Source organism: Phyllostomus hastatus, unplaced genomic scaffold (assembly GCF_019186645.2).
Source record: "Phyllostomus hastatus isolate PE091 unplaced genomic scaffold, TTU_PhHast_1.1 phas_scaffold_182, whole genome shotgun sequence".
Classification (NCBI taxonomy): Eukaryota; Metazoa; Chordata; class Mammalia; order Chiroptera; family Phyllostomidae; genus Phyllostomus; species Phyllostomus hastatus.
In genome coordinates this window covers 17,508,770-17,772,631 of record NW_025334013.1, presented here as the reverse complement: position 1 = coordinate 17,772,631, position 263,862 = coordinate 17,508,770, and the positions used below count along the sequence as shown (strand labels likewise).

At 43.5% G+C, this 263,862-nt stretch overlaps 6 protein-coding genes and 1 non-coding gene across 11 annotated transcripts; 4 read left to right on the top strand and 3 right to left on the bottom strand.

The window, feature by feature from the left end:
• The first annotated feature begins 4,643 nt into the window (after window positions 1–4,643).
• PTAFR (platelet activating factor receptor) lies at window positions 4,644–39,042 on the top strand. Of its 4 annotated transcripts, none has more exons than XM_045859741.1 (3): window positions 4,644–4,726; window positions 11,663–11,720; window positions 34,031–39,042. In XM_045859741.1, the coding sequence occupies exon 3, from the start codon at window positions 34,079–34,081 to the stop codon at window positions 35,105–35,107; it is 1,029 nt and encodes a 342-aa protein (XP_045715697.1). In that variant the 5' UTR covers window positions 4,644–4,726; window positions 11,663–11,720; window positions 34,031–34,078; the 3' UTR covers window positions 35,108–39,042. The 4 variants fall into 4 exon arrangements, with proteins under 4 accessions (XP_045715697.1, XP_045715698.1, XP_045715696.1 ...); XM_045859740.1 differs by lacking the exon at window positions 4,644–4,726 and adding an exon at window positions 14,121–14,187 and having other exon boundaries at window positions 11,669–11,720; XM_045859742.1 differs by lacking the exon at window positions 4,644–4,726 and having other exon boundaries at window positions 11,596–11,720.
• A 38,700-nt stretch (window positions 39,043–77,742) lies between these two features.
• On the top strand, window positions 77,743–169,429 carry EYA3 (EYA transcriptional coactivator and phosphatase 3). Of its 2 annotated transcripts, XM_045858832.1 has the most exons (18): window positions 77,743–77,847; window positions 110,073–110,173; window positions 116,599–116,642; window positions 118,945–119,024; window positions 121,047–121,113; window positions 123,718–123,854; window positions 130,210–130,347; window positions 135,340–135,425; window positions 137,884–138,067; window positions 142,008–142,147; window positions 146,099–146,182; window positions 147,630–147,719; window positions 149,744–149,802; window positions 151,908–152,068; window positions 154,199–154,313; window positions 155,329–155,450; window positions 160,579–160,679; window positions 165,731–169,429. In XM_045858832.1, the coding sequence occupies exons 2-18, from the start codon at window positions 110,141–110,143 to the stop codon at window positions 165,809–165,811; spliced, it is 1,722 nt and encodes a 573-aa protein (XP_045714788.1). In that variant the 5' UTR covers window positions 77,743–77,847; window positions 110,073–110,140; the 3' UTR covers window positions 165,812–169,429. The 2 variants fall into 2 exon arrangements, with proteins under 2 accessions (XP_045714788.1, XP_045714789.1); XM_045858833.1 differs by lacking the exon at window positions 130,210–130,347.
• A 2,659-nt stretch (window positions 169,430–172,088) lies between these two features.
• Window positions 172,089–178,791, bottom strand: XKR8 (XK related 8). The gene is made up of 3 exons (XM_045859756.1): window positions 177,981–178,791; window positions 175,937–176,133; window positions 172,089–173,663 (listed from the first exon to the last, which is right to left on the bottom strand). Exons 1-3 carry the CDS (start codon window positions 178,271–178,273, stop codon window positions 172,954–172,956), a joined length of 1,200 nt encoding a protein of 399 aa, XP_045715712.1. The 5' UTR covers window positions 178,274–178,791; the 3' UTR covers window positions 172,089–172,953.
• Window positions 178,792–178,924: 133 nt separating this feature from the next.
• SMPDL3B (sphingomyelin phosphodiesterase acid like 3B) lies at window positions 178,925–201,592 on the bottom strand. The gene is made up of 8 exons (XM_045859755.1): window positions 201,390–201,592; window positions 190,716–190,929; window positions 186,968–187,065; window positions 184,902–185,045; window positions 183,720–183,892; window positions 182,173–182,353; window positions 181,950–182,083; window positions 178,925–179,512 (listed from the first exon to the last, which is right to left on the bottom strand). Exons 1-8 carry the CDS (start codon window positions 201,448–201,450, stop codon window positions 179,147–179,149), a joined length of 1,371 nt encoding a protein of 456 aa, XP_045715711.1. The 5' UTR covers window positions 201,451–201,592; the 3' UTR covers window positions 178,925–179,146.
• An 11,056-nt stretch (window positions 201,593–212,648) lies between these two features.
• On the top strand, window positions 212,649–228,095 carry RPA2 (replication protein A2). Its single transcript, XM_045859179.1, has 9 exons — window positions 212,649–212,806; window positions 213,037–213,143; window positions 216,713–216,814; window positions 216,909–217,022; window positions 220,412–220,486; window positions 221,248–221,364; window positions 225,570–225,677; window positions 225,864–225,958; window positions 227,363–228,095. The coding sequence occupies exons 1-9, from the start codon at window positions 212,794–212,796 to the stop codon at window positions 227,445–227,447; spliced, it is 816 nt and encodes a 271-aa protein (XP_045715135.1). The 5' UTR covers window positions 212,649–212,793; the 3' UTR covers window positions 227,448–228,095.
• Window positions 227,173–227,294, top strand: LOC123832378. The gene has a single exon (XR_006788036.1). It is a non-coding gene; the product is annotated as a small nucleolar RNA SNORA26 (small nucleolar RNA).
• Window positions 228,096–229,708: 1,613 nt separating the features above from the next.
• THEMIS2 (thymocyte selection associated family member 2) lies at window positions 229,709–246,370 on the bottom strand. The gene is made up of 6 exons (XM_045860017.1): window positions 246,228–246,370; window positions 243,088–243,228; window positions 240,225–240,635; window positions 234,091–235,154; window positions 232,210–232,363; window positions 229,709–231,762 (listed from the first exon to the last, which is right to left on the bottom strand). Exons 1-6 carry the CDS (start codon window positions 246,319–246,321, stop codon window positions 231,707–231,709), a joined length of 1,920 nt encoding a protein of 639 aa, XP_045715973.1. The 5' UTR covers window positions 246,322–246,370; the 3' UTR covers window positions 229,709–231,706.
• Between the last annotated feature and the right edge of the window lie 17,492 nt (window positions 246,371–263,862).

Genomic DNA, 263,862 nt, shown 5'->3' with positions numbered 1-263,862 from the left:
GGCACATGCCTGGGTTGTAGGCCATGGCCCCCAGCAACTGCACATTGATGTTTCTCTCTCTCTCTTTCTCCCTCCCTTCCCTCTCTAAAAGTAAATAAATAAAATCTTAAAAAAAAAAGTCAAAAGGTCTTTAAAAAAATAAATAAAAATAAATAAAATCTTAAAAGAAGAAAAGAGATACTGCAACTTTGACTTGCTTCTCTATGGGAGGGGACGGAAGCTTGGGTGTCCTACTGTGTTTCCAGGCGCAGCTGAGTGCATCTGAGCTGCCGAAGAATGAGAGCCTCGGTGGGTGGGGGCGGTTAAAGCTGGACCAAGGCAGAGGGGGAACTGTTTTGTCAGGCGACACATGTCATGAAGTCACTCAGACTGTCTTGTGTCAGGAGCAACATCTGTCTCTTCTATCAGGCAAGGTGACACCACCTCATTCCAGCATGTGTGTGCACGCGCCACCTCTTCCTTAGAGGTTATGTGGTTGCCATGGTTTGACTGTCTGCAAGCCCGTGCGTGCTGGGCCCAGGCTTCGCCCGCGAGGTTGTGCCAGCAGCCAGCTGTGGGTGTGCTTATTCGTTCAACGAATGTGCCGGTTTAGGAGGAAAATGGTGGACGCCACAGGACCCCTGCTCCCGGCCTCACCGCTGAGTGCACCATGCAGGAACAGTGAGAGACAGGACCCCTGCTCCCGGCCTCACCGCAGAGTGCACCATGCAGGAACAGTGAGAGGCAGGACCCCTGCTCCCGGCCTCACCGCAGAGTGCACCATGCAGGAACAGTGAGAGACCAGGAAAGGCGCCTGGCGCCCGCTGCTCTGAGGAGAGCGCCCTTCCTCCCATTCTTAGCAGTTAGTATTTCCTAAAGGAAGTGACCTTTTTAAAGTTGGAACCCAGAGGCCGGTGCATCAGTTAGGAATTTTTTCAGCTGCAAGGAATATGTAGCATAAACATAGGGGAATTTTTGCTTACAGTATAAGTCTGGTGGCAAGCACTTCCAGGTGTCTGTCATGGGCTCAAGAGTACCACCAGGGGACCAGGCTCCTCCTGTGCCCCCCCTCTGTCCCCCAGAAGACTGTGTCATCTCATCGTCACACAGTTCCATGGGAGGTGGTGGCAGCACCATACATCACACCAATTGCCAAGTGGGAAGAATTCATCTGTGAGGTCAAACTTTCCCCCAAAGACCTCACTGGCCAGAAATGGCCAGGTGGCCATGTCTAACCATAAATTGGGGAAAACCGCAAAGAAGAATGGGCAGGTCGTAGACCAGGACTTGTCCTTGTGGCTGGCATCTGCTGTTTCCACATAAGATATGCTGGCAAGGAAGGAAGACAGGGAGGTTGACTGCTGGGGAAGACTTAAGTGTCTGGCGCAGGTAGGGTAGGACTTGAGGGAGAGATGTTTCAGTCATAGGGAACAGCATGTGTGATGACTCAGAGGCAAGGGCACAGCCCACTCATGACACTGAAAGTCCTTTGCCTTTCCCTGGAGCCGAGATGCAGGTTGAGAGGGGACCAGGTGAATCAGGTCATGTTTAGGAATTTGGGTTTCAGCATGACACCCTATTTTCCCAGAAGAATCAAAGCCTTCCCATTTCCTTTCTGGCATGTTTTAGCCGCAGACCCACTCAGATCAGCAGTAGTTTCCAGCCCATTTTCAACCCTGCTCAGAGCAATATATTTAGCGATCACTGGGCCAGGGAGAAGGGTGCTCACTGGGCTTGGAATAGAGGAAGCATTAGCCAACATGCCTCCAGGGTGGGCCTGTCGCCATGGCAGCTTCTCCAGCTCCTTCATCTGTGACTAGGTTGAGGGGCTCTGGGCAGGAAAGGCTTGCTGGAGGGGTGCAGGGGCCCAGAGAGACTGAAAGGCTAGGTGAGCCACTTCACTCCTCTTCCTGTGGTTTGTTGTGAATAATGCAGCAGATAGCCAGCACCCCCACCCCCAATCCCCCTGGGCACCCAACTGCTTCCTGTGAGGCTACTGCAGGCAGAGAAGTGGAAGGAGTCAGACAGGTAGGGTTGGAATCCTGGCATTTGGGCCAGAGACTTCAATGCTTGAGCTTCTGCTTCCTTATATGTAAAGTGGGAATTAACCACCAATACTTGAGCTTCTGCTTCCTTATATGTAAAGTGGGAATTAGCCACCTAAAGCATCATTCATGGCCTTTGGCAATCCAGTCACCTGAACCTCTCCACCCTCAACCTCCCACCCTCTGGGCTGTGGTCTCTCAGCAGCTGGCTGGTGCTCAACCTTCTGGCCCCTCTTGTTTCCTTGAAGCCCCGGTGGAAAGTGGAGTAAGTGCGCGGGAGGCTGCAGCTGAGTCTGGGCCTGCCGGTGAGGGTGGAACCTCAATGAAGCAGGATTTACCTCTCTCCATTTCCTCTCCCTGTCCTCCACCCCCATAGTCATCCTAGCACACCTGGTTCACCCGCCCCCTTGCTGGAGGTTATCAAGCGCTTCTCACCACCAGAAATGGGAGGCGGGGATGCCTGATCCTGAGTGTTGCAGAACGGGTGCAGAATGGCCTCGGAGCAAGAATTCCTTACTGAGGATCTGCTCCACCACTTACTACCATTGTCATTCTGGTGAGTCATTTCCCCTCCTTGGGTTTTAGCTTCCTCCTCTTTGGTAAGTCAAGGGTGAAGTACCTGTTCCACGAATTCTAATGATATTCTGTTGATTGTGAAAAGAACAAACCTTGCAAATGGAGGCAACAGGCCTGCGTTTGAGGTCAGGCAGACTGAAGTCTTGAAACTTTTCTGAGCCTCAGCTTCCTCATCTCTTCATTATTTTTGTCCTGTGTGTAAAGGAGCTCAGAAAACCAGCTGGGCGCACAGTGAGTACTTCTCCCTGCCCCCCTCTTCCAGCACGGTGGTCCCAGTTCCAAGAACTGGGTGAAAGAGCAGAGGACTGAGGACACCTGGGAAATGTTAAAAAGACATTCTCTGCTGTCCCTGAAGATTCAGAATCAGGGTTCAGGGTGGGGGGTGGGGAGACAGCTGGAATTTTAACGACCTCCCAGGTTAACTCGGCCTGTGCTGGAACATCAGGTGGGCGGAGCTCGGGGTTTTGTCAGAGATGCCAATATCCTCACCCCACACCGTGTGGCTCAGTGGGCAGCCCTTATTTAAGGAGAGGATGTAGGTAAGCATAGCTGGAAAGAGCCCTTAGGTAACTGAACCCTCCCTCCCCAGTCCCTGGTTTCCTCTGGGGTCCCTCCAAGCCTGCTCTGCTTGTGGGCCACCTGCCTTGGTGCTTGTTAAAAATTCATTTACTGGTAGCCCCACCACCAGCACTGCTGGATCCGAATCTCTCGAAATGAAATATGAGAAACTGCCTTTTTTAAACTTTCATTTTTAACAAATTCTCCAACTGATGTGGAGAAAGGATTTGATCCCCTAATTCTGGGACACAAGGCAGGAGTTTGGGCAAATAAAGTGATTTCAATTACTGAGTTCCTGTTTTACATCAGGCATCTCCCTGGGTATAATAGAGAGTAAGTGTTAGCGGTACTGACCCAGGAACCTCAGGCTCAGAGACGGTGGGGGGCTCGAGCTGAAGACTAGAGGCAGCAGTCAAATCCCGGCCCGGTGGATTCTCAGAGTTGCTATTGGAGAATGTCCGCTTATGCCTTGGCCCGGTTTGCTTTTCTCTGTAGCCTAACACCTGTGCTTCCTGCTCAGCCCAATCAGGTGTGGTGGTGGTGGTGGTGGTGGTGGTGGTGGTGGTGGTGGTGGTGGTGGTGGTGGTGGTGGTGGTGGTGGTGCGAGCAGGTGGTGGAGGTGGGGATAAGGAGTAACTTGCAGCTCAGAACACCCAAAGTTGGAGCTCCGAGTACAGTCCTAGGCTTCAGACAGAAGTATTGCCCTTTGGCTTGGCCAGACAATGGGCTTCCTCAGAGCAAAGATCGGTCTTCTCCCTCCGACTGGGGTTTCAGGGGAGGGGTGGTTGCATTTCCACCTCAGACAGGGGTAGCTTCAGAAGGCAGGTTTTCTGTTTCCCAGCAGATTGGGCATCCCTGAAGGCAGGGCTGTCTCTTCCCTTAATTGGGGGCACCTGTGGGTAGGTTATGTCACTGTGTCATACCCATTGGATGGTGATTGCCTGTGGGCAAGATTGGCTGTGTGTCCCCTCATTTAGGGGTATCTTTTGAAAGCAGTTTTGGGTCTCTTTCCACCAGCTTGGGGCTCACTGTAGATGTCACTGTATCCATTGAAGCGCGGGCTCTGGGGACAGGGCTGGGAACTTTCCCAGATCAGAGCCTGCCTCCCCCTCCGACAAGGGACCCATTTTCTCCCTCCTCTGCCAGCTCAGGCCCAGCTCTTCCTCCTGGAGAGGACACTCTCATTAGAGTGGGCCAGTCCTGGGGTGTTGGCTGAGCTGATACGCAGAGAGAGAGACTCCCTGGCTCGAGGTGAATATTCCTGACGTCCTTGGGTTGGGGCCGCACCCAAGCAGCTGGCTTCTTGGACTTGGGCCATGATCATCCAGCAGAGCCGGCAGGCAGGCCTCCCCTAATTCTTTATCCTGCCACTGCTGAACTGGGATTGGGGCAGAGAGGAAAGTGAGTCACACACACCTAGGCCTGGACCTGCCTTCTGCCTCCCCCTCATTCCCTGCCCAGCTTCCTGAGCTCCCTCAGAAGCCTTCCAGGAAACATGCTCTCAGAGGTGCCCCCAGCCCCTCAGCCTTTTTGTCACGTCCTAGACTACTCTCCCTGCTGTTTCTCAGGTAAGAGGCTGGTGGCTTGTATGAGAGGGCTGGGTTTGGCTGTTTTGTCTAGTGGCTTCTCAGAAATCTTGAAGTTAGTCAGGCTCTAGAGGGGCCTGGAGCTGGGTTAGATCTGACTTCTCTGCCACCAGCAGCCACTCAGGGACACACAGTCCCCCTCATCACTCACAGACACAGCACCTATTCTTCCACTCCTCAGAGACATTTAGCATACACAACCCCAACAGGCACAGCATGCCTTCACATCACACAAAGCACAGCCTCCTTACCCACACACACAGTTCATGGCCCTCCACAAACACGCGGCACACAACAGACTCTTTGGCATCCACGGATACAACCCATGACCCTTCACTACACATAATATACAAACTGTCACAACTGACACAGTCCCCTCATGTGATGCCTATTATATAGCACAAGACGAAACACATCCTCACAGACACACAACCTGGGCAATAGTGCTGATAAACACCGAGAGGCGTGGAAGTCCCTTCATTCACTGCAGACAAACCTACACACACACATACACACACATGCAGCCATCTGTACATATCCCAGCAACTCCCCTCACCCCCGAACAGGTCCCCAGTGTCCTGGGGTGCTACTGCTTAGCTGGGGCAAGGACTGGGTCCAGTTATCTACACCCATCCCCAAGTCTCACCCCTCTCCCACACCCCAGCCCTGCTTGTCCATCGTGGGGCATCCAGGAGCAGAGTCAGAGGTCCTGGCCACATCCTGGAGCATGGCTGGAGGGACTCCGTGCCGCTTCCTATGCCCTGGGACCGAGCACGAGCTGTTAATATGTAAAGCTTGCTGGCATTCATCACATGCCACTGTGGGTCAGATATCATGCTCAATGCTTTTCATGTATTACCTTATTTGATTATGCAGTGCCTTTGTGAAGTAGATACTCAGCCTCATTTTATAGCTGTGTTTCCGTTTCGGCTCAGAGGGGTTAAGACACCTGCCCAATGCGCCTTGGCTAAGAAGCAGCAATGGGATTTAGACATAGATAAGTCTGACACCAGAGTCCACCTCTTTAATTTATTATTATTATTGTTGTTGTTGTTATTACTGTTTACTTTTTAGAGGTAACACATGTGCAAAATTTACAGTTCAATAGATCTAAAGGAATACACAGTGAAAAGATGCCCTCTGATCCTTGTTCTCCAGCCACCCAATTTCACACTCTGGAGGAAACCTGAGTTACCTCTTAGAGACCTTTCTTTCTTTTTTCATATGTTTTTTAATTAATTAATTAATTAATTTTTTAGAGAGAGGAGAGGGAGTGAGAATGAGAGGGAGAGAAACATCGACTGGTTGCCTCTTGCACAGCCCCCAACCAGGGATCTGGCCTGCCACCCAACCCAGGAATGTGCTCTGACCTGGAATTGAACTGGTGACCTTTTGGTTTGCAGGCTGATGCTCAGTCCACTGAGCCACACCAGCCAGGGTGAGACCTCTTTCTTTAACAACTGTCATAGGGGTGTTGTAGCGGTAATGGCTCCAAGAACAGTGCCCAGACTTGGGGGCTCTCCCATACCCTCCCCCTGCCCAGGCACCCAGGCAGCTGCCCCTATTTGCTCCGAGGGCTCCTTCCATCCAACCATCTTCTGTCCTAAGTCCTTGGGGAGGACTGTCCCTGCCTCTGAGCTCCTGGGCCTGGAGGCCTGGATCTTCTCCCTGTTACCTCACCCCGTGGGCTTTGGCCACACCCCTGAGGTTACCTTTTACGTGACTCCTCTCACAAGCTGGGGCTTCTCCCCTGAGCAGTGCTCACTTTGTCATAGAAAGTGTGCTCAGGCTGGAGCTGGAGAGCAGGTAAGACTCAGTCCCGGGCAAAGGAACAGAATTCAGGAGAAGAAGAGGAAAAGGAGAGAGGAGACTGAGGACTAGCTGCCAGACACTGTCCTTTACAGACCTAATCCTCTGTGAGGTGAGGCTGCCACCCCCACCTATCACATGAAGGGCCTGAGGCTCTGGTGGTCCAGTTGTTAAGTGGCAGAGTGGGGATTTAAGCCCCCCAAGTCTGCAAGAGGATGAGTAAGTGAGAGAGAGGGTGGGAAAGTGAGTGAGAGGGCGGGGGGGGGGGGTTGGTCTGAGAGAGAAACAGGTTATAACGGCGAGAACAAAGAGGACTCGAGGCTGTCAGGCATCTGGGCTGGCCACCCAAGAAAGGGGTCTCAGGTTTTATAGGAATCCCTTCCTCTCTAGTGACTCTTCCTTAATTCCTGTTCATTTGCACCGTTTGTGCTTACATTGTCCTAAGTGCTGTAATTTATAAAAGCTTGGTATGATGTGGTATGTTTTTTGACTTCTCACTCTCCAAAGTGTTTTGGCTAATTCCAGACTCATGTTTACACACGTGTGCACACACCAACCCACACATAAAACAAATGCCCGTGTGCCCACTGCCAAGTTAAATAGCATATTAGATGTATGATAGAAGCCTCTTTGTACCTCACTAACTCTGCCCCTTCTCTCTCTCTCCAGAGATAGTTATGTCCTGAATTTATTTTTATATATTCATGCATATGCATTGTGTCCATGACAGTAATAACATCGTAAAGTTTTAAGACTAGTATCATACTCCATTTGTCCTTCTGCAACTTGCATTTTTAGTTTAGCATTGTGTTCATTGTCTATGTTATGTGTAGTTCTGTTCATTTTAACATATTTACAAAATTACACTGTAGACACAAATATATATTAATATTGCAACTGTACCTAGGAATGATGTGCGTATTTTCAACTTTATTTTGAAATTAATTTCCAAAATGATGGTGCCATTTGTAATCTCGTCTTAGCAGTGTCCTGAGAGTTTCCATTGCTCTACATCCTCTGCAGCCCCTGAAATTGGCAGACTTTAATTTTTCCAGTCTAGTGGTTGCTTGTTTTAATATGAATGGCTGATTTCCTGAAACATCGATTATATTTTTATCTTTCTCAGCCTTAAGGCGTTTCCCTTCTGTGAATTGTCTGTTCCTTTTTGGACCCATTTAAAAAAATTGGGCTTGTCTTTAGGTTATTAATTTGTAGGAATTTACATCACATTATGCCTGAAAATTCTTTGATACATATCTTGCAAATATCTTCCCTGACCTGTGACTTGCCTCTTTACTATTTTTGCAGCCTCTTTTGAAATACACGGTTTTAAACTTTACGTGGTCAGACTTATCCAACTTTTCTTTGTTGTTTGTAATTTCTGTGTCTTAAGAAAAATTTTCCTACCCTCAGATCACAAATATATTCACCCTTGTTTTCCTCCGAAACTTTACAGTTTGCTTTGCATGGTTAGGTCTCAATGCCAGTTGGAATACGATTCTGAATACGGTGTGAGGATGGGATCTAGATTTATGAATATTTTCCCCTGATGGATAGCCAGTGCTTTGCACCAATATCCACTCTTCTCCTATTGGTCTGTAATGACAGCTCTGTCGCAGGCACCAAGTTTCCATATGTGTGCCCTTTACTCCTGGGGGCCTCTGTATAGTTGCCTTGGATTGTTTGCTGTCCCTTTGTTAATATCGCCCTGTCTTAACACTGCCACTCTATAATAAGACTTAATATATGATAGGGAAAATCCTGTGGTGTGCCCTGGTTGTTCACGTATCCTGTTGTTTCCAAAGTGTCTTGGCTAGTTTTGGACCTTTGACTTTTCATTTAGAATTTTGGGATTGGCTTACTAAATTTCCTTGAATAACCTATTGGGTTTTTTTTTCCCAAGTACTCTATTTAATGTTTTATTAACATCTGTTGGGATTTAGATTGGACTGGCACTGAACTCAGATTAAATTGGGAGGAACTTACAGTTTTATGATATTGATGGTCTCACGTATGTATTGCATTATCTATTGCAGTTTTTTAAAATTATTTTTCAACAATTTTTACTGAATTTCCAACAATTATTTACTGAATCAAGAGGAAATTGCACATCTTGGCTTCCAAAAAATTATTTACCGAGATAGTTCCCTTGATATTATAAATTGTGTCTTCTTAAAAAATGAAATTTTCTATTTATTGATTATGTTTAGGAACATCATTGATTTTTATATGTTGATTTTATTTATTTATTTAGCTTATAAACAACAGATGTTTATTTCTCACAGTTTTGGAGACTGGAAGGGATTTTATATCTAGAAATCTTGTTGAAGTTTTTGTTAGTTCTAATAATTTGTCCATGAAATTGCTTTAAGTTTTCTACGTAAACAATTTATTGCCTGTGAAAATGACAGTTTTGCTGGTGTTTTCTGATCTTTGTAACCATTTTTGTTTTCATATTCTTCACAACACAGTGAGGTACTTACAATTATTCCCAGTTTGCAGATTAAAAAACTAAGGCTCAGAGGAGTAAACTGCCTTTTCCCAAGTACACACAGGGAGTTGGTGGTGGTCTGAATTTGAATTCAAGTCTCTGATCCTAAAGCCCATGCTCTTTTCCTATGGTGTTCTTCCTCCCACCTTGTCCCCACCTCTCTGCATGAAGGACAGATGGAGAGGGCAGAAAGAGGTTAGCAAAGCCTGGAAAACAGTTGTGCAAGGCTGATCTGGGGTTTAGGATGGTGGGGTTCGAATTCCAGTTCTGCCACCTACCAGCTGTGTTACCTTGGATGATTCATCTCCTCCCCTCTAACTTCATTCATTCATTCATTCATTCATTCATTCAGTAACTTCTATGGAGGAGCACTTGCGGTGTGCAGGCGGTGTTCCAGAGCAGATAATGGAATGCAGTGATAAGCAAACGAACAATCCCTGCTCTCGAAGACCTTAACAATTGAGTTGGGGAGACAGATAATGAACAAAGTAAAGCAGCAAAATGTATGTGAGATGTGATAAATGCTGTAGAGAAAAATAAAACAGTGTAAGGGCCTAGGACTTGTCAGAGAAGGGGTTATTAAGAAAGTCCTCACTGAGAAGGTGACATTTGAGTCAAGACCTGAGGAAAGCTTGAGACAGGAGCGCGCCTGGTATGTCGAAGAAAACAAGAAGCCAATGCGAGTAGAGAGTGCAGGGAGCTTTACGCAGGAGATGAGGTCAGGTTTTGTGGGAATTCTGAGGACTTGGGAGTTTTTGCTAAGTGAGATGGAAGCCACTAGAGAGTTTTGAGCGGAAGAATGATGAGATTTGATGTTTAAGAGGCTCAATTCACTGCTGTGATGAGAACAGACTGAGAGAGTGGTGCAAGGGTGGAAGCAAGGAGAACAGTAAGGACCACACATCCAGGTGACAGATGATAGTGGCTTAGAACCAGGGCCACAGCAGTGGAGGCTGTGAAAGTGTCTGACTCTCTCTCTCTCTCTCTTTCTCTCATCATTTGAAGTTGAAAGTGAAATTACAAATTTAGTTTAAAATTAAAAATAAGGTCCTGACTGGGTGGCTCAGTTGCTTGGAGCATCATCCTATACACCAAAAATGTTGTAGGTATGATACCCACTCAGGGCACATAATATCTAGGTTGCGGGTTCAATCCCTGGTTGGGGCTTATATGGAAGGCAACCAATGTTTCTCTGTCACATCTATATTTCTCTATCTCTCTCTCCCTTCCTCTCTCTCTAAAGCCAATGAAAAAAAAATCTGCCCTGGCTGGTGTGGCTCAGTGGATTGAGTGCCTGTCTATGAACCAAAGGGTCACCAGCTCAATTCCCAGTTGGGTACATGCCTGGGTTGCAGGTCAGGTCCCCAGTAGGAGGCACACAAGAGGCAACCACACAGTGATGTTTCTCTCCCTCTCTCCCTCCTTTCTCTCTCTCTAAAAAGAAATAAATAAAACCTTAAAACAGAACATATCCTTTTTAAAATGTTATTGGAAGGCTTTTTTTCCCCACTCTCGAATTTCATGAAACCATTTGATTTAACCGTTTATGCGCATCTTTGATGTCAGCATCTTTGTTGTTATGGCTCTTTTTTTTTATCATTTAGCAGAGTTTTCCAGGTTATATCATTCTGGTTTCCTTGCCCGTTGTGTGAGATACAGCACCTAACATCATAGACGCTGTTACATAATAAAAGGCTGTCCCAGGAAAATGGTGTCCCAAGACAGAATTATCCATTGTAGAACATTAGGACAGTCTCCTTTTTCATCATCATTCTGAGCTCTGAAATCTAAACAAGAGCTAAATTACTTTAAAACCAAACAACAAAAAACTCTTTTCTTATTATAAAAAATTGAAAACACATGTAAGAGTGCACTTAATGGTATAATGGATCCCCATACGCCATCAGTCAGTTTCAACAATTATCAGCCCACTTTCTAGAATTGAGGCCTGCCCCATATTATTTGGAAGCAAATATATTATTTTTGTCTGCAAATATTTTATATGTATTTCAAAAAGACAAAAATCCTTTTTTTAACATAACTGTGAAACCATTAAATTAACCATTAACATCAATTTCTTAATATAACAATATCCAATGTGTTCAAACTTCTAATTAGCTCATAAATTTCTCCTTCTCCCGTCCCTCCCTCTCTGCCTCCCTCCTCTGTCCATTCCTTTCTTCCTTCCTGTTTGAATCAGGATCCAAAGAGGCTCACCGGTAACAGTATGTTGCTATGTCCCCTGCTTCTCATTTGATCTGTAGGTTCTCCCGTCATCTTTTTTATCCCTTATCACTTACTTGTTTGTTCTGCGCATTCACTGTGTACCGAGTTTGCTGAGTATACCCTCTGATCTGTTTGTTCCTCTTTTATATTTCTGTAAACTGGTGGCTGAACTTGCTGATTTTGTTTTTCTTTCCTTGGCAGGACTATTTCATAGACAGTGTTGCGAACTGGGCATGCACAAACACAACTTTATCAGAAAACTTTTCAAACATACACAAAAAGAGAGGGAAGAGTATAATACATCCCTATATGCCTGTATTAGTTTCCTATAGCTACTGTAACAAATTACTGCAAATTTGGTGGCAACACAATGCATGTTTATTCTCTTACAGCTCTGGAGGCCAGAAACCCAAAATCAGAGTGTGCCATCTCTTTCCGGGACCCTGACTGGTACGTATGTCTTTTCTTGATATATTTTATTTGATTCGATTTTGACAAAGTCGATTTGGTTGATCCGGATTTCAAACAAGATCCACAGGTTGGATTTCATTTTTATGTCTCTTCAGTGTCTTTCAATCTAGAATAGTCTCCTCCCCATTTTGCTCCCTGGTGGTTGGCCTGTCGAAGGAACTGGATCAGCTGCCCTGTAGCATGTCCTTTTCCCACATTCTGGGTTTGGCCGCCTCCTTGCAAGGTTCTTTAATTCATTTCTCTGTCCCCCCGTCCTCCGTTTGCTACAACTGAAGGTTAGATCTAAAGGCTTGATTAGCTACAGAGTTGAAGATATCTGAAAGTAGAACTGATGGAGTTTGCTAACAGAATGGATGTGGGTACGAGAGAAAGGAGGAGTCAGCGTTGGTTTGCTCCTTTGTTAATAATGACAATAACTTCTGCCTGCCTACCTGGCTTATTGCTGATCTATAAGAGGTAGTGCTGCGCCTCTGCTGCACAGACACGTGTGAGAGACTATAGACAAACAGGCCGAGCTCAACAGGCCTGGTCTTTGAGATGTCTTTGAGATGGCGGCCACCTGGGGGCTGGCTGATCCTGGAGGTCCCTCCTTGGTTTGATGTCCCTCCTGGAGCGTGGCGGCTGGAGGATGGCTGAGAAGGTGAAGCCCGTTTTGGGAAAGAAGTTCTGGGTTAGGGGGCAGAGTGAGGGCCTTGGATTTCAGGTGGACACTTTGCACGAAGGTCGAACTCCATGACCAGATCAGGTCCTCTTGTGTCTCGGGGCACTCAAGGTCCAGAAGGCCTCTAAGGGAGAGGAGGAGATGGCCAAACAGGCCTTTTCAAAGTCCTAACTGAAGGCCTAGGGAGATTTGAGGAGAGGGTGGGTGGTGGGGGTTGCGGAGCGGTTGTGGGTGAATGAACTGAGGAAGGAAGTGACTCTGGGCAGGTGTGAGGGTGTGATAGATGTGGGCCCCTGCGTGTGCATACGGGTGGAGGGAGGTAATAATGAGTGTCTCTGCATGATACTATGTACTGAGAGTATGTGCGCATGCAAGGATTTTATGCACAAGTGGTTTGAGTGTGTCTGCCTGTGGGGGACAGGGGCAGAGCTGGGGGAGAGGGAACAGATTTCTGGCTCTAGGTCTTAGGGCTGAGGCACACGTGGGGGTGTTTTGTCCTTTGAGATTGGTTTTTAGTTTTGATAAGGGAACGCAGTGGGTGTCCGGTTGGCAGAGGAGGCTCGCCCAGACACCCAGGGTGGACGGAGGCTGTGCCAATCGCGGGGAGTCGCAGCCTGCATTCCTGGTTCTGCTTTGCACCTGCCTCGCCATGGGCCTCTGGCCTTGCCGAGACCTGCTTCCCTCTCTGTGTAGGGGGCTGCTGGAGCGACTGAGGAGCTAGCTTCCTTAGACGGTGCCCCCTACAGCGCCCAGTGCCCGAGGATGTGCAATCAATGCTGATTGAAAAATGAGTGCATAAATGGATTAAAAACCGAGGCAGGAAGCTCCGGCCCATCCTTTACTCATGTGCACACAAAGCCTCCGCCCAGCTGACTTTCTACTCACACACACGCACACGCACACTCCCAAACTCACCTCGCTGGCCCACGTCTGTTCACCCTCACTCCGCTCCCACTCGCTCCCACTCACTCCTGCTCAGGTTACTGTGACGCCCCCTCCCTCCTCCCCCAGGTCTGTAGGCTCTGTCAACAGGAGTTCTTCGGGCCCCTGCGTCTAGGTCACCAGGGATGCCCAGCCCAGTCGGTCCGCCTCTGACACAGTGGCTCTTCTGAGCGCCTCCCTTCTCGTCCTTTCTGTGTTCGAGCTGCCTCACCCTTTCCTCCTCCTCTCCCCTTCTTGCATGCGTTTTCTCTCTCACTCACACACAGACACACAGAGACACGCGTAGGCACACACAGGCACGCGCTGTCTGTCTTATCTTTTCCTCTTTGAACTCCCTTGGTTTTTGTCCTCGTGTCTCCTCGCCCCTCTCGTGTGCTCTTTGTGAGTTTACATTTTTCTGCCTTTCTCCCTCCCTCTTTCGCGTCATCCCGACTCCCTCTCACTCTGTTTCCTCGGTCATTCAGTTACTCCTGTCTCCTCTTCTTCCTCGCTGGCATGCTCCGTTTCTCTCTTTCTTGAGCACGTTCGCCCGTTTCTTGCTTTCTCTCTCTTGCATTTTCTCTCTCTCGCTCCAGCTCCCCGGCACGGCGGCTGCTGCCCCCACCCCATGCTGCCCCTGCCCTGTGAGACACTTTCCACCAGTGTCTGGGACCTGGGTGACCCAACTTGGAGGTTCCGGTGGCATCTGCCAGAGGGGCCTTAGGGTCACAGCGTTTCCTCCCAGGGGTGACGGGGCAGTGACATGCTGTTTCTTCACTTCTGCAATTTCCACAAAGCACAAAGCCTGGGTCTGCAGACAGAGACACTCAGATCCCGCAGTTGCAGCCGCTGTTCCTCGTCCAGGTAAGGGGGGGTCCCAGCCCTGGCTGGCAAGGGGGAGGCATATGGAAATGTCCTCAGGAATCCAAGGTCATGCCCCTAGACTGCACCAAAGCAAATGGTGGTTCTGTTTTTAAGGAACTGTTTTGGCATCTTCCTCAGGCACTGAGTCTCATGTTTACAAAGAATTCCTCGTGGGCAAACTTTCCTAGGGAATCCAGCTCCCGTCTCCCAGGCCAAGGCAGTGCTGAAGCGACCTCAGAGACCCCCTGGGAGGTGATGAGGGTGATGACAGTGGGGCTACCTTGATCTCGGGGAGCCTAGTGCCCGGCGCTTTACTAGCTGTGTGACCGTGGCTAAGTTGCAACCCCTCCCTGCATCTCTGTTTCCTAAGTTGTCAAATGAGGATAAATCCATCTCCCCAGCAGGATTGTTGGGAGAGGTAGAGGATCTGGTATGGAGCTGGGGACTTAGGAACTCAGGAGATACCGGGTCTCCCTGGGGGGGTGGGCGATGGAGAATACCAGGTGATTGGTGCAGAGGGCCCAGCCCACAACCAGTTTCCCCATCAGGTGCCAGGTGGGGACAGGGCACAGGCTGGTACCTGCCCTCCCCCCATCTTTCTCTGGCAGGAGGTGAACCAGGGCTGCTGCCCAGACACTTTCCTCAGAAGAAGAAGGGAAACAACAGTTTCTCTTCAGGCATTTGGGCAGCTCTCATTTAGCTCTGACTGAATACGTAGCTGTGTTCCAGGTGCTTGGAGTGTGTGTGTGTGTGTGTGTGTGTGTGTGTTGTGGGGGTGAGTGCTAGGGAAGGAAAAAAAAAAGCAAATGACCCTGCCTCTAGGTCCTGAAAACATAGCCAAGGAAAGACGTCCACTCTGGAGGTGAAGAAATGGCCCTGGGCCTGAGCGGGACACCAGGGCGTGGGTTTCAGCTTCTGCTCACAAGCTGGGACCTTGGGCAATGCAGGAGCCTCATTTACTCCTTTGCAGATTGGGGTTTAAAGTGAGTAAACCCTTGTGGGTTTATGGGGAGGATGCAGTAAGAGGCTGGGTGGGGAAGTGCATTGTTAAATCGTAGGATGCTGTACAAACACGAACCCTGGGGTTACTACTGATCCCGACCCTGTAATTCCTACTGTCAGTGCCTTAAGGGTGAGGAATTTGTTCTGTTCATTGTTTTATCCTCACCCTTAGCGCTGAGTTTGGCGCCTCATTTAGTCTTAACATATGAACTGAGTAGATGAATGGTAAAGCAGGATGCTGTACTTGGAGGAAAATGGACAGCGAGCCAGAGGCCCATCCTCTGGTCCCAGCTCTGCTCCTGACACTGTTGTCACCTTGGGCAGGTCCTTTCTCTTCTCAGCACAGATGGGGACTTCTGCCCAAAGAAGGCTTGGGTAAGGAATTGACAATCTATGGCATTAATGACGAAACGTGCCTCCGGGACTGAGTTTCTGCTCCTGAAACGTACTGGAGTGGGGCTTGGGTGTCATGAGAGGCTGGGGTCCCATCTGCTCGTGCTTTCATAGGGAGACCTTTACAGAGAGACCTGCTCCTCTCCAGGCCTGTGAACAAGGCCTTGTCGAGGAGAAGGTGGTCGTCCTCCTCTATCAGTGGCAGCTCTGCCTCCCCAGACTGGTGCCCCCTCCTTGTCCCGGTGGTGGGCCACAAGAGCTGAGCTAGAGCCTAGGAGCACGCCCCGACTCTCCTGGGGCGTGTGGCTTAGGAGTGGAGCCAGTCCCCGGAAGGGCAAATGCCGGGTGTCCGGCACAGCCACGTCTCTCGGCAGCCACTGTTGGTTCCTCGGCAGCACGGTGGGAGGGGAAAGGAGCCTCTGGCATACGCGTGTGTGTCCGTGGTGGTGTGGGGTGCACTGGGGAGGTGCTCTGGCTATATCCACCTGTGCCTGGAGCACATTCAACCTGCAAGTGGGCCTGGTACAGCCCAGCGGTTCACAGATGCAGGGTCATCAATGTAACGAGCTGAGAAGTTAATAGCTGTCTGTCTTCTTTCTTCCCTTGTGTCTTCAACCAAGGGGAATCCAGAGCCAGGCTGTGTGTGCATGTGTGTGCGTGCGTGCGTGTGCACATGTGCATGTGTGTGCACACATGCATGCGTGCACCAGAGAGAGAGAGGGAGAGAGAGAAAGGGAGAATGGGCCGGGGAGGACCGCCACTCAGCAGCCCCTCCGTACCCCCTTAGATCAACAGGAGGCAGCCCCTCAGGGCCTGGGTTTGGATTTGAGCTCAGCCGGCTGATGGGAGAAGCATGTCAAAGATTTATGCAGTTCTCTTCACAGTTTATAAAGTCCACTTCAGATCACCAAGAGCTTTACAGTTTGCCAAACCCTTTATCATCCCCCAAATCTCACTTCCTTTTTACAATACTTGGGGTGGGTGTGACACCCCATTTTGCAGATAATGATCCCTAGGCTCAGAGCCTGAGCAGAGCCTCACTCAGGATGGCGAGTGGCTGGCACTGCTGAGGCCACCGCCCAGGCCCCCAGGTCCCGGTTCCTGCCATTTCTCCTCCGCCACCCCTGGTGGCTATTTCCAAAGGAAGAGATGGGGCTGGTTTGGTGCATGGCTGGTTCATTTGCTTATTTATTCTCTTATTCATTCGACAAACATTTTTTGAGGTGGGGAAAAGGGGAGAGGAACTCACAGCCTTTGAACAATAGCCATGCACACAAATTGCTTCATTCCCTGTTACAACTACCTGGTGAAGAACTTTTTATTTTCACTACTTTGCAAGTTAAGAAAGAGAGGCTTTGAGAGCCAAACATTAGCTGGGAAAGAGCAGAGCCGGGTGCAGATGTGGGCCTGTGCAGTCCTACTTGGGCCAGGCCCTCTGGACCTCTGTACCAGCAGGACTTGGAAACTTCTAGGCTACAAAGACGTCAGTGTGATTCCTGGTACCACAGAGGGTGTGCCCTGTGCTGGGGAAGCTCAGAAGAGGAAGTGTGTCTGACTTCCAGGAAGCAAGGAGCGGCGAGGCTGACTTAGATAGATGCCATCTGAGTATCTGGGAGCTGGAAGGAGAGACTCAGGACAGGCTTAGGACCCCCCAGCTCCACAAGACTGTCCTAGTCGAGCTGAGTGAAGACTGTGTCTTATCCATGTAATAACATACCCAGGGTCAGAGTGGGCCCCAGTGAAAAGGAAAATTAGGAAATTCTGATACCCCGCCACCCCCACCTCTGGGATCCCAGACCCTGTCCCTGACCTCTTTCCAGGCAAGGAGCTCCATTTATCCATCATTACATATACCTGGCATAGTCCTAGACTCCTTGTGCTGCACACCGTGGGGAGCCCAGTGCAGAGTTCCCCGGAGGTCAGTATACTTGCTCCCTTAACTTGGCCCTCAAAGCCCTCTGCTTCTTGGAGAAATTATAATGAAACCACTCCACGAGGGGAATCTTTAGACGGTATGGCCAGCATGGCCAGGCCAGGGCACAAATGTCAAGCAACAGAGGAGGTCAGAAAAGGAGGCAACTCATTTATTGAGCACCTACTGTATGCCAAGTACTTTAGAGGTGTACCTGCCTGTAACCTAGGGGCTATCCTGTGAGGTTTGTGTTGGTAGTATTCCTGTTTGTACAGGTGAGAAAACTTGGACTCGCAGAGGGGCAGTGATTAAACTGTGGTGTTTTAGTGGCTCCAGGGACTCTGGAGGCTGGAGCAGCCGGGTGTGTGTGAGGGTTCCGAAGTGAAGGATGAGGGACAGTATGACTGTGTGTGAGTGTGTATGTATTTAGCAACTATTTCTTGAGGTTTTGCTGCGTAGGAGGCCCTGCACTGTTGAAATGCCAGAAGCCTTGCACCCAGGGAAATCCCAGCCCAGGAGAGAGAAATCAACAGCCGTGTATATTTTGTATTATGGGAACCAGAGGTAGCACCTTGAACTCTGTCCGGGGTAGAGAAGTAAAACTAACAATAACCAAGAATTCTCTGAGCTCTTATTATGAATCAGCCATTTTCTATTTATCCTTACAACAACCCTACGAGGTAGGTAATATTATTACCATTATTATTCTTATTGTTTTTACAGATGAGTAAACAGAGGCTCATGGAGGTTAAATTTGTTTTCTCGAGCAAGAATCGGCTGATAGAGCGTCGTCAGTAGTCCCAGATGCCATAGAAAGTTGTCACTGGTTCCCAGAAGCTTTTAGGGTTGATGACACAGCTGGAAGCCCAACAAAGGTGGCTTTGAGCTGGGTGAGCTTGGTGTGAGCAGTCACAATGGCAGCAGCATATGATTTTGAGAAACTTTCGATCTCATCTAATCAGAAGGTTGTCTGAGTTTCCTGTAGATACAGCTTTTTACAGCTGTTGATCACAAATTGCTTCAGCTGTGCTAAAGTACTTTGCATACGTTGCTCATCGGCTCTTCACACCACTCTGGGGAGATACGTGCCTGGAATATTATCAGCTCCATTTACAGGGGAAGGGCCCGGAGCTCCGAGAGTGATGTGCTTGACTGTGATTATTAAGCTAGGATGGGACAGAGGTAGGATTTGAACCCATATTTGTCTGGCTACAGAGTCTGTGGTCTTAACCACTGTCCTTTCCAAATACTTCTTATCTTCCTTGGGTGCTCACAAAAGCTCTGTAAGGCAGATGTGTTATTGTCTCCATTTGCAGATAAGGCTCAGAGAGGGGAAGCAGTTTTACCAAATGTCACACAGCTATGAAATCATGAAGCTGAGCCATAGAACTGCAAGTTAAAAAGACACAATGTACTTGCAAATCTGCCATCTCTGTGGCCTGCTTTTAAAACTGATTTATTTTACTGTGCTAAAAAAACACACAAGATAAATTGATTCTCTTAGCAATCTTTATTTTAATTATATTTTATTGATTGTGTTATTACAATTATCCTGATTTTTCCCCCTCTGCCCCGCTCCATCCAGCACCCCACACTCCCTCAGGCATTGCCCCCACCATTGTTCATGTCAATGGGTCATGCGTATAAGTTCTTCGGCTTCTCCATTTCCTGTGCTGTACTTTACATTCCCATGGCCATTCTGTAACTACCTATTTGTACTTCTTAATCCCCTCATGTCTTCACCCTTTCTCTCACACCCCCCTCCCATCTGGTAACCTTCTGGTAATTAACTTTCCTCTTGCTTTAAAAAAATATTGTATTTATTTATTTTTAGAAAGATGGGAAAGGCAGGAGAAAGGAAGGGAGAGAAAGAAACATCGATGTGTGAGAGATACATTGACTGGTTGCCTCTCATGCACACCTGCAATCGGGGACCTGACCTGGAATCAAGACATGTGCCCTGACTGGGAATTGAACCAGCGACTCTTTGGTTCACAGGCCAGCACTCAAAGCACTGAGACACACCAGCCAGGGCTCTTTTGCTTTTAAGAGTCTCTTTATCTTTAACTTTTGGCCTTTTAATAATGGTGTGTCTTGGAGTGGGCCTCTTTGCATCCATCATAATTGGGACTCTCTGTGCTTCCTGGATTTGCACGTCTATTTTCTTCACCAAATTAGGAAAGTTTTCTTTCACTATTTTTTCAGATAGGTTTCCAATTTCTTGCTCTTTCTTTTCTCCTTTTGGCCCCCCTATGATGCGAATGTTGGACCTGTTGAAGTTGTCCCAAAGGCTGCTTATACTATGCTCATTTTTTTGGATTCTTCTTTCTTCTTGTTCTAATTGGTTGTTTTTTTGCTTCCTTATGTTCCAAATCATTGATTTGATTCTTGACTTCATCCACTCTACTGTTGTTTTCCTATAAATTGTTCTTTATTTCAATTAGTGTATCCTTCGTTTCTGACGATCTTTTTTGTGTTGCTGAGGTCCTCACTAAATTCCTTGAGCATTCTTATAACTAATGTTTTGATCTCTGCATCTGACAGATTGCTTATCTCCATTCCTTTAGCTCTTTTTTTGGAGTTTTGGTCTATGCTTTCATTTGGGCCATGTTTCTTTGTCTCCTCATTTTAGCAGCCTCCCTGTGTTTGCTCTATGTATTAGGCAGAGTTACTTTGACTCTGTGTCTTGACTCTAGTGTGGCCTACTGTAGTAGGTGTCCTGTAGGGTCCAGTGGCACAGCCTTCCCTATCGCCCAAGCTGGGTACTCGAGGAGTGCCCTTCATGTGGGCTGAGTACACCCTCCTCTTGTAGTTGAGCCTTGTTGCTGTTGGCAAATCAATGGGAGGGATTTACCCAGGCCAGTCAGCTGTAAGGACTGGCTGTGACCACTGACCACCAACCTCCGCCCTGCATGGAGGATCAGCTGTACAGGGGCAGGGTGGTGGTGCTCCGACATGGTCTGTAGCTGTCCACTGGGTGCGCTGGCCCTGGGGTTTTCCTGGGTGGTGTAGGCCAGTATCAGCCCCCAGCTGTGTTTTGCCCAGGGCACCCTGCCTGAGCCGTAAAGCAGTCTGAGATGACTGCTGCTTGTGCCGAGTTTAGAGATTCCCAGGTGCAGCCAAGCTGTGACTCTATCTGGCTGCCACTAGGGCTCACTGACGTCAGCTGTTGCTTGTTTGATAGGATTTAGGAGCTAAGATCAGCCATTCTAATGGAAAAGCAGCTTGGGTGGGCCTGTAAATTAGGTTGGGTAGAGTTTCTATGGATCTCCACTGTGTGGGTCACACAGTGTTAGTCAGGTGGATGGAGTCTCAGATGTGGCACCAGCCTATCGACTTTGTGGGGGGAGGGCTCAGCAAAGGAACAATGGCTCTGCTTGCCCCGATGCCAGATACTTCAGCCTCCCCCTGTATACCACTGGTGCCCTTCAAGCTGCCACCCTGGTGCTGGAGCTCAGACGGAGAGAGTCTGAGTAGGTGAGTCTGTGTGTGGGTTCCTCAGGAGGAACTGCTTAGGGCTCCAGCAGCCTCCTCCACCAGCTCAATCCCCACTGGTTTTTGTAGCCAGAGATTGTGGGGACTTATCTTCCTGGCACTGGAATCCTGGGCTAGGGGGCCTGTTATGAGCCTGGGATTCCTCACTTCTGAGATACCTCTCCCGAATTTTTATCCACATGGGTGTGGGACCATCCCATTCTGTGCTGGCACCCTTCCTACCAGTCTGGATGGATGTGGTTTTTTAATTCCGTAGTTGTTGTCAGACTTCCATTCAGCTAAATTTCTGATGTTCCTGAGTGATGGTGGTTCTATATTTTAGTTGTAATTTTGATGTGGTTGTGTAAAGAGGCAAGCCACATCTGACTATGTTGCCATCTTGACCAGAAACCTTAACAAACTTTAAATGTATATTACAACATTATTAACTATATGCACATTGTTATACAATGGGTCTCTAAAATATCTTGCCCTAGCTGGTGGTGCTAAGTGGATTGAGTGCTGGCCTGTGAACCAAAGGGTTGCCAGTTCGATTCCCAGTCAGGGCACATGCCTGGGTTGCATGCTAGGTCCCCAGTGGGGGACTCATGAGAGGCAACCACATATTGATGCTTCTCTCCCTCTTTCTCTCCCCCTTCCCCCCTCTAAAAAAATAAATAGTTTTAAAAATAATAAAATATCTTTATCTTTCATGACCAAAACTGTATACCCATTGAACAACAACTCCCTGTTTCCTCCTTCCCCCAGCCCTTACAACAACCATTTTACTTTCCTTTTCTATGAGTTTGATTACTTTAGACACCTCATAAAAGTGTGATCATTCAGTATTTGTCTTTTTGTAATTGGCTTGTTTTACTCAATAATATTTTCAAGTTGTATCCATGTTGTAGCACACTAGTGGATACCCTTCCTTTTCAAGGCTGCATAGTATTCTACCATACATTTATACCACCTTTTGTTTATCCTTTTGTTCATCTGTTGATGGACATTTGGGTTGCTTTCACCTCTTGACTGCTGTGAATATGCTGCTATGAACATGCGCGTGCAAATATCTCCTTGAGATCCTGTTTTCGGTTCTTTTGGATATACACCCAGAAGTGAGATTTCTGGGTTATAAGGTAGTTAGTTCTATTTTTAATTTTTTTTTGAGGAACCTCCATACTGTTTTCCATAGCGGCTGCATCATTTTATATTCCTACCAAGTCTGCACAAGTGTTCCAGCTTATCCACATCTTCACCAGTGCTTGTTGTTTTCTGCTTTTTAAAATATTTCTCTTCTTGTTTTGATTGAACTTATTGGGGTAACATTGGTTAATAAAATTATAAAGGTTTCAGGAGTACAAGTCTACAATACATCGTCTGTATATTGTATTGTGTGTTCACCACCCCGAGCCAAGTTTCCTTCTATCATCCCTCTTTTTCTCCCGGTTTATTCTCTCCTAACTCCCTCTCCCCCACATTTTACTTCTGATAATCACCTTACTGTTGTCTGTCTATGAGTTTTGGGATTTTTTTTTTTTTGCTTAATCCCTTTACCTTTTTTACTCAATCCCCCATCCTCCTCTCCTCTGACAGCTGTCAGTCTGTGCTCTGTATCTCTGTGGCTGTTGCTATTTTGTTTGTTAGTTTATTTTGTTCATTAGATTCCACATATAAGTGAAATCATATAGTATTTGTCTTTCTCTGACTGGCTTATTTCACTTAGCATAATAGTCTCCAGGTCCATCCATGCAGTCCCAAAAGGTGAGATTAGTTTTTTTTACTGTTGTGTAGTATTCCATTGTGTAAATGTACCACAGCTTTTTTCTCCACTCACCTACTGATGGGCCCTTGGGCTGCTTCCATATCTTGGCTATGGAAATAATGCTGCAGTGAACATAAGCATGTATATACCTTTATTAGTGTTTCAGATTTCTTTGGATATATTCCTGGAAGAGGAATTGCTGAATCATAAGGCAGTTCCATTTGTAATTTTTTTTGAGGTAACTCTGTACCACTTTCCACAGTGGCTGCACCAGTCTGCATTCCCACCAATAGTGCACTAGGGTTCCCTTTTCTCCACATCCTCACCAGCACTTGTTTGTTGATTTATTGATAATAGCCATTCTGATAGGTGTGATGTAGTCTCTTATCATGGTTTTACTTTCTATTTTTGTGATGATTAGTGATATTGAACATCTTTTCATATGTCTATTAACTATCTCTATGTCCTTTTTGGAGAAATGTCTATTCAGGTCCTTTGCCCATTTTTTAATTGGATTGTTTGGTTTTGGGGCATTGAGTTTTATAAGTTCTTTTTTTTTAAGATTTTATTTATTTATTTTTAGAGAGGGAAGGGAGGGAGGGAGGGGGGAGAGAGAGAGAGAGAGAGAGAGAGAGAGAGAGAGAGAGAAACATCAATGTGCGGTTGCTGGGGGTTATGGCCTGCAACCCAGGAATGTACCCTGGCTGGGAATCGAACCTGGGACACTTTGGTTCCCAGCCCGCGCGAGTTTTGTAAGTTCTTTATAAATTTTGAATATGAACCCCTTATCAGATGTATCATTGAAAAATATGTTCTCCCAGTCAGTGGGTTGTCTTTTCATTTTATTGATGGCTTCCTTTGCTGTGCAAAACCTTTTTAGTTTGATATAGTCCCATTTGTTTATTTTCTCTTTTGTTTCCTTTGCCCAAGGAGATAGATCAGAAAAAAAAAGATTGCTATGAGAAATGTCTGAGATTTTACTGCTCTGTCGTTTGGATCAAGGTCATCCTAATGGGTGTGAGGTGATAAGTATGTCATTGTCGTTTTGATTTGAATTTCCCTATTGATTAGTGATGGTTAGGCATCTTTTTTATATAGTTGTTGGCTCTGTATACCTTTGATTATTGTATATCTTTGGAGAACAGTCTATTCATGTTCTTTGCCTATTTTTACATTGTTTATTTATTGTCACTGAGTTATAGGAGTTCTTACACATTGTAGATATGAACCTCTTATCCAATGTATGGTTTCCAAATATTTTCTTCCATTCTGTAGTTTGCCTTTTTGCACTGTTGATCGTTGCCTTTGCTACACAGACATTTTTAAGTTTGACGTAGTCCCTATGCCTGTTTTTACTTTTGTTACTTGTGCTTTGATGTCATACCCGCGTAATCACTGCCCATTCCAATGTCAAGATTTACCCCTCTTTCCTTCTAGGAGTTTTAGAGTTTCCAGTCTTATTTTTAGGTCTTTAATTCATTTTGAGTTCATTTTTCTAATATGGTGTAAGATAAGATCCATCTTCACTATTTTCCATGTGAATATCCAATTTTGCCATCACCATTTGTTGAATAGATTATCTTTTTTCCCATCATGTAGTCTTGGTAACCTTGTCAAAGGTCATTTGACTATTTTTGTGAAGGTTTATTTCTGAGTTTTCTGTTTTGGTCCACTGAGCTCTATGTCTGTCTTTATGCCAATAAAAGACTGTTTTGATTATTGTACTTTGTTGTATGCTTTGAAATCAGAAAGTGAGAGTCCTCCAGCTTTACTTTCTCAAGATTCTTTTGGCTATTCAGGGTTTTTGAGATAAGAATTCACATGAATTTTGGAATTTTTTTTTCTATTTCTGCAAAATGCTATTGGGATTTTTATAGGGCATTGAATCTATAGATTACTTTAGGTAGTATGGACATTTTAACAATACCAGGTCTTCCAGCCCATGAACACGGCACATCTTTCCATTTATTCATGTTTTCTTTAATTCCTGTCATCAATGTTTCATAACTTCCAGTGTGCAAGTCTTCTGCTACTTGGTCAAGTTTATTCCTGTGTATGTTATTTTTTCTGATGCTATTGTAAATGGGATTGTTTTCACAATTTCATTTTCTCTTACGCTCATTTCAAAATCTTCATTTTACAAATGAGAAAACAGACTCAGAGTCATGGGGTGAGTTTAGTGTCTGCACCAGGATTTGGCTCCAGCTCCAGCAGTGCCCAGCAGCAGTGAGATGGATGCAGAGCAGACCCCCTTTCCCTTTGCCCCATTCAATTCCTGACTTGGGGAGCAAAGGTAAAAGCAGGGCCCTAGGTCAAAGGAGTCTTTTCCTGGGACCTCACAGCATGTAAAGCTCCTGATCTCAGGTCTGTGAGTGGCTCAGCTGGCCTAGGAGAGATTGGATGGGCCTTGGAGTTCAAAATCCCATCTGCTACTATTCTGCTATGTGACTGTGGACTAGTCTGTTTCCCTCTCTGACTTTACTATCTTCCGTGGAAACATGGGCATTTTGCAAAGCTTCTCTCCCAAGGGCTGATTCAAGGAGAAAATGTGATCACGGATGAGAGTGTCTGTACACTTAACTGGTAAGTCACACCCCGTGCCCTGAGCTGAGGTGTGTTGGCTCTGGCTCCTCTCCAGTCTCGCCTTCCGCACAGAGCAAGGACTCCTTGGATCCATGTGGGACTTGGAATCTGTGTCCCTCCCACACTCCCTTTCTTGCTCATGATCTGCTGGCAAATGCACCCCCAGGCTTGCTGGGCTACGAGGAGCTGCCAGTGCGTGCATGAACTTGGAAGTGACTGATTTATAGCTTATAAATATTTAAACATTTGCACTTTTGACCACATATGGCCCCACAAATGTTAGGGGCCAGTCTGACTGGTAAACCCAACTTCCCAACCCACAGTCCACACAGGGGAAGTAACCAGCCTGTTCTTCCTTCTGCCTAGATCCTGGTAGTCGCTCCCCTCTGACTGCCCAGCTTTCTCAGGTTCCCTAGGAGCTGGGAATATTAAACAGGATGGGAATGGGAGACAGAGTGGGGGTTGGGGCTGAATGCTCGGCGGGGCAGAGGGTGGGAGATCCAGATGGCGGAATTCTTTTTGTCTCCAAGAATTTAATGGCCTACCTGGCACACCCACAGCTGAGTGCTGGGCCTGGGCCTGCTGCCCTGCCTTGACCCATCAGGGAGTTGTACCCGCATATTGATTGGTTTGAGCTGCCTCCTCTTTCTCCCTCCAAATGCTCCTTCCCTTCCTGAGCCGTGGAAAGCTTTGTTGACATTAGTCTAAAGCCCTGTCTGGAGCTGGCAGGAAAGCCAGAGATGAGTTAAAGCCCCTGGGATTGGTGGTGACCCATAGTTCTCTCCATGAATTCCAAGGAGCTGGGCCAGTGGGGAGCGTATGGCCTGGCTATTTGTGGCCACTTTGCATACTTATCTTTGGAACTGCTATTAGAATTGTAAGATTTTGCCAGTGAAGAAACTGAGGTTCAGAGAGGTGAAATCACTTGTGCATAGTCACACAGCAAGTGAATGGCAGAGCCAGGTATAAACCCAGCTCTTTCTGCCTCCAGGGGCCTTGTTCTTCCCACACTACTATACCTCCTCCAGAGAGACTAGATACCTTTCCTTCACACCTGCTTCCTCTGACTAGTCATCTGGGGCTTGGCCATTCATTCAATCTTTCAGCTCCCAGTGTCAGACAGGAGGACAAAGAGGTAAAAAAGATCTAATCTCTGTCCTCAAGGAGCTCCCAGCCTGGTGAGAAGATGGTCACAGAAATCAACACCATGTACTGTGCAGGCGCTACACTGGGCAACATGCTTAGTACTACGGTGACTCAGAGAGGAGGAAAAGTCATTCTGCCTGGGGCGATCAGGGAAGGTGGCCAGAGAAAACACTTTCGATTAGGTCTTAAAGGATGAGTAAGAGTTTGCTAGATAAAGTAACAGGCAAAAGCCATGCTCAGTAGGGACCACAGCATGTGCACAGGCCCAGAGGTCTGAGGAGAAATCGAGTTCTTAAGAGAAGCAGCAAGAAGCTCAGTGTGGCTGAAGTGGAGGGTGAGTAGCAATAGAGGCTGGTGGAAGATGAGGTGGGAAAGGAGCTTGGACTTGATCCTGGGCAGTGGGGAGCCATGGAAGGTGTTAAATCAGGCAGGTATGTGGCTGGCAGTGTGTTGAGACACAGTGCTTCTCAACCTTCAGTGTGCACACGAATCACCTCAGAATCTTGTTAAAAGACAGATCATTACAACAGGTCCGGAGTGGCACTGGAGATTCTGCAGGTCTAACAAGCTGGCAGGTAATGCTGGTGCTTCTGGTCTAAGGGCCACAGTTTGAGGTTTGGAGGGCTCACTCTGCCTTGTGTGGAAGCTGCAGTGGGGAACAGGCAGCCACTTGTGTCTCATGTCACTGGATAGATCGGTTCTCTACCATCTTCTTGGGTGAGCCCTCTTGTAGCTCTCACGAAGGGGTCAGTCTCGTCGGTTGTTAGATATTTTTTCCCTCGACAAATGTTTACCAAGCTCCTGCTCTGGCTGAGCTTGTGCTGCATGCTGGGGATAAAGAGAAAACTTGAAAATGCCAATTTCTGATCCATATCACTACCATCTCTTGCCTCCAAAATGGTCTCTTTGCTTCCACTCTTGCCCCCACCATCTATCTCTGTCCAGCATCCAGGGCAAGTTGGATCATGTTTTTCGCCTGCGTGACATACTCCAGTGGCTCTTTGATGCTCAAAGAACGAAACCTGAACGCCTTCTCATGGCGATCGGGGTCTGCTACTCTCTGACCTCATTTCACCCTTTCCAATTGTCACACCTCTGGGGCCGTGCTGATCTTTCGGTTCCTTGAACATGACCATTTATTCCTGTTTCAGAATATGATGGACTTGTTCCTACTGCAGGTCCTTTTTTCACGTGATACACTTTGCTGGGAATAATTCCAGGTTTTCTCTTGACTTATTTCTCCCCACTTTTTAAGATTTCAGACAGGGGAAGATATAAGTTTTGCAGGACCACAAAGCTTATCCAGTTTGGGGGATAAGCTTTATAGATAAAGAAAAGACACCAAATTACAAATACACAATTAGATACAAGGCCCAGGAGTGGGACTTGAAGGTCAAACTTTATTGGCTTCATGGCAAATCGGCATCTGGTTTTGTTTATGTCACCTCCTCTGAGAAGCCTGTCCTGGTCACTCTAATAAAGAGTCCTGCCCACTCTTCATCACGTCACTACCTCTGTTTCTCTTATTGAATTCATCACAATTTGACATTGTATGTATTTATATCTCTACTTACTTCTCTCTACTTATTTCAAGTTATAAAGCCTCTTGAATGGGAATTTGACAGTTCACCTCCTTGCTTCTCGTTCACCCTTCAGCTCATGCTTAGGAAACAGCTCTCCCTCTAACCACGTGAGATAGGTTCCCATGTCGCCATATCCAATATTTGCTTTTCGGTCTGCATTGTGTTGGGTTGGCCAAAAAGTGCGTTTGTTTTTTTCCCATAAGATGGCCCTCGTAGCACTTAGTTGCTTTTAACTTTATTCAAAATAATTTTGTTAGATTGTATTGTGACAGCTGTCATCTCAGCATGCATTTGAAAAAGACTTATCAAAACTGATGAATTTTTGTGTACACATTTTAATATTGAAGGTGGAAGAAAATACACAACATTTTTGCCATATTATGGTTTATTATTTCAAGAAAGGGAAAAACACAACTGAAACACAAAAAAAGATGTGTGCAGTGTATGGAGAAGGTGCGGTGACTGATCGAACGTGTCAAAAGTGGTTTGTGAAGTTTCATGCTGGAGACTTGTTGCTGGACGATGCTCCAAGGTCGGGTAGGCCAGCTGAAGTTGATAGCAATCAAGTCGAGACACTGATTGAGAACAATCAATGTTATTCCCCACGGGAGACAGCCGACATACTCAAAATATCCAAATCAGTAAAGTTATTGGTGAACATGGAAAATGTGACTTTCTGGCCAACCCAATACTTGATTTCCCTGTGACTTTCTTTCACACCGCACTTGCCCCCACGTTCCTAGAATTTTCCTCATTAGGTCCCCAGCATGGCACCCCTCCCCACCCCTGCTCTTTTCCTACCTCTCTGACCCTTCTGTCCTTGACTCCTTCCTAGGTTTCTCCTCCTCCTCCGACTTGTCCTTTCATGGTGGATTCTTCAGGACTTAACCTTGGATCCTCCTGGATGTTTCACAGGCACTCTGAATGAGATATGTCTCCAACTGAATTCATCCTTCCCACCCCCACACTGGTCTTCCTCAGATCCTCTCCATGAAGATAGACAGCACCCCATCCCCAATCATCTGGGCCAGAAACCTGGTGGTCCTTCACTCCTCCCTTTCTACCAACCAGCATCCCATCCATCACTGAGTCCTGTGCATTTCATCTCCCAAACAACTCTCACAATGATGAAAAATTTCCCTCCATCAGCTCTGCTGTGGTCCAGGCTTCTGCTGGCTCTGCAGACAATTGCAGTTGCTGTCTCCTTGCATCAGGGCCAAAGCCTCTCCAGTCAATTTGTACACGGCAGTCAGAGCCACCTTCCCCAGACCCAGATCCAGCCCTGTCCTTTCTAAGCTCAGTATCCTTCTATGACTTCCCATTTTCTGCAGAATCAAGTTCAGACTCCTTAGCCTAGTAGGCAAGACCCTCCTTAAGTTGACTGATGTTGACTTTGTAGATCTTGACCTGTCTCTCCTCAGCACCCCTCCCCCACCCCACCCCCACACACATGAAGTTGTAGCCAAACTGAATGTCTCCATTTCCCTGAGAACAAGGTAGCTGCTGTCCAGTTCTTCCAGGTCCTGTATGTGCTGTCCTCCCTGCTTGGTGTCCGCATCAGGCCAACTCCTTCTTTTCCTTCAGCAGAGACAGAAGGTCATTCCTGACCCTCAAGTCAGGGCTAGAAGCACCATCTCAAAATAACCCTGGCATCTGGAACCTCTCCCACCATAACACTTGTCCCTTGTCTATTTCTGAATCTCCCTCTTGCAAAAGGGTCTGTGAGCCACTGAAGGGCAGGAACTGGTCTATTCTCCGAGGCCGTCAGACTGCCCAGGGCCTGCAGTGGCGAGCGCTTGTCCAATGAATGAGTGCCTGAGTGGTAATCGGGCCCTCCTGTGTATGTGCCCTGTTCACATGGTGACAAGACTTTTAAAAAAAAAAACAATTAATGCAAAAAAAAGTGCATGAACAAAATACTATGTTTTAAAATCGAGGTAACATAGGTTAATAACATTATATAAGTTTCAGGTGCACAACATTATAATTTGATAGCTGTTACACTATAGTGTGCACACCACCAAAAATCTAGTTTCCATCTGTCATCGTACCTTTGACCCCCTTTACCCACTTCATCCTCCCCCGTCCCCTTTCCTTCTGGTAGCTGTCAATTTGTTGTCTGTATCTATGAGTTTGTCAAAATAGCAAAATTTTATTTTATTATTTTTTTTGCGGGGGGCAGGGACTTTGAGCTTTTATTGGATTATCATTGGATTAAAAAAGGGTGGGGGGTGCTGTCGTGGGGCCCCTGGTCTGTGAGGGTGCTGTAGCACGAGGCTGCAGTTCTATTGTTGTCCGCTGCCTGTGGCTGTAGGGTACAGTTCGTTCTGTTCTTGCTTTCCAGTAATTCCCAGTCCTGGAAAGACTGCCCTGAACCACTTGACAAAGCAAGGTACCAGGCCTTTCTCCCCAGGGGCACTTTTTGGCTTTGAAAGTCAACCTTAATTCCTTAAGGCTTTCTGGTTACTTTCCAGAGTCCTGGCATGACTTCATTAACAGTTGCTGAATTCTGGAGCAAGTAGGCAGGGAGGGAAATATAAATGTTTCAGTATTCCTTGTGAGGGTATAATTTACAAATTGTTCTAGAGAAAAACAAGTTTTTGTTTTTCTCTGGCCGTGAAGATGGGTGAGGAGGAGGCTATCCCCATAGTCTGGAGAAATGGAAAAGCATCACATCCCTCTCTCCGAACCTCACAGACACAGGGTTGGGGGATCAGCCCAGGGTGAGCTTCCACTGCCCACTGCTCCCCTAGTCACAAGTCTCAGGAGGCCGGAGGAGAGGGAGAAATAGAGAATCTTCCTGTATGGGCCACCAAAATGTTAGGGTGGTCGGTGACATGGGCTGTGAAAGAACTCACAAAGAGAAGAGGTGTAGAGAGTAGTTTGTATTCACTCTCCAAGAAAGGAGAGGGGTGTGGAGTGGAGAATACAGCAATATACCAAAATTTTAAGTGTAGACAGGAACATGATAGTGCCAGGTAGAGCCATATTATAGTTGGAGGCAAAAGGAAGAATCAATAATACTGCTTTTGACTTTTAAAAATATTGCATCAAATTTTTATTTGATTACTGAATTGTTGGGTGACCCCTTACATTTAGTACCTAAGTGAGTGCCTCAGAAGACCTATCCTCCCTGGTCCTGGCGGGAACTCAACAAACCTGGGCAGGCTTGGCCCAGGGGGCTGGACTCAGAAGGATGTCTTGCGTTGAGTTTTCTGGCTGGAGAGGGGCAGTTTCTGGAGGAGACTTTCCCCTAACCCACTGAGCTGGAGCCTAAACCCAGGGAGAGGAAGGGGCTGACTTGGGGGAGGAGGTGGGTGTGGAGTGGGGGATGGGTAGGGATGTGACTTCCTCAAAAGCTCCTATGGAGGAGCACCGTGCACTCCCAGCTACAGGCTGCCTCCTCGCCTCTCTCAGGCCCCAGGAACAAGGTCCGTGCAGGCAGGAGGGTCCAGCAGGGGAAAGAAACAAAGCCAGTCTCAAATGAATGGGCATCTTGGGCTGAAGAGAGAGAGAGAGGAGGACCTGACTGAGGTTGTGGAGCAGCGATTTTCAAATCTTCTTGTCTCGGGATCTCTTTATGTCCTTAACAATTTTTCAGGGCCCCAGCCAGCTTTTGTTTATATGGGTCATATCTATCAATGTTTGCCATATTCAAAATTAAGACATTCTAAAAAATTTTACATATAGAAACCAATAATAGAGTTATTCCATGTTAACATAAATAACATTCTTAGTGAAAAATAACTAAAATTTTCAAAACAAACATTTCAGGGAGAAGAGTAGCATTTATTTACATTTTTTGCAAATCACTTCAATGTTAGGTTTGGTAGAACACAGCTGGATTTTTATATCCGCTTCTGTATTCAATCTGTGGTGATATGTCATTTTGGCCAAAATATATGAAGAAAATTTGGCCTCACACAGACAAGTATTTGTAAAGGGACGAATATTTTAATATCTTCTTCAGGTCATTGGTGACACTCTTCTCTAATACTACATCAGAGCTTCACAAATGGTAGTTTCTTAAAGGTTAGTTGCAATGTGGAACCTGGACCATATCATGCAACATTTTGTAATTTGTTACCCTCTGAGGCACTGGAGTACCTGACTCTTTGAATCTTTTACCTATGCAGAATTTTGAAATATTATGTCTTCCTCATTGGGAAAATATCGGTTCACTGAGTTATGCAGTTCTTTCAAATATTGACCTTTCATTATAAGATATAAAAAATTGCATTTATTAATATCAGCACCAATCTCATCAGAAAATTCTTTAAGTGTGGGAAAGCTGTCAGGCCCCTGCTGGCACATACAATTTTTCCAAAAATTCTAATGTCCCTTGAAAGCTTGAATTTTATCACTGGCAATAAATAGTTTGTTTTCCTTGAAGTAACAGCTTCACTCCCTCATATCTGAGAAAACGTCTGCTAGATACTCAAGTCTGAAAAAACACAGTTGGCCATTTTTTCAAATGATAATGGCGATCCTCAAAAAAGTTCATCTCATAGCTCAAACAATCACATAAGTGCTTTCCCGAAGACAAACAATTTATCTCAGTTCTCGGCAGAAGTGTTTCATGTGGCTTTCCCATGATGCAGAATATTAAAAAAGAGGGGAGGAGGAAGGGGGCTGGGTGAGAAGGATGAAGGGATTAAGCAAAGAAAAAAAAAGAGTCAGGGACACAGACAACAGTATGGTGACTGCCAGAGGGAAGAGGATGGGGGAGGTAGGAGAAGGGAAAGAGGGGAAAATGGTGGTGGAAGGAGACTGGACTTCAAGTGGTGAACACACAATACAATATACAGATGATACATGGTAGGATTACATACCTGAAATCTGTATAATTTTTAACCAGTCTCACCCCAATAAATTCAAGAAAACAATAACAAATGTGTACTCATCTCTTTAAAAAATATGTGTACTCACCCTGGTTGGTGTGGCTCAGTGGACTGAGCGCCAGTCTGTGAACCAAAGGGTCACCAGTTTGATTCCCAGTCAGGGCACGTGCCTGGGTTGCGGGGCTGGGTCCCCAGTGGAGAGCACGTGAGAGGCAACCACACATTGATGTTTCTCTCCCTCTCTTTCTCCCTCCCTGCCCCTATCTCTAAAAGTAAATGAATAAAATTTTTTAAAAAGATGCGTACTCAAGATTTAATAAAATGAATAATTTCCTTGCTTTACCAAGGACATTTTAATGTGATTTAAAGAGAAAATGGCTTTAAAACAAAACAAAACACTGAGTGTATGGCTACAAAGAAGCTGACTCCTACTACAGCCTGGTGCTGCTGCCTTGATTTATGCCAAGGAGTAAGCTGTTTTGCAACATCAACGCAAATGTCAGCATAGTGAAAAAGGCATATAATGTATTTTTATGGCAATAGTTTTGACTTCATAGATCCCCTAAAGATCTCAGAAATATTCCTCCCTCCTCATTCTGTGGGCCCACTTTAAGAACTGTTAACCTAGAGCTCTGGAATCAGACGGCAGAGCTCCCTGCAGTGGTGGAAAAGGTCCCACAGCATAAAACTATGTGATTCAAATCAACTGTGTAATTCACAGTGTGCCTTGAGGGTGCCGTTAGTTTCTAAAGAAATCACACTGAATTCTTAGAATAATGGAAACTACCTTTATTTAACTTAATGCAGACACACCACGACCACAGTAAATGGAGCAAAGCACAAAAATTTTCTCAATCAACAAAATTCGTATTAAAGCCAGTTGTTTCTTTAAACTCACCTATTCAGGTATCTATGAGCTTCTTTAAATGTTTCCACTGCCAAAACGGAGCTGCCATTGATTTCGTTAAATGTCAGGTGTAGTTCCTTAAAAAAACACAACATTTTGTTTAGAAAGAAAATTAATTGGAAGAGGCCATTGATTTTAGAGTTTTAAAAATATACACAATAGGATTCTTGGAACTGATGAAGTAAGATAGCCCCTTGCTGGCCCTTCATTAACCAGAGTTCCTATGTGGTCTTCCAGGCACAGACAAGCAGGACAGTGACCATCTGTCTTTTCCAGTCCAGAGCGATGGAGACAAATGAGAAGGTTCATGTGGACTCTGAGTTCCGATACACCCTCTTCCCGATTTTTTACAGCATCGTCTTTGTGCTGGGGGTCATCGCCAACAGCTACGTGCTGTGGGTCTTTGTCCACCTGTACCCTTCCAAGAAACTCAATGAGATAAAGATCTTCATGGTGAACCTCACCGTGGCTGACCTGCTCTTCTTGGTCACCCTGCCCCTATGGATCATCTATTACTACCACCAGGGCGACTGGATTCTTCCTAAGTACCTGTGCAACCTGGCTGGCTGCTTCTTCTTCATTAACACGTACTGCTCGGTGGCTTTCCTGGCCGTCATCACTTACAACCGCTACCAGGCGGTGACGCAGCCCATCAAGACCGCTCAGGCCACCACCCGCAAGCGTGGCATCTGTTTGTCCCTGGTCATCTGGGTGTCCATTGTGGCCGCTGCAGCCTACTTCTTCGTCCTGGACTCCACCAACGTAGTGTCCAACAAGGCCGGCACAGCCAACGTCACCCGCTGCTTTGAACACTACGAGCCGCGCAGCATCCCAGTCCTCCTCATTCACATCTTCCTCGTGTTTGGCTTTCTCCTTGTCTTCCTCCTCATCCTCTTCTGCAACCTGGTCATCATCCGCACGCTGCTCACGCAACCCATGCCGATGCAGCGCAATGTGGAAGTCAAGCAGCGGGCGCTGTGGATGGTCTGCACGGTGCTGGCTGTGTTCATCATATGCTTCGTGCCTCACCACCTGGTGCAGCTGCCCTGGACCCTGGCCGAGCTGGACTTCCAGACCAACGAATTCCACCAGGCTATTAACGATGCACATCAGGTCACTCTCTGCCTCCTGAGCACCAACTGTGTCTTAGACCCCGTCATCTACTGTTTCCTCACCAAGAAGTTCCGCAAGCACTTAACGGAGAGGTTCCACAGCATGCGCAGCAGCCGGAAGTGCCCCCTGGCCACCATGGAGACGGGCACCGAGGTGGTCTTGCCGCTCAACCAGGCCCCCGCCAATTCCCTCAAAAATTAGCCAGCCCAGAGACTTCTGCTTCATGACTGACATGGGGGAAGGAGGGATATTTGCTGTGGTCTGGGCACCTCCTCCCTGGGCACCTGGCGGCCCATTAGATATGGGGGCTACCTCCCCAAGGTGGGACGGTAAAGAGCCAGACTGCTGAAAATCCCGAATTGGAATGAGTCCCTTGAGCCACCTTTGGGCACCTGCCATAGTAACCTTGCCTGGTGACCTCCTCCCGGGTGCCTGCATCTGAGAGCTCTGGGAGGAAAGTCAGAGCTGGGGCAGGACTTGAGCGCTGAGCCACCCAGTACACCCTACAGGACAGCAGCCCAAGCAAGTGTGGGCAACCACTCCCTTTATCACTGGAAAGGCAGAGAAAGGGGTTTCGGGAAAGGGACACTCTCATGGTGCTGTGGCAGTATCTCTGGGACAGAATTTTGAGATAAGATGGCGCCACCCTGTCTCCGCCCACAGGCACAAGGTCTTTGTAACCCTTCTTAGGGAAGTGGCTTGGTGGAAACTTCTCCCAACTCACCCAACAACATGCTGAATGGTGACTAGAGAAGAAAAAAATGTGCAGAGACCAAACTCTAGGATGGGGAGCTTGTTGCCTGAGGCAGATGTGTCTCCCTGCACAGGTCACATTTCAGGCCTGGCTTGGCTCTGGGGCCATGGGAGAGACACAATCGCCAAATCCATCTGTCTGTCTCAATAATGGACTTTGATGAAGTACCTGCTGTTGAGCAACCACCCACTGTAGGAGGACAAAAGCCTCTTAAGGCTGAACTCTGGCCATCCAGGGTGCTGAGCTGCCCAGAGGCTTCCATGCAAACAGGAGCTTTGGCTGGGAAGTGCCTGTGTGTGGGAGGGGCCTTGGTGTGGAAGGAGCCTGCCAGGTCTCCTCCCTGCCTCAGTTTCTAGGGGATCCCTCCTAATTTAGCTTCTAGGAGGTGGGAGGAGCAGTTACAGCCTCAAGGGCCAGCAGGCACTTTGATTTTCAGTGTGTATATCCAAACGAGCCTCCTCTTGCACCCTGAGCTGAATACCCGCAGTACGAATCTAGCAGCCTCAGACCCAGGGCTTGGAAGAGCCTTCTCTGGTTTCCAGAGCTTTGTGGGCCTTCTAAGAAATCTTCCCTTCCCGATAGTGTCCCCATAAAGTTGGGATCCTTGTTTTTTTGTCTACTGGGCAAGCACTGGATCGATGATTTTGATAACTGCCTCCCAAAGGGCCAGGAAACCACTTGTGTTCCCAATGGTAGCTGTGGGCTGGACTTAGCTGATGGTGACCAGGTAGATGGTGCGGCTTATTAGAGCTTTGGTGTCACGTAGACCCAGGTTCAAGTCTTGCCTTTGTCACTTCCTGCTGAGGGACCAGGAGCTGAATTTCCTGCCTTATGGGGTTGTTCTGAGCAGTGAATTAAGTTGCTGAGGCAGATACCTCTTGGTCTGGGTGCCTGCTCATCTCAGATTCTCCCTTTTTCTGAGAATTTGTTCCCCTCGGTCTTCCTGTAGGAGTTGAATGGATGAAAGGTGAGCTAGTCAAGTTCTCTTAGGAACAAGTAGCAAGATTCAGGGATGCTCTTTCAGGCTCTGCAGGTCACCCACCTGAAGAGAGTAAACTCGGGAGCTGTGAGTGTGTGCATCTACACGTGTGTGTCTGCCTGTGCATCTGTGCCGGGGTTGGGAGGGTGGCGGCGGGTAGCCACCTACATGCGTGTACTAGAGAAGGAGACGCACAGAGCAAAGCAGAGACCAGAGGGAGACCCCCAAAGCCTGGGTGGGGGTGGGGGTGTTACCAGGGACCTGCGGCTCTCCTCCTCCAGGCCAAGGCCTTCTGAGGCACAACTGCACTTTTTCCTTTGGGGCCTGTGAGAGTTCTTGGCCAGGGCACCTTCTCTTACTTTGCTTAAGCTGATTTGAGTTATCTGTTACTTGCAACCAAAAGTGTTCGGAATTAGATAAACTCTTCTATGCTGAAAAGCACAGTGTTTCTCAAATGTCAGGGTTTATATACCCACTTTGCAATTTTTGCAATATCTATGTACCAGCTATATGATTGCTTAATAAACATTTTTCTTTAAATTGGGTCACTTTTTAAAACTTAAATTATTCAAAAGGATGTTTTATTTATAAACAAAAACGAATGCCACCTGCCACATGCAGGAGGTAAATTTCAAGTGTAATTATTAAAATTAAAATATTCTTAGGGTCCTGTCTAAAGTCACCTCATATGCCCCCAGGGACTTGCATAGTACACCTCAGGAAACACTGCTATAATGTGTATGAAGTGCACGGGGTCTGTATTCAGTAAGTGCTCAATTAAGAGTAAGTTGACAGTCCAACTCCCTTGCTTCTTCCAGAATGCTGCCTCAAAACAGGACAGGGCCTCATTCCTACCCGGGGCCCATGGAGGACTATTTCGGTCTGGCCCATGCTGGTCTCCGTACCATCTGAGTACAGCCACGTTTACTCCCCCTGTGGTCTCTGCTTGTTTGTGGCCTCAGATGCTCTCTCTTCTTTTTGCCCAGAATATTCCTTATAGACAACTTTCCCGAAGGCCTCCAGGCAGGGTCATTACCTTTCTCCTAGCAGCATTTTAGGGCTGGAAGGGTCTAACATTTTTGTACCTTAGTTACTGCGGTCATTGACGTTCATGCATTTCAATGTCTGTCTTCCCTTTTCTGGGGCAGGAACGGAATCTTACTCATCGATGTATCGATGTATTGGCAGTTCCTCAAAAAAGGCCTGGAATTGAGATCAGCCTGTCTCCAAAGCTCACTGATTTCCCAGGATGTAGCATCAATGGACATAATGACATTTATACACACTTATTTTGGAAGGGTTTAAGAGACTCTTCTGGGACAGGTAGAAAAGGAATTTAATAATACATTTCCTTCCAAAGTTCTATGTTCATACTTAAGGGGAGATGTTGGGGATTTTCAGAGGATCAGAACGTTTTGGAGCTGGACAGGTCCAACCCGTTTATCTTACTAAGGGGAACATGGGACTCAGAACGGCCAAGTGATTGTAGAAATTACACAGCATGGAACTGCAGCGAACACAGAACTGGTTGCTAAGCTCTGTGTCTCACTTCTTGCAATAGTGACAGATATGATAGGAAAAGCTGATTTGTAATTATTTCAAAGAAACAAAATCACCAGTCAGGATTTTCAAGCCATCTTGTAAGTCAAGAAAGCCTTACCCTGTATTTCCTCCTTATCTCAGCTTTCCCCTCAGGGCGTTTCCCCAGTGATCTCAGCTGGGGAATGTCGGTACAGGCAAGACCTGCCCACCCAGAAAGATGAGGGATAGGCTTGACGGTGCTGAGAGTAGGTGTCAGGTGCTGGGGAGGGGGAGGGGGGGAACTCCAAAAGCCTAAATTTAGGAGTGATTCCCAAGAACTGACACATAGCCTTATTCAGATTCCTAAGAACTTTAATAGGAGAAACTCACATATATGGGCAAAGCAGCTGTCTGCTCTCAGTGGTGGCCGGCCGGGAAAAAACCCACACCCTCCTAGAACAGGGTCTCTTTTTTATAGGGGATTAATAGTAAAACCACATGGTGGGTAGTCATGCAGACCACCAGAAAGAACAATGCATTTCTAAGTTAACAAATAACATCAGGCAGCTTTCCACATTCTATGTATTCATTAACCTCCTTCCTGGGGGCATGACATTTATTTTTGGGCAGCATTCCAGCTTTCTGGGTAATCAGTCAAGACAGGCTACAGAGCGTTAAACAGTCACAGAAGTTTAAACAGAGAGTCCAGCATTCCCCAGACACCTTTACCATTGGGGATACATTGCACCTCTGACTTCCCCTACAGTTGGTCACGGTTGACTAGAACTGGGCGTGTTTATGCTGCTTTTTACTCATCTGTGTTATATCTGTGCTTGAGACCTGTGGCTAAAAATAGGTACAATAAAATCTTGTAAAATATAACTGTCTTTTTTGTGCAGACTTGTATTTTTGTAGTACTAATTATGTTTCCCCTGACATTCTGCCAGCAAGCCATCCCCTCACCTACCCATTCATTCATTCATCAGTCTGTCCATCCATCCATCCATCCATCCATCCAGGTATCCAACAAACACCTATGGAGTACATATTTTGGTCAAGTAACTTTGCCAAGCACAGTTTTTATTTGGTGTCTCACATCCTCCGTGACAGGTAGGTCATTCCATCCCCATAGAAATGAATGAAATAAATAAGGACCTGAGTTGGCTGAATGTGACAATGGCAGCCTCCCAGGTACTTGGGTACAGAGGAAAGGGGACTACTTTTTGTTAAGCCCCAGATATTTGCTTGCCACCTTTATAAATCTTATCCCATGAATCCTCACAACCACTACAGAATTGATGTTTTCATACTATTTTACAGATGGGAAAGTTGAGGCTTGGAGGGGTTCTGTGATTATTTTTAAAGATTTTATTTATTTATTTTTAGATAGAGGGGAAGGGAGGAAGAAAGAGGGAGAGAAACATCAATGTGTGTTTGCCTCTTGAGTGCCCCCTACTGGGGACCTGGCCCCCGCAACCCAGGGATGTGCCCTGACTGGGAATTGAACTTCGACCCTTTGGTTCACAGGTCAGCACTCAACCCACGAGCCACACCAGCCAGGGCAGTTTCATGATTCGTAATGGTAAAAGAACTAGTAAGTGGCAGAATAATATTTAAACCCAGATCTGTCTTAGTAAATGTGGGTCCCTTTTCTTCTCTCTTCCCCTCATGTGACTGTGATTTTGCTTAAGCCCCTCTAGGCACTGTCCTAGCTTTGGTGTGTGCTGGGGTAGCAGTCTCTTGAGGAGCACAGCAGCTGGCAAGGGGCTCTGCCCCGCTGCTTCCGGCTTCCTGTCTGAGTTGAGGGCTCTGGCATCCAGCAGCAATGACCCCTTCCCCAGAGTGGTTCCTGTGGTCAGTGAGGAAAGCACTCCTGCAGGTGGACGGTGGATGCGAATGCAGTGCTTCAAAAAACTTTCAAAGCCAGAAAGTCGTTGTCACTGAAGCTAGAAGGTGCATTAAGTGGTCACCTGGATCTCGACATCTCTGTCAAGAGGAGGGGAGGAGGTGAACACTCAGTAGTTATAGACAGCTTATTGTGTCCAGGGCACTGTGAGGGGAACTTCACCTGGGGGCAGAACTGACTCTTCCCTTTGTCTGAATCACTCTGCTCCCCCCCCACCCCCCCACCCCCCAATATCTGTGTGGCTTACTCCCTTGACTTCTTCAAGGCGTTACTCAAATGTCCCCCTCTCAGTGAGGTCTGCCTTGACCACCTTATTTAAAGCAGAAGCTTAGAATGAAATGATTCCCCAAGGCCACAGAGTGAACGGCTGGGTCTGTGTGGCTCCTTGCTTCCTATCTTACACTGGCTTCCTCTGTCCACATCCTTCACGATGTCTACATATGAAGGTCCATATCTTTTACCTTCCAGTCAAGAAAAGCAAGCATCAAAAAGGGGAAATGACTTAACATGGTGACTTGATAAAAGAGGGATGCATAGATCTTCTACTACCTCCGTTTTGCAAGACACTTCTCTGACACACTTCTCTGTCTGAATGCATGTTGTTTTCTTGAATCTTCTCTGGCCTTTTCCCTAACAGTTCTAGGGTTCCATATCCTTTCCTTCTTTTGTATCTTTTTCTGTGTGTATTAATTTCACATTGACATAAAGGACATAATACATATATTGGGCTATGGACCTCATTCCAGGTCTCATTACCCCGCCCCCCAATTCCATTCGGCATTGTTTTTACAATTTAACTATGTTGTAGTGCATTCATCTGGTTCATTGATGCTACCCTCTGCTCCACCATCCTCCACTGTGTGCACTTACGTCTTACTTACCTATTTCCCTGGTAATGGACACTTAGGTTGCCCTCAGCTCCTTCGAGGAGATGCTTCCCCATGTTCTCCTAAGAATGAATGTAAGAATATCTCTGGGATGTATACCCAGGAGTGACATTCCCAGGTCATAGGCTACACCCATACTTAATGGAATGAAGAATTGCCGAGTAAGTCACTTTTTGAATGGGTGCACCAGCCTACGCTCACTCCCATGAGTAGTCACATGAGAGTTCCTATTTCCCCAACCCCCCACCCACCCTTGGCATTGCCCAACTTTCACATTGTTGGTGGTGTGCAGTGAAATTTTGTTTTCAGTTTGACTTTCTCTCTGGTTACTAGTGGGTCTGTAATCTATACTCTTGAGTCCTTTGAGTTTGAATTCTGACTCCAAAGCCTGCGGGGTGTCACACAGTGATCAGTAAAGGGGCCCCTGGGGCCATGTGACCAGGCCAATTTCTGGCTCCGCCTAGTCTGTGCTTTGGAGCAGACTATTTGGCTCTCTGGGCTTCTGTTTCTCCATCTCTAAAATTCGAATAGCTTCACTGTTGACATAATAACAGAGTTTTGAGGATTTAAAATTCCTTAGTGCCTGGCAACGAATGAATACTTAGTGCTTGTTAGCTTCTGTCCGGATAGATGGTGGTGTTCTCTCCGCAGCCTCCCTGTTCACTCTGGCCCACAGCCCCATCCCCTTTGCCCCTCTTCAAAAAGTTTATATTGTGTAACTCCAAATTTTCCTTCGAAATGTGAAACTGTAAAAGAGAGGAACAGAGTGTGACCAGTCTGGCTTTGTTTTTATTTAACTTCCTAGGTCACTCTAAAATACATGTGGCGAGTGTTTCAAGAATTGCCACATGTGAGAATCTGGGGATTTTTGACTTTTGGAAGGAAGTAATGAATCATTTCCTTAAAAGAAATCATGGGGTATCCAAGAACACCCAGAGTAAAAAGGCAACCCACTGAACGAGAGAAATTTTTTGCAAATCATGTAGATAAAGAACTCCAAAAACTCAAAGTAAAAAGGCAACTCAATTAAAAAATGGTTAAAGGACATAAATAGACATTTCTCTGAAGTAGATATACAAATGGCCAAGAGACACATGAAAAGATGCTCAATACCGCTAATCATTAGGGATATGCAAATCAAAATCACAAAGAGATAAAACCAGAAAACAAGTGTTGACAAGTGGAGAAATTGAAACACTGTATTGCTGGTGGGAATGTAAAGTGGTGCAGCTGCAGTGAAAAACAGTGTACAGTTCCTCAAAAACTTAAAATAGCATTACCATATGACCCAGTAATTCCACTTCTGGATATACAAGCAAAAGAATTGAAAGCAGGGACTTGAACACCAAGGCTTATAGAAGCAATATTCACATTAGTTAAAGGTGGAAGCAACCCGCACCCATCAAGGGATGGATGGATAAACAAAATGTGGTATAAACATACAACGGAATACAACACATCCCTAAAAGGAAGGAAATTCTGACACACACTAGAACATGGATGAACCTTGAAGACATTCTGCTAAATAAAATAAGCCAGACAAAGGACAAATATTGTATGGTTCCACTTATATAAGATTGCTTGGAGTAGTCAAATTCTTGGAGACAGGCAGTAGAACCTGTGGTTGCCACGTGTTGGGGAGAGGGGCATGGGTAGTTTAATGGGTATGAAGTTTCATTTTGGGGGGATGAAAAATTTCTGGAGATGGTTGGTGGTGATGTTTGTACACCAGTGTGAATGTACTTAATGTTGATAAACTGTACATTTAAAAAATGGTTAAAATGGCAATTTTATGTTACCACACACACACAAACTTTTTAAAAAGAGAGAAGATGGGGTAGAAAGAAATGAGGTGAGAAGGGAGAAATCGAGGGTCCCAAAGGAGCCTTTTTCACAGTTGGCCCTCCACATGCAAGGCGGTGCTGCCTGTCGATTCACTAAACTCTGCTTGAGTTGCCGGGTGTGAAAGAGCTTGGTCAATAAAATTCTTTCTTTTTTAAATTATTTTTATTGATTTTGTTATTACAGATGTCCCATTTTTTTTCCCCTTTGCACCCTTCCATCCAGCACTCCCCACTCCCTTAGGCAATCCCCACACCATTGTTCATGTTCATGGGTTATTCCTATAAGTTCTTTGGCTTCTCCATTTCCTATAGTGTACTTTACATCCCCATGGCTATTCTGTAACTACCAGCTTGTACTTCTTAATCCCATCACCTCTTCACCCATTCCTCCACTCCCCACTCCCATCTGGCAACCACCAAAACCCTCTCCGTATCTGTGATTCTGTCTCTGTTCTTGTTTGCTTAGTCTGTTCTTTAATTTCAGTTGTTAGTAGATGTGTATTTATTGCCATTTTACTGTTCCTAGGTTTGATCTTCTTTTGCTCAAGTAAGTCCCTTTGACATTTCATACAATAATGGTTTGATGATGATGAACTCCTTTAGTTTTTTTCTCATCTGAGAAACTCTTCACCTGCCTTTTGATCCTAAATGATAGCTTCACTGGGTAGAGCAATCTTGCCTGTAGGTCCCTGCTTTTCATGATTTTGAATATTTTTTGCCAGTCCCATATAGCCGCAAAGTTTCTTTTGAGAAATCATCTGATAGTCTTATGGGAACGCTCCTGTGGGCAACTAACTGCTTTTCTCTTGCTGCATTTAAGATTCTCTCTTTATCTTTAACCTTTGGCATTTTAATTATGATGTATCTTGGAATGGGCCTCTTTGCATCCACCTTGTTTGGGACTCTGAGTATCCCACTGTAGATGTTACAGAATGTGTATTTAACCTAGGTAGTGCTGAAACAATTCTAATTTTCTGTTTGCTTGTGTACTCACTTGATGAATGCTTTTCTCCCCAACACAACCACTACTAGCCTACAAACTCCAGGGGAGCAAGGGCTTTGTCTGTGTCTGTTCACCATTAAATCCCCAGTACCTTGTTCTGTAGGCACTAAATGTCTCTTAAAAACACGGACACACATGCTCATTTTCAGATCAGGACACTGAGGCTTGTTCCAAAGTCACAGAGCCAGGAGTGGATAAAACCCCCAAATCTGATGCCAAAACCTACCTTTCCTTCTTTTCACTCTGCTGTCCTCTGAAGTGGGGAATGGTTGGATTCTCGGTGTGCAGTTCTAGAAACTTTATCTGCTTCCGAAAGACTTTGGAAATTAATCTGAAAAGGCTGATGGTTTGCCTGAACTTTTAGGAGTGGGAAGAAGTTCTCCTTTTCCTTTCTTTCCTATCATATCTTTTTTTCCTCCCTCCCTCTGTCTTTCTCCATACTTTGTTACTCCTTCCTACTTTCCAAAACATGTACAAAGTTCTTGCCCATTGCCAGACTCTTTTCTGGAAGATGGTGACATGGAGATCAATCAAAATCTGGTCTGTTAGAGGTCTAGGTTAGTAAATAAATTCCACTCCAGTATGGTTTTCTCCTCTAAAAAGATGAGCATTGGGTCCTGGCTGGTGTGGCTCAGGGGACTGAGTGCCGACCTGAGAGCCAAAGGGTCACTGGTTTGATTCTCAGTCAGGGAACATTTCTGGGTTGTGGGCCAGGTCCTCAGTATGGAGTGCACAGAGGCAACCACACATTGGTGTTTCTCTCCCTTTCTCCTTCCCTTCCCCTCTGTCTAAAAATAAAAAAAAAATATATAAAGTCTTTAAAAAACAAACATTGGCTCTGGCTGGTGTGGGTCAGTGGATTGAGTGCCAGCCTGTAAACCAAAGGGTTGCTGGTTCAATTTGCAGTCAGGGCACATGCCTGGGTTGTGGGCCAGGTCCCCAGTAGGGGCAGGTGAGAGGCAACCAGACATTGATGTTTCTCTCCTTCTATTTCTCCCTCCCTTCCCCCCCTCTACAAATGAACAAACAAACAAACAAACAAACAAACAAACATCATCCTTACTATATCAGTCAAAGTTTTGGGATGCAAAACTGGAACTGTCTCTGGAATGGACTTTATTAGAAGGACATTGAATGGAACCCAGCCTCAGGAAACAGCAGGGTGGGGAAATAATGAAGCCAAATGCACATTCTAGGAGCTAGGTGGTGAGGACATTGCCACTGCCCTTCTAAGACTGTCCCTTAAGATTCTCAGACCAGGTGGGAGCATCTTATGAGCCAAACATGGCTCACCTCGCCACAGTCAGCTGCCTAGATGCAGGGAGAGGGTGTAACTGCCCCATTTCAGGGCAAAATGGGAGTTGGCACTGAGAACCCTTAACACTGTTGCCCTCATTTCCTTGTGTTTCTTGAGAGGCATCAGGGCCAAAGAACCTCTTGGGGGGTCGTCTATCCATCAATCCTTGAACAATGATCAGCCATTGAGTAGCAAGGCTGGAACTTGAATTTGGGTCTACAGTGGCAGTTAGGGTTCTTGGTTGCCAGTCACAGGCACAACCTCTGCCAATTTTCAGCAAAAGAGAATGTATTGGAAGGATGTGGATGGGGCTCAAAGAATTAATGGGTAGCCGGAGAAGCAAGTCTGGAAACAGACAAGAACCAAGGAGAGATGGAGGGCCTAGGATCAGGTTGCAGGTACACGTTTGCTTGTGTGCCGCCCCGACCACTATGAAGAATGACCTCCAACAAGATCTTCTGTCTTGGCTGCACTATCTCAAAATTCAAATTCTCAGGAGAAGGTTTAGATTTGATGAGATTAGCTTTCATTATAGCTCTATTATAGGGAACGATCAGCATGGCATGGCAAATGTAGCCCAGCATTGATCCAGAAAATCAATCAAACTCGAGGCGGCACACAGGAGCCAGGTGAGCATCGGCTTTCCTGTGGGGAACCAGGCCGGCATTGTACCTGGGCTGCTATGGACTTGCTTTTGCTAAAACTCCCTCACCCTGAGTTAGGGCTGCAGATGTTGAATGTATATCTCTGAAGCAACTCTCTAAAGTCTGTGCTAAGATGTCCCAAGGACAAAATGTAACCAAACAATCATTTTTATCATTCCCTTGCATTTGCAACTTTTTTTTTCTTTTTTTGTTATCTGTAAGAAGTAATCACTTGAGCCCTGGCTGGCGTAGCTCAGTGGATTGAGCGCGGGCTGGGAACCAAAGTGTCCCAGGTTCGATTCCCAGCCAGGGTACATTCCTGGGTTGCAGGCCAGAACCCCCAGCAACCGCACATTGATGTTTCTCTCTCTCTCTCTCTCTCCCCCTCTCTCTCTCTCTCTCTCTCTCTCCCTTCCTTTCCCTCCCTTCCCTCTCTAAAAATAAATAAATAAAATCTTAAAAAAAAAAGAAGTAATCACTTAACGTAAATCTAAGGATAATGAATGAGAACCTTCTTTGATGTAATGCAACTGGAAAGCAATGAAAGCATGTCCAGGCAAGGGCTGAGGCCCTCTCCCCTTGAGAGAGTGGCCATGCCGTCCCTTTTTCTCCAAAGGACTTCTGTAGTCTGTGTGAATTTGTTTACCGCAACCACAACACACAGACTCTGGTGGGCTGGAGCCTGCATCACTCTATCCTTCAGGGTAAAAAGGATGTGGTGTCTTCAATGAGATGGGTCTTTTGGAGTTATTTTTCCATCAAGGCTGCAAAGCAAATTACAGTAGTCTCCCCTTTATCTCTGGGGAATATGTTCCAAGACTCCCATCGGATGCCTGAAACCTCAGATATGCCAAACCGCATATATAGAGGTATCGTTTTTTCCTTTACATACATTCCTTTTTTTATATAAGATTTTGTTTATTTCTAGAGAGAGGAAGGGAGGGAGAAATAGAGGGAGAGAAACATCCATGTGTGGTTGCCTCTCACCTGCCCTCTATGGGGGACCTGGCCTACAACCCAGGCATGTGCCCTAGACTGGGAATCAAACTAACAACCCCTTGGTTTGCAGGCCGACACTCAATCTACTGAGTCACACCAGCCAGGGCCCTTTAAGTACATGCCTATGATAAAGTGTAATTTATAGATTAGGCACATACGAGATTAACAACAACTAATAATAAATTCTAACAACTATAACAATGTACTGTAATATGTTAAATGAAAGTGACATTATTAAGTAAAATAAAGGTTACTTGGTCACCGCAATACCATGACAATCGATTTGATAACTGAGTGACTAATGGATAACTGAGTGGCTACTAAGTGACTAATGGGCAGGGAGCTTACAGGGCATGGATATGCTGGACAAAGGGATTGCTCACATCCTGGGCGGGATGGAGTAGGATGGAGCCAGACTTCACCATGCTCCTCAGAATGGTGTGCAATGTAAAACCTATGAATTGTCTATTTCTTGGATTTTTCCATTTGATATTTTTAGACTGTAGTTGACCCTGGGTAACTGAAGTAGCAGAGTGAAACCAAACATAAGGGGGTATTACTGTAATATGGAAATATCAGTTATCTATTGCCACAATAATGGTGCTTAGCAAAAAATCACATGCTTCAGAAGTATGCAACAATGAGCTTGTATATCTGCCGGTCAACTAGGCAGCTCTGTAGATCTCGGTTGGATTTACTCACATGTTTGGAAGTTGTGGGCTGTGGGCTGATCTTGTCTGACCTTGGCTAGAAAGACTAAGGCCTCTAGTTCTGCTCCTCCACTAGGGTAGCTCTGGCACATTCTCATGTGTAATGGCAGAGGCCGAAGAGTGCTTTTTAAGCCCTCTTGCATCACATTTGCTAACGTCCTATTGGCTAAAGCAAGTTACATGACTAAGACCAACATCGGAGACAGCAATGCAAAATTTTGTGGCAAAGGGTGTCGATAAAGGGAAAGGTGAAGAGTCGGTACCATGTTTGCAATCCACAGGGGGAATGGCGCATGCTCCTACAAGGAGCCAATGTTTATGACAGCCATCCAAGTCCAAGTTCTTTCCATGGTCCACACTACCTGCATCCCCAGCCAAAGGAGCATGTCTCCAGGATGGATCTCTGTCCTCATTCAAGATATCACTGGAATGTCAGCTGTACCAGAGCAGGGAATTTTGTCAGTCTTGCTACTACATAAGCTCACTGCCTTGAACAGGGCTTGACAAAGAGTGGTTGAATGAAAATTACATTGTGAACTTTATGCATCTAACCAAGGTTTTTCACTTTTGTGGGGACATCGTATGCTATGGAGGAAAGGACTTAGATTTGAAGAAAAACCAACCTTGGTTAGAGTCAGGGCTTCATCATTTACTACTGAGTGATCTTGGGCAAATTATCCAGTCTTCTTGGGCCTCAGTCTCCTGCACTGGAAATCTTTTGGGGTGACTTCTTAGTACCACCTCCCCATTTTCTGGTAATCGCCCTTCCAATCTTCATACGTTTAATGCGATAGGGCTTCTCCTATATTGTTACCCTGTCCCCTTTCTCAACTCTGTCTTAACTGATTGGACCAGGAGTGTGGATATGATCCAAAATGGGCCAATCAGAGCCTCCAGTCTTAGTCTGGTTGACCTTTTAAATGGAGGAGATAGGAACTTGGGAGCTGGCTATAGCCATTATCTGTGGGATAGAGCTGTTCTGTGGCAGGAGAGAAGACAAAGCTCTCATTCCAGAGCACTTCTTAGGCCCACATACCTGTCAAACAGCCAGGTAGGTAGCTAGATAATCATTGGTGCAATGAGTAAGGTCATAGTCTCTGATTCCAAACCACCTTGGTGACTCAGCCAGGGTCATACTTACCTGTGTGACTCTGGCTGCATCATTTTACTTTCTGTGCCCTCGTTCTCATCTGTAAAGTGGGAATGACATTGCTACCTACTTCATGGGGTTGCCCAATGATGAATAAAAGTGCAAGTAACAATATCTAATACGTGGTGAGTACTAAGTAAACACTACCTGTTATTATCATCCATGCCCTTGAGTTCCAGACCACATTTGATCCTTAAAATGAATCCCCCTTCCCTACCCCACTCCCCACCCCGCCTTTTTAAGGAAAAGCTCACTTCAATGAATTGTTGATTCCCATGGGAAGAAGCTGAACTCTTGACACACTGTAAGAATTCAGTGTTTGCATGCTGCCCATCCTTTTTATCCTGCCTTCCTCAGACTTCATCTATTTTCCCTCACCTTGGCCAGGCTGGGGCCCAATGAGGAAGATGGGGCTTCTGGTGTGGATGGCCTCGCCCACAGCTTGGTTTGGCCCCTTTCCGAGATGGGTCTAATCTTTTCTGATGAGGTCGTTAGAACCACACGCTTGGATACCTCGTTCTGCATTCAGAGGAGTGAGACATAGATGTTGAGGTGCCTTCCCCCAGGAAGACTCTCATCTCTGGATGCACTCTGGATTTCTCACTGCTGGGGACATGACTCAGGGCAAAGCAGCCCTGGGTGGCGGGGTGGGGGTAGATGGTAGCATAAGGCTAAACCCAAATTTCCTCCTTTTTCCTCTGCCAGCACAGTCTCTTCCCTGGTCCTTGGGAGCTATGTAAAAAGGGAGGAAGGTGTGCCACTGGCTTAAGAGGACTGGGGCAAGAGGCTTGGACATGTGGCCTGAGCTTCTTGATTCACGTGATAATATTCCAGTGTGAAGACCGAGTGCATGATGGGGAGGTTTCCTTCCTCTGGGCTGGCTTCCTCAGCCTCCCAGGCTCTGCTATTTGAGGCTCCTCCCCTAGGCCCACACAGCTCAGCCCCTGGGACTATCCTAGCAAGAACAGGAGGTATGTGCAAGTGGGATGGGAGGTTCCAGAATCAGTTTTGTCTCCTGCATCCATTTGCTTCTGGGTGTGGCAAGCAGGAAGATGATCCCCAGAGGTGAGTCAGCTGTTGTCATTGTCCCTGCCCCTGACCCTTTTCTCCTGTGGGGAAAATAGTTATGGACTCAGAGAAGAACATAAAGTGTCGGCGATGCTTCTGCGGACTCATCAGTCCATGAGGCAGCAGCCTTCTCCTTCTGACAGGTTGACCCAGTTCTTGACTGGGATTCTGCCTCAGTTTCCCTACCTAGTTCTCCAGTTGCACACAAACATAGCTTCAGATTTTGCTTGTTATTTTTGTGAATGAAAATGGGGCTCTGTATTGAATAATAAACCTGACAACCTTGGGGGGCCACACAGCAGGTCTATCAAGCTTAGTGACCAAAAGGAACCACACAGGATAGTCTGACTGCAAATTCCTAATTGGGCAGGTCTTTGTGGGTAGTCACATCCCAGGCCTATAGCCTCCTTAGCAAAAGGAGGTCAATCTTTACCTTAAGTTAGCTCTGTCCTTATGCATCGAGGATAACATATGTTTGAAATGTCACAGTAATTTTCTCTTCCTCCTCCTAGAAGGCACACAACCTAAGGAGCATAAGACCACTGGGGCACAAGACCACACAATCCCCATTGTCATCTTTTTTTTCCCGAATGGCATCTCCATGCACTGTAAATGCTAATTGTTAACTATCCTCTACCTACTGATGTAAAAAAGGTATGCGTTTCTCCATGGTGCCTTTTTGCCAGTCCTAGAGACTTACCAGCTTGGCTTTCTCCTGCCTCCTTAATCTATCACCAATGGATTTTTTTCATGCACCTTCCTTAGATCTTCTCCTTTGAGTCTAATGTATAAAATAAGCTGTGAAACTGCCATTCTCCTGAGTATTTGAGATCTTGCTCCCCGGCATATGTCATCAGTTTGGCTCAAACAGACTCATAAAAATTCTCTTTAGGTTTGGATATTTCTTACCTCGACACCTTCCTCTTGGTTGCACCAACCAAGTACCTGCCAAGGTCACACCAAGTTCCTCACCCCTCCTTGCATCCCAAACGGGACTGCTTGACTTCCCGTACAGGAGGTGCCACTAGAGCTGGGTCGGAGTGTCTAGACCCATCCACCAAACGTCCTCCCTGCCCAGCCCATCAGTCCCCGTGCTGAGCCAACTACAGTAATTATATTGAGTCTTCGTCAAAGAGCCAGCCTGGGGAAGGGGCATGGCCCTAGAATCGGACACTCCAGGCTAGGATTCTGGGACTGTTATCGCTTACTTGTTGTGCAACCTTGAGCCGGTTACCTCCCCACTCCGAGTCTCAGTTTCCACACCTGTCAAAGAGGCTAATAATCCCCTACCTTGGAGCTGGGAGGATTTACTGTGATGACCTACCTGTGGTTCCTCACACATTGCCCTCTCTTCACACACCACTGTAGAAGGGAAAGGAGTTCTGTGTCAGCATTCCTCCTCAACTACTTAAATTGTCCTTTGCCCTGAAGCTTTCCATAGCCCACTATCAGATCAAGATCTCAGCTCAGTGCTGAGGGGCCAGGTCTGGGAACGGGAAACGGCACACTGGAGCAGCCTCACTGGGGACACAGGCAGCCAGACACAGTGGAGGAGGGCGTGATCCTGGAGGCAGACTGCTGGGGTTCAAATCCCAGGTTTAACTCTATTGAGTTATTAGCAAACTAAGGTATTTCCTGTAGCGTCAGTTTTTCTATTTGGTTTATGAGGGGTAAAATAGCAGCATATATTGCATAGAATTTTCTTGAGGATTAAATGAAATAATCTGTCAGGTATAAAACATGGAAACTTCCACAAAGCATACACTCAAAACACCTTTGGTACATAGGCATTTCCAAGGTTTTGCTACTTTACTTTTTTCTTTTTTTATATATATATAACTTAATTAGGGTAATGCTCCAGAGAGAAATTGCTGCTCCTGAAATATTTCACCAAATTGCTTTTTAAAGGACTGTGCCAGTTACCACGTCACAAGCACACTGTGTAGCACTGGTTTTATCATATCTCCACTAGCACTGACCTTTATAAGTATTATAAGTTTTTACTAATCTTTAGGTGTCTCACGGTTGCCTTAGTTTTTGTCTCTTTAATAGAAAAGGTGAACAAGGTAGGCCACTAAGTTTTTTGGAACTGGGGAGGTATAATTTCCTTGAAGAGGGAACTCAGAAAGGAAAAAAACATACACACACTTTGTAAATATCTTGAAAATTGAGGATGTTGTTCTTCCTCTCAACTGCTGCCACTTCTCTTTTCTGAGACACCCATTTCTATGTATCTCACTCAGTTCCCTTGGCTTTACCACTTGTAGCTCGGGAATGTAGAAGTGTCCCCAAATGGTGACAATTTAGAAGCCCGAGATAAACTTTTGATGAAACTTCAGACAGACTTCTACATTTCTTTGAACATGCATTTGATTATGACAACTTTCAAACTCAGAGGAGAAATGTAAATTTCTCTAGAAAATTAGTGAAGAAGATGAAACTCAGTTTATCTGTCTGTAAAATGGGTGGGGGAGGCTGGGATGAGGCAATCTCCAAAGGGCTCAGCATTTGAAAGGGGACAGCTTCATGGGCCTCCAAAGACCTGCAAGGACTTGATTGGCTAAACATGTCTTGGGAGGAGGAGGAATTAAGCCAAGACCAAGCAGCATTGTGATTCTCAATGTCCTGCTTGTTCATCCCAGGCTCCAGAGAGTTAAGAATCCAAGAAAAGAAGCCCTGGCTGGTGTAGCTCAGTGGTTTGAGCATGGGCTGAGAACCAAAGTGTCACAGGTTGGATTCAGGGTACATGCCTGGGTTGCAGGCCATGACCCCCAGCAACCGCACATTGATGTTTCTCTCTTTCTATCTCCCTCCCTTCCTTCTCTAAAAAGAAATAAATAAAATCTTTAAAAAAAAAAAAAGAACCCAGGAAAGGGGAATTGAAGCCCGAGTAGATCAGAAACCATAGACTCACAGTCCCCCTCACCCCACCATATCCTTAGAGATATTGGGAGGGACTCTGGGTTTCCCACTCCCCAGGGTCTGAAAGTCCAAGACAGTTTTATTAAACTTTTTTCTTCTTAGCAGCCCCTTGCTTTCCCCCCTTTAATGGAAATTACATTTGCATTCTTCTTCTTTGGCACTTTTACTTGTTACTGTCTGTCTCCCTTACTAGAATATAAACTCTAAGAAGGCAGGGAATTAACATGTGTCTCATTCATGGTTGCATCTCCAGTTTCTGGAAGATGCTAGGTGTTCAAGAAACATTATTGAATTAAAGGCGACCCTGGTGGGCTAGAGACATAAGGATCATCCAGCCTGCCAATCCTTGGGTTACACACATACATTTCTTTTATTAAAATGGCCCTGTAAAATATATAATTGGTTGAGACAGGATTTGAAAAAGGCAGTCTGACTCCAGAGTCCATGTGTGTAACTGTGAAGCTTTACAGCTGTGCAGAGGAAGACAGTGCAGCCAAGTTCAATCCACGTGGCAGAACAATATGTATTGATATGGAAGGATGCTTACGTCAGTGAATGAGGACATTAGGCTTCAATAGACAGCACTTACTAACCAGGGTTATTGGGATAATTAAATGAGTTAATGCGTGAAAAGCACATAGGACAGGGGCTAGCACATGGGAAGTTCTTGATATGTGTTGCCAAAAAGTTGGTGAGCTATCTCTCATCTTCAGGATATCTCAGGGGCAAGTCAACCCCAGGGCCACAGTGTGGAGAGACAGCCTGTCATCGAAGAACTGCCTCCTTGGGCTTGAAACAACATAGGGTACACCTCCCCACATCACTCCCCTCCCATCCTGGGGGATGGGAACAGTGTACAGACAACGGCTGTCTGCAAAGATGTCTCTTCACCAAATCCTCTTCCTTCTCCATATTCTCACCACCTTTTGACATTCGTGATCTGCCTGAGAGATCCAAGAGTGGTAAAACCGCTTCTCCCTTTTCCTTTGTAACTTCTGCATGGGAGGGGGCCTCACTTTCACTTTGGGGTAAGATATCCATGTTATTGGCATCTCTTTAGAAACGGAAGGAAGGAAGGTCCCATTGCCAACTTCTATTTCATAGTTGCAATTATTGCCTTGGGTTCCATGAGACCCCTGGGTTTTCATAACAAATGCTTCCCTTTTACCAGTGGGAGTGGGTTTCTTCTACTAGCAAACAAGTGACTAAGGCACACGTCCTGACGAGTGCTAGGATGGGGAGTTCCTCCTGACGTGGGCAGGAGTAAGAGGTTCCTCCAGGGCAGAGAGTTTGAGTCAGAATCCCTCACGAGTTCAAAGGCCCGAAATAGGGCAGAACATGGAACACAGAGGGAAGGGGCAGGGCCCCACAGCTGAACTTCAGTTGAAGAGAAGGTTGATTGGGAGTGAGGTGATGGATGGCCCACTACTCTTTTCACGGCATTGCTTTCTGGACTTCACAGCCTATGAGGTGCAGTTGGCTTGAAGGGACAAGGTCAGAGAGCGCCAGGCCCTGCTATCTCCAGCCCTCTGGACTTTTGTTGAATCAGTTTTGAAGTGGGATTATATAGCCAGAAGATTTGACTCTTGGTTTTATCAGCTACCACTGGCTGTGTCCGAAACGGTGCCAGTTAGCCCTGCCATTAGTCACATGTGAGCCCATCTGAGCCTGCGAAGGTGCGGACTTCCAGGCAAAGGCCTGTCTAGGCTGTCCCAGGCAGTCTTATGCCTTTAAGGGGAGGAACAGTTGCGGGGGGGAGGCCGACAAGGCACTCATCCAGCGGTCCTGCGTTCCTGACATTTTTTTTACTTTACTGTGGTGTGGATTCCCGAGTCCGATTTCTTGATTATCCCCAGTTCCTGGGCTGTGACCTTTACAGGTTAGGCTTTTTCTAGTCCCATCTCCTTTCCCCCCTCACCTGTTGGTCGGTTTTACAGAAGGAAAAGGTCACTGGTTCCCACCTGTCTTTGCCTTTTCAGACAGGATTGGCTCCCTTGAGCTCCTGAGCCCGCTGGGAAAGACCTGCTGGACTCTACTTAAAGGTGCCCTTCGGCCAGGGCATTCCATACCTTCATTGAGTCTCTTAACTCACAGTGAGGCAGGATAGCAGAGCAGTTAAAAGCACAGAACCTGACGTCAGAGTGCTTGGGTTCGAATGCTGACTCCCCTGGTTAGGAGCTGGGTCATTCAGGGCAAGCTGCCCTGGGTCCCAGTTTCCTATTCCGGAAAATGGGGATGAGAATAGCAATGCCTAACTCATAGGGCTGTGGAGAGGACTAAACTGAGTTCATGTATATGAAGCCGTAGATACTAAACTCACTACAATGAGTGGGATGGACAGTCCTGTACAACAAAAAGTTGTCTCACCCCAAATGCCATTAGTGCCCCTGGCCGAGAAACACTGGCTGAGAGTATGCAGCCTGAATGCCGAGATGCGTCACAGACCCACCACTTACTGGTGTCGTGACTTTAGACACAACTGTTCTGTGCCTCAGTTTTCTGACATAGGAGCGAAAATAAGAGCAATGATAGCCTGCCCACCTCACAGGGTTGCCTTGCGGCTTCAGTGAGTTAATATATGGTATATGTTATAATCTACATATTTTTTTATGTGTTTGTGTATACTAAATGTTTGAAAGGTCTTAAATACGTCTTAGGACAAGCCCTGGCACACATAGCTAGCTACACATAGCTATTTTAGTGGTTTCTATCATCTATTCTCTTTGTCTGATGCCGCAGGCATGTGCCATTTCAAACCTGGAAGTGGTATATGACAATCGTAAGTATTTTTCCCACATCATAAAATAAATCCTCTTCGACTGCTTCCTTGGAAAGTTCTCCACAGAAAGTTTCCCTCAGGAGGTTGATATTCCCTATATCTACGACTCAGAAGAGTAATAAGAGAAGACACTTTCTGTAACTCGGGGAAGGGAACCGGTCATGTCCTGGAGAGGGATGAGCCGGACCAGGCTGAAGAGCCAAGGCATCTTAGTCCGAGAGGGCCCAGCGCAGACAGCAGGTCCCTTCTCACACCACTAGCCCAGGCGATGAGGACGTTTTGGGGGAGGGAGAAGGGGGAAATCTAGATAAACTCAGGGGCAGGAAGTGGACAGGTCTCATGAGGAACTAGAACCAAGAAGTGGAAACTTCAGAATGGATGCGGACTCCCACTCGCCCTCACCGCTCCCTCTCTAGTCCTAGTCAGCACCCTAGTCCTAGCCATCGCCGTCCCCTGCCTGCACTGTTGTGACATTCTCTGCTTCTCTCCTTGTGCCCCACAGCCCAGTCTCCAAGCAGCTGGAGTGACTGTGTACAATGTAATACAATTGTGTTGTTTTTCTGCACAAAATCTTCCAGGGGTTTCCCGTTATACCCAAGGGCAGGAATTCACGGCTGTATCCCTGGTACTGGCACATAGTAGGTACTCAATAAATGTATTGAATGACTGAATGGAAATGCACCACAGTTCAGAGTACAATGCTTCTCTCCTTCTCCCTCTGAGCCTACAGGGTCCCTTGCATTCTTCTCCAGGCCACCATTCACGTGGTACAAAACGGCCCACCCAAAGCTGTGTCACCTCCCAGCTCCAGCACCACCTGCCAACACATCTCAGAGCCCTAATTCGAAATTTTTAGGAAAGAAAAGTTGACTGGTCCAGCTTGGGGGAGGGGTCCACTCCTGTCCATTCTGTTTTGGCTGGGGGCGGTTGAAGCCCACTCCCCGAGGAAAGGCATTTTCAGGGAAGAGGAGCGTGGCTGGCAGGCCACCCCCGAGACTGGGGGCTGGGCTCAGGTGTGGGGAACCCTCAGTTCTCGGGGAGTCCAGGAGTAGGTTTGTGGGTGGGCAGTTACACCCTGTCAAGAAGATCCCAAATAGAATCCAGGAAATGGACTAGATATAATAAATTAGCTACTCTTTTAATTGAACTATTGAGCCACATGCCAGGAACAGTTCTCAGAACTTTAATGGGTATCAACTCAGTCTTCCCAACAGTGCTATGAAGTGGACGCTATTATTCCCCATTGAAGAGACGAGGAAGGGGAGGCGCAGAGAGATTGTCAGTCGCAGAGCCAGAATTCTACCTTAGCATTCCAACTCCAGACCGAACTTGTTCCTTAACCATCGAACCAAGATGAGGGTTCCCCTTTTATAGTGAGGAAAATGAGGTTCGGAGAGATAAAGTGAAAAATAAAACAGTACCAAGGTCACCTGGCTACAAAGTAGCAAAGCCTTGATTGCAACAGCCCTGTAGCCCTTAGGCCAAGCTTCCCCATCACCTAGCTCACTACTATTTTTATTTTAAGCTTTATTCAGATATAATTCACATACCACACAATTCACCTTTTTAAAGTGCCAGTTCAATGGTTCCTGGTACAGTCACAGATGTGCACAATCATCACAGTCAAGTTGTCCCTACACTTTGGTGGGTAACTCCATCCCAAAGAGGGGAAGTGATTGGCAAATAGTCACACAGAGAGTAGGCGGCAGGACACAGGCCACTGTCCTGACCACTATGAGAGTGTTTCTGGAAACCCCACAAGCAAACAACTGTGCCAGAAATGTAATGGCTTGTTATGGTGCAATCGTGTGGAGCAGAGGTAGGAGGAGACAGGACAAGAAAGTCCCCACGCCATGGAGACAGTGACTGTCCAAAAATGAAACTCTGGTCTTCGTGGCCTCCCCTGCCAACACAGACAACTGCTTTTCTTGCTTCTCTCCTTTACTCCTTTGACAAAATATCATAGTCCTTTAAGCCTCAGTTTGAATATCTCCTCTTCCAGCCCTGGCCAGGTAGCTCATTTGATAAGAGCATATGCCAAGTTTGAGAGTTCGATCCCCGATTAGGGCACATACAAGAATCAACCAATGAATGCATAAATAAGTGGAACAACAAATCGATGTTTCTCTCTCTCTCCCTTCCTCTCTCTTTCTAAAATCAATAAGCAAACATCTCTTCCTCCAGAAAGCCTTTCCTGGTTCACACTCCCAGGTTGGGCCAAGTGCTCTCCTGTGGTACCTGCTGGGCCCCTTTCTCTATCACAACGATATGCTCCTCTCTGTCTTGGCCCCTCTGCCTTTGCTCGCTTCCCCCAGTGCTAGGTACATGCACTTTGGAACTAAAAAAGGCATAAATTTAAATCCAGCCTCTGCCATGTCCTAGCTCTGTGACCTTGGGCAAGCACAAAGTAGGTCTTCCAAGTTTTCCAGTTTCTTTCACTCCTTCCTTTTGGCATGGTTCTAAGGAGGTGAGCCTCAGATTGCATGGGAATCCTGGAGTCCTGATGTCCTATAGCCTTCTGGGATGTAGCAGACACATTTTAGTTACTCAGCCTGCTTTCCTATGGGCAATCATTCCTCCTCCCAGCAATTCAGTTCAGTCTTTATGGTTTTGGTGGTTCTGACCTCAAGTCCCAGGGGTAAACAGAAGATCCAAGGTTGGCCAGTTCAAGTTCTATGTCCTTTGTTTCCAGTGATTAGTCCAGGGATGGTCCTGTGTGTTCATCAGAATCCCTTTGTGAATTTTGTCATTGGAACATTAGAAGAAAATCTCTCTCTCTCCCACCCCCTCACCCCACCCCCATCATGGTTTACGTAGCATTGAAGGCTTGGCACTGCCAGCGGCCATCTTGCTGCCTGTCAGAATAAAGCCAGGCAAAATCATATCAACCTGAAAGAGGGAAAGAGAGCTCTGACGCCCTCCTGGATCCAGACATGCCTGAAGTCCCTGGGGACTCTCATTTTCCTTAAGTCAGTCTATGCTGGATTTCTGACACTAGCAACCAAAATGCCTGGGTTCCCTTTAACACACAAACAGGGTGGCAGGCTTTACGGTGGCCTGAAGACAAGCTAGCAAACTGCAGGTAGCAGGTTAAGCTGCTGAATTAACCAAACCTAGAACTCATCTAATTTACAACTTCTTGTTATGAGAAATAATAAAATTTCTTTAATTTTGAATTGGGCTTTTAAAAAAATTCCATGTAACCAAAACCATCCTTAACTTGATTTCCAGCCATCTCCCCACAGTCCCTGTGATTCTGGCAAGGGGTGGAGTAAAGGTGGGGCAATTCCTTCTGCTAGCCCAGGAAGAGTTTCTTAGTTACTCTTGCTCCTTTGATGCCATTTTTCTCTTGCAGGCCCTCTCAACCCCTTCTGGATGCATTCCCGATTCCTTCCTTCCCCCAAGTGTCCCTGGCACTCCCGTTCTACTGAAGTTTTGGGAAAACAGAGGGAGAAATTCAGCACAGTATTGGAACCAACTTAAAATTGTAAATAAGACGTCACCAAAATTTCATGGGCCATTATTGCCAAGAGCAATTTTTTTTTCTGGCTACATCCCTGCTTGGGAATCAGCTTGCTACCATCTCCTCCAGCTTCTCTCTGGCCCCATTCTAGCTTCCAGCAGTCTACTCCAAAGCTTCTCTTACTCTCTGGTGCAAAATGCTTTCCTCTCTGTACTAGACCTCAAGCTAAACTTCAGGCTGAAGCTGCCCTACAGAAGCGTCATTAAAGTGTCCTTCGAAATAAAGGGCCAAGTGCACTTGAAAATTACGGGGGGAATTTTCTTCAACCAAATTAAATTCTTAGGCTGATAAATAATTTTCCTTCTGTATCAACCAAGCTTCCGTGAATTGTGGGATTTTTTTTTTCCTTCTAGCTACATAGCATCACAAATTGTCCCAGTGTAAATACATATATTTTTAATAACAGTTTTATTTGACATATAGTTCATATACTGTAAAACTCACCATTTTAAAGTGTACAGTTCAGTGGTTTTTAGTATATTCATTCACAAGGTTGTGCAACCACGGCTATTACCTAATTTCAGAACGTTTCCATCACCCCAGAAAGAAACCCTGAACCCATCAGCAGTCACTTCCTATTTTCCTCTCCCCTAGCTCCTGGCGATCATTGATTTTAAAAACTGATCTTAAGGGAAAAACTTTAGTTTTCCACTACCAAGTATGATGTTAGCTGTGAGGTTTTTGTAGATGCTCTTTATCAGATTGAGAAAGTTTCCTTTTATTTCTAGTTTGGTGAGTGAGTATTTTTTATCATGAAAGGGTGCCAGATTTTGTCAAATGTTTCTTAGGTATCTATTGAGATAATCATGTGTTTATTTCTTGTCCTTGATGCTATTAATAAGGTGCATTATGTTGGTTACTGTGTAAATATTAACATGATGTTCTTCACACACTCCATGTTGCTGTGTTAAGTCATCATATTGGCTTATAAGTGCAGGCAGGACTCATTTTAAGAAAATTCGATAGATAACAATCCAGACTTATACAACTACAGCTTTGGTTACTTAGATTGATGAAAATTTTTTTTTCTTTCTTTACAAAGTTTTTCTGAAGGAGAAAATTCATTGTGAACATATAAAATAATGCAAAAAATGAGCTGTCAGGCTTTTAAGGAACTATGTGTTAGCAACACTCTCTCTGAGGCTGACAAACGTTGCGGCAAGCACCCTGACACACTAGCCTGGGTGGGGGCCTCCCTGGTCAAAATGGGCTCCATTGCCTGCTCAGGCTTCTGTAGCCACCAAGGCAGCGGTGACACTGACTGCCAGCTTCCAGAAGGGAGGAATCTCCTCCTTGGGCAGGAACATAGAATTAGGTTTAAATAGAGATAATGGTTCATAGGAGTCCATGTACTCCCTCTTTTTTTTTTAAATTTCCTCCTCTGGAACTTTCTATCCTGAGAGGAAAAAGTTGCTGCCACAGATCTTACTCCAGTTGGAGAGAGCTGTGAATTCAGCTTGGCCAATTACCGCTTTGAGGACATCTATTTTTGGGTGTCTGTCATTCCTTTTTGGGGGAACATCTTTCCCACCCCCACTCTTCATGATACTTACAGGGCAGCCAATCACCAGATTCCACCTCTCTGACCACAGCAGTGACTCAGCTCTGAGTACACTAGACTTTCTCAGGACTTCAAGACTGTGAGTGGAGACACGCAGAGATAGAAGGTAACTGAAGCTGAGTCATTTGATGTGTTCACTATAGAACAGTGGTTCTCATATGTGGTTCTGGACCAGAAGTATCAGCAGCTGGAAGCTTGTTGAAATGCAGATTCCTGGGCCCCATCCTATACCTACTGAATTAGAAATTCTTGGAGTAGGCCCCAGCAATCTGTCTTTTAACAAGCCCTCCAGGTGATTCTGCCCTAGAGAAACTAAAAGTTTTTGTTAGAGGGATTCCTAGAGTTTGCCTGAGTCTTGTCCTTTCCCAGAACTTGACTGCTGATCAAAGAATCAAAGAAAGTTGTTGCTCTGCCTTCTCCTAGAACATTGGCAAAGCCAGCTCTCCACCTCTACATCTGAATTCCCAGCCTGTGGAAAAGGGGGAAAAGAGGAAGCAGATGGCTAACAACATGTACGTATGTATGTATGCTTGCATGTATGTATTTATTTAGAGATGATGTAGGAGTAGTGATGCTCGTATCAATTCTATTCAATTTCCAATGGTGAGCACTTGCATGGTCATGCCCAGTGTGCTGCAAGGGAGGCTAGGAAATATGATTTTGAGCTGGGCAGCCATTTACTCTGATATATCTTGAGGAGAGGGTTACTTTATTACTAGAAGAAGGAAATAGTGGATAATGGAGGACAATGAACATTTTTTTCACACTTTCTTATATTTGCATCTTGAAAGCTCGGATGCCTTCAGTAGCTAGCAGGCGATTAACTGAGTAAAGCAATCTGGGTATAAGACTAGAAGGAATGAGGTGACTCTGTTAGTGACAAAGTGGGCAATGCCATGTCCTGTCTAAAGGGAGCAGCAGCTAATTGCCTACCCAATAGTCCTTCTCCCTTTTTCTTTGCTAACAGACCTCCAAATTTATTTGAATGGTAGTCTAACTAGGGTATAAATGATGATGTTCTGAGCCAATCATGAAATGTCTGTTTCTTGTGTCCCCAGCCTCCCTTGTAGCTATGAGTGTCCATGGACACCATGGGATTCTTCTGGGAAAGCCTTTGCTTTCTTAGTAAAGAGTCAGCCATGACTGGGGCTTCCCCTTACCTGTGCTTTTTGCTTTGAATGTGGGTATAATGCCCCAAGTGGGGGCAGCCATCTTGTGACAGTGGGGTGACAAGAATGAGGGGAGGCCAAAAAACCTAGCGATACTGAGCCAGAGAGAACCAAGGCCAGAACCTACTTCCAGACATTTTGTTACAAAGAGTAAAACAAACAAGCAAACAAAAAACAAAAATCAAAATACCTGTTTGTTCAAGCAACTTAAAACTGGTTTATCTGAACATCATGACCATTCAAAACTGATTAAATCCTTCCAGATTTTTTCTACATGTATATTTATTTTGTAAAAATATTAAATACAGAGGGGACTGCCACTCAAGATGGTGGCATAGGTAAACATGGACCTTGTCTTCCCACAACCACATCAAAATTACAATAGAGAATAACCATCACTCAGAACCATCAGAAATTGAGTTGAATTGAAGTCTGACAACTAGGAAATTAAAGAAACCACATCATCCAGCCTAGTAGGAGGGGTGGAGACATGGACTGGACTGGTCCCACATCCATGTGTGGTGGATAAAAATTCACGAGGGATATCTTGGGGGTGAGGAGTCCCAGCCTCACACTATGCAGGGTTCCAGTGTCAGAAAGATAAGTCTCTATAACTTCTGGCTGCAGAAACTAGTGGGGATTGAGTTGGTGGAAGAAACTTCCGGAGTCTCAAGCAGTTCCTCTAAAATAACCCACACACAGACTTACTTAGCCTCATTTCCTCTGAGCTCCAGCACTAGGGTGGAAATTTGAAAGACATCAGTGGCATACAGGGAGAAACTGAAATGTTTTGCATCAATGTGAGAGCTGGGGGACAGCTTTCTCCAAGACAGAAAGGCAGACAGAGATCATTGTCCCTTATCTGAACCCTCTCCCAACAGAGCCACAGAACCAGCTGGGAGGTGCCATATTTGGGACTCCATTAACCTGGCTTACACTGTTTGCCCAACCTGGAGATCCCTTGCAGCTCCACCCCATCAAACTTAAGGACTCATCCATATGGCTTTGCCATATGAATGGCTGGTCTTGGCTCATGCTTCACGACTTTCTAAAACAAGCAATAGCCAGCCTCAGTGAGCCTGGAGCCCCTGTAGCTCTTGTTAAGTGGTCCCGGGCCCAGCACTAGCAGCAACCAGCCTAGATTCACAGCTTACCTTTGCCTGGGAATCTCCAAGCCCAGCACAAGTAGCAGCCTTATGAGATTGCTTTATAGCTCAGGCAGGGTGACCCTGGGGAAAACACAGGTGGGGGCTGACCTTGGTCTGCACCACCCAGGAAACAGCAGAACCTGCATACCTAGTGGACAGCTACATACCACACTGGAGCACTACTACCCTGTCCCCACACAGATGGTCCTCCACGGAGGGTAGAGTTTTGTGGTAAATGATCACAGCGAATCCTTGCAGGTGACTAGCTTGGGTAAATCCCTCCCATTGACTTGCCAAGAGCAATCAAGGCTCAATTACAAGAGAGGGTGTACTCAACCCACACAAAGGGCACACCTCAAATACCTAGCTTAGGCAATAAAGGAGGCCCTGCCACTGGACCCTACAAGACATCTACTACATTAGGCCATGCTGCCAAGACACAGAGTCATATCAGCCCTACCTAATAAATAGAAACAAACACAGGGAGGCTGCTAAAATGAGGAGACAAAAAAAAAAAAAGTGGCCCAAATGAGGAAACACATCAAAACTCCAGAAAAAGAACTGAACAAAAGGGAGATAAGCAATCTATCAGATCAGCAGAGTTCAAAACACTGGTTATAAGGATGCTCAAGGAACTTAGGACTTCAATAGCATAAAAAAAAGATCCAGTCAGAAACAGAGGATTTACAAATTGAAATAAAGAAAAATTTACAGGAAAACAGTAGTAGATTGATGACGCCAAGAATCAAATCAATGGTTTGGAACATAAGGAAGAAAAAGCAACTAATCAGAACAAGAAGAAGAAAAAAGGTCTAAAAAAATGAGGATTGTATAAGCAGCCTCTGGGGCAACTTCAAGTGGTCCAACATTCACATCATAGGCACACCAGAAAGAGAAGAGAAAGAGCAAGAAATTGGACATGTATTTGAAAAAATAATGAAAGAAAACTTTCCTAATTTAGTGAACGAAATAGACAGGCAAGCCCAGGAAGCACAGAGAGTCCCAAACAAGATGGATGCAAAGAGGCCCATTCCAAGATACATCATAATTAAAATGTCAAAGTTTAAAGTTAAAGAGAGAATCTTAAATGCAGCAAGAGAAAAGAAGTTAGTTATTACTACAGGTGGGTTCCCATAAGACTGTCAACTGGTTTCTCAAAAGAAACTTTGCAGGCAAGAAAGGAATGGCAAGAAATATTCAAAGTCATGAAAAGCAGGGACCTGCAGCCAAGATTTCTCTACCTAGCAAATCTATCATTTAGAATTGAAGGGCAGATAAAGAGCTTCCCAGACAAGAAAAACTAAAGGAGTTTATCATTACAAACCATTAATATTTGAAATGTTAAAGGGACTTATTTAAGAAAAAGATCAAAACTATGAACAATAAAATGCCAATAAATACCTATCTATCAACAATTTAAAAACAAACCAAGCAATCAAGAAGAACAGAGACATAATCATGCATATGAAGAGTGTTTTGATGGTTGTCAGATGGGAGAAGGGTGTGGGGAAAAGGGTGAAGAGGTGAGGGGATTAAGAAGTACAAATAGGTAGTTACAGAATAGCCTTGGGGAAGTAAAGTATCGTATAGGAAATGGAGTAGCCAAAGAACCTATGCATGACCTATGGCAATGAACAATAGTGTGAGATTGCCTGGAGTAGTGGGTGCTGGGTGGAGAGGTGTAAAGGTAGAAAAATTGGGACAACTATAATAGTATAATCAATAAAATATAATTTAAAATATTAAATACACACACTGCTTTGTAACTCCCTTTCCAAATGTACAATAAAATATGTGTAATGTTGTATAATATTAAATAATGTACAATATTGTAAGAATCATTCCTGACTTCCGGCCAAGATGGAGGTGTAGGTGGACATACTGTGCCTCCTCGCACAACCAAAATTAAGGACAAAAATTTAGAAACAAAAAAACAACCAGAACAGACAGAAAATTGAACTGTACGGAAGTCCCGACAACCACTCATCCAGACTGGTAAGAGGGGCGGAGTCAGTGGCCAATGGAGAGGGGTCACAGCAGGAAAAAGTGGTGGTTGGTAGACCCGGGTGCACAGGGCACAGGCGGAGGCTAGCAGACCGTGGTGGCAGACCCTGGGTGTGAGCACGGGGAGGTAACAAGCAGACCCAGTGAAGCGCACAAGGCAGCTGGCTGTCTGCAGTCAAACATTTGCACGCAGATAAACCAGGTGAAAATGGGCGGTGAGACAGACCTCGCAACCCAGGGCCCCAGTGCCGAGAAATAAAGCCTAAAAGCACTGATTGAAAACACCTGTGGGGGTTGACGTGCCGGGAGAGACTCCCAGCCTCACAGGAGAGTTTGTTGGAGAGATCCATAGGGTCCTAGAATGTATACAAGCCCACCCGCCCAGGAACCAGCACCAGAAGGGCCCACTTTGCACATGGGAAGCAACAGAGGGGACTGAAATTTGACAGAGAGCGGAGCAAAGGCCATTGTTCCCTCTCTGACCCCACCCCACATACAGTGTCACAACCCACGACTGGGTTGCCCTGCCCTGGTTAACACCTAAGGCTCCGCCTCTCAAACGTAACAGGCGTGACAAGACAAAAAAAAAAAAAAAAGGCTTAAATGGAAGAACAAATCAAAGTCTCAGGGTCAATACTTTTAAGCGACCAAGAGATAGCCAACCTATCACATGCACAGTTCAAAGCACTGGTGATCAGGATGCTCACAGAATTGGTTGGTTTTGCTCGCAAATTAGATGAAAAAATGAAGGCTACTCTAAGTGAAATGAAGAAAAATGCACAGGGAACCAATAGTGATGGGAAGAAAACTGGGTCTCAAATCAATGGAGTGGACCAGAAGGAAGAAAAAGACATACAATCAGAAAAGAATGAAGAAACAAGAATTCAAAAAAATGAGGAGAGGTTTAGAAACCTGCAGGGCATCTTTAAACGTTTCTACCTCCAAATTACAAGGGTACCAGAAGGAGAAGAGGAAGAGTAACAAGTGGAAAACTTATTTGAACAAATAATAAAGGAGAATTTCCCCAATCTGGTAAAGGAAATAGACTTCCAGGAAGTTCAGGAAGCTCAGAGAGTCCCAAAGAAGTTGGACCCAAGGAGGAACACACCAAGGCACATCATAATTACATTAGCCAAGGTAGAAATGAAGGAGAGAATCCTAGAAGCAGCAAGAGACAAGGGAACAGTCAGCTACAAAGGAGTTCCCATCAGACTGTCAGCTGATTTCTCAAAAGAGATCTTGCAGGCAAGAAGGGGCTGGAAAGAAGTATTCCAAGTCCTGAAAGGCAAGGACCTACATCCAAGATTCCTCTATCCAGCAAAGCTGTCATTTAGAATGGAAGGGCAGATAAAGTGCTTCTCAGATAAGGTCAAATTAAAGGAGTTCATCATCACCAAGCCCTTATTTTATGAAATATTAAAGGGACTTATCTAAGAAAAAGAAGTAAAAAAATATGAACACTAAAAAGACAGCAAACTCACAATTATTAACAACCACACCTAAAACAAACGCAAACTAAACAAACAACTAGAATAGGAACAGAACCACAGAAATAGAGATCACATGGAGGGTTAGCAACAGGGGAGTGGGAGGAGGAGAGAGGGGGACAAGGTACAGAGAATAAGTAGCATAGATTGTAGGTAGAAAATAGACGTGGGGAGGGCAAGAATAGTATGGGAAATGTAGAAGCTAAAGAACTTATGACACATGGACATGAACTAAGCGAAATCCCCCCTAAAGGGGGGGAATGTGGGTAGGATGGGCTGTGCAGGGTGGAGGGGAATGAAGGGGGAAAATGGGACAACTATAATAGCATAATCAATAAAATATATTTTAAAAAATCATTCCCTGTCATTTACTATTGTCCAACATTTTTCATTTTACTGCCTTCAGAATACCCACTGTATGATTGTAACATAATGTATTTAATCAGTCCTTTACCATTGCAAATTCAGGTAGTTTACAGGTTTGTTGTTTTCAAAGGGGAGGTTTGCTATTATAAACAATTCATCCTTGCACTAACTGGTACACATTTGAACATATCTTTGTAGTTACATTCACGTAACAAGTCGAAGATGCCTGTGCCAGCCTCTAGGGGGCACTAAGAGATGAGTGAGATGTGGTCCCTGTCTTCAAGAAGCTTAGAGCGGAACGGCAGAAAGGGTAGGACAACAGTGATATAAGACACCATAGAACAAGTGACAGCTGTGGTAGGCAGCTTCTGACAAGGTTCTGGATGATCCCTGCCTCCTGGTGTTTATGACCTTGTGTAATTCCCTACCTGTGAATATGGGCTGGACCTAGTGAAACACTGCTAATGAATGAAATATGACAAAAGTGATGGGATGTCACTTCTATGATTAGGTTACAAAGGACTGTGACCTCTACCCTGCTAGCATGCTTGCTCTTGCCCTCTCGTTTGCTTGTTCTGATGATGCCAGCTGTCATGCTTATGTAATGGAGAGGCCTACATGGCAAGGAACAGAGGGAGAACTCTGGCCTGCAGCTCCTGAGAAGCTGAGGCCTCAGTCTAACAGACTGTGAGGAAGTGAATCCTGACAACGGTCATGTGAGCTAGGAAACAGATTTTTTCTGGCTGAGCCTTAAGATGATTGAGGCCTCAGCTAAACCGTGCCTGTATGCCTCATCCACAGAAACTGTGAAATAATGAGTGTGTGTTATTTTAAGCTGCTACATTTTGGAGACATTTGCCATGCAGCAATAGATAATGAACAAACAGTGGAGTGGTACACATTAGCACAAGGTATGATGGGCGCGCATGTGAAGATGAAGCACCAAACCACTGTGACGGGGAAAAGCTACATCTGGTAAGGCTTCTGAGAGGAGGGCAGGCTTGCATTGCATTTTATAGGCTAGAGAGGCCTCTGGGGAAGGAGGGAGAGAAGGCATTTCCAGGTAGTTTGTGGAACAATCAAGTGTTGTGACCATTTCCCAAACCTGATAGCAGCTTACTTTTTGTACCCTTAATTAGAGGTGAATTTACTATGAAAGCAGCAGAGCTTAAGCTTCAGTGCCCCTTCCAAACAGACCCTGTCCAAAGCCCAGGAAGGGCACAGCAGTTTTGCATTGATAATTTTGCATTATTTTTCTTGAAGAGGTCACCCAACTTCAATGGACCTTCAATGTGTCAATGGACCTGCCAGCATACTTCCATTGCCCTGCCACTCACCCCTCCTTGTCTACAGAATAGACTCACCAGTATATTTTTTTGTATTTTGTTTGGCTCCGACTCTTTCAAAGCTGTTTCTCAGCAGTGCCCTGCCTTGCCCCTCCTGCCTTCACTTCCTTAACATAAACAATTTAGGTTCTGTAGTCTTTCCTCACAGGCCCAATTTTCTAACTCGTTAATCATTTTTACTGCTATTTTTGAAGTCTCTCACAGTTTTCCCGTAGATAGTGGTGCCCAGAATGGACATGTTTTTCTAAACAGCAAGTCTGGCTTCTGGCCAAATGGCATCTGAGCAAGGCCACTTTGGGCTTGGCTGAGTCCCAGGGAAAGTCTCTTTGTCCTGTGTTACCCCACACCCAATTTCAGAATGACTACAATTCAGAGAAGTAAAGGGAGGGTCTAGGGAGAGGTAGAAGGAGTAATAGAAAAGGGGGAGCCCTGCTATTTTCTTAGGGGTGGGACCTCTTTTTTAGGACATTGGTGGCAGTATTTCAAGATGGTAATGGTCTGCTGGAGAGAAGGAAACGGACATTACGCATGCCTACTCTGTGCTCGGCACAAGGACTTTCCAGCCATTATCTCATGGAATTCTCCGTACGACTCTGAAAGTTAAGAGCAAGACTCTCCATTTTATCGCTGAGGAAACTGAGGTTCAGAGGGGAGAATTGTGTGCATGACTTACAGTAAGCACGGGATCTTGCCCCCACCTCCCACCCCTCTTTCCTTTATTTGTTCTCTGAGGGTCATTATCACCAACATTCAGGTTCTAGATGAAAATGGGTGGGCATACAGCAAAACTCCACCTGGAAACAAGTTTAATGAAAAAGTCAGGCAGACTGACTTTTGTTTCTGGAAGATCTGTCTAAATGAAGAAGACCCACCAGTGAGCTGGGAGCCCTCCCAGGGGTGGAATTTATTTCCAGGAAGAAACAAACGAATGAATGAACGAACGAACGAAAGAATAAAACTTGACGAAAGAGAAGGCAGGCAATCTGGGCCCCCAGCCAGGAAAAGGTTAAGAGGTTGACAGACTATAGCAAGGGGATAACAATGAAAGTAATGAAAATAATAACTACCGTTTACTGAGCTTTCACAAACTGTCAGGCACTGTGCCAGATGCTTGCTATAACTTAGTGCATTTTATCCTCACAACAACCCTACTAAAAAGGTAAGGTTATCCTGCCTATTTTTAGATTGGAAGTCTGAAGATGAAGAAATTTACACACAGGTAGGCATTGGTGATGCAGGGACTTGCACCTAGGTGCATCTGGCTCCAAAGCCATTGCTTTTAACCGTTAGGCTTTAGTAAGTGAAGGAGATGGGAGTGGAAGAAAACTAATTTCTGTGGATGACATTAACATGGTGAAATGGGGGTTAACAAGTGTCACCAATTGGGAGGGTGTGGCATACAGGAGGCTAGGGCTTGCCAGACCCAGTTCTTGTGGGCAGCAGGGGTAACTCAGGGGACCCTCCAGCTAACAGTTGAGCGCTGTGGGAGGCGTCTGCAAAGGAAGCTCTTGGATCCAAGGTGGGTGGAGATATGCAGAGCATCTCAATTATCCATTGATCTCTCTCGGGATTGGCTCAGAAACTTGAGGGGGAGGGGCTTTGGCCTCAGGGATGCTAATTTGAGGCCAGCCCAGAGAGCTGGCGAGTCTCGAGTCTCCATGCTACTGTGCTGGAGCCACACACCTGTGTTTGAATCCTGCCTCTCTTCCTTCTGGGACCCTGGCTCAGTGATTTAACAACCTTGAGCCCCAATTTTTTGTAAAGTGGGGATAATCAGAGTAGTATATGTAGCTAAATAATAGATAATAATTGTGCTGTTGGGAGTGAGCTGATGGTTGTGAAGGACTAACACAGTGCCTGGGACAATGGGTGCCTGGTAAACGGCAGCCATATTATTGTGAGATTCCCTCCTCAGCGGAGGTGAAGCTCCTTCTACTTTCCACTTACTTTCACTTCCATTGCCTGCTTTGGTAGGAAAGTAAGACTGTATTCCAGGGAAGGAGTCAATTTAATGCTTCTCTCACTGTTCAGTTATTCAAACTCTGAATGCTTTTTTGTGGTTGTTGTTGTTCACAGCTCATCCCACAATTGTAATTTGTCTCTTGCCTCGAAGATATTAAACTGTCATATAAAAGCAGTAGATTTTCCATGCTAGAAATTTTTCCTATGCCATTTTTCTGTGTCTTTTGTAGACGAAACATTGAATTACCTATGGTTCATTGTTTAAAAACATCAATGACTAGCTATGGTGTTAATGACGACAACAGCAAAAATATGATTGGAGAGATGACAGAGCTCACTGAACAAAAAGCTGAACATCAGGACTCAGAAAAAGCTCACGAAGTAGCTCCAGGGATCTAGGTAGCAGGAAGTGATGAGCAGTCTCTCCAAGCACTGTCGGATGTGCCTTGTGTTAATTTACCCAAGGTAAAATTCTTCCAAGGGAGCTTTGATTGACCTGACTTGGGTTGTGCATCTACCCATCTTTTTCAGGGAAAGAGAGGGCACCTTGATTGAAATTCATCATAAGGGAGCATACTCTGGGAGAGAGTAATGCCCAGAAGATAAATGGAAGTCCGTTACCAGGCGACACATACGTATGCTGGGTGAGCACAAACAGCAGGTGTCCTCTATGAATATTGTTTTGTGTTGAAATATCAAGATTCTGAAATGTTCAAGTGTTCTCAAATATGCAGAATGGTCAAAAGAATAAAACAATGAATACATACATGCCCTCCATTTAAATTCAACAATTGCTTTTTTCTAAAAAATATTTTATTTATTTATTTTTAGATAGAGCAGAAGGGAGGGAGAAGGAGAAGCAGGGAAACATCAATGTGTGGTTGCCCCTCGAGTGCCCCCCCGCTGGGGACCTGGTCCACAATGCAGGCATGTGCCCTGACTGGGAATCGAATCAGTGAGCCTTTGGTTTGGAGGCCAGCACTCAGTCCACTGAGCCACACCCGCCAGGGCTAAATTCAACAATTGCTAATATTTTGCTACATGTGCTTTAATTTCTCTGTGCAGTTTTTAATTTGATGAACTATTTGACAGGTAAGGACATTATGGCCTTTACTCTTTAAATATTTCAGGGATTTCCCGAGGATAACAATACTCTCCTACTTAACTGCAATACCATTGTCACATCTAGGAAAGTTAATAAATATTCCATAATATCTCCTAATAGTGAGTTTATGTTCCAATTTCCTCAACTGAGACAAGAATGTATTTTATACATCCCAACAAACCTGAGACAAAGCCTTCCTGCGGGTATACATTGGGGCAAATAAAAACAGTTTTCAAGATAAATAAAGGCAGCTCAATGGACAAAGTGCAAGTGAATGCTATAATATAAACTGAGATTGCTGTCACAAAGAATATGAAAAATAGTGAAGTAAAGATATTCACACATGACAGTCTCATCATCGACCTTAAATCAGCTTAGTTTGTTTTACAAAAAAAAGACTATGAAGTATTCACAATAACAAGCCATTAGAATAGGCACAATCACACTTGAACTTTCCTATAGGTTTAGTAGGTGTGACAACTATTTTCTTTATCATATAAAAAGAAAATTAAGTGGTACTTGGTAAATTTCTATTTCATTCAAAAGATTTTCATATTTATGACATCTAGTATTTGTTGGTATGAATAAATTACCATTAAACCCTTCATAAGAATCATATAAGATTTTTAAAAACAGCTTAATTAAGGTGTAAGTTGTATGTGATTCAGCCCACCATTATTATTCAAGTATGTATTTAATTTAATGAGTTTTCCAATATATACAATTTTATTATAGCTACCACAATTACATAGAGAATTCCAAAATGTATACTTCTATACTCCATTAATACTGATCTTTCACATGAAAAAAATACACAAACAAAACTAATGTTTATACCAACATGTAAGTACTGTGCATTAAGTGTTTGGAATAATATTTTCCAATACTGAATTTCCATGATTTACATATCCAGTATATATGTGGTAAAAATAGTTTTCACTACCAATGTAAGGTAATATTTTGTTAAGGGAATGTTAATTGTAATTTTGTTTCAAAATAAAATTTATTTTATAAATTGTAATTAAAAATAAAATTGGACCTTTATACAAAAAAAGAATTTGTTTTATAGATTTTTTTTGGTCAAATCAAGATTGAATCAAAGATCATTCATTGCACTTGGTTGTTGGGTCTCTTTATTCTCTTTTAATTCCCCTAAAATTTTAAGTTTTTTAATGACATTGACATTTTGAAGATTCGGGCTAGTTGTTTTGTAGAAAATTTTACATTGCTTCCATTGCACGGCTTTTTGTTTACAGATGTTTTATTGTGGAAAAATATACATAACATAAAATTTGCCATTTTAAGCATTCATGAAGTATATAATTCAGCACACTGGCGTGCAGTACATTGGAGTCCAGTACATTGGCATTCAGTACGTTGGCATGTTGTACAACCATGACTATTATCTGTTGCTAGAACTTTTTTCATCATCCCAAACAGTAACTCTGTACCAATAAACAACTCCATATTTCTCTTTCTCCCACCTCCTGGTAACATCTCTTTTCCTTTCTATCTCTCCGAATTTTCCTATTTTAGGTACCTCATCAAGTGGAAACATACATTATTTGTCCTTTCATGTTTGGCTTATTTCAGTTGCTAAATAAATAGGCTGAGATACATCAAAATGAGTGTTTCCTCAGGAACTCCTTGGTGAAATCAGACAGGAAACAGTAGTGGCAATAGGTCTAAGGTACTCTGACAATGGCCAGGGTCTGTGTTGCCTCCCTTGAATCTAGGTAAGCTCTATGGCGGCTTTGATCAGTTGACCGGGATGGCAATGATGTTGTGTCACTTTCCAGACTTGCCTTAAGAGAGTGGCAGCTTCCAAGACCTGTCTATGGAGCCTGAGCTGCCATGTAAAATGTTCAACTACCCTGACAGAGAGACCATGTGGAGAGGCTTTGAGACAACAGGGGGAGATGGGCGGCTGAACCCAGTCTTCCCTGCCATTCCCATCAAGGCCCATGAGAAGGCTGTGCCAGGCACCTGAGAAGGCTGTGTTGGACCCTGCAGCCTAGCTTAGCTGTCAGTTAGAATTCTACCAACTGACCCTGGTTGATTGTATATGGAAGAGAGAAATCACCCAGCTGAGTCCTGGCCAAATCACTGAAAAGTTGGGAGATATACTACAATGGTTGTTTTAAGCCACCGAATTTGGGGGTAGTTTGTTACATAGCAACACATAACCAAAATAAGTCCTCAGGTGAGATCTTAGTGAATACAAAGTTGGCTGTGTAAGGATGCAGAAAATGTCCCATTTATATGGGGTTGGACAAAAAGTTCATTTGGTTTTTTCCATAAGATGGCTCTACTAGTAGCACTTAGTTGTCTTCAACTTAATTCAAAACAATTTTGTTAGATTGTATTATGACAGCTGTCATATCAGCATATGTTTTAAAAAACTTATATTAAAATTGGTGAATTTTCCTGGCTGGCGTAGCTCAGTGGATTGAGTGCGAGCTGCGAACCAAAGCATCACAGGTTCAATTCCCAGTCAGGGCACATGCCTGGGTTGCAGGCCAAGGGCCCCAGCAACTACACATTGATGTTTCTCTCTCTCTTTCTCCCTCCCTTCCCTCTCTAAAAATAAATAAATAAAATCTTTTAAAAAAATCTTTAAAAAATTGGTGAATTTTTGTGTACCCATTTTAATATTGAAGATGGAAGGAAATGGGCCACATTTTCAGCATATTATGTTTTATTCTTTCAAGAAAGGTAAAAATGCAACTGAAATGCAAAAAAAGATTGGTATAGTGTATGGAGAAGGTGCTGTGACTAATTAAAAAGTTAATTAATTATCCAGAAGCAAACAGTTGGAGCCAGGAAATAGGAAGGAGCTGACAGAGGTGCTTTCACTCGTTCAGGTCCTTGTTACACATCGCGGCGACTGCCCTGCATTTACTGGGATGTTATCACCCAGTTTGAGTCAACACAACTCCTACTTGTCAGACTAGGGGCTTTAAAGACGCCTGCAAAAGAGTCTAATGAACAAAAACGTGGCTGTATGAAAAAACAAGAGTATAAGTAAATCTTTAAGAAAAAAATGCTTCCCAGATTTGAAATTGAGATTACATGAGATAGAATTTATATTCATTCTTGTTAATAATGACCCTTGACCTGTGTGTATGCTGTGCCTGATGACAGGATAAAGGCTGCAGAGCATTAGGTCTAGTTTGAATATTTTTGAGAAACTGTTTTCCACAGCGGTAGAAACATTTTACAATCCTACCAACTATAGATTGCTTCTAGAGTTTCAGCAGTCATGCATAATAAGACCGCGTTAGGTAAAATAGAGAACAACAACAGGAATAAAGCCCAGACCAATGTACTTCAGAAATGTCAATTAGGAGAGTTTAAAAGGATAACTGTTACAAAACATTGATCATACTTTCATTAGTATTATTTTTTAAATGGAAACATACAGTCCTGACTGGTGTGGCTCAGTTGGTTGGGCGTCATTGCAAAAAGCAAAAGGTTGCCGGATCAATTCCCTGTCACAGCACACGCCTGGGTCGCAGGTTTGGACCTGGTCAGAGTGTGAGGGGCAACCCATGTCTCTCTCCCTCTCTTTCTCCCTCCCTTCCCCTCTCTCTAAAAATAAATAAATACAATCTTTTGAAAAAATGGAAACATATAATTCACAGACTTTATTTTTATTTTTAGATACTTTCAGTGTAACTAGACTCTTTTTTGATCTATATTTTGGCTTTTAGAAATATCTTGCTATAATTTTTAGAGTATTTTAATAGCCTTTTCTTTATGTAAAATTTTGAATGAAGTATTTCAGATCTACACAAATAATCTAAGTACGAGTACCTATAACCTTGCTTGAATAAAACCATATTTTTGTCATATTTTTTTATATCTGTCACTAGTAGTGTAGAAAAACAACAACAAACATCTCTACTCCTCCTGACCATGACAGTAATCACAAATGTGTGACATCAGAGAAAAAAATTAGGAAGTAAATGAATTCATATTTGGCAACCTATTGCCCTCCCTGTAATTTGAGAGGAACATAGCCCAAGAGTTAAAATCATGGGCTCTGAAGTCATACAGACTTGATCAAGTCCTAGGTTTGCTTCTTGCTAGTTTTGTGGCCTCAAGCAAGTTCTTAATCTATCCCTGCCTCAGTTTCCTGCACTGTAAAATGGAGATAATATTTCCCAAGGTGTTTAGAAGAGTTAAAAGAAAAACGAGCTCTTATGTATTTACTACATACAGCCAGTGACACATAGCAAAACTTCAATAAATATTAGTAATTATTTACTTTGTTTATTGAGCATTTACTATATGGCAGCCATTCTAGTGCTGGCTGAGAATTCAGCAATGATCAAGCAATGTTCATTGCTGAATTCCATGGGACAAAGACCCCCATGGAGCTTACTTTCTAGTGACAAATAAGCAAAGCAGTCAGATAGTGGTGGGGACTGTGAAGAAAAAATAAGGTATGGGAAGGGGGTGCAGGAGGTCCTTTAGGTAGGAGACAGGATAGTGAGAGGCCTGTATGAAGCCTTCAGAGGTGAAATTTAACTGAGAATAGCAGAAGGAACCAGTTATTTAGAAGTTTGGGAAGTGTTTGAGAGAGAGTGTGAACAGTTTGTGTTTAGGTCCTGAAGCAAGAAACCTTGGTTTGTACAGGAAGAAAGAGAATGGCTAGAGCTCAGTACCTGAGAGGAAAGAAAGTTGGGCATAACATCAGAGTTAGAAAGGGCAGGTCAATAAAGGATTTGTGGAGCATAGCAGGAAGCTTGAAGCTTGAGCACAGCAGGGGCTGTGAGGACACTGGAGAGTTTTTTATCACTAGTAGATATAGTACTCTGCTCTGGAGAGAATTTGTGTGCCTTCCTGTAGCTCCGTTTTAGAATTAACAGTATGTGTATTCTGTAGGAGTAACTTCTGGGGATACCACATTGGTTACACATGGGCACCCCCTGGTGGAGCTGGTGGCTCAGCTCGTGTGGTTTCAGATCACCAATAACAAAGTTCATGAGCAATTTATCCTTTCATTTAACAAATATTTATTGGATGCCTACGATGTGTCAGGCTTTGTTCTAGTGCTGAGATATATCCACGAACAAAACAAACATATGTGCTCTCATGGAGCTTACATCCTAGTATGTGTGGGTGTGGGGAGAGAGACATTAAACAAGTGGAGTATTTGTTATAACATAACAATTAAGTGGGGGACTGCATTAAGATGTGCAGGGAGAATGGTGCTCCAATTTTAAACATAGTCAGGGAAAAATATATAGCAGGGGTGTCAAACTCATTTTCACCGGGGGCCACATCAGCCTTGCAGTTGCCTTCAAAGGGCCAAATGTAATTTCAACTCCTTAGCAGTTAAGGAGTAGTTACATTTATACAGTCCTAAAATTATTTCAGCCCTTTGAAAGCAACCGCAAGGCTGCTGTGGCCCTCGGTGAAAATGAGTTTGACACCCCTGAAATATAATGTCAGGGAAGGTCTCATTAAGAGGGTGACATTTGAACAAAGAGGTAAAGGAGGTGACAGGGTGAATGGGAGAACAACATTCTATTGCTATTTCCCCATTGTAGTATTGCAATTGATAGAAATTGACAGTGTTGCTATTATCTGGGGGAACAGCATTCTAGGCAGAAGGATCAGCAAACACAAAGGCCCTGAGTCTATGTTCAGGTTTGAGGAAAAGCAAACAGACCAATGTTCCTTGGGTAGAGGGATAATGGAGAGAGTAGGAGATGAAGCTAGTTGTGCCGGGAAGGGGGGTGGTGTCAAATCTTGAGGGTCCTTGAGGGTAGGCCAATGTAAGAATTTTAGTTTTCACTTTGAAATAGGGACCCAGGGCAGGAGCAACATGATCTGATCAAGGTTTTAACCGAAGCCCGCTGATGTGTTAATTTATTGTGGGAGAGCAAGGGTAGGAAAGGGCAAACAGCTAACACATTTACTGAGGCTGTAAACGTTCTGACTCTGGACAGATTTTGAATGCAGATCCTGTGGACTTGCTGATGAATGTGGGGCGAGAGTGAGAAGTCAAAGATCTTAGTATATAAATGATTATCACTTAGTCAGTTGTCATAGGAAGAGGTGATCCAAGACTACAGCCAAAAAATTTACACAAAACACGTATTTTAGAAGCATATCAAGCAGTTAGTACTGTGTAATTTTTCTGGATCTTGTGTTAATGGAAGTTTAAAAAAATTTTGAATTTTGAATTTTCTTAAAGAGGGCCCCCAAATTGAATAAATTTCAGGCCTCCACAAACCCTGACTTCAACCCATATTGGGGTAGTTCAAGTTAATAAAGAATTTAAAATTTTTATGACAAAACAATTACATAAAATAATGTGCATGAAACAAGTTAATTGTAAGCTAAATACAATATTAGTTATAAACTAATATTAGGGATAAAAACATCACCTTGGACTAGCCTTCCCCCACACGTGTCTTCCAAAACTTCCCACCTATTCGTCCACGGCTTTTAAGGATCCTACAAAGGCATTTCTCCTTGCGTTCGCTATAGAGAAGCATGGATTGAAAAGACCGGTAGAAAAATGAGAGCTGACGCCGGAGAGGCGTAACCAGGGGCGGGGCTCGCCGGAGTAGAAAAATGAGGAGGGCCCCGCCCCGTTTGTCCTGACACATGCGCCCAGGGGCTTCTGGTGGAACGAAGTGTGGATTGTGAGGTGACCCTGGACCGTGACTTCCGGTTCCTAGGGATGCGCATCCGGGTCGCGCTAACGCCGCGGTTTCCTCCACCCGCTTGGTTCTTCTGTGGGTCTGGACCGGTCCCCATGTCCGGCTGTGGGGCCCCTGCAGCCTTCGGGTGAGTTCTCTGCTGCCGACAGGGTCTGAGCGAGGCCAGGGGAGTACAGTCGGTAGGGAGACGGGTCAGGAATTCTGTCCTGATCGCTGTGGGTGTGGGTTCTCTTGGCTCTGCTTCCCTCACTTCAGCCCTTTGCCTCACGCTGGCCTCGCCTAGTTCACTTAAACTTAGCCTTTCTCGCTTCTCGCACCTTTCGCCTCGCTGCTTTTGCTCAGCCTCGCCCGCTTCATACAAGCCCCGGCTTCTTTTCTGCCTCAGCGCTTCCGTCCGCCACTGCCTCTCGATTTCCCCCTTCCTCTCACTTTAGCCCCTCTCCTCCCCGACTGCTGCTCCCGGGATCTCGCTGTTCTTTTACCCAGCTGGACGGCCCGTGGCCTCTTTGGGGTCATCCTCCACTGTGAAATAGGGTCCCTGGGACTTGCCCTCCAACTTTCCTCACTTTTTGACCCCTCCCGCGACTAGTAGGTGACATCTGTGCTTCGCCTGGGGTTCTCCCGCCTTTTCTTAGCTAGCAGAGGGCTGTGCCAAATCCTGGATCGGGGCAGATTTATCCGGCCTAGGGGAGGTTTTGCCTGGAGGCTCTGGGTTGGACTGAGCTCCGGTAGCTTCCGTAGCTAGGGAACAGCAAAGGCGTTCCCAGTGCCTTGCTGGAACACAGTTTTGGGGGCTCTCCCTAGAATGGGATAGCAGGTGGCAGGCATGCGGAACTACGAACGATTGGACTTCAGTGATCTTGGTGATTGACAGATCTTGAGAGAGTCCTATCGTTTTGGCGTTCTCGATTTCCCAAGAATGGAGAAGTGCACGCCTAAGGCAAAAATGCGAGGTTCTGGGATGATCAGTCTTTTTCTGCATATGCTTTACTTACGGACAGTTGCTGTGTCAGAGGACAGAGTTTCTTGAGAGATTATTAACCCCCAGGTTTTTAAGCTTATTGCCAAAAGTCTTAGTGTGCAAAAACCGGAAACGTTTTCTGCTGAAGAGTTCACTATAGTCATTTCAAAGTACATTTTCTTTAGTTGAACTCAGTGGGCACATGTATCTTTATCCTTGCCTCTTATACGTTGTTTCTTCATTTTTACTGTATTGACAACTTTCTGTTTTTCTTCTGGTTTCTTCATAAGCCAGACATTACAGTACTTTATTTCATACAGTATTCTTTTATTTTTCTTAACCTTTTCCGCCTTAGTCTTAAAACCATATTTTTCTCATTTTGAGACTTAAATTTCTTAAATTTCTCTGAAATGAAGGGATTGGTGTTAATAATGGTTAGTGTCTTGTTTCCCAAATTTTGTGATCTGAGGCATATTTTGAGATACAGGGTTGGTTAATTTTTATTTTTGTTTTTCCTATCTTTATGGTGTGTCTAGCATTTGACTGCGAATGTTTTTGTGTGATCAGTTTCTATAATTATATAAATTGTGTTCTAAAATTTAGTACTTCGGTGAACAGAATAAATACAGCTTTTAGCACGTGCTTCTCTTTAATGAGTTATATCATTACATGATACGTATGTGAACATAGCATAGACCATGGCCTATTCCAAAATTGGGCTGGTTCCTTCATCTATTTTTAGCAAAGGACTTTGGAGCTTAGCCATATTAGTCCCCCTGTAGCCATAGAAGCCACAGGAAAGGACCCTTGTTGTTGGCTTTCAGGACCTAACTGCTGAAGGAAGCCCCTTTGAAAGCTCCAGAGCAGTACTTCTCAGCATCAATACTGGCATCTCTAGCTTCTGTTCAGCGTGGCCTCAACGTTTCCCTTCCTTAAAAACTAACCCCAATGAATATGGACTGTCTCTGTCTAACTGCCTCTTTACCTCCAGGTTTGTGGATTTTCCCCTTCTTTTTCTTTTAGCATGGGCACTCCATAGATAGATCTGTATTTGGTTTGATGCAAAGCCCTCTTCCAACCTTTTTCTTTTTTTAAGAAAGATTTTATGTATTTATTTATTTAGGGAGGGGGAAAGGAGGGAAGAAGAGAGGGCAAGAAACATCCATGTGTGAGAGAAACATCCATCGATTACCTCTCCTGTGCCCCTTGGCCTGCAACCCAGGCACGTGCCCTGACCGGGAATTGAACTGGTGACCTTTCAGTTTGGAGGATGATGCCCAAGCCACTGAGCCACACCAGTCAGGGCTCAGCCTTTTTCATTTCTGAACTTTTTATTTCTTGAGCATTTCTTCGTCTGAACCTAGATAGATTTCTAGAGTTTACAGCTGGAGGAAACTATAGAGTTCAGACTTACTCCTTCATTTTACAAATAAGGAAACCAGGGCTTCAAGGATTGGTGATGATTTATCCAAAGTCATATATATATCTCTCTCTATATATAATCACAAATAAAGAAGTCCTATACATGCACACAGGAAGTGGGTTTTAGTTTTATCAAAGCTGTAGGCTTGTGAACACAATATAGTATTTAGTGGTTTATTTCTATATGTTAACGTTATCAGAATGAAAGTTTTAGGGTAATACATCTATGACAGATTTTTAAATTAAAAGGACTTTAGAAAGAAACTTATGCAGAAGTTGGAAATTTTAGGGAGTCTCTTCCTCTTTTAAAATCACTTCTGCCTATTATGGTATAAATTTTACATGAAAGCCCCTACATAAAACAAACATCCTGTAGTCTCATTGGAACAGTTGTGTTCATGCTCCTGGTCCTCATACAGAACACTGTTACTTTCTAATTACCAGAAAGCCTGCACCTCTTACCTAGCTGCCAAACGAAAACCAAAAATATTACTAGAGACAGTTTAGTATGTACAGTAAGTTCTCACTTGTCATTGGTAGGTTCTGTAACTTTTAAGTGAAACAACATGTAATGAAACCAGTTTTACCATAGATTAGTTAATATAAACAAGAGTTAAGTTCCTGTGCGTCTCATCAACGTTAGAACAAAACAATGTTATTTGAGGACAAGCTGTATGTGTTTTTAAAGCTCAGGAGAGGACTTACTGTCAGCTTTCTATAGAAATTTCTACTTTAGCTAGGCAAAATCTTTGTTTATAATCCTGAGAGTTTAAAATGTATTTTTGCATATTTTATGCCTACCAGTTCTTTTTTGTTTTGATTTGGTTTATTTCTTGTTGTTACTTTTTGCCATTTTACTTGTTATTTTGTTTTACATGTTTTGATTTTTATCCTTGAGATTAGGATATGTTTTAAGGATAACACAGTTTTTAAAATTTAAGAAACAAATTACATCTCCTCCATGTGTTTACCATTGTTACCTTGTGGTATGAGTTTCTGTCATCTGCCAAAACCACTTCATGGCTCCATACAGTTTGTTTTGCTTACAGATAAAGGCTCATGGAACTTCTTTTTCAGTAGATTGTCTAAAAGATTTTTTTGTTCTGCATATGAAAACAGGATATTTTGATTTATGTGTGATTTAAATGGAGGAAGAATTTTTAAAATTAGTTCAACCTAGAAATATTTTGAAATATATTTAAGAATATTAGGAATAGTTTATTCTTCCCATATATTCCCTTAATTGGTTTATACCAAGAGATCAAGTTGTTATATTTATAGTAAAATGGCAATAAGGCGAGCTTTCTATCTGCTGATTAACTTAAAAGTACAATGCACGTTCTTGTACAGAATATGTGGCTTAAGCCATAAACTGACTTATTGATAATTTTATTGGCAGAGAACGTAGCATACAATGGAACAGCAGCCACATCATGCTGTTGATATTTTTATTTGGGCCATAAACCTAAGTCCTGGAATATCTAATTATTAAATGTAGAAATAGGGTATTTTCTCTGTTACTTACATTAAAAACCAGATATTTGAATTATGGGCTTCATAAAATTTGTCTTTATTGTGTTCGCCTTTTAAATATATAGTAGTATTTTAAATCAGAAAAGAAAAAGTATAAATAGTGCTGACTTATTGTAAGTCAACAGATCAACACAAGGCAGTCAGTATTTAATATCTTAAGGTGTTACTACAGATTGTGATGGATGCACTTTAACCTGTTAGCTTGGTTGATACTCGTACTAGTCAGGTTTCTTTTTATTCACCCTAGAAAATAGCAGTAATTTTTGTAATACATTTCTTTCAGCATATTTCCTTTAGGTATCTACTATGTGGAATTAAAATACATAAATAGGCTATTCACATGAAGTAGGTGACATTGGTGTAAATTAGTAAATTAGTGTAAATGGTTTAATTCAGATATGTACAAATGGAAACCAAATTCAGTATTTAAGTGTAAATGTTAGTCCTACATCTTTAGGGTGTAGCAAAAAAAAAGAGATAACATAATTAGAATTCAAAAAGGTTTAACTCTAAGAAAGTGTTGCTTCTTATGAGTGACAATGACACATGATTTTTTAAGCTAGATTTTATGATTTTCTATTGTTTTCAAAACACAGTAATTTCTCATGATTATTTGAGTTTAAGGTTCTTGTGTTACTTTGCATCACAGCTTAATTAATATAAAATGTTCTTTATAGGTACCATTAAATAATTTTCATTTAGGAAACTTTTTTCACAACTGAACTGTAAAAATCTGTAATGGTAAACAGTAAAAATAAAAGCCAACTTTACATAGCACTTAGTATGTGCCAGAAACTGTTCTAAGTGGTTTACATATATTAACTCTTTAATCCTTATGACCCTAAAAAAATACTGCTCTTATCTGCATTTTGCAAGTGAGAAAATGAGGGGACAGAAGGACAGAAGTCATATAACTTTCCCAAAGTAACAAAGCTAGTTATCAGGAAAGCTGGATTTTGAACTTAGTCTTTCTGTCTCCAGAGTTCATGACCTTTTTGTACCAGGTTCTACTAATTTAGTGATTCCTCCTTTTTAGGTTAAGGGAGAAATCCAATTTCTCTGAAATACAAAAGAATACTGCTTCTGGTGGGGAATCTTGGGGTGGGTGGGGTTACCTGGTCTTTTTATTAACAGTGGCTTAGGGCAAATTACAAACCCTTTATTACTTATATTTCTTTTTATTTATTTATTTATTTTTAGACAGAGGGGAAGGGAGGGAGAAAGTGAGGGAGAGAAACATCAGTGTGTGGTTGCCTCTCCTGTGCCCCCAACCAGGGACCTGGCCCACAACCCAGGCATGTGCCCTGACTGGGAATTGAACCTACAACCCTTTGGTTTGCAGGCTGGCGCTCAGTCCTCTGAGCCACACCAGCCAGGGCTACTACTTATATTTCTTAGATAGCAAAAGTCATACATGGAGAAAGCAAAACAGGACCAGATCCTTCCCTCTTAAAAAAATCTTATGGAAGCTAATTACATTTGCATTTTCTGGAGAACAGGTAGCATAAATAAAATATATTCTATATTACTAAAATGTCTAAACCCTTGACATTAGTTTTTTTTCCTTTCTTTGAGCTGTAGAATATTAAATATATAGTAGTTTTAAACTCTAAAATCTTAATGTTTCAAATATGAATTTAACAACTTTGAAATATTAAAAAAAGACTAAAACTGAAATTTCGGACTTATTTCCATTCTCATTTCCAACTTTGGAAATTTGTGCAAAATTAAGTACATTAATCGCTTTAGGACTATCATGTTTAGAGTAATATATTTAATTTGGTGTTTTTATTTTTCCTTTAGAAAAGGGTAGAACTCTCACAGACCGATTCTTTTTTAAGTTGAAAAATGAAAACGGTCATTTAGAACATTATTCATCATATTAATATTCTTTTATGCTTTTATTGTTCTCAAATTTTAAAAAATTGTTGCGCCTCTAAGGGAGGAGATGATTTTATATTAGTTGAGGTGCAGCTTAATGTAAGAGTCTGGGACTCAGATATGGTAAGATGTTATTTTGTAAGTATTTTGCAAACAGTTGAGAATTATAGATTCTGGTTAACAGAAAGAAATGAATTATTTTTGGTAAGAAGTAACACTTGGTTGGGGATACTACTTACTTTAATTCTTAGATATTAACTTCCCTTATTAATTCAGACATTAATTAAGTACAGTTTTTTTATAGTAGTTTTTGTCATACTCCCCTGCCTTTGGTGGGAAAAGTATTTTACGGAGCTGAAAAATTAAATTTTTCTGTAATGATTTACTTGTTGGTATTTAGAATGTACTTTACTTTGATTTAAACATTTATTTTGTTTCAAAAGCAACTCTTTTTATATGTGGATTTGATAATCAGTTTATCTCCTAAAATTTCTGTAGTTTTCTTTCACCTGAAATTTAATAATGTGGCACTTACTGAATTTAGGAAAATTAGTAGTTTGTTGGTAGTATCAGCACTGTTACTGTGGGGATAAATTAGAATGATTAGCACTTAGGTGGAATTGAACTTTATTCTTTAGTTTCCATAGTAGTTGAAAAAGATTTAGGTCAGATTTACCTGTTGTTCCTCCATTTTTTCAAAATAAGAGGCAATTTTAATTTAGCACAATGATGTTAATTTTTTTTTCTATTAGATTGATGATCATCTCACTGTTTTTACCGACACGTAATCCAAAATGTGTATGTGATTTTTTTTTTCTTGGAATATTTCAGAATTTAGGGAATATTTTAGGATTAAAAAATAGTACATGTGTCATATAAAAAATAATACCCTAATAATCACTGAATTTTACAAATCTACCTTTCCTTTTCACCAGGTTTTTGCTATAGATTAGGAAGCAGTGATTAGGTAACACCGTTGAATAAGTGTTCTTGAGACTGAGAATGAGAGGTTTTGCAAAGGGAATAGGTCATCTCGTATTGATGTGGCATTTACTAGCTAGGTGAACTGAAAGTCTTAGCTTTCTCTCATTTCTGTTTGTCTCTCGTTAGTATATATTTTTTAGTTTTGGTACCTCACATTTTGTGAAATTATTTATTTGGATAACTCTGTTAAATTGTTGATTTTTACCCAGATGATTTCCTTTTTATTTGTTCTTTTTCAGAATCTTGCATTTAAAGAACTATAATTTAGAGAACCACCAAAAACTGTGAATGTTTTTTCATATGTAGTTTGAAGTAAATATTTTCCTCCTTTTTGACTGGCCAATTTTTTATGTTCTTGTACAGTGGCTTTTAAACTTTTTTGATCACAACCCACTATGAGATGCATTTTCCTTGTTACCCAGTATTTATACACATATATGTACATATTAATATTTAAAATTGAAACAAGTTTCATGAAATAATTGTTTTACTACCAGGGATGCATTGTAATATTTTTCTATTCAATTTTGTTTTCTTGTATTTCATTCAAAACAAACTGTTGGTCTCCATGAAAGTGATATAACCCATTAATGTTGTGCCTGCAGTTTGAAAAATACTAGTGACTGCTAGATCATTTTCCAGTATTGTCTTTTTGAATTGAAAATGTTTAGGTTTGCTAGTTTCTTCCTCTGAAATATATCTTGATTTTGTTGAGCTTTTAACCTACATAACTGTGCAGAACAGTTGAGAGAGGGGAGACCCTATTGCTCTGATTATCGTTGCTTTCATCTCTGTTCTTTACTGTGTCTAGTCACATCACTTTTAAAACTGCAATAATAAATCATGTGGTTGAAAATGCTTGGTCATAATGCAGAGCTTCTCTTGTTAGAATTATTTGCTAGTTTCCATCTAACAGTCAACGTTTTGGTAGATTAAGTTGCTTTTCACAAACTTTGCTTCTGCTTTTGGCAACTAGTCAAAAAGTTACAAAGCTGCTTTATTCTACTTTCTTCTGGCCCCAATCCAATCTGTGTAAGTCAAGAAGAGAAGTGAGGACTGCATTATGGTCAGGTGAAAGTAACAGATTGAAGAGTCATTTAGGTTTTTTACAATGGACTGAACTCATTTATTAACCGATTTCCTGTAATGCCAAAAGGGGAAAAGATGGTGGGGATATCAACAGTTCCTATATATGGTAGTGATTAGAGTGAGGCAGGATTAGTAGGCATAGTCTACTGTTTTTACCACTACTTAATACTTAATGAGTACTTACTGTGTGCCAGGCACTACTTAAGGCATTTCAGTTATATTAACTCAAATTTACTTGGGAGGCCCAGGAGGAGAATGAGAAAGGATAAAGAAGAAAACTTGCCTTCATAGTATCTTCTTATTACTCAGCTTGTGAAGTCTGGCTGTTGGTGACTGTAGCATGTCATGGCATACATTTTAGCTTAGTCAGTATTTTAAAATCATCTGTCCTTTCGGTGATGTTCCATACTGATGAATGTAGCTGTCGTTTAAGACTTCAGGCTTTGAAGCTAGGCTGCCTGGGCTTAAGGTCCAGCCAGGTTGGTGACTTACCTTGCAGTTGTCTTCAAGGGGCCAAATGTAATTTCAACTCCTTAACAGTTAAGGAGTAGTTACATTTATACAGTCCTAAAGTTATTTTGGCCCTTTGAAGGCAACCTTGAGGCTGATGTGGCCCCTGGTGAAAATGAGTTTGACACCCCTGCACTAGGTATATAGCCTTGAAAAAGTTACTCTCCATACTTTAGTTTTCTTATCTGTGAAATGGTGATGATAATAAATACTACCCTATAGGCTTATTGAGAGAATTACATCAGTTGATATAAGTAAACTACTCAGAACAGTGCCTGCCCCACAAAAAAACATTCCATAAATGTTAGCTATTAATAGCTCAAAACTCACAGTTGGATCTCCTGAAAGTATTTGTGACCATGATGACTTCTGCATGTTTGCAACCCAGATGTGATTGACAGTCAGTGTTGTAGTGTCCAGAAAGTCAGAACTTTCTTTGAGGACTTGTAGGGAAAGTTCTTGTGTAGAGTATTTGGAGTAAATGCGAAGTGAAAAAGAGCGTCAGGGCTACAGGCCCAACTGGTTTAATCTCACATAGGACTTTCTTATTATTTGGAACTTACCCTTAATAATTTTAATATTTTGCCCTTTGAAAAACTAAGAGGAACTAGTTAATTATTAATTTTTAAGTATATTTTATTGATTGTGCTATTACAGTTGTCCCTTTTTTTTCCTCCCTTTTCTCCCCCTCCACCCCGCACCCTCCTCTCTCCAGCGTCCCCCCCCCCACCCTTAGTTTATGTCCATGGGTTGTACATGTAAGTTCTTTGGCTTCTCCATTTCCTATACTATTCTTAAACTCCCCCTGTCTATTTTTGTACCTACCATTTATGCTTCTTATTCCCTGTACCTTTTCCCCCATTCTCCTCCTCCCTTTTCCCCATTGATAACCCTCCATATGACTTCCATTTCTATGATTCTGTTCCTGTTCTAGTTATTTGCTTAGTTTGTTTTGTTTTTTTAGGCTCAATTATTGATAGTTGTGAGTTTGTTGTCATTTTACTGTTCATAGTTTTGATCTTCTTTTTCTTATCAGATAAGTTCTCTTAATATTTCATATAATGAGGGCTTGGTGATGATGAACTCCTTTAACTTGACCTTATCTGGGAAGTACTTTATCTGTCCTTCCACTCTATATGATAGCTTTGCTGGATAGAGTCATCTTGGATGTAGGTCCTTGCTTTTAATGACTTTGAATATTTCTTTCCAGCCCTGTCTTGCCTGCAAGGTTTCTTTTGAGAAATCAGCTCATAGCCTTATGGGAACTCCTTTGTAGGTAACTGTCTCCTTTTCTCTTGCTGCCTTTAAGATAATCTTCCTTATCTTTAATCTTGGGTAATGTAATCATGATGTGTCTTGGTGTTTACTTCCTTGGGTCCAACTTCTTTGGGACTCTCTGAGCTTCCTGGACTTGCGTGTCTATTTCCTTTGCCAGATTGGAGAAGTTTTCTTTCATTATTTTTTCAAATAAGTTTTCTATTTCTTGCTCTTCCTCTTCTATTTCTGATACCCCTATGATTCAGATGTTTGAAGGTTTAAAGTTATCCCAGAGGTTCCTAAGCCTCTCCTCATTTTTTTGAATTCTTGTTTCTTCATTCTGTTCTGGTTGAATGTTTACTTCTTCCTTTTGTTTCAAATTGTTGATTTGAGTCCTGGTTTCCTTCCCTTTACTGTTGGTTCCCTATTTTGCTTTATTTCACTTTGTATAGCCTTTATGTTTTCCTTTATTTTTGTGGCCATACTCAATCATTTTTGTGAGCATCCTGATTACCAGTGGTTTGCACTCTGTATCTGATAGGTTGTCTAGCTCCTTGTCTTTTAGTTCTTTTTCTGGAGTTTTTATCCATTCTTTCATTTGGCCATATTTCTTTGTCTCAGGACACCTCTTACGTTGTAAGGGGTAGAGCCTTTGGTATTCATCAGGGCAGGGCAATCCACTTAGCTGTATGTGGTGGAAGGATCAGAGAGAGGACAATGCCACTTGCTTGGCTCTTGCCTTGCTTTCAGTCACTTCTCCCACTTCCCTCAAGCAGATTGTGCCTTTTTAGATGTTGCCCTGTGCTGATTCCTAGGTGGGTTAGCTTGTGTATATTGTAGGATCCTGTGGATCCCTCCAATGGACTCTTCTGTAAGACTAGAAGTTTTTCCCTCTGCCACAACCTCCACAGGTTTTTATAGCCAGAGATTTTGAGGGTTTAGTTTCCTGTGCTGGAACCCTGGGTTGTGGGGTCTGTCTCGCTCCCCAGTTGTTTCTCCTTGCTTATCCACACACAAATGTGGGATTGCCGGTCCACCAGCTACCACCTTGCTGAGCATCCTCTCCAACCCGCCACCTGTCTCCACCCCTCCTATCAGTCTGGATGAATGTTTCTTCTGTCATTCCTTGGTTGTAGGACTTTCATATGGTTCGATTTGCTGGCAGTTCTGGTTGTTTTGTGTTTTTAAATTGGTTGTTACCCTTCTTTTGGTTGTGTGAGGAAGTGAAGCATTATCTACCTCCACCTCCACCTCCACCTTGGCTGGAAGCTGGGAAATTAATGAGTTGATTTTTTTAAAGGTTTGTATTTTTTTTGTTTGTTTTTGTTTAAGATTTTATTTATTTATTTTTAGAGAGGGAAGGGAGGGAGAGAGAGAGAGAGAAATGTGCGGTTCCTGGGGGTCATGACCTGCAACCCAGGCATGTGCCCTGACTGGGGATCGAACCAGCAACCCTTTGGTTTGCAGGCCTGAACTCAATCCACTGAGCCACCTAGCCATGGCTGTTTTGTTTTTCTTTAGCAAATAGTTATGTCATGTGTACTGTGTGTCAGGCACTATTCTAAGGTTTACAGATACTAACTCATTTAAATCTTATGACAAGCTTATGAAAAAGACACTGTTGTTATTCCCATTTTGACATGAAGCACCTGAGGCCCAGGAAAGTAAAATAACTTGTCTAAGTTCTCACTTTACTCATTTGACCCTAAGTAGTGTTGCTCCAGAGTTAATGCTCCAAGCTTGCCAAACTTACCTCTTACAGAGATGAATTAGTTGAAATACTGGGTAGGCCAAAAAGTTCATGTGGTTTTTTTAAGACACATTTTTCATTTTCAACAATAACTTTATTGATTTGGATATTTTGAGTATGTGAGCTATCTCTGGTGTGGTATAAAATTGATTGTTCCAATTAATATCTCGATTTGATCACTGTCAACTTCAACTATTCTACCCAAACATAGAGCATCGTCCAGGGAGAAACCTTCAACACGAAACTTCACAAACCACTTTTGACATGTTTGATCAGTCACAGCACCTTCTCCATATACTGCACAAACCTTTTTTGTGTGTTTCAGTTACCTTTCTTGAAATAATGAAGCATAATATGCTGAAAAATGTGTTTTTTCCACCTTCAATATTTAAATGTTTACACAAAAATTCACCAATTTTGATGTTTTTCAAATGCACACTATATGACAGTTGTCACAATACAATCTAACAAAATTGTTTCAAATGAAGTTAAAGACAACTAAGTGCCACTAGAGCCATCTTATGGAAAAAAAAACAAACTTTTTGACCAACCCAATAACAAGTGTTAAAAAAAAGTGTTAAATGAAAAATAAGTGTTGCCCTGGCTGGCGTAGCTCAGTGGATTGAGCGCAGGCTGCGAACCAAAGCATCGCAGGTTCGATTCCTAGTCAGGGCACATGCCTGAGTTGCAGGCCACAGCCCCCAACAACTGCACATTGATGTTTCTCTCTCTCTCTCTCTCTCTCTCTCTCTCTCTCTCTCTCTCCCCCCCCCCGCCTCCCTCTCTTCCCTCTCTAAAAATAAATAAATAAATAAAATCTTTTTAAAAAAGTGTTAAAATTTACTTCACTATTCTTTACTATCTGTGCTGAAATGACAGCACTGAAATTATAGCTGATGGATTTTTGAAGGAGTAAATAAGTTTGAAGAAATAAAACAAAAGAATTAAACCTAGGTTTTACAGTTCTTCTGACAGCTTAAGACACATTTCAGCCCTGGCTGGTATGGCTCAGTGGATTGAGTGCTGGCCTGTGAACCAAAGAGTCGCTGGTTTGGTTCTCAGTCAGGGCACATGCCTGGGTTGTCAGCCGGGTCCCCAGTTGGGGGCAGATGAGAGGCAACCACACATTGATGTTTCTCTCCTCTTTTTCCCTCTTTCTAAAAATAAATCAATAAAAGCTTTAAAAACAAAGAAAAAGACACATTTCAAAAGACTTTCATTCTGTTAATATGGTATATAGTAAATTTTATCCAGGTTACTGGAGAGCTAATTGATATACAAATATATAGAATTATATCACTGAAGCAACAGATTTCTAGAATATTCATATTGAAGTATACCGTGTGTCAGGCCACAGCACCTACAGAAAATATTGTGATTCTTGTAGAAATGTTAACTTCACAGATTAAAGGAGGATGAAGATAAATTTTTGGAGGTCATGAGTTCTGTGGAGTCTGGATCTCCACACATTAGAGAAATTCTTATGCTGTGTGACTGACAAGTTGCTAAAAACTAAACAGAGGTCCATGTAAGGAGGGTTGGAAGGAATGCAGTAGAACTATTGGATCATTATTGAGGTCACTTTGACACATCTAATGCACATTAACTCATTTTTTCTCAACTCTTTTTACTGTGGTTTTGGAATTTTTCCTGTGGAACACATTTTCCTATTTAATGAAAGTTTGTGGGGAAAAGTTTGCATTAATTTTTATTAAAAGATTGTTTATAGACAATTTGAAGGGATGATTTTCCAAGAAGTAATATTAGAAATTGTAAAAACAATTCTACTTAGAGAATCTATTTCTAATACAGTATTTTCCCTATTAAGAATTTGGTATACCCTAAGTGTATTTTTAAATATTCTTTCTCAGTAAGTTCTGATAGTGTTCTGTTAAGTGTAAAGTTACTATAAATACTCCTACGGCTGACAATACCATGATATGTTATCAGTCATGCCTCCCAAATAAAGAAGCTGGAAGAATTCATCAACTTTACCACAGTAGTTGGCTGAGCTGTTTATTTATGGAAGGAGTTGACCATCATGGTGATGGCTTTTGCCTGTCTGCAGAAAGTCCAGCAGGGAAGATGTAGTTAGTTGGTTGCATTTTTGTGGCCACAGAAATGTGATTTGTGCTGATGCCTGAATTATGAGAGCTAAAAGGTTCTCTTAAAGTCACTCTAAAAAAGAGCCTTAAGGGGGTTCAGCTAAATGTAGGTCTGCTAGGTATTTGTGTCTACTTCAGCATACTATTGAGTACAAAGGACTTTTAAGTAAATATGTTAGTAGGTTTGTTAGATGTTTTTTAAAAGGTAGTAAATCAAAAATAGTTGCCATCAGCTGATAAGATTTTGTGAATTTTTGAGAGATAAGAAACAGTGAGATTGGATCAAAGGAGAAAGTGGAAATCACAGCTGAAAGTAGAAGTTTCAGAAATGTACTAGACTCTAAGTAAACAAATATGAAGAATGGAAGGGTGCCTGAAGCATTCATCAGTTTCCTGGCCCTTGCCCTCAATTTTGATCATCTGGTGTTTGTCCCCTGGATAAAGTCCAGAGAAGTGCTTTCCAAACACATTGAATAATCTGCCTGGAGAGGACATATATTTCCTTATAGTCTATTCTCCACATAGTATTTAGTGTATATAAATCAAATCATTTTATTCTCTTGCTTTTTAAAGTGCCCATTGCTTCCTAAACTTTGTATTGTATGTCACAGGGTTGGTGATCTGGCCCTTTGCCTGCTTCTCAGGCCTCATTTTCTACCCCCATTCACTTGCTAACTTTGGCCTTTTTGCTGTTTCTCAAACATGCCTAGATGTTACCCTTTCAGTTTCTTCACACTTGTTATTTCCTCTGAAAGCCCTCCTTCACATCTTCTTATAGCTCTTCCTTTCCATTATTCAGATCTCTGATGAAATGTTACCACCTCAGAAATACCACCTTATCTAAAATAGCTTGCCTGTAGTCACTCTCTGTTCTTTACTTTGTTTTAGTTTTCATAGTTCTTGTTACTTATGAAATATTACCTTATATATTTGTTTATCTTCCCATTAGAATATAAGTTTCCTTGAGGCTGGGGACTTCATTTGTTACTAAATTCCCAGTACCTAAACTTGTGTCTGATGTATACTAGACAGTAAGTAAGTATTTTATAAACAAATGAATGAATTTTGAGGTTAGAGAAAGAAGCAAGAATAGACTGAAGTAACAACTATAGACTGCTATTACAAAGGCAGAGGAAGCAAAAAGCAAAGTGAGTTTCCAACTCCACTATTTCTTTCCAGGATATAAAACTTGGATAGCTACTCTCTCTGAAGTCAAAGGCCTGGCATAAGAGACCAGATATATCCCTAATAATTTATATGATGTTCAGAAGAGATAAGGACTCATATCCAGATAGCAAGTTACCTGCAGATTCTGCCCGACTGCATATTTCTTTCACCCTTTTTTCATAGACACTAGAAGTGGATGTATATAACTAGAACCTGCATTTAACAACAGGTGAATAGAGATTCTCATCCACTCGGAGGAAAAACTATTTAATTGAAACTTCCAACTATAAATATTAACTAATAACCTAGATTAATTAGTCATTTGAGAAAAATTAATACAATAAGAGGTACCAAAATCAACCAACACTGAAGAAAATAGTGACTAGTATAAAATGAAAATTTTAAAGAAGAGCATTATTAGTAATATCAGAGGAAATAAGAAATGTAAATATTGAAATTTAAAAAATAAAAAGTAGAAAATTAATAAGTATAAATGTTGAGTTGAAAGTTTCCCAAGTCAAATGCAGAGGATGTCAACAATGACAGCCGAGTAAGAACCTCTGAAGTTTTCTTCTAAGAGCAATGAGAACACTGGCAAAAATAGAATAAACTTTTTCACAACTGAAAATTAACCACAGGCTTGCAGCAGTCTAGAACATGTATTCTAGAAAAATGGCTGAATCTCAGCAAAAACAGAAAACTTTGTAGTTTTAACTTGCTTTGTTTCCATCCCCCTTTCTCCAGCTCTACAGTAGCCTTGAAAACCAACTGCCCCCAATCATGGTGAAAACTAGCAGCCTGGAAGCCACTGGAAGGGGCAGAACAAGATTGGAGCTCCTTCAAAGCCCCATTCCCAGAGAATTGTCATTACTTGACCTGACGGGAGGTTCCTTGAAAGACCTCGTTCACAAGACTGTCTGTGTTTGATCTCACTTGGAGCTCATCCTGTACAAATAGCCTTTTCCCCATCAGGGTATTAACTGAAACCAATTAGAGACAGTTGTTGAACATAACTGGCTGGCTATGGCGGTGAATAACAGTTGGGACAAACAACAAGCTAACCAAAAAACTTAAAAAGAAAAGCAGAGGAATGCAATGTCCATAAGGGGACTGGTGAAGCCCTGATATATTTCTGGGAATCTGGGAGGCTGTGCACATGTGTGTGGCTCTGTGCATGTTTAGGAAAGACCGGAGCAGGCCCTAAGCTCTCAGTTCTGGTTTATCGTGATGCTCTGTGCAGACAGGTAGTGAAGGCTAAGGCAGAGTTGTAAACTGACTGGCTGAGTGTTAAACATGTGCCCTAATATACATACAGAGCCCATCAGTATAGAATAGAAGATTTTGGTTCCAGGCATCTTAAGAAAATCTCAGTCTAATCATCAACTGACCATTAAACTAATAGAGACCTCAGTGGCCACATATGACAGAGAATCCAGATTCTACAGAGTTAGTTTCTCTATTTCCTTTTCTGATTTTATTTTTCTTACCACTGCTTGAATAGTAATTTACTTGTTATCTGTCTCTTCCTTCCAATTAGAATATAAATGCAATGAGACCAGGGACTTCGTCTTTTTTGCACAGTGCTTTATCTCCAATGCTTAGAACAGCACCTAGTACATAATTTTTTTTTTTAAGATAAAGCGATTCTATTTTATTTATTGTTTATTTTTAGAGAGAGGGAGAAGGAGAGGGAGACAAACATGAGTCAGTTGCCTCTCCCACACCCACAACCAGGTACCTGGCCCATAGCCTAGGCATGTGCCCTGACCAGGAATTGAATGGGTGACCTTTTGCTTTGGGATGACGCTCAACCCCCTGAGCCAGTAAGGGCTCATAAAATATTTCTTGAAATAATGAGTAAATGAATGACATTGATATCAATTCTCTATCCACTTTCTGTCTTCTAAAGATTTGTTGAGTCTTTTAACCCTTGAAAACACTATTTTTATTTTCTTTGTTGTCACATATTTTATATATTTCATTCTTTCACTATTATTTTTATGGGGTAGATTTCTGGAGAGAGAGAATATAAATGGGTGTGCTTTGTCAGCTCTCTTGAACCAGAATACTATCCTAATTACTGATTTTGATCAACGGGAAGTTCATTGAGAATAAACTGATTGGGATGATGTTTGGGAGGTTATGTGGTAGAATTTGGCATTTTAAAGAAGAAAATGAAATAACCACATACATAGATATGTTTAAAACCCTATACAAATAACTTGACAATCTGGATAAAGTGGCTATTTTATTTTTTAAAATTTTTAATGACTTTAAAAAACAATTTTATTTATTTATTTTTAGAGAGAGGGCAAGAGAAGGAGAAAGGGAGGGAGAGAAACATCAGTGTGTGGTTGTCTTTTACGCACTCCATACTGGGTACCTGACCTGCAACCCAGGCATGTGCCTTGACTGGAGAATTAAACTGGCTCTTCTTTGGTTCATAGTCCAGTGCTCAATCCACTGAACCACACCAGCCAGGGCTATTTAAACATTTTTTTAATTTAGTTTTTTTAGAATTTTGGATTTTATTCACCACCATCTCTTATTCCCATGATATTATTTTATTAAAATTAAGTCACACATTTAAAGAATTACTTAGGCCCAGTCACAAGAGAGGGGGAGAAATTATTTGCTGAAATTTTATTTGGGGATGTGTGGGTAATCTTTATATTTGTTGTGAGATTTTAAAACATGCTTTGATTGGTCTAATTTGGTGGATTATATTTCTGTAAGCACATGTGGTCATACTAATTTCAATTTGCTGTAATTACAGTGACTTCGTGTATCTCCCTGTTATAATGATTATTTTCTCATGTATAAAGTGGCTGTTTTAGAAAAATGTTATCAAATTTGATCCCTGAAGAAAGAAATTCAATAGACCAATAACAATGAAAAGAATAAAGTTGCCTAAGGACTCTCCACAAAAACCATTAGACCCAGATATTTTCATAGGTATTTCAAAGAGCCAAGTAATAGATAATTAGGTCTGCTCAGTGATTTTCAACTTTTTCATTTCATGGCACACACTAATGACTAGAATTCTCTGGCACACCAAAAAATACATTTTTTGCTTATATGACAAAAATCCCCACAACCAGATATAATTTTGATTCATTCACATCAGGTGGTTATTGTTGTGTTGGCTGTTGTCATTATTTTTTATTTGACAGTCTAAGGAAAAAGAGATCAATGCCCTCAACTAAATAGTCAGGTATTGTGTGTTTTAACAATTCTTGCGGCACACTGGTTGAAAATCACTGCTGTACAGTATGGATAAAGAAGAAAAGTTTACAGTTCTTTAAAGGAAGTTAGTTGAATGTTGATTCCAAAACTTCATGGACAACACAAAATGGAAAAATTTTACAAATATTCATGTAGGTATCTTAAATTCAGTGCAGGAAAGTAGAATTCAACAGTACATTAAAATAATGTACAACCCTAGGGTTTCAGCTCTGAAATAAATGCATATGTGGTTCCATATTTAAAAATCTATATACATGCTTCATTAATAGGTGAGAGAGCCCTGGCTGCAGGCCAGGTCCCGGTTGGGGATATGTGAGAGCAAACCATTGTCATTTCTCTACCTCTAGTTTTTCTCCCTTCCATTCCTTTTAAATATAAATAAACAAAATCTTTAAAAAAAAACAGATGAGAGAAAGACCACATGATCATCTTTTCGATGCCAAGAAAGCATTTGACCTAATATCAATTCCTGATAAGCATCTACATATAATTAAAATGGATGAGTTCTTATTTCACATGATTAAGAAAAAACTTACTTCAAACCAAAACCACTCTCATGTTTAGTGGTATGCTAGAAGTATTCTCAATGCGGGGAACAAGAAAAGGATGCCCAGCATTAGCACTGTTACTTAATATTATCATGAAGGTGTAAGACAATATCCTTAGGCAAGATGAAGGAATAAGGTTTAATATTTGGGAAAGAGGAGGCAAACTTTTTATTTTTTAAATGATTTTTTAAAAAAGATTTTCATTTATTTATTTTTAGAGAGAGGGAAAGGGAGGGAGAAATAGAAGGAGAGAAATATCAGTGTGTGGTTGCCTCACATAGCCCCCCGCTCGGGACCTGACCCACAACCCATGCATGTGCCCTGACTGGGAATTGAACCTGCAACCCTTTGGTTTGCAGCCCATGCCCAATCCACTGAGCTACGCCTGACAGGGCAAAGATTGACATTTCCTAAAAATTATAACTCATATTTGACAAATATGCCATAAACAAAGACAAGGTGAGAAAATGCATAATATAAGTGAAAAGGCTAATTTTCTGTGATTTACAATGCTGATACCAAAATATTAAGCTTCCCAGTTTCTATGTGGATTATTGACCTGCATAGAAACTGGGAAGAAGATAATGACTAGGCAATTTACCAGAAATAAGTCAAACAGCTGAAAACGCTTGTTTTTATTTATAATTAATGATATGAATCATGCAGTCTGGGATAATGTTTTCCTTATTGCATTAGGCAGAAATTTTAAAAGATTGATGCTATTTGGTACAGGTTAAAAAGCACGAGGAAGTGTGCACTAATTGGTGCAGTCTTTTCTGTAGGTTGTCAGGGTTCATCAGAGGGGTAGAATTACCTAGGAGAGAAAAATGTACACACGTGTGTGTGTTTGTGTGTATTTATATAAGACTAAAGGGCTTATGCCTATGGGTGAAAAAGGCAATTTTCAGGTACCCCAAAAGGTATAGTACAGATGGGGCTTTCCATCGGCATCATCAAATCCTGCATAAAATGCAAGTGAGATGTGGACTTAGGACAGACTATTAGTGAAAAATCAGTTATGACTTTCATAGAAAAATGTTGAGGTTTTTAATTTTGATGAAGTAAAATTTATCTTTTCCCCCTTTTTATGGATTTGCTGTGGTCTTAAACTAAGAAATCCACTGAGTTGTGGATGCCTTATGAAACTGATCCTGATTTATTCTTCCACTCAGTGTCTAGCAAGATGCTTGCCAATGCAAAGGGGACTAACCTTTTTTGAGGTACCTATACTGTGTGTCAGGCACTATGCGTGGTATTAGACTCTTCCTAAGTATTCATTGATTGAATTTGAAACTGAAACTGATTTGCTCAGTGTTTTATAGCTGGTAGGTAATAGAGCTGAACCCTTTTGATCCTGAATCCCATCTCTTTCCCTTGTAGTAATTTGCCTCATTAAATAGAAAGCTCCTGTAGTGCATTTGGAATGATTGACTTTATAAGAATGTGATCACAATTTTCTTTGGAACATGTCTCATCAAGCTAGGTTCCTTAACAAGTTTTGTACCCTTTTACTATTGTATTATATACCTATGAGCTCTTTAACTATTTTTTTAAAGAAAACAGTTAACAACCATAATGAATCTCCAGTCAATGGTGTGGGCTTTTTTATCCTCACCTGAGGACATGTTTATTAATTTTTAGAGAGAGAAGAAGGGAGGGGAGAGAGAGGGAGGGAAACATCGATTGGTTGACTTTCACATGTGCCGCCCCCCGCCCCTACTAAGGATAGAACCCACAGCGCAGGCATATGCCCTGACAGGAATTGAACCTGCAATCCTTAGGTTTATGGAATGACAGTTCAGCCAAGTGAGCCACACCAGTCAGGGCTCATGTGGGCTTTTATGTGAGTTTCCTCTTTTAAAACTATAGAAATCTCTTTGGGATTCATGCCCCCCCCCCACCTTTTTTTTTTTTTTTTTGTCAGATACATGTTTTCGTGGCATCATGAGATTTGCAAAGTGTTTTGCTATAGAATAATTCTTCTGTCCTGATAAATGTATATTTGTTTTGCAGAGAGATCCTTTACTTGATTCATCGCCTGTCTCAAGTTTTTTCTTTTGTTCTTTCATTTTTTTCTCCCTTCCATCCTGTTTTTCTGTCTTTCAATAAATGTCAGCTATTTTAGGTGTCATTGCTTCTGAATTGTATAGTGTATAGATCTACCTTTAGGGGATTAATTAGCATAGGGGTAGAATTCTTCTACCACTACCATTTTGGTAGGGAGAGAGTGTCTGAAGGTGGTAGCATTTAAAATAAAAAAAATAATTTATACACTTTGACCTTAAATCATCTAACTAATGGGAAACTCTTCTGTTATGATATCAAGTAATATAGCTAACATTTCAAATCTCTGTACTCATAAATAAACTGTTGATCCAACTATGTTTATAATTTTATTAGCCAACATTTCAAATCTCTGTACTCATAAATAAAGTGTTTATTGAGCCAACTATGTTTATAATTTTGCTTGCTTATGTTAGTCATAGAATTTTATTCAGCTTCATGTGATTAGTTTTCAAAAAAAATCTAGAGAGATCCTATTACAATTTTTGAGGTATAATTTACATACAGCAAATTCATCCTTTTAAGTGTACAATTCTGAGTTTTGCAAACGCATACAATCATGTAAACTATCAGTACAATCAAGATACAGAACATGTCCATCACCCCAATAAATTCCCTCATGCCTTTTTTTTTTTTTTAGGATTTTATTTACTTATTTTTAGAGAGCGGAAGGGAGGGAGGGAGAGAAACGTCAATGTGTGGTTTGCCTCTCATGCTCCCCCTACTGGGGACCTGGCCCACATCTTAGGCATGTGCCCTGACTGGGAACCAGCGAGCCTTTGGTTTGCAGGCCAGAGCGTTCAATCCAGGCAGGGCTCCTCATGCCTTTTTATAGCCAGTCCCTTTCCCAACCTCCAGCACCTGGCAACCACTGATGTGTTTTTTGTTCTTATGTAAAGAATGTCATATAAGTGGAATTTTATAATATGTAGGCTTTTGAGCCTGGCTTTTTGTCTTTTTTCCCCTAGAAGAGATGCCGTTAAAAGAGCCTGGCTTTTTCCATTTAACATAATGCATTTGAGACTCATCCAGGTTGGTCCATGAATTGCTTTGTAGTATTCCATTGTATTAGATGGACAGCAGTTTATCCATTCACCAGTTTGAGGGACATCTGAGTGTATATATGAAAAAGGCCACTATACACATTCATGTTCAGGTTTTTGGGTGAGGAGAAGTTTACCTTTCATTTGGTTGATACTTCAGAGTGGGATTGCTGGGTCATATAAGTATGTTTAGCTTTATAAGAAACTGCCAGACTTTTCCCTATGAGTGTACTATACCTTTTTGTCTTCATACCAGCAAGGTATGACGGTTCTAGTTGCTTTGCATCTTTTGTTAACTTGGTATGACCAGTTTCCTTTTATTTTAACCATTCTAGTAAGCATGTAATGACACCTTATTTTTTAAAGGTAAACTTTTTATTATGGAAAATTATTTTTGAATAATTTTAAGTAGGGGATAATAAAATAATATTCTGGAATAGATTTCCAGCAGTGCTTCAGAGATAGTAGAGAGTTTCCATATACCTGTTACCTAGTTTCCTCACTTATTTTTTTTTCTCACTTATTAATGTCTTACATAACTATGATACATTTGTCAAAACTAAAAAACCAACGTTGGTACATTACTGTTAGTAATCCAGGGTTCCCAAACTTAGATTTCACTGTTTTTTCCACTAGTGTCCTTTTTCTGTTCTAGGATCCAGTCCAGGATACCACATTACATTTAGTATAACTTGCTTTTAATTTTTATTTCTGGCTCAAACATGTCATAACCAAATTATAAGAAACCACTACTAGTCTTGGTTCTGTTTATTGTAAGAATATATTTTTTAGCTTATATCTATTCCAAAATGCTGTATATGTCATATACTCTCCTTTGGTGAATGAGTTTAATTTGCATGTAGTCCTTTTTAAGTTTTAGAGGAGATTCCAAAGTTTGAGACTGCTGGCCTCTGTAGATTTGATCCCTTCCTTTTAGACCAACCAGAACACAATAGAGAGAACCTCTGGGAAAATTGTTTCAATTAAGAGTCTTTATTAAGAAAAAAGTAAGTTTTTAAAGTTTACTCTTCTCATTTACTTTATTGCTTGAAGTTAGTGTTAACAGCTTGTATTGGTTAAATTAGCCTAGCCTTTATATTTTAATTCTTTTTAATCTATACATTTTAGTGTTGAGTGGCATTTTCAACACTGACATTAATTTTTGACCAGCAGCAGCCAAACACACTAAGTAATTATGATTTCTTTCAAAATAATGTCTTTAATACCTGACGTATTCTACCCTGTATTCTATTTTAGTGTTTTCCTGGTTTGAGATATTTTGTGACTATTTAGTGTTTAGAGAGGATTTTAGGGCTCTATTTAAGATGTACACAACAAAGAAGGCTCCTCAAAAAGAAATACAGACAAAAAAGTCATTTGCTGAGTTAGAAAAGTCACATTTTTCTGATAACAGAAATTTCTGATTATCTGTTATTATTCTATGATCTGTTTAAAATGTTCTTGATACAGTGTTTAGCACAGTGTTACAAAATTAAAAATGAAATGTTTAGTAAATGCTTTTATGGAGAAGCATAATACTCTTGGCATAAAAAATGACTTTATGAGAAAAATACAAAACAGGAACTTGAATCAAAATAGAAAAAATAGTAGCTTCAATCTTGAAGCATAGTTTGCCTAGTATTTTAGTTAAGATCACCTGGAAGGAAGGACTTGTGTATCTTTCAGGTTAACTCGAGCAGTAATTTTTTTTTTCTAAGCAAAACACATCAAACAGTATAGTGATTGTATCCTGATTTTTAAATGCTGTCTTACAAAAATAGTATTATGTGTGCTCCTCAACTTACGATGCAGTTCCATCCTAATCAACCCATTATAAGTTAAAAATATCATAAGTCAAAAATGCTTTTAATATACCTAACCTACCAAACATCTTCGTTAAGTCTTGCTTGCCTTAAACGTGCTAAGAACACATGCTGGCAACACACTATACAGTAGAGTGTTGGTTCTTGACACTTGTGGTCATGTGCCTGACTGGGAGCTGCTGCAGCATCATGCGGGTTTTGTACCACTTATCACCAGCCTGGGAGATCAAAATTCAAAATTCGAAATGCGGTTTCTATTGAACGTGTATTGCTTTTGCACCATCATACAATTGAAAAGTTATTAATCAAACCATCATTAAGTCAGGGACTGTCAGTACTTGAGTTTGTTCTCAAGGCATTAGATCAGTAAGGCTTCTCAAGATCCATGAAACACCTGGGACTGCCAGTGTTATTACTACGTTAGCTGGGAATTTCTTCCACTATAAATTTAGGGCTTGGCCCAGAATGAAAGCAAGAGAATGCTAACTTTGTAATTACGTGACAGTCCTATGAGGCAAATTGTCCAATTACTTGGAAGGTTTCTTAGTGTTTTATGTTCACCCTATTCCTAATGTTTGGAGGCATTTTTGCAGCTGTGCATTTAATGATGTTCTCTTTTAATTTTGTACTTTTCTTTATTTCCCACCTTTGTCTTCAGCTTGTGTATTTCGTTCAGTGGCCAGACGGCCAACAAACCCAAGCAGAGCGGTAATAGCAAAAATGAATGAAAAACAAAATAAACTTATTTGCTATTTGTATTAATTTCCTGTGAGTGCTATAATAAATTATCACAAATTTGGAGACTTGAAACAACAGAAGTTTATTCTCTCACAGTTTTGGAGGCCAGAAGTCTGAAATTGAGGCATTGGTAAGGCTGCATGCACTTCCTCCATAGGCTTTAAGGGGAAAATCTATTCCTTGCCTCTTCCAGCGCCTGGTGGCTGCTAGCCGACTTTGGCCACATCACTCCAATCTCTGCCTCCATCTTTATATTGCCTTCTCAGTGTGCGTGAGTTAATTTTTCCTTTGCCTTTCTCTTATAAGGACATGAGATGGCGTTTATGGCTTACCTAGGTAATTGAGGATAATCTCATCTTAAAGTCCTTAATTTAATTGCATCTGCTAAGACCCTTCCAAATAAAGTTAATATTTACTGGTTCTAGGAATTAGGATGTGGATCCTCCATCTCTCCCTCCCTTCACTCCTTTTCTTTTTAACTTAAAACTTTAGCCTTCTATATTGGTAGTTACAAAATAATTATGGGCATGTAAAGTATAGTGTAAGAAATATATGTAGTCAATAATATTGTAGTAAACATGTATGGTGCCAGTTGGGTGCTGGAAATATCAGGGGGAGCACTTTGTAAAGTATGTGATTGTCTAACCACTATGCTGTACTCTTGAAACTAATTCAAAATAATATTGAATAGAAATTATATTAAAAAAATCTTAAAAATTAAAAAAAAAACCAGCTTTGGCCTATTAAGGGGAGGGAAACCTAATAATAGCTCCTAACCTCTAAGAAAGTAGTACCTGTGCTGTCATTCCTGCTGAAGATACAATATTAAAATTGGGAATAAAGTTTATCGTTCCTTGCTTTTTTTTTTTGAAGGAAACTTTTTAGTTAGCACAAACTTTAAAATGATGTTTTTCAAATTAGTTAACAAAACCTAGTAAAGAATTAAAGTTCTGATTTAGGCATCCCTGATGAGAAATGGGAAAGTTAAAGATTTTAATTTTTTGTGTCTCTAAATATATTGAAGGTTCTTGAACTGGTTTAGGTGACTATTTGGAGGAATCAAGAGCCTGGAAATTGTGTTTGATTGAATGAATATTGAATGCCCACTGAATGCTATTGCATATTAAAAAGAAGAAGGTGGTCTCTGCCATTGTGGCATTAGGGTCAAGAATCCACAGGAATCTTAGAACCAAGGGAAAATGAACAGTTTTAACAGAATTAGCTGTCAGATATACAGACCACATTAGAGGTCAGAGGAGGCCTTTTGAAGAATTCTTAATTATTAACTAATAATGAAATAGGGAACTCTTTCACTAATAACTTTAATGTTTTAGTAGGTTGGGAGAGATTTTGTTTTCTAAAATGATGCTTATATCTGACTAGAAATGGTAAAAATTTATTTTCATATACCTTGCAATTAAAATTAACCTGTTTCACTAACAGTAGATCCAAGTCTGTATGTTGTAAATAAAAGACTTAGTAGTTGTAAAGAAAACAATTTGTTATTTTTGCTAGACTATACAGAACTTAAAAAATAGCATAAAATAATCTCATTTGAGAATTTTAGGAGATCCTTGGAGTGCCAGATAACACATTAAAAAAGAAGTTTTAAGTGTATACATTTCAAACATTCTAAAACTTTAAAAACATGCTATTATACCATGAGGTCAAAGTCATATAACAGATTAGCAGGAAAATTAATGAATGAAAAGGAATAAATAGCCTAACGTAATATTAGGAATGCAATTTTAAAAGGGAAGGGTGTGTGCTCAGTTGCACATGAGGGGGAGAAAAGACAAGGGAGTGCAGAATCTTGGATTCTGCTGCTGGGTCTGCGGCTTCCAGACTGCACGAAGCAGTGCCTTCACACCTTTACTTTTAGTTTACCCTGAAATAAGGGTTTCCTCTAACTATTTAATACCCTATATTCCTTGTAGCATCATCTGTTATTAATTTTCTTGCATTCACAGAGTGAATAGTTTCTGTCCAGAAGGGTAAAACCAAATATGAAATGTCTTCTGATACCGAATTCTTGAACTATTAGAAGTTGAACACTTTTGCTCAGAACCATAAAATGAAGCAGCCCTGGGTTTGTGTGCAGGGTCCAACTTGACTTCTTGTGAAAGAGATGACAACAAGAAAATTAAATGAGTCTTTTCTGCCTGTAGTGTCGTCGTAAACTTACTTAAGATTTGGGGGTAAGGGAGGATCACTGCGATTTAAATTGCTTTCCCGTCAAAGTTTTAAGTTTTTTCCTGAGGAAAATGAATGGGCCAGAATGTAGAATTTATGTCCAGTTTTAGCTTACTACTTGACTGTTTTTGAAGAAGCATTTTTAAAGTAATACACCTAAACATTTTATTGTACAAACCTTAAGTATCCAGCATAATATTCCTTTGTATCTGCTTTTGATTTTTAACAAGTTATATTTAAGCTATTATTATTCTACAATTAATGTAAAATCTTATTTTTTCACATTTTAAATGAGCCTGTACTGAAATAGGTTATAATTTTCATTTTAATAAAGACTGTTCAATTGTAGAATCATAGCATCGTTAAACCATTCTCCACGTGTTGGTTGTTGCTCATTTTTCATTTCTGTGAACGACAGACTTTCTCTTTAAAATAGAGATCGCTTCTTACCCCTCCGTTTAACATTAGGGGAAAAAACAAGAAAATTACTTGGATCATGGGCTATTTTGTGACCTCTTATACTCTAACTGGAGACTCTAACTGGAGAGCAGTCTGATTTTAAAGCTGTGCCTGTACGTTTCCTATCTCCCTTGAGTTCAAATAACTGTAGGTTTTGTTGTTTAGATTTATTTTTGATAGTTTAATAGGTATGGAGTAGTATCCTAAAACTATTAAAATTTACTTAGTAGTGAGAATCTTTTTTCCCCAATGCTGATTTGATCTTAAACTGCTTGAATCCTTTGATGGCTGAATGTTAGTCATTGTTTGCCACATAACAGATGTTCGGTGAATGTTGAATTGGTTGGGTTTATGTTGTAGACATTAAAATTTATCTATTGTAATTATTGACGGTACTGCTTTCATTTATTTTATTCTTTTAATTTTAGATTTGTTATTTTTTCATTGCATGAAAGTCTTTTACGTAACTGGATCTGTTGGCAAGTTGCTTACACTTTTATTGCTCAAAAATTTATCTCTTTCCACAGATGAGGTAAATGTGTTAATTCCATTTCTTCCAATATTTTTTAATACTACTAGTTTTTCATATATTTAAAATTAACCATAGTGTATGATGTGGATGTGTTTTTCTCCACATTGATATTTGTTTTTTCTGACAATATTTTTTAAATACTGATTTTTCTCCACTTACAAGTACGTTTTTGGTTTGATCATTATTTGGTATTTCTAGTTTCATAGGTCTTTTTTTCTTTTATTGTGGAAAAATATACTTAACAAAAATTGTTGTAACCATTTTTCAAGTGTGTTATCCAGTGGCATTAAGTACTTTCACAATGTTGTGCAGCCATCACCAGTAGCCTATGGTCTCTTTACTTGATGCATTTGTACTAAACCTGAAACATGATTGCTGTTGTCCTCTGGCAAATTGTTTACATCTCTTCATCTCAGTCGCCCTGTCCATAGAATGAGGGTGGTGCTTCTTGTCTTTTAGGAGAGTTGTGGAGGTAAAATTAGGTAAGAAACTAATGTAAAAATACTTGGTGTATTATAAATGCTTGATCAATGATCTCTCTATCCTTCCCACTATAATTGTTTTTAAAGACTGGCATAGGGAAAATATCCCCAATTGCCTCTATTTGTTCTCCTCTCCTCCAAGATATTCAGTTATTTTTGTCTAATTTTCAGTAAGAAATTTGTAGGTATGGGAATAAACTTTTGTTCTTATTCGAAAGCTAATATGTATGTTCTGTAGATTATGAAGCCCAAATTACTAATTAGTATCATCTGCACCAACACATACTGCTAATAAGCACCGTTTTGCAAGAGAGCACAAAAATTATGTTTTGAAACCATTTTCCTGACATCTTTCTGATTTTGCCTTAAAGCCTCTAGTTTATAAATTAGATTTATTTTGAAGAGATGCCTTTAGGCTGTATGTTTGGTACTCTGGATGTTAGGACACTTGTTTCTGAATTCCTTTGTAGATTCCGTTTAGAATAGATGAGTTATTGTTGAATAACAATACTTGAGGCAGTCGTCTTAAAGCCATTTGAAGAGGGTAATTTTGCCTTTTGTTTTCATTATTTGAAGACACCTTGCTAAACATTTGCTAATTATTTCTTTTAAATACGGAAGTAACCCACATATTAATAAAAATCTTAAGTGGTTATAGACCACTGTTTTATAGTTTTTAGGATACTATTATTTATCACTGTTATATGAGATATAATTACTTTTGGGAAGGATGCTGTTAATTTTCTCCAGGGAAACTTCTGTAGCATTTTCTTTGGTGTGCTCTGAAAATTTATATATTAGGTTCTGGAAGGGGTAGTAAATGGACTTCTAAAATACAGTATAGTGAATGATCCAGTTTATGAGCTACTTGTTTTCTGTTTAGAACTGTATCAGAGATATTTAGTAACTCCTGAATAATTCTGTGCACGCTTAGCTGCATGCAAGTTCCCCTTCTAGGACCTCTCTTCAGGCTGTTTTGCTCTATTTAGACATTTCTCTTGACGTTATAATTGAGTGATATACACTTTGTTTTCACTGAAAAAAAATTGACCTTTATACTGTGCTTTTAAATATTTATGTATATAATTTAAAATTTCCTTTTCAATATTTAAGAGCTCTAATTACATATTGAAGTAACCTAAGTTCTTGCTTGTGGCCATTTACAACTATAGGGTAAAGAATATGTTGAATTTGATACAAAACAAATTATGAAGTTGGAATTGTTAGAAATTTGAAATAAAATATTTGTTACTAATGATTTCCCTTTGAACTTCTAAGGATTAAAAATTGTGGCTGCCATATTACAGAAATATCTTTTATTTATGAGCATGTGAAGTCACAATATTTAAAATTGTATGATCTTTTTGACCCAAATCAACGTTCTATTATTTTTTTGTCAGCATTTGCAGGTAGGGTAGTACTATTCTGTTCTCAGTTGTAGATTTTTTCCAGGTTTCTGTCTGTGAGGACATAAAGATACTAACAAACACCAAAAAAGGGGAACAAAACAGCTGTATTTAGAAACCAGTTATAAAAACTGAATCTAGAAAATTATTAAAAGACATTACTTATCCAAGTGCCTTATATGTGCTGAAAACAAAAAATGAATTCAGAGACTGTTTTGTAATTTCACCGGCTATTGGCTAAGTTATAATTATACTAATATCACTGTGCCTGTGTTACATAACACTTTATCTGGTTGCTAGTAAACTTAACTTTCAATTGTAAGCACGTGCCACTGTAGAAAATGGTGTGAGATCTTAATATTAAAAGTTGTAGTACCTGAGTCAACAAATATTTAATGTCTGATGTGCAAATAACTAGGTAAATTTCTGTATCCTCCCCCAAATTTTGTTTTTTAAGTTTAATGTGGAATTTCTTCACTCTTCACACTTTCATTATACCAAGGTCACCTTTATACCTATTTTTAAAAAAAGTAGCATATCAATACATGCTAGAAACATGGTAAAGACTTGCATTTTTGTATTTAGTATGTTCTTATGTTTCAGGTCTTAACATAATTTTTTGGAAGTAAGGACAAATATATTGATGGAAAGTGTTTTAGATGCATGTTGTGATGGAATTATGTGATTTATGTCATTATTACTATATTTTCTGTACAGATGTACCAGAGTGTGTGTGCATACTTCATACACATCACAGATAGCAAGTAGAATCCCAGAAGATTCTGTAATAAATCATATGCTTTGCTTGTAGAATGCTTTTTTGTTGTTGTTTTAAAAAAGGGTTTTTTTCTAACTATAGAAATTATCTGTACCCCTCTAATTCCCCTAAATTTAAAAGGTGAGAAAATAAAGGTAATTTTTAAAGACAGAAACAACAAAGGAGACTTATTTGTATAGAAGCAATGGGACAGGTAGAAAGGAATATCTTCTAGTTGTTCTCTTAAAGAAGGTTTTATTGCTACTTAGTCATAAAATTTATCTCAAGAAAAATAGAAAATTAGTCCACTTCCATTAAAAAAATCACCGTAGTATCACCATATTTCTAAAAAGCAAAATTCAAGATTTTAACATTTCATTTTATATAGCTTGAAAAATTTATTTCCCCACTATTAAGAGTACTAGTTCTTGCCTTTTAAAACCCATAACCCCTTTTGATTAATAAAATCTGTATGTTCATATTTTTAAAATAAGTTAGTTTTTGTGCTTAAAAACAAAATTAAAGTTATGTTTTTGAGTATCCTTTTTTAAAAAACAAAATTTTTCTAACTTTCCTCTTGCCCAGAGATAGGTTTTATAACCCGTTCCCTATGAGAAGGGAAACCCATCCTTCTCCCTTGCCGACAATCTACCAATTAAAGATTGCAGCTAATGTAGTTATGGCCTTCAATTAAGGAAAACATGGGATATTATCACTTTTTGTTTAGATGAGAGCTGATCACACAAAAATTCAACAAATGAGGTGTTAAAGGCATTACATTTCCTTGATGATTTGGCTCTAGTTTTGCTCTTTCTTACGGGATGAAATTATAGATGTACATTATGTTCATTTAGGCAGTATTAAAATCCCATGATGTAAAGAAAAAACATTTCAATTTAAAACTAAGATAGATCTAAGTTGGTGAAACATAAAATGTTTCATCTTTCGTAATTGTGAGTCATTTGCACGTCACATTGATTATGCTGTTCTGGGTAGAGCAAAACAAAGTGCAGGGAAGATAGTGCCTGTGAGCGTTAGTAACTGCGTGCTGTAATTCTGCAGCACCAGTTACCTACGTCAGGTAGTATGAGAACTTAGCTTTTGAGGCTCCGTGTATGAGCTGCACGTGAGTGCATTGAGGATCCAGTGCTTCTGACGTTGAAACTTTTTTTTCTTTTGACATTCTAGATCTGGGCAGGGAGTAAAGCTGTGTCAGAGTTGGACATTTTTGAATCTGCCTTCCTTAACACATGTTTTCTCTCCTTTTCCCATCTGGAGTGCAGCTCTAAAAGTGTGTTTCACCAAGATAGAGCAATAGAAGTGGTGGTATCTTGGTATAACTGAAATTTGTTATTTTTCTTGTCATGTTTATCTATTCTTATTACTTCTGCAATAGGAGTCTTTACTACTTTAGCTTTATATACTAAGTTGGTCACAGTGGTTGGGAGAAGTGAAAACAGGTGTGACCTTGATGAAACGCATAAGCGATCACATCTGTTTTGGAGAAGTGCTAGTTTCATTTTGTTAAAGAGTCATGGAGTTTTTCTTTTTTATAATGTATTTAAGTATTCTAATGTCTGTAGAAAATGTCAGACACAATAAGGTGTTCTTACCAGTAAATGTGGGGCTTAGAGTCCTTTTTTTTTTTTGGTTAGTTTGAAAATCAAGACAGGGTATAAGAGCAGGATATAAGGAGGTAAAGATTTTTTTGAAATAATTGATTAGGCAATACGTTAAGTGGAGCTCATTATTTCAAACTAAGATTGGGCCCCAGCTTTACATGGCTATTTTTCCTTAATTCAAAGTTTTATTTATTTGCATTATTAAGGTAGATCCATAGCATTGAGTTTTCCTTGAAATTAATTATATGTATAGATAGTTGTTGACAATGTATTTAATTGATATTCCAATTTGTTATATTTAAAGTCATTCTGTGTGTCTGTGTTAACAGTTATGTAAATGTTCCACATGAAAGCAGGTTAGATGTTATCATCATTTACTGACTTGCTAGGCTAGTTTTTATCATTAAAAAATGTAACTCCACTCCTCAAAAAATTGTTCTGGTTGTCAGCACATGGCTGTTAACTTTAATGTAATGTTATTACATTAAACATTTTACAATGTTTAATATAATAAGCACTATAGTAACCCTGTTTTAGGTACAGCTGAAGTGGTTCCACGTGTTGGCTTTTGCAAGGTATTATGAACACCACTGTGTACGCCTGTTTTGACTTAGTGCAGCATGTCAATTTTGAAAAGCCACGTGCGGGTTTGAGATTTTGAGATTGGAACTCACGTGGAAAGCTTGGGGTAGCAAAATATTTAAAAAATAATTTGCTGATGGCCTGAATGATAATGCTTTAAGGTACATAAAGCTTTGAATCCCCCTCTTTTTTAAACAGACTGTGAAGACTGCTGAGAGACACTTAGGACCCAGTCACATAAGTGTAATAAAGAAATATTGGTCCTCATGGAGGAAGAGCAAGATTTACCAGAGCAACCAGTGAGTATTTCCTTTACCAGTTTAACGTTGATTGTAGGAAAGTTCAATTTAAGAGATTCTAAATATTATTCAGTTATACTGCAGATTCCAAATGAGAAAAATAAGGAAAAGACTCCTTAATACTTTCCTTCTAAGAAAATAATTTATGTTCTTAAATGCATATTTTGCTAACAGTACTAAAGAGTCTGCTTTGAAAATTCAGCATTACAAAGTTAATACTGTATTTGGAAAAGTCATTAAAAAAATCAATGGATATTTCCTTTTAGAACACTTGCTGGGTCTGGTTGGCGGCCTGGGGAGGTGCTGGGGAGGGCAGAGCAGGCGGTCGGTGCTGTGGGTCTCAATCAGATGTGGGGCAGACCAGGCAAAAAAGAAAGAAAAAAAAAGCAATGGCTATTCTTACAGGTTTTAGAAAATAAAAGAGGATATGTATTTACCAAACAGTATACACCACTTCTGACTGGGAATTTAGTTTTATCTTGACCTAAATTTTCCTAACCAATCTAACTTGTAGGAGTTGAAGACAGTATAATCTGACCACTAGCTAATTCTTAAAATGATAACATCCTAGAGACTAGGTTAAATTCTTGATTTCTTTTAAATATTTAGTATAAATAAACAAAATCATTTTCAATGTCCACAAGTCATATGGATTTATTGCCTTGCATGACTTCTTCGTGTGTTTTTTTTTTTGTCTGTTTTTGGAACTGCAGCATTTAAAAAAGGAAAGCAATAATAATCATTCTCTTAAGATACTTATATGTTAAAGAATCTTTTCCTTTTGTCTTGAGTTTCTTTTTTTGGAGTCAGATAAATACTGATTCAGTTTGCATCCTGAGTGAGCCTCTTGGATTTCATAGCAAAAGAGAATAGAGTGGCACACATTTACCTTTCTTTATGAAAATCCAACTTAGAAAAATTTAAATTTTGAAAGCAGGTACTAGGGTATGATTTTTATGTACTAGATGTATTATTTACGTTATAGAAGCTTCCATTCCATAGACACCAGCTTCCATTTAATTATTATATTAAAGTCCTTTAATAAGTTTTTAATATTTTTCTCTATGTTGAGGCATGTATACTGATGATTACCATATTTTGCTGCATGTAACATGCTCACTGCTATAACACATACTCACGGTTTTGTGCACATTATACACGGGATTGTTACACCCAAGTAGTCATTATCCCCGTGTATAATGCACATCCTTATTTTTCCCTCAAAAATTTAGGCAAAATGCACATTATACACAGCAAAATACGGTACTTTGCCATTATTTTTTTTAGCCCTCTCACTTAAGCCTAAAACTTGGAAGGCATGAGCAACTGGTAAAACAACCTTTTGAAACATTTGGAATGTCATTGCCTAGCCCTAGTAAGACGTTAATAATCAGGGAATTGTAAGGTCGAAAATCATCCTCACCAGTGCTGTGTGCTAGAAGGACAAATAGCTGAATTAGAGGCACTAAATGTACCAATGAAAATTATGTTATTGAGTTTTTAATGTAATAAAAGGTCTAATTGTAGTTTCAAAAGACTTATATAAGTTGTTGAAATGAGTATTGTTGTGAGTTACTCCTTGCCTATTTAAGGTCATGAGAATTGTGAGGCTGGCCTGCTGGTGGATCATGTTTTCTGCTCTGTTTCATTTCCTTGCCATTTTTACTCACTTTCTGTAACATAACATATAAAACCTGATTTTACTTCAGAGGAAGGTAAGCAATTAAAGCACTTTAAAAACAAATTTTCCGCTGACTGTAAATGGTGATTGTCTTGGGGCATCATTTTCTTATTGATTTGTGCCTGGGTCTTAATTTATAAAGGTGACTGAGGAACAACACTGAGAGTTCAGTGCCCTTTGAAGGGAACGTTGAATGTTACTCACAGTTCCCTTAGGAACTAGAGGCATGGCATGCCACGCAGGGCCCCTGGGGAGACTGGCGTGAGAGGGAAGCACCAGTTTTGATTAGGAGGCAGAAAGGAGGTAGGGGAATGCCTAGATTGGGCTACTTTTATCGGGGTTTCTGCAAGCATGGCAACGCAAGGCAAAGCAGGGTAAACAGTTTAGGATTGGCTAGCTTGAATAATTCCAGGGACTTTGGTGTATAGGGGCTGTCACTAAGTGTCTGGTATCCATCTGGTCCTGAGTTGATTTAGAGCAAGGGACATATTGATCTGGTATGTATGAGTTAGATAAAGGAGGTGGTTCAGAGTATGGGCTCAGAGGAGATATAAACAATTTTTGGCTCTGTGATTAATGGATGCTAAATAAATTCTTCATTCTAAAAAACAAAGAACACTTGCTGTTAAAAATAAATAGGAGACTTAATGTCAGACTTTGAGGAGAATAAGTTTTACAGGCCATAGTGGAAATTGAAAATTTGAGTCGAAAGAATGCTCCTATACTACGTTGATGATAATAAAGCTAAGATTTTTAACCCTACTGTTTACCTGTATGTAGAAGAGATGTTATTGTTGGGGATCTCTTGCCTTTTTCTTACTGGATTACCCTGCTTTTGTTTCTCTATTTCTTATTTGCTCTATCTTAAGATTTAAGATTTGTTCAGGTCATTGTAAATAATACAACATAAATCCTAGCCACAAGGTTCTATTTTTCACTTTCCCTTATTGCCAGTCAGTCCTCCATTTTCTGTAATCAGAAATGGTTTTTTCTCTGTGGTCACTATTTACCTGCGCCAGTGTTTTTCTCCCAGTTTTCACATTTTTTTTAACTGCTCTGAAACAGCTCCTGTTATTGTCCAAACAGGAACTCTTTTAAAGAGTGAAAGAGTGCACTAACCAGACTCAGTTTGGGATAAGAGGTATAATCCAAGACTATTTCTGGCAAACTGGAAAACTTAAAAAACTCCTTTGTGGCTATCAGGAGTTCTCTCTGAACTCCAGTTTTGAAAGGACATTATATGCAGAGAAAAAAAATTGAGAATATATATATCAAACTCAATATTCAAAACTCATCATTTTATTTATTATTTTTATTTATCCATTCATCTGTTCATAGATACTGGGGTTGTTTTCACTCTTTGGCTATTTTGAGTAATGCTTTTACGAACATTCATGTGCATTCCTGTTTTTGTGTGGACATATGTTTTCATTTCTCTTGGTTATACAGCTAGGAGTAGAATTGCTAGAATATATGGTAACTCTATGTTTAACCTTTTGAGGAACTAGTACTAAAGTAGCTGTACTGTTTTATATTCTGTCAGTTTCTGGATTATATTGTTTGAACCTGTACTTTTGTAATCCAGTGAAATGTATTTGTATCCTTTTTAGTTTAACTGGCTCTGGTGCCAAGGTAGTACATGCTTCCTATTCCTGATTTACATGGGGACATGATTACCCAAATCAAGACAAATAAGAAGCTCTGAAAGGTGAAAAATTAGCCCTAGATGGTGTGGCTCAGTGGATTGAGTGCCAGCCTGCAAACCAAAGGGTTGCCAGTTCAATTCCCAGTCAGGGCACATGCCTGGCTTGCAGACCATGTCCCCAGTAGGAGGTGCTCTAGAGGCAACCACATATTGATGTTTCTGTCCCTTTCTTTCTCCTTCCCTTTCCCTCTCTCTAAAATAAATAAATAAAATCTTTAAAAAGAAAAGAAAAGGAAGGTAAAAAATTAGCTGATAAAACATTTTCCTCTCCTAGTCTTTTTGTTTGGTAGGACTTCAGGTATATTTTCTTATTTTTGTTTATGGGTACCTTTTATTAAACTGAGTTGGCACTGTAATAAAAAAGTGAAAAGGCATGGTTTTTACTTGAAACGCCTTTATATTATGTTTTAAAATTTTGCTCTAAGACAGACTTTTTTTTAGTTGATTAGCTAGAGTGTTCTGTGGTTCAACTAAAATTAAGACCAACATAAAATAGATTCTTCAATCTAGAGTTTTCTTTGTATTGATTACTGTTTAAAGACTAGAGACTATTTTTGGTTACTAAACCACCAGCTCAGAAATTACATTTCTTTGATCACAAAGAGGGTCTTTGGGTGAGCTAAGCATAAATTCATCCCCATTATTGGAAAATTACATTATTATTTGGCATGTAAATACTGTCATCTTCAAGTGGGAAGGGTAGCACATTTTATAACACAAGCCTGCATTTTGTCATTTGTGAAATTATGGAGGGCATATAGTTTAATTTTTCTTCTATTTAGCCTTGCAGTTTCCAACCTTATTAAGTCAGCCTAGCCCTGGCTGGTGTGTCTCAGTGGATTGGCCTGTGAACCGAAAGGTTGTAGATTCGATTCCCAGTCAGGGCACATTCCTGGTTGAGGGCCAGGTCCCCAGTTGGGGGTGTGCAGGAGGCAACCAATTCATGTATCTCTCACACATTGATGATTCTCTTTCCTTCCCTTCCCCTCTCTCTAAAAATAAATAAATAAAATATTTTTTAAGGCTGTTGGGGAGGGGGAGGGGCAGGATGGGGGGAAAGGTACAAGGAACAAAAAGCATAAATTATAGATACAATATAGACAGAGGGAGTTAAGAATAGTATGGGAAATGGAGAAGCCGAAGAACTTACATGTACAACCCATGGACATGAACTAAGGGGGAGAAATGTTGGGGGGAGGGAGGGTGCTGGGAGGAGGGGAATAAAGGAGAGGAAAAAAATTGGGACAATGTAATAGCATAATGAATAAAATACATATTTTTTAAAAAGTCAGCTCATTTTTCTCCTACCCCTTTCAGTGAAGTCATGTTGTATGTTTGTTAAATTCCTTTGTCGCAGTCTGTGTATCAGCCTGGGGTCCCTTGACTGCCTGGTTGGCTTGAGGTATTTTTTATTATATAGAAGTTTTGAATTTTTGTATATTCAGTGTATTTTCTCCTTTACGACTTTTGAATTCAATATTATGCTTAGTAAAGATTTATTTACCTCAAGTCCGGGCTGGTGTAGCTCAGTGGATTGAGCGCGGGCTGGGAACCAAAGTGTCCCAGGTTCGATTCCCAGCCAGGGTACATGCCTGGGTTGCAGGCCATAACCCCCAGCAACCGCACATTGATGTTCTCTCTCTCTCTCTCTCTCTCTCTCTCTCTCTCTCTCTCTCTCTCTCTATCTCCCTCCCTTCCCTTTCTAAAAAAAAAAAGTAAATAAATAAAATATTAAAAAAAAAAGATTTATTTACCTCAAGTGGTTTTGTTTTTGTTCTTTTCCATTTGCTTCTGTAATTTTGTTTTTAAATTTAGAGGGTTTTTAATGCCCCCTTTTTCTTTATTTTATCTTTATTGGTACCTAAGAAACTTAAAACAACATTAAATGTACATCTATTGAGACACCATAATCAAGGAACCAAAAATGTTTGGTTGTATTTATTATTATATTTTCTTATGAGAAGTAGATGTCCTTGAAAAATTTTATGAGCTTTGTGTTTATTTTGCTTTTATTATTTATGTTGTCTTGAGGAACTACTAGTAGCCCCACTATTTTCCATTCTCTCTGTTTCTGGACTATGTATTTGTAATCTAATGAAATACCAGTACGTCTGTATCCTTTTGAGTTCATTTACCTGCTTCTACTGCCAAGGTAGCACGTGCTCCCTATCCCTGACTTATAGGGGGACCTACAGTTGCCCAAATTAAGGCGCACACTATCCGAAGTGTTAAATGTAATCACATTAAATAGCTATAGTCCCTCCTGTTATGTTTGTTTAAAATAGTTTAGCAGCATTGTTGCCTAGTGTTAGCTTGAAGTACTTTTATGTATTCATAATTTGTATGGCTAAGCATACTAAGCATGCCTCTACTATGACCAGTTATTCTAGCTAGATAGCTCTATCTGATTATTTTGGAACATGAAAGCTGGGAAATCCATTAGCAGTATTAAACATTGATTTTTTTTCATTTGTGGATTAAACTGTTTTAATGTAAATGTTTTTACCTCAGAAGGAATTAGGAAAGATGAAAATTTGGGGGAAAAACAGAATAGTGTGAAGAATATTTTTAAATTACTGGTAACCTAATATGCATTTATCTTCATGTTTTTTTTGTGTGTGTAGGTAATTTAAGTATAAAGACACTTCTGGTACATACATTTTGACTCGATGATATCAAGAGTTCCATATTTGCTGTTTGATGATATAATCATGTATCTGTTAAAATTTAAAACCAACTAGTTTATATTCAAATTTAGATATTTCATCCTGATAAACATTTTATTTTGAGTAAAAATCCTGATAAACATTTTACCTTGAATCTGATAAACATTTTTTTCTTTAAAATTAAAACAAATATCCATGTGATAAACACAATTTATCTCTAACTCAAAAATATAATAAGGGTTAATTAAATAAAGTTAAGCAAGACAAGACAGTTACCCTGAAATTTATTAGCTAATGTTAGCCTGACATTTGAGTAGCTAGATGATTTCAAAAACAGATCACTACATTATTCTTTGTATATTTATTTTTGCAGGTTAAAAAAGCCAAGATGCAGGAATCGGGAGAGCAAACTTTAAGGTATGTAAAGTTGAATTTTTCTTTTAATGATTTACTTATAATTTTTTTCACAGGCTGATGACAGCTCAATTTAGGTTGACTACCCTCTTTATGGTTTTTAACAGCGATCTTTACATTTTGAAATTACTTGGTTTAAAATAAAAGTTCCCTCCAAAAGTTTGTTCTTGAGAAACATAAGTGCTGATTTATTTTTCATTTAATCATTTATTCCACAGTACATACCAAACTCATGTTATCTGTCAGAGCCTGTGATACATGGAGGAGACACTGTGGTGAATATTCTTTAGTCAGATGTAGAGAGTATGAAGTGGAAGAATAAGCGGAAGTAAGGGAAGCGCAAGGGACTGGGCATTAATTACCAAATAGGTATGGGTTGCCCCAGTCATTAGCTCCACTTCCCTTATAGAAAAGGGGCAGCCTCTGTGCACCTCATGCTCTGGCTTCAGCAACACTGTGGGTTTTAGTTTTCCACAGTTCTTACCTCCTGATGTTTGTCCAGCAACCATATGAACCAGTAATTGCATCACCTCTGAACACCTTAATTTCAAGAATCCTACTCTTTTACTACCACACATTATATCCAGCTTCATTTTTTCTACTGCCACACTATCCGTATGTTTTACTACATATTTGCAATTAAATGATATATCATAGTCTTACTATTAACCATTGACCCTTTTCTCAACAAAGACTGCAATATCTTTCTTACCCTGCTTAAATTATAAGATCTGTTACTTTAGTCAGTACCTTACAGATAGCCTTAACTTCCTCCCCTTCTCCTCTGTGTTGTACTTCCCTGGCAAAACCACAACCTTGGTTAAATTCAGCTCTCTGCCTCTTACATACGTATTTCTGAGCACTGAACATTGAGGGAGGGAACAGCACCATGCTGACCAGTCTCTGTTTTCACTCATGATCACATCTCAGGCAGGCACTTAAACACTCTTGGTGGTCCGTCCACCTTCCCTGGTATGTTTTATTTCCACATCTCTAAAATTATCTTTCATCCCTACTTTCCCTTCTCTCAACTGAGGAAAAATTGAACATTCAGAATATGCCAGAGGAAAAAACTTTATTGATATATTATACTCCAGTATTAGAGATTTGTTCAGAAAAGATATGAGAGCTTTAAGCATTTTGGTGCTGTATATATTTTTTTAATGTAAACAAGATTTCTTTGAAGAAAATTCTCTATGTAGAAACTTAGTCTTCGTGTCATCTTTCCAGATATATGGAGCCTCTGGTACAGTGTCCTCCATTTCTCCCTAGAGTGTAGAACAGCAAAGCAGATTTCTTTCTAGGGAACGTGAGTGTAGGAGGGGTGCCTGGACTGGGGAGAGGTTGTGATATAATGGTACTAGCTATAGTTATATTGTACTTACTCTGTTTTTGTCTCTGCTCTAAGTACTTTTTATATATTAACTCATTAATCTCTATAACAACTCTGTGAGGTGGATTCTATTATTACTTCTCCTTGACAGTTGAAGAACTAGGTCACAGAGAAGTTCAGTGACTTGCCTAGAGTCACAAAACTAGATGTGGCAGAGTCACAAGCAGTCTGGCCCTAGAATATGTACTTCTAAAGATTATGCTATACTGGTGGTTGAGGGAATAATTGGAGAGTGGAAAGTAAGGTGGAAAGGAAGAGGAAAGACATTGTGAGGAATGAAAGTTAGTACCATCTCCATTCGAATTTCAGTGAGAATCTCTCGACATTAAAGTGTCTGACACCATGACTTGTCCTCCCAGTTTACATGATTTGTCTTTCGCAGTTTCTCTTACTTCTCCTTATAAGTTAAACAACAACAACAATAAAAGATGTTGCTCAGTCATGGGTATAATAACAAATTAAAATGTATTTATTTTTAATTGGGAGAGAAAAGAAATTCGATGGAATGAGCCATTTTAAGGTTCAGAACCTCTGGAAGCAAGCATGTATAACTTGAAAAAACGTCTCAAGTTATTTTGAGAACCATTGTCTTAAAGTGTTTTTAGGTATTGTGGAATTCTTCTTTTACCACATTGTCTTTAGAGAAAATCTGACTTGCTTGTGACTTAGCTGGAATTTCTGTGATGTAAAAACTGCTGGGGTCTGGGAATATGAGAAAGACCTGTAGAATGCTGAGGGTACTAACCCTGGTCATAGCTCTTCAGGTAGTTGCTAAAGACTAAGAATAAGGATATCATGAAGACTTACTTTGCTCTTTCTTGTGTAGCCTCGGAAGAAGTGGGTTTGATTTACTTACTTTTGGTAATGCAGCACATCAGTCAGGGGCTAATGTATTCATTCTGGTTCTCCCAGTCAAGTAAGCAACCCCGAAGTCGATGATCAGAAACCTGAAACTTCAAGCCTCGCTTCAAACCTTACCATGTCAGAGGAAAGTAAGTACCATGCCCTGTGCATGACAGAAGCAGTGTTTCTACAAACCAGGTGAGGTTGTTCTATAATTGGTTTGAACCGATTGCCTTGTTTGTCCCAGAATGCTCAGAAGCCTTTTCTTTCCTTGTGTGTGTGTTCATACATATAAGTGACTAAATCACATGGAATTCACTCACCCAGGAGTCACACTTGGTGGTTTTATTTTTTGCTTTGATGTTGGATGTTTTAAAGATGAGAGTGCCTTACTCAAAATCAGAAAAGTTTGTGGGTCAACCTCTACTGGCTAACCCAGAAGGCTTGATATTTTTCTATACCTTTGCCAAAACCAAATGGTACCACCTATCAATTCAGGCCAAAAAAGAAAAGTAATCCCCCGAGAGCCCAAGACTCATACGGGGCCCTCAGGCAGAGTCAGCTCAATAAGATATACCACCCTCCACTTACTAACCCTCGCTCTCCTGTAGAACAGTTATATTCATGCATTGCACACATTTTTTTTTTTAAGATTTTATTTTATAGACAGACGGGAAGGGAGGAAGAGAAACATCAATGTGTGGTTACCTCTTGTGTGCCCCCTACTGGGGACCTGGCCCGCAATTCAGGCATGTGCCCTGACTGGGAATTGAACTGGCAACCCTTTGGTTCGAAGGCCAGCACTCAATCCACTGAGCCACACCAGCCACAGCTAGGCCTTGACTCTTTGTAATCCTTTTATAGTTCCCAAGTACTGCAAAGATCAAGGCTCATGCATCTCTAGAAAAGTAAAAATTGGCCTAAGTCTCCTAGGATATTTTGTTAATCTCTTCTAGAATTAACTTAAATCAGAGGAGAAGAAGAGTTTGGGTTTTTGAAAGTGCTTGTCGGCAGAGAAGGAACCATCATGTAGAATTCAAATGGATTTGCATTCTTTGTGATTGACAGTAAGAACTTTAGATTTAATTGAGATTTATTTCAATTCTGTCAAAATGATTATGGATGAATGTGACTTCCATATTTCCAGTCATTATTGTTAGACCTTGAAAAATGGCAATGGATAAGATCTGATATGATAAACTCACAGGTGTTGATTTGTCTCACTGTCAGACCCTCATCTGCTCTTGACCCGAGTTCCCTTTTTGGGTCAGACACTGAGGGAACCCAGCTAGACATAAATTTAATTGGTTCACTCCTAGTCCCTGTTGATAATAGAGCATCCTTTTATAGATGTTGAAAGAAGTTCTCAAACAGTTCAGGAGCCTGGTACAAGCCCTGTGACATAACTCAGTCAACAACATAGGCTGAAGTAGTGCCTAATGAATGGGATTTTGCTGTCTGTCAGACTTGAGTTGAATATTTATAGCATTTATCCAAGATGAAATTGTGAGGGTCAAGCCATCACAGCGGCTATTCCAGAAGGAGTTGAGCTGTGAAAGTCTCTTTACTTGCCAGTTTATCAGAGCATCGCGTCAGTTCCTCAGGTCTGTCTCTGCTCTGCCAAACTTAAAGCTCAGAACTGAAAAAAATAGTACGGAAGTATATTTACATCTTTCCGCTGTTGATTATACACAACAGTAGCAACAATTTTCTAATAAAATTGGATAGTTCCCCTTAAATCTGTCTTCCTGAACGTCATTCACATGGCCAAAGTAGAGAGTAAGCACCCAGAGAATGAGTAGGTTGAAGAAGTATAATGTGGTTTCCCAGATACGGATCATGCTTTTTAAGTTTGCCTATGAGCATAGCTGAGAACTGAGGTTGCTTCATCTTTGATTTTAAATCAGTGAAGGGTAAAGGTAGAGATCAGCTGGTATTAGCCTTCAGCTTTTTCCCATACCCCTCGTTTTCTAGTTTCTTTTACTTTCTAGGAGTCTCCAAATCTGCTATTAGGAGAGTGAGGTATTTTCTAGTACATAATCTTTCTAAATTTCTGATGTCCAAGCTGTATTCTCTAATTTAGTTTGAAAGACTGTACAGTGAGATATGCAATTTTCTCGTTTCGTTTTTGAAGTGTTCTGACTTTTCACCTGGTGATACCTTTCTTTCAGTTATGACGTGCACCGATTACATCCCTCGCTCATCCAATGACTATACCTCACAAATGTATTCTGCAAAGTAAGTTGAATAATTGTTTCGAAATCCATATGCTTTTTCTCTAGGTTCATTGCAAAGTTTAACTTGATATTTAATTTATTAAATTGACATTTAACTTATTTTCACCTCTCTTGTTCTCTCTGTCCCTACTCCAATTTTTTATTCCCTCCAAGTATGGAGTCTGTAAGATCCTTTTAGAAAGTAGGTGGTTGGCCAATATGGGTCACTGTCACCCAGAAACCCGCTCTAAATGAGGAGGCACTGGAAGTGAAAGATGCTCTTAGTGATCAAAGCATATCACTGATTGACCTCTGGTCATTTTCTCCTTCCGTTGCCTTGACAGGTCAATAAAAACAGCTCAAGCCAACCTCATACTAGGACTTCTTGGCCTAATCTCTATTCAGTTTCTTGTTGAATGTCCTCAAAATAGAAGCGGACTTAAAGTTAGACAGGTTTATTAGTGAGTTGAAGTCAGTAAGAGGCATTTTGAACCTTTGAAGGTTAAGACCAGTATTTAAGATTCACCAAGTTCATCATCTCCAGGATGAGTAGGCGCAGAGTAGGCGTAGGTAGGTCACTGATGACAGTGAGCCTACACATACTGTACATAAATACTGGGTTGGCCAAAATGTCTGTTACATTTTTCCATACGATGGCTCTAGTAGCGCTTAGTCGTCTTTAACTTCATTCAAAGCAATTTTGTTAGATTGTATTGTGACACCTGTCATACCAGCATGCATTTACAAAAAACTTACCAAAATTGGTGAATTTCTGTGCAGTCATTTTAATATTGAAGATGGAAGAAAATACGCAACATCTTTGGCATCTTGTGCTTTGTTATTTCAAGGAAGGTAAAAATGCAGCTGAAATGCAAAAACAGATTTGTGCTGTGTATGGAGAAGGTGCTATGACTGAGCATATCAAAAGTGGTTTGTGAAGTTTCTTGATACTATTGACATTTTGGCCAAATAATTATTTGCTGTGGGGCTGTGTTACACATTGGAAGATGTTTAGCAGCACCCCTGGCCTCTGCCCACTAGAAGCCAATATCGGGAGATAGCCGACATACTCAAAATATCCATAAAGTTATTGGTGAAATCAATTAAAAAATCAGTAAAGTTATTGGTGAAAATGAAAAACGTGTCCTTTATTTTACAGAAAAAACCATACAGACTTTTTGGCTAACCCAATACATACAAGTCTGCATATTACACTAGGATACATTCTTAGGTGCCTATATGATGCAGAACATACACAAATTGGTAATAGAGATGAGTGATGCCTGTGGTGCTGTTGTGAAAGAAAATTGGCATTTTCTCCTCTTCTGTGCTCATTTGTACTTTGATTTTGCATCAATTAAAAATTGATGCCTATTTCCAGTTTTTTCCCCCTTGTAATCCATCTTACAAGGCATCGTCAAATAATCTGTATTAAAGAGCAGCTCTGATCTTGTCGCTCTGCTCAGCAATTTCAGCGACTCCCACTTGTTTCTGATTTGTCTGAACTCTTTTAACCGAATATTCAAAGTCTTACATTTTTCTCTCTCACTACTTCCCTTCCCTTTATGTATTTCCCTTAATATAATCTGTAGTTCTTGCAAGCGGTAGCCCTTGCTTTCCTCCGTCTGTACCTTTTCCAGAGTTTTCCTAGAACACCCTTTCTCTCCTGTTCCTGCACATCCTGTGTGCTCAGCTGACACGTCACTTCTTTATTGCCTTCCTCCATTTTCCTCTCCCCCAGACCTGAAAACAGTCTTTTTGCCGTCTGAAACAACCTTTCCCTCCATTATTTAATAATTATTACTTATATGGCACACACATTTTTTCTTGTATTATAAGTGCAGCATAATTCACCATATACTATAACCTGTACCTAAAAATTCAGTGCATAACATGGATGAAATGACCAGGTCATCTAGCTAGCCTAAATTCCCAGAAGTTTCACTGCTGAATTTAAATCCCTAGTTAAACCTGATGTGATTGGCAGCAACTAGTAAAATTATACTCTGGCTTAAATATCATGGGGGAATTCTGAGCCCTGCCTGGGACTTTTCAGATTTTATTAGTTACCTGGCTCCTGCTTTATAGACTTGATCTGGTGATACTGGGGCCCACTCCTACTCCCTGTTTTCTAATGTAGTTACTTGCCTTTTCTCCACCGGCCTCACCCTCTTTCCCAGGCCCCGCTTTCTCTACTATAACTTTAGTTTGGCCTAGAGGGCTGAGTGGAGATTGGGAGCCAGTGGTGAATCCTATTCTGTGCAGTTTTCTGTTATTTTAGGTTTTATTTTACATGTAGACACAAGGGCATAAACAAGTTTAATCCATCCTTGTATCTCACATAGGACCATACACATAGCATATCACAAATGTTGATAGCATAGTAGTTGGACCTTATGAGGAAATTTGAAAATGTTAAATTTTCCATAAAATTGTTTCTTAGGTAGGTTATAGTAGAACCTGGAAAGGAAATATTAGCTCTACTTTCTGACCACAGTAAGACACATTTTGTAGAAGGTTAGTTTCTTCACTGCTGATTTTTTGCATTTAGTGGCATTAGTTATATCTCCTGTTTTTCATTACTGAAATCACACAGGCATGTTTTTGTTGTCTTGAACTTTTCTAGACCTTATGCACACATCCTCTCAGTTCCTGCTTCGGAAACTGCTTATCCTGGTCAGACTCAGTACCAGACACTACAGCAGTCTCAGCCGTATGCTGTCTACCCTCAGGCAACCCAAACGTATGGACTACCTCCTTTCGGTAAGGCATCCTGTTATAAGCAGTTTCTGAGTATGTTGACTTTTATCGCCCAGAAACTTTGACCTTTCCCCAAAAACCAAGCTGATCAGGAAGCAGAGAAATGAGTTGTCCTCTGCAGAGCACCCACTCAGTTACAGGTGGGATAGACGTTGTGCAGGCAGCTTTCCAACAGTATACTTGATGCATGTAATATAAAATCATAATTTTTTCAGTACTCATTTGTCTATCAAAGTTAGCTACTAAAATTTCCAAGGTACTAAGTCTTGACTGTAAGGCTTGGACTCTTCTAACTCATTGTGGGAAAGCTTTGAGAAATTACTATTTATTTTACTTATTTTATACAAAACATGGTACCTTGGTTAGGTAAGCAAAATAAATATATTTTAAGGTGACCAATTTTTTGCTAAAGCCAGGTAATGTCAGTGTCCACATAGAATATGCCTAATGGTGGAGGAAATCTCCAACTTTGTACAAACTTATGTGCATAGAAAGTTTTGTTCTTTGGTTTTAGGTGTCTTGGACATGAACTATAAATTAGAATGATTTACTAAAAGACAGTTTGAGATTCTTTGGACACTTAATATATGCACTGTTTTCTTCATGTATATAAATTGATAGATATATTTAATGTGCTTTATTCCCTCTTCCCTGCTTTCTTAGAAGTGGTGTCAGAAAATTGAGAGAATACTGTATTATTTTAAAACATGCAACATACTAATAAAATTGTATCTCTGTAGCCTTTACTGAAACTATCTGGGATTTAGAAAAATCTTCCAAACAGATCACCACAGATTATGGATGTATTAGTGTTGACTGCTTTTGGTTTCCACATTGCTACTTTTCCTGGCCCATGTCACTAATCCTCTATGATAAGGACACCTCTCTTACTTTGAGGCATTGCTTGGCTCCTGATAACTACTAGAAACAAAAATGGGGGATTATGTTTCGTGATAGTGGTTGTTGGTAACTTCCCGAGAGAAGGGACACAGAGATGCTCATTTCCGCATTTGTACTCCCTGCCTCCATGCCTGTCAGTTTCAGCTGGGATGCCAAAGTCTTACATCTGTGGTATACTAACTAGCCAACTCTCTGTGATTATGTTTGTATTTATTTCTTTTTGTGTATGTTAAAGATGAATTTTCATTAGCTGTCTAACAGTAGGCTAGCAAATGTAAAGTATTTTCACGTTGTTTTTTAACTCTCTGTTTTGATTTAAATTTATTATTAGCAAGCCAAAGCCCTTCATGATATTGTTGATTATTCTTACTGTTCAGCATTAAATAAAACTCCTGTTATATCTTTGAACTCAGCTTATAGAATACCTAACAGCGCCATGTGGGTGTAGGTCCTAGATATTATGGTATCTTTTGTGATCACTATTTCCCTTGTATTAAAGAAAAAAGGAAAATTCTGTAAAATAGATCAATCATTGTTAAAAACTTGAAGGAAACTGTTTATATTGTGAAGAAATAGTGGTTGAAACAGACTTTTATTAATCTGCTTTTGTTTACTATTTGGGCACCAGAGAGACTTGTTTTATAAACTCATCTATGTATAATTCAGAGAGGTAATCATTAGTTTAACTTGACTTTAAATATGAGACTCACTGGAGGGAGATTTAGGTTGGGGTAATATAAATGATATATATAGCGTATTCTCTTATTTGCAGAGGACATTATAAACAGATGTTTGGAATACTGTTTTTAAGACATTTTCTTATGTGTTAACATGGCTTTTTTTAATGTGTTCACCCAAATATAAAACACTTCATTTCTTGTGAAGATTTTGGAAATTTTGACATCTTAATGCTTCCTGTTAGCACTAAAACTAGATTAGCCAATCTGTTATTTTATTTCAGATGTAAACAGGCTTCAGAAAATCTCATTGTGATATTGTCTGATATGTATTGAGTGTTTACTGTACTAAGCAGTATGCTAAGAATAAGTACTTCACACTTTACATTGTCTTACTTAATCCTCTCAAACCTAAGAAGTAAGTAGTAGTGTTACCCCTTTTTATAGATGAGGAAACAGGCTTAGAAGGATTAAGTGACTAGCTGAGGTCATACAATTAGTAAAAATGCCTAGGATTAGAATTAAACCCAGGTCTGTTTAACTTCAGAAGTGCTCATAGTTTAGGTCAGTGACTTTCAACTGGTGTACCACAAGAATTTTTAAAACATGCAGTACCTGACTATTTAGTCAATTGCACCAACCTGTTTTGTCTTAGATTGTCAGATAAATAAATAACAACAGCCAACACAACAATAGCCATCCGATGTGAATGCCCCATATTGAATTGTAAATATGTAGGTCATATAAAAAAGAGTTGCATCTTATTGGTCACATTGCATAAGGTTGCATCTGATTGGTTAATTCCTGGTACCAGAATCCTTGTATACAAGTATGGGCACCTGATTTTTTAAATAGTCACTTTGGAACAAAAATGGTAGGTAATTACTAGTATAATTTATTTTTTGTAACTCAATCAAAATTATACCTATTTTGTCAGATTGGCAAAAAATATAATACATTTTTTTGGTGTGCCACAGAATTTTAGTAATTAGTTTATGTGTGCCATGAGATGGAAAGGGTTGAGAATCAGTGGGTTAGGTCTATATGGTAGTCTCAGAGTTGTTTGAAATTTAAAATCTTCCTCTTGAAGAAAGGAGAAAGACCAGAGGAAATCTAGGAAGTCTATGAGTAATCTTTAAAAGTAAAGGAATAGTGGTCCTATTATTTTTTCAGAGCTATATAGAAATGTGGGATGATAGAAAGAGGATTAGCTGTTTGACTTCCAATGAGACCTGAATGTGTGAGGAAAAGGGTAATTTATTTTACGGGGTTCATAAAAGATTGCCTTAGCTGCCACTGTTCTAACTTCTTTTAAAAGAACTTTATGTGAGATGGAGATTTGACTATATATTAAGAGCCTTAAGGATGGTCATACCATTTCCCTCAGTAATTTCACTTCTAGGAATTTATCCTATGGAACTAGTTAGAGACATCCACAAAATTTTACTGCCTATGATGTTCATTGTATCATTATAATAGCAAAAGATTGGATGCAGTGTACAAAGTCAGTAGAAAAGTATGTGTTCTATTGCAGTGAATCCATAGAATGGAAAACTATGTAGCCATTATAAATCACATTCTTAAAGAATATTTAGCATCTTGAGAAAACAGATTTTTAATTGAAAAAAGTAGTATGTAAAATTTAAAATACAATGTAACATTCCCAGTTTTTTATTTTAATTGTTGTTCAAATATAGTTTTCTGCCTTTTTTCCAGTTATTTTTTTAAGACTAATTTAGAAGAAAAAATGTGAAATTAATAATACAGGTACTATACAGTTTGATCTCAGAACTATGCAAAGCAAAAACTGCCTATATTTTTTTCCATGTGGTGAGACTGAATTTTTTCCTTACACGTATATTTTCCTAATTTTCTATAATATACATTTACTTATTTTATGACTAGGATAAGTAATCAGGGTAAATTACTTAGTATTTATACTAGTTCATACCAGTGAGCTATTAAATCAACGAACCAAGCTATTCTTCCATGTGTTTTTTTTTTCTACTAGCATTAACATGTACTTCAATTCCTAACCAAACTAATCTCTAAAGATCCACTACTCTGATATGTGTTACTATAAACTGAACTGCTCAGATTAGTTTGGTTATTGACTAACCCATAGTGAAACATATTTACGCTCAGAGATGTGGGTAAAGTTTACAGTAAGACCCCAGTGTGGGGCAGCAGGAGGATAGCACTCAGAGACAGACTTCCTTACCCATTGTTAGGCCAACTGTTGCTCCATATAAGACTTTTTGTGCTTAAAATGACCTGAGAAATTTTGTAGTTGGAGGCATAGAGCAGTGGACTAGCAGTAGTCAGGAAAACAGGGTTTGGTTTCATCATTTGCTATGGGCAGTAATAGTGCTCTGCAGAAAAATCATACCATGTATTACTTGGGGTTCTTGGAAGGGTGGTTTTAAAGGAGATGCTTATTAAAGAGCGGGGCTACAGTAACACTGGGTGCAGTGTCCATATTATCTTTTATTTCTCCAGTCTTCATAAAATAATTATATGTTAAATGTCTACTTTGTGTCTGGCCAAACACATTCAGAACTATCTATTCCCCTACTTGTCTTAGATGTTTTGCCTTAATTTTTGACTTTATATAAAGGTCCAGTTTATAGACCCTTTATATTTTGAAACTTTAAAACACTACTAAATAATGAGACTAGCAAAACATTCTCAGTTAATACTATTTTTAATAATAAGATGGCACTTGAGTACAGTGTAGTAATGAGCATGTTCACAAATCCAACACCTCTGGTTCAGGACCTATTTAGAAAAAAATCACATCGATTACAGTTAAATCTGGAAGTTTTGATGACATTGAAATAGAATTTGTTTACTAAAAGTTGTAATACCACCCAGAACCATAGCACTAATATTCAAATTTCACATTGTAAATATTTAAAGAATAACATTCTCAAATATCTTTTTATTGCTGAAAATCAGATATAGTAAGAACTTTGTCTATGACTAACCTGGATGAGATTTTTTAAGTGATCATGAACTGTGATTGTGTCTGGGCCCCGAGGTGGAGGGGCCAATCCTCCTCGTTCATGCTGGAGATGCTGATGTTCCTAAGTCTCCAGTAAGTCATTTCGTGTGTTTAATAGGTGAGAAAAGAATATGGGTTTTTTTCTTTTAATGCTTTGAGTTTGAGTCAAGGCAATTACGATATCCCATTGTCAACCTTTTTAAAATGTCTGCATCTCCCTTTACTATTCTTACATTTACTTTTTGACAAATTTTACAGGTCTGAGTTGTATTAAGATATCTCAGTGCCCTGGTGAAGCAAAGGTTCTTATTATTAAAGCATTGTGTTTCTATAAATTCCTTACCAGATTAGAAGTAAATGAAATGACGTAATGTTGAATTTGAAGCTGCGGCTCATGTTGGTATTGACTTCGTACCTGGAAAGTGATCGATGAACTTCTTGAAACAAATTATCAGTTTCAACTACACTGATCCAGCAACCATAGCTATTCAGAACACAGTGAACAGCCAGTTAGTAAAGTTTTGTGTTTTTTTTAAAACAAGTAGACTTTCCATAGCCAAAATTATCACAAAAGCTGTTCACTCATAAGGGCATCCTTAGGCTGTCATGTAGAAGCAAAGCTTTGTTTATGGCTTCCTAGTTTATTACAAATGAGAAGGAAGATAGATACAGCCAGAGATGGGAGATTATCAAGATGTGACAGATCACAAAGAAAAGACAAAGTGGTACAAGAATCTAAAAATCATAGCAAGTAATTGAGTTCTATTTAGTACTAAGCAAATGTCTTCACATATCACAGTAGCCTCTGTTTCTGTAATACATAGAGCACAGCACAATATGATCTTCTAGCAAAAATTGTGAGAAAATCTAAAGGTGGGCTCACTATTCCCTCCCTGCTGAGAAGGCAGGAAAGGATATAAATATATTTTAGAAAGATTGTCACTCAGGAGCATGGTGATAAAAATAAAGTAAAAGTGAACAGCTATGATGTCTGTCAGTATGAAATAAATTTACATGTTCTGACATGGAAATGTGTCTCTTAGAGGTATGTGGAAAAGCAGATTTTGAAGTGTGTATAATATAGTTTTAACTTTTATTAAAAGTAAGAAAAAAGATTAGTAAATCCATAGAAGAAACCTGAGTGATTCTTACAGAAACTTGATAGTGGCTAAGTCTGGAGGATGGGATTACATATGACTTTGTTTTATCTAAGTTACATATTTCTGTAATGTTTTCAATTTATAAAAATAAGCAGGTGTGTCTTTCTTAATCAGAAGAAACAAAGGTAACAAAATAACCAGCTTAAGAAAGCAGAGAAGTATTTAATACATTTTAGAAAAGGTTGGTGCTTGTTGCATGGGTAAGTGAATTTTAAACTTATGTGGAATGTCTACCACTTTGACAATGCAGATAAGTGATTTATTGCCGTACATGAACATCAGGCACTCTTTACAACAAATACTCTGGTTGGGTCACAGAAGCTCTTTTTTTGAACCCTGGTCAATTTTCCCCAACTACTAAAATGAGTATTTATATATATATATATATCTCACTATTGGGGTTTTGACAACATTTTTGTTTCTATGGCCCCACTCCCCAGTTCTTTGAAATTGTATTTGCTTGTGGTACATAAGTGAGAGAATCTAATATTCTCTTATAAGCAAATTAATTTTTCTATTAAGATTTAGATTTTAAACTACTGGCTGATGTTTGAAGGCATAACCATGCTCCTCAGTCCCAGTGTATTGTTGTAATTGGTCCAATTTATCTGATTCAGGTGCATTGTGGCCAGGTATGAAACCTGAAAGTGGTTTAATTCAGACTCCATCTCCAAGTCAACACAGTGTTCTTACCTGCACTACAGGGTTAACCACAAGCCAGCCAAGCCCAGCACATTATTCTTACCCCATTCAAGGTAAATAGGCATGGATGTGTGTGTTTTTGTTTTTTTTTTTTTTGTATTGTTGTTGGTTTTTGTTTTTAATCTACCTGTATCTCCAGACAAATTGGGTAATAGGAGCTCTGTCTTCTAAAATAGAAGGGGGTGATATGTGCATTTGTGCATGCTTTTCATGTTAGGCACACCAGAACGTGGGAGTATGGTTTGTAAGTAGTTTAACATTTGAATGCGAACTGCTTAGTAGAATTGAAGCCTTTCCTTTTGCATGCTTGGTGTTCAGAAAACCTATCTGTTCTCAGTGGCATTTTGTCCTATAAATGAGCAGAAGACCCCACGGGTTAGAACTTTACTGACTTCTTTTATATGAAGTCCAAATAGAGTAGAATGTGAAATGAGCGCTGCTTTGGAAGGTGTGTGCTGCTTTTCTGCTGCGGTTTTGTCGTACCTCTACCTCTGTTGACCACTTCTTGGGAGAGCGTTTTTTTGCTCACAGAGTTGTCTTGTTTCTATTTCATGATGAAAAGCATAGCATTAAAGCTTGAACTCTATCTAAACATCTCTTCCTTCCCAAGTTCTTTCTCTAAAAGGTTAGAAGTATGATAGGACTATTAGGAATGAAGACCAAGAAACTCAAAAGGCACTATGGAATTAATACCCAACCTCTCCAAATCCAGCGCAGTTTATCATTGATCCAGATTGGGAATTAATGTCCATGTACCTGGCTTCTCGCCTGCCTCCTTTCTCCTGATTTATTCCAGGTTTTAAGTTTTATTACTTATAAAATAGTTGCCCAAGGGATGAGGGCGGGACAGCAAAACCCGGTCTGAGGTACTTTTAAGATACAAACTTTGGTGATGAAAAGTGTTCAATGTAGATTATATTAAATGAAATATTTTGATTTTCAGTTTTGTTTTCAGTTAAATGATTGAAAATTACTTCTGCTTGGTCCATTGAGAACAGAACTGGTCACTGCATTCTAAGACATTGCTATGCGCTACCTTTACTTTCTGTTGTTTACCGAGTCTCCTCTTTCCCTTCTTTCTATTTGTCCCCTCCCCCTTCCTTCTTTCTACAATGAGAACAACCCAGGAGTGAAAAAACCTCAAAGAGCATGACTTTGTCCGTCTTGCCGTCTACCCCCTTTCATTTTTATAAAGTATTTCTCCAGGTTGGTGGGCCTTTTGGGTCCAACTACAGGCAAATGTAGTTGCCAGGTCCCTCTAACGGATACATGGATATATCCTGGATGTCTGCACCTCGGTTGGCTATATCTAGCTCATGAAAAAAAAGCAGAGAGTTCTCTTTTTTTGCATTAATAACTCTTTTCCAAGGTGGAGAACGACCACTTTTCTGTCATTATATCTTGAATTTGAAGAACTTAATAGCTATGCTTACTTCTCCCTCCTTGTAAAACAAGAGGAACCGCCTTTTGAAGGTCTTTTAGAACTCATTGCTTTAAAAGGGCCGTGAAAATATATTTTAAACTCTGTTAACCACTATTCTAACTTAGCTGTTAATACATTTTTCCCCTTTTGATAGATTAACCTGGTTTCCTCACCTTTTGCTAATAATTGTCATTGCTGGTATTTATTAAGTGCTTACTATGTTCTCAGCATTGTTATAAGCAATACATAGGTGTTACTCGTGTACTTCACAACACACCAAGAAGGAAGTACTCTTATTTATTTCAGTTTAAAGAAGGGGAACATAAGACACAGAAAAGCAAAGTGGCTTGTCTAAGGTCAAAAAGTTAATAATGAAGTCAGGATATTAGCCAGGGAGTCTGACCCTAAAGTATGAGTGACTTATGATTGAAAATTTATGATTTTTAATATTAAACTCATGGTATCAATATCAACCCTCCCATAATTAAGAACCTGTAGTGACAAATATCTAAATTCATTTTCTACCCTTTTTCTGGTTAACCTATTGGTCCTATTGTTCATGAGAGCATTGGCAGAGATTTTAAGGCAGAAGTTCACCAAATTGAATGTCAACTGTAATTGAAAATTTTTTTTTTAAAGATTTTATTTATTTTTAGAGATGGAAGGGAGAGAGAGAGAGAGAGAGAGAGAGAGAGAGAGAGAGAGAGAGAAAGAAAGATCAATGTGCGGTTGCTGGGGGTTATGGCCTGCAACCCAGGAATGTACCCTGGCTGGGAATCGAACCTGGGACACTTTAGTTCCCAGCCCGCGCTCAATCCACTGAGCTACACCAGCCAGGGCTTGAAAAATTTTTTAATAAAAAAGGAGTTTACCATTAGTTGCTCAGTTTTTGTTTTTGCCACTTAGTTTGAAGAAAAAAGTGGTAGAAAACAAGTTGAAACAATTGGCTAAAATAAAATGTGGGTATTATTAGCACATTTAAATTACTCGGGTCTCCACTCACTTTCCTCACCCCCGCTTTTTATTTCCTTTAGTGTGGACAATTCATGTTAGCTGTCCAGGGCTTCTTCCTTCCCTGTGTGTGTAGGTACCCAGTCATCCCACAGAGTAAAAACGAGGAGCATGTATTGATTTTTTTTGAAGTGGTCAAAACATCAACATTCCCTTACCCATCATATCAGTCTTTTCCTATACCGTCTGTATGTGGCCCAATCTCTGGTAATTTTCTTTAGTTGAGATGGTTTAAATGATTAATATTCAAATGGCAAAGTTAATTACAGAAATTTCAAACTTAATTTTAACTCAATCTTTACTTTTAATGAATGTCTTTGGGCTCTGATGTTGTTGGTAATATACAATAGTCTTTCAATGACCAGATTGTTTTTTTAATAGACTTTATTTTTTAGATTAGTTTTAGATTTAAAAAACTGAGCACGTGGTGTAGCGTTATATGTATCCCCCCACTCTGCACACAGTTTCCCCTATTACTAACATCTTACATTAGAATGGAACATTTTGTTACAATTAATGAACCAATATTGGTATATGATTATTAATTAAGTCCATAGTTTATTCAGATTTCCTTATTTTTTTACCTTATGTCTTTTTTCTTTCCAGAATCCCATCCATGATACATTTCATTCAATTGTCATGCCTCCTTATTTTCCTCTTGACTGTGTAGTTTTTCAGACTTTTCTTTGTTTTTGATGACCTTGACATGCCATATGTGAATTTTCCAAGTTATACATGTATACAAGATCTAGGTGAATCTCCTAAGTATTTATTGAGCATCACCTCACCTGTAGGCCAGGTGCTTTGCTAGATATTAGAGATAATGAGCAAGATATTAAGATTAAGCTTTCATGGAGTTTACAGACTAGTAGAGGGGATAGGAAACAAGCAAGTAAATAAATAAACAGATCTTGAAAATTGCTCTGAAAGGAATAAAGAATAGATTTCTATTATTGGGAAAACAGTAAATGAGTTAGTTTTAATAGAGGGGTCAGAGAAGGAGGAGGCCCCTTTCATTGAGCAGGGAGGGTGAGAGGGACAGGCCAGGGAGAACAATCCAGGCAGAAGGGTGAGTAGAAACTGAATCTGGACACAACTTTAACGCACCATTAAACCTCCAGCTTTGGGGCAGTGTCACTTAATTCGACTGTTCCTCTCACAGTTCTGTAACCATAGTCATTGATCAGAGAGAGCTCTTCGTTTATTGACTGTGTTAAGTGGACCTCTACTGGGGCATGGTTCTCAAATGAATCGTCTTTCTATGATTTCACAGCTCCATTGTCAAAGCAGGAGTAGAGACTTATCCAAAAACAGTTCCTATGCCATTGGCATTTGGAGAGCTAATAGCCTTTAGTTATATATCAGTAGGAGTTATTAGCTCCATGACTGTGGACAAATTAACTCTTCTTTGTCCCAGATTCTTCATCTAAAAGCTAGTGTTACAGCAGTAACTGTTCCTTATATCTAATTTACCTTAATCTCTTCTACACTTTCTTCTAAGCAGAGTTCCCCTGAAAGGGATAAAAAATTTCCTCTGATTTTGACCAGTTCTCCCAAGTTTCTGCTGCATCGTTCATCTGCCCTATTCTTAGTTAAGGTTTCCTATTAACTTCCCCTCTAGAGGACTTAGTTGCTGATGGGCTAGGTACTAACATAGGCAGGTCTACCCGATGCTGAACCCCCATGGTGTTTGTGGCTGCAGCGGGAACCATGTCTAAATGTGCTTATGAGTGAGTGGGAGGGATTTAAGGCCTCAATCTCGGTTATTGTCCACCTGAGAAACGGTCTCTGTGGCAAATACTTGTCACTTAGGATTTGATTAAAACCCTAGTGGAATCTGTGATTCTTAGAAGGGTATGAAAAACTTAACCCAAATTCCTTATCTCAAGATAGACAGCCTAAATTAACTTACAGGGTATATTTTTACTTGGCCAGAGTAATATTTAGTATTTCCTGAGTTTTTCCAGGCTCATTGGTAAAATCATTAAATGCCAGATCATGGTGTTTGTTGATCCACATTAATAATTCATTCTAATGCATTATTTGAGTAGTGCCCAAGAAGCAACTCCAAGTACTTTAGAATTTGGAGGACCATCTCTCTTTCTCAAAGGAATTATGTCCCTTCAGGAAAAGCATAGGTTGGGGCAAGTGACAATAAATACCGTAGTGTAGCATTTACATGTGGATTTACCAGAGCTCTTGTATTTTCTGCTGATCGTCACTAGGCCACATTGCAGGTGAGTCATTTTTCAACTGCTGGAGAAGATGGACTGTGTTCTGATTTATTGGTAACATTAGTATGAACCAGTGCATGGTGTCTGTATCCTTCTAGGACTTCAGTAGGCATAGTCAAAGACTCAAGTCAAAACAGAAAAATGTTTGAGCAGTTATCTGATCAACTCCAAATTATGGTACAGATGTTAAAGAGCAAAACCAGTATTTGTTTCCTTTGCTGATATTCTTTATAGATCTGTTTATTTAAGAAACACTATATGTTTAATTTCTTCTGGCATTTTACATTATATCTCAACATTGTGTAAAATACTAACTATGTACAATACTATGTACAGTAATATTTTACTTTAATATCTCAACACTCTCAATCCTGTAGCTTCAAGCACAAATGCCAGCCTGATATCCACTTCATCTACAATTGCCAATATCCCAGCAGCAGCGGTTTCCAGCATTTCAAACCAGGTATGGTGCTTTTGTTCATCTGGCTAGCTCTCCCTCTCTTCTTTTCGTGGTCGATTTGCCGATCTAAAAAACAATCCGTGTGGGCTGGAGAGACCCTTCTCTGGATGCTCCGAGAACCAGCACCCTGGATGGTTTCTCAGGCTGCCTTCCAGTTTCTCTCTTGCTGTTAGAGATATGGTTCTATCTGGTCCCTTTATCTGCTGTGCTTATCTCTGCCTCCTGCCCCACCCCTTCCAGGCTCCATGAGGGTAGGGGTTTATTTTTCTATTTTGCTCACTTACATATTCCCACAGTTCATAAAAATGACTGACACTCATTTTCAAGGCACATAATAAATATTTGTGGAATGAATTAATATTGCTTCTACTTTTTTATCTAGCCACTCATTCCCAGTGAGGTTTTGCTCATTGTTATATTAACATTGGATGCTTAGCTCACTGGTAATGTTTTAGTGCTTTTTGTCATAATGTTTTTATTTGTTGTTTCTCTGCAGCAATTAATATTATCAACCACTGTAACCATGGATCTTTTTTTCTGGCTGCAATTAACATACTACTATTCTGGTTCATTTTTTTTTTAATGTTTGTTCCTACATTTGCATTCTTTTAGTCCATAAATATTTATTGAATTCCTACTGTGTACCTGGCACTCTTCAGGACACATCTATCTCTCTCTCTTTTCTTAGCTTTTTTTTTTGGTCCTGTCTTTATCATAGACAGTTTCCATTTAGTTTTCCACATGCTTTTCCTCCTCAGTAATGTTTAACCACATTCACAATATCTAAGGCTTCCTGCTGATTGGTGGACATATTTTCTTTAATGTCCTGTTAAGTTCTGATTTCTCTAAGTTCACCATATCTAAAACCAACCTTTCATTCTACCCTTTCTTCTATTTCCTTGTTCTTCAACAGTAAAACCACTTTTCTCTATCATGTCTCAATTCTTATCAATGAGGCCATTTTTAAAGAAACCTAGATATTCATCTCATCTCCCATTTTTTTGCTATGTCTGTTCATTTTCTAAAACATCTAATTAATTCCCTCTAAATGCCACTTTTTATCCTATACTCATCTACTCATTATCCTTTTGTATTTTTATTTGTTGAATTTGATAATCACCATTTCCTGCCCCCACATAGGCTAACCCCCATTGCCTAAAGAATCCAAATTACAGAGAGATCCTTTCAGCCAGACTGAACATCTCTGACCCCTTAATAAAACCTTTTCAGAGCCTATTCTTGTATTTATCTCCTCTGCCTATTTATCTCAGAAAGCTCCCTGGCTATCACAATCTTCAGTGACAGTTGTCTTCCTCTGTATTTCACTCATTTGACATACAATTTATTGCCAACTTGTTGGAAATGTTTTTGTCTTAGCTCCTGCTAAAATTATAACTCCCTTGGATACAGCTAGTATGGTTATTCTTTTCTTTAATACTCTCTCTTCCCACCCATGCACAGACACACACACACTTACAGGAGATGCTTATGTACTCTTTATAAGTAATTGGTCTTGATCAGTTAGCATCTTCCTACTTATCACCAAGATCAGTATCAATGGAATTTTTTAAGGTATGTTTTTGAGCTGTGCATTGCATTATACCCCCTTTTTAAACAGCTTTATTAAGGTATAATTGACATTCAGTAAACTTACAGATTTAAATTGTACAGTTTGGTAAGTTTTGACCTGTATGTGCTTGTGAAACCACCAAAAATTCTTAGTGAATATTTTGTTTTGTTTTAATCCTCACCCAAGGATATGGTTATTGATTTTCAGAGAGAGAGAGAGAGAGAGAGAGAGAGAGAGAGAAACATAGTATGTGTCCCCACTGGGGATTGAACCCACAACCTAGGTATGCGCCCTGATTGGGGATCAGACCTGCAACCTTTTGGTATATAGGACGATGCTCCAACCAGCTGAGCCACCTAGGCAGGGCATCTTTGAATATTTTAAAGAAAGAAAGATACTCAGTTGTTAAACTAGGAAACTTTAATATAGGATATGTGACTTTATTTTTTTTTGGTTTAAGGCCTTCTATCCTTAGAAGCACAACCATCTAGTGCAGTGGTTTATAAACTTCTTAAAGAGATCCTCCTTCAAGAATTCCATGCAGATATTTATCTAAAAATTTAGTACATGAAAATGGAACAAAAGAAAAAAGAGCTATTGTGGTAGGAAAAGGGGCATTGTGTGTACAGTGCATGGGACCCTTCCCTCTCAGCCTTCCCCTCAGCCCAGACAGCCCCAGGGCATCTTCTCTTGACTCTCAGGTTGCCATCAGAACGCATTTTGAAAATCATTGGTGTAGGTGGAATATATGGATAAGTAAATGAGAAATCAAATTAATGTTTTAGGAAAATAATAATGAATGAGAGGGACATGAAAGTCTCTTGTGTCGAAATTAATATTTTGCTTTTTCTAAAAGACTTGTTTTTCTCCTTTAACCTCTTTGGTCTGTAGGACTATCCCACCTATACTATCCTTGGTCAGAGTCAGTACCAGGCCTGCTACCCCAGCTCCAGCTTTGGAGTCACAGGCCAGACTAACAGTGATGCTGAGAGTTCCACGTTAGCAGCAACCACGTACCAGACAGAGAAGCCTAGTGTCATGGTACCTGCGCCTGCAGCACAGAGACTGTCCTCTGGTAAGCACCACAGCTCTAAAAACTTTGGCATAAGTGCACTTCATCTAACAGGTGATGGTGACGATTATTTTGTTCTGGTCTAAGTTACAGTTCCCATGCTACTGGCTTTCCCCCTCAGGAGTATTCAAACGTTGGAACCAGACTGTGATGAGTCATTGGCAGGTTGAGTGTAACACCTCAGAAAACAGAAAAGTACCAAGAATGAAAAGACTGTTTTTATGACTCCGACTCTGCCCTCCCTATGACTTTAACATGATTGTCCCCGGGAACTTCTGAATCATGGCACATTTTATAAAAATTGGAGGACTCCAGTTTTAGTCTCAATATTTTGGACTTCTGCCCAGCCTCAGAATAGTAGTTTTTAACTTTTTCTGTGTCATGGATCCCTTTAAGATTCTACGGAAAGCTAAAGAAATACATGAAATTGAACCTACAAATTTAGATCTGTGTATTTAGCGTTGAAATGTATTGATGAATTATGATGCCCAGGTTAAAAAAAAAAAACCTGACCTAAAGGTTTTATGCACACATTCAATAAACACATGCATATACTTTTAATTTATCTCTGTTTTTCATGAAAATTTGATGGTTTGCTATCATATCTTATGACTGGAGAAATATTGTTATTACCACTGACGCATTTTCCAAAACAGTGCTCTGCATCAACTAAAGCAGTTTTCTGTGCATCTTGCTTTTTACCAGTCTTCTAGGTAGTGGACATACAGGTGGTCATTTCCAACTTAAATTACTTTGAAATAATTATATATACTCATGCTGTAGTTTTGAATTCATGTCTCTAAATATCTTCTTCATAATAATTTTAACTTTTTAATAATGGGAGGATTTCAAGCATAGAGGTTGTCAGAGTAGTATAGTGAACCCTTATGTATCCGTCATCCCTTGTCAATAATTAACAACTCTTAAGCAGTCTTGTTTCAACTGTACTTCATCCAATTCCTTCCCCAAATTCTAAGCATCATATTTCTAAAAGATAAATACTCAACACAATCACAATTCCATTATCTCACCTAAAATAATTTAACAATAATTCCTTAATATCATAAAGTACCAAAAGTTATTTATATTTCCAGTTTTCTCATAAATATTAGCAGTTTTGTTTTTCTTTTTATACGCTGTTTAAATTGGGAACCAAGTCAGGTCCATGCACGTGATTGGTAGATACGTATTTTGTCTCTTAACCTATAAATTCCTGTATCTCTGTTTTATTTACCCATGTACTTTATTTGTTGAAGAAACTATTGTTTAATCCCATACCATTTCCCTGAATTTTGTTCATTATATTTTGAAGTATATTTTATTGATTGTGTTATTATAGTTGTCCCAGTTTTTTCCCCTCTGCCCCCTTCTGCCCAGTACCCCTCCTTCCCTCCAGCAATGCCCCCCTCCCTTAGTTCATGTCCATGGGCTGTGCATGTAAGTTTTTTGACTTCTCCATTTCCTGTACTATTCTTAACATCCCCCTGTCTATTTTGTACCTACCAATTCTGCTTTTTAATTCCTATCTCCCTTTTCTCCTATCCTCCCCCTTCCCCTTCCCAGCTGATAACCCTCCATATGATCTCCATATCTATGATTCTGCTCCTGTTCTGGTTGTTTCATTAGTTTTGTTTTGTTTTGTTTTTAAATTCAGTTGTTGATAGTTGTAAATGTATTGCCTTCTTAACATTCATAGTTTTGATCTTTTTCTTAAATAAGTCTCTTTAACTTTTCATGTAATAATGGCTTGGTGATAATGAACTTTAGCTTTACCTTGTCTGGCAAACACTTTATCTGTCCTTCCAGTTTAAATGAAAGCTTTGCTGAATAGAATAATCTAGATTATATGTCCTTGCTTTTCATCACTTTGGATACTTCTTGCTAGTGTCTTCTTGTCTGCAAAGTTTCTTTTGAGAAATCTGGTCATAGTCTTATGGGAACTCCTTTGTAGGCAACTCTCTGATTTTCTCTTGATGCTTTTAAGATTCTCTATTTTTAACCTTTGGCATTTCAATTATGATGTGTCTTGGTGTGGTTCTTTTCGGGTCCAACTTGTTTGGGACCTTCTGTGCTTCCTGGACTTGTATGTCTATTTCCTTTGCCAAATTAGGGAAGTTTTCTTTTATTATTTTTTTCAAGTACGTTTTCAGTTTCTTGCTCTTTCTCATCTCCTTCTGGCATCCCTATGATTAGGATGTTGGCACATCTGGAGATGTCCCAGAGTCGTCTTATACTGTCCTCATTTTTGTATTCTTGTTTCTTCTTTCTGTTCTGGTTGAATGTTTATTTCTTCCTTATGTTTCAAACCATTAATTTGAATCCTGGCTTCCTTCCCTTCACTGTTAGTTCCCTGTAGATTTTCCTGTATTTCCACTTAGTGTTACTTTCATTTCTTCCTTTATGTTGTTGCTGTACTCAGTGAGTTCTTTGAGCATCTTGATGACCAGTTTTGTGAACTCTGCATCTGATACGTTGGCTATCTCCATTTTGTTTATTAGTTCTTTTACTCGGGTTTTGTTCTGTACTTTTATTTGGGCTGTATTTCTTTGTGTCCTCAATTTGGCAGCCTCCCTGTGTTTGTTTCTGTGTATTAGGTAGCGCTGCTTTGACTCCCTGTAAAAGGTACCTGTAATTGTGTGGGGTGGAGCCTTAGGTAATCTTCAGGGTGAGCAACCTGCTTCACCACTTTGTGGCTCTGTGTGAGGGGAGGACTCAGAGAGGGGATTGTGCTGCTGCCTGGCTTCTGGGGGTTTGCCCAGCACTCACCCCATTTCTAGTCACTTCACTCACTTCCTGTATACAGCTGGCACCCTTCCAATTGGGAGGGTGTCGAATCCCAGAGTGGGTGGGTTTGCATACATTTTAAGACTGCAGGCCCTTTAAGTGAAGTTTCCTGAAGATCCAGCAGTTTCCTCCGCTGCCCCAACCCCCACTGGTTTTTATAGCCAGAGTTAGGGGGGTTTATCTTCCCAGCACTGTGAGCTGTGTGGTCTGGTCTGGGGCTGGGATCACTTGCTCCTAAGGTATCCTTCCAGATTTTTATCCACCACACATGAACGTGGGACCACCCATGCCTGTGTGTGCCACCGCCTCTCCACGCCACACCACATCTCCTTGCCTCTCTTCTCCATCTCCGTGTCTCTGCCCCTCCTACTTGTCTGATGAATGTGGTTTCTTTAAATCCTGGGTTGTCAAACTTCCATATAGTTCAATTTTCTGGCAGTTCTGGGTGTTATTTGTTTTGAGATTTAGTTGTAATTCTTTTGGTAGTTGTGCAAGGAGATGAAGTGTGTCTACCTGTGCCTCGATCTTGTCAGGAACTCTTGTTTATTATATTCTTGTAGAGTAGTTTAACATGTCCTGCCATCTTTTGTATGTTACTGTAAGTTAGTAAATGGATCTAGAGCAGTCTTTTTCAATTAGACGCAGTATTGTGCTGTGCATCCCTCCTTTGACATTTGACAATGCATGGAACATTTTTGGCTGTCATACTGGGAGGGAGTGCTGCTGGCGTGCAGAATGTAGGGGCCAGGGGTGCCCCCTCAGCAGACATCCTACAATGACAGGACAGCACGCTCCCAGCAAAAATCATTAGGCTCAAAATGTTAATTGTGCCAAGTTGAGAAACTCTGATCTAGAAGCTTGATCAGGGTCAGTTTTTTTGTTTGTTTGTTGTTGTTTTATTTTTTGGAAATAATTTCATAGATGAGTTCTTTCATTAGGAGGCAGGGGTATAAATTCTAGTTACAACTCTGTTAGCAATGTTAGGAGCTTTTGATACTCAATACCCACTTCTGCATTCCCAAATTACTTAGATTCCTTTGGTTTTTCATTTTTTATGCCTGCATTATGATTCGGAAGGGCAGAAAACCTGCTGACCCTCTTCATGCTTTGGTTCTTATAACCTTTGACTGGCAGTAAATGTCTTGCTTTTCCTTCCCAGGAGACCCTTCTGCAAGCCCGTCTTTGTCCCAGACCACACCAAGTAAAGATGCCGACGACCAGTCCCGGAAGAACATGACTGGGAAGAACCGGGGCAAGAGGAAAGCTGATGCCAGCTCTTCCCAGGACAGTGAATTGGAAGTATGGGAAGAACCTCATTTGTTTTTTTCCTCATTTCTTAAGTTTACCAAACATGTATCTGAAACTCCTGGGATAATATGGTTCTGTGTTATATACCCTTTCATTCCTGGGTGAGAGAAACTGATTGGCCAGGTGAAAAGAGAAGTGTATAAACACATTTCTCCATGCCCATAACTTTCCATCTCACCTCAGATACTTTTACGAAAAGCATCAAAAAAGATTTTCTGAATTTAAGAAAGTAGTAACTCTTTAAAGGGAAGACTAAACTGTTCTCTATATTCAGAGGTGAACAGAAAGAACAGTGTATCATATTCAGAAAGCAGGGGGTGTCATAAGTAATGTCATACAAAAATGTCCCTTCAAAAATCTCCGAGTAAAATGAGAGTCTAAGAGTGCTTTAGGCCAAGTTTCTGTGAATGTGCAGCCAGATCTGGTAACTTATTAATGGGATTTACACGTATTTATTCTGTGGTTAAGCACTGTAAGAATTTACTATGGGCATGTATTTGGCTTCGTGATTAAAAAGACTGGGAATTCATATAAACTAGTAATAGTAAATTTTTGATATTAATCCTTTTGCTTTTTTTCAGTTTCATATAATCATTTAATAAGGGGGAAAGCTGTATTTAAAAACAGGTACATTGACAGGTATTCTGAAGGCATAGGCAAATTCAGGCTGTATTTAGAGCCTCTCTTCCCTTGTGTTCTTGAGGAGGAGGGAGGGGAAGAAAGAAAGTCTAGTATATCTCTTTGGAAAAACTGAGAACTCACTCAGTTTCAATCTTGAAAGCTGTGGTAAAATATACATAACATAGTATTTACTATTTTTTAAGTGTGATTTAGTGGCATTAAATATTTTCACATGTTTTTTAATTGTCACCACTATCTATTTCCATGATCCTAAAAGCTTTGTACCCGTTAGGCAATAAACTCCCTATTCTTTCCCCCACTGATCCCTATAATCTTTGTTCCACTTTCTTTCTCTTTGAATTTGCCTGTTCTAGATGTCCCATAAAAATGGAGTCATGCAATTCTGTTCTTTTGTGCCAGGCTTATTTCACTTAACATGTTTCTAAGGTCCATCCATGTTGTAGCAAGCATAAGAACTTTGTTCCTTGTTATGACTGAATAATATTTCATTGTAGTATTATGTATATACCACATTTTGTTTATTCATGCATCTATTGATGGACTCTTTGGGGTTTTTTCACCATTGAGCTATATAGTTATCTCTTTGAATCCCTCTTTTCAATTATTTTGGGTAGACCTAGGAGTAAAATTGCTGGATCATATGGTAATTCTGTGGTCAACTTTTTGAGGAACCACCAAAATGTTTTCTATAGTGGCTAAACCGCTTTACATTCCCATCAGCCATGCATGAGGGTTTCCATTTCTCCACATCCTTATCAACACTTAGTTCCTATATTTTTTTGATAATAGGCATCCTAACAGATGTGAAATGGGTATCTCATTTTAGTTTTGAGTCACATTTCCTTAATGACTAATAACATTAACTATCTTTTCATGTGTTCCTCAGCCATTTGTTTATTTCCTTTGGAAAAATGTCTATTCAAATCCCTTTCCCATTTTTTATTTGGGGTGTTTTTTATTGAGTTTTTGGAATTCCTTACATATCCTGGGTATTAATCCCTTATCAGATATATGATGCACAAAAGTTTAACATTTTGATGAAGTTGTTTTTTTATTTCATTGCTTGTGCTTTTGGTATTATACCTAAGACTACAAGATTATGAACATATCTATGTTTTCTCCTAAGAGTTTTATTGTTTTGGCTCTTAAATTTAGGTCATTGATCCATATTGAGTTAATTTTTGTATGTATTGTAAGGCTCTAATTTTTATTCTTTTGCACATGGATATCTAATGTTTCCCAGCACCTGTTGAAAGGAATTTTTTCCCCATAGAATGATCTTCATTTCCTTGTCAAAAAGAAATCAATTGACAATATATGTCAGGGTTTATTTCTGGGCTCTCTCTTCTATTTCATTGGTCTGTTCTTATGCTAGCACCACATTGTTTTGGTTACTGTAGCTTTGAAATCAGGAAGTGTGAGACTTCCAACTTGGTTTGTTTTCAAGATTATTTTGGCTATTTTGGAACCCTTGAGAGTCCATATGAATTTTAGAATGAGGTTTTCTATTTCTTTAAAAAAACACTGTTGGAATTTTGATGGAAGTTGCATTGATTTTGTAGATTGCTTTGGGTAGTATTGTCATACTAACAGTGTTAAGTCTTCCATTCATGAACATGGGGATGTCTTGTTATTTATTTAGTCCTGTCTTTCATTTCCTTCAGCAATGTTTTATAGTTTTCAGTGCACAAGTCTTTCATCTCCTCAGATTTATTACTAAGTATTTTATTTTTGATGCTATTATACATGGAATTGTTTTTTTTTAATTTCTGTTTGGATTATTCATTGCAAATGTATCAAAATATAACTTATTTCTGAATTCATTTATTAGCTCTAACAAATTTTTTGTGTATTCTTTAGTATTTTCTACACAGAAGATCATGTCATCTGCAGAGATAATTTTACTTCTTCCTTTCCCATTGGGGTACCTTTTTTCCCTTTCTTGCCTAGTTATTCTGACTAGACATGCCCGCACTATGTTGAGTAGAACTGGTTTAAACAGACCTGCTTTTCTTATTCCTAATCTCAGAGGTAAAGCTTTCGGCCTTTGACCACCGAGTATGACATTAGCTGTGGGTTTTTCATATTTGGCTTTTATTATGTTGCAGAAGTTCCCATATAGTTCTAGTTTATTGGTTTTTTTTTAATCATAAAAGTGTGTTGAAGTTTGTCAGATGCTTTTTCCGCATAAGGGACCATGTGGATTTCCCCCCTCTGTTCTATTAATGTGCTCTGTTATTACACTAATTCATTTTTGTGTGTTGATCCTACCTTACAACCTGGAAACAAATCCCACCTGGTCATGATGTATAATTCTTGTAAATGCTGCTAAATGTTGTTTGCTATATTTTGTTGAGGATCGATACTTTGTTTGCATCAATATTCATAAGTATGTTGTTTTACAGGTTCCTTTTTTTTTCTTTGTAGTGTCTTTATCTGACTTTGGCATCAAAGTAATGCTGGTTTCATAGAGTGGGTTAAGAAGTGTTCCCTCCTTCAGCTTTTTGGAAGAGCTTAAGAAGGATTGCTATTGATTCCTCTTTAAATATTTCGTGTAATTTACTACTGAAGCTGTCTGGTCCTGGGCTTTTCTTTCTTGGGATATTTTTGATTACTGATCCAATCACCTTATCAATTAAGAGTCTATTCAGAATTTTTATTTCTTCAGTCATTTTTTCACTTTGTGTATTTCTAGGAATTTGTCCATTTCATCCAGATTATTCATTGGTGTACAGCTGTTCATAACAGTCTCTTACAATCCTTTTTATTTCTGTAAAATTAGTCATAATGTTTATTTCTGATTTTAGTAATTTGAGTTTTCTTTCCTTAGTCAGGCTAGCTACAAGTTGTCAATTTTATAGATCTTTAAAAAAAAAACAACTTTTAGTTTATTGATTTTTCTCTATTATTTTTCTAGTCTGTGTTTAATTTATTGATATTTTTACTTTTATTATTTTCTTCCTTTTTCTGGCTTTTTCTAGTTCCTTCAGTTATACAGTTAGGTTATTGATTCAGATCTTACTTCTTTGTTAAGGTGTGTGCTCATGGCTGTAAATTTCCCTCTTTGCACTTCTTTTGCTCTATTCCATAAATTTTGTTATGTTTTTATTTCCATTCATCTCAATGTATTTTCTAATTTCATGTGTGATTTCTTTTTTGATCCTTGGTTATTTAAGATCGTGTCTATTTAACTTTTATGTATTTGTGAATTTTTCAGTTTTCCGTTACTGATTTCTTGCTCTATTCCATTGTGATTAGAAAAGATGTTCACTCATTATTTTTTATATTTTCCTCCCTCAGCGGGTATTTCTGTGGGACTTGGATGAAACCATCATCATCTTCCACTCCCTTCTTACTGGATCCTATGCCCAGAAGTATGGAAAGGTAATTTGAATCTTTCTTCCTTTGTTGTAACTCTCCCTTTCCTGCTATATGGGTGGCAGATAACCGAAATTACTTTCTCTGCTACTTCCATCTTACCTTGTTGGCCTTTTATACTTTCCATTTTAAATTTCACCTAATGGCTTGTACCAAGCAGGCTACACGATCAGGCAGAGTTTGATGATAAAGCTGGAGAGATTAGACCTGGGGCAAGTGCTGAAAGCTGAAGTTATTTGAGAGTGGTATTTCATTTGTATAAATGAAGTATGGAAATGATTCTTAAAACAGAGTGGAGTCTCAGGATTATGTATTCCAAGGACCAGTCTGTTATCCCTTAAATCACTTTTAACAGCCCCAACCAAGCATTTCATTTAGCTGAGCGCATACCAGATAATGTAAATTCAAAATATAGGTAACATATAAACTGTCTTTGTAAAATAGATTACATACGTTCTTAAATATATCAAGCAGAATTTAACTTGTCAACAATATAAACATCAGTTTTGAAAGAGGGATAAGATGTTTTTGAGCTATTGCCTATATATTTCTATACTAAATTACCTTCAGGCTTTTATTTTTCTGTTTCTGTGAATACATTTTATAAAAATATCTGCCTCCTTTGCTCTCTTACTATTCCCAGTTATTACTGTCATTAGTATTTCTGTCAGAAGTAATTTCCACAGGCTTTTAGCATATAGACTGGCAAGCTTATACGCCACGTAGCTAGGCTGTTTATAAGGTATATAAAATAAGAGCATACAGCCCTGACCAGTGTGGCTCAGTTGTTTGGGGGTCATCTAGCAAAGTGAAGGGTTGCTGCTGTTGGATTCCCAGTCCAGGCACATGCCTAGGTTGCAGGTTTGGTCCCCAGTTGGGGCACATGTGGGAGGCAAGCGATTGATTCTTCTCTCTGATATCATTGTTTCTCTCCCTCTCTTTCTCCCTCTCTTCCCCTCTCTCTAATCTAAATAAATAAATAAGTAGCGTACAGCCTCTGTTGTTCATTTTAAAGCTAAGTGCATTGCTTTTCCTGCAAATATTTTGACTCTTCAGCCTTTGTTTACTTATTTCCTGGTTGTTGAGATTTTCGGATAACTGACTTCTGGTGTCACACTGTGTGTGTGTGTGTGTGTGTGTGTAGAAGATAATGGGTGTTACAATATCAATATTTTAGCTATAGTTAGAATTTCTCCTCCCCCAAAAATAAAGGTGTTTTTTTAAAGTGGGTTTAGTTTTCTAGAAACTAAAGTCCTGAGATTTGTAAGTTTTCATAATTCCAGATTCTTATAACTCTTATAACTGTGGATAAAATTGCATCAGTAATAATTGGAGGCACTATTGTGGGTCTGTGTTGTTTGGCCTTGACCCAGAATAATTTTGAAATATTTAAGGATCAGAAGCAGTGCTGTGAGTACCAACTTAGGCAAATTTTTCTTTTATTGTCTTCCAGGACCCAACAGTAGTGATTGGCTCAGGTTTAACCATGGAAGAAATGATTTTTGAAGTGGCTGATACACACCTATTTTTCAATGACTTAGAGGTAAGCATTTAAAATGGTTTCTGTACTTGGGTGAAACATCGGTTCAATAACTGTTGAACCTGTGCTTATTGTACTCAGAGAAAACGTGGTTGAGGGGTATGGAGAGGCCACAGGGATCTATACAGTCTTGCAGGAATGATGCCGTGGCTTTCGATTCTGGCCATCAGTTTTATTGGCCCCAAATTTGATTTTTGTTCTGGAAGTGATCTTGTTCTAAAGGAAATCCCAACCTATTGGGCAAACCAACATTCCGATTTATTCATGTATATTAAATAATATATAAGGTGGGTTTGATTATTTGTGCTTTGCTGTTCTTCAATTTTACCTCCTTAAAAGAGTCACTGGATTTGTCAGATCTATAAATGACTGCTGTGACTCATTATATTTTATACATGCTGATTTTCCCACACATGCTAATGTGTAGGTTAGCCTTGTTATCCAGAATCATTTTATAGGTAGGTACAGGAAAACCAGGAAACACTGAGCTTCTTGGGGAATTTTTTGGCTTTGATATTTGAGTTTACCTTTGAGGTAAACATGGTGTGGTGGAAAGAACAACAGCATTGGGAATCAGAAGACCAGTGTGTGAGTCCCAAGTTAGGAAAGTTACCGTCCCTTTCTGGGGCCTCAGGTAAGCAGTTATTCTACACAAGAAACTAGGAGCAGTTGTTCTGTCTTGGGAGGGGAGTGCGTTGCAGGGACACAGACGTAGGAAGGAGCAGATGTGTCACTTCATGTCCTTTTGAATTTCAAACCGTGTACCACATGTACCACCTAGTTTTAAAAGTAGTGAAGATTTTGAAGTAAAATAAGGTAGCCTTTTATAAATACGAAGTAATTCTAATCCTTTTAAAATACAACGTAGTTCTACTTAGCAGACAGTTCTCCAGCAAATTAAATTAATAGAGCTCTAAACTCCAATATTCTTGTCTAAATTCTACGGCGCTTTAATCTCTTTCCTCAACTTCACATGTTGATAAGTTAGGACATCAGAGTTTTTATTCAGCAAACATTTATTGAAAACCTACTATGTGCCAATAATTATTGCCAAATTGTATTTGTAATGATTTTCTAGACATAGTCCTCACTCAGGACTGAAAGTTCTGTGAAGAATTTGACCTGAATGTGTTCCTGCCCCCAGGTCAGTGGTTCTCAACTTTAGGGGGCATAAGAATCTCCTGGGGACCTTGTTAAATAAAAGGAAGATTCTAGGACTTCACTCCCAGAAATTCTAATTCAAGTAGGTCTGGGGTGAACCCAAGAATATGCACTTTTTAAAAACTTCCCCAGAGGATTCTGATGCGTGAGGACATGACAGCGCTGCCTTCGGTGGTGTCAGAGGAGTGTATCTGTCAGAGTTAGGCAGTGGGTGGCTTTATGTCAGGACTCGTGTGGCCTTAGTGAAAAGAACCTTGGATTTGAATAGGAAGACCCAGGCTCTACCGCTCGGGGAAGTCATTCCACCGCACTTTTATAACATGAGGAGACTGGCTTAGACGCCCTCTTCTGAGTACCAAGCTTGAATTTATAAATTTCTGTTTCGGTCACTCTTAGTTTTCATACCACACTCTACCAACATCTGTTCTGTCTGCAGGAATTTATTGGGTACATGCTACGTAAGGTCACTGGACTAGACTAGAGGGGTACAAAAGAGAAGTAAGATAGGGGTCGTGCCATAAGGGGCCTAAAGTGTAATCGAACTTTCAGTCTGCTGTAGAGCATAGACACACACCTGGCCGTGTAAGGGAGCTTGCACTCATACCCATGAGCTGTGGAAAAATGAACTGTTGAGATAAGAGCATCAATGAGGGTGGGGATGGTCAAGGAAGATTTCATGAAGACTGTGGAATATGAATTAGGCCTTAAAAGAAGTTGGGCAGCAAGGGGAATAAGAGTGATCCTCCACCCATAAGAGAGGCCACAAGGTATTTCATCACCCCACCATTGTTTTTACAATACGTCACGGTGGTAGCAGCACCCCTGCTCACTGGACTGAAGTAGTATATGGTTTTGTCTTTTAACAGGAGTGTGACCAGGTGCATGTGGAAGATGTGGCTTCTGATGACAATGGCCAAGACTTAAGGTGATAAAAACAACGATGCCGTAAACATCAGTGCACCTGTTATGAACAGAACACTGCCTACATTCAGAGTAAAACAAAGATGAATAAGACAGAGCCTTAAAAGAGCTCACAGTCTGTTAGAGGATACAAACATAGTTAACGGTGTCACGCAGTATGAGGTCACAATAGAAAATGTGATGGAGCACAGAAAAGAAAGCATTTCTGATGGGTGTGGAGGGTAGATGGTTGCCAACATTAGAGGGGCCTTTTCTGTGCAGTAGAATTTGAGCGTGACCTTGAAGAATGGGTAGTGGTGATGGGATAAGGAAAAAGCATTCCAAAGTAAAGGATATACTAGGTTTCCCTCTGGCCAGATTTTTAGTCAGAATTGTGCTTCCAGGCTGGTTATATTTATTTCTTAAAAAATTTATTTTGCCCTGGCTGGTGTAGCTCAGTGGATTGAGCTCAGGCTGCGAACCAAAGGGTCGCCGGTTCGGTTCCCAGTCAGGGCACATGCCTGGGTTGCAGGCCAGGTCCCCAGTGGGAGCCATGTGAGAGTCAACCATACATTGATATTTCTCTCCCTCTCTTTCTCCCTCCCTTCCCCTCTGTCTAAAAATAAATAAAATCTTAAAAAAAAATTATTTACTCTTTTAGACAGAGGGGAAGGGAGGGAGAAAGAGAGGGAGAGAAATATCGATGTGCAAGAGTCAACTGGGTAACCTGGCCCACAATCCAGGCACGTGCCCTGACTGGGAATCAAATTGGCAATTGACCTTTTTGGTTTGCCGGGCAATGCCCAACCCACCGTTCTTACGACATTTGACTGTGGCTAACCAGTAATTACCTATCGTAGTCTTGGCAGCTTTATTTTCTTAAATATAGAATATCACATAACTTACTGAACTATGTTTTGGCTTTTGATTAAACCAACTTATCTCTAATTCTGTCAGTCATTTTAAAATCTTTATTTAGGAAGCATTAGCCCTGCCCAGCCTGTTTAACTATATAGGCATTTCTCCTTTTATTGTGCTTCATTTTCTTGTGCTTCACAGATGTTACATTTTTTTTACAAATTGAAGTCAAGAACCTCCACCAACCTTATTTTATCGCAATATTTGCCTTTATTGGGGTGGTCTGGAACCAAACCCATAATATCTCTGAGGTATGCCTGTATCAGCTATCTATTGTCGTATAATAAACTATCCCAAAAGTTAGTAGCTTGACATAATAAACATTTATCATCTCATAGTTTCTGTAAGTCAGAAACTTGAAAGTGATTAGCTAGGTAGTTCTGAATCTGGGTCTGTAAGATTGGAATCAAGATACTGGCCAGAGCTACAAATCATCTAAAGGTTTGTTTGTAGCTGGAGTACCTGCTTTCAGCCTCTCACCTGTGGCTGGTAACAGGGGGCCTCAGTTCCTCCCTGCGTGCCTCTGCGTGGGGCAGCGTGAGCATTCTCATGTGACAGCTGGGTTCTTGCAGGATTAATGCTCCAAGAGAAAACAAGAGAAGCCTAGTCACTGTGGTCTAACACTCTCACTTCCACCACATTCTGTTTACATTCAAATACAGTACATACCCAGAGGGAGCAGAATCAGAAGAGAGGAATGTTAAAGAATTGTGGACATGTTTTAAAGCCACCACAGTGGACCATGGACTTAATAAACTAGCCAACAGATGACCCAAAGAGAATATCCCTGTACATAGTTGCAATAATTTTGTATGTGCATACACACTTTTTTTTTTTAAAGTAAGAGTTTATTTGACCCAAACTGAGAACGTATGCCAGGGAACAAGATCTCAAATGCTCCCCATACACAAAAATTTTATATTCTGTTTTTTGGGGGTGTTTTTTTTTTTTCACTGTAAGATACTGTCATTAATGAAAGGATGCTGTATTTTAAGCCGGCCTCTGTGGGATGCTGGTGCTTGAATTGTTCGTATCTCTCTTGCCCTTTCTTTGATAAAGTAATAGGGGTGAGATAGAGGACTAGTGAAAAATAGACTCCGCCATCAGCCTTGGTGTTAGGTGCCAGGAATAGGGCAGAGAATCCCAGATGGCACTCATCCAAAAACCCCGTGCGGTATAGATTTTAATTTTCATTATCCTCTCTCTCTGCAGCAACTACAGTTTCTCAACAGATGGTTTCAGTGGCTCAGGAGGCAGTGGCAGCCATGGCTCCTCTGTGGGTGTACAGGGGGGTGTGGATTGGATGAGAAAACTGGCTTTCCGTTACCGAAAAGTGAGAGAAATCTATGACAAGCATAAAAGCAACGTGGGTGGTAAGTGTGGCCTACAACCGGACTGACCTGGTTTCCTTCTTATTTCCTGCTTTTTTTCCCAGGGTTTCCTTAGAACTCCCCGGCAACTGCTTATGAGTTTGAATCTCAATAACATTTTAATTCTGTATTTAAAAACATGAAAGTTCTAGTAAAATGCTTTGGGGAAGAGCTCTGCATTTCTCCTGGCCTTCTCTTAGCATAACTTTGCAAAGTTCTCCTGTTCTTTTTAGACAAAGTTCTTTTTAAAGGAAATGTGTTTCATTGATTATATCTAATAACGTGCTTTATTCTGGAGTCAAAAAACTACTGTCAGTACTGGGTACTAGGTTTCCTTTTCTTTGTTTTATTTTAAACCAATATATCAAAACAAATCACATAGAACTAATGACTAGGTTTACAGTAGATGGAAAACCCAGGTCCAGGAGTATAGGTTGGCGGTATTCATGTGTTAATTTGAAGGACCTTGGGAATTCTCTCTACCTAGAAATATCTCATGTGTCAGATGTCACAAGGCCTAAAATTCTGTTATTTGGGATGAGTGAGTGAATTAGTGATAGATTGTCCAAATTAGAAGAGGTATTAGATAGCTAATCTAAATTCCTTGTTTTGCATTACAGAAAGTTGGTGTCCATTGTGAAAGTAACAAGGGCAGTTATCATAGCAAGTTAATGACCTGTCACGGCTGGAATTCCCATCCCCTAACTCTTGGTCCACTTGACATTTTAGCAGTTCTTTTTTGAGTGATACACCCTTATGAAAAAATATTTAAAACTGTGAACCATCACCCTCAAACTTCTACATACACACAAAATGTTGTATGAAGTTTCAGGTTCCGTAGTCTGCCTAGAGGTGTATTACGTCTAGGTCAGAGAACTTTCCTGCCATACCGTGCTACCACCTTCTGTGGTACAGGAAATAAAAATAGGACTTTGAAGGTCAGTTTGGTTCTCTCCTGTTCTAGCCCTCTAATACCAGGTAGAAATCACAGGCATCTAGGCTTTGGGAATCTAATTAAAGTGTTTGATTCTTTCTCTGCCTAGGGAGTGCCTAGTCCTAGTTTCTTGAAGAAAGTAATATAACCCTCTGTGAGAATCTCCTGAGCCTAAAGTTATGTCCACCTGTATTCTGTGAAAATTTTGAATTATAAAGTTGCCACATCATACTATTCATTAAACATAAGACATGTATATACTTATGTGTATATCACACATGGCATAGAAATATTGGTTTTATTTTATTAGAAACATTGAGAGTCATCTAATTCTAGGCTTGCATTATGAAATCATTAATCTGAAAACAAATTATACACAGTTCTAGTCCTCATAGAAATGCCTTTTGTTTCTATGGAATGTTAGTAATAGACTACAGGATTTTTTTTTTACCTTTATTATAGAAAATTCAGGGTCAGATTCAGTATTTGAATATTATAACTCAAGTGTCTGATAAAATGCTCTCATCAGATAAATTCTATTTCATTATGCTTAATTATCTGATCTTAAGCAGTATTTTAGTCTGTTACCAGCTGGAGTTGTTTCAGAAGTAAGTTCAATACCAATAAATGACATTCAGAGAGTTGGTCCTTCCCCCTGGCGTGTCAGGTGGGTGTGTTCTGAAAGCGGTAAAAAGCACAGTCGCCATGGGAGCATTGTACGGCAGTGGAAAGACTTCTCAGACCAAAAGCCAGTAACTTTCTGTGTAACCTTAGCACCCCTTTCCTCCCCAAGTTCTGGTTTCTTTAGAAAGGATTGGAGATGCTGCAGACTCTTCCAGCTATAAGACATTTTTCCTCCTTTGGTTTTTGGAGGTGATATCTAAATCGGTGCTACTCAAGGTATGGTCCACCATTGTGCAGATCCTGCTCCTGATTTGTGATGAAAGAGCTTCTGCCAGAATCCAATCACATTGTTCTCATCAGCTGGTTTCGCTGTTTGCCCTCCAGCAAAACCATTCTGATGAAGGAAATCACAAATGCATTTTCAGTAGGCTACTCTAGGGTTTTTTACTAAGAGAAATATATTAGCTCAGTAGAATATTTCAATGACACACTATTTCTAAATGGAATTTAGTCCTCAATGTCAGCAGGGATAATATGTTGTCTTATGATAAATGTGTCTGTTTTTATTCCCGAAGGCCTTCTCAGTCCCCAGAGAAAGGAAGCGCTGCAGAGACTAAGAGCAGAGATTGAAGTTTTAACAGATTCCTGGTTAGGAACTGCATTAAAGTCCTTACTTCTCATCCAGTCCAGGTATGACAGTGGTTCTTTTAGGTCTCTCATCCTCTCAGACATACCCTTCCTACACTACCAAGGACAGGCCATTCCTAAAATAGGATTTCAGATGGGGTGAGAGGAATTTAAATGAAGGAAGAAAGTATTTAGAGTAGGTGGGAGGCACGGTCATTTTACACTAACAACACACCTTAGAGTTTTAAGAGAATATAAATGAAAGCCTTTTTCTTTCCCCTTCCTTTTTGCTCACAGAATTAAAAACTCCATAACTCATATTCTTCAGCCCGTGAGATGGGCCTGGTGACATCAAAGAATACATACAGGAGACATATCTCAAACATCCTAAGGACAGGAGGCACCAAAGAAATGTATCAAAATAAACTCTGGAGGCAGGATTGAAAAGAAAAGGGAAGATTAAGCAGATTAAGGAGATTTCAGCTTGAAGGTTATAATGGAAAATAAATATAGTCATTTTCGTACCAATATCCCTTACTGTTTCCTTCCTCAGAGTAGAAATTCTAGATCTATAACCTAACAGAGCAAACGATAAAACTGACACCGAGGTCATTCGGTGAAGTTTATAAAGAGCATGAGAAATTAATATGTATTCTGGAATCTGCATTGCTGTTGTGTGAAGAGCAGAGAGGACTTAAATCACATCCCATCTAAGGGCTGAGTTGTGCTCAGATAGAATGGCTCTGTAACTGTCGGCCTCGGTCATCTGTTTTCTAGAGGGTGGTGTCGTTGGTAATCGCTAACGAGTGCGTGAGATAGAGTAGTCGGAGGGAAATGAGGCAAGAACCGGGTGTCTGCTCTGTGCCCACTGTAGGATCTCTGCCCTTTATATGGAAATTAATAAACCTGAAATAATCAGAGCAGTAAATGAATGTTGGCACTGAACAAATACCATGCCATGCCCTTTAAGGTTAGTTTGTAATAATTAGATCCTAAAGAGAAGATCCATTTGCATGCTTGCTCCTGGGTTGGTTTGGTTTCACCTTTTTCTTTTCTTTTATTTCTTTCTCCCTTCTAGAAAGAATTGTGTGAATGTTCTGATCACTACAACACAGCTGGTTCCAGCTCTGGCCAAGGTTCTCCTGTACGGGCTTGGAGAAATATTTCCTATTGAAAACATCTATAGTGCTACCAAAATTGGTATGGTTTCTATTCTGCTTCTTGTCACTGGCCTTACAATAATATTTCCTACTTAGGATGCACTTATAATTTATCATTCTCTATCTTAGGCACTTTTATATATCGATAGCCCTCACAGCAGTCTTCTGACATTACTGATGAGGCAGTTCAGGCTTAACGGTTGTATAGCTTGCACACGACTTCATAGATAGTAAGTTACATAAACAGGATTCAATTCCAGATCTGTGGGACTTCAAACTTATTATGCTTTTAATGTCTACTTTAGAAGTCTACTTTTGCCTCATTTCAGATTTCTTTTTCACAGAGAGGGCACTGCAGTATAGTATAATAGAAAAGTCATTAGGTTAAAAGTCAAAGACTAAGCTGTGTATTTGAAAGTGGTCAAACCCCTCACATCCGTCAGGATGGCTGCTGTCAAAAAACAGAGAAACACCAAATGTCGGTGAAATATGTGAAGAAATTGGAACCTTCATGCACTTTGGTGGGAGTGTGAAATGATGCCACTGCTATGGAAAACTGTATGGCAGTTCCTCAAGAAATTAAAATTAGAACTGCCATATGATCCAGCAATCCCGGTTCTGGGTATACTCCAAAAGAATTAAAGCAGGATGTCAAATATTTGCACACCATGTTCATAAGAGCATTATTCACAATAGCCAAGAGGTGGAAGTAACTCACATGCCCAGCAGATGAATGGATAAACAAAATGTCGTATATACACGCAGCAAGATATTACTCAGCCCTAAAAGGGAAGGAGGTCTTGTCACATGTCACCACATGTTTGAACCTTGAAGACATTATGCTAAATAAAGCAAATCACAAAAAGATAAGTACTGCATGTTTTCATTTATATAAGGTACCAAGTGGTCATGTTCCTAGAAACGAAGTAGAATGGCGGTTAACAGGGCTCAGGAGAAGGGGAAATAGGGAGCTGTTTAACGGGTATGGAATTTCCGTTTTACAAGATGAAAACGTTCTGCAGATACGCTGCACAACAGTGTGAGTAAATTTAATGTCACTGAAATGTACACTTGAAAATGGTTAAGATGGTAAATCTTAGGTTGCGTGTTCTTCTACTACAATTTTTTGAAAAGGCAAAAAAATACTAAGGACTAGCTTCCCCGCTTACTGGCTCTTTCCTTAGGCAAATTATTTTATCCCTGATCCTCAGTTTTCTTGTGTAAAATGGGAAACTAACAGGTTGTGGAACTCAAATGAGACTGTATTTACGAAGGGACTTTTTAACCCCTAAAAACGTATTCAGTGCCAAGTCTGCCGTACCTCATTTTATTGAGTTTCACACATGTTACGTTTTTTACAAACTGAAGGCGAGACCCTCCACCAGCAAAGAGATTACAGCTTGCTTCGTTACAGTGCTTCTTTAATGTGGTGGTCTGGGACTGAACCTGCAGTGTCCCCAGGGTATACCTCTGTATGAAATAGTAGGTACTCAGTAAGTATTTGCTGAATTAGTTCATTAATTAGCACTGAATTTATACAAAGCCAGCTTGTTTCATCGAGAAGGCAGCACAGGGTCTCACTTGGATCCTTATGTGGGAGAAAGAGGATTGTGACAACCATCCTCTTACCTCCAGACCCTTCAGTCTGCACTTGCGCTTCCTACTTATTACTGTAGCAAAGGAGAGGCGCCTGCAGTTGAAAGGTGGGCTGTGGTCAATTATTTTTTTATCTACTACTTGCCTATTGATCAGATTTCTCCACAAAAAAAAACCAGGCTTAATCATTTTAATGTACCAGTATCTGTGGAGATTATAAGCCCACCAATTGACATTTATTTTTCTCCACTCATTCATCAATTATTTATTGATCACTTTTATATGCAAGGCATTTTTAAAAATTTTTAAAAAGGTTTTATTTATTTATTTTTAGAGAGGGGAAGGGAGGGAAAAAGAGAGGGAGAGAAACATCAGTGTGTGGTTGCCTTTCGCATGCCCCCTCCTGGGGACCTGGCCCACAACCCAGGCCTGTGCCCTGACTGGGAATCAGACTAGTGACCCTTTGGTTCACAGGCTGGTGCTCAGTCCACTGAGCCACACCAGCCCGGGCACATGTTTTTAGATAGGGATACAACAGTACTTTAAAAAGACAAAAGTCCTTGCACCTAGTGGGAGGAAACAGTTAATAAGCAAGTACAACAAACTGTATCAGATGGTTACAAGTGCTATGGATAAACAGGGAGAGAAGATCCTGTTTTCAATAAGATGCTTTGGGAAGGCCTCAATGAAAAGTTACCTTTTAAGCAAAGACCTAAAGGAGGTGAGAGCGTTAGCCATTAGCCTGTATCTGGGGAAGGAGCATCAGGCCATGCAGCGGGACAGCAAGTGGAAAAGTTGGAGGCATGTTCAAGGAAGAAGAATGTTGGGAAATAAAGTCACAGAGGTTAAAGGGGAAAGTGCGGAGATCCAGCAGGGGCTATAGATTATTTTAAAGACTTTGGCCTTTATTCTGATGAAATGTTACTTTAAGGTTTTGAGCAGAAGAGTGACATGATCTGACTTACAAGTTAAAGGTATCAGTCTGGCTGCTATGTAGCGTCTTGAGGAGGGAGCTAGCTGGAAGTTAGATGAGGAGGTTATTGTAATAATCCAGCAGGAGTTCATGGGTGGTTTGAACCAAGGTAGTAGCAGTGGAAGCTAAGTAGTCGGTCACTGGATATTTTATGAAGGCAGAGCTGACATCGTTTGCTAATAGTCTGAATGTGAGGTGTGGAAAAAAAGAAGGGTGACCCAAGAATTTTAGCCTTAGCCCCCAAAAGGATGAAGTCAAAGGAGGGCTACTGGCCGGAGATACGTGATGGGAGTTCTTGGTGTACATGTGGTTATTTAAGACAGGTTGAGGCTGTAGGAGTGAGTGCAGATAGAGGAGAATAGAGATCTAGGAACTCAGCCTTGGCTCTCTAATATTTAAATGTTTGGATCTTGAGGTATGTCAATAAAATAGTGTCTGGCCTAACCGAAAAAGCCTTGTGTTTATTTGAGCCAAACTAACCAACAGTTGCCAGGAAGCAAAACCTCAATGGATTGAGACTGCTCCATTCAAGAATGGCAGTTTTACAGTTTATTTTGTATATTAAAATCAAAGGAGGAGATTTAAGGGGGTTACAGGAAATTCAGTGGTCTTCGGTTAGGGAGGCTGGAGGAAGCAAAGCAGGGCAATCTCTGAGATTTGATAAAAAGCAAAACAGAGATACATACTTCTTTTACATTGGTGCGTACAGGATAGTTAACATTCACAGAACATAGAGATGGCATGTGGACAGAATAACAGTGTGGTCTCGTGTTTTGGTGCTAGTGGTCGTGCCTTTGAGGGGTCTGGAAAAATGCTTACTCTGACATTTCAGACGGGTATATTATCTTCTTATGCACAAAGACAATAGACAATTTCAAAGTTAAAGATTGGCCTTTGTCAGGGAAGCTGTAGACCTAAGACATGACTACCCACTGTGACCCACTTTTAGTTAGGTTGTACCAAGCAGGACTTCTGAGTATGGGTATGTAAGTTATCACTTGTGATATGGCCGGTCATCTTTGATTTGTGAATTTGTATGTTTATTACAACAATTTTCCAGCAGGTGGCAGTCAAGTGCCTTGAGGAAGGGCTACCTTTTTTATTCATACAGGAACCCTGGTGTTAAGTCACTGGATCTGATCAGGAAAGGATGAGAAGGTTATTGGAACAGAATGAAAAAAGAAGCAGAATTAGGACCTTGCTTAAGTGAACAAGGTGGCAGAAGCAGGGAAATAGAATATAAGAGATGGTGAAGGAAAAGCAATGAAAATAATTTCCTTTTTATTTATTTTTAAAAAGATTTTATTTATTTACTTTTAGAGAGAAGGGAAGGGAAGGAGAAAGAAAGGGAGAGAAATATCAATGTGTGGTTGCCTCTCACTCACCCCCTACTGGGGACCTGGCTCACAACCCAGGCATGTGCCCTGATTGGGAATCAAACTGGCGACCCTTTGGTTCACAGGCTGGCACTCAATCTACTGAGCTCCACCAACCAGGGCCTTTTTATTTATTTCTGCAAATAAAAAGTAGATGCAAATAAAAACATGCATCATCTGTGCATGTTTTAGGTGTAAGTTCCAGATGGGATTTGAATTTTGATATGTTGCTGTATATCTAAAAACAGTTTGCAGTGGATTGAAATCACCCATTTCCCAAGGTCATGTTCAGTAATACAGTATTTCAGTTGCAGTTACAAAGTATTATAGTGAGGAAATTGCAGATATGACAGATGTTGCTGCCATATTCATTGGTACTCTGGGGCTTCTCCCCCACTGAAAGACATAAGGCCCATGCCTAGGAATGTTTCTGGAAAGTGAAGAATTGGAAGGAAAATGATTATTTGTCTCTTTCCTATTACTAACAAGAAATCAGCCCTGGCTGCTGTGGCTCAGTGGATTGAGTGCCAGCCTGCGAACCAAAGGTTTGCTGGTTTGATTCCCGGTCAGGGCACATGCCTGGGTTGTGGGCCAGGTCCCCAGTAGAGAGAGAGGGAGAGGCAACAAATTGATGTATCTCGCACATCAGTGTTTCTCTCCCTCTCCCTTTCCCTCTTTCTAAAAATTAAGTAAAATCTTAGAGAGATTTTATTCTCTAAGAGCCTTATACTCCCACTTTTTTTTCCCTGCACTAAAAGTTTCCCCTCAGAGATGTGCATTCATCATGGCACAACGTCCAGAGCCTAGACTTGGTGTCAGGAGCCCAAACTCTTGCTGTGAGCTTATTTGGATCTGGAGTAAGTCACTAGTCCCATTTCACCTGTTAAAATAGGAAATGATACCTATCTTGCTGGATTATTTTGACAATTAAATAAGGAGTAACTTGAAAATTGCTTTGTCAACTGTAAAACAGAGGAGATGTGGAAAAGGGAGGTGGTGTGCACAGTTCTCACACTGCCTAGGGCTCTTCGCCCCCCATTCATAGATCCAGAGGGCCTGGTGGATCTCTACCTGCCGCCACTGTGCCCCACCAAGCACACCACAGGAGCTGGCACTTATTTTGTCTGTGCACAAGTAGGTAGACCTAGAAGCATCCCTTTGCTTTGGTGTTGGAAAAAAGGTAGGGTGGAATGTCCTAATAGGAGATTGCTTTCTCTCCTCAGGTAAAGAGAGCTGCTTTGAGAGAATTGTGTCGAGGTTTGGAAAGAAAGTCACATATGTAGTGATTGGAGATGGACGAGACGAAGAAATTGCAGCCAAGCAGGTAACCATGGTAAAGAAAAAAGTCTGTGTGGGAATGTATTGAGCAATTAGAAAAATGGTGAAACTCCGAAATCTTAGCAATCTGTCATTCATTTACAGTATTGTTTCCCTTTTCCTCTTTCTCTCCCATTTTTCTTTAAGAAAGAATCATCTTTTTCCCCCAAGTGGAGTTTTTTATAAGTTGTTAGATCTCCCCCTTCCCATCCTCACTGCCACTCAGAAATCCTAAACTCTTCGAACCCTGCTACAGGAAACCTATCATTAAACCTGATACGGGCCCTGTCTTCCGTCTTCATAGTAGAGGACAGTGCCTTTTCTAAAAAAATAATCGTTATTTTTATTTTTGAAATAGACATAAATATATCATCTGTAAAACTTCTCATATCTCTACATTCGAAGGTAAACTTTTCTAACATGTTTTAAAGTCATCACTTTGAAATGAAGCACTTCATTGGGATTCAAACATTTCTTTAAAATTTGAAAATATAATACCTTTCAGTTGTCAAGAACAGTCAATTGATAATAGAAAAGGTAGAAATTTACTAATTTTCAAGAAAACTTTTGAATGAGTGGATAGAATTGAAAAATAAGTATTGAATCTACAAATCTTTGAGTTATCTTTTTTTTTTATTATCCAAGTATCAAGATAAGCTGAACTTAAAACTCAACTTTGGATTGCTATATCAAAAAGTGTTAACCTGAGATTTTTAAAAATAATAGTGCATATTCACTTAGCACTCCCCCAAAATATTATTAATAATAGCAAAAGCAAAAAGGATTTTTGTGTCATTAATAAAATAAAATGATTTTTAAATATTTCTTTATATAAAATACTTGCCTGTATTTTATAATATACCATAATATATAAGTATATAAATATATAGTAATTAGGTATACCCTTGACCATATTTCTCAATCTCTCTGGATTCCTGTATTTTTACCTGTAAAATGAATGGTTTGGTTACAAAATCTGCTGAACTTGCTTGAAAATTCTTTGATTTTATGATTCAGTGCTTAGAGATGCTTTTTTTACCTTGTATGTCTACATTTTTTTTAATGATACTATCATTGGGGTTTTTTCACCTGTTTAAAAACATGTAAATTATGTTTCTTTGGAGTTGAGACAGCTCCTGGTCTCCTGCCTGATGTCAGTACCAAAGAACATACCCTTTCAGGAAAAAATCCAGGGTTAGGATAAGGGTGATACTATGGGCAGATTTATGAACACCTTAAAAAGATGCCAGTTTGTGATAGCGGAATGTTGAACTCAGTTGCGAAAGTTGAATTTGAAGTAATTTTGATATATTATTGAGTTATTTTTTTCTACTTTATTTAAAACTAAATCACGGATTGGGGGAAAATAGGTTAAATAGGTAAAGATCATGTACAAATCAATAGAAAAAAACACATTTCCAATAAAAAAAAAAACGGGCAAGCACAATGGCCAGAAATTCACCAAAAAGAACAGACGCAAATGACTGATAAACATGAAAAATGCTCAACCTCATAAACTTAAGAAATACGAAATTAACAAAATAACTTGTAGTATAGGTGATCAGGATAGGCTTTAGGCATAAGTACATTGCTTCTTTGGAGAAATGGTTTTTCTCTCTTACAGAATTAGACTTGAATCTGGTCAGAATGTAGTTTGAAGCTATGGCTGACTGTGTGCTCTGGTGTATGGAAATGGGAACCCGAGGGGGAGGGGGAGGGGGCAGGAAGCCTGGTTGGAGCACAGTAGGTGAGTAGTGACATTAAAAGGTGGGTCAGGAACGTGCTGAGAAGAGGTGACATTGGAGGAAGTAGTGATGGCTACAACAAGTGAAAAAGACCAGCTTTCTTAAACTGAAATGACATAACTCATTTCTCAAGGTGAAGAAAAAGTGAAGTAGATTCCCCTAATCCAGTTAGCCAGGACTCATTAACACAGCAGTCCCAGCATGTCTGGGGAAGTTGAGAAAGCACCTGATAAATATTGAAAAGCTCCACAAGTGCAATATCTTAGGTCTGTTAGTACAGAATTTAAAGTTTGTCATACACATTCTGATATCCAATAAATGGAATTTTGTTTGAAAATCTTAGAGGAGCTCTAGGAATTCAGAAGAAAAGGATAGATCCTCTTAAAGAAAAAACATCAGGAGAAAGAGCAGATTTGTCCAATTCCATTTGAAATCTATAGAAGAAATTGGGAACAAAACAATGATGAAACTTCATTTCAACAGCTTCGTGACTCTTTGTGGTGTATTTTAAAACAAGTTGTAGTCTTCACAATAGCCGTGCAGTTAATTTTCTAGGTCCCCTCCTGCGTGTACTGCTGATGGTGAGTCTTTAGCCTCCACCTGCTATTCAAACTGAATAAAGCTTAGAATCCAAGGAATGCCTTCTCTTTTGCAGGCTGGAATTTTTGAAGCCATATTACCAAGCTATGTAGAGTGGGATTTCAGGGCCTGAAGCTCTCATTTTATGTGCTTTGGAATGGGAAAAAAAAAAATTCTAAGGAGAATGTGAACCTGACCTTCAGTGTGCTTCCTTGGGTCACCTGTCTACTTGGAGAGGCAGTGGCCTTCATTCAGAAGCAGTTGTTGTTGTTGTTGTTAGGCTTCTTATTTCTTACTGAGAAGGAAGACATCAGACTTTTGAATTGTCTGATAACACACATTGAGTCTATATTTAAATGACAAGAAAAAATCTGTAGTTCAAGTTTTTGTAGTTCAAATAGTGAATCGTGAAACATTAACTCATCGTTTACTGAGGTGATGTTATCAGTATCTTAGCTGAGAGAAGAAGTGTTCTGGGAAGACTGGCCAGAGTCGTACGCGCTCCGGAGGATGCATGCAGTGATGTGCCCAGACTCCAGCAGGACTGAGGCACTCATTTCCTCAGCCCCCTGCGCTTAGCCGCAGATGGCTCACAGGCCCTCTCCCAGAACTGCCCTCAGCTGAAGCTGCCTCGCCTGAGGTCACATCACCTTCCCAGAGACAGCTTGCTTCTAGTCCTGGTGGGGCGGGGGCACAGCTCTAGTCTCCTGCCCTCATCTGCGAAGGGCGACCCAGCTCCTGAGCTCTCTCTGGGGTGGATCGGTGCTTCTCTGGCTGCTGTATCACAGTTCAGCCTCCCACAGTGCTTTCTGAGAAGCATGAGACTTGGCTACAGAAAGGCAAATGGAATTGACTTTTCCAGGCTTCAGATTCTCAAAAACCATTACAATCGATGGGGAATTGTTTGGAGAAAGTCCCTCCTGCTTCTGAGCCCTGGAAAGATTGTTGTGATGCTAATCCTTCAACTCCAGTTGTCCCTTCTTAACACAGGAAACAGATGGAAGAGTCTTGGCTGTAGAATCTAGAATCACACAGGCCCAAATCTGAATCATTAATTGTATGAACTTGGACAGTTTGCTTATCCTCTTTGACTTTCCTCATCTGCTAAATGGATCTGCAGAAGTTCTTTCCCTTCTACCCCAGTTTTCTTCTAGCAAGTCTGTTTCTCAGACTTGGGGGCAGTGGGTTGTCAACCAGGACTGCTGCCTGAGTTTTCTTCTTTCAGTAACATACGCACTTCCTTCAGTTCATACACTGTTAATGAACCATGAGATTGGTGGAAATCAATTGGCATCGTTAACTCATTATGCTTTCATTTGACACTTTATGTAGCAATTCAAGGGCCTTTATTATTTTCCCACGTGTTTGTGTTATCTTTGGAGTTTTTATTCTGAAGTTCTTTTTTTTTTAAAATGAAAGACTCCTCAATTTCTTTCTTTTTTTTTTTTTTAGATTTTTATTTATTTATTTTTAGAGAGGGAAGGGAGGGAGAAAGAGAGAGATAAACATCAATGTGCTGTTGCTGGGAGCCATGGCCTGCAACCGAGGCATGTGGCATGACTGGGAATCGAACCTGCGATACTTTGGTTCGCAGCCCAAGCTCAATCTACTGAGCTACGCCAGCCAGGGCGATTCTAAAGTTCTTGTTGCCCTCTGGGAAAGACACTAGTAGACGTAGGTATCAGTGCTTCTTTGTCTGAAGAAGGGAGAGGGGAGATAAAGAACCACTTGAGTAGTTAGCATCGCAGGCGTCCCTAAGACGATGCCTGCAGTCATCTACCATAGAATATGCCTGTGGGAGAATGCCCTAGAGCCTCTTGCGGTTCAGCGTCCACCCTGGGACGGGTCCTTTCTGCAGCCTCTTTGACAGACTTTCTAGTCCTTGTCTGGACACACCTAAACGTTAAGGAGGCTGCTACCCAAACGTCTTGTTCTGTGGGGTTGTCCACACTGTTAGGATGTTCCTCCTTTCGCCGCACTTAAATTCGTCTCTCTGCCTTTCACATCTTGGTCCTAGTCTAGGACACCTGCACACAGCGTAACAAGTCTGCTTCCTCTTATATTAAAAACCTTTTAAATAACTGTGTGAGCAGCAAGCTAGAAAAAAACTGAGTTATATGCCAAAAGAACTGTTCTAAGACTTAAAAATTCTGGGTAATTTGTAACCAGTTTGAACAAGACAATCACTAAAGCTAATCTCCTTCAGCTTCATGAAACACGGTTTCTAACACTTGCATTTGCCAAAGCCCTTTAAAAGGCTTTTAGAATAGCACACAGGATTCTGGACATAATTCTGACTGTATTATATAATGGGATTCTTATTTCCCAGATCCATATGTTCTGAATCTTGGTCATGGACAAGATTTGGGCCTGTAAAAAAAAGTAATAGTAATAGTAATTTCTGATGTGGGTATTTTATTTGATCCTAAAGACCCTATATAGTAGCTAGAATAAGTATCTCTCTCATAAAAGCACAGAGTTACCCCTGAAACTTAATAGAAATCTCTCACATTTGTAGTGCTCCATAGAGTGCAGAGTCCTCATACGTAGGACTTATTCGGTCCTTTTGGCAGCCTCGTGAGGGGGGCAGCGGCAGAGAGGTACAAGGTGCTGGGTGACTGACTGCTGGGTAGTCACCCAGCACCGTGGGGATAGGTCTGTGGAGAACAGGGTTCGGGTCAGTAAGACTTCCCAAAGGAAGTTGGGTTAACCAGCTCTCCCCACTCTCTTCCAGCACAACATGCCTTTCTGGAGGATCACCAACCACGGAGACCTAGTGTCCCTCCACCAGGCTTTGGAGCTTGATTTTCTCTAAGAACTGGAATGAAGAGCCTTCCCCATGAGCTCCGTTTCACTCCTGAAGCGAGCTGGAGACTGGAACCAACTAGGAACTCTCTCTCTCTCTCTCTCCATGGAACGCTGGCGAGAACACAATCAGGACCGGTAGCTGCGAGGGACGAAGCTTAGTTCGGCTACGAGTGAGCTGCAGCCCCGTGTTCGTCCTCGTGCAGAAGCAGGAGACAGTGGATTGGGAGAACGATAGACTCGCTGCAGCTACAGTGCTTTTAATTCTTCTGGGGTTCTTTCCTTTTGTTTTGTTTTTTATGTTGTTTCAAAAAATGAAGAAAAAAAAAAGGAAATTCTTGGGGCAGAGTTGCACTCTTTGTCCGTGACCTGAGTGAGAACTGCTGTTAACTCGTGGTGATAGGGAAAATGTGCAGACTTTTGTAATAACATCTCTTGCAGTCTTTGTAATCTCCTTAGCTGTAGGACATATTCCCAGTGAATGTATATGTAATTTTTATAGGTAAGGGTCTGGTCTCTGAAGCAGGTTCTCCCTCCTTTTTCTAGCAAGAAAGGGGTGTGTAAAGTTTCCTTGGAAAATAGCAACTGAACTATCTAAAATACCTCTCTGTGACAGTAGCACCTCTTCAGCGGCTCCCGTGGTTTGCTGTCTAGGATGGTTTCCCTCCTGTTCTTCCATCTCCTCGTTTGCTGAACTTGGGGGCACTAGACACTGAGAAACTTTAGACTCTGTTATTTCCCATCCTAGAAGCCTTAGTCCCCTTTCGAATCCCTCTTCCCCTTTAACCAAGTGGCACAATCCTGGAAACTCCTTCTCTTAGACAGTAAATGCTGAGCCTTCAGCTTGACTCATTTATTCAAAGACAAGGCCCCCGGGGGCTTACCTCCAAACTGGAAAGAAGGGACTAAGGCTTCGTGTGAATTTCCACTTAGGTTCTCGAAACAGGAATACTCCACCTCCCCCCAGCCAAGAAGCACTCTGCCCACAACAGATGCTCACCCGACAGCCTTCTCTTCCTTCCCGGCCACCGGTGTGGGCCCCTGCCCTCTCCCGCTCCGTGCACCTCACGGCCGGCTCCATTCAGCTCTGGCCAGTCGCTGCGCTTTGGACCCAAGATGTCAAAGTGAGTCTAAGAACAGGCTCGTAACTACATTGTGGGCAAAACTACCAACGTAGTCGACTTCCTTTGAAGCCCTTACGTTCTGTGAAGGGTATTCTGGGCATATATTTACCCAGATCCCGACCTAAAGTTGAACAGGAGATTGCTGTGATCAAAACCCGTTTTTCCCATGGTACACCCTCCCCACTTCTCCAATCTCATTCTGAAATGGGAAACTAGAAGCCGGGAAGACTCCTGTTTTAAAGGAAGTTGCTGGACCCCCTACTCCGTGCCTAGAAACTTCATCTCCCAGCCTGACATCGGGGAAGACTGGCGGGCGCCAGGCACTAGTCCCAGCCTTCTAGCCCAGCTGTGTGTGTGGGTGCTCCATCCCTCCAAGACCAACCCAGGCATCTGCTCAGGAAGGATAAACTTCCCTGGAGCTGAAGAAGTTCAGCCTGTCCCAGGCTGCAGTGAGGAGTGACGATTTAAGCACCTCAGAGGGATGGAGTCTGGGTTCTCAGTAAGAGGAGGCATCCTTGACCAGCCCCGGTTACGCTTGCTCATCCCCAGAGGTTCTTCATGCCCATTTCCAGAGATGTTGCAGCACAAAGAAGCCGGGCTCCTCCCAAGGCCGAGTCACTCACACAGCAGAGAAAGGCTGTGTGTACACATTCCTTCAGAACTGGTTGAGAAACTGCTTCAGGGCTCACCGTTTCAGGAAAGGTTTCTGGAGAGGAGTCAAAGTCAGTGTTCATTATGTAGCTGCTTCTTAGGACTCGTTTCCATTGATGAGGTGGGGGTGGGGGGCGGTTATATAGTCTGAGGCAGACCTTGCCTTGGTCTAATTTCAACACCGTTGCCCCGAAGCTGCTCTGCCTTGCCCGATCTTAGAAAGCTCTAGGATGGTCTTTTCTCCAGGCCCCAAGCCCTCGACCTGCCAGCAGTATAACTGTTGATTTGCCCTGGACATAGGCCACCCGGTTGGTGCTTTGCTTCAGGCTGAGAGGCTGTGGAGTGGTACCCCCATGATGCACACAGGTCCGCGCACAGACCCCTCCCTCCCCCTGCCCTTTGGGAAAAGATCTTTATTCCTAGACGATGACTTGGACCCCTTTGTCCAAAGGCCATTGGGCCTTTCCCCTCCTGCCCTGACTGCCCAGCCTGAGTGTTTGCAAAAGGAACTTGAAATTGACCAAGAGAGGGCAGGAAGCTCTCTGAGCAGAGCAGCACCTGCTCTGTCCTGGTTGGCGCCACCCTCATTCAGGGGACAGGCAGAAAATGGGACCTGGCTTCTGTTTGCCAAAACGAACTGTCCAGGAAACAGTGCTCTTTGACCCCCGTGCTTTCCTCCTCCCCAGCACGAAGATCTGGAAAGGAAAATAAGGGGCAGCACCAGGAGCTTTTGGAAGCTGAGGGTCCAAGGACACAGGTGGTCCTTTCGTCGAGGGGGAAGCCCTCTTTACTAGAGAGAGAGTCCCTGTGAAATTAGCCACATGATGAATCCGTCCCCCAGCTGGGGACTGGCTGTGAGTTCTGTAAGATGGGTCTGCACATTTCGTGCTCAGGACTGTCTCTGGTGAGGAGGGATCTGGAGTTCTCCAGTGTGTTCTGGATTTAAGAGGTGGCTTGACTTTCGAATGTAAAACTGTGCCTTAGCATCACCCTGTCCAGTCCCCCTGGGGCAGCTGGTGGTGTCCAGGAGAATGGATTCCTGCTCCAGATTTAGATGCTTTTATTTGTTTGGGGGTGTTCCTGTCTTCTGCTCTGCAAGTTAGGAGGGGGGGCCAAAGGTAGTGTCCCAGGAGACTTGTGCCACAGCTTGTTCGCAGTTTACACAAACTCAACTTTAAAGCTCCCGAGTAGAATCTGGCCGGCAAACTCCAGCTGCAGCGTATGGAGCTTCTAGATGTTCTCTCCCTTGAATGGGTGTCAGTGTCACTGAAGCGCGGGAGGTGGGGGGGTGTGTAGGAGAGGGGCAGCTGTTCTCCCTCTTCCTGGGAGAGAGAGGGTCTAAGCTAAGGGGTGGTGAGCTCAGGCCGTTTCTCTGCTCCTGCAGGAAGGAGCAAGTGGGGTCCCTCTTAAGCAAGCGTGCATTTCTTACCACTAAATGGGTTTTCTTTCTCATCCAAAAGTCAGAACTCCCCGGATTCACACTATACAAGCCAAATCTGAATTCTGAGATTCTAAAATATCTTAAAACCACGAGAGAAAATAGTTCTGGCCCATCCCCAGTCCGCAGCAGGCCCTCAGTTTCTTCCCCTCCTCGGAGTCAGACAGCCCCAGCAAGCGAGGCTCACAGGCTAGTTCCTAATGCACTGACAGGAGCCATCCCACTAAGGACGACTTCTACTCACAACCTGACCCCCGGCGACTCACGCCTCACCCAGCAGGAAGAGGCGTTGATCGAATTGGATATATTTATGTGACTGCGGGCATTCGTGGCTGTCGAGTCTTTGACCATAATGCTTTATGTAATGGGAACTATCTTGTAAACTTGAAAAAAAATAAAGTTTTTATTTTCTATAGTTTGCTCCTGTGTCTTTTCTGAATAGGATCAGCCCAGTTGCCCAGCGGAGGAGGATCCTAAGAAAGGCTTCCTAAAAATCCGAAGAGCTTGTTAGCAAGTTAGCATCCTTTTAATAACTGAATCCTTAATTTCACCAAAAAAGTAGAAACAAACTAACCAACCATTTGGTATAAATAGGTGTACATGGGAAAATAAGAAGTATTTTAAGGTTATTTACAAGGGAACGTTTATTAATTGTGTCTAAAATATATTGCTTTTTAAAGTGTAGGACTGGTGTGGCAGCAGACTTCATGCGCTGTCACCTGTGCTGACATTTAATGATTACAGAGCAGTGACTTGCTGTGCTGAGCTTAAAACGCAAAAGCAATAAACCAAGAGACTGACATCAAACCTCGTTTGATTGGGCCTGATTTCACGTCACGTCAGCTGCTTCCTCTCATTTCATTTCTTCAGAGTTGGGTCTGGCTGTCCATTATTGGCCTGGAAAAAGCATTCTTTTGCCTTTTATTTCAGTGAGGGAAATCAGGATTCAGTTCTAGCTTGCAAGTACCATCCATGTCAGACTACAAGGTGTATTTTTTTCCCAAAATAACTACCCCAGAAAAGAGGGGGGTTGCGTGTATTCTAGGCATTAAATCTTATCAGAAGGTGCACACTTTGGACCATACTGTAACTGAGCAAACTTGTGAGTGGCTGTAGTCTTACTGGCTCAGAAGTAAAAATGTTACAATACCAGTTGCTTCTCAAGCCCAGAGAGGAAACATCTCCCTCTCCCCTACAATGAGTATAACATTGGCACATTCCTCAAAAAATAAAAAACAACTTGTGGCTGGCAATTCACATTTTTATTCTTCAAAAACAAGTTTCTTGACATTTAAAAAAAAGGATGGGAATCTCCAAAGGAATTTTTATTTTATTTTTAGAGAGGAAGGGAGGGAAAAATTGAGGGAGAGAAACATCAATTGGTTACCTCTCGTGCGCCCCCAACTGGTGACCTTGCCCTCTACCCATGCATGCGCCCCGACTGGGAATTGAAATGGGTGACTTTTCAGTTTGCAGGCCCATGCTCAGTCCACAGGCCCATGCTCAGTCCACTGAGCCACACCAGCTGGGGCTTCAGAGGAAATTTCTAGCTGCATGTGGCATCACTCATCTTTTCAAAATTCTTGATTCTATAAACTTTTAGGCATCTATACAAACGAAGCTCTTTAGCTTTTCAGGCAATGCAGCATACATTGTTTGGAGTTGATTGCATACACACTGCTGTCATTTGACAACCTCATCTAGAGGATAGATCGGAACTTAGGCAAGAAATCAGAAACATGTTTTGGGATTTTCTCAGGGGAAAATAGGGAACTGCCTAAAACTTTGCATCTCCCATTGACATATTTGGCATCCCTGACCCAGCCCACACATGACAGGCAGAAATGTGGAAAAGTAAAGGGAGCAAATCCTGGGTTTAGTGAAGCGTAGGGCCTGTGTCCAAGGCTAGGCTGGGCACTCAGCCCACAGCCCGGGGTCTCGACCCGTGACATTCCTTATAAGTTGGAAAAGACCGATTCCCCTGTTGTATGTGTGCATGTGTGTGTTTAAGTGTATTCACTTCAAAGAGTGGACCTTTTCCTGAGTTCATGACATCTTTTTTTTAGAGATGATAAAGATAATAATGATACTTTTTACTGCCTTTTTTACGTTGATTAGTTTGGTGACCACGATGACCATTTTACTGGCCCATGAAATTCAGAAGTCTGGAAATCCTTTCTGCTGCTACTACTTTAAGTGTGTGAAAAGCTCCAGCATCCCAGAGCCTCCCCCTGCTCCCAGCCCTCAGCTCTGTCGTCCTTGGCAGTTGGCCAGTAGTATAGCTGCTGCAAGTCCTCCTCCGTACGGTCACTGCCGACTGGGTGTCTGGGGTAAAATTCACACGCGTCGCTTTCTCCCTCATGTCCTTGAGGGCCTGGTTTCTCAGGGAGGCCTTCCCTGGCCATTCTACATAAAATTGTAACTCCCACACAACACACGAAAATACACATACTCTCCCTGTCCCCTTCCCTGCTTTTTCTTATAATACTTAACACTATCCGACACACTGTTTTACTTATCCTATTTATTACGTCTGTCTCCACTAGAATGAGTGAATAGTGGAACTGAAGACTACCCTGAGTCCCATCACAGTGGTGACTGTTTTCTTGTGTCCCCAGCACCCTTTTCCTTTTCCTGTTCCTGTTTCTCTAAACCTGAGACCTCTCTGAGCAGCAACAGGTTGCACCTCCCTGGCACCATTCCCCACTTCCACGTACCCGTCACCTCATCACTCACACCCTCCCTGAGCTCCCAGCCTCAAGACCTTCACCTGGGCTCTCGTATTCCCTTCCTGGTACCAGAGGTGGTTTTTGTGGCTCCCCCTGCCAGGCCCAGCAGCAGAGCACGGGTCAGTCCAGATCTGGGTTCTGATGCCCACCTGAACCCTCAACCCCCACCAGCCCCCCAGCTCCTGAAACTCAGAGACCCAGGTTGAGCAGTCCTGCCCAAGCCAGCCCTCTTCTCTGTGCCAGGGCCTTCCCCGACTCCGAGCAGTGAACTTGGTGTTCCCGACCCCTTCTTTCCAGGCGGCTTTGAATTCTGCAGACTTCATTTAATGACACAACTAGTTTGGAGGATTTTATAAGCTTTTTAATAATAACCCAGTAATACTGTTCGACAAAAACACATACATGTCTCTCACGTGCAGACACAGGCACACGCCTTCCTTTCTCTCACAATAGACTGAGGTAGAAAGTACATTGCCTAAAGCATAAAAAATACTCAACGGCTGAGTCACGGCCCAGACCACAGGCTCACAAGGCACTTGGTTGAAAGGCGGCCCTTTGAGAGCAGGGGCGGGGGCTGGGCCAGTGGCACTAAAGCCTTGGAGGGGCTGGTGGGGGCCAGCCACTGGGCATGCCTGGCTTCCGGCAGGAGAGCCTCCGCAGGAGCAGCGGAGACGGTAGGGTGGCAGCTGGTCTTGCTCCAGGCTCCAAGAATAGAAGGATGCTCCCGGCACATCAACTGCTCCCAGTAAACATCTGGCGAGTGAACTGAACGACCGAGGTGGGGCAGGGGAGAGAGGACTCTGGAAGACACATCCTGGAGGTCTCAGGACCTTCTCGCCCAGGACAGGGGACTTAAGGGCCGGGAGGGCACCTCCACCGATTACGTTAGAGGTGGAAATACCCACACTGGGATGCCTTGGGCACCAGATACACTGACTGGGAGAAAGAGAAAAGGGGATCTCTTCTTTCCTCCCAAAGTGCTTCATATATAATTGAGGCCCTTGACCCCCTAAGGCTTGGCCCTCCTCATCTTGTTCTTGTCCTTAGAGGGAGGGATTTGTCTCACTTAGCTCTGGTCTTCAGTGCCTGGCAAGATCAGGCATCAAGCACTTGTTGAGTGAATCAAGGCCCACAGCAGCATAATTATCTCCTGCATTCTACCAGTTGACTCCGTCTATCCTTTCGTCCCCTGGCTGAATCTGACCCTGCTTCAAAGGACCCCGTTTACCTCTCTCTCCCATGGAGAAGCAGCCTCATCCCAAGCCTTAGGGAAAAAATTCTGGGCCAAATGGACCATGCGCCTGTTCTGAGGCAGCTGATACAACTGAACGCAGCGGAGGCTCCGGGTCCCGTCCACCTCAGCAGGCTCCCAGCGGCAGCTAGGGTGCAGCCAGCGGTAGTAGACAAGCCGCAGAACCAGACCCAAAAGGAAGCTGATGCCGCTCGCAGGCAGCAATATGTGCAGCAGGATCCCACTGGGCAGCCAGGCACTTTGTGTTACCCAGCTGATCACCATGAGAACGCTGTCACTCAGGAGAAACACTAGGTGGATGATGCTGCGGTCTCGAGTGCGACCCTCAGCCACATTGAACCAGGCAAAATAAAGGATGGTGGCCACCACTGCCCGGTACAGCCACTCAGAACAGGGATCCAGCATAAAGTTGGTGCCCTGAACCCAGACCCAGAACAGCAGCACCAGCCACAAACCCAAGAAGTGCAGAGTCACGTAGCGGGGGAAGAGGGCTGAGAACAGGGCCACAGCCAGGACTCGGGGCCACAGCAGCAGCAGGTTCCACAGGAAGTAGATCACGGAGGAGCCCAGCCCCAGGACGGGCTTGGAGGGGAGGCAGGTGCGCAAGGCCCGGTGGTAGTCAAGCAGTGCCCACGAGATGCCAAAGAAGGACGTGCAGATGCCGGCCCCTACAGAGAGGAAGAGGAAACAGCTGACCTCTGTGGGCAGGCTGCCTGGCGCTCCCCAGGTTCTGGGGGCCCTCATAACCACCCTGAGGCGGGTATCAGAACCCTCAATTTGTTGAAGGGAAAACTACAGCCGGGGAGCCAAAAAGAGACCTGGGATTCAAATACGGGGTCTGCCCTTCATTCAACCACAAAGCTTTACTTTTCAGGTGCTACCACAGTGATATCTTTCGGGGATGAGAGGGGGAGTGACGTACACGTTCTCATCTGCACCCCTGGGTCTCGACCACACGCCTGCATGTTAGAGAGCCCTGTAACCCTGTCTTTCCCGGAAGAACCCAAGTCTTTCTTGGCTCTGATATCAGCAGTCCCAGTTCCCCCGTCTTAGTTTCAGAAAGGGAAGCTGGAAACCCCAAGAGGTGGCAATAGGCCTCTGGCTGTCAGGATGGAGCGTGCTCACTCCCCTCTCCGCCATGCTTGAACTGGGCCCTCCCTCGTCATGACCTTCCAAGACTCGAAGTTTACAGTGGCGATCCTGTCCAGCCTCCTGGTTGTCCACCGTGGACTGGAAGCACCAGGGCCTCCAGGGACGGAGGGAAGCAGCACCGAACTGTCTCTAGAGGGCTTCCTCCCCGCCCCCTTCCCACCCCATCCATTCAGCAGCTGTCTACGGGGGCCCTGTTTTGGGCCAGGAACCCACACCCAGCCTGGAGTCACATCTATGGCCATCCTCCTTTCTGACTCCCCTCCGCACTCCAGGTCTCAGCAGGACTGGGGGTTCTCCCAGCCTGCCCAGCACGCCGCATCCTCTGACCGGGACAAGCCTTGCCCGTGATGTTCCTAGCCCAGGGTGGGCTAGGAGCACATACCCCATTTCTTCTGGCCTACTCCTCCTTACCCTGCAAGTTCCAACCTGAGCATCCCCTATAGACACCCATCCGGACCCCACCCTACTCACTTCTGTCTGGAATAATTATCTAGTTCCTCATCTCTGAGCTCCTTCAGGGCAGGAAACAGATTCTGCTCCCCTGGGATCCCCAGGTAGCCCAGTACCTGGCACATAATAGCAGTTGAATAAATGTTCGCTAAATCAAAAGTTGGAAGAGTCTGTCTCTTCCCTTGTTCCTCTCCCCTGGCCCATACACATACTGTAGACTGTAGCCATTTGTCCCTATTCCTCGACACCCAGGGCCCTCAAATAGACAAAAACATGTGCCCACTGAGTGGTATGTGTCCCGAGGCAAATCACTTCACCTTTCTGTACCCCTTTCCTCTTGTGCAACATGGAGATAAACACGGCACCAACCTATAGGGCTGCGAACGTGCACACTGGCAACAAAGCACCCTCCACAGTGCCCAGTGAACAGTGGGCCCTCTATCACGATGGCTGCTATCACTGGCTTTTCAATCAAGACTACAGACTCAAATTTGCAAGCTGAAAGTGTCCTTGGAGATCAAGTCCAACTCCACCTTGTACACTGGGGAAACAGAGGCCGCAGAAGGGAAGACTCTGCAGGTCACACAGTGAGTGGTGCCAGAGTGGGGACTGGCTCCTTGGGAGGCTGTGGCATTTACAGCAGGGGTTGGCAGGGGTGTGGCAGAGAAGGGGGAGCCCCAGACCTTGAATCAGACACGAGCTGGAGTCTCAGCTGGGCCACCAGCCAGTCTGTGACCTTGGGCACGTTACTTCCCTTTCACAGGGGAAACGCTTCCCGAAGCTCCTCAGCGTACAGACTGCTCCCCTGGCTAAGAAGGCACCTGCGTCTCCCTTTTCGGATCACTCAGCGCATTGTAACTGCCGGCCTTACAGTCACCCAGCCGGGCAGGGGCTGTGTCCTTGTTCACGGCCGCGTCCCTACTACAGGGACAGGCACAAAGGTGCTCGATACACCGCTTCCTGACCAATAAGTTGCCTATTATGTCAGACACCCTACATACTTTATCTGTTTTCTTCAATATAGTAAAAATTATCATTAAGATTTGTTATGCTCCAGGCGCTAGGCTTGATATGCGTCACCTCCCTCAATCCTTCCATCAGTCCCATGAGGTGGGACTATTTGTTATGTCCACTTTACAGATGAAAACTAACGGATACCCAGAGAGGCTGAGTCAGTGCCCAAATTCATACGGCTGGTGTTTGGACTGGAACCTGCCCGACCAAAGGGTGCGCCCCTATTTTCTAAGCAGTCCTCCTAACAGAGTGAAAGCATTTCTGATGTCTGTGGGAAACCTTCCCACGAATGAAAGCGGGACTAGCCGCTGGAAGTACGACTCACACTGGTAGTACTCGGTCTGGCCACTCTGCAGCACGATGGCCAGCACCAGCGTGAGCTGTGGCGTCTTCTCCAGGAAGGTCTCGAAGAGCCGCAGCATGCTGATGTCCATGGAGAGGAAGTCGGCATAGGCCAAGTCGAACTCGGAGGGCACCTCCTGCTGCCACACCAGCAGCCCTTGCCGCAGCCCTTGCATGCACCTGGGTACATACAGGTGAGCCAAGGGGCCAGGTTAGTGTCCTGAGGCATTCCTCCTTCCCCTCCTTATCAGGTAGATGCCGACAGGCTCCAGTCCCAGCTCATCACTACTAACACGCTGTGGGGCTCTGGACAAGCAACACAACCTCGCTGACCTTGGTTCTTCACCTGTAAAATGAGGGTAAATACGACTACCGCAGCTCCTGCTGGCCAGGCACTGTCCCAGGTGTATCACAAACCCTGTCTCATTCATGCCTTAGAACATCCCCATTTTACAGATGGGAGAATAAAGGGCTAATAAGTAAATATCAAAAGCATATGGTTAAATGGCCTAAGGTGATTTTTTAGCAAACCTAAAAAATTCTTAGGATCCTGTGGGGAAGGGGTGTCATACTGCAGCAAAGTTCAGAGAGTCCAGAGGTTGGACAGACAGGACTGGGTGACCCACCGGCATGAGTGGGGAGTGGAAGACACAACAAGGCTTCCCCTACCCACAACTGTTCTCGTTTGGCTCCTGGGGGGTGAGCCCAGTCACTCACTGAGAATTCAAGCATCAGAGGTGTGCTGTTACCTCCCCTGGGCGGACCTGACAACACAGCAAGGGAGCAGGCAGGCAGGCCTGGGTTGGGGCTCTCCCTGAGCAGGAGCCTCTGCCTCTGTTTCCCCAATGCCACAGCAGGGCCCTGCCTCAGCCTAGTCACAGGCAGACACAGAGACTGTTTTCAAAACCCAAGCTCAGTACACTGTCTGCCTCGCACTCAGCAGAAATCAGAGAAGGGAAGATACATGATGCAGTTACGGACTCAGGGCTCACCAAGGCCTGCCAAGATGGTAATAAGTGTGCCTCCTCATGCCCACCTGGAGTTTCACTGATGCAGGCTCTCGGGCAAAACTGCCACAATGAGTGCCTCTCGCCCACTCCTGGACACTCAGTGCAGGTTGGTCAAGGCAAGAGCTGGTGAGAATCTGTACAAATGGATTCAAGAGCAGATCCTGGCTCCAGCCACCCCATCCCAACCCAGACCACATCGTGTCCTGACTTGATTGCACAACTGGCCCCTTGGTGTCAGTCCCCCCAACTCTAGAGGGCCCTGCCAGGTCTGGAAAGGAGCAAACCCACGCAGACTTTCCGGGATCGGGCCTATGCCCAGCCCTGCTTGGCTCCAGGGACATGGATGAATCAGACCCCATCTCTGCCCTCTTGCTAGGTCAGAGTGTATGTGGGTGGGGCCGGGGAGGAGATGCTCTGGGAGAATACAATTGGGAAAGATAGGGCGAGGGGCACTGAGGGGTGGGGGGACAAGCCCTGCTCTGGGGGTCACGGCTGCTGAAACTCTCAGGATGGCCCAGGTAAGCATGAAGCTGGCTGATGTTTGCACACAATCCACAGGTCTCGTTTCACTTATTCCTTTTCAAACAGAGGCAGGCACCATGACCATCCCCACTGGGACAAAGAGTTAACTGAGACCCAGAGGGGTCAAGTGACTGCCTGGGGCCCCATCCTCTGCTAAAGGGGACACTCCAATAGAGCCCATCAGCAGCCAAGCCCTGTGTTCTTCCCTGCACCTCTCAAAGCAGGCCTGCCTGCAAACCTGTCTCTTTTTAACAGAGGAGCAAACCGAGGCTCAGAGAAAGACAGGAATGAGGTCACACAGGTGGCAAAGCTGGGACTGGAACCCAGAGAGGTCTGACTCCGAATCATGCCTTTCTTCTCTGGGCCAGTTTCTTTACCTGTGCCAGGAAGAATAGGGCTAGATGAGCCGGAGTTACCCTTCTTTAAGGAGCGGGCAGCTCCACCTGTGCCCACGGGATACCTCCCCATCCGCTTCCCTTGTACAGGGGCGCTCACCTGTACAGGTAGCCCAGCTGCAGGAGATGCAGCAGCGCCAGGCAGCGGCCTGAGGGCTGCGATGAGTGCAGGTCAGTGGGGTCGGCGCGCATCCAGACCCAGCTGAAGACTTGGAGTACGACCGAGGAGAGGCCCAGCAGCGTCAACACCAGTGTGGCCCACAGGTAGTGACCGCTGAGCACATATTGGCTCACGGCCCACAGGTCGGAGCCCAGATGGGTCAGGAAGGCAGAGATGCCCAATACGCCCAGGATCAGGTCCCAAAAGAGAGTGGTTCGAAGTGACCAGGGCATGGCCTGCAGCCCTCTCCCCCTCCTTCCCTTCAGGGCTGGGACTCGCCTTCCCAGCCGGGTCCTACCTCGGGAAGGAGGTGGTCACAACATTTTGGGCCCCCAGGGCCCGCGCCTCCCGGGCAAGATTTCCAGGCCCCGCCCTGTCCGGGGAGGAGCGAGGCCCGCGGACTCCGCCCCTGCCTCTCTGAGACCGGAAGGCTGCCCGGGCCACGCCTCTGCAGCCAGCCCAGGGATGCCCCGCCCAGTCCCCCTGAGTCCCGAGGACTGTTAAGTCCGAAGGCGGGCGGTCCGAGCTGCACTGCCTTTAGTTTAGCAGGCTTCTAATTGCCTTGTTTTGCATTTGAGGTTCCAGGAGCTCCACAACGGCGAAAATGGCCTGGAGATTAGCGCCCAGGCTAGAACTGGGACCTGTCACAATGCATTGTTGGGAAATAAAACAGAAAGGCCTCTTCTCATCCCAGATGGCGGGACTTCCTGAACTAAGTGTGCCTCCAGTTCAGGCCGTGTTCCAGGGAGACTGAGGGCACAGGATCAAAGAGATGCGTCTTCCTGGCGGCTCATTTTACTCCCATTATCCGCGGAAGGACGTTTGATAACTGCGAGGGAGTTGCTTTAAACATTATTTACATAGCGAAAGGATAATACACAAAATAAGATGCATAATGAGCTTTTTTTTTTTTACATAAAAAACGTGAAACTTGGAAGAAATGTGCTTGCGGTAGGGTCTTTGGGCTGCATTTCGTGTCCTGGCTATCCCATCCTCCACTCTGTGGACGTCGGGAAACTGGAAAAGTCCAGACCTCAGTGAGTGGCGCGGGCTCCAATTTACCCAGAGGAAGGCGAACCCAGCGATCCGTTAGGCGGCGCCCAAGGTCACCGCCCGAGCAGCGCGCACAGGCCGAACAGCGCCGCCAGCAGGAGCGGGAGCGAGCACGTCGGAGCAGTCCCGAGGGCTCGCAGGCAGGCGGTGTACGCGTCAAAGGCCACCTCGCGCATCGCACACACGTGTTCGTCGCGGCACGCCTCACTGCAGACCCTTTTGTCGTAGCTGACCGAATTGTAGACATAGTAGCGCTGCAGTGTGCCCTGGTCTCTGGCGATGCGGCCCAGCGCCGCGTGCATGGAGCTGACGCTTGCGTTGGGCACCCCGTAGGCCTCCGTCAGCCGGTACTCGAGTTCCCAGCGCGCTGACCCTTGCTGGTTAGCCTGGCTCAAGTTCATGAAGTAAGTCACCATGTCCTAGAGATAGGACACCAGACGGGTTGGCCGTGAGCAAATGCCTGCGGCTGCCTCCCATCCCACACCTCCTCCTTGCCCCCAGATGCTATATATCCGTAAAAATGACTACTATTAGTTAATGAGCATGTAATACTTACGAGGTCTGTGTGTGCATGTGTGGCAGACATCTGATTGAATCTGCTGAGGTAACTTTATTATTGCCATTTCACAGATGAGGAAACCGAGTCCTAAAGAGGTTGATTCCTTTGGCCAGGGGCCTACAGGTGTTCAGTGGCCAAGGCAGGAGTGAAACCAGGTGGTTTGCCCCATGGCCTGTGCATTTTGTGTCCCACAAGCTCCCCAGTACATAAGATGCTCAGTAAATGTTTAGAGAATAAATGGATAAAAAGCAACTTAAAAGAAGTAGGATGGAGTACCTGGCTGAGAGAGGTTATAGAATTGTGGTTGCCTGGAGGCTTGGGATACACCCAAGATCCCTAGGACTCAGGTGCATCTTCAGGACTAGAATCTATCCTTAAGGATTTATCTGTCCAACGCTTCCCACTTAAATTTGTAGATCTGCTTCAGGTCACTAGGGGGGAGGGGGAAAGAGGAGTTGCCACTATGTATGGTAACTTCCTGCCTCCCATTGGAAATGAAACAAAGGAGGCCCAAGGAGGTCAAAAAGCTGGTGAGTGGTGGAGGCGGGATTCAAACCCAGGTCTGTCTGACTCCCTCCCTGAGGAGGATGTGAGGCATGTTGGTGGGGTGGGATGCAGCAGGGAGGAGGGAATGATCCTCTCGCTAAGGCCCTCTGAGCGCCCATGGAGACAAGAGGCCGTACTCTTAAAAATTCTCAGACCTCCTCTCATCCCTATTTATTCCAGAATCGGGAACCTAGGTTATCACATCCAGTTTGTGGTTTTCAGGGGCCTTTCTCAACTCTCAGTTTAAATCTCAGTACCCACATCTTCCTGGAGCTCCAGCTCGAACACCCAGCTTCCTCCTCCTCTCTCGGCATTTTCACTTGGACGTCATTTAGACATCCTGAAGTGAACAGGTCCCAAACCAGATTTCTTATCTTCCCTCCAAACCCTGCTTCTCCCGCAGTGACCCCGTTTCAGGCGATGGCAACTTCATCCTTCCAGGTTTTCAGACCAAAGCCTGGGGGTCCTCCTCAATCGCTCCTTCTCTCACCCCACTCATCCAGCCTACCAGCAAATCCCGTCTGCTCTGCCTTCAGACTACTCCCAGGATCTGGCACTTCTCACCACCCGACAGCTACTGCTCTGGCCCACATCACCATCACCTCTCCATGGCTAGTGTAGTCACCTCCTAACTCGTCCTCCTGTTTCCGTTCTTGGCCCCTGCAGCCTGTTCTCTGCATGGCAGACCTGATGATTTTGTACATTTTATAAGTCAGCCTATTTAATTCTTCCACACCAAACCTTCCACATCCAGAGGCCTACGAGATCTAACCTCATCCCTCCCGCTCCCTCCTGTGCCCTCCTCTGTGGCCACACTGGCGTCTTGCTCTTCTCCTAACACACCAGGCACATTTCCACCGCAGGGCCTTTGACCGGCTCTGCCTCCACTTTCCCCAGATGCTCAATCTGTCAATTTACTCAGAATTGAAATGTCATCCTATCAGTGACACTTCCCTGCCACAACTATCTTAACAGCACACGTGCGCGCGCACACTCATACTCTTCTTCTCTGTTCTCTTTTCTCCGTAGCTCTTGTCCATGCCTTACTTTAACTCATTCGTTTACTGGCTGTCTCCTGTAAGCATGCCAGCTCCAGGGGAGCAGTGGCTGTTCATGTGCACTTAGGTATCTCCTGAGCTTGGCCCAGGGCCTGGCGCATGGCTGACAGCTAATACATTTTGTTGAATAAATTAAGGAATGATATCTCTTTGTCATTTCGACAGTCACAAGCACATCTCAGGAGGCAAGGGGGTGCTTGCTGAGCTAGGGACCTGCATCAGCTGCAGCATAATCAGTGCAGAGAAGACAGACGTGGGCCAGAGCGCATGCTCGACTACCAGGCCGGGGAGATCCGTTTCACCTTGGGGACACTGGGGAGCCATTGAAGATTCATGAGCAGAGAGAGAGAGAGAGAGAGAGAAGTGCTTTGGAAAGATTAGTCCTTTCTGTAGTCCGTGGCAGAGGGGCTACTGCAGGGCAGTGCTGGAGGCAGAGAAATCGGGGAGGAGGCCGTGACAATGCTCCAGGGCAAAGCGGGGTATGAGGAAGACGACAGGACCTGATTTGGTGGCAGGATTTGGAGATACCTCCAGGGATCTGATCCTGAGCTCTGTAAGGGTGGACAGACCTTGCCCTTCCTGAGGTTCAGTGGCCATTAGAGTGCGGATTAGCTGGGAAAGAGGGAATGTGGTGACGCACTCAGTTCCCGCCCTCTCTCCTCCTCGAGCCCCCGCAGACCCAGGGCTTCTGACCTGCAGGCTCAGTGTGGCTCGGTCGTATTCGAACACCCGGATGCCTGGATTGTTGGCCCCGTTGACTACTCCAGGTAGTGTGGTTTTCCACGGGGTGACCCCGGGGGTCAGGAACATGGCACTGATGGGGGCACCTTCCAGGAGAGAGACAGCGGGACTGAGGCAGGCTGACAAGAGGAGGGGGCTGGCCGGCTGGCCGGCAGGCGCCCTCCAGGCTGAGTACCTGCGTCGTCGTAGAACATCCGAAAGCTGTCGGTGTGGTGGTGCCCGAAGAACTGCCCTGCGATGACCCGGTGGTGCTTCTGGATCACCTTGAGGTACTTCTCATTGAAGACCTCCCGGAACCACGCCTTGTTCCGTGTCTTCTCAAAGAACCCAGGGGGCACGTGGCCAATAATGTACACCTGTGAGGAAGGGGGCCAGGAGCGGCTCAGAGACGGCCTCCCCGCCCCTTCATTTCCACCTCTCAGAACATGCCCACCTCCCCAGAGGCACGCAGACAGGCGCAGACGTACCTTCTCCCGCAGTCCTGTGCTTGCCTTCTCCCGGGCAGGTTCCAGTAGTCCCCGTGCCCAGTAACGCATGCACACGTGCTTCCCCACCCTCTGTGGCTTTGCCCAGGCTGTGTCACCACCTGGAGCACACTTCTCACGTTCGCTTCTGCAAGTCCTAGTCAGACTTCAGACCCAGCTCAAAGAGCACCTCCCTGTGAAACCTTGCCGATCCTCACAGACTGGCCTCTCGGAGAACTCGGGCGCTGTGGCTAAACTTCCCTTGAATGACTGTGTAGCACGTGCTGTGTGTTAATGTGTGACCACGCCTTACGTTCCTTGAGTCGCTCAGCTAGCAGTACCTGGGCCCTTGGCCACCAGTGCGAGAGGTAGAGTGATGGTGAGGGAGAGGACAGCGAGGAGCGTGAACTTCAAGTCAAACTACAGCTTGGACACCAGCATTGGGTTTCTGCTCTGAGCTTCAGTTTTTTCACCAGGAATAGCAACTAACCAGAGGAGCTTGGAGAGTTAAATGAGATCATCCACAGTGAGTGCTCAGAAGCACCAGCTGTGAGATCCTGCTGAAATGTGCTGTTGTTTAGTGCAGGGACTCAAGCAAACGAGACACAGGACCAACCAGTCCTCGGGGAGCTGCCAGCCCCGCAGACTAGGTGGACACACCTCAAGGGCAGGGCATCCCCTTGAGGTCTAGCCCACAGCAAGGCTGCAGGCATGGAGTGTGGCAGTAATGGAAAGAGCACTGGCCCTGGCTGGTGTGGCTCAGTGGATTGAGCGCTGGCCTGAGAAACAAACAGTCGTCAGTTCGATTCCCAGTCAGGGCACATGCCTGGGTTGTGGGCCAGGGCCCCATTAGGGGGTGCTCGGGAGGCAACCACGCACTGATGTTTCTCTCCCTCTCTTTCTCCCTCTCTTCCCCTCTGTAAAAATAAATAAATTTAATTTAAAAAAGAAAAAAGAATAGAAAGGGCACTGGACTTGCAGCCTGAAGACTGGGCTTCTGGCCTCGGCTCCACTACTTGTTGTGTGACTTGAGATCGTCACTGCCCCTCGGGAGCCTCGCATCTGCAATGGGCTTTGGAGGCCCAGCCTCACAGGCTGTTCTGAGGGTGGGAGAAACCCTTCCTGGTGCCGGGCTGATGAAGACCCTCTGTGATGTGCGCATCTCGCATCTCGAGAGAGGGGATGAATTTGTGCTGAGGTGGGAGACTTGTTCAGGAAGTGACTCCGGAGTGGGAGGGGAAGAGGTAGGAGCCCTCACCATTTCCCCAGCTCTGGACGCGTTGCTGAGCACATCTTCCAGCCACTGGAACTGCTGGCCAGGGTCAGCCATGCTGGCCGTCTGCTCATTGTTGCTGTAGTACAGATTGGTGTTGAGGACCACAATTCGCCCAGTCCTCCTCGGCCCTGGCAACATCTCAGTATAGAATGCACCTAGGACATCACAGCCACAGAAAACATGAAGGGGTCCTCTGCCTCTGACACACTCTGCCCCCTTTACTTCACTCTGCCACCTTATCCCTCCCTTGATCCTCCCTTCCCAGCTTCCCCATAAAAAGAGCATCAAGGATTAATGCCAAAGGCTCTGGAGCCAGGCTGCCTAGGTTTAAGTCCTGGCTCTACCACTTATTAGCTGTGCAACTTAGGAAAGTTGCTTAACTTCTCTGTGTCTCAGTTTCCTCATCTGTATAATGGCAATGACAATGAAGTGTGTTTACCCCTCCTGATGCACCGTCCACCCTTCCCCACTCAGCTCTGTGCCCCAGGAGCTGATCTGTGTGAACTAAATGAGCGGGCTTCTGGGCCACAGGCTTCCGGCTTAGTGTGACCCATGGGGAGCCCTGGCAGCAGGGGACTGAGGAAAGGGAACAGAGTAGGTCAGGGTTACCTTGGGCTAGCAGTGTCTTTGGATCAGTTGTCCTCAACCAGGTGATTTTGTCCCCCAGGGAACATTTGGCAATGTCTAGAGATGTTCTTTGGTGATTGCAATGGGGGTGTTACTGGTATCTCGTGAGAAGAGGTCGGGGTGCTGCTAACCATCCCACAGTGCACAGCACAGCTCCCACAGCACAGACGGGCCGGCCCAAAGGCCAGCGGTGACAAGGTCGAGAAACCCTGCTTGAACTGAATTGAACTTGAACTGCCCTCTCCTAGGTTTTTTGCTAGAAGTCTAGTAACGCACTGAGGGTAGTGCCTGGAACACAGTAAATGCTCGGTAAATATTCACTTTTGATCCTCATTAGTGCCATGGGGTTAAGAGTATGGGAGTCAGCCCTGGATTCTGCTCCCAAGTCCACCTCCTCTACGCTGGGTGACCTTGGCCAAGTGACTTGGTACCTTTAAGTCTCAGTCTCCTTATCTATAAAAGGGGGGTATCGTGAAGACGGATTAGATCAGACCTTGCTAGGTAATAAGTGTGTGTAGTAGCAAATGGTATTAGTACCTCCTTTGAAGAGAGCGATGGATTCATTACTGAGCCAGGGTCTCCACAGTTCTGCTACCTGATTGTAGATATTGTTGCTCCCTGCCGGCAACTGGTTTTTGGGGTGAAAGTCATGATTTCCCAAAGCAGCATATACTTTAGTATCTGGGAGGGCAAGGAGAAACATAAAAATATATACATGAAAGCGCTTGGTGGAGCTGTTAGTCCTTTTCAGTTGGCCGGTGTCATCAGAGCTAATGGAGAAGGGGGAAGGGGGAAGAGGGAAGATCCGCGGGGAGGAAAAGACAGAGATAAGCTGAAAACCTCATTTAATAGAACCTGGTTGAACTTGACTCAGACTGGGGGACGAAGAGCAGTGAGTTCTGTGACCTTGGACCCCACCCCCATTCCCAGCAGACTTTCCCAGTCAGAGAGGAAGCATCAGCCGATGAGAAGGAGAAAGCTAGAAGATCTAAATAATATTCAGATCCCTCATCAGCCCCTTGGTAATTAATGTCCCTTGTTCTCGTCGAGTGCAGAGCCACCTTACTGTTAGGGGAGAGGTCTGGTTCACTCCTCAAGGCCTTAGGAGTTTCACCCACTGAGGAATCGAGAGTGTTTACTGAGCACCTCGTCTGTGCCAACATGTAGACCCGGTGACAGGCACCCAGTCCCAGTCCCAGAGGCCTTGCAGGGCCGTAGGGTTGACAAGCATTGGGTAATGAAAGGTGTGTGGGCTGTCACCAAAAGGGAAAAGCCACTCGCCGTGGAGATGTGTGTGTGTCAGGGATGGGGGTGGAGTCAGGGGAGGCCTCCCTGAGGAAGTGGCCTGTGATCTGGCCCAAGAAGGGGAATGGAGGGGAGCCCCTCAGACTCATTTCCTCCTGTCAGTAGCTTCATTCCTGATTTTATTTTACCACTGCGTCTGGCAGGTAGTAGTTGCTCAGTAAATATTTGACGACAAACAAAAAATTCCTCTGACTTCAGGGAAGGGCCTTGCCCTTATGAGCTTGGCTCACTCCAGGGAGTGACCTCGACTTAATGAGGAAAGAGGCTGAGGCCTCCAATTCCCACTTGGGGAAGTGTCTCCGACAAACCCTTCGTCCTGCAGAGCTGCTAGGTCTGGAAATGCTGAGAGCTCTGCCAAAGGAGCAGGTGGAGCAGGTTGTGGAATTCCCACCAGGAATTGCTCACACAGCAGGAAGCCATCAGTGTCACTGCCTGGAAGAACCTGAGCTCTCTAAAGTAAATGCCAGCAGCGATTAAAGATCCATTTAAACCACGCCCCCCCGCAACAAATTTCTGGAATCTCAAGGGCAGATGAGAAGGGAGAGAATCTCTCCCACGTTTTGCTGCCCCTGTGTGCCAGGCACCGTTAGAAGCTCCTTACAAGTTCCATGAGGTCACAATGTCCCCCACCCCTGGACTTGGGTCTCCCATAGTAGATGCTAAATAAATATTTGCTGATTGACCACATGAGTGATCGGATTTCCTTATCTAATCCTCACAGCTGCCCTCTGGGCAGGTGCCAGTATTCACGTAGACCCCATTCTCCCCGTCAAATGTCATAGGGCTGCAGCCGCAATCACTCACAGTCCCCTTGGGCTCCTAAGTTCTGAAGGAAGGTCTGGGAAGCACCAAGAAATAGCACCTTGGCTAGAAATCAGCATCTCCCAGAAGTCCTAGCAGCTAGGGTGGTTTGAAGGCTGTGGCTGGCAACTCCAGGGACACAGCAGGACACGGGGCTATGCATGAGCCCGTGTGAGACTTCCCCAGGGCTGAAGCCTGTGTATAACCGTGGATGCCTTGAGAAGGGGCAGTGAGAGTCTGGTGTTAGGCAGACAGGGCAGGAGGCAGTGGAATGCCAGGCATTTTCTGTGTGTAGCCAGTGAGCTCTCATGTTCTTTGCAGGTTTGTTAGAAGATGAGAAACAATGGCTGTGAAGTGCCTGGCATGGGACCTTTACCACAGCTGTCGTTGTCAACAAATGAAGGCCATTCCTCTGCATCTTGCTACTATTGTCTCATGGTGCCAGGCGCCACCTGGGGTTCAGGAAATGAGGTGGGGGGCCGATGGCAGGGTCTTACCTGGAAAGGCCTCTCTGATGAGCATGGTCAGGTGTTCCACGATGTCCAGCACGGCCTCCTCTCCCAGCCTCTCATTGGGTACGTGAGGTGTGTCATCACTGCAAAATACCACCAGGCCAGTTTGGTGCTGGCAGCTCAGGATGGGGGACAAGAAAAGTGGGGGGACGCTCTGCTGTGAGAAAAGAGGCCATAGAACTGGGCCTCAGACATCCACTGAAAGGTATGGCCAGGCTCAAGCTGGGTGTCACACAGGACAGAGTTCAAACCCGTGCTATGCCACTGACCTGCTGTGGGTCCCTGGGCTGGTTGTTTAACCTCTCTGAGCCCTCATTAGCTCACCTGTGAAATGGGTGATAATGGTACCTTATGGAGAATGTGTGGACTTCAATAAAGGGGATGATTTTATATATATATATATGAAATGTAGAATATATATATATAAAATGTGGAATAGCAGCTGCTAGGATGTGACTAATATCATTCAGAGGTAAGCTCCAGAGTTCCAGTGCCATCTGCAAGCCTGCAGGGCACTCTGAGTGGAGAACCTGTATGAGTTCTCCGTTCTCCAAGGTGTTGAAGAACTCTGGAGCTGGCTCCAGAGCACGGAGTTCAGATCCACTCTATGGCAGAATCTAGAGCTGACTCAGGACCATGTATGTAATGGTGCCCCCTTCCCCATCTGACGGACCTAAATTGCTGTATCCACCTTAGAAATGCACAGTGAGGGGGGAGAATGGGAGGAGAATGGGGGAAGGTGAGCTTTGGAGGAGGAGCCCCAACAAGCTGAAGCCTTAGGGACTGCTGGACCCCACAGAGCAAGGGAGCTCCGCCCACCCACACTGTCCCGGGGAAGGTAATAAACTTAATGGTACTGATACAGCTGCTAGCAGCTCACCACCGCCTACTTTGTGCCGGCTGTTTTCTGTGCACTGTACCCATAGCCACTAATTTGTTCTTCATAATATGCCCACAGCACAGGTTCTATTATTGTTCCCATTTGGCAGATAAAGAAACCAAGGTACAGAAAGGTGAGGAATTCTGCTGTAAGTGTATGCTACTAGAAAGTGGTGGAGTGAGGATTTGAACCCAGGCAGCTTCAGAGCCAGAGTCACACCCACTGTGACTCTGACACCCTCTCTGGGCAGAAAGAGGAGCATTGTAGCCCAGTCCTCCCTGGGGACAAGCCAGAAATTCAGACATTGGGACAATTTTTTTTTTTCTAGTTTGGAGGATCTAAATCTGTCTGATAGAAAACGCATCCAATCTCTACATATTGTTCCCCCAAAAGGTTGCAATTCTCCCTAGGAAGTCAAATTTCTTTCTTTCTTTTTTTTTTTAAAGAGAGGGAGTGAAACATCAATGTATGGTTGCCTCTAGCACACTCCATCCTGGGGATATGGCCTGCAACCCAGGCAGGTGCCCTGACTGGGAATCAAACCAGCGACCCCTTGGTGCACAGGCTTGTGCTCAATCCATTGAGCTACACCAGCCAGGGCGGAAGTCAAATTTCTTAGACTGAAGAATTACTGAAAGTCCCAGAGGTTGTCTCATACGATGCCATAGATCTCTGCAAGGTCCCAGAGATTTCCCAGAAAAATCACGCTTCTGTGAAAAGGTCATGAATTTCACAAAGCAGCACTTTCCCCAAAGTGACCACATCTTTCAGAATGTCACAGCTTTTTCCAAGGGCCCCTTCTTGGAGAATTCAGAGGCTCCCCCATGAAGAGCACTCTCAGGAGCAGGAGTCCAATCAGGTTCATGGCCTAAAGGTCACACTCATCTTAGGTTGATGTCTGAGCCCAGAGAAGCCTGAGACACTATCACATTTCTGAAGTGTCCAGCCTTGCCCCTCCCCACTGGGTCCATCTGTGGTCATTCCTACTCACTCCCTTGTCACACTGAGGGGGCATCACAGTTGGATCCTGCCTTTTGAGGTGTCCCCTGAGGCTGGAAGAGGGAGCAAGAAGTCAGAGCTCCTGCCAGCCTTCCTCACCAGCTCACAGGTTCGCCACTTCTTGCAGGAAATCCTCCCTAGTCCTCCCAGCTGGAGTCAGGTGCCCTCTGAATTCCCCACCTCCCCCCCAGCGTGCCGCTCTCATCTCTGGGATATACTAGTCGGTGGGCTTGTCTGTGTCACCCACAAGGCTGTGAGCTCCTTGAAGGCAACTTGGGGTCTACATTGTCACAGTTCCCATGGTCTGCCCCAGGCTGGCCACGGGAAGGAGAGAAGGAGCCGAGTGATGAGGACAGCGAGTGCTGAGCGAAGTCGGAGTGTAACAGGGTACAGCCAAGTGGTGGGGGGGGGGGCGGGAAAATGGGGATTTGTAATGGGGTCCGGAACTCAGGGTGTCCAGGAAATATTAGAAAACAATATATATTGGATGTCCTCACCCCCACCAGTCTGAGCTGGGGGATGGGACATGTGGAGCAGGGCCATTGGGAGCTGTGTTGTACAGCAACAGCTTTGCAGCTAACTTCTGTCATGGTTGTTTACCATGTCTATAACCTTTAACTGGCTTCATAGATATGTTAAATAGCTGTGGCCATGCTTTGAGCCAGGGGGTTGGGAGGGACTTCAACCCAGGGTGTAACTGGGAAGAAACTCCCCCTGGTTACAGCACCTATGTGAGAGCTTGAAGATGATTGGCTCCATGCCATGGGGCCACGCCTGCCCGGACTTACTATGGCAGCCCAGTAAAGCTGGAAGGGTGCAGGAATGCTGGCAGGTGTAACTGATTGTGGGAGGAGTCGGAAATGGGGCTGCAGAGGAAGATCCGCGTGGGTATTTAAACCCAGGCGTGGTAGCTATACCAGGACAGGACTATGAGGATTTGGAGGAGTTGGGACCACGTGGCTGTGGCAGGAGAGAATTCACCACATGGCTTGGGAAGAGGTTGGGACCACGCAGAGATTGTGGAGGTGACACAGCAGATGGTGCCAGAACTGAGGGGCTGCTTGAACCACGGACTTCTACTTTTTTTCCTGAGATATGGTCTCCCAGACTGGGCAAAGGGGAGAAGGAAGGACTGTGTGCGTTTGTGGGTATTCTAAAGAACTTTAGTATTTTAATGAAGACATTAAGTCATTACTCTAAGTGTGTATAACTTTTAAATAAATAATTCCTTTCCTTTTCACCAATCTCTAGCATTAACAGATGTACTTCCTCTGGCGGCGGGCAAAACAAACCTAGTACGGTGGGGGGAACCCCCGGAGAAAAGGGGGGTCCTTTTAGTAATAGTATATCGTTCCCCCCACCCTGCCAGGTCTGTTCTGCAACAGGAGAACTCACTTCCAAGGATGGGAGGCAGAAGTGGAGGCTCTGGCTGAGCGGGAATCACCCCTCAAGCTCTCTTCACACAGAGCAGCGCTCTGACCATGGAGAACGCCCTAGGGCCAGGGCAGCCCGACGCTGGCCTGCAGCTGACCAGGCCACGTGGCCCCAACGCCAGACCATGCTCAGCCCTCCTACGCTCTCCCACCCCTGCATTTGGATCCCTAGGGCTTGTGGTGCCTAAAGCCCAGTCGGAGTGGCTGCAATATTCGCCCCACAACTTAACATTTGGGAGTCCTCCTGCTTTCCGCTGAGGCCAGGAGACCAGGCGGTTGAGGGCACAGACTTTGGGTCCGCCACACCCAGGGTCCCTTTGAGCTTCAAGCGAGGACTGAGGAGACAGTGCGGGAAGGTGCCAGGCGGCAGGCAGCACACAGCAAAAACCCGGTGGCGCGTAGCTGTCATGACGGCTCTCACCCTGTCCAGAGGATGAAGTCTGGCTCCGGCTCGATCTCCTTCATGGCGTGGATGGAGGAGTTGATGAGGACCCAGGGAGAGTCACAGAGGTAGTCACCCCAGGGGCCCGAGTTGGGCACCGCCTGGGAGCCAGCCGATGGGCATACCTGGAAGGGGTCTTCAGATACTTTGTAATCAGGGTCGACGTGCAGGTCAGAGATGTGCCAGAACTTCCCTGCAGGGGAAAGGAGACCCTCCTCAGTGCTGGGCCCCCCCAAGCCCAGATGGGCAGGCAGCCTGGGGGAACCCTGGGCTGGAGCAGGGGAGGTTGCGCAGGTGAAAGGGTCCGGAAGAAATGGGCCACGGTATTTGCCCAGGGGAGCAGTGAGTGGAGCGGAGCACGGGCTTAGCTCTCTGTCCCTAGCCTGGGGCCTTTGACAAGGTTCTCTCCCTCTCCCCACCACAGCGTCAGCGTGAGGGATTGGGCTGAAGTGTGACCCTCAAGAAGCCTGTGGAAATTCTAAGAAAAGTGCTTGCCTTAAAGCAGAGGTGGGAGGTCAGGGTTAAGCCCTCAGGCTCTAGAGCCACATGCCAGCTGTGCGGCTCTGGGCAAGTCACCTCGCCTCTCTGAGTCCGTACTGAGAGCCATGTCTTATCCTGCTGGAGGGAAATACACACAGAAGTCTGCCCTGGGAAAAGGCTTCTACACCAAATGGAAGGTCTTGCTAATTAATACCATCAAAAGCCTGGGGAATAGGTGTGGAAACAGAGTTTGAAAATGCTAGACCAGAAAAGATGGAACGTAATTTCAGACTGGGCTGACTCTCTCCTGTGAGTCTGCCCTGGGGGCGTACTCGGTGTTTCCGGGTGCAGGGTGGTAGCTCAAGCAGGTGGCAGCGATCCTGGTCACTGAAGTGTTGACCGAAACCTGGTCTCAGCTCCAAACCACATGAGGCTGAAATGCCAAAAATCTCTTGGAACAATAGAGAGAAGGGAATCTAAAGAAACAGGCCACATGGAGTGGATTCAGCATCTGCACCCAGCACCGATGTGCATCGTTTCACTGATGTTAATTGAAGAGGGTCGAACGGCCTCTGCCCTGAATCCCGTGTTTCCGGCTACAACAAGGGTGAGGCCTGGGATTTCCTCACCCTCCACTCCCTTCCGCCTTCACTTCCTGTGTCACTCACAGCCAACAGTCAATGCGTGCCCAATCTCAGGAAACCGGGCTGGGGCCTGGGCTTCTGTTGTTTTCAGGGTTGGGTGGCCAGCGCACCCCCAAGCCACCGGGCATTCAGTGTGGCTCCAGGACAGGCCGGAAGGCAAAGCCTGGCCCCTGATTCTCACTTCTTGACTTGTCCCCCCAGATGCCTCTGAGCTTTCGCCCAGCGCTCTGGATCTAAAACCGGTCTCAAGAAAGAAGCAGACACTTGTTCACGTTAAGCTGCAAATGACTGGCCAAGCAAATCCTTACCCCTCCCAAGATCATTATGTAGTCATCCTCACCACAGCCCTGGAAGTGTCATTGATCATCACCCCCATTGTGCAGATAAGAAAACCAGGGTCAAAGGTCAGCATGCCCAAGATCCCATGGAAAATGTCAGGGGGATCCTATGGCTCCCCATCCTCTCCCAGGAAGGTGTGTTTGCTAAGGGGAGAACACCAGCAACTTTATTTTAGATGCAACTTTTTAAAAATTGACTTTAGAGGGAGACAGGAAGGGAGAGAGAGGAGGGGGGAAGAGGGAGAGAGATAGATCAATTTGTTGTTTCATTTATGCATTCGTCAGTTGATTCCTTCATGTGCCCTGACCAGGGATTGAACCCTTACCCTTGGCATATTGGGTGGATGCTCAGGCCAACTGACCCACCCAGACAGGGCTTAGAAAAGTCTTCTTGTAGACTGTCTATGCCTGCATTTTTATTTTTTACCCAAACTGAGAGCCCTTGCTTATAATGGGAAGAATTAAACATTTTCACACAAATTGTGATCACTAATACATTTATTTTACTCCTATGGAACAAAAACTGCCCCATTTCCACTAGTAAGTGAACAGGGTTGGTGGCTTTCCCAAGCCCCTGCACTGAGACTCAGTGGGTCACTGCCACTTCCGAGCCTGAGAGCAGGCTGGCCAGGTGGGCTGCAGTGAGCGCCCCCTGCCCTCCTCTCTGAAGACTGCGGCAGGGGCCGCGCCCCTGCCTCGGGCAGGCTCTTTCCCAACTAACCACAAACAGTGAGCAGTCCTGCCCATAGACGTCATCCCTCGAAATATTCAACTGGTGTTTCTCCACTTCAGAAACTCCTTGTCCACTGACAGAGGCTCAAGTGTCAGCAGTTTTCCTTTTCCTGCAAGCTCTGGTCTAGTCAGTGTGTGGACCTGGAACTCCTCCCAGCCTCTCCGCATGTCTTGTGACGTGTGTGTGTCTGAAGGCCTGACTCCATGGGAGGCCTGGATACTAGAAAGAAGAGCACAGAGGGCCAGAGGGCCAGGCAGGGGGCTCCACCTCCTCATTGAGCTCCAGTCTCCTCATTGTGGAAGTAGCTCACAGAGGCCTCACCTGGTGCTTGGCCCTGCTCACCCCAATCGTTCTCCTCATTAGGCCTCTGCGGTTCCTCCACTGCCTTCCTCAGTCCTCCCCAGGTCATCACAAGGCTGCTTTCTCCTCCTCATTCAGGCCTCAGTAAAAAGGTCACCTCCCCAGAGAAGCCTTCCGTGACTACCTTTTCTCAAGTGTCACTTCCCCCAACCATCTGGTCACTATTTATTGCTTTCCTCAATTTTATTTTTTTAATTTTATTTATTTTTAGAGAGGGGAAAGGAGAGAGAAAGAGGAAGAGAAACATCAGTGTGTAGTTGCCTCTCTTGTGCCTCCTCCTGGGGACATGGCCCGCAACCCAGGCATATGCCCTGACTGGGAATTGAACCAGCAACTCTGGTGCGCAGCCTGCGCTCAGTCCATGAGCTATACCAGCCGGGGCTCCCTTAGTTTTATTTTCTTCAGGACACTCTCACAGGTGAAATCATCTAGTTGGCTTGTTTATCACCCATCTTCCCTGTCTACAGTGTCAGCTTCATAAGAACACGAAGCCTATATAATGTTGATCTGTGTCCTCGGCACCTAATATAGTGCCTAGGATGTGGGAGGTGCCCGAATATACTCGTATATATTCAATGAAGAAGCAAGGCTGTGAGGAGGAGGATTAGCACTCAAAGAAGTTTGGCTAGGTGCCCTTTACCTGCTTGTCTCATTTCACCCTTTCAGCCATTCTCTGCCCGTGAGGTGGGATTCTCACGCCCATTTACCAGATGAGGAAGCTGAGGCTCAAACCCAGACCTCTCTCTCTGACTCCCAAGCTGAGACATAATGTTGACTCAGAGCCCCCAGAAGGTGGCTTTTATAATACACTTATGTTACCCATAAAAGAAGAGGAGCCATAGGCATCTGTGGAAATCGTCACCGACTGTGAGGAATTAAGCTTCAACTGCCACATCATGGAGAAGGGGGTGGGCACGAGAACTGAGGACAGAGAGGCAGGTGACCTGATTTCTAATTCAGGCTCTTCCACGAGCTGGCTGAGGACTCTGGGCAAGCAGGTGGCCTTGCTGAGCCTGGGGGTGTTGGACACCTGGCCTGAGCATCAAATGAAAGTGTAAAGGAGAAAGGGCTTGTAGAAAAAAGAATGTCCCCACACCACTGTCCTTGGCAATTTCCTCTGGGGCAGGAGAGAGCCTGGGAGGGTGTGGGGAACTGGGCCCTTTCACACTTCACCTTTTAGACTACAGCTTCTCAAACTTTCCTGTGTGCAGACCCCTCACCTGGGGATCTCATTAAAGGTGAGGCTTGAGCCCTGGCTCATGTGACTCAGTGGATTGAGTGCTGGCCTGCAAGCCAAGGGGTTACCAGTCCGATTCCCAGCCAGGGCACATGCCTGGGTGGCGGGCCAGGTCCCCAGTGGGGCATGTGAGAGGTAACCACACGCTGGTATTTCTCTCCCTCTCTTCCTCCTTTCTCCTCTCTAAAATAAATAAATAAACTCTTTTAAAAAAGTTAAGAGACTATATATATTCATACTGCTGTGATCTTTTAAAATAAGTAGTATTCATGTATTTCTTGAGTTTTAAGAACAGGTATACTAAGCGGTCATTATTATTCACTAATTATTGGGAATGTGAGTAAATTTGGTATCCAGTACAATGAGTACTTGAGGGCACAGACCTGGGTTGGAATTCCAGCTCCACCACCCAGTAGCTGTGTGAACATGGGCAACTTACTCTGTACTACAGTGTTCCTTGCCTGTAAAATGGGGACAACAGCACCCTGTCACCTCTTCAGGTCATTGTGAGGGTTGAAAGGAGACAATAGGAGATAATGCAAAAGCACTCAGCAATGCAAAGCAGCAGTTACTCTGAATTTGGTCTCTGGGAGATTCTGCAAGTTCCCCTTTGGCCACAGGAGAGAGATGCGACCTGGGGGAGTGACTGCACCCTTCCCCTGCTTGTCCCACTGTCCCCTCAGCTGCTGTCCTCTGCAGGTAAGGTGCAGGTCCAGGGACAGGACATCTGCAGCAGAACAATGTGAAGACAGACATTGTCTCCTTCTAGATAGCTCTTGTCCAGTACAGGGCCGGTGGGCACAGCGCACCCTTTAGCTTTAATTTCGACAGCTCAGCTCTGCTCCCTGTCCCTGGGCAGGCAGAACAGTCTGCTGGCCCTGTTTCTCCCCCACAAGAGGGGCCACAGGGCCTCCTTGTCCACTGGGGACGGCAGACGCAGGGCCTAGGGCCCAGTAGCTTTGTAAGGCCCATGACGTGTCTGAGATCTGAAGAAATGCTTTGGCTCCAAAGTTTGGGGGTAAAGCCATCAAAATTAAGAAATCATTTCAAAAGCAATATTAAATATTAAAAATTTAGTTAAAAACCACATATAATGTAAGAACCTTTTACTGTGATTTGTGACGGTGTGGGGGACTCACAAAAATCATTCCTACAGCCCAGGAAGGCCTTAAACTGGCCAAAAAGTGACTTTGCTTATGGTCAGAGAAAAAAAAGGCAGAAAGACACCTGCCATTTATTTAGCACCTACTGAATGCAAGATGCTGTGCCAAACTCTCTAGCCATGAAACCTCAGGACAATAGAATGAAATACATTCTATTACGGTAACCATTTTGATCATGATTTAAAAAATGATCATGGAGGGAAGGAGTGGGGGGGAAATGGAGACACCTGTACTTGAACAACAACAAAAAAATGTGGAAAAAATGATCACAATGCACCATACTATGCAATGCACTAGCTAGTAGTGCGACCTTGGATATTAAAAAAAATGGTCCCTTAAACTTTTACAGAGCTTTACCGTGTATGTGTGTGACTTCACTTAACTATCACATTTAATCTCTCCTCCACTCTTATCCCTATATTATAGGTAGTCAAATAGAGACTCAAGGTCATATAGATAGTAAAAGGTCAGACCTAGGTTTTCTAGCCTGAGGGGTTGTTTTTGAAAGAGCATGAATGAAATTTGGAACCAGGAAAATTTTTTTTTCAATCTTGGTTCCTCCACACAGACAGTGGCAACTTGAGCAAGAGGTTTCCTCAGTTGAGCCTCAGTTTTCCTTATCTGTACAATGGGGATAGCAATGTGGGTAGCAAAGGGTGGAGGTGAGGATGAAAGGAGAAATCCCATACAGAGTGCCTGGCAGCGGGCCTGACAAGCCGGCAGCAGTGCGCATTCCCCCGGCCACCCCGTCCCTCGGGCCTCAGGTTTCCTTCTCCGGTGCCTTTGCTTCCTCAAGTGTGATCCGAGGGCAGAGCAAGGGTTATCTGAAGGCCCCCCAGTTCTAACCCTCTGTGATTCCGTGACTTTGTTATGTGTATAATGCCCACCATGGAATGACCTTGGTTCCCATTTCAGTCCTTTGTTTTTGACACTAGGCAATAACCCCAAGCACTTCCATCGTTATTCCTCCTCCATAAATTAAGGCCCCCCCAAAACACTGGGGGTTCACTTGTAAAATCCAGCGTTTACTGGCCCCTTGTGTTAGCTACATGGATTGCCCTTTCCTCACGACAGCCCCGTGAGGCAGGCTTATCATTCTGGAGGGAAACATTTTTCTCCCACACTGACCCACGCTGAAAACTCTTGTCCATTTTGTGCAATTAGAAGCTGAAGGATAATGCCGTGTTGCATAGCATGTGTGTGGGAGGAGGGAAAGAGCCGGCAAGTTGGTGCCCGACCCGAGCTCTTGGCTAAGGAAAATGAGGGTAGAAACTCTACAGTTTTTTTTGCAAAGCAGGTTTGATTGCTATCTGATTGGGTGTTTCAGAGTTCTCTGGCACTTCTAAAAGAGACTCAGATTCTGTAAAATCTTAGAGGTGCTGTGGAATTATTTTAAAATTTAATTGTGTTTTTAAATTATAAAATTATAAATGCGTATCAGAAAGTTTGGAGAAAATAAAATAGTCCCCATGAAAACCATCATCCTGCCCTGGCTGGTGTGGCTCAGTGGGTTGAGCGCCAGCCTGCAAACTGAAAGGTTGCCAGTTCGATTCCCAGTCAGGGCTCATGCCTGGGTTGAGAGCCAGGTCCCCTGGTGGGGGTGTGTGAGAGGCAACCAATGAATGTTTCTCTCACACATAAATGTTTCTCTCCCTCTTTCTCTCTCCCTCCCCTTCTCTCAAAACATAAATAAATAAAGTCTTTAAAAAATCATACCAAGAGAATAAGTCAAGGACATGATGCAACTGAGTGCTGTGAAGATTGATAAACAGAAACCTCATTTAAACTGGAGGTGGGAGGGCCTGTAGCGGGTGCTCTCATACCCTAACACTCTGTCAATTACCTCCTTACTTTCCATCGCCAACAGGACGGTGTTTTTTACTCCACTACTCCAGCCCGAAGGAGGAGGATTGTTTTCTGGCCTGGCAACCACTCAGCCAATGAAAAGCCACTACGCTTCAACTACCAGTTTCCTCTAATGGACTCCTTGTTCACAGCCGTCCTCGGGAAACGCTCCTTTCCCCTGTAAGAGAACCGTTCCCGGCCTCGGTTCTCTGGACTGGCTGTAGTTCGCCATCAGACCACACGTCCTGAATAAACCTAGGTTGCTGGAGAAGTATCTGGCTGTTTGTTTAAGGTCCACAGTACAGACTTGGTCCTGCCGCTTCCAAGCGTTGGAATCCTGGGCAGCTGTCGCGTCCCGCCCCCCGAGTCTCATTTTCCTCATCCGCAAAATGGATGTACTGGTAATAGAAACTGCTTCACAGGGACTAGAAAAATCAAATGAGCTTTTCATTTCGTGTTTCAAACGGGCTTAAAAAGAGAACATAGACCGAGCACCTAGCACGAGCACAGCCCATCGTGACCACTCAATGAACCAGTGTCAGCTCTTTGTGGCTATTTTCCTGAGTGTGTGTTTGCTTTGACGTCACATTATTTAAAACAGGCTGGAATTGTACAGCCCCAGCTCAGGTCCGGACTCAGGCATCGACTAGATGGGTAACCTTGGCTAGTCGCTTAACTTCTCGCTGAGGCTCAGTTTCCTTGATAATCCCGACTTCACGAGGCTGTTGTGAGGGTGTTACACAGAAATTGCAGCAGTGTGAGGCACATAATAAGTATTTAGTGAATGTTACTTATTGTTTTCAACCCTGCTGTGTTGTCCTGAATCTTTTCCACCAGGAGACTTTACCCTCATCTACTTAGCTAGTCTGTTACTGCCGTTAGCACTTTCTGTGAGTGTTATGAAAATGCTGCAATGGCACCTCAGTGCATTTGGAGGGAGGAGAAATTCTTTTTAATCACTAAGACCCTGGGCTGGGAGAGTTGCTCATTGGCACTTGGATTTTTAAGAAAACTTTATTTAAAAGTGAGAGAGTGCCCTGACAGGTGTGGCTCCGTTGGTTGGGCGTCCTCCTGCAAACCGAAAGGTCACTGGTTCAATCGCTGGTCAGGGCACAGGCCTGGGTTGCAGGTTAGGTTCCCGGTTGGGGCATGTGTGAGAGTCAGCCGATCCATGTTTCTCTCACACATTGATATTTCTCTCCTGCTCTTTTCCCTGCCTCCCCTCTCTCTACAAATAAATAAATAAAATCTTAAAAGTGCAAGAGTGAGAGAACGAGTGAGGGAGTGGAAGAGTTGTTCAATGATTCCTAAGCCTTCGGTCAGACTGGTGGGGCTCTGAGTCCCCCAGGGGGAGCTGGGTGTCTGCCTCCCAGTGGAAGGAGGACACATCCTGTCAGGGCTTGCTCCAGAGGTATTTCCACCTTTAAGTCACAGCTTTTGGATCTGGGTGCTTCCAGAGCATTTCGCTCTGGTCTGCTGCCACCGCCTCCCGTCCCCTCCTCACTGAGAGGCCTGGCCACATTGGCAGAGCACTTTCCCGGGCTCCCAGCTGCTCCTGAAAAGGGTCTGAGAAAGTGGGTGACCGGAGGACTGACCAGGGCTGAGCTCCAAAGGGACAAGCAGCAAGCAGAACCCTGAGCCAGTCCTTTCCCTCTCAGCCTCAGTTTCTGCAGTCGCAGGAAGGGTGCTGGGTCATCCCTAAGACTCCATTCAAAGGACTCCAGAGCAGGGCGATCTCGAAGCCTAAAGAAAACTCCAGGTGCAGCCCTCCCACTGACTCCCCTCTAACCGCATGGACACTTAACCCTCCAACAGGCATCCCAGACTGGACGTATCCCAAATCAAACCTCTCCTCCTCCCGAATCTCAGCAAATGACAACCCTGTCCTTCCAGTTGCCAAGACTAAACTTTGGGACCACCCTGGAACCCTCTTCTCTCACTCCCAGCACCTGTCAACAAGTCTTGTTCAGAATCAGAAAGAACAAAAAGAAAAAATAAACAAACAAAAAACCAGAATCAGACCATCTTCCACCACCTCCTACCCTGCCACCCCAGGCCGAGCCACCATCCTGTCTCATCGGATGGTGGTAACAGTCTTCCTGCTGGTTTGGCTGCTTCTCCTTTGCCAGGGTGACCGAGTGTCTCAGTTTGCCCAGGACTTCAGGAGCATCCACACGCCAAACCTGAAGTGCTAAAATTAGGAAAGTGCCCTGGCTGGTGTGGGTCAGTGGACTGAGCGCCAGCCTGTGTACTGACGAGTTACCAGTTCAATTCCCAGTCAGGGCACACACCTGGGTTGCAGGCCAGGTCCCCGGTTGGGGGCATGTGAGAGGCAACCAATTGATGTTTCTCTCTTTCTTTTTCTCTCTCCCTCCCCCACTCTCTAAAAATAAATAAATAAATAAATAAATAAATAAATAAATAAAGTCTTAAGATAAAATAAAATTAGGAAAGTCTCAGGCAAACCAACAAGAGTTAATCCCCCTGCCTCTTCTCAGTACAATGGCCTGAGGTTCCTTTTAAATATACGCTCATCCAATCACATCACAGCTCTGCCTAAAACCTTCTGATGATGTCCCATTTCTGACTCAAAATGCCTCCAAGTTTATACAGGAACTGCTGGCAGCCTCCTGCCCCACCCCCGGGGTTCCCTGACCTCTACCGCCCGCCCCGCCCACTCTGCCCCGGCCACGCTCATCCTCACACTCTCCCGTGTGTCCAGCTCAGGGCCTGTGCACTTTCCATCCTCTCTTACTGGAATGTTCTTCTCCAGATGTCCACATCGCTCTTCCCCTCCCTGCCTCAGGTCCTCGCTCAGCTGTCACTTCATTAGGCAGCTCTTCTCTGGCCACCCCTCCCCCTCCCTTTACTCTGCTTCATTGTTTTCCGTAAAACTTGTTGTCTCCTGGGATGCTAGGTATTTTGCTGTGCCTTTTGGTTTGCTTCTTCCCAGATGAAGGAATGCTTCAGGAGGGCTGGGGCTTTGTTTGTTTTCTTTTCTGGTTCCTGGCATAGCTTGTGGTGCACATGATGGGGGACTCGAAAGTTGGGAAATTTTAGTTTAGGTAATAGCTAATAAGTTTGGTAATCAAAGCACGTAAAAGCTACTGTTCCAGGAACTAAGGGTATAACCCGCCTTGACTCCAGGAGACCACAAGCAGTTCCACCTCTGTGCCTCAGGAGGACGGCAAGCCAGCCAGGTGGTGTCTGAGTCATTGTCCTCCAGGGCGAGACAGCCACTGCCCAGGACACAGCTAAAGACAACTGCCCACGGTGAGAATGCTGCAGGTTTTAAATCTAATGAACTTTTCCTTGAATTCCAAACTCATTATTACCTACACTTTGTTCTCCTTTTAAAAACGGAGATTTTAAAATGGAACTGAAGACGGCCTGTTAGGGTACAAACCCACCGTCTTCTCAGGTCGCCGGCCATCTGAACAAAGCACCCAGAGAGATTCAGTCCCTGTCTCTGCTTATGGGGTCTGGTGGGTGACAGGCAGCATGAATGCCGCCTTTTTCGGTTTCCCATAGAAGGCCCTCAACCAATATTTGCTGAATGAATTCACGAATCTTCCTGCCAGCTTCTCCCTCTACCAGCTGGCTGGCTTTTATGCCTCAACACCTCTTAGCAAAGTCATTGTCCCTCCCCTGGCCAGCTGTCACCTCCACTTACAATCTTCAGGATCAGACAGCACCCGAACAGCCTACTAACTCCCCCACCTGGCCTCCATGCGCAGCTCCCTGCCTTGTTATTTTTAGCAGCACCACCAGCTTTCTGTGAGCAGCCTCCAGCAACCTTGATCCTGAGTTCATGGTACAAAACAAAGACATCACAGGCATTTGCAGCGCCTACCTGGTTCAGCCCTGGCCACTCCCCAGTGGGCCAGGAAAATCAGTGGCAGGAGCAACCTCATCCTAGGAGACGTGAGGTTCTCCAGGAGCTATGTTCTCGCCGCAAGCTTCCTAACGAGGTCTTGGCGGCCAGTTCCCAAGGAGAGCTTTCTGTCTGTTTATCTGGTGTCCTCAGGCTTGTAAGGCATCTAGCTCCTCTGGCTTTTCTTCTGTTGCCCAGAAGGGTGTGAGCTAGGCCTTTGGATTCTGAGTCAGAAAATAGCGCCTATCACGTACTGACATGACTCAGTGGGTTGGGCATTGTGCCTGAGAAGTGAAGCTCACACACCCGGCTTGCGGGCCTGGTCCCCAGATGGGGGCTCATGAGGGAGGCCACTGGTGGTATGTGTTTCTCTCACATATCGTGTTTCCCCTCTCTCTAAAAATAAATAAAATGTTTTTAAAAAGAAAAAGAAAATAGCACCGGTGCCACCAGTTCCTCAGTACATGTCAGTCCAGCCAGCAGCTGGATTCCCCAGGAAACTCACCCAACCCCAGTCACTGAGAGGCAAATGTCATTAACCCTTGCAGTTTTTATGCTGCCTCTCCGGCAGAACAAGCCCGTATAATGTGACAGGTCTTTGCCGTAAGAGGAACTTAGCTGCTAGTGGGGGCTACAGCGGTTCAACCACAAATGAACCAAGACTAAGAGACATTCATTCATTCATGCCGAGAACCATGTCCTGGGGAGATGGAGGTGACCCAGGGCAGACTCTGCCCTCAAGATAGGGAGGTACTAGATTTATCAAGATGATCACTTAGTAAGTTATGTGACATCTAATCACTGGGATGTACACTTGCAACTAATATAATATTGTATGTGAACTCTAATTGAAAAATAAAAATGATTTAAATAAAAAAAAGAAAGTATCGAATATAGGCCTTGGCTGCTGTGGCTCAGTAAATTGAGTGCTGGCCTGTGAACTCAAAGGTCACAGGTTCAATTCCCAGTCAGGGCACATGCCTGGGTTGTGAACCAGGTCCCCAGTGTGGGGTGGGTGCATGCGAGGCAACCACACACTGATGTTTCTCTCCCTCTCTTTCTCCCTGCCTTCCCCCCTCTCTGAAAATAAATAAATAAAATCTAAAAGAAACAAAGTGTCAGGTATAAATAGAAGTAAGGAACAGTGTAAAGATCCCCAGAGCACCCATCCCCCAGCTACGGCAAGTATGAGTTTACAGCCAACCTGAATTTATCTGTTCCCAACCCCATTGAATTCTTTTAAAGCAAATTCCAGAGATCATATTATTTTGCCAGTAAACACTTTAGTATATATCTCTAAAAGATAAGGGCTCTTTGTACTCATACAATGATAACACCCTAATCAGATTTAAAGAGATAATAGTAATTCTTGTCATGGGTAAATATTCGGTCAATGTTTCCCTTTTTCTGATGATCTCATAATTATTTTTAAAGCTGTTTTATTCAAATCAAGATGCAAACCAGATCCACGCATTACATTTGGCTGGTGTGTCTCTTAAGTCTCTCGTAACTTGTAGACCTATCCTCCACCCCCTTTTTTCTTTGCTGTTTGCCAAAGGAACCACATCATTTGTCCTGTGAAATTTCCCACATTCTGGAGGATTTGGCCGACTGCTTCTTGATGGTGTCATTTAATATGTTCCTCCATCCCCCATATTTCCTATAAATTGGTAGTTAGATCTAAAGGTTTGATAACATCTAGGTTTGATTTTTTTTTTTCAAGAAAGACTTCTCAGGTGCTCCTGTGTCCTTCCTGTTACTTTATGTCACCAGGCATGTACTTGCATGGTTTGCCTTAATGCACAGTTGGAGTTACCTAGAAGAAGGGGAATATGGGGGGGTGGGGGGTGTCCCAAGCAGAAGAGGCAACTTTGCCAAGACAGAGATGCTGAAACGTCCCAAGGAGCTGTGTTGTGTGGTATCAGGGCGTGGGGTTCTGAGCCAGGGAAGCAGGCAGAAGCCAGGCCATGCTCAGTTGTTGAGCTGAGAGCTGTGGGGAGTCATGGAAGAATCTTAACTAGGGCAGCGACACAAACCACCTTAGGAAGATCACACTGACTGTGGAAGATGGGTTTGGGGCATACCAGGAAGGAAGCTCAGGCAGAGAAGTCCTCGTACTGGGTGGTGAGGGTCTACTCTAGGGAATTAGTAACTGGGACTAGGGAGGAATCAAACAGACTGTGCCTGGGGAATTGGTTGAAGTGTTCATTTGTGTTCTCTCTGTATTTTTTAAACCCCGCTCTAAGCAGGTAGCAAAGATCCCTTCCCTTAAGGGAGGACGTGGCCAGGAGGAAGGCAACAGGTTCTTTTTAAGATTTTTTATTTTTATTTATTTTTAGAGAGAGGGGAAGAAGGGAGAAAGAGAGGGAGGGGAACAAGGATGTGCTAGAGATACATCAGTCGGTGGCCTCTCACACCCCCACAACCAGGGGGCCTGGTCTGTAACCCAGGCACGTGCCCTGGCCAGGAAAGGAGTGGTCTACCGTTCTACTGGGGTCGTCAACAACATGGACTGTGAAAGAACTCACAAAGAGAAGAAAATGTAGAGAGCAAAGTTTTTATTCACTTTTCAAGAGTGGAAAGGGGCACCAGCAGCGAAATGTAGAGGCTCTGAGTTTTTATTGGATTGTAATTGGATTATAAAAGGGTGGGAGGAAGTCACCGTTTTGCGGCCCCTGGGTTGCTGGGGGCCTTGCAACACAGGAGGTTTCTGTTGGTTTTGCATAAGCTGCAAATGTTATCTTCTGCCGCTGGCTATAGGGAGCGCTTAGTCACATGCTGTTCTTGCTTTCCGGTAATTTCCAGTCTCGGGGACAGAAGCTCAGAAGAGTGAAATGGCAGCCATATTTAATTAAGGTCAAAGGCCTACTCGGCAAAGGGCACCAGGATGGCAAATAGCGCTTTATCCTCTCGCTTTCAGTTTGCAGGATGAAACCCAACCCGCTGAGCAACACCAGGTAGGGCTTTTGTTTGTTTGTTTGTTTGTTTGTTTGTTTGTTTTTGTCTATAACTCCTTGAAGAAGCCACCTCCGGGCTTTTGTCCTTTTGCTACTGGACAGGCACCAGCGTGGAGTAGGTCTGCCTGTAGTGTGTGGGCTCTTGACTTCGTGGAGGGAAGATTTCACAGTATGAGTCCAGGTGATTTTGAGAGAACATTTATGAAGGCTGGGGACAGTGAAACAAGGGGAAGACTGGGGGAGGAGGAAGTAACAGGAGTGAAGGACTGTTGTGGGGAGGAGTTTGCCTGAGGCAACCGTCTAGGGTGGGATTGGCTGAGAAGCCGAACGCCTTCAGAGCACATGGAATTATGACCCAGATGATCTGAAATAAAAGAAAGACTCTCGGGGGCTCTGGCTCTCTGGCTTTCTTCCTGGAGGATGCTTGGGCGGTCATGCTGCACTTGCCTTCATTTGCCAAAGGATGGTATTTTGGATGGGGAGGAATTCTGGGTACAGCCTGGGGTCAGGCTGGCCTGGCAGAGGGTGCCAGCGTCATTCTTTTTGAGTCTATCTGGCTTTTACCGGGGTTTTTGTTATTTGTTGCCCTGACCCTATCTGTCCTTGGGTTTAGGTGGCACAAATGACATTGTGTCTCTGTTCTCTATTTCCCAGACCAGGGGGATTTAAGCTATGCATTCCTTGGTTAAGGAGGGGAGGTATAAACCATTCACTCTCAAGTGTCCTTGGTTAGGGAGAGTAAGTTCTTACCATTCACCAGCTGGCTGTACGTTACTTAAACTGTTTGGCCTGTTCTTTTGTCTTCTCTCGGTTTCCCCATTCCACTCGCCCAGGAATTTTTCTAGCTTCTTACTATCCTGCCGCACTCTGACCTCCTAGAGGGGATAGTGGAGGGATGGGGGTGGGGGAAGCCCCCGTTAGGGAGGGGAGACTGGCCCAGCCAGGACGGCAGACAGAGGTTCCGGGATTCCAGACGTCTCCAGGCTGTCTCCAGGAGGAAACATATCTGCAGTTCAGACATGAAGTCCTCAAACATATACTTGTGTTCAATAAATGTTAAGTGTCTATTAGCATCTGGGCTCTGGGGACACAGTGATGAACAAAAACAACTCTCTGCTCTCATGGAGCTTAGATTCAGCAGCACAGAAGCATGCTACACGGCCACGCCCCCGGGGTCTGAGCTGCAGCAGAACCTCCGGCCCCTCAGAACTGGACATGCTTAGTCGAGGAGTCTACCAGCAGGGCCCACGGACAACTAAAGCCCTGCCCATGTTCAGGGCCACGAGTCACCCCGAGGATGGGGAGGGCATCAAAATCACCACGACTGAATTTCTGCCAGTTCAGAGCAAAAGGGCTCAGAGACCAGCTGCTGCTGATTTAACAAAACTAAGGCAGTGTGACTGTTCTGGCACCCGAGCCTATGGCCTAATTCGTAACCACTCCAAGGTATTCACAGCACCTAGAGTTTGCTTGGAAGGCAACCCAGGAGACTGGTGGGGGAGGAGGATCAGGCAAGAAGTCTAGGGCAGGTGACTCCCCCGAGGGCTGAGCTTGGAGTTGGCAACAACTAGGCTAGAAATTGGAACAAGGGGGAGGAGCTTCGAGGGGGCTTAGGTGCTCCTTGTAAACCCTTTGAGGGAGTTAGAGTCCCACTCGGCTTTTGGCTGAATGCAAAGATTTCTTTTAAATACACCAGCTTTCCGGTCTGTGTCCCCAGACAGCCCTCCCATCACCATTGCCACTGCTGACCTGTAAGGTATGTCTGTGCAAGTAGAGGCACCTCTCTAGGCCTTTGTATGAATTAGAAAAGATGCCGCCATCCTGGACAGACACAGCCAGGGCTCTGAGTGGAGCCAGGCGGCATCTCAGCCCCTACTCAGCCCTCTGCCAGGATTTTGCTACCTACGTGACAGTGGCTTCTTCCTGGGCACAGCCTGGCCTGCTCAACACATCTGTGCTGGGTTTTCTGGAAGAGGTAAGTGAGACAGAGAACTCCAAATCGTTGGGGCTTGCCTCCTTTCGTACAAACCAGTCCCTCCTTCAGATTGCCTAGAGCACTTGCATATTTGACTCTTGTAACTGTAATCTCCAGGAAATCATCACTCTCAGGGAAAAGCACGTCGTATGAAAGCCGTGAGAAGCAAGCATTCTTCATGATTTTGCTGCAGCCCTTCCAGCCCTATCACTCCAGCAGCCACATGAAACTAACACCCGGGCCGTGAAGCCCTGGGGAGTGTGGGGGCAGCCCCCAAGTGCCTAGATCTTTGTCCATTCCTAGTCTCAGAGTCTCCGGGAAGCCAGGCTGCTGCTGAGGTTGGCCTGGGGTTCAAGTCCACAAAGGGCTTAGTCCAAGAACGTCAAGAATGGGACCACAGTAAAACCCATGAATGTCGACATCTAGTCCAGTCACTCTCAAGTAAAGACATGTTGCTCTTTTGCTTTCATTCATTCACTCATTCATTTAACAAATTTTATCAAGCAGCCTCTACATGCCAGGTGCCAGAGATACAATTATAAACAAAAATAGTTTATAGTTTAGTGAGAGAAACAAGCTTTAGTAAGATTCATACAGATCAATATAAAATCATAACCATGCTAGTGCGCAGTTTGGAAGCCATTCTAAGGACCTCGAACTCTTTCCTGTAGGTCACGGGGAACCACTAAAGGCTTTGGAGCAAAGGAGTGAAAAGATCACAGAATAATTACTTGAATTTTCCCTTTGCAGCAGTAATGACGGATCCAAAAAATAAATGTCAGTGATGAAACCTGGGAGGCCTTAAATTATACCACGTAATTTGTGCCTTCTCAAAGCTGGGCTGTTTTTAATGGTTGATCCTTAAAGACCCCAGAGAGAAATTCTGAACTGGCCATAAATGACAAACTCAGCATGGCCAAATGTTAATTGAAGAAGCCTGCGTCTGCTCTTGAATTTAGGCGCTCCTATTTCTTCTTGTCACCCATAGTCAAAGCTAGCGTAAGTTCAGGGTTAGTGTAGCTCCTAGCAATTAATAGGCATATATTTGTTGAATAAATGCATGGTAGAGTAAATAAGACTGACTAGGTAAATAAAAAATGAATAAGGACATCTTCAACCTTCTGCTTTCCTGTGACTTCTGCTTTATCTCTCCCTCCCTCCCCCACTCCCTCTGCCTTGGTTCAGGCCCACACCATTGCTACCTTCATCATTTCTCCAGCCTCCTAACAGATCACCTTGTCTCTAGTCTTGGGCGGTCCCTGGCCTGTCCGTACTCCCTCACTCTGCCAGCAAGATCATCTCCAAACTCAGAAGCGATCACGTAACTCCCCTGCTCCCAAACCTTCAGTGGCTCCCCATGGCTATGGGGAAAAGTCCAAAGTTCTTAGCCTGACATCCAGATTGGGCACTGTCACCCCTTGTGGGTCCCTCTCTTACCATCTGCTCTCCTGGGCACACTTTCTCCTCTTTCTGGGACACTCTTTAAAATTGCAAATATTGTTTAGAAAGGTGGGTATAAGCCCTTTGCCTCTATTAGTATGATGGGACAACAGCATCAAAGTGCTGAGTGTTTAGGGGTGAAGGTGCACTGACTGGGGGAGGGGGGCGGGCAAAAGGAGACAGAGTAAAGGACAAGGCGTCATGGTTAAGGGTTGGAAGCCCAGTTTCCTCATCTGTAAAATGGAGATGACCATAATGTGTACCTCATTTGGGTATAAATTAATAAAGTGAAGATTAAGTGAATAAAGCAGGACCTTTTGATCCTCCCCTCCTGACCCAGAGGCACACCCAGATCCTATGTCTTTACCAAGCTAATGCCCTTTGCTCCTACTTTAAAAGCTATCCACAGTGTATCTGTCAGTGTATAAATGTACAGTAACATGCTGCGATGATTGGGAAAATAAATGTAAAACTCCTAACCTTAAAAAAGAAATGTTTTCTTTGCTGAGCGATTACTAAGTGGCATCCCAGAGCAGCATCCCCTGCCCATAGACAACTCTCATAAGGCTCAGGTGTACCGCTCTCCACGCAAAGGAGGCGCACTGAGTTCACGTCTTGGGGAAAAGAAGGAATCACACCGGATGGGAAAAAAACATCCTCAGGTTGCCAAAGCCAGAAGGCTTTAAACAACATCAGCAGTACTGACGGGACAAAGGAACCAACCTTTCCCTGGGCAAGACGTGATGACTGCGGCATCAAAATAGCACAATAATTATTTTATTATTGTCATTGTTGTAGTTCTTGGAACAGGTAGAATCTGTGAAAGGCCATGAAATCGTGATGACAATCCAAATAGAAAAGGAGCACAGAAAGGTAGTTGAAACACCCTAAAATAGTAACTTATAGAGTATGTTTAACTTTTTTATTTTAATAGGTAATATTAATATGCACAGATACTTTGATTCTTTTTTATATTTGTTTTCTTTTTCCAATGAGCATTTACATTCAATATTATTTCATATTAGTTTCAGGTACTTTCCTTTTTTATTGATTAGATGTCTGTTTACAAAGGGTGCATACACACTTGTTCCCACCAGGGTAAGGAAGCAACTCACAAACCTGCGAGAAGTCAGAGAGTCCCTGCCGACAGAACCGCGGGCAGAACCAGAAGGGCGGGCGGACTAGCTGGGCTGCTCTCACGCAAAAACCAAGTAGAAGGTGAGGACAGCAGCGTGCTCCTTGAACTAACTAGCCAGCCATCCTAGAGTCTTGCTAACTCCACAGACTATTTCTCCTCTTCTGGGAAGTGAAGCCTTCATGTGGCCCTATGAATAAAATGAAATAATGTATTAATAGAAATAAATGAATTTTCGAACTTGCAGAAGTTCCCATCAATGTAGCGAACAATAGGTTATATGATGCTGACAAGTGAGACTGAAAGCCCATGACTTTGAGGAAAGGCATTAGGTTGCAAAAAATAAAGGCCTATGAGATAGGTGTGATTTTAAAAGTCTTATAAACATTCACAAAAAGGAGGCTCAGCCTGGTCATCTGTGGGCTGATGAAAATCCCCTCAGGACCACCAGGACCCTCAGGCAAGTCTTGAGTCCTGACCCAAAATCTGTTGAAGACCCAGATCCAATATCAAGTGGACTAATATGACATCCCTTTTTCTTTCCAGTGTGATTGGATTTTTGAAAGCCCAGGGAGGAATCAAAGTATATTACAGAACACTACGAACAATAACAAAATAAAACAATGCTCCAAGGAGGCAGGAGCAGGAGGCTCGATTTTGTGGGGCTTGAAGATTATATAATTTGTGTGGCTCTATTTAAGAAAAAGCATTCAAAGTAAGGCATGAAAGTGAATATGTATCTAGACAAAAGAAGGGGTCTTAGAAGATGCCATGCAAGTGAGATGCTCTGACGCTTAAAAGTCATTAGCTTCACGATCAACTATCTGTTTTGTGTTTTGTTTGGTCGCTAAGATAGTGAAAGTATTCATAAGAATTGGCATACCAAAACTTTAGTTCCAGTTTAAAATGTTAAGGATATTTAATTTTGTAAACAATGTTTAAAATACCAAAAGATTGGTTTCAAGTTCTACTAGTTATGAGCTTAATTAATTGAGTATTAAACAAATAGTAGTGAATGTTTTGCCACATATAAAAGCCTTTCTCGTACTAAAATAATTCTATCACTATTATCCAATTCATAATGATTATTACTGGTAAAAAAAAATCAGTACAATATAAAATTGAAAATGGCTACTCCACCCAGTAAAACTTTTAAACAAAAAAAATTGGAAAATCACATTTTGTGTATAACATTGAAAATTGCAAAAAGTCCTCTGAATCAAATTGTACTTAATAGAAATAATGAGCACCCATAAAACTATAGTGACAGATGTAAAAAAAATCAGTAAAAATTGTTGTGGATCAAATTTAGATGATGAATTAAACCCTTATTGTATAGTTTGCCCAGGAAAAAAATACTGATCCACATTTAGAAAAATGATTTCATCAAAATTAAAAATGGGAAAAATTAGAAATAGCTAAATCTCATTGTACAAAAAATTGATCAGAGAATTGAGTATAAATGAAACTTCATCAATGTTAGGACAATTCTGATTAAAATATACATGTTCATAAAGTGGAGGCAAAATGACCTTGCAGGTTAAAGTGACAGTCAAAAACTTGGGGAGATAATGCATATTAAGCATTTAGCAGCAATAATGTATGTATGTATGTGGCATGTAGTATGTACTCCATAAACACCAAAGTGGATTTAAAAAAAATTTTAAATCATGGTAAAATACAAATAACATTTACTACTTTCGCTATTTAAAAAACTATTTATCTACTCTTAGAGAGAGGGAATAAGAAAGGGTGAAAAACATCAACCTGGTGCCTCTCACACACGCCCCAATCAGGGACAGGGACCGCGAGCTAGGTACGTGCCCGCCAGAACCAGACTGAGCTTTGCATGATGATGCTTAGCCAACTGAGCCATGTTAGTGAGGGCCATTTTCACCATTTTGAAGTGTACAGTTCAGTGACATTAACTACATTCACATTGCTGTGCAATTATCTCCACTCCCTGTCTCCAGAACGTTTTCTTCCCATGAGGAAGCCCTGGGCCCATTAAACGCTAACTCCCCATTCCTCCCTCTCTCCAGCCCCTGGCCACCATTATCCTGCTTTCTCTGCATCTTTAAGTAGTTGAAAGGGCAGCATGGCTGAAGGATGGGCAGCATGGCTGAAGGATGGGCAGCATGGCTGGAGGATAGGAAGCAAGAAAATACGGTAATCCGAGTGAACCCACATCTTCAACTTCCCAGAATAATCTTAATTTCAAACATTTTATCCTATATATCATCAATTTGCTACTTGTCAGACTATGTACGTTTCAGTCACCTTCGGCTTAATAATGTTTTCCTGGTATGCCTCTGACTTTTCTCCTTGGCCATATCTCGTGTGTTCATCAGCAATGATTTGGAGGCTTACAGAACTTACAAAATAACAGCTGGCCCACAGACATCTTCCTTTGGCCCACACAGTATTTTGAAATTGATTTGTATTTTTTAAGTTAAAATTCAGAAATTTTCCCACAAAAATCCAAATTTCTGACATCTGCTAAAACACAATGATCTGGCAATACTGGATGAATATTTCCTGTCAGTTGCTATTTACTATTATGCTTGTGTGGTTGTTTTCCTTACTGCAGAGAAAAAAAAGTGTAATAAATGTTCCCTCTGTTATTCAACCCCCTACATTTACAGTGTTCCTGCCTAAACCCAGTATTCATTTGAGTTTGTCTAGGTTGTTCAAGAAGGCGTAGTAACTACACTGGTTAATGAAATCAGACTTTCTGGGTTTGAATGCAGGCTCCCAAAACTTAGCCTCTCTGTGCCTCAGTTTCCTCATCCATAAAATAGCGACAATAACGGTACCTTACCAGCTTCACAGGATTTAGTTTAATAAATGTTAATGCTTAAGACACTACCTGCTGTTTTAATCAAAGAAAATGAAATGATCCAGGAGCCCAGGAAAACGTCTACCTTCTTTACCATTGAATCCCAGTAGCCAACACGGAGTTTAAAATAAAAGAGAAATCAGTAAATATTTTTAATAAGTAAATGGGAAGGATGTCTAATAACCTAGTAGTGCTTAGAGCAAAGAAATGATAGATGTGCTCCACTCTCTGTAGAAGGAACACACCACGTTATATGAGGAGTAGTTGAAGCACCCGAAGATGCGGAGCTCGATTTGACTGGGGTAAGGATAAGTGGGGAGAGCGTAATCCTCAGATTTTCAGGAAGGACATCATGGGGGAAAGTGTAGATTTCTTACAGTTTACAGAGAATCAGGACCGGGGGTGGCAATACTAAAAGAGAACCTGGCTCTTTATGCTAAAGGTTAAGCACTTCCGCGTGGTGCGGCGAATACAGTACTGCAAACTGCCGGAAGGCGCGTTTCCCCGGCGACTGCGGGGCGGATATTCCGAAGCAGGAATTCTATAACCCTTTAGATCAAGGCATCGTGTGATTAGTGAAAATTTGGCGGGAACAGGAAAAGGCCGAACGAAGGAAGTGACGCGAAAGGCCGCTCACTGACGGCTGTGGGATAACGTAGGCCTGAGATGCGGAAATATTATTGGATTGGTTGTTTTATTGATATACAAACAGCATCTCCCTGGCCCTTGCTGCCGCGTGCGCAGTGTGTTTTGCCCATAGAAAGATGGCTGCGGAGGCTTCCGGCTTTCCTGGGATTAGCGCGAGAGTCTTCAGGGGCTTGGCCGGCCAAGACCGGAAAAGGCGTAGGACTCACGAGCATTGATTGGGTGAAGCGAGAAGCGGTCTGGACGCTGATTGGCTCCGCCGTCCGCGGGAAGGAGTTTGTGGCGCCAGCGAAAAGTAGACTGAGCGCTGCCATCGCAACAGGGTTCTGTGGCGCTCGGCGAACACAGCGTGCTCGAACTCCCAGCGCTTCTTTCCTGAGGGCGTCGTGACCATGATGTGGAATAGTAATGACAAGTGGGGCGGAGGGTGACGTTCGCTAGAATTTAGCAAAGAGGGAGGGGGTCGGAGAGGCGTGCAGCGGCGGGAGTGGAAATGGGGCATTTGGGGGCGGGGGCCAGGTGGTGGAGAAGGTGAGGTAGATCCAGGGCGGGGGACAGTGACGACTGAGGTCACCTGTGGGTTTTTCGGAAGCTTGGGAAGCCGCTCGGATACTAATGCGGTTGTTATTTAAAAGCAGGTGGATATGAAGGCTACGGCAACTCCACGTTCGGGGGAGCTGGTGGCTACACCCAGTCCCCTGGTGGCTTTGGACCGCCGACACCCTCTCAGGCTGAGAAGAAAGTAGGTTGAAAGAGTGTTTCGTTTTTGTTTTATCTGCCTTGAACCTCGAAACTCATCCGTGTGAGAAAATTTATGCGGCGAAGGAAGGGTATAACTAGGAACTGATTCGATCAAGATCAGTTATCATCTTACCGAATCTTACAATATTAAATATTAAGTGCGGAAGTCTGAAGAAAGGAACCTCCTCTAACTTTGCATCCACTGTTTCCTTGGCTTTGTTTTGAAATTTACGGATTTTCCCAAGTCTTGTGGGAAAATTGAACTTGTATTAATAGCCTGTTTTATGTTCTTTGTGTATTTAAAGTCATTTTAAAATTAAACGTAGGCGATAGGATATGAGGAGGTGGAAAGAACAGGGTCGTTCAAGTCAAGCAGCTCTGTTCTCTGAACACCACTTGCGGAGTGGAGTATCCTTGAACACGTTTCTCTACCTTCTTGGGAGTCCGTTTTGCACCTACTAAATGGGAATGATAATACATGCCTTACAAGGTGGTTGTGAGACTTAATATTATTATGTTGTAGATGAAGTGCCTGCACTAGAATCGCTTTCAGTAAATGGTCCTGGATATTATTTAAACGAACCTGAGCATTGGAGCCAGAATACAGTGTGTCCAGAATGTGCTTTGCCTTTTAACTGGCAGTGTGAGTCCAGTGAAGCGACTCGAACCTGTAGTTTTAGTGGCCCTTGGTTTTCTTCCATCTGATAATGGCACTAATACTAATTGCACAGGGAATTAATAAATAAGCTAATGTGTAAGCAAGTGTTGTGTAAACAGCTGTTCAGGTGCTGGTTATTGACTCTTTCAGAAGAGAGTTTGCGCTTCACGGCTGTTGATATCATCCTTTAAATACAGGATTAACTTGGCCTCTTTAGGTGTCATTCAGATGTGGTGTTAAGGTTCAGTGTTAACAGGTTCTGCATTTTGTGCACAAGTTAATAAGTTTTTACACCAAAACTGTTAATTCAGGGCTGGGTGTTGGTGGGAAAGAATTCATTGATAATTCTCATAGTTTTTGATAGTGCTTTATATTTTTTGTGTGATATTTCACATAATCCTGTAAGGTATTTATTACTTACTCCGCTGTGCAGCAGAGGCTTAGGGGGATGAAGGGGCTCCCTAAGCTTATGTAGTAAGTAACTGGAAGCAGACAGAGCACACATGATGCTGAGAAATCCAAAGTTTGGCAAACAATGTTTTCTCTCTGTTGTAGTTTTCTTTTTCCCAGGAAGACTAGAGGGACTCTAATTTTTTAATTGTTGTCTTTGAGGCTGTGAAAGTGAAAACAAGATAGATAATTGGTTCTCATCTTTTCTCCCTAAGTTTAGCTGTTTTTCTTCATTCTAATTGTTAGAATTTTTATCTCCACATCCCGAGGTTGGGCTGTGTATTAAGATAGCTTTTCAGAGAATAACGATGGTTATAATCTGGACGCTCAAACCCAGGTCTTTTTGTGTTTAAAAAGCTAGTGCCTTTTCCATAGTAAATTACATCAATGCCCTATTTAAATGTTTTCTTTTGACTATAAACTTACATTTGATTGAACCATGTGAAGTTTTCAATGTTTTCCCTATAAAAATGGTGGTTTCGTACAGCACTTCATTCCAGAGTAGCCTGTGGCTGATAGCCAGAAATTAATTTTTCTCAAAATCAAACATACTTGTGCTGGTACACTTTCTGAATCTCTTTAAAACGAACCAGGAACGCTTTGTAGTCAGTTCCTGGCACATAATAGGTGCTCATTAAAAAAAACACGCCATAACCGATCTGCGATAAATTTGAAGGTATTTTTATCATCTAGTAATTACCCTTACATAACTTTTTTACCTGCGAAGTAATCACATTTGTTGAATACCTATGTAGAGATTGGTATTATCACTTTTATATATATGTTTCATTTACAACTTGAAAAGTGTCTTCATTTTATGGAGTTGGTGAGTTGGTCCAGGGCCATGGAGCTGGGATTTGAACATAGGTCAATAGCACCATCTGGCTCTAAAGCCCATGTTCTTGCTGCTGTTACCTTGATGGTTCTTAGTTTTCTTATACTGCAGATGCAATAAAAATGTCAGTTGTATAGATAAAAACAAAATACATATTGTGAGAGCTAAATCTGGAACATCAGCAAATTTTAAATCCGTGCATACTAACACACCATATAACTTCACCTATAAAATACCTTAAAGTAAAATTGAAAAACTTAGTTGATTCCTTCACGTCCTTATTAAAAGTTATTGGGAATATAAAGAGTGAGGAACAGTTGCTGACATTTGTGGAGTATTATGATATACCAGGTAGTGTTCTAAGTACTTGACCCTATATTTCATTTTCATAATGATTTTATCCTAGTTTTGTAGATGAGGAGACTGAGGTACAGATGAGTTGAGAAATGTTACCAAAAACCCACCATTACTGAGTAGTAGAGCCATAATCTTAACCCTCAAGTACTGCCTTTGTGGCATGTGTTCTGGGGTTGGCTGGGCTTACTTTATTTTCTAACATCCTGCCAATACTTACCTTTCAAAATCATGCTTCAGCAAAGTAAAACGTTGCTGGTATCTTGGACCTTTGAGGCAAAGTTGCAACTACTAAATCAGTGAAAGCCGAGCCTACTGTGTGGGAGTACATATTTGTCCTTAGCCTGTACATACTTACTATTCCTTAGCCACTATTTTTTCACTTCAAGGTTTAGCCTAAAATGCTCCCTCTTCTCCAAATCACCAGTAAATTTTTCTGATATCCCACATAGCACATCTCATTCTGTAGCATATCAAGATCAAGTCTGTTACTTATGTGTTTACCTCTCCTAGGTTTGGAGTGTGTTAAGGGCAAACTGTACTCATCTTTATGTCACCCAGACAATCCCTGGCCAGTCATAGGCAAAAAAGAGTTAACACTGTTGTTGGACTGCTTCAGGATATGATTTGAATGTCCTTACTAGACACTCTTCTGTCTTAACACATCCTGTCCCTTTAAGATGTCTAGTGTGGGTCTACAGTCATACCACCCTGAACGTACCTGATCTTGTCTGATTTCAGAAGATGTCTACTGTGACCAAGCTCTTATCCCATTTTCCCGAAGATTTCCATCTGATTGTCAGAATATCTGTCCTAGAGGAAGTCATACCTCTAACTTTTTGTTATATTAAGAAATTTAGAGCAAATCCAAAGTTCTGTCTCCGCTGGCCCTTTCTCAAACCCTTTCCAAATACCATCTTATCTCATCAGGGACGAATAGCTAGCTCCAGCTTGTCTTCAGCCTAACGCTGGGGTTTCCTCTTAAAGGTTTATTCAGGAAGTAGGTCATTCCTCATGCTGTCTCCACTCTGGTCCACTCATTTTGGTGAATCTTTAGTATGACACAAACTTACCCATTTGTCAGGAGCTTTGGAGTCAAACCTGGCATTCGTTAGCTATATGACCTTGGTTTCCATTTCTGTGAAACAAGGATAATGAGGTTTGTTTTGAAGATCCAGTGTTATAATGTATGCAAAGTTCTTGGCACATAAGCAGGTGTTAAATGAGTGGTAGTTACTATTCCAATTGAATTTATGCATACTTTTTCTTTCAGAGAGCCCGAGCCCAGCACGTTGTGCCCTGTACCATATCTCAGCTGCTTTCTGCCACTCTGGTTGATGAAGCATTCAGAATTGGGAATGTTGAGATTTCACAGGTATGAAGAATGAAATAAAAATCACTTCATTTAAAAATATGTAAATGTTACTTTGGTTTTGAAGAAAACCAAACTTTTTTTTCTTTTGAGCTAGGTTGTCATTATCGGGATAATCAGACACGCAGAGAAGGCTCCAACCAACATTGTTTACAAAATAGATGACATGACAGCTGCACCCATGGATGTTCGCCAGTGGGTTGACACAGATGTAAGCAGTTTTTTAATGAGGTTGGGGTTACTTTGGGACTTCGGAGATGTTGGACTATTTCTAGTCTTACTTTTTAAAGGTTCTTATAAAAATAATACATGAGCAAAACATCAAAGACACGATTAGTATATTTGATTTCATAAAAGTTTAAAACCTTATAAACTTTCCAAAATACTATAAACAAAGTTAAAAGGCAAGTGACAGGAGGTACCAGAATGTAAACTCTAAGAACAAGGAGTTTTATTGTCACTGTATCCCCAACACCTAGAATAAAGCTAGTTACATAGAGGGCCCTGAGTAAGTATCTAAATAAATGGGAAAATGTTCTGCAACATACTACAAATGCTTAAAATTTTTGTTTAATAAAAACTTACAAGGCAGAAAAAATAACTATTTTAGAGAAATGGGCAAAGAAGATGCAAAGATAATTCAGTGTAGATGAAATAGAAATTGCAAACAACAAAAGCAGTTTAAATAAACATTAAGATATCATTTTTAACTTGCTAAGTTGGCAAAGAAAAAATAGAATGGTATTGCCTACTTCCGATGACAGCAGTAGCTAGCACAGTGCCTCTAGCACTTAGTAAGTCACTGTTTTTATGGCAAATGGATACCATCCTATTCCGATGATGAGTATAAATTGATACAATTTTTCTCAAAAGTCAGCCGATGATCAGAATCATCCATCATAAAAATGTTGACTTCTCACTCCATTTCTATAGGTTACTGGGTTGGCCAAAAAGTCCGTTTAGTTTTTTTCTGTAAAGTAAAAGACACATTTTTTCATTTTTATCAATAACTTTATTGAGTTGGACATTTTGAGTATGTCGGCTTCTTCTGTGTGGTACAGTATAATGTCAGTTGTTTTCAGTTAATGTCTCAATTTGATCCCTGTCAACTTCCAGCTGGTCTTCCTGACCGTGAGGCATTGTCCAGCAGGAAATCTCCAGCACAGAACTTTGCAAACCACTTTGACATGTTTGATTAGTCTCAGCACCTTCTCCACACGCTGCACAAACCTTTATGTTTGGTTTGGGTTTTTGTGTGTGTGTGTATATATTTCACTTGAAATAATAAAGCATAATATGCTAAAAATGTCACAAACTTTCTTCTATCCTCAGTATTAAAACGACTACACAAAAATTCACCCATTTTGATAAGTTTTTTTAATGCATGCTGATATGACAACTATCACAATACATTCTAACAAAATTGTTTCGTATGAAGTTAAAGACAACTAAGTGCTATTGGAGCCATCATAGGGGAAAAAACCAATCTAACTTTTTAGCCAACCCAATACATTAAGGAAATAATTAAATACCTGTGCAATGATTCAGTTCTAACAGGGTTGATCATAGCATTATTTATTAAAAAAAACCTAAAGTCAGTCTCAAAATGCTAGCAATAGTGTATAATTAAACCATGATATGTTTATAAAATATTCCAAATGATGTAGAAATGTATGTATTATCACAAAGAAGTGTTTACCATAAATTGTTAACAGGAAAAGAGTGGGTTACAAGATAGTGTGTATGGTATGACCCCATTTTTGCAGAGTAACATGTATGGGAAAAATAGACAAAGAAAAGACATGTTTATCCTTTTTATTTTTTAATCGGGCAGAAGTCCTCTTGGTTTTTTATATTGTTGTTTTTAAAATACCTTATAGAAAATTTGGATAATAAACACTTTATATTCTATTTTCACTTCAAAATCCACAAGTCATCTGTGGAGAAATAACTTGGTAGTTATTTCTTTATTTTTGGCTTCTCGGGAAAATATAGGATGATTTATTCACTGGTTATCATTGGAATATAGATTCTAAACCAAACTGCTTGGTTCCAGGTTTACAAAGATTGAAAAAAAACAGTCCCTGCCATCAAGTAGGGCGGGAGATACTAAGGATTCCTAGTACTACAGGCTCACACAAAATGTACCATGCTTATAAAACATTTTAAAGTCCCCCGAAATCCCACATCCCAGAGATGACTACTGTCAATATTTTGGTAAATACCTTTCAGACATTTCTTTCTGCATATCTGTACGTATATTTTAGATGTACATATACAGTTTTATATAAAGCATATGATATGCAGCTGCTCTGTAATCTGCTCTTTTCATTCAAAACTGTGTTGTGGAACTGATTTCTTAATGTCAATAAATGTAGATTTACATCATCATTTTTAGCAACTGCCTGTTCCATCTCTTATTTAATAGCAGACCCAATCAGGGAACATTTAACTTGTTTCCAATCATTTGCTATTATGGACAGTGCCCCCAAAGAATTCCATTGTGTACGTCTTTTCACAATTATGAGGTGATCTCCTTAAGATGAATTTTTAAAACTAGATATTCTGAAAGAAACATACATTTACATATTTTTACTTTAAACAAATCTTAAATTTATATTTTTATAGGTTTTTCCCCCTTCATAAAAGTACCAATTTATATATTTCATTAGTGCATAAAAGCACCCAATTAGCTCTCCACACCCTTCCTGACGGTGGGTTTTATGAATCTTAAATTTTTGTTGGCTAGTTTTTAAAAATACAGTCTTGTCAATGAGAATTTCCTCACTTTTTACTTGTATTTCTTTGGTTGTAGTGAAATTAAAAATGTTTTACTCTTTAATGTTAATTTGGTATGTAAAACAATACGTAGGTGGAATGAAATGCAAAAATACAGTTGATGATCTTTGTGTGATAGGAATTGGAGTGTTTTATTTTTAAAGACATTTTATTGTCTATTTTTTTATAGTTATGTATTTTAAAATCAGAAAAATCTTTTAAGACTTGGTTTACATATTTTTCTTATAAATAATGTATACATATTCTAGAAAACCCCAATTTTCCCAGTTAGCCTCCATTAACATTTTTTGGTGTGTGTTTTCCCCCAAATGGGAAATCATCTTTTTCCTACATGTCACAACTGGTCTTCACAGACATTTAATAGAATTCTATGTTGTTGGGTACTTAAGGTGCTTTAAATTTTTTGTATTGTAATCTGTGCTATGATGAATATTCCTAAAGCTAAATATTAATGCATGTTCTTAATTGCTTTAATTCCTAAAAGTAGAATTAATTCCTCAAAGTAGAACGGCTATGCCAGTATGTCCACTGTCTGCCAGAGAGTTGTGCCTAAGTTGTGTTCTATGATGTGCATAACACAGAGCTTTAGAACTGGAAATTACATTAGAGATTTTTATTCTAATTTCTGATTTTACAAAAAAGTAAACTGTAAAAGGTAGGGCAAACTAGTTAGTGCCATAGTAGGATACTGTAGCTCTCTCACTTCATAACTTTCTGTTTCTGTACATAATTTAGAGATTTTAAAGAGGCTTGACCACCATCACTAAAACCTTAGTGATATGTTTGTATTTTATCTGTTAGGATGCCAGTGGTGAAAACACTGTGGTTCCTCCGGAAACATATGTGAAAGTGGCTGGCCATCTGAGATCTTTCCAGGTAAAGTCGGGGGGGAATTACTGTTAAAATGTATTTGCATGAAACAATTTCTGGATTCATGCATGTGTTTAGGGTACTTAAAACCTAACTAAGGTTCCACCCTGGCTGATATGGCTCAGTGGGTTGGCACTGTCCTGCAAACCGAAAGGTCACGTGTTCAATTCCCAGTCAGGACACATGCCTGGGTTGTGGGCCAGGTCCTTGGTTAGGGGTGTGCAAGAGGCAACTGATCGAAGACTCGCTTGCACATTAATGTTTCTCTCCCTATCCTTCTCCCTCCCTTCCCTTCTCTCTAAAAATAAGTAAATAAAATCTTAAAAAAAAAAAACAACTAAGGTACCATGTTTAATGGGACTTATAATGAAGTTATTGTATTGTTCTCTTCTTCAAAAGGAAATAATGGGTTTTTACCTTAATATAAAACTGACAGAATAGTGAGAAAGAGCAGCATCCCCACCTGCAGCTGCCACCTATGGCCTCCATTAGGTGTAGGTGGGTGGACACTGGATTTAGAGTCAGGATACTAGGCTTTGCTTGGTAGTGTAACCTTGAGCAAGTCAGTGAACATCTCTGATCTGGTATGTGTTTTTTTATTATACTTTATTGACTATATTTGGATTAATCTTCAGTTAAAAATTTTAAGTATATAACACATTTTTCCTATATTAGCAAAATATTATAACCAAGAAAAGAGTTGTAAAGTTTTAACCTGAAATTGACTTGAATGTGTTTAATCCTTTATTCACTTTTCTCTTCAATAGAACAAAAAAAGCCTGGTGGCCTTTAAGATTATGCCACTGGACGATATGAATGAGTTCACCGCGCACATCCTGGAAGTGGTGAACGCACACATGATGCTGGCCAGAGCTAACAGCCAGGTGAGCAGCCTCACTCACACTTCTCCCTCCCCTGGAAGAGCATAGCCAGCTTCTGTGCTCTGGCTTTGATTAACTTGATGTTTTGAAGGTTGAGCCAGAATAAAGGTATCATTCAGTTCTTAAAACATTTTCTCCATGAGATTTGCCATGTTATTTTATTCTAGTGAAGCAGTCGTGTTCCTCTGAAAATACGACTTCCTCTTACCCCACTGGCATGGATGGCTGGGACCTAAGACAACCTTCAATTGTAGACATGTAATTATAGGCTCTGCTCTTAGCGCCAGGATTGTCGGTCCACGGTCAAAGAAAAATCACAACTAGGACAGCATTTTGCTGCTTTCCTTCCGGTCAGTTGGCTCTCTAGTTAGAATGTATGCACCATTATTTTGTCCCTGAAATTATATTTCTTGCTTTGTATTGAAATTTGTCAACATTTCCTTTTGTATGAATTCAGTTTGGGGTTGTTGATTCCAGTGTTAGAATGTCCTTAGATGATTCTTTCTCTCTTTTTTTTATTGCTGTTCTATTACAGTTGTCCCAGTTTTCCTCCTGTTCCTCTTCCCCTGCCCCACCCCCCCCCCACTTCTGCAGTCAGTCACCACCCTGTTGTCCATGTCCATGGGTCATTTATGCCAGTTCCTTGACCCCTCCCCTTCTCTCCCTCCTTTTCCCCTTCCCTCCTCCCCTCTGGTTGTTGTCAATCAGTTTCTTGTTTCCATGCCTCTGGTTCTGATGGCAAGATGGAAGGTTGATTACAGTAGGAGAGATTGATGAGCCATTAAGGATGAAGTGCTTGAGAGAGATAGGCAAAAAATAAGAAAAATATATAATTTTAGATAATTATAGGTGCGCTGAAATAAAATTAAGCAGAATAGGAGAAGAGAGTAATGGTGGGAAAAAGAATGGCATAACTGAGATGGAGAAAGAACATTCCAGGCAGAGGGAATGGAAGGTCGGAATCCATGAAGCTGGAATAAGCTTGGCATGTCTGAGACCAGCCGGAAGGCCAGAACATCTGGAGGGAAGCAAATGAGAGGGAAAACACCTGGATGGAGGCTAGGAAGCAGGACCGAGATCATGTAGGGCTTTGTAGGTCGTGGTGAGGATTACTTTATTCTCATTGATGCCAAACCTTTAGAAGGATTTGTCTAGGGAGTGAGGTGGTCTGATTTACCTATTTAAAATCTCGCTCAGGCTGCTGTATGGAAAATAGACTATGAGGCACCAAGAATAGCAACAGAAGTAGTTTAGGAGAATGGTAACAGCAGTTGAGATTAGTAGTTGGATTTCCATATTATTTGAAGGTAGACCTGACAGGACCTGTTGGAGGATTGGATATAGGATACAAGGAAAAGGGAGGGTTCAGAGTTCTGTTTTGGACTTACCCCAGTATGAGATGCCAGTTAAATATGTAAGTGGAGAACAGAATGGATGGTTGAATGTTTTATAAGGTTTGGACTCAAGGAAAAGGTTAGGGATAGAGATAGAACTTTGGGAATCACTATTGTATAGGTGGTATTTAAAGCCTTGGATGAAATAACACAACCAGGGAGTAAAGGGGTCAGAAGCGTAACCTTTAAAAGTCTGGAAGCAGAATAAGAGCCATGGAAAGTTGAAGAAGTTGCCAGTTTGGCAGGAGGAAAACCGGGAAATGTGATTCTGTAGAATATTCTGAAAAGAGTATTTTAAGAAGGAGGGAACAGAGGTAATTGGAGAACTTTACCTAGAAGTCAAATAAGATGATGAAAGAGGTCTATTGTCAAATTTGGAAACGTGGATCTTCAAAAGAGAGGCTTCAGTAGAGGCGAGGAGGAAAGTGGGTTTGAGAATGAGGTTGGGTAGAGAGTTTCAGGTATCTATTTTATTCCTATACTTCATAACATACTGGGTGGGGCAAAAGTAAGAATTGGTGGTTAGGGAGTGGAAACTGGGAGTATAGACAGTTACACTGAGAAGTAAACAGTCCTTTCAGAGAGTGTGCATTAAGCATTGGGGGCTCAGAGCACTTAAGCAGTGGTAAGGGACAAGTGCAAGGTGCCACGGAACCTGAGAAGGGTTTCCTGTCCTGACTTGAACGCTAAGAAAGATTCCCTGGAGGAAGTTTTGCCTAAACCAAGTCTTGAAAGATGCATGAGATGTGGCCACTTAGAACAGGGCATGAAGTCCTTTCAGCAGAGGCGACCTGGTGAGAAATAGCGTTTAGTTCAGTGCTCCTGGATCATACAGTGTAAGACTTCTGTTTCACCAGCAGGCTGTGTGGAGGTACCTAGCTTGAAAACAAAGGACCATGACTGGCTCTTGGTGTTTTGTTCTGTTCTGTTTTCCTCAAATGTCATCTAATAGACATTTCCTCAGTAGGCATCTGATGAACATTTGTTGGGTGAGCAACGCTCCTGACTGGATGGGGTTTCTCCTGAGGAGCTGCCGCAGTGCCCCTGTATGCTGTTACAAGGACTTGACATTCGATCTGTCGTCCTTACTTACGCAGTTCAATAGATTAACCATTGACTGAGCATGAACTGCTCACTAGGCACCATGCAAACATGGAGGGGCTTGTGGGGGAAAGCGGCACGGAAATGGTGTGACGGCTGCTATGAGAAAGAATGGGCCAAATGTTGTGCCAGCCAAGAAGGAAGACTGACTGAACTTGACTTGGGGAATGTTAAGGGAGTGTTTAGCAGGCAGACGGGGTGAGGAGCATTCCAGATGGGAAACGGCATGTTTGGGTAAGAAGGATGTTCGTGGATGGCAAGAAGTCCAAGTGCAGCTGGGGAGTAAAGTGTGTTGAAACGGAGTTATCAAGAATAAAATACAGATTTTGATGTCTCCTTGTTGTAGGTCTTGAATGTGTAGAAGCTTTACATATTTTTCACCGGCAGGGGGCGCCACAATGGGAGCTTTTAGGCAGAGGAGTGGCCTGACCTGAAGTTACTACTTGGTAAGGAGGAAGGTTGATTGGGGTAGGAGAAACTAGCTGCTGAAACCAATCAGGAGACCAGGGGTGTTGAGGACTGACTTGAGCAACACTGAAAATGGTATTAAAAGGCTGTGGTGACAGATTGTGGAAGGTAGGCGAATGGATGGCGATCTGTGTGATTAGATTTGGGTTTACTAACTGAGATGGGATATAGCAGGGCGAACAGTTTTAGGGAGGAAGGTAATGAATTTTATTTTGAAGTATGAGATACCTAGGTGGAGATATCCAACAGATGACTGGGAATAAGGATTTGTGGCCTAGGAGGAGGTCTGCAATGAAATCCTGGGGGAACTATCAGCCTTTTGGGAGACAGGTAGAAGAAAAGGCTGATGAGGGGTATGGTGAAGGTATAGGTTGAGAGGTAAGTGGAGAATGAAAAGAATGTGGTGTGACCCAGTTGGTTGGGTGTCGTCCTATAAAGCTAAAAGTTGCTGGTTCGATTCCCAGTTAGGGCACAGCCTGGGTTGTGGGTTTGGTACCCACACAGGGCACAAGCAAGAGGCAACTGATGTTTCTCTCACACCAGTGTTTCTCTCCCTTTCTTTCTCCCTTCTTTCCCTCTCTCTAAAAATAAAGAAAATCTTTTTAAAAATAAAAACGAAGCCTAGAGACAGGTACATTACAATAGGAGTGTGCTCTGCATTGTCTGCTTCTGAGAGGTCAAGTGTTATAAAAGAAGACTATTGGCTGTGTAGGTTGAAAAGTCTTTGGTGAGAACGGTTTCAAATGTGTATTGAGAACTCAAATAGTGGGGGGTTGAGAGGTGACTAAGGAGAAGGGAAATGAAAACAATGATTATAGTCTATTATTTTTTAAAAATTTGGTTGTTGTAAAAAGAGACTGTGGGAACTATTTTTTCCTGTAATGCTTCACGCCCAGTTGCACCTTGGTGAAAGCTTGAGTGATTCATCACCAAGAACATCACAGCAGACCTGCGTAATTTTCTTCTCAGTGCTAGTTTTTCTCTGGTTCCCCTCACACCACAGAGAATAGAAGGGGTCAGGAGGTACTTCTCTCTCTGTTAGATATGATGTGTGCTTCAAAGGATTACTTTACCTCTCTTTGAAATATCAGATAGTAGCTCTCCCTTCCAGTGTAATTACTTGGTATTGGGAAAAAACTCTGCATAAATTGTTTTTTCGTAAGCTGTTTATTAAAAGCTCTTTAAAATAGCAAGGGCTGTGGTTAAATTGATTAATTTCCTAATGTTGTGAACTTTTTCATTTAGTCCTTAGCAGGGAGAGCATCCATCAGCAATCCAGGAATGGGTGAAGCAGGGAACTTTGGTGGGAATAGCTTCATACCAGCAAATGGTCTCACTGTGGCCCAAAATCAGGTAAATTATACATACCCACGTTACTCCAGAAATGCAAAACATAGACAGTCCTAAATGTTGTTATTTTCTTAGCGGTTCTAAGGCTTTCTAAGAACCTAACTTATTTCCTTCCTATAAAGACACTTAGGTTTAATAAGGGGGCTGATTCAAAGTAGTTGCTAAAATCTTGCTGATTTGAATGTTCAGGTGCTGAATTTGATTAAGGCTTGCCCAAGACCTGAAGGATTGAACTTCCACGATCTCAAGAACCAGCTTCCACACATGACTATAGCCTCAATCAAGTGAGTATTTGGTTTCTATGAGCTAGTGCTCCAGAAGTATACCCATTGCACCTCATCAGAGTTCCCTGGTAATGAGAAGTGAGTTTAAAATATGTGTTGATTGCAGCCTGTTGACAGAAGGAAGTTGTTCAGTCATGGAAAAATAGAAAAAGAACTCACAAAGATGGTGTTGTCACATCACTCATTCATTTATTCATTCAACAAATACTGAATCCCACTATGTGCTGGGATGTAATTTTGAGCAAAAATTGACCTAATACTTCTTGTTGATTTAATCTGGAGGAGTGAGGTCCTTAGCTTCTGGTCCTCAGGCATATGGTCCCATTTGAGTTACTGTGGAGATGTGTGCATCAGGCTTCCTGGACCTGAAGCCATTGGATGGGCCTTGCCCACTGTTCCTGTCCTGACAACATGTCAGATAAGCAGCTTCCTGATTCCAGTGAACTAATTGACCACATTGAGTGTTATGGTGCTTGTTACAGTTGTTACCATAAATTGGTTATATTCTAGGACTAGATAGAAAAGAAGTGCTCAGGTCTAATTCCAGGAATTAGGTCTGGAAGTGCTCAGGTCTAATCTCAGGAATTAGATGTGGATATGAGGATATCCTCTAAAATGAGGATAATAGTTTCTGTCTCAGTTACTATAATGATGAGGTACAGAATGGCTGTCACATAGTAGGTGTTCTAGAAATTGTTACTGTTCCTAAATATGTTACTGACACTGATCCTGAGAGCCTTGAAGAGTTCGAAGGTCTCTTACCACTTCTGGGAAGACCATCTCTTTACTTCCTGCAACTTTACTTCCCAGAGAGGGTGGTAGTGTTTCAGTAAGTGGATGGGTGGGGAGGAACCACTTTTAAAAATAGCTCTTTACTCTAGGGGATTTTTATGTGCAAGCTGGACTATAGCTTTAGATCCTTATTTTTATTTGCTTAGACTGGTATTGAAGTAAGGCCCTATTTTTTTTTGCCTTTACACAATTTGGGAGAGGGATCCAAGGCAGTCCTCTCCTAGTAGCCATTGTCTCCATGGATTTTTTTTTTTTACCAGCATCTCTCCCTGCAAGAGCTTTCTGTGAGCAAATGGCTGTGAATTCTTAACCAAGATAGAAAGTGGGGATGGGGGAATGGTTGAAGTTTACATTTTTGGCAATATCAGAAAGGCAGTTGCCTTTCTCCTGTATAGTTTGAAAATGGGCCTTTGCTGTGTCCTGTGCCCTTTTAAGGTCAACCCAGTGCCTTCAGAGGCTCACACAGAAGGGTAAAGTTGGTCTCTGTAAAACCCAGAGAAGAGATGGTAAAACTCCTCTTTGGAGCCTGTCTGGTGTCACAGCTGAAAAATTATTTTAATATAAGAATTTTTTTAAAAAGTGAACCTTTCCCCCTGCCCCCTCTCTTTCCAGGCAAGCTGTGGATTTTCTTAGCAATGAGGGACACATCTATTCTACCGTGGATGATGATCATTTTAAATCCACAGACGCAGAATAACTGGACCTGATTGAGTACCCAACATGTTTTCCAGCTGGACCTATTTTCATGATCTGTTTTCTCCAGCTGTGCATACGTTTGACCAGTTGACTTCTAGAAAGTAAGTTTTTTCTGTAAAAGGTCTCAGTTGATCTCCTTTTGAAACTTACTTCTCTTCTGTTTTTTTGAAGCTCAAAGGGAGATGGCCAACTGATGGGTGGGGAGATGGCCAACTGACAGATGTGGTCCAGAGTGGTATTTCTTAGAGAAGTTACAAATTAGGAAGTTATAGTAACATCAGGAGACATGGAAATGGAAGAAGGATGCTACCAAGAGAGTTCGGCAGTATTACTTACGTAATTCTCAGGAGTTTCTATTCCTAAAATGTTTTCTGTTGAGAGAAGATGAGGACAACTAGGGCCTGTCAGCAGAGAGCCACCCAAGAAATGTGCTAAGGTCTGCCTGGTTTTGTTCCGTTTTGGTTATGTGGTGTTACTTTCAGAATTGCACTTTCCCTCAACTTGTCATGGCTGATGCCAAAAGCATTTTTGTAAACATGAGGTTCTAGAGTGGTGGCTTCATGTGTCAGGGGAGACTAAGAAATGTTACTGTGTTTTGTACAAAATAAGTGCATCTGTGTGGTTAATAAAAGTTATATTATTGTAGTAACTTGTGAAGATATCCTTATTTTTCTTTTTAAGTTAGTGTAATTACTACCTTATCTGAGACTGTATAACATGGCTCGACTTGGGTTTGACGTCTTGGCTGTCCCTCTTCTCAGGAGCTTGAGCAGCATAACATTGGCTCTGAGAGCCTCTGTGGATGGAGGACGGCAGTGGGGCCCACCCGGAGAGCTCAGCTGGTTAGAGCCTTGTCCCAGTAAGCCGAGGTTGCGTTCGATCCCTGGTCAAATCGGTATCTCTCTCTCTCACAATTAATTTAAAAACAAAAAGAAAAGACAACAATGTCATTTCCTTATGGGTTTGTTATGAAAATTGAATGAAATAAAGTTTATAAAGCATCTAGCATTACCATTAGTGAGGGTTATAAAGCAGGCCTTCATCTTGACTCTGGCAGTACATAGTCATGTGACTGAATCAGGCACCTGCCATGTCACCTCAAGGTGAAACAAAGCCTCAGCTATTTTTTGGCCAACTTAATCAGCTCCTTTTCTTGTGGGAGAAGAAACTAGTTCAAAGATGTTTCTGACAACTCCAGAAAGTAAGCTACTTCTTAAATTGAAAGAACTTAATTCTGAGGTAAGTTAATGAGGTGTATTATGCAAATAAAAATTCTATGATTGTTTTAACTGTATTTCTAAATGAGATCTTAGCAGCTGTGTGGAGAAGGCTCCACCTCCCTGGTTTCTGACCGTGAACAATAAGGTGGTGGTTACTTTCTATACATGTGGAGTAGTTCCCATCTTTGGAGTAGTGCAGATGTTAAAAGTCAGCCACTATGTTTGCTTCTTGATCGTTTCCTATAAAGGACGGTGAGCTAAAAATAGGTTACAAAAACCATATACATTGGAATTTGGAATGCATGATAGGACACTTTAATGGGTGGTGATTTCTTCCTAGTTGTCAGGCTAGTGCTCTCCAATGGAAAGCACTACTGCAAGGCAATAGCAGTGGTTCTGGGCAGAAGTCTTGATTCTTTTGATTTTTGAATTTGAGTAATTAAAAACTACTTCTTGCTAAGTCAGGTGTTGAGTATCTACTGTGTCAGCCCATTGGTCAGGCATGAGGAATTTAAAGCAAAATAAGAGATTGGAGTCACAGGACTTGCTGGTTCAGCATTCCCAGGAGCACAGAGTAACTGCTCAGTGGCGCTGAATTCCCTGCCACTTTGGCATTTACACAGTTTTACAGAAGTTCTGTGGTTTCTGAGCACTACGGAGGCCTGTGAGGCAGCCCATTCCTGAGCAGGCTGAAACGCCAGCCTTTAGAAAGCTCCCCTGCTCCAGCAGGAGGCATTTGCACTGCAGGCATTTGCGGTCACCTGGGATGTATATATAGTGTTGTGCTAGCACGTCACTGAGACAGCATGAAACAAGTTCCTGTAGGTTCCAGCTTCTTAGAAACACCCCCAACACCACAGCCAAGCAGTGAGTCCAGCCTGCTCTCCAGAGTCTTTCTCTAGGTATACGTGGGCAGTTGGACTCCTTGAGAATAGTGTTTTATTGGGTTTAACTAAAGAAAGGCCAGTAAGAGGTAGTGTCCGATGTGGTGCAATTGATTTCTTTTTTAAAATGCAGGTGAGAGAAATTCAAGACTCGTTAATAAATTTTTTTGAGCATATGCCTCTAATTTATATTCATTTTATTATATTAGTATGTTATATATTATAAAACATTCAAAAATATAAGTGAAAAAGAATATTAAAAATATGAAGGGATGTACTAATAACTCAGATGTTCCAGTAGACCATCTCATGTACTCCCAGGCGTGTGCTCACTTTGGACCACTGCTCAAAGGGAATCTCAGTCCCCATCAGAACACCTCCCACGCCCAGTGGCTTATTCCCGAGGTAAAGAAGACAAAAGCACCCTGCAGGTAGCATCTGCCTTGGGTCCACCCTGCTGACCCTCACTGCTCTTGAGCGCACACGTGCAGTTGAGATTTTCACACATTTTCCTTTTAAGTCCAGTTTTCCTTGTAAAGTTTCTTCCTTTCTCATTTGGCCACTCATTAGTTCCTTTGTAGAACTATCAGCCCTCTTCTCTGCATCCTTTTGGTGATCTTCCTCAATTTGATGCCAAAATTAAATGTGAAGTGAAAACTATGGTTGTTTTTTTGCATGTGGGCTTGGCCCCTTGGGTTCTGTGCCAGGGAGGAACTTTCTCACTTTGTTGCTTACTGGTTGTCCCAGAATAGTCTCTTCCTCGGGATCCTCCTGTGCAGTTTAGCTTGCCTTCCTAGAGGAGGGCTCGAGAATTTTAGGGAAGATGAGGATGGAGTGCTAAATATTTCAACCATGGGAAACTCCATACAGTGATACAGAGACCAGGAGGCCTGGAAAGTCCAGTGGGTGTGGACAGGCCAGAGGGATGGGAGGCAAAAAGATGACAGATCCTGGGGGACCCCTAGAGTCCAGGGGTTGGAAATTTGACCTTCTTTCGTCTCTCACCTGAGCTGGAGACTCAGATCAACTTTGTGTCTGTCTCCTGTCCTCTGCTGACCATGATGGTCAGTTCTAGGAAACTATAGTCCTTCCACTTCAGGAAATGAGTCCTGTGGTCTCACTTCCCTGACCGAACAGGCCTAAAACAGCCCTGGAAGCTGAGTCAAACAGAGACAGTACCATGACTAGGAGACATTGTGGACACTAGGAGCAGAGGTCTGATCTTGGTCAGTAATAATGATACGTGTACCAGGCATTGTGTTAAGTGATTTACAAAGGTCACCTGATTTGATTCTTGAAGCAGTCTTGTGAGGCAGATGACTTAGTTTCATTTTACACGTGAAGAAATTATATCTTAGGTTAAAATAACTCGCTCATAGTCACAGCTGACAGGTGGTGGGCAGGGATCCTAACGCAGGTTCGTGACTGGTCTGCCTCCTGAAACCTGATCACTCAAGCTTGTTTCCTGGTTTTTGAAATCAGGCTATTGTCTGCCTCAGAAAGTTGAGGCTATAAATAGGATGGTAAAGGGTCTGGCACACAAAATAAATGAATTTTGCATTTTTCCAGAAGCTCAGGTATCATTTTTAGTTTAGTTTTTGAGTGAAATAATCTTAGGTAGTCAGCTGCAACTGCTGTGCTAGGTGCTGCAGAGATGAGAAAGTCCTGGTCTGTCAGAAGATTAAAGCTTTACTTAGCTTGGGGGCAGAGGGTGGGGTGGGAAGGAGGGTAGGGGTGGCAAACAAAAAAAAAAGTCAGTTCAGGGTGATCAGGATTGAGTCCCCCTTTACCAAGAGGCAGGAGTCACTGCTGCTATCACCAGGGTTGGTGACTTTGATTCCTTTCGTACCGACCAATAGGATAGCTGGTGTTGGGGTCGCAGGGTTGAGTAGAAACCAGCTGGCTCTTCTGGATACCAAAGCTCTGAGTCGGAGGACGTCCAGTGTAGGGGCTCCGCCCAAGGAAGCCCCAGTGGCAGGAACCTGAGAGAAGCCGGTGCAGTGTCCTTCCTGTTTTAGATAGTCCCACAAAGCCATTCATTCCCTGTCCGCAGTCTGGTTTCTGTGGGACTGTCCAAGGTCTTCTAAAGGCTTGTCAGAGTTGGCTGGTGTCCCAGACTCCCTAAGAGCAGTTAGGATGCGTGGTTCCTCCAGCATCTAGAGGGTTTTCTGAAAGTGCTCAACTACTTCTTCATAGTCATGTTCATCGCCATCTGCAAAGAAGCCCAAGCCAGTGAGGGTCGTGGCTTTATGCAGGTTACTTACCCCACTTTCCCACTTCAGGGCACACTTCTCTGTCTGGGCAGGGAAGGGGTTGGTCTGAGTGTTTAAGGTCTTTGCTATCTGGGAAACTCATTTGTTCTGACTAAACAGTCTGCAAACATTCCCCCCCCCCCCCCGCCCCCCATATCCCTTGGTGCAAGCGGGGAAGTGTTGAGAGAGGAGCTTATTTTCCTTGCCTGGACTCCGGGACCCCTGGGAGAGGGCCAGTAGGGACCCTTTAGCCTGAGTCCACCCCATACAGGCCTGACCATCCAGCCTGGGCTGCAGAAAGCTCTGCCCAGGGGCAGGACTGTGCTGAATGTGCCGCCAGCAGCATCCGAGGAGTGGAGAGGGAAGGGTAGGAGCAAGGACAAGGGTGAATGGCTGATGGGACTCACCTGGATCCAGTGTGCTGCACTTAGTGGGCTTGAGGCCTTTACGGGGAGGAATCTTGGTGTAGGTATTTGATCTATCTTCTGTGGCCTTTGCCAACGTCGTCATCTTGAGTTTGGGCAATAGAGGGCGTTGCTGTAGTTCTGAGACAAGAGAAGACTAAGTGGGGGGAAAAAACAGAAGTCAGCAGGGTCCCAGGAAACAGCAGCAGAATCTGTGAACTCTAACTTCCTTCAAATGTCACTTCCTCTGCTCCCTTCTCTACTTCCTTTTCAAGGTAGGGCTTCTCAGGACCCCGGGTTTTTTGCCACAAGCACATGACATGGTCTTTGGCAGGGGAGGAAAGGACCGGGGTGAGAGAGAATGTGGTTGCGGGCTAGAGACAGTGTCCCCGAGTTTCTCCACATAGGCCTCTGCTCAGTGTCCTTCCCATCTGTTGCTGAAGGGGAAAGGCCGTCATGACGCCTCAGGGCAGGGCGCTAGGGCGGAGAGGAGTACCTGGAGGGAGGGGGCTTGTACCGGGCTCCTACCTTGTGCCCGATGCTATGTGCCTATGTGCTCATTTAATCCTCAGGTCATCCTGAGTCACTGGGCCAGTCTCAAATTTATACAGGGCTCAGAGAGAGTATGACATGTCAAACCTTACACAGGGACTCCCTAGCTGGACCAAGGCTCCGGCCCAGAACATGTCTGTCACCTCTAAAGCCAATGCTTTTCACCCTGACCAGGTAGTTCAGTTGGTTAGAGAATCATCCCAATATACCAAGGTTGCGGGTTAATTCTCGGTCAGGACACATACAAGAATCAACCAATGAGTGCATAAATAAGTGGGACAACAAATTGATGTTTCCATCTCTGTGTCTGTCTGTGCATCCATTGTCCACTGGTCTCTCTGTGTCCACTGGTGAGAAAACGGATGCTCAGAGTCCAGGCCATGGAGTGAGTAAACTGCTACTGCGATTGGGCCTTTGCCCCTTACTGGGATCCAGTTTGGTTCAGTTCAGCACTCACTGGCACTTTCTCTGCCCGCTTTGGAGTGGGTGAGGTCTCTGCCCCCACAGGACTCTCACTGTAGCCAGAGAGACTTGGGTAAATCCAACTGAAAACTACGTGTCCCCCACCCCACCCCCCAGCTGTGTCCAACATGCAGTGTGAACACATGAGAGGGAGGACCCTGCCTAGGAGGAAATCTAAGCTGAGCCTTGCCCATGAGCCCGAAAGAGAGGGCTGATGTGTATAATGTGCTGAGGCAGAAGTCCTGGCACAGTGAGGGGCTTTGGGCACTTCTCTGAGGCTGGACCGTGAACCTCAGAGTTGGTGGGGGAAGACGGGCCTGAGAAGGTGACGCTGAAGTCAGCTGATAAAAGACCCTGGGTGCTGTGTTAGGGGGTCTGCACTACCCCTGGCAATGGGGAGCCACTGTAAGTTTCAGAAAATGAGGCCAAAACCCATGGGTGACCAGGAGAGGATTTGGAAGACCATTCTGACAGCTGCAGCGAGGGGTTGAAGAGGCTGCCAGATAGTTTAGGTAAAAAATAATGAATCTTGAACTAGGGAGTGACATCAAGGGTAGCAAAGAAAGGCAAAGCACAATGAACTTGGAATCAGAATGCTTATGCTCCAGTTCAGGCTTCCTGGTTAACTGGGACGTTGGGTGCATCTCAGGGCCTCTGAGTCCTCGTTTTCTCAGCCATAAAATATGGATTATCACACCAATATCACGACTGTCAGGATGGAATAAGAATAATACGTGCAAAGTGTTCATTTCTAAACTGCAAGTTATATACAATCATAAGAGAAACGTGATGCTAGACAAAGGAGAATGGCCAGACTTGTAGGAACCCTAACAGGTGAACCCATCCCACCAACGCTGGTTATATTGGTACCTTGATGTTTCCCTCCAGGCCGCTCTGTTTCTTCTGCTCGCTGAGGTTCTGACGCTTTGGGGGCCTGGGTGGGGGGCCTAGGCTCTCTGAGGCCGGTAACTTCCGAAGGTGGTAGTAGAAGGCATCTGTCAGCTCCTCCACTGTGGCTGCAGGGAGAGACCCAGCTGGCCGGCCGGGATGCTCCTCCTCCACAACAGTCAGGTCCAGCCACCGGGGAGGGATCTCGAAGTGCATCCCAGGCTCGGAGTCCAGGCTGACCACTAAGAAGGGTTCCGTGATCTTCTCCTCGAGCCGCAGGCCGGGGAAGAGGGGCAGAGGGTCAGCAGGGTGGCTGCTGTCCTTGGTCACCACCTTGACCTCACAGGGCAGTGAGAACTGGGCAGTCAGATCTTCCAGCTTATATCGCCGGGTGTCACTCATCTCCTCCACGAAGCTGCCAGAGAAGTAGAGAGGTAGCACAATCTGTTCTTGGTCCTCTGCCTCCTCTTCGCACTCCTCCTCCCCAGCCTGGTCACTGAGCCGATGACACATCAAGATGTCCATGTCCCCGCCGTGAGACCCATGGGCCTGACCAGACCCCAGCACCTCCAGCCTGTCTCCCATAGCCAGGGAAATGAACCCAGGGATCTCCTCCTCATCACCCTCACAGTCCTTCATGGCCACCACCCGCAGTGGCCGGCCGGGCTGCAGGGCACCTAGAAGGTCATAGGCCGTGGTGAACTCCCTTGGCCGTCGCCGCAGTTTCCCGTGGTAGGCTCCAGAGATCATGAAGTATCTGGGCACCTTCCGGCCCTTGGTTGAGGCCAGGACCCGCCAGGATGGCGAAGCCAAGCCATGGATGCAGAGCCCCTGGCCTTTCCGCAACGAACCCACCCATGGGCTGAGGAAGATGGGCGGCCCCTCCGGGACTTCCAGAATCTGTGTGTTCAAGGGGAAGGGGCCTCCCCGCGCCAGGACCTCGCTCAGCAGCAGCGGTTGGATGAAGTGGATGTGTTCAGAGGAGGCGGTGACATCCTCCACGTCGACCTCCAGGGTAGAAGGGATGCTGACGATGGTCCTGCGCACTGTGGAGGGGGCAGAGGTCAGCTCAGTGGAGTGGCCACACGCCACCTCAGCAGTGCACTCTCCAGCCCCAGCAAAGAGACCTGGGCCGGCTGACCTCTCCCGTTGTCTTTCCTACCACCACTGTCCCACCGTCCCAGATCCCTGGGCCACTCTTGCCTTCAACCTCTTTCCTTTTAAAGTTATTTTAGAAAGTTTTAAACATTTATAAAAGCAAAGAGACTAGTGCAGTGACCCCCGTGTACCCACCATCAACACTGAACTCAAGGCCTATCTTTAATCTCTACCTCCATCTATCTGTTTCCCTCCACTGGATTATTTTGCATCAGAGCCATCACATCACACCATCTGTGACTGTTTCTACGTGTACTTCTAAAACAAGGGGTGATTAAAAATTTAACAACCTAACCACAGTATCATTACTACATTGAAATAATAGTGATTATCTGATAATACCTTAATATAGAATATCCAATCAGTTCAAAGATTTTTTAAATTTTAATTTGAATTTTGAATGTAGCTTTTTAAGCTGCCTTTCTAAGTCCTTCCTGGATTTAAATAAAGAAAGGAAACTAAGTCAAGATAAACAATGAGGAAATGACCCTGGGCAACTTGTTTCCTCTCTGGATTAGTACCCGGCGCATAAACTCAAAGGGTGATTGTGGGGATGAGGAAAGCTGGCGTGTCTTGAGGCTGACCCCCCCCCACACGGAAGATGGAGCAGGGCACATCGCCCCCATTTTGCAGCTGAGAACACAGGCCCAGGGGGATGGCGATGACTTCCCTCAGGTTGCACTGTTGGGATTTTTGCTTTGTGCCAGGTGAACTGATCATTGGTTGAAGCCGGGAGATGGGGGGCGGGGGGGGGGGGGGTGTTCATTATACTGTTTTGATTTTCTCTTCAAAATACTTCATGGATTACCTGAGCTGCCTCATTATCCAGCCTGCCAAGCCCCACACACCATTAAAACCTGTGCCTCTCCAGATTGTGGTCTCTTACTGCCCAGGGCTCCCTGGGAAGGAGCTAACCTCAGTACCTGAAAGGACATGTTCAAGATGAGCCTCAAACATCTTCTACTAGAAAGCAAGAAAAGCTATTCAAGGCCACGAAGGTATGTCAAAAACATTAAGGAGCCAATTTGAAAAGGCTCCCATTGGCCAAAGTTGAGATAATTTATTCAAATAAGAATAACAATTTCAGTGGATTGGAACACTGAAAACATCTCATTGTGAGTTCATAATGATTTTTTTTTAAACCCTAAATCACCCACTGAAGGATGCTAAGGAGCAAACTCAGTATTTTAAAAACTAGTTAAAAAAAAAAGGCCCTTGCTGGTGTAGCTCGGATTGAGTGCTGGCCTGGGAACCAAAGGGTTACCGGTTCGATTCCCAGTCAGGGCACATGCCTGGGTTGCAGGCCAGGTCCCCAGTAGGTGGTGCTCAAGAGGCAACCACACATTGATGTTTCTCTTCTTTTCTTCCTTCCTTCCCCTCTCTAAAAATAAAAAAGATCTTTTTAAGAAATAATGATATTTCTTAGTCCTCAGCACCGGCTGGTGGCAGGGTTGGTGACACAGGTAGAAGAACCTAGTCAGGTCTGGCCAGCTGGAGACCAAGCCTGAACAGGGGTGAAGAATGGTGCCCAGGGACCTCTGCATACACAAACACAATGCCCTGTGTGTCCTGTACAAACTGTAACAAAGAGTAAGTGAGGAGTTTTCTCTTAATGCAGTTCCCCCATGAAGAAGGAATGACAGGCTCAAAATATCACCATTGCAATTTCTAACAAAATCATGGATCCAGGGAGTGTTCAGCAGCAGCCACTCACATCACACTGGCCTGTCCTTTGTGCTATTTGATCTACACCCCACGGCAAGGCTGATGCTCGAGTCAGTCAGGTTGGTGGCAGACACGGAGTCGAGAGGGGATTCCTTGCCCCACACCTCACATGACTATGAAAACTGTGCCCCTTTTGTCTGTTAAGCCTCTAGAGCTAAGTGCCTGTGTCCAGGTGTGTACGAATCTGGAACTAACACAGTATGCCTGAGACTGCCCTCCCTAGAAAGACAATGCCTACAGTGTTAGTCCTTGGCTGGCATGCAGGAATGTGGGTTTGGGGAGGGCTCCCCACCATTCCATGGTAAGAGTGGATCACTGTGCCCTGACTGGGTCGCTCATTTGGTTAGAGCATCATCCCAGTACACCAAGGTTGCGGGTTCTATCCCTGGCCAGGGCACATACAAAAATCAGCCAATGGATGCATAAATAAATGGAACAACAAATGGATGTTTCTTTCCCTGTCCTCCCCTCTCTCTCCCCTTTCCTCTCACTAAAATCAACAAATAATTTTTTTTTTTTAAGATGGGCCCTAGTCGAGTGGCTCAGTTGGTTGGAGCATCACCTGGTGCAACAAAAAGTTGCAGGTTCAACTCCTGGTCGGGGCATGAATGGGAGGCAACGGATCAGTGTTTCTCTCTCTACCTCTGTCTCTGTCTCTCTCTCCCCCTTCCTCTCTTCCCAAAATTAACAAATATATCCTTGGGTGAGGATTTTTTAAACAGTGAGTCATTGCCTAAACTGCAAACCATGTGATGTAGGCTGAACACCTGCTTTCCCTCTGGGGGTCTGGAATCTGGGCAGGGGTCGGGCAGCAGGGGGCCTGTGTGACCAGTCCCCAGTGAAAACTGTGGGCACTGAGACTCCAATGAGCTTCCCTCACAGACAACACCTCACACGTGTTGTCGCCCATCAGTGCTGGAGGAATTAACACCCTGTGTGAGCCCCTGGTTTCCTCTGGGCTTCTCCACATGTGCTTTTCCCCTTGCTGACTATGCTTTGGGTCATTTCGCTGCGATCCATCAGAGCTGTGAATACGACCATGTGCCGAGTCCCGTGAGTGCCCCCATTGAATCGGAGGACCTGGGGGTGTCTCAGGGCCCACCCAACGGGAAAGTCAGGGGACAGAGGGTCGGGTTCACGCTCCACAGAGGATGCTGGTGACAAAATCCAAAATGTGAAGAAGCCCACAGGCCAAAACCCTACTCCCTTTGACAGAGAAATTACAAGGAAAATTTAAAAAGGGGGGACCTATGGATTAAAAGGGACTTAAGAGACATATCAACCAACGGCAATGTTGTGGAGCTTATGTGGGTCTTGAGGTGGATAAAATAAAAAAATGTATGAGATAGTGGAGAAAACTGAAACACCGGGTGGGTGTTGCCAGCGAGTGCTGGCCATAGGAGTGATTGTCCGTGAATTTGGTGTGATGATGGTACTATGTCTGTTTAAAAAAAGTCAGTGAGCTTCCAGTCGAGATGGTGGGGTAAGTGAACTCGGTACTCGCATCCTCCCACAACCACATCAAAGTGACAACTCAACTACAGAACAACCATCATTCAGGACTGCCTCAGATTAGCTGCGAAGAAGTCCGACAACTAAGGACATGAAGAAGGACATCCAGATGGTGACCTTGCGCCCGAATGGCTGGACAGTGTGCGGAAAAACGGAGAGCCATTTTGTTTGGGACCGAGCGAGGATGAAGAAGGAGGCCTCTTCCTTCCTGAGACATCTGTCGTGGACCATGTCAGGTTCAGTGAGAACAGGATTAGTACTGAAGAGGATGACTACGAAGACGGAAAAAAGCATGAAACCAAACTCAGGCGGTTTACCAATATTTTAAAAAGTAAAAGACTTTTACACAAGCACTATAATAAAAAAAAAAAAAAGAGCAAGAAGAGTGGACCAGTCTCCATTCCAAAGCATGGGTCCAATCAGAAAACAGGAGTTGTCCAATGGAAGTACAAAGACGTGAACATCTGTGTGAACCCCAAAGAGCTAATGGTCCCCAGAGCCAAAGAGCAGCTCGAGCTTCTGGAGGCACTGGCTGGGACCATCCATCAGACCGAGTGGGGCTGGAGAAACACTGAAAACAGGCGGGTGGAGAGAGGCTCATGGTCCACGGCCAGGGGGTCTGCCCCAAAGAGTGGTCGGATATTAACCGGCAAGTGCTGCGGCCGAACGTCCGTCCTTGTTTGCCGAGACAAGTGATTAGGGATGCCCACTAGGAAAGTGATCCCAGCAGAAGTGCTGCCAGGTTGTCGGCAGGCTAAGGACTGCGTGACGGTACTTAAGGGCGTTGGGCTGCCAGGCACAGTGTTCTTACACACTTCAGTGTCTTTAAAAAAAAGAGTTGCACTTTAAAATAGAGACAGTTTAAAAAAGAAGAAGAAAAGAAACACATATTGGAGTATTTACGGAGAAATGCTGCAACACGTGGGGCCTTCTTTGAAACAGTCGGGTGCGCGGGGTGGGGAGGGTGGAGTTGAGATGAAACAACAATGGTGACGTGGGGTACTGGAGTCGTGGGGGTCTGTTATGCTCCTCCTTGCTTTTGTACAGGTTTGAAGTTTTGAACAATAAAGTAATTTTAAGATTTTTTTCAAAAACAGGGCAAAGAATCCCTGCTTGGCTCTGCCATCTGTCAGCCACCCTGACCAACTGGTCTGGTAAAGCCAGGGGGCTCAAACTCTGGCCTCCAGGGAGCAGGGCCCAGGGGCCGCTCTTCCACCTCTGCTCAGGCCCGGCCTCTGACCGGACAGACCCTCTGCCTCTGTGTCACCAGCTCGGCTCTGCCTGCTGCCCCCAGCCAGGCCTGGGAATACCCCGTGCAGCAGCTGGGGATTCAGTCCGTGCCCTCTGCCACCCCAACACAAGGACCTGCAGAAGCACCTGCTCTCCCCTGAGGCAGGAGAAGAGGCTGCTCCTCCTGAGCAAAAGGTCAAGGGTTTCACTTGGCAACTCTGTGTCCCAGCTGCTAGTAAGCTCACAACCCGACTTTGCCCAATTTTGTAAAGTATCTGGGACCTCGCTCTAGAATTAGGCTATTTTCCTATCTCCATTTACACCTAATTTCCCATTCTTTAAGAATCTTTGTTCTGTTACTCTACATAAACTGTGTAAGCCACCTGAAATCCCTAGACTGTGGCAGGGATCTTCCATGAGAGCAGCTGCCCAGGTGCCCTCTCTCCCTTCCCCACCGACCCCCACCCGCCCGTCCCGTCCCGACAACTCACTCTGCATGATGGCTTGGATCTCATAGTGCGGCTTCAGGATCAAGGCACGCCAGGGGAGGGTGGGGCAGGTGAGGAGGAGGCCCTTCAGGGCTGGGTCCTGCAGGGCCTGCAGCAGGGTCCGAGGGGCACCCGTCTGCAGTTCCCAGAAGGGCCCCTTCATGGACAGGGGCAGGTGCAGGACCACCACCTGGGTCCCCATGCTCAGCACACAGCGAGCGGAGCAGGTCCCGAGGTACATTTCCACCGCCTCGAGCATGAGGGGCTGCTCCTCAGGCACCACCCTGATCCGTGTGTCAATTTTGCAGGTGGACATGAACCAGATGGGCAGCTGCTTGGAGCTCTGGACTACAGCAGAGACAAGTTCCTCCAGGGTTCCATAGCTCTGGGGGCCGGTGAGGGGGCTGAAGTGGCCTGTGGAGCAGAGCAGAGGGGTTCAGGGTGGGGCAGGCCTTGGCTGGGTCCAGGGCCAAATGTGCCAGGCCCCGGGGCTGGCCGACGAGAACCCATCCAGATTCCCCTGAGGACAGGCGCCAAGGACAGGTCAGCATCTGGACGCCGGGGCCACAGGGCTGAGAGGTGGGAGGCAGCAAGTGACCGTGTATGAATGGACAGCGAGGAGCCGAGGTGGAGACAGTTCCTTCTGACACAGGGGCACAGACACGGAGGGACTGTTGCCAGGGAGAGAGGACAGAACGGGGACGTGCTCCTCGCCAGAGCCACTGACCGCTGCCATATTTTCCTACCTCCTGACTCCCCCTGCCTCTGACCTCGCCAACTTGGCCTCCAGATGCCTCAGGGCTGCTCCAGTGCCGCACACCCAACAGCTGTCACCCCACCCAGGGGCAGTGCCACTGTCCCTCTCTCCCAAACTAGGAGCCCAGGAGCCACTGACCGAATGAGCTCTGACCACCCCCACCCCTTACGTGTCTGCCCATTCTGGGTGCTCTCCTCCCTGTCCCTCCCCCACCCTGTCCATTCCTCTCTTGTCTAAACTAACCCCACATATGGGCGTAACTTCACTTCAGAGACTTTCCTGCCCCAAACACGCATCACACATCCAATCCAGGAAACATCTCGCAAACCCGGACTGAGGGACACTCTGCGAAAGCACTGGTCTGGACTCCTCGCAAACGTGGATGTGAGGACCAGGAAAGGCTGAGGACCCTCCCAGCCCGAGGGAGACTCAAGAAAGAGGACAGCGGCCTGCGATGTGTGATCTGGGACTGGATTCTGGATCAAGGGAAAAAACTGCTACAAAAGACATCAGCAGCCCTGGCCGTGTAGCTCAGCTGGCTGGAGTGCTGTTCCGATACACCAAGGTTGTGGTTCCATCTCCAGTCAGGGCACAGACAAGGATCAACCAAGGAATGCGGGAGTAAGTAGAACAACAAATCAGTGTCTGTTTGTCTGTCTGTCTGTCTGTCTCTCTCTCTCTCTCTCTGTGCCCCTTCTACTCTCTCTCTCTAAAATTGATAAATAATTTTTTAAAAACTATACCAAAAAAAAAAAGAAGACATTATTAGGGCAGCTGATGAAGTTTGAATATAGACCATGGTCAGACACTAGTATTACATGGATATTACATTTCCTGAACTTGATCATTAAACTATAGTTCTGTGGGCAAATGTCCTTGTTTTTAGGAGACACTAAATATTAGGAATACTATTTAGATGTAAAGGGCATCACATCTGTAATTTACCCTCAAGTAGTTTAGGACAAATATATACACATACACGTACATATATAGTAACACATATTCATGTGTAGGAGTATGTATGTGTGAAGAGAGAGAGGAAGAGAAAGAGAGGAAGCAAATGTAACAAATGTTTAACAGTGAATCTGGATAAGGGTATATAGTAGTTCCAGCAAGTCTTCTGTAAATTTGAAACTTTTTCAAAATAAAAACAAAATCCTCCAAACACAAAACAACACACATCACTTTCGCATTTCAAACCCTCATTGGCTCCTCGGCGCTTTCACAGCCCAGACCGACATGCGTCTGGGCCCCGTACAGCGCCCCCGCACAGCGCCCCGCACCTCCCCCGGCGCCCACAGCAGCGCCCATCCTGTCTGGGTGAGCGTGGCGACGGCGGCCGAGAGCCGGCCCTCACAGGGCGCCCACTCTGCGCTTCACTGCACGTTTCACGCATGGCAACCCGTTTTAGCCTCACGTCAAGCCTGAGTAATTCCATCACAGAGGAGGAAGCTGAGGCCCAGAGATGTCACAGGAAGTGGCCGAAGCCACAGTTAGTGACAGAGCAGGATCCCCACCTAGGCTTCGGCCCCGAGTCCGCCTCACCACATGCCTCCTGCCATACCTGAGTGGCATGGGGTTTCTGGAGCCCCTGTGCGCATGCTGCTCCCTCTAGGGATCCTTCCTCCAGCTCAGGTGCCACCTCCTCCAGGAAGCCTGCACAGACCGCCCTCTCCCCTCTACTGCCAGAGGCCCCTCAACTTGTGCTGACTTCTACTGTTGCCACCTCTCACAGCCACCGTGGGAGCCCCCGCTGGAGACAGCTGCCCCGGTTCATCCTGAACCCCACACCCCCAGTCCCCGGCACAGGGCCGGCGATGCAGTGGGTGTCAGTGAATGTTTAGTAAGCGAAGGTGTGATTGAACACAGAGACGGGCACGTGGACAAAGACCTGGAACAAAGAACATCCCAGTGTGGCCACGGCAGAATCAGGCATCCTCAGGCCACCCTGAGGACATCCTGAGCCTGGAGGCCGAGTGCACGTGAGAGTGGCATGTACTAACCCAGAGGGGCGGGAGTGCGTGCAGGAGTTGGCAAGCCCACGAGGGTGTCGGAAGGGGTGCCTGGAGGGTGCCAGAGCGCTTGGGGAGACAGGGGTGCCAACCTTACCCTTGAAGTTGGGGTCCAGCTCTATGGTCTGACCTGACCCCGGGTTCTCACAGATGACCTTCTGGAGGCGGAGCTGGGTGACCTTCATCAGGTCCCCCGTGGAGAGGCAGCACTCATTCCCGGAGATCTCGTAGATGGAGCCTGCGGAGACACAGACGCAGTTTCCCCGTGCGGCCAGGGCCAAGCACGCGGCGACCGGTGCCCTGCTTGGCCACACCTGTGCGCACGTGTTTCTGCCGCCTGCAATGCCTTCCCCTGTCTTTCCCTACCTGATGGCCACTGGCTCAGCTGTGCTCCATCAGCACAGATGCCACCTTTGCCTTCTTCTAGTGCTGGGTGTACCCTTCTGTGGTACACTCTCTGGCCCTCTTCACAGCCCCGCGCCTCCTGAACTCAGCTCATAGGGCAGGGCTGACCCATCTCAGCACCACGGCGGCCAGCACAGGCCTGGCCTCTCGGTATGAGTTCAAGTCATGAGTGGGTGAATGGCCCCGTGACTCCCAGACTCCCATTCCCTTATTGAGGTTATTCAATCAGGCCCAGAGAGGGTCAGTGGCTACCCCAGCTCACACAAAGCCTGACACCCACTCTGGTGCTTTCTTCTCCAGATGAGTTGTTTTTAAAGGACGTGCAGGCGAGAACAGAGGGCCACTGACAGCGTGTGCCCCGCAGGCCGGGTTCTGGGCCCTCGAAGCAGTGTCGGAAACAGGGAAGTGCTCGGTAGAGATCTCTCTCTCACAAGAGTGTGCCGTCTCCGCGTCCTGCTGATGACCGCCGGGAAAGTACAGGTGGGCGAGCCTCGAGGCCGCCTGACCCACCCCACCCTAGCCCAACCCAGGGCATCCCCAGCAGGGCCTTGGGGTGAGGAGGACTGAACTGAGACAGCGTCAGTCCTGTCGAAAGAGATGGCGTGGAAGGGAGCCATGGTTCACGTGAGAGCAGTGGAGCAATGACCAGCCCGGGTGTTGCAATCCCTCGGGCATGCGCCGTGCAATGTGGCAACGGCGCATGCTTATCTGAAGGGTAACACCACCTCTCAGAGCAGCGAGGTGGAGTGATATCATCCACATGCTTGTGGAGGTGGCACGAAACAATGTGAGCTAACGAGAGGCTGACGCAACACTGCATCGTACAAGAGTACGTAAGCAAAGGCCTGCGGACGGGCAGCTGAGACGGCCGATGGTTGCTCCGTTGCTCCCATCGACCTTGCCCCGGCTGGCTCGGAGGCCACCGTAGACTCTGCCTTCTAAGACACTGACCAGCCGTCTCCCAGACCAGACTTGACAGGGACTCCTGGGACTCAGGTTCATTATCCCCCAATTCTCTTGTGTGATGTTATTGCTGGTTGCTTCTGAGTGATTATTACTGTTACTAGGTTAGTATGCATTTGGATTGAATCTGTATTAATACAAGCTGAGTGAATAGCGCAGTCACTGTGTTGTTATTCCAGTTTGCCGGTGTTGCCTGCAGAGCTGGTAGGAGTATTGGTGGCCCGGCCCCTCCAGTCGGTGACAAAGACTGGAGTCTGGCTTACAGGAAAGACTGTAGCATGGAGACTCGTAAGGTTCGAGTATCGCTCGCAACAACCCTTCACAATAGCCCTGAGAAAGCGGTGAAAACCCCTTCCCTTACCACCAGGAAAACGTACACAGGCTCATAAAACAGTCTGACTACAGTTTTATGGGGGCAGGGCCCAGGGCTGGTGAGACTGGGGGAGGTGCTGTGGTCAGTATTGCATATGCGTCATTGCATTTATGACCCATGACTGCCCTCAAAAGCACAGACATTTCCCTTCCCCGAATGAGGAAACTGAGCCTCGGTGAGGCCCCATGGGTGGCCCAAGACCAGAGGTAAGGAGAGACCTCATTGAGACTTGAGTCCAGGTGCTTGCCTCCAAAGTGGCAACTCCTAACCCCTTCCAAGTGTCCAGGCCGGGCGCCTGAACCATCAGTGTCACAGTTTCTCCCTCTACGCTCACCCCCGCCTGCACACTCGCATCCCTCTGGTCCTTCTCTTACACTAACTTCCGTCACTTCCCACCACCCAGCTCAGGCAGAATGATGAAACTCAGATATTAAGACACACAGCAAGCAGAGTGTATCGGGAAGAGAGCAAACGTAGCACAGGTGCCTGTCAGAAGCCCCCAGAGGTAGAGTCCTTATTTGAACCCAGATCCATCAGACTCCCAAATGGATCTGGCTAGACCCGCTGTGTGGTGGCCTGTCCTGTCCCGTCTATGGCCCTCCATACGTCTCACCCTCGGTCTAGGACACCCTTGGGGCCTCAGAATTCTGGAAGCTGGTGTGGCAGTGTGAGGAAACAGAGAGAGGGGACAAGATGGCCAGGGCAGCCACGCATGAATTTGCTCGCTAAGGAGGGAGCTTCCCTCGCCCCACCAAGCGTCTTGGTTCCCTCTCTCCTCCTCCTCCTTCCCTATTCTGTCTCCCTCAGCTCATCCCTCACCACCAGCAGCCTGCATTTCCCATCTGCTGAGCAGCCACTCTGTCCTCTCCCTTCCACTGCCCGCCAGTCCCTGCCCCCTTGCTCCTTCAGGTAGTAGCGAGTGACCGAGACCCTGCTGTGCACTAACCACCTGTGAACAAGGCAGGCTGTGGCCAGGGGAGCAGATGTGCCGGCCTGTAAGGAGCAGAGGGCGGGGAAGGCTTCCAGGATGAGGGGCCATTAAGCTGAGGACTGAAGAGCTGATCAGGTCAAGCACTGTCCATTGCCGAGCAGAGCACAAAGGTGCGATGGAGGGACCAAAGGAAGCTGGCGTAGATGGGTGTCGAGGGGAGCAGGAGGCTACACGGAGCAGAGGGCTGACCTGGCACTTAAGAATCAAGCAACAGCACAAGTCCTGAGCGCCCTAACGCTGGAGCCCCGCACAGCCGCCCCTCAATCAACGCGCACAGCGGTCCCACGCCGCCTTGGCTGGGCTCCACCCCGCCGGGAGTCGGAGCTCATTACAACCCAGGTTGAGTGCAGCCCCAAATCACACGGCAGTGGCAGCGTGGGGATTCGAAGCTGGGGCGCACTTTCCCGGGCTTCCAGCGCGCCGGCAGCGCCTCTGCCCACACACCCGGGAGGCCCTGGCCGCCGCGGCGCTGCGGGTCCGGGGGGGTCCGCCGCCGCCCACTCACCCTGGAAGTAGACGCCCGAGCACACCCGCAGCACTCGCGGGAGAGTGGCGGGATCCAGGGCGCAGACAAAGTCCTGCAGCGGCACGGGCTCCATGGTCCGCGAGGCTCACTGGACGTGGACTGAGTGGCCGGGGCCGCGCTCCCGCCGGAGCCCCGCCCCGAGGGGTGGGGCCGCTCGGCCGGGCCCGCACGCCGGGTGAGCCGTTTCCCTCCCGCGCCCCCAGTTTCTGCATCTCTAGAATGGGTTGCAGTGCCCACCTGTCACCTTGGCGGCACGACTTGGATCTCGGTCAGGAAGGTTCTGCGTGAGTGGAAGCAGGTCCCCACGTCTGCAGTCGTCCGTGACGGACCCGGCGGTGCAGGGGGAAGACGAAGCCCCGAGGCCCCCCGCGCCCGCTCCCTAGCCCCGCACCCCCGCGGTCCTCCCGGTTGCAAGGGAGCGCGGCCCGCCTGGTGTCGCTCGGGGTCTCCCGGAGGCGCACAGCCCTGCCCTTCGGCTCCGAGAAGGAAGAGAGAGCGTCGCGGTACCTGAATCCCTCGGGGCGCGCCGTGGTCCTGTACTGACTGGGAGCTCGTGACCTCTCAGGACGCTCCTACTCCCTGGACAATTCTAGTTGAAAGGTCTTCTTGGGCTAAAGAGAAATCTCCTTAGGAGAGAGTCCACTCTCCTGTCCTGACCCCACAAGAACAGATAAAGCTTTTATATTTCCCTGTCCCTCGGGAGTCAGATCCACAGAGGCTCAAATCTCACCTCCTCATCTTGCTTGTTATATAACTTGAGGCAAATCGCTTTGATTTTCCGAGTTTTAGTTTCTCTGTCTTATCTCATTTAGCTGGATGTGAGGATTAATTGAGATGATATAGAGCCTTGGCTGGTGTGGCTCAGTAGATTGAGTGCTGGCCTGCGAACCAAAGGGTCACTTGGATTCCCACTCAGGGCACATGCCTGGGTTGCAGGCCAGATCCCCAGTAGGGGGTGCTCCAGAGGCAACCACACATTGATGTCTCTCTTCCTCTCTTTATCCCTCCCTTCCCTTCTCTCTAAAAATAAAAAAAAATCTTAAAAAGTAATAGAAGACTTCTAATCAGAATAAAGAATGTTTAAAAGACAAGAATAAACCCTAATTAAAGACATTTGACAAATAAAAAGAAGACATTCTTTTTCTACCACCCAAATATATTTACTACTAAAATTTGGCTGTATTTCTTTCCACTCTCTTCTGCCTGTGGGGTTTTTTTTTTTAATTTTTGATTTACAGTAAAGTCGCAAAAATAGTAGACATTTCCCATCCAGCCCTCAGCTAGTTTCAAATCCCCCAGTGCCGCAGTCTCACATTACCATAGCACAGTTGTCAAAACTAAGAAACCAGCTTTGCTGAATTAATGTTAGCTAAACTGGAAACTTTACTTGGATTTTATCTGTTTTTCTGCTGATGACCTTTTCCTTTTCCAGAACCTCACCCAGGATCCCAGATGGTGTTTTGTCGTCTGTAACTAACACGCTCTCAACTTTTCCGTGTTCTTCTCTTGACCTTGACAGTCTTGAGGAGCACTGGTCAGGCGTTTTGCAGAAGAATGTCGCTTAATCTTTTTTTGTTTTTTTCTGATGTTTTCCTCATGACCATCCTGGAGTCTTGGATTAAGGGGCATGTGCCCCTCTCACCACACCCTCCCTGGGGCGTGTGTGGCACACCGCATGACTTCTCACTGTGATATTAACCTTGATCGCTTGATTAAGGTGGGATTTCCAGGTTTCTCCACTGGAAAGTCACTAGTGTCCCCTCTCCATGTACCCTGTTGTTTGGAAACAAGGCACTGGGCGCATGCATCATGGGGGGGGGAGGTAAGCCGCACCTCCTTCGGGGGGGGGGGCGTAACCAAATAAATTACCTGGAATTTCTTTGTCAGAACGATTTTCTCTTCTCCTCACTTATTTATTTATTCAACTATCAATTTATGCTAGCATGAACTCATGTATATTTATTTTATACTCTTACAACCTAATCCTATGTTATTTAATTTGTTGCTCAAATTGTTCCAGCTTTGGGAGTCCCTCCTGGCTGGCTCCTGGGTCCCCCTGCCGGGACCCCTTCCTTCTGTCCCAGAGCGCGTCCTTACTGTCTGGTGCTACGAGAGGCTCCAGGCTCATCTTGCCTTTTTCCTGCCCCAGCCCTACGTTTCTCCTAGAAGTCCTTGTTCCTTTTATTGGAGAATGGTGTTCAGGAGCCACGACTGGGTCACTGACAGAGCTCTTTCCCACTGGCAACCTATTATTTTTGTTATCTTTTTCTTCTCTTGCGTAAACATTCAGAGACATGACTGTGCACCCCAGGACCCAGCCCTCACCTTCGAGGAGAAACTCTTGGGCAATAACACTCATGGAAAATCGCAACTTCCTTTTTCTCATTGCACCTATATCTCGTGAGAATTTCCGCCAGGCTTCTGGGCACAGAAGCAGACCTACTGAAACTAGTAGGCAAAAGCCTACTATGACAGATATAGCAAAACTATTTCCTTGCCATTACAGTTTGCAGTCTCTATTTATGCATGCAATTGCTATCTTAATAATTGGCTAAATCTCTCAGCAATTAGAGAGTTGGCTTCCTGGGGGCAGAGGCTGGGCTACCAGACTGCTTTGCTCCCCAGTGTATCACACAGAGCCTGGCACATAGTAGATGCTCAATAAATTAGCATTGAGACTCGTTGAATAAACAGGTGGAAAATATTTTCTTGGGGTAGGTTCCTGAAGTGAAATTCCTGGGTCAAATGGTAGGATGGTTTTCACAGCCCCCAAGGGTGTATTTCATTGGTGCTGAAAGGCTCCTGAGCCTCCAATGAACCTGGTAAGATAAGAGAGGAGCAGAGATGAGTGGAACCCAGAGGTACGCAAGGGCCCTGGGCCCAGGAGGAGGGTCTGCTAAGGGGAGGAGAAGGGACAGAGGGGGCATTTCTACGTGTTTCCAGAAACATCAACAGATGTGATTCTCTGATCGTGTACTCCACGCAGACCTTATACAACCATTTGTTCATTTATTCTCCCTACAAGCAGGCAAAACAAACATTATTATTCCCGCTTTACAGATGTGGGAACTGAGGCTCAGAAAAGTGGAGGAACTTGCCTGAGATCATGCACTGAGAAATGGAGATGCTAGGATTTTAACCCAGCTCTGCTCAGCTTTTCCTGCAGGCTGGAGAAAGTGGGAAGTATCCCTCTCTTCTCCATGTGCAAGTATTTCAGCAGGCCATGCAACTGGCAGATTTCTGCTCAGTCCAGCTTTGCCTAGAATTGTGGCAGGGGATGAAGAATAAAAAGACAGGCTTTGGAAACAGAGCTGGGCTCAAATCCTGGCTCCTCCACTTCTTAGCTGTGTGATCTTGGGCAAGTTCCTTAACATCTCTGAGCCTCAGCCCCTCTCTGTACAATGGGGAGTGCTGGGAGCTGGCGTGTTGGCAAAAATAACACAGGCACACGGGCACACGCTGGGTGCTCGACCTCACATCGTGTCATTGCTACTGCCAAGGGCCTCCTGTGCCTCTGACATTTGTCTGAAATTTAAGATGTCATGTGCTTTTACTCATCACTCTGCTTTCTGTTTTAGGAAAATAAGATTCTGAGTGGGAAACTGTCTTCCTTGCTGTTGCACAACATGCAAATGGAGGAACTGGAATTTGAATTTACCATTGCCCAAGCCCTTTCCACTTCCGCAGACTGGGAGCCTCGGCCTGGTCTCCATGTTTCCTAAGAGCTGAGCAGGGTATGGAGAGGGAAGCTCGGGCTCACACTGAAGTGGGAAGAGGAGGGTGGAAAGGAGACCCAAGAGGACACCCACGGCAACCCAGAGTTGGGGTCGTCCTTTTGCCCACCAGTCTCTATCAGAGTTTTTGGAACTGAAGGTGAAGGGTCCCGGGCCTCCGCTGGGCAGCCGCTGGTCAGAGTAGCAGGATGACTCAGGGTGGCCGGGGACAGGTGCAGCTGCGTTGGCGCCATACACTCTTGTGCGTGGTATCCTGTGGCCTGGTACTTTCCGACAACATACCAGGGGGTGGGGTGGCCCTGCAGTACTTACCTCCCCCTTTCTAGGAGGAAAGTATGTGTTTCAATATAACATTGAAACGACACTGGATGGTGGTTGTTACAGTGATTTGCTGTTCACTTACATGTCCACCAGTTTGGCACGTCAGTCCAGTGCGGTGGAAAACACACCAGCAGTCAGGAAGGTCAAGACCAAGATTTGGGAGAGATGTGGAGAGTACCTCAGCTCCAGGGGTGAGTGAGATGGGCCGAGGCTTGACGCCCTCTGTTTGCTGGTCCCCTCATGCGCATCTGTCCCCACGGCCTGGAGGCTTCCCTGCTGGCTGCTCTGAGGGGGCCTTGAGAAATGTGCCCTTTCACAAGTCCCACAGCAGTTTAGCAAACAAGGATACTGGGTGAGAGAGCGCCCCACCGGAGTGGATGCACGCCCACCCCTGGGCCCTGAAGCTGTGCTCTGTCTCCCTCCCCAGAGCTGCCCTCTCCCTGGGGGAGCAAGAGCCCACCTGGTGCCAGAGCCCCCGGCAGAGACCTGTGCAGAAAGCCCGCCCAGAAACCCTCCCCCCTGGGAACCATGGGGGCTTGAAAGACAATCTGTTGTCCTTTCTGTTTTCTAGATTTTTTGTTTATAAACAGAGCAGCTCCCTGCCAAGGATCCCTGAGACCATGAGGAGACAGTCAGGGTAGCAGGGTGGAGGGGGTGGCTCCCTCCCCTCGAAGATTTTCCCTGGAGGGAAAAAGCCACTTCTGGAAAAAAAATATTCAATATCTTCAAGAAGTTGAGCACGTCTGGTTGTAAAGTTTCGAAGGACCGACTTGTGCTCTGGTGAGATGGGAAAGCAAGTGTGCTGTTCTCTGGCATTCTTGTCTTTGTGAATCAGGGAGCAGACAAAGAACCCTTGTGTGGGGAGGAAGATGAGAAGGAGGGACAGGGGTGAGGAGAGGTGGGAGGAGTGAGGAACAGGAAGGAAAGAAAGCAGAGAAGAGGAAGAGGAAGGAGAGGGTAAAGAGGGGAGGGAGGGGGGAGTGCATGCGGAACTTTGGGAGCCTGCAGGGTTCCCCGGAGAAGCTCCCACAGTCTGGACCCAGGTCCTCTGGGAAGGCACTATCCCAGAGGGGTCACTCTCAGTAGACTTGGCTGCTGAGCTGAGGAGGGCTGGTCAGGGGCTGCTCAGGCCTGGGAACAGGGCATGTCCCAAGAGCAAAGCTAAGGGAGGAGTAAAACCGGAACACAGAAAGAAAGTGAAACTTTTGACCATGGGCCTGAAGAAGTGGTTTTGAGCCCAGAGAGATGTTTACCCTGTACCTTCTAAGTGGGAGAGAGTGGAAGTTGAAAATGTGTGTGTGCTTCTCTCCCGGAAGGAACTTCAGCACCTGCATGGCTGGAGCAGAGAGAAGGAAGTGGGCCCAGTTCTGGAAGTAGGGGTGAGGCTTTGAGCTCCAACACTACAAAAAACTCTGTCATTTCTGGGTTTGGGGAAGTAGCTAGGCCTTTTCAGCAGAGGTTTAATGAAAAGTTATCTGTTTCAAAAATATGAAAAATGGAATTACCATATGATCCAGCAACCCCACTTCTAGATATCTACTCAAAAAGAATTGAAGGTTCCCCTGGCTGGTGTGGCTCAGTGGACTGAGTGCCATCCTGCAAACTGAAAGGATACTGGTTCGATTCCCAGTCAGGGCACATGCCTACGTTGCGAGCCAGGTCCCCAGTTGGGGGTGCATGAGAGGAAACCACACATTGATGTTTATCTCCCTCTCTTTCTCCCTTCCTTCCCCCCTCTCTAAAAATAAATAAATAAAAATCTTTTTAAAAATGTTTAAATCCCTTACAACGTAACAGGTGCACCAAGACAAAGAAATATGGCCCAAGTAAAAGAACAGATCAGAGTTCCAGAAAAAGAACTAAGTAATGAAGAGATGGCCAATCTATCAAATTCAGAGTTTAAAACACTTGTAATCAGGATGCTCAGAAATAGTTGAATATGGTCACAAAATGGAGGAAAAAGTGAAGTCTATGCAAAGTGAAATAAAGAAAAATGTACAGAGAACCAACAATGAAGGGAAGGAAACCAGGACTCAAATCAACAATTTGGAGCAGAAGGAAGAAATAAACATTCAACCAGAACAGAATGAAGAAGCAAGAATTCAAAAAAATGAGGAGAGGCTTAGGAACCTCCAGATCAACTTTAAATGTTCCAACATCCAAATTGTAGGGGCACCAGAAGTGGAAGAGGAAGAGCAAGAAATTGAAAACTTATTTGAACAAATGATGAAGAACTTCTTCAGTCTGGCAAATAAAATAGACATCCATGAAGCTCAGAGGGTCTAAAGAAGTTGGACCCAAGGAAGCACACACCAATGCACGGCCTAATTACATTACCCAAGATTAAAGATAAGGAGAGAGAATCTTAAAAGCATCAAGAGAAAAGGAGAGACTTATTTACAAAGGAGTTCCCATAAGACTCTCAGCTGACTTCTCAAAAGAAACCTTACAGGCAAGAAGGAACTGGAAAGAAGTATTCAAAGTCATGAAAAGCAAGGACCTACACCCAAGATGAATCTATCCAGCAAAGCTTTCATTTAGAATGGAAGGTCAGATAAAGTGCTTCCCAGAGAAGATCAAGTTAAAGGAGTTCATCATCACCAAGCCCTTATTATATATTATATGAAATGTTAAGGGACTTATCTAAGAAAAAGAAGAAAATCAAAAGTATGAACAGTAAATCACAAAAAACTCACAACTATCAACAACGGAATCTAAAAACAGCTAGAACAGGAACAGAATCACAGAAATGGAGATCACATGGAGGGTTATCATTGGAGGGGAGGAGGGGGAAGAATAGGGGAAAAGGTACAGGAAATAAAAAACATAAATGGCAGGCACAAAATAGACAGGGGAAGGTTAAGAATAGTATAGGAAATGGAGAAGCCAAAGAATTTATATGTATGACCTATGGACATGAACTAAGGGCGGGGGGGGGGTGTACTGCTGGGGGGTGCAAGGCGGAGGGGGATAAAGGGGAGCAAAAAATGGGACAACTGTAATAGCATAATCAATAAAATCTACTTTAACAACAACAAAAGAAGACTCTCTTGCACAAACAACCCTTCCAAGGATGGATTTCTATTGACAGAACTAACGTGTTATTTTTTTTTAAGATTTTTTTTTTTTTTAGAGAGAGGGGAACAGAGAGAAAGAGAAGGGGAGAAACATCAATGCTCAAGAGAAACATCCATTGATTGCCTTTCATACACCCCCAACCAGGAACCTGACCCCGCAACCCAGGCATGTGCCATGACCAGGTATCAAACCGGTGATCCCTTGGTTCAGAGTCTGGCATCATTCCACTGAGCCACACAAGCCAGGATGAGCTAACGTGCTCTTAATGTCCCACAAATCTCCACATGGGACAGAAAAACAAGACAGATGCTCTCATGAAAGTTCTCACTTTGACTCCATCACATCTGATTCTCCTTTTTTTTTTTATTTATTTTTTTAAAGAGAGAGAGGAAAGGTGGGGGAGACATCGATTTGTTGTTCCACTTATTTATGCATTCATTGGTTGATTCTTGTATGTGCCCTGACCTGGAATCAAACTCTCAATCCTGGTGTATTAGGGTGACGCTCTAACCAACTGACCCAGCCAGGACTGATTCTTAAATTCATGTTCATGATGCAGCATAGTAAGCATTTTTGTTTCTGTACCTTTAGGGGAGAAAGGACAGCTCCTTTCCATCTTTTGAGGTTTATTCTCATAGCAGTTGTTAATTAGGAAGATTTTCATTCTTAGGGCCAGGTGTTGGAATTTTATTAGTTAATACTATAAGAAAGAACAGGCCAGAGGAGGCCAAGTTCCATTGTAGAACTAGAAATAACTCTATTATTTAACCATACTGGGGTTTAGAGCACTTGATGCTTTTCAATAATATTATACTTTGAGGTCAGAAATATCTTCCTAGAAGATGGAGAGTTCCTGTTTCTTCTTCTCATTGTAAATGTGTTTGGGGGGAGAGTGACTTTCAAGAAAAAATGGGAAAGAAGATACCTCTACTCCACCTTCTTGAAAAGGTGATCATTTTTCATGTTGTATTGTACTTCTCACCATAGGACCTTTGCATATGGCATTCCCTCTGCCTGGAATGCACACCACTCTCTTGTCTGGGCAACCGTGCAGGAAAAAAAAAAACCACAAAAACCATTCCTCCAGAGTATTTCCCCTCACACCAAGTAATTCCCTGCAACACGAGGTGGGTATCCTATAGCTCAACTCAATCCTGATACTATCTACCTACAGACAGCATCAGATTCCACAGGTTAAGGGCTCAGTCCCACAGACTGCCTCACATACACACGCTTCAGATGCCAGTCACAAACTCCAGTTATTACCTGTGCTTCTGACCAAAAAGCTATAGTCTGCAGGTCCCAATGACTCCCTCCTTTGGTTCAATTAATTTTCTAGAGAGGCTCACATAACTCAGGAAATACTACCAATACTAGTTTGTGAAGGGATATGATAAAGGATGCAGATGAACACCTGGATGAAGAGACGCCTGGGGGGAGGTCTAGGAGGGTGGCGAGTACAGGAGCTTCTGTCCCCGTGGATTTGGGCGCGTCTCCCTCCCAGCACATGAATATGTTCACCTACCTGCAAGGTCTCCGAACCCTGTACTGTCGGGATTTTATGGAGGTTCCCTCACATAGGCATAACCAATTTTTTTTACTCTTTTAAAAAATGATACATTATTCCTGGCTGGCGTAGCTCAGTGGATTGAGCACAGGCTGCGAACCAAAGCATCGCATGTTCGATTCCCAGTCAGGGCACATGCCTGGGTTGCAGGCCATGACCCCCAGCAACCGCACATTGATGTTTCTCTCTCTCTCTCTCTCTCTCTCCCCCTCTCCCTCCCTTCCTTCTCTAATAAATAAAATCTTTTTTTTAAATGATACATTATTGATTATGCTATTACAGCCATTTTAAGTTCCTCCCTTGGCCCCTCTCCACCCAGCACACCCCACTCCCTCAGGTAATCTCCCCACCACTGCTCATGTCCTTGGGTCATACATTAAAGTTCTTTGGCTACTTCATTTCCTATATTGTACTTTACGTCAATTCTATTTACGTCAATATAGACCATGGCTATTCTGCAACTACCTATGTGTACTTCTTAATCCCCTCACCTCTTCACCCTTTCCCTCACACCCCTCCCATCTGGCAACTATCCAAACCCTCTCCTTACATATGATTCTGTCTCTGTTCTTGATATTTATTTGCTTAGTTAGTTTGTTAGATTCAATTGTTGATAGATATATATTCATTGCCACTTTATTGTTCATAGTTTTGATCTTCTTTTTCTTAAATAAGTCCTTTTAACATTTCATATAATAATGGTTTGGTAATGATGAACTCCTTTAGTTTTCTCTTGTCTGGGAAGCTCTTTATCTGCCCCTTTAATTCTAAATCCTATCTCTGTTGGGTAGAGCAATTTTGGCTATAGGTCCCTGCTTTTCATAAATTTGAATATTTCTTGCCCAATCTCTTCTTGCCTGCAAAGTTGCTTTTGAGAAACCAGCTGACAGTCTTATGGGAACTCCCCTGTATGGTAACTAACTGCTTTCGTCTTGCTATTTTTAAGATTCTCTCTTTAATATTTGGCATTTTAATTATGATGTGTCTTGGAATAGACCTCTTTGCATCCATCTTGTTTGGGATTCTCTGTGCTTCCTGGACTTGCATGTCTATTTCCTTCACCAAATTAGGGAAGTTTTCTTTCATTATTTTTTTCAAATAGATTTTCAATTTCTTGCTCTTTCTCTTCTCCTTCTGGCACCCCTATGATGTGAGTGTTGTACCACTTGAAATTGTCTCATAGGCTGCTGACACCATCCTCCAGTTTTGTTTTGGTTTTTTTTTATTCTTGTTTCTTCTTCTTGTTTTACATGGTTGATTTTTGCTTCCTTATGTTCCAAATCATTGTTTTGATTCTTGGCTTCATCCACTCTACTGTTGTTTCCTTGTAAATTTTTCTTTATTTCAATTTGTGAATCCTTCAGGGTTTTTAAAAGATTTTATTTATTTATTTATTTTTAGAGAGAAGGGAAGGGAAGGAGAAAGAAGGCAGAGAAACATCAATGTGTGGTTGCCTCTCACACATCCCCTACTGGGGACCTAGCCCACAATTCAGGCATGTGCCCTAGACTGGCAATTGAACCCGTGACCCTTTGGTTTGTAGTCCTGCGCTCAATCCACTGACCTACACCAGCTTGGGCTGAATCCTTCATTTTTGACTGGATCTTTTTTATGCTGTTGAAGTCCTTACTAACTTCCTTGAACATCCTTATAACCAGTGTTTTGAACTCTGTATCTGACATATTGGTATTTCCATTTTGTTTACTTCTTTTTCTGGAGTTTTAATCTTTTTAAAAATTTTTATTTAGGCCATGTTTCTTTGCCTCCTCCCATTTTGGCAGCCTCTCCTCTACATGTATTAGGTAGAGCTGCTTTGACTCTGTGTCTTGGTAGTGTGGCCTAATATAGTAGGTGTCCTGTAGGGTCCAATGGCGCAGCGTCCCCTATCACCCAAGCTACATACTTGGGGTGTTACTTCTGTGTGGGCTGAGTATACCCCCCTCCTGTAGTTCAGCCTTGATTGTTGTTGGCAGGTCAATGGGAGGGATTTACCTAGGCCAGTCAACTGCAAGGATTGGCTGTAACCACTGACCACTAACCTCTGACTTCTGTGGAGGATCAGCTGTGCAGGGGCAGGGTGATGTGCTCTGTTGTGGTCTGTAGCTGTCCACTGGGTGTACAGGCTCTACAGTTTCCCAGGTGGTGCAAGCCAAGGTGAGCCCCAACTTGTATTTTGCCTGGGGGCCACCCGGCCTGGGCTACAAAGCAATCTGAGATGGTTGCTACTTGTGCTGAGCTTGGAAATTCACAGGTGAAGCCAAGCTCTGAATCTCGGCTGGCTGCTGCCAGTGCTGTACCTGGGGTCACTTAGCAAGAGGTAGGGGGCTGGGGACTCACTGAGGTGGCCTGTTGCTTGTTTGAGAGAATTTAGCAAGTTGTAAAGCATGAGCCAAGATCAACCATTCATGTGGAAAAGTCTCTGTTAACAGTTTGGGTGGGCCCATAAGTTGAGTGGGACGGAGTTTCAGGGGATCTCCACGGCGGGTCGTACAATGTTAGCCAGGTTGATGCAATCTCAGATATGGCACCAGCCTGCCGACTTTGTGGCTCAATTAGGGGAGGGTTCGGAGAAGGGATGATGGCCTTTCTTTCTGGGAGAAAGCTGTCCCCCGGGTCTCGCCTTGATGGCACACCCTTTACTTCCTCCCTATATGCCACTAGTGCCCTTCAAGCTTCTACCCTGGTGCTGGAGCTCAGAGGGAGTTATTCTGAGTAGATGAGTCCATGTGTGCTTTCTTAAGAGGAACTGCTTGAGATGCCAGCAGTTTCTTCCACCAACTGAGTCCCAGCTGGGTTTTGCAGCCAGAAGTTATAGGGACTTATTTTACCATCACTAGAATCCTGGTCTGGGGGACCTGGTGTGAATCTGGCACTCCTTTCTCCCAAGATATCTCTCCGGAACTTTTATCCAGCACACATGGATGTTGGACCAACCTGTTCTGTGTCTCCACTCCTCCTACCAGTCTAGATGGATGTGGTTTCTTTTTATTTTATTTTATTAAATATATTTTATTGATTATGCTATTACAGTTGTCCCATTTTCCCCCTTCATTCCCCTCCACCCTGCACACCCCATCCCACCCACATTCCTCCCCCTTAGTTCATGTCCATGTGTCATAAGTTCTTTAGCTTCTACATTTCCCATACTATTCTTGCCCTCCCCATGTCTATTTTCTACCTACCATCTATGCTACTTATTCTCTGTACCTTTCCTTCCTCTCCTCCTCCCACTCCCCTGTTGCTAACCCTCCATGTGATCTCCATTTCTGTGGTTCTGTTCCTATTCTAGTTTTTTGCTTAGTTTGCTTTTGTTTTAGGTGTGGTTGTTAATCATTGTGAGTTCACTGTCCTTTTACTGTTCATATTTTTTCTCTTCTTTTTCTTAGGTAAGTCCCTTTAACATTTCATATAATAAGGGCTTTATGATGATGAACTCCTTTAACTTGACCTTATCTGAGAAGAGCTTTATCTGTCCTTCCATTCTAAATGAAAGTTTTGCTCATAGAGCAATCTTGGATGTAGGTCCTTGTCTTTCATGACTTGGAATATTTCTTTCTAGCCCCTTCTTGACTGTAAGGTCTCTTTTGAAAAATCAGCTGACAGTCTGATGGGAACTCCTTTGTAGGTTACTCTATCCTTTTCTCTTGCTGCTTCTAGGATCCTCTCCTTCATTTTAATCTTGGGTAATGTAGTTATGATGTGCTTTGGTGTGTTCCTCCTTGGGTCCAACTTCTTTGGGACTCTCTGAGCTTCCTGAACTTCCTGGAAGTCTATTTCCTTTGCCAGAATGGGGAAGTTCTCCTTTATTATTTGTTCAAATAAGTTTTCCACTTGTTGTTCTTCCTCTTCTCCTTCTGTTACCCCTATAATCCGGATGTTGGAACGTTTAAAGATGTCCTGGAGGTCCCTAAACCTCTCCTCATTTTTTCGAATTCTTACTTCTTTATTCTTTTGTGATTATATGGTTTTTTATTTCTTCTGGTCCACTCCATTGATTTGAGACCCAGTTTTCTTTCCATCACTGTTGGTTCCCTGTGCATTTTTCTTCATTTCACTTAGTGTAGCCTTCATTTTTTTCATCTAATTTGCAACCAAAATCAACCAATTCTGTGAGCATCCTGATCACCAGTGCTTTGAAGTGTGCATCTGATAGGTTGACTATCTCTTGGTTAATTAAAAGTATTGGCTCTGGGGCTTTGATTTGTTCTTCCATTTGAGCCATTTTGGCGGGGGGAGGGTCTGGTCACGCCTGTTACATATGAGGGGCGAGCCTTAGGTGTTCACCAGGGCGGGGCAACCCAGTTGCTGGGTTGTGACGCTATATGTGGGGGTGGGGTCAGAGAGGGAACAATGGCACTTGCTCTGCTCTCTGTCAGATTTCAGCCCCCTCTGCCGCTTCCCACAAGCCAATTGGGCCCTTCTGGTGCTGGTTCCCTGGTGGGTGCTCTTGCGAATGTTCTAGGACCCTGAGGGTTTCTCCAATGAACTCTCCTGTGAAGCTGGGAGTCTCTTCGGCCAACTCCACAAGTGTTTTCAATTAGTGCTTTAAGCTTTATTTCCCGGCGCTGGGGCCCTGGGTTGCATGGTCTGTCTCACTGCCCATCTTCACCTGGTTTATCTGCCCGTGAATGTGTGACTGCGGACAGCCAGCTGCCTTGCGCACCTCAGTGGGTCTGCTCATTGCCTCCCCGTGCCCAGGGTCTGCCACTGGGGTCTGCTAGCCGCTTCCTGAGCCCTGCACACCCAGGTCTGCCAGCCACAACTTTTTCCTTCAGGGACCCCTCTCTGCTGGCTGCCAACTCTGCCCCTCTTACTGGCCCGGATGAATGTTGTCAGACTTCCGTACAGTTCAATTCTCTGTTCTGGTTTTTTTTTTGTTTCTAAATTTTTGTTGTCCTTAATATTGGTTGTGCGAGGAGAATCGGTGTGTCTACCGACACCTCCATCTTGACTGGAACTCTGGATGTGGTTTCTTTAGTTCTGCAGTTGTGTGGTTATGAGACTTCCATTAAACTAGATTTCTGATGGTTCTGAGTGATGGTTGTTCTATAATTTAGTTGTAATTTTGATGTGGTTGTGCAAGGAAGTGAGCTGTGTTGACCTATGCCGCCATCTTGACCAGAAGTCCTCAGCCATGACCAATTAACTCAGTTTCCCTCTTTCCTCTCTGGAGAAGTGGGAGTGCAGGGGCGGAAGGGGAGCTGAAAATTCCAAATTTCTGATTATGGCCTTATGAGCCGCCATCCGGGAGCCCACCCAGAGTCACCTCAATAAAACAAAAGATGCTTCTAGTGCCTTTCCCCACTCCTAATACTCTTATCACTTAGAAAAGTACCAGCCTATTTTAGAAGTTCTGTGCCAGGAACCAGGAGCAGAGGCCATTTTTTTTAATCAGTAATCTTTATTTCTTTAAAAAAAAAAAACCATTTTGTTTATTTATTTTTTAGAGAGAGAGGCAAGAGAGGGAGAAAGAAAGCGAGAGAAACTTGGATCAGGTTGCCTCTCTCACCTCCAAACTGGGGACCCACAACCCAGGCGTGTGCCCTGACCAGGAATTGAACCAGTGACCTTTTGGTTCACAGACCGGTGCTTAGTCCACTGAGTCACACCAGCCAGGGTCGTCAGAAATCTTTTTCATTCTGAGTCTCTACTTAAGCATCACATCCTCAAGAAGACCTCCCTGACGCCCCTTCCCAGACAAACTATGGTTCCTTATTATGCCCTTGCACATTGTGTGCCACGAACCCCTTCTCCATAGCCCTCCTCACACTTACAGTGCTACATTTGTTTATGATTCTTTATTCTTTTTTTAAAAAGGAGGGAGAAAGAGAGGGAGAGAGAAACATCAATGTGCGGTTGCTGGGGGCCGTGGCTGCAACCCAGGCATGTGCCCTGACTGGGAATCGAACATGCAATGCTTTGGTTCACAGCCCACACTCAATCCACTGAGCCATGCCAGCCAGGGCTATGATTCTTTACTCTTAACATCTCATCCCCAGCGAGTTAGATGCTCCATGAGGGCTGGGCCATGTCTCTTTTTTGCTTATTTCCACAGAGCCTGGCATTTGTTGAATGATGATGGGAGGATTCTGGGATGTGGCATCTGCCCCCTCCCCACCCAGTCCCACATCTTGCAGGATAAGCCTCTCTGGATGGGGAATCCGTAGCCCTGGGTTCTTGGCTTGTCTCAGTCACAGCCTCTTTGTTGTGAGCTTGAGTCAAGTAATTGTCTGAGTCTAGGGCCTACGCCCTCACTGTCATGATTCCTTGGCCTGGCTTCCTGGGGCACTGCAAAACTTGCGTTCAGTGTGAGAAGTGTGGCAAAGAAGCTTCGTGCCAGGCCCGGCTCTGAGCAACAACAACAACAGCCACTCCCACCCCTTAGCCTCAGTTTCGCCAGCTGCAATGAAAAGGGATTGAGTACAAAGTCCAAGTTCCCTCCCCCAGCCCAAAGGCCCTGCCACACAGCCCACAGGAAACACATCTGCCCTGATGTCCTCTGTTCCCTCTGCTGCATCCGTCCCACCCAGCTCTGGTCTGGGCATTGCACAGGATGATTGTTCATACACGGAGAGGAGAAGGGAAGTTGAATTTTCATACATGGAGAAGGCCTGGGGGTCTGAGGCAGTAAACTTGGCTCACCAGGCACAGTGCTAAGTGCTTTACATCTCATTAAGCTTGTAGCGCCCTGAGATGTAGATTATCTTGTTCTTTCCATTTCACAGGGGGGAAAACTGCCACCTGAAAGGTTATGCGGTACACCCAGAGCCCAGCAGTCAGGAAGAGACTGAACCAGGGTCCTGGGTTCGAACCACCCCTCTGGGCTGTACAGAGCAGGAAGCCCCTGGGGCAAGTTCCCTTTCTCAGGGGACTCTCTTGGCCTAGCCCACAGGAACTCCCCATCTCTCCTCACTGCCCTACTTCCCCTAATAGCCTGGGAGCCTTGTAGGACCATGACTTCAGTTTGAGGTGTCATTGGGTTTGAGGCACAGCCTCCTTCTCCTAGCTGGGAAAGAGGATAACAACCCCATCACCCAGCACCCACTGGGTCAGGATAAAAGGCTGGGGAATAGGTGTTGTGGGGGCGGAGAGCGAAAGAGCTAGGTGATGCATTTCAGCTCAGTGTCATCCATATTTCTGGCCCACTGCAGCTAACACAACAGTCTGCTCTCCTGGCACCCAGGTCGGGAGAACACAGTGGGTGAGGGTTACTCAAGCAGACCTTCCTTCTGCAGCCTGGGCACCAGGGAAGGCCGCCCCGGGAGAGTGACGAGCTGACCAGCTGACCGAGACTGAGCCGGAGACGACGGGAGGGTGGCAGGGAGAAAGCACATTGAGGAACAGAAGGAAGTTCCAAGTGGGAGCCCCCTGGGAGGCCCAGCAGGAAGTGAGAACTGTCCCTGGGAGGCCCCAGTAAGGAGCTGGCCTTCGACCCAAAGGTTTTGGGGATGAGTCCCTGATCGATGTGCGTTTTCAGCAAGGCCCTGTCGGAGGTGCAGAAAAGGACTTGGCAGGAAGGGAGGGGCGCTCATGAGGCCAAGGCAGTGCCCAGAGGACAGAGGAGGGAAGCCCTGCCCGGGATGCTGGGCCCAAGGGAGGAGCATTTAGGAGGCTGAATAGCAAGTGAGGGATGGAGCTCAAGGGTCTGGATTAAGGCCCCCACCTGGGGCAGGTCTTTGGAGGATCGGTGGTTGGGACCACTGGGACAAGGAGGGAATGTTGCTAGCCTTTCCCCCTAGTCCTGCTGCATCCTGCTGATGTAATATAGTCCCTGGACTTCCTCTGGTGACCACCCACTTCAGCCCCAGTCCTGAGCTTTCCCAGAATAATGGGCCTGAGCCCCAGGGCCAGCCTGCCATCTCCACCTCCAGGTGGGTGAGGGATGGTGAAGGTGGGGCAGGCTGCAGTTGTAACTGGAGATGCTGGTTTGGGTGGAGACTTTGTCAATGCCCTGCTGCCAAAGGCCACCAGAAACACAGGGCAGCTAACCAAGCCAGGCGACTCCATAAGAGGGTGTCTGAAAGCACTCATAGGGTCTGGGCTTGGGAGGGTTTAAAGTAGCAGGGCCTTGCTCTGGATTGGCTGCTGTCTAGAAGCAGGGGCAACTCTGTGACTGGGGGTCTTCACAAACTATCTGGGAAAAGGGAAGACCAGACCAAGGCTGCAGCTACCATTAGCAAGAACCAACAGCTCTCACGCTAGCCAACATGGGGAGAGCTGCACCAATTTCGTAGGTTTGCCATACCAAGCCACCACAAACTCGATGGCTTCTCACAACAGAAATCTATTCTTTCTCACAGTTTTGGAGGCTGGAAGTTTGATATCAAGGCATTGGCTATCTGGTTCCTTCTGAGGGAGAGTCTGTTCCTTGCTCCTCTCCAGCTCCTGGTGGCTGCTGGCACTCTGCGACATTCCTTGGTTTATAGATGCATCACTCCAACCTCGGACTCTGTCTTCACATGCCTTCTCTGTGTCTGTTGTTTCTCCTTTTCTGTCCCTTTGAAGGAAATTCATAATTGGATGTAGAGCCCACTCTAATCCAAGACGATCTTACTCAATATCCTTGGGAAATATATGCAAAGACTCTTATTCCAAATGAGGTCACATTCTGAGGTTTCAGGTAGACACGTCTTTTGGGACCAGAAGTCAGCCCACTACAGGGAAGGCTGGTCCTTTTGGTGGTTTTGACAAATTTCATGTGTTTTCTATGCTCAGACATGATTCCGGAGTGGTCCTATTTGTCTCGATCCACCAGGGTCACAGAGTGCCCTTGTGCAATGTGATGTTGGGAGAAATTGCTTACACTCAGTCAGGGAACACCGAGGCCCAGCCCGAAGTGCCAGACGAGCTTCTGGAGGCCAGGGCTTGCTCTTCTCTTTCTCACCTGAAGTCAGTGAGGGAGGGAGACGTGCTG

Coding starts and splice junctions, on each gene's coding strand:
- PTAFR (XM_045859741.1), top strand. CDS start 34,079: ATGGAGACAAATGAGAAGGTTCATGTGGACTCTGAGTTCCGATACACC.
- EYA3 (XM_045858832.1), top strand. CDS start 110,141: ATGGAGGAAGAGCAAGATTTACCAGAGCAACCA. Junction 154,314..155,328: donor TTACTTCTCATCCAGTCCAG/GTATGACAGTGG, acceptor TCTCCCTTCTAG/AAAGAATTGTGTGAATGTTC. Junction 155,451..160,578: donor CTATAGTGCTACCAAAATTG/GTATGGTTTCTA, acceptor TTCTCTCCTCAG/GTAAAGAGAGCTGCTTTGAG.
- XKR8 (XM_045859756.1), bottom strand. CDS start 178,273: ATGCCCTGGTCACTTCGAACCACTCTCTTTTGGGACCTGATCCTGGGC. Junction 176,134..177,980: donor CAGCTGGGCTACCTGTACAG/GTGAGCGCCCCT, acceptor GTATGTACCCAG/GTGCATGCAAGGGCTGCGGC. Junction 173,664..175,936: donor CCAGACCGAGTACTACCAGT/GTGAGTCGTACT, acceptor TCCTCTCTGTAG/GGGCCGGCATCTGCACGTCC.
- SMPDL3B (XM_045859755.1), bottom strand. CDS start 201,450: ATGAGGTTGCTCCTGCCACTGATTTTCCTGGCCCACTGGGGAGTGGCC. Junction 187,066..190,715: donor GACTTCATCCTCTGGACAGG/GTGAGAGCCGTC, acceptor GGTATTTTGCAG/TGATGACACACCTCACGTAC. Junction 182,354..183,719: donor CGTCCAGAGCTGGGGAAATG/GTGAGGGCTCCT, acceptor CCTTCCTCACAG/GTGTACATTATTGGCCACGT.
- RPA2 (XM_045859179.1), top strand. Junction 216,815..216,908: donor GGAATGTTGAGATTTCACAG/GTATGAAGAATG, acceptor CTTTTGAGCTAG/GTTGTCATTATCGGGATAAT. Junction 225,678..225,863: donor TCACTGTGGCCCAAAATCAG/GTAAATTATACA, acceptor TTGAATGTTCAG/GTGCTGAATTTGATTAAGGC.
- THEMIS2 (XM_045860017.1), bottom strand. CDS start 246,321: ATGGAGCCCGTGCCGCTGCAGGACTTTGTCTGCGCCCTGGATCCCGCC. Junction 240,636..243,087: donor GCTGGACCCCAACTTCAAGG/GTAAGGTTGGCA, acceptor TCTGCTCCACAG/GCCACTTCAGCCCCCTCACC. Junction 235,155..240,224: donor GATCCAAGCCATCATGCAGA/GTGAGTTGTCGG, acceptor CCCCCTCCACAG/TGCGCAGGACCATCGTCAGC.